The sequence below is a fragment of the Cyrtonyx montezumae genome, unplaced genomic scaffold (assembly GCF_038088225.1).
Source record: "Cyrtonyx montezumae isolate F1298 unplaced genomic scaffold, pur_monq_1.0 scaffold_29, whole genome shotgun sequence".
Classification (NCBI taxonomy): Eukaryota; Metazoa; Chordata; class Aves; order Galliformes; family Odontophoridae; genus Cyrtonyx; species Cyrtonyx montezumae.
In genome coordinates this window covers 10,122,730-10,387,028 of record NW_027072033.1, presented here as the reverse complement: position 1 = coordinate 10,387,028, position 264,299 = coordinate 10,122,730, and the positions used below count along the sequence as shown (strand labels likewise).

Here is a 264,299-nt window from a genome sequence, read left to right as displayed (position 1 = left end):
GTGAGGTGCAAGACAGGGTGGGGAGATGTGGAGTTCTCCAGGCACTGAGAGCTCCAGACAAGGTCTGTCCAGGCCAAAACCAGCTGATGTCTCACCCACACAGGTGGGGGCCTGGGCAAGCCAGACAACCTGTGTGTGAGCTCCACTTCCCTTTCCCCTCCATCCATGCAGTACATGGTGGGGTTTGAAAAGGGCAGGAAAGACAGAGAGTGCCAGATGACAGCAGTGCTCCTCCTGCTGCAGAAGACAAGTCCTCTTTTTGTGCTTTATTTACATGCTTTTGTATTCTCCCTGCCCAGACTCACCTCAGGTTGGGGAGCATGGGGATATTCTGTCCAAGATCCATCACTTTCTTGTGCCTCAGCGCTGGCTCCATGGTGGCTAAGACATGGTGGGTCTTGTTGGAACATGTGTAGGGGTCGTTTCCTCTGGCTGTTCTGGTATTGCAGGCCTCTCTACCTTGTGTTGCCCTAGGATGAGAAGAACCAGCTGATGACGACCAATGTGTGGCTGAAGCAGGTAAATCAAATGGCCTCAAACTTCCTATCCACTGCAACATTGCGGAGCACAGCAAGGATGAGGTCTGCTGCAACCTGCCACTCTGTCCATCATTATCCATGACAAACTCAGTGTCATATAACCCTGCCTGAATTTCTTCTCTCCTTTCAGGCAGTGGCTAAAGGAGCATAGAGGCAGACAGTGAGGTTGCAGGATGCATCTCAGCTGTGGGTCCAAGTCAGCTGTATTTTGGGGAAGCAACATCTCCTGGTGCTGTGACTGTTGCTCTGGGATGCTGCCTGTGTGGTGAGGGACTATCCTACCTTAGACTTAGAGATCTTCCGAGCACTGTGTCCCTTGCCCAAGCTAAAATAGGTTTCTTCTTCAGCACAAGTAAAGAGAAAGAAAATGTCAGTGTGTTAAACCCCCAAAATTAAAATCCGTGGGATTTCTGAAAATTAGTCATAACTCTCTATCTTGCTTCTGGAAGTAATTTACACAAGAAAAGGAAAAGTGCAAGATGAACTATTAGGTCTCCTTCACTCCTGAAGAACATTGTATTTGGTTTAGATTACATTGCACCAGATTGTTGACCTTGTGATAAATATTTTAAGTCTCTCAGCCATGTGAGTGTCTGTAGATGTGTCAGATGATCTTAGGGAGAGGACATAAAATCCAAGGCTTGCACAGAATGATGCTATAGGAAGTAGTTCCCAGGTTGCTGGGCTGGTGGAAGAAAAGTGCAGCTCAGTTTGTGTCTTCAATTTGGTGTCTATATCCTTGGAGTGACTGAGCTCTTGGATGGCGTGGTATCCTGGATACTGTATGGGCACTACGCACAAAGATGGCCTCTCCTTTGGCCAGTTCCCCTATCCAGGACAAAAAGACTCCTATGCTGTGGGACAGTCTTCCTCCCTCTGGCTATGTGACATCTCCATAGATGCATTAGTGCATTTGGGACAGTTTTATTCAGACATTCACATAGGGCACATTTTTGTTCACAGCACTGACCTAGTTTGGAGCCTGTGTCACCACTCAAACCATAGAAAATCAGGTTATGCTGCAGGTTCCTCTGAGCATGCAGCATAGCTAGAGCAATGCCATCATCTGCTCCTTGACTCTCAGGTGAGAGGAGGAGAAGAAAGATTTTCTCTGATTCCTCTGCCTTGAACTGATGAAAGACCTACACAGGAAGCTGCACTGCAGACATGTCAACTCCTCCAGATAACTGAATACTGTTCATATGGGTTGATGAGCTGGGCTCTTGCTGGATAATACCATTACTAGCATCCCTTCTCCATTGGAGGGTTCTGAGGAGCCTCAGATGTGCCATCAAGTACATTATGAAGTGCAAAGCAGAAAATAAGTGAGGCATGGCCATTGATTTTTACATATGCTGATATCTCCAGGAGGATGGGCTGAGCACTATATACTCATGGTCCAACCCAGGTGTTCTGATCTGAGAACTGCACATTCCTGTAGGCTTAGCATGAGCTGGTTTCACATGCAATTCAGTGCTTAGAATATTGTTAGAAATTGCAAGAACAACAGCTGAGAAAAATGCCTAAAACAAAGCAGCATTAAAATATCTTTCTCTTTTGGTTAGGGAAAAGTGAAGAACACTCAAACCTTTCCAAGGACTCAGAGCTCCTCACTCTGCAGGAGCTGGGGAGGTGAGGGGAGGTTGGTCCTCACCTTGTATGTGTGAAGTGCACAAATTTGGCTTTTCTTAGATGTGCAAAGCTCAAAATCAAAGGGTTTTCTTCTTTAATTTTTCTTTTTTTTTTCTCCCCCCCACCTCTAATTCAAGTTCTAAAGATGCAGGGAACTGACAATGGGCTTCCTGGCAAACACAGAAGCTGCAAAGGAGTTTTAGTGGTTGCTGAGTTTTGTATGTTGTTGGGCAAGCTGTAGAATTTATTGCTAAGTCTGGGCTCAGTGTTCCTTGACCTGGCTTCACTACGTTAACCACCTTAGTGACAGCCCAGAGGCAGGAATTTGGCAGAGCTAAAGGAAGGGCAGAGTAGTGGGATATCTGGGAAGGCAGGGAGAGGAGAAGAAAAGGCCTTTTGCATCAGCTCCTACAGTTCATGTCAGCAAAGTCCATGGGGAGATTCCCATTTTGAACTGTTCATCTTCAAATACTGCACACAGTCTGTTTTCTGCTCTTGTAAGGAGACATTCAACTATTTGCCTTGCAGACATGAAAGAGCTCTTCAGCTTGGAGATAAATCAATGCAGAGCATGGGGGAGGGAGGAATGCTGCAGACACACGGATAATCCAGGCCTTCTGCTAGGCTTTAGGAGGGCTCTACCTACCAAGCACGATCAAAATACCAAGTATGATCTTGGGCCCTGTCCTTCCTTTCCTCCTGGAGGAGGAAGACACTCTCATTGCACATGGGTCTCTGCTGAAGCTCTGGATTTCAGTAAAGGATTGCACTAATGAGTGGGTATGGCTGTGAAAAGCATGTGGAACTGAAGCAGTAGAAGCAGGGCTATATGGTGGGAGAAGAAGCAGAGAATGTTGTTTTTTGATTTGTCCTTAACTTATGAAGGAAATTGACCTGAGAAAACTGATCTCTGAGCAGTTCCTAGTAGTGGAGATTGATGGAAAGCATTTCCTTATTTGCTTCATGGTATTACCCACAATCCACAGATCTTGTTTCCCCTTGCTGCAGTTCTTGTGAGCAACTGAAAAACTATATTATGAAAGTAATCAGAGAGATGCTGTTCCACTGCACCTCGATTTCTGGGTTTTTGGTGCCACTTTGCTAGGCTCTCTCCAGGTAACAAACAAGAGACAATAGTTCAATGTGATGAAAATGGCCAGGACTTTTCTTGCTTTTGCATTTTATTTTTAGTGGCAAAATAAAATATGTAACCAAATTCTACGCAACATCGTCATATCTTTTTTCTGTAATAGCATGTCAGTCTTTCTCATGAAAGAACAATGATTTGGTTTGCAGGGCCAGTGTAATTTAGCATATAGAGATAGATGTCTTAATATAGACACTGCTTACACGTTGACATTATTACCATTACTGAATCATAAAACAGCTGAAGTCACCTTTGTCTCCCATTCAATACTGTGAAATATCTGTGGGAAAACAGACAGTGCCCACTTCAAAGCTGCCTAGATAGGCTTTTTTACGAGGTTCACCTCTGAATAAAAGGGGCAGCGCTTATTGGGATTGTCTCCCAGCCATGCCTGCATGACAGACAGCCTTTCCTGCAGCTGTTCAGTCATATGCCAAGCTCTGCCCTCAGTGCTGTACAATACAGAACCATGAGGCAGATGGTGGGTGAAGGAATGAGGCTGTGGGGGCTGAGAAGACAGAGGACTCCATTGACTCATTGCAGGAATGGATGGACCACAAGCTCTCCTGGAATCCAGAGGAATATGGTGGGATTACTGCTATCCGAGTCCCTTCTGAGTCCCTGTGGCTTCCTGACATTGTTCTGTTTGAAAAGTGAGTGTCATGTTTCTTATTCCAGGCTTAGGCCATAGCATGGACAAGACATTCCAGCTATCATGGAGCTTGCATGCACTCTTAGAAAGCTGTTTATTTAGGCAGTATGAATGTAGCCTTTGCTTGCATGTGGATGTGAGGGTGCAACACTGCAACAGTCTGAACTTGGTACTGTTTCTTTCTGTCTGACTCACAGTGCAGATGGACGTTTTGAAGGGTCTCTGATGACCAAAGCCATAGTGAAATACAACGGAGTGGTGACCTGGACGCCACCAGCCAGTTACAAGAGCTCCTGCATGATGGATGTAACCTTCTTCCCCTTCGACAGGCAGAACTGCTCCATGAAATTTGGGTCATGGACATATGATGGCAGTATGGTGGACCTGATTCTAGTAGATGAAAATGTAGATAGGAAAGACTTCTTCGATAACGGGGAGTGGGAGATTTTAAATGCCAAAGGTATGAAAGGCAACAGGAAGGATGGGCTGTACTCTTACCCATTTGTCACTTACTCCTTTGTGCTGAGACGCCTTCCACTGTTTTACACTCTTTTCTTAATAATCCCTTGCCTGGGATTATCTTTTCTAACTGTCCTGGTGTTTTACCTGCCTTCAGATGAAGGAGAAAAGCTCTCATTGTCCACTTCAGTTCTAGTTTCCCTCACTGTTTTTCTTCTAGTGATTGAGGAAATAATCCCTTCTTCTTCCAAAGTTATCCCTCTAATCGGTGAGTATCTACTGTTCATCATGATTTTTGTGACCCTCTCTATCATTGTGACTGTTTTTGTTATCAACGTCCACCACCGCTCCTCAGCAACTTACCACCCCATGGCTCCCTGGGTTAAAAGACTCTTCCTCCAGAAGCTGCCTCAGCTACTCTGCATGAAGGGACATGTAGACCGTTATTCCTTCTCAGACACTGAAGAAAAGGAAACCACATTGAAATCAAAACTCACAGGAAAGCAGAAACACAAACAAGCAAAAGATGGAGAGAAGGTTGTGATTGCCTTTCTGGAAAAGGCAGCCGATTCCATTCGGTACATTTCCAGGCATGTTAAAAAGGAGCACTTCATCAGGCAGGTAGGTGAAGGGGACATCACAGCTTCCTACACAGCAGCAACTTCCGCCGTTTTCCTTTTCTGCATTCTGTTTGTTGCTTCTTGCATTCCTATTGCTCATGTTCTGGGAGCTTTTGCTGGGTGTGGTTTCTGGGAAAGCATGTTACTTCAAGAACAGTGCTGAGTATAGGAGTATATCATCCCAGGCAGAAGAGGCCACAGCTGGCTGTCCTGGAGGGATTCCTGTCTTGGAGTATTTGAATAACCTGGCCTTGGTTGAGGTGGGGACAGAAGTAAGTGGAAAACTTCTGAGTTGCCACATGCTCTGATAGTGTGTCTTTCACAGTAGTTATAGGCAAGCTTTGTGGCAATTGCTAAGACTCACCCTTGGCCTCCCAGCTATTCTACCCAGTGTAGATGCCCTGTTTTGAGCTGACATCATCATGGCTTGCAATAATAAAAGTTCAGGTTAGACCATCATCTCCTCCCAGCAACCCACCTGGCTATTAACATGGCAAGTTTTGAAAGTAAAAAAGTAGTGTGTCCATAAACAGTACACCTCTCACAAGGGTAGGACAGCCAAGCAAGGCAACTAGCAGTATATGGAAAAAGAAGATATTTTCTTAGCACTTTCCTAGCAAAAGCCAGGGCTTTATTTACATTTTACTGATGTTATCAGCAGAGAGATGAACAGTAAACCAAATGTGCAGTATGTAAGCATGTAGTGTCCATGACTTATATCTCCTCTTTGAGGCTTGGGTTACTTAAAAAAAAAGTCCCCTGCGTCACTTTTATACACAGTTCTTTCATTTATTCAATGCAGAACTTCCCTCCTTCATGGATGCAGCATGAGCCAGCAGAGCACTTAAGCAAACATAAGTCGATGGGACCGCTAGTACTGCAAGTAAAATCTGCATCAAAGTGCTTTGCTAGAGCCAACTCCTAACCCTCCAAGGGAAATGCAGTTAAAAGAAACCTAAATCATTATAAAGACACCCTCAAACTTCAGTCTGTAAGCTTTTATCTATGCACTTAGCTAAAAGCTTTTGCACAGCCTGAAAGAAGTCTGATTATCATGTACTTAAACCATGGAAATACTCTAGTGTTCTCAGGGACTGGCAGGTATGGCTGCTGAAAAGCTGACTCATCTTGGTTTCAGGCTATGGCACACTACAATCTTCTGATTTTTCAAAGCAGATTTTTTGGAGATGAAGTATGTGCAGCAGTATCAACAAAGTACTGGGCTCCTTGCTGTTTCTGTTTGCTTCTCTCCTTCACAGGTTGTCCAAGACTGGAAATTCGTAGCTCAAGTCCTGGATCGGATCTTTCTATGGTTATTCCTGGTGGTGTCAGTGATGGGTTCAGTTCTCATCTTCACCCCTGCATTACAGATGTGGCTGAACAACACTTTGTAGAAGGTGTTACTACACTTACATACAACAAGCACAATTATATGGCCTTTGAGATTGGTCTCTATCCTACAGGACAGGAAGCAGAGCAAGAGTGAGAGAAGGTGATGTTAACAACAGGGACTTTCTTCATGTGGCTCTGACTGTTACAGCCTTAGTGGAGACTGAAAAGGGCTTTGTGAATGGCTGAATCTAGAAGTGAATTGGCTTTATGAATGAGTTATGAGTATTTTACTAGTAGTTTGGTTATAATGCAGTATGGGCCAGGATACAGTTGTGCCTGGGGATAGTAGTTTTGGCACACCCTTTATTTTTATGAGCAGATGTGTCAGTTCAAATACTACTTAATAAAATAGAATGTAGTAGCAACATAGTGGTCAGCACTCAGTGCACTGTAGCAAGTCAGTATTCAGTTTGTCTATGTTAACCAAGTAAAAACCACCAAGTTTGTATGGATAGCTTCCTTCATATATCAGAACTGGCAATTATATGGCATGTGTATTAGAAAGAAGAGTGAACAACTTATAGATAGGATACTTAAAACCTTGACTCCGTGTCCATACCTTCAGGATCAGCTCAACCATGGGGGAACTTAGAGCTCTGCCCATGCACTACCAACCTCTACAGCATGCACATTTTGTCTCTCCTCTTGACCATCATTATTATACTCTTTTCTGTAAAATATGCATTTTTGCCTTGTACAGTGTAAGATAATTAAAGGCTGAACAAGCAAGGGTTTTTCCCATGTTCCTCCACATTTGGAAACTCTGATTCCCATACCTGCATGTTTATAGATCTGGAAGTGAAAGATCACCTACAGTACACCTCCTGAAGGAACACAGCCATGCTGCTCCAAGTGGCAACAAAGAGCTTCCTAAGTAGTTCAGTTGGAAGAGGTGCAAGTTTGTCTGTGGAAAATGAAGCTTCTCATTTGTGCAGAAGTGTATTTTCTCCTGAGAGCTATGGGATGTGCTGGCTGCCAGAAAGGTACACCTTTGGGTGTTGGCTTGTCCATGTTTCTCAGTCAATTCAGATTTTCATTGCTTTGATGCATTTAAATGGAATCCTTCTGAATTATTAGAACAGAAAATGCACAGGTGAGGGTCTCACTGCATTCCCTGGGACAAAGCTCTGCCATCGTTAAATCCTTTAGAAAACTTCTCTCAGAAATTGTAGGTGTTTTTGAGGCTAACAAGTGGTTGAAGATCCAATTTTCAACCATATAAATGTAGATCTGTTGCTAAAGCTCTAGCTAGCCTTGAAACTCCAAAGGCAGAGGTCAGAAGGTGCTGAAAATTAACAAGGATACTGTTGTTGTGTGTGACATGTATACACCTCTGAATTCAGATCATCCCATCTTGTTTTGTCACTGCAGTTCACTTGTGCAAATACAATTAATAAAACTGTGTTTAGTAAATGATTTTCAGTAGTGAGAACACTCATATTTATGCTGAAGATATCCATTTTTATTTTTTGGCCAAGATATTGCAAGATCATAGAACAGACCCATTTAGTTTAGCAAATTCAGACGTGTCTTAACACAGACACTGGTATATAGATCTAGCACACCTGTATTACCAGCTGCTCTTCTCCCTTTTTATTGTTCAGGTCATTTTGTTATCCTGGCCAGTACTGTGAAATATCCATAGGAAAACTTATTTCCAGCAGTCAAAGACTCTTGGAAACAATTAGTGATATTTCCCCACTATTACTACCAAGGGGCTGCCTATTAGGGATGGTGGGTGGGAGAATTCTCTCCTGTGTGAGTGCTTCAGGTGCTCAGCTGGCAGATTATCTTGTCCTCACCTTGCTTCAGTTCAGTTTCCAACCTGCAGGCAGCAGATTTCTGTGTACCACGTGACCGTGTCGGACTGCATGCTGCTTTTCCTGGGAATGGTCAGGAGGGCTCAGGTGCTTGTATTATGAGAAGTATGAGCACTGCATAGTCCTTATGGCTTTTGAACTCCGGTGTTCCCAGCACAGCCCCCAAGACTGCTACATCTGTAGTCTCTCTGCTTATTATTCCTCATGCTGTTTCTGAGCTTCCCTGAATCTTTCTTTCTTTTTGCCCCAGAAATGCCTTCAGCATACCCCACTAAAAAATAGCACAGTGTGGGAGGACATCTGTGCATCACTCCTCCCTCTAGGCTCCTCCCTTCTGTTCCGTGTGCCCAAGGATAATAACAAATAAAATTTAATATATTAAAAGAAAAAACAACCTTTTGCCTTCTCTCCTCAAGACCTGGCTCTGGTTTGCCAGGGACTCAGTGCTGCATGGCAGGACCATGTGTATCATCCACCCACCAGGAACAAACATGGTGAAGTTCTCTGGACCTCTTAGTGAGGGAGAGGTGGAAGGGCAGTCTCCCTTGGGAAGAGAATGCGATGAGCTGGCTGAGCTATCTGATTGCTTCTGGAAACAGTATTTTTAATACAGATTCACAGATGTGAACGCTCTCAGGGAAATAAAGTTCATTGCCACTGGTGGCATGCCTACTGGTGGAATATTTAATCAGCCCTGATGTTCACCTTCAGCCATTCTATTTTCACTGTCTGTATGGCCACAGGTTCAACATAAAATGCTAGAAAACAGAAGTCTTTCCTGTCAAAATGAAATATTCAGGCACATAATGCAGCTCTCCTCTTCAAATTCTCCTTCTGTCTCCTTCCATTCTTGCTGATTAATGAGCTAGTGTAGCAAAGATCATTTGATAACATATCTTAACACCTTGTACAGTGGGCCTTAGAAAATGCATGCTCTTCAAATGTGTTCCAGGAATAATATGTAGTGGGCTGGTTGGTAAAATAGATAATGATGTGTATTCATACATATGTCTGACCATGACTACAACTATCATGCAACATTGAGGGGAACGACAGAAAAAACGATTTTCTTCTAGAAAGGACTAGGTATATATTTCAAATATATATTCTTCTTATGCCACCATTGTCTTTGCCAGATATTTCAGCCCCACTGTCTTTAATATGAGCAGAAAAAAAGGACAATCATGTACTTCAGAAGGATTCTCATCTGCCAAGGAACAGTGATGTCCAAAGTAGAGTACATGGCGTGCACTGAAAACACAGTACTGACACTGCTCAGTTAGAATTAAGACAACCTATAACAGAGAAAACCTTTTAGTCTTGAAGCTGTTGTCTGGAATAGTGATGATGCCCTTTTAGAATCCTTAGGTACAAAACCAGCAGGAACCAAAATAGACAAATGGCCTGAGATTGAACTGTTCACTTAGTTTGGAAACAATATTAGGTGCACAACTGCAAAGTGTTTCAGGATTAAGCTCATTTCCTGGTTATCCAGGAGAAACTCCAGCCCCAAAGTATCCCTGAAGCTACAGAATAGGTTGCACACCTGGGACTGATCTGAGAGGATCTTCTGAGAAATGTTTGGATCAAAGTGTTGACTGATTTGGTCCTGGGTTTTAAAAACAGATAAAATCAATGCTGCCCATCCAATTCTGTCTGTGATGAGTAGCTGCCCAGGGACAAATGTTTCCCAAGTGGGCTTATGACTGAACCTGAGCAAGAAAGTATTTTTAGAGTAGCCACTGTAGAATGGGACCACAGTCGGGCTGATATAAGGAATTGCATATGATTTGCATGTCCTGATGGAGCTGACCATGGCTTTATTAAAAGTACCAGGAAGTAAAGGGGATTTTCGTCACAAATATGACAGATAACATGTTTTTTAAAGATTTAGAGGCATGGATATCTCAAACATTTTAATTTTACATTTTAGTCATGGATGCCTCATGTCTTTTCTGCATTTACATATCGCATTCAGGTTATTCCCCTGTGGTGACCCTAAGATCATAGAATCACAGAATCATTAAGGTTGGAAAAGACCTCTAAATTCAATCATCAGTTACCATGCCCACTAACCACGTCCCTCAGTACCACATCAACACAGTTCTTAAACACATTCAGGAATTGTAACTCCGCCGTCTGCAGAGGCTGTGCCAGCACATTACCACTTTCCTAACAAGTTTTTCATAACGTCCAGTATGAAGCTCCCCTGGTGCAAGTTGAGGCCACTCCTTCTTGACCTATTGCTGTTACCTGGAAGGAGCAGCCAATCCCTGCCATGTCACAACCTGCTTTCAGAGAGTTAATACTTACCCTGAGCCTCCTCTTCTCCAGACTGAACAATCCCACCTCCCTCAGCAACTCCCCATAAGACTTGTGCTCCAGACCTCTCATGGCTCCACTGCCCTCCTCTGAACATGCACCAGGGGCTCAGCTTCTTTTTTGTAGTGGGGGATTAAAAACTTAACATAGAGCTTGACATGCAGCCTCAGCAGTACTGAGTACATAGAGACGATCACTTCCCTGCTTCTGCTGGTTGCACTATTTCTGATACAAACCAGGATGCCATTGGCCTTCTTGGCCACTTGGGCACACTGCTGGCTCATGTTCAGCCATCAAATAATACTCTAGGTCCTTCTCACAGTACAGGAGGAAAAGGTGCTCCAAAAGATGTTAGCAAGACTGTGTGCACAGCAACATATGAAGCAGGTTTGTTATCAGCTACAGATAGGTGTTTAAGACCTATTGGACTTCAAGCATAAAACTAAATACACATGTTGCTGATCTCAGATCCTCATTTGTGTACATGTGTTGTAGTATATGGGGATTGTATTAAAAATATTACAGTCAAAGAATTGGTTTCATTGTACTTTTACTTGGATTTTTGTCTGCCCTGTCCCAAGAACACAGTAAAGATCGTTGGTTCAGTCAGTAGGACTGTGGTACCTCAACTATATGCCATGCTGAATTCTAGGCACTGTACAAGGGGAGAAAGAGGAAATGTAAGAGTTGTGATCTGGAGAGAAAAGTGAGATTTTTGTTCTCTTAGCACAAATCACTTGCAATGCCCCCCTGAACTGAGGCCATGGGAGAAACTCAATAACTTCTGCCTGCTATTCTGATTTTTGGTGCAATTGCAACTGAAGATCTAACTGAGAAGACAGAAAGGCAGTCTATAAATTTCAGCCTTTCTGCCTTAGAAAGACCACAAGCTCATCTCACAGTTTCAGTGCCCTTCTCGTTCTGCCTTGTATTATTGCTTGTCCTTCTCTCTTCCCTTCTCTCCTTCACAGTGGGGCTAGGTGCTGACAGATGATGTAAGAGGACAGAAATACAGGGGACAGTTACAAACTGAAAATGAAATACAAACATAAGTGAGAATAAAGCAGTGACTTGAGTTACATATCTGCTATTAGTGGCTGAATAAATAATCCAGCAGTCCCAAACACACAAAGGATTATAAACACCCAGAGAAATACTCTGTCAATCACCATAGCTATGTATTTCCAATCATCTTCCACCTGTAAGAGAAAAAAAAACGAAGGACAGATTATATGTAGCATAACTTATAATTGTGAGTTAACATTAAATGGTAAAAAAAAGGTCCCTGATGCTTTTGAATAAGAACACACATCCAGGAAAGAAAGTCGCTTGTGGTGTTTATATCTTTTGCAGTTTTAACGTGTCTTGGGGTCTGTTCTCTTAACAGTATTTATAACTTCTGGCTGAGAACATTAAACACTGACAATAAACTGGATATTTTTCTGATTATTCCAGTTAGTTGGCAAGCTATAGTTGTGACGGACAATAGCAAACAGAATGAGACCATGTGATGGGTGCAGATGGAGTTGATGTGGCAGCAGGTTGAGCCACCTCAGCTGCACATAGCTGCATCCTGCAAAGGATCTGGTCTGGTTGCCCACATATGAGATAGCTTCTTCTCTGGCATAATTTGCCACTCTGCCATTCCAGCCAAAGTCACTGCCTCCAGCAAAATGGACAACTTTAGGAAAGCAAACATCCTGACTGAGCAAAGCAGTGCCATGTGCTGAGCAGGGTAGAGTGATTGTATCTCTGAGAGACATGCCCTAGAACCACTTCTACTGAAGTCACTGTCCTTTAAGCTATTCCTGGGCATGAGGACCACTGAACCAAAGAGCATTCACTAATGAGTTCTCTCCACTCTTTTCCTCCAAAAAGTTACTGCTCTAATTCTTGTGAAAGGTTATACAGCATGAACTCTCACTACTGTAGGTGCTTCCTACAGTAGTGAGAGTTCACGTTGTTTACGAAAACTTCCACAGTTTTCGTAAGCACTTCCACAATCTCCTTCTCTGGGAATATTCAAAATCTTTCTGGTTGCTTACCTGCGTGACCTAATGTAGGGAACCTGCTATAGCAGGGGTTTGAACTGGATGATCTCTAGATATCCCTTTCAATTTCAACAATTCTACAATTTCTAAAGGGCTTCTATTCATATGGCATGTGTCCATAACAGTACACACATGACTCTGTACATCTGAATGAAGCAAAAGCCTCCAGAATCATTTTCTCAATGCTTGTTGGAGAACAAAACATGTTATTTCCCTAAGGAAAGTACAAAAATCCTGTTTCCAATCCTTGGTGCATTGAAAAGGTGAGATATAGAGCTGCTGATGCACACACCAGACTAAAAATACTATCACATGTGGCAGGCGAGATTTGCAAAATGCGAATCGGTGTGACTGGAAATGAAAGACTTATCATGAGCTGTATAATCAAATGGCACATTATTTGAACTGCTTCATGCAAAGTCTCCTCTTATTTGGAATGCATTGAATAAACTAGCTGAATACAGTTCATGGGTATAGTTTCTGCTGCTGTGGCAATGAAAACAGGGCTGAAATGTTGGGGTGAAGCAAAGCACTATGAGCGTAGTTACTAAGAAAGGCTCATTTCAATCTCTGCCCTACTCTGTACTGCTGGACTCCTTTCCTTTTCTCTGAGCTCATCCTATGAATTCAGTTACCAGGCCTTAACTGTAGACCATTATTCGAAGTTATGTACCTCATTATCAGACAAATTTTCCTGCGGGTGATAAAAAAAATGTGGAGGGAATTAAGTTTTTGGGTTGCACTGAAACTGCATTAATTGGTCCTGATTTCAACCAAATATTTGGATAGAAAGAACATTTTTCAATAATTCTCATGCAAAATATTAGCCATTTTTGATAGAAATACAGGTGCATTTCATATTGAAATGGAATTTGTCTTCTCATAGCATCAAAAAAACATCCACATTTGAAGTTAGAGCAAAATGTTTCATTAGGATTACAACTATTTAAAAAACATCTTGTAGCGTCAAAATATTTTTATTCCTTATGAGGCCTTGGCAAGTGTTTATGTGAGATAATCTTTATGGGAGCTGCTTTTAGCTGTGTTTACACACCCAAGGCTCTGGCATTCTTAAGATTACAATATGCATCATTTTCTATGACTGCAACCGCAGCTAGGATGAAGGGTTTATAACCTCGCACACGCTAATTTGTTTGTTCAAATGACAATTTACTTTTTTACGAAAAAAAACCTTTTTTGTGTGTGATCTTTTTCATCTGTTGCCTGTTTTTATTTGACTGCCTTATCCAAAACCAAAACATTTATTTCAAAACTGGAAATACTATCATGATGAAAGTTCAGTGAGGTAAACTGCTTCAAAAAAGTAAAAAAAAGTAATCAGAAAACACCATAATGAAACACAAAAAGGAAAGGAATATGTCTACCACGTTTGTCCCTGGATGAGAAGAGTTTTTTTCCAAAACACCAGCTGCATAGCAGGTTGTTTGCTCCTCTGCTAACACAGAAGAGCTCCCAGCTTGGCAAACAGCACTTTTGTTACAGTGATATTGATGCTCACCAGGGCCGAGCAGTTCAGGAGTGCTAGGACAGTCCCTTCTAAGGAACTACAGAAATAGGGTTAGAAGACTCTTTCAAAAGCTTCATCTAGACTACTTCCTGCCCCCTGACAGTGGCTTCTCTTCTTCACACGGAATTGTTATCATCATGACTGATCTAAAATTGTCTTACTGCTTAAATTATCCACCAGGGATAGAGGAGAAACAGGTGAAATCACTATTGTTGTTCCATCCCCAGTGCATGATTTGGGCTCCCCCTTTCTGAAGGAAACTGACCAATTCACAGTTTCTTCTTTAGACATACCAGCTCCAGTGTCCTTGAGCTGCCACCCTACATCACGTTTGCCCTTGCTCACTATTCTCTCATGGAATGCAGCAAGTGTGACCTTATGCCCAGCTTGGTGGCTGCCTCACTTACCTCTTTGGTTTCATTTTGAGACTTCATGTTCTCTGTGATGAACTGAACATTGTTGATGACATCTTCCACTTCCGGGGAGTATTCTGTGTGTTCTGCCATCCATTTCAATGATTGATGACTCAGTTGACTCCTTTTGGTTGAGGTGAATTTGGCTGCTTTACCACAATGACAGCACTGGTGTTCCTTATGAAATTTGTTATCTTTGTGTTTCCTGTGCTTTGATTTGTCTGATGTTTTGGCTGATCCTTTCTTGGTCTTTTTGGAGATGTTTTTTTTCTCTTGTTCTAGAGGCCGCTGCATCAACAAAACTTTTGGGAGGAAGCTAAGAAAGACAGTTTTTACCCATTTGGGCATTGCGTGTGTAGTTGAAGTTCTGTAATGTATATTTAGGACAAACACAGTGATGACAATGGAGAGAGTCACAAATATCATAGTGAAGAGCAAATATTCACCTACAAGAGGTATTACTAAAGAGGTAGATGGAATTGTTTCTGTGATCACCAGTAAAAATACAGTCAAAGAAAGCAGCACAGAGATGCAAAGAGTCACCTTCTCACCGCAATCAGAAGGCAGGTAAAAAACTAGCACTGTCAGGAATGAGATGAAGAGACAGGGAATGATCAAATTTATGGTGTAGAACATTGGCAACCTTCGAATATAAAAGGAATACGTTATATCTGTGTAGATCTCTTCACAGCAGTTATATTTGATGTCATGTTTGTAACCAGAAGCATCAACTATTTCCCACTCACTATTTTCCCAGAACTCATTCATATCTACTTTGGAGCCAATTATCAGAAGATCAATTTTGGCTTTGTCATAAGTCCATGAGCCAAATTTCAAGGAACAGTTCTGATGATCAAATGGGAAAAAAGTAATATCCATGGGACAGGAGCTTTTAAATATAGCTGGTGGTGTCCAGGTGATCGTTCCATCATAGCGAAGAAGGGCTTTTGTCTTGCCTTCAACTTGAAAATCTCCTACAGCACTAGAAAAACAAATGAAGCAAAGAAAATACCATGAAAGGAAAATAATGTATTTTCATGGATACAGCAATATTATACTTTTCAAAAGAAGAGTAAAATAGAAAGCATTTATCATACTTATTATATAAGACAATATCAGGTTTCCAAATTTTATCAGCTGGTACCCGAACAAATTCAATTCCATCATATTCTCTGGGATCCCATCGCAATTTGTAGTCATTCCAAATCTAAAAGAAGAATAGATAAGAAGTATAAACACTGTTATCAGCAAGTATCTGCCTCACAGATCTTCCTCACAAATGTGAGGTTTCAACAGAGACTGGAAGAGAATCATGAGTAGAAGGGGACAATGATCTTAAAGATATCAAAATCACAAGCTGGAGAAACATGGGACATAGGTGAGTATTGCTCACATTGGTTTGCCATCTCCTTCTCTGTGAGGACCTATGATAACTGCAGCTATTATCTGCTGACATGCTGAGATCTCTCCTCTGGCTTGCTACTTTAGTGCATAGTAGTGTTACTTTCCACTGCAAGCAAAAAACACGGGCCCTGCTGCTGCCCATATTGGAGTGGATTCTGAAGGCTAGAGGAGACTAATGTCAAAGGAAACCAACATCATAAAGAGAAAAGAGGTGCCTGTGCCCAATGACAGGTTGGTGTGGCTGGGGAGCATTATTGGCTTTACAGGGGCAGTGAATTACGATGTCAGAAGCAGGTGGGGATGCCCAGCAGCTCTCTTTCATTTCTCTATACTGACTTATCACTGAGTTTTGGACCAAGTTCTCACAACCTACACTGAAGATCCTGGTCTTAAGTATCATAGCTTCGCTGGGAATCTTTGTGTGGATCTCAAACAGGGTCTGGAGGAGGCTGTTTTGGTGAAAAATAACTTGTTTCTCTCAGCAGTTAACATTCTTTAGGGATCTTTGCTTATGTATGTGTGCTAAAACCATCAGGTGAAATGGAGGCACGTTCTTTCCAATGTTTTCATTGGAATCTTCAGTCTGGAGATGAATTAGGATCACAGAATTGCATATTTAATCACTTTTAAAGGGTACATACAGCTAAATTTAGTAGTGATAAACCAGCGATAATGAAATTGGAGAAACTCAGAACACAGAAAAGATAGGCTATATAACTCCTCAGGAAAGAAAAAGAAAAAAAAAAAGAAGAAATTACTAACTCAAATTTTGCTAATGTAATTTTTCATTATTTGTACCTCTAAAATCATATTACAAAACAAGCACTCATCATATAGACCTAACATTTCATCACATTATTGCAAAGTATATGAGAAATGCAATGCAGTCACTTACATGTCTTAACCACAAATTGGTTTCCATAATCTGATTGACTTCATCCTAGAAAGAAATACAGACACACACATCTTCACTCATAAATCATCTGTACTATGCTGAGATGGCCATAATCTTATTCTGATAAAAATAGAAACCAGAATTCCAGAATTAACTGACACCAGCTTTTTTTTCTGTCTGTTGTCAGAGGCTCTTGGGTGGATAATAAAGATAACTGGGCAGAACTGGGCTATTTTCATAGGGTTTGGAGGTGGTCACAAACAATATATATATTACAGACAACTGCAGCTCTACCAAAATATTTTTAAGGCTCTGCTGAAAAATTATGCCCCATATGTGTGTGGCAGAGAGCTGCACTAGATTGCCAAAGGCCTGAGTGTATCAAGGCCAAAAAACTTACAACTGCTGTGATCACTGCCGTGAGAATAAGGTTCTGCTGCTGTCTATGTGTTTTGTTGGATTTTAAAATGCACTATTTACATAGTACAGTGCTGGACAATATTCAAGTAAAATTACATCTACACTGTAGTTCTTGCATTCCCAAGCAAAGTTCTGTAGCAGGTGAACTAAACCTGGGCTGTTAAATCACTGTTGCAATGAAAACACGAGGGTGCTGCAAAAAGCACAAAAATAAAAGATGGGATCCTGTTCTGAGTAGCTTTCAGCCTAAAACTGTTTGGAAAGATTCAGGTTATAAGCATCTATGAATGCAGCCTAACATTTCCAGTTTAAATATCCGTTAGAGTATTGTTTTGTGTAGTTCTTTAATATCTAAACATGCGATGTCAAAAGTTTTAAGATATTTACAAGCCAAAGAATTCAGAAAATGCAGAGAATTTTTATCCTTGAGTACAGAAGACTAAGTATTAAGATAGTTCTGAAAGGCTTGTTGGGCTCTTGTCTAATGGGTAAAGTATCTAAGCCCTTCCCAAACCCATGAAGCTTGACAAAATCCTATGGACCCACAGGAGAACTAGGCTGTGTGTTACACAGCACAAATGCAAACTGGTGTCCCCAGGGTAGCAGGCCCTGTCACTGTGAACATTTGGCACTGCTGCTCCAGATGCCAGGGGCTCCTGCCTAGAGTGGAGGGATTCGATGTGACAGAGATAGCCAAAGAATCTGTACAGTCTGAACTGCTTGAATGAGGATCTGAAGCGACCTAACTGACAGAATGGCAAAGGTCTCACTGTGCACACACAGGCAGCCATGATAACATCAGCTATGGGGGCTGCATGTGCAGCTATCATGAGTATGTCTGCTGTTGGAGCAAACCAACAATCATGCCCAAATATCAGAAGTTTTACAATCATGCCCAAATATCAGAAGTCTTCTGTAGTCAATCTTACCACATTTGTAAGCTGGGTAATGGCCAATTCAAAATACACCGTGACAGGATTGGACACATTTTCTACTGGCCTGATGAACTGGTTGTAGTGGGAGAAGAGTTTGTGAAATAGCTGTTCCTCCGACTTGCAAGCTGTGGTGTCTGCATTGGTAAAGATAAATAGCAAGTACTTCAGATGTAAGGAAGAGGGAAAGAAGATCCTAATTAACATGCTGCTCCAGACTTTACTTCTGGATCTTGTGCTTGGCACTGTGTATCCAGATAAAAAAAAAAAAAGTGTAGGCTTTGTTAAAGATGAACAGTTCTTTGGGAACAAGAGAAAGCTGGAGCTCCCAATTAGTATGGGACAGCCAGATAGCTTAGCAAGAACAAGGCACATGGCAGGCCCTGAACTGCCTCACTGCAGAAACAATAAGATTGCTCCCAATCTGTTACATACACCCCAAATCTGATACTGTTATTTTCCTAATGCTCAAGGCAAAATACTTTGATTTCAAAAGGAAAGATTAAATTGTGTGGGTTCTGGCCTGTGATCACACAGATGTCCTACAGAAAGATGCTTACTTTAAACATACAACACCATTTTCATGCTTGGACCACTCATTCCTCTGTTTTGAACCTTCTGTGTTAACAAAGCATGTTCAGATACAGAGGATTATCAGAATTTAAAAGCTGAAATTATGGTTATTGCTTACTTTTATCTGTGAGTGAAAATACCAGTAAAACTGGTAAGATTTGGTGTTTTGCTCCATCCTTTTTGGAACACCTAGAGAACAGCTGAATGTCTGCAGAATTTGGATGTCTGTATACTATGTATTGTGACTTTTAAAAAAGAAATTGCAGTTTCCTTTTCAGATCTCCTTATTACCACCCACTGCACTGTGAGTAGAAGTCCCCTGTTGTGGGAACACAGGTTTTCCTACCACAGCCACAAACCTAAAGCCAAGAAGTCTAAAATCATGTTTCATCTGAATTTTTCCTACTGGCTTAGTAACACACTTAAAGTGAAAGAAGCAGGTAAATACTTAGGCCTCTCATTTTTATACTCTAGCTGCAGATGCTCATCTTGTTGGTGTTACTTTAAGACAGTGCCTTTTATTTCTGTTAATATTAAGTGCTGTAACTCACAAATGTCCTGGTCCTACAAGCTTTCAAAAGAGGAACACAAGCTTTCAGCAGGAGCACTGCTGAAACTCAATGAGATGCATAGAAATCACTGCACCAGAAACAGACTACGAACAGCAGTGAATAAAATGCAATGAGTTCTCACTTTTGGAGGTAGGAGCATGGAATGTGTGAACCTTCAGCCTGCATTATTTTAGCAGCAGTAAAATTCAAGCATCAAGCAAAATTCTGAGCGCTTCTCTTTCAGTTTCATTCTTTGCTAGAAACAGTTCTTCAATTAGTTCTCAGAATAAAATTGAAGAGTTTTACCTGTGAAAACTAATATTGCTGTAGCTCTCTTAAAATTCTGTTGAAATGTTATAAGTTTCAAGTTAGGAACAGACAATAGAAGCTTTAAATTGTATTAATTCTTTAGAAACAGAAACAGAGACAGTGACTAGAAAATACTTTATGAGACTAGCATCAAAGACAGCCTACCTGTAATTAAGGATGTGAGCATGAACACCCATTCAGCAAAAGCAGGGAGACACCAACATAACCGCCTCTTGGGATGCATAACCAGAAGCAGAACTGACCTTCCTTTTGAGAATAGAGACCTGACGAAGCCCAGGAACTGAAAGCAAGAAGACACTGAAGCCCCTTGGTAATTAAGGGGTGCAAAGATGGATTTCAGTTTCGCATTTGCAGCAAACTCTGCAGTTGGCTAAGCAGAGCAAAGCCTGGCAGGGTTCCTTCCACAGTCACCAGGAGAGAAGAGCTTATGCTGTGCAGAGAGAAGGGAGTGGGAGCATCCTATCAGGTGACTTTCACATTTCCAGGCACCCGCACCCTTGCCTCTGGGGGATGTGTAAGTGTCGAGGAGAGGGAAGAAAGGCAAGAGGCAGAGTGGCTGTGGATCTGGGGTGAGGGAGGAATCCTCCTGGCTCTCCATGTACTGAGTAAAACACACTTAGTCAAAAGCATCTTTTTTAACTATTTCTTGGTCCTCACCAGAGTGAGCCTGTCAAAATATTCAGGGATGAAGCAACTTCACTTTTCTGACCAAGGACTAATTGCAAGCAGGGGGAATGCATGCACACATCTACTAGAAAAGACATCTGAGCCTTGAAGTAGGAAGAGCATCATGTGCTGGAATTGCTTGACAGTATTCCATGCTAATAAATCTAAAGGCAAATAGATTGATTCTGGTCTTCTGACAGGAAATGAATGCTGAATTCTCTCTTAACAGACAAGCCAGCTCACAACACCCATTTTCCTATGATTTTTGTGTGTCTGTGTGCATGCGCTTGGACAAAGAATCTCCTTTATGTGTGCTCAGTACAGCATGAACACATCCGAGTGGTGGGAATAGTGCCTTGACCAAAACAGAGCTGTTGCTGATTTGCCATAATTACATTGTTGTAAAAGTGTGGGGAGAAAAGCCTTGAAAGGAAAAAAGATGCCCTTTTTCTGCCCAGTACAGAGGCAATGCTGCAGCTCAGGAGGTGAAATTGATACACTTTCTTTTCAAGTTGTTAAAATGTGATTAGAAAGGAAGCGGTCTGCATGAAAAAAGAGATTTAAGAATGCGTTGCCTGAATAGAACTGATATCTGAAGCAAACAAAGTTGCCCAAAGTTCCCCTTCAGGGAAGCTCATGTTTCCTTCTTGAATTTATGCTGCCCACAACGCGCTGTAATTCGCAGAATTATGCAACTGCATTGCATCAGAGGACACCAGTTACTGGCTGTAATACGTTATGGTATACACACTCCAGTTCAGTATAGTGCTTATATACAGTAACATAGCTGAAGTCAATGTGAAAACAAACTGACCACAAATTAAATTGTTTGGGCACTTCCAAAACTTTTTGTTCTTCCAAACAACAGACAGGACAAGGAATGTGAGAAGTAAAAACATCTACAAATACATATCTGGGTTAAATTGAAAGGCCTGTGGTGGTGAGGGTAGTGAATACATTGCCCCTCCAGAGAAAAGGAGAGCAATAGCAGAGCAGCCAGAAAGATTATTCTTACTGTTCCTGGGGATCAGAGCTGCTTTGTATGGAGGCAAATGCACAGGAGAAGCAGGCTGAGATAGGAGGCTGTACCAATCTTACAGCAAGAAGATGAGAGGAAGGAGTTTACTATGCCTGCCCTGCAGGCTGGACACTGCTGGGATGGATGTTGCCATTACACACCACTGATGATAGATCCAGATGGGAAGAGCAGAGAGAGCAGGGAGGGGATAAGCAACCTCTCAGTGTTCTCTTGTTCAAGGCTATCCATCTGTTTGCTTACAATAGCTGTGCTGAAATACATGTGGAGATCATTGAATGGTTTGGATTGAACAGAACATTAAAGCCTACCCAGTTTCCCTCAATTTGCCCTCCACCAGCTCAGGCTGTATAGGGCCCCATCCCACCTAGCTTTGAGCATCTCCAGGGATGGGACACCCACAGTTCTCTGGGCAGCCAGTGCCAGGACCTCTCTGCACTCTGAGTAAAGAATTTCCTCCTAACACCTAGCCTAGATCTTCTTTTTTCTTTTTCTTTACTTTAAAGCCATTTCTCCTAGCCCTATCACTACTTGCCCTTGTAAGTAGTCGCTCCCTTCTGTTTATAAAATCCCTTTAGGTACTGAAAAGCCACAGTGAGTTCTCCTTACAACCTTCTTTTCTCCAGGCTGAACAAACCCAGCTCCCTCAACCTGTCTTCATAGTGCTCCAGCCTTCTGATCATCTTCATGGCCTTCTCTGGATCTGTTCCAGCTGTTCTAAATCCTTCTTATGCTGGGGGCCCCAGACCTGGATGCAACACTCCAGATTGGTCCTCACAAGGACAGAGCAGAGGGGGACAATCCCTTCCCTCTCCTTGCTGCTACCCCTCTCCTGATGCAGCCCAGGATTCTGTTGGCCTTCTGGGCTGCCAGTGCACACTGCTGGCTCATGTACAGCTTTTGCCTACTCTGCTTGCCTACTCCCCTCTCTTGTCCCTTTTTGTTACTGTTACATGTTCTTTTTCCTCCTCTACAAGAATGAAGCCTGCTTCAGCCTCTGTCTTTCTAGTTCTTCATTCTATTCCTCTGTACTGCTGGTGTCTGACATCTTATGTTTCTTTCTCTCTGTCCTCCCTCTCTTTAATGATTGTTCTCTGAAGACCACTTTACCTTCCATGGTGTCTCGTCACTGAAACACAAAGCCTAGAGCACAAGCATGTCTGCTTCCATGGATGCCCAAGTAGCCTCTCTCATGTTCACACTGAGACATAAACTGAGACAGCTCATTCAGGTCATCACCCTGTCTCGCTCCAATTTATAGGAGAGAGAGGAGGTTCTTTGATATATGTATACCCAGTGTGAGATTAAGAAACTACCATTCAAATGTTGGTCCAACCAGTTTATAACTAATCTTAATCAGGGAGATGGGAAAGGGGAGGACAGACACTATTACCAATTAAGGTGCTGGGGAAGGGAAGGCGGGAAAAAGAAAAGATAGGAAAGAAGCAAGAATTGTATTAGGTGGGGATAGTCCCCACCAGGATCCAGCAGTGGTCCCTTTGCATGCCGTTCTGATCATCTGAGGCAGGAGAGCGGTGGAGGGGAGAGAGCAGCAGCAGATGCAGAGCCTTGGGCAGCAAGCAGTTACCAGGAAGAAGCAGCGAGGTCCAGGAGAAAGCAGCAGAACTCAGGTGGCAGGCCCAGAAGGGAGTCCATCAGCATGCAGGGATCAGCTCGCTGACGGTTCTGATGGAAGAACACCTATTCTCATGGCTGTTGTTCTCTCTTTTATCTTCAATTTTTCCTGCCTACGTGTCATCCCTGGGTGCTAGAGTAAGTATGTGACTACCACCTGAGATGGCTATTTCCCCCAAGATAAGTCCACACAAAAGACAGTTCTCCAGCCATTGAGCTGGGGCTTATCTCTTTCTCGTTGCCCCAGGACGTGTCCATTTGTGTCCCTCAGACAAAGGATTTTGCAACCCTTGCCCAGGACTTTCTTGGATTTGTTCATCAGCAAGCTTTGAGGCAATGGCCTAAAAAATAACAATATCTTACACACCCTTTGTTCACATGTGAGTACAAAACACCTTGAAAGGTCTCAGACTGAGCAGTGCATTCACAGAGCTGGTTTTCCTTCACTATCTGCAGCAATGCCATGTGCAAACCCTAGGCTGAGCCTCTGTCCTATTCTGGGATCTTAAATGCCAACAGTTTTTACTCCCTGATCCATTAGTCACTGGCTGGAGGCTTTTAGTGTGCAGGAGATTTGGAGCATGAATGTGGATGGAACTCAGGGGGCCACTGCATGCAAATGCAGTTCCCTGTGCTCTAAGATGATTTATACGAAGGCATTTTTGGCAGTGAGGTTTTAAGTGATGGGTGGAAAGAGGCCACAAAGCCTGCATCAACCAAAACTATTGCAAAAACCAAGCATAGAATGAATTTCTTCAGTTCAGTTCAGTTCACTCTATGGTACAGTCCTATCTTCTTGTTCATCTGTTTTAAAGGAATAAAACCATGACAATCAGATAGTGAGGCAGTCGTTACATGCTGAATAATAGAGTACATTGAGGAGGATGCTTGCTGAGGTGATGCAGTACCCAGAGTGTGAGAAAAAGATCCATCTTTTTAAAGTTAGAACGTCTTAAAGTATCACTGATATCAACATCCTCAAAGAGCATCACTCTTTTCAGCTTTGCTGACCTTAAGTTTGGAACAACTCTTCTTGGAATTTGGTAGAGACTTACTATAGGCTGATAAAACTTAATCAGTTTTAAGGAAGCTAAAACCCAAATTGGTAATATCTATTTGGCTTTTCTACTATTCTTACTAAAGCAGAAAGTTTTGGGATGTGTTTCAACATGCAAAATATGTAATTCCACACTTCTCTAATGTAAATACCTTTATTTTGTGCAAACATACATGAATATTTGCTGTAGCTCTTTAATTACCAAAATGGAAATCAAGACATATTTTGAAGTAACTGTGAAAGGATATAACAGATAAAGCAGTAGAGAATAATTTGTTTATGCACTTTATTATGACAACATCAATAATGTAAAGCTACTAAATCCTACAGTGACATTTGCAATGTCTCCAGGGGTGGTAATATAGCAAAAAATTAACTTCTGAAACATTAGTAGGGGTAAAAAACAAACAAGAAGTGTAAAAAGAATCACTTAAATGATGGACTGTGGGATTCAGTGAATGAAGAGGATCTTCCAAACATCCTGTTTTGGTATTGAAGATAATGGGTAAAGCAGCAATACTGTTAAGGAAAATATGCTAGCAATGAGTATGATGACTGGAAAGGATTTTGGAATGAAAGATAAATGGTCAGACTGAGGAGAAGAGAGAAGGGAATATGACTGAAATCAAGAATACCTAAAGGTCTGAATTTCTGCAGCTTAAAAAGGAGGAAGGAAAATTAAATTAGAGAGTTTAGCACCACAGAGAATGTTGCTTGGAAATGTGGAGCAGTATGGTGGCCAGCTAGTATGAGATAATGTTTCTTTGTATATAAGCATCAAGCTGGCTTTCCTACTCATTAATACTTCTTGAAAGAATGAATTGACTGAATGAATTGTTCAAAATGATGATACAGAGCAGAGACCTAACAAATTCATTAAGTAATATGGCATTACATGGAACAGGTGGCTCAGGCACCACGTGTGCTGAGCTGCTTAGAAAAGAACAACAATTTAAGGACAAATACATATGCTGTTTGAATAACACCTTTGTGCCTATATTCCAGTGGGCCTTCAGGCAAGTAGGACATCATGTTTTTATTAGGTTTGTGGGCTTGTGCATCTCCTCTGTTGACATCTTTGTATTTGTAAGAGAAGCATGAAGACAATCAGCAAAGTTGACTTTCTTCTTTATGTTGCAGTGCTTTATTTTTATTAAACACTAGTCTGACAGCCACAGAGTTCTGTGCACTTCTTTTATTGCATGGTTTTGTGAATGTTACGAGTTCAGACATTTCTAGGGCAAGCAGAGCCATCAATACCTCTTGTGCCTCTGGCCAAAAAGTGTAAGGAGAAAACCTGATGTCATTACAGTCAAAAATAATCTTCTCTGTTGTGTTTTGAAGGAGCATTTGGAAAGGAAAAAATAACAGCAACATTATAAAGAGCACTGTGATTGAGAAAGGAAATGAAAAAAAATTGCAAACTATCATCTATTTTATTAACACAAGTACTGCCATTATTAATTAAGAAAGGTAATATATTAAGGGGACAGGCTTCGAGTTCTGCGCATAGGCTTGAGCTTTGACAGTGAGGAACTTTTGGCAATCTGTTAGCGTGTCACAGTCTTTGCAATGTCATCTTAGGTTTTGTAAGCAGAGCTGAGAGATTACTGCATTTGTTTTAGGCAAAAGTAGATGAACTACTTAGTGGGGGATTAACTCCATCCAATTCTAGCTAACTGTGGACTAGGTGACTAGTTTGAAGACTTTCTGTCATTGGTGAAGGAAGATGGGGTTCTCTAAGCTCAGCCTCTGAAGTCTGCCTTCTGGACGGCTTCAGTAAGGTCAGACTGCTTCCACATATTTTCCTTTCTTTTATTCATTTGGGATTGAAAAATCAGGGAGTAATACTTAGACTATTTCCAGTTAGATTTTGTTTGCTGAATGCTTGTATCACCAGACTTCCCCTAAAATTTGCCGTGCAGACAGTAACAAGGAAAATGTTCAGACTGACTATGATTAAGGCAGAACTATAAAAATGATGGGAAGAACTGTATTATTGTAAAGGATAAAATAGTAGGTGGTGGAATTGAGGGAAAACATGACAATACGTCTACAGGCCTCTAGAGTATGTGCAACAAGTCAGATGTTAGCTTTCTGTTCCACATTAAGGCATTGTAATATTGTTCATAAATCATTCTTGAGCTCATGGCTCATCTGTATGAATAATAAATGAGCACACATTAATTGCACAGGGAAGAATGTAAAGGAAGAGTCACACTGAAGGCTGCAAAGCATGTGTTGAACTAGAATGCACAGGGCAGGGCAGGCAGAGTTTATTTGTCATCCATACATGCTACCAAGGATGAAGCTGTTTTGAAACAAAAGTGGTGAAAAGGGTAAATATAAATTGCCAGGATACTCCCTTGGCTTCAGGTGTGAAAATTCAGCAGTAGATTTTCAGAGCCATAAAAGCAAAGATGAAGTGAAAACATGATGAATAGCAGGAAGTGGTACAAAGTACCAACAGCATTCCACTAGACAAGGTGGTACCAGGGCAAGAGTCAGCAACAGGACAACACAAATGATCACTGAGCTGCAGCCTGACAGGGAAAAACGGGGCAAAATTCTCTGAGTAGAACTATGGGGAGCCAGCAGCCATGACAGCTAGTACATGCTAGCTAGAAGCTTTGTAATTCAGAGAAGGTCAAAGTTTGAAAGAGGGCAACAATGAAAAGATGGGAGACTTTTTTTTTTTTTTTTTGTCAGATATCTTATTTTCCTTAGCACCTGTATTGTAAGCAGAAATTTCGAAGTAATTTCTCATAAGATAATTTTGGGAGGGTACAGCAGCTTTGCAGAAAAGAAACTGGGGATCCCCATGGACACCAGGTTGAGCAAGAGTCAGCCATGTGCCCTTGCCACATAGAAGGCTAATGGCATCCAGGGTTGTATCAGGGAAATTATCACTAGCAGGTTGAAGGTATCTTTCCCATGTCCTCACTAGTGAGGCCACACCTGGATTGCTGTATCCAAGTCTGGACTCCCCAAGGCAAGAGAGACATGTACACACTGGATAGAGTCCAGTTAAGGGCCATCAGGAAGATGAAGGGACTGGAGTACTTCTTCATCAGGGAAAGACTAAGAAAGGTGGGACTGACCAGCTTGGAGAAGAGGAGGCTTGGGGGGAACTCAACTAACACAAAAGGTGGGCCTGTGTGAATCTAATGAGGTTCAACATAACAAAGTGCAAGGTTTTGCAGTTGGGCCAGAGGAATCCCAGATACATAAACAGACTGGGAGAACTTGAGAATAGCCCTGCTGAGAAGGACCTAGGGGTCCTGGTGGATGAAAAACTGAACATGAGCCAGCAGTGTGCTCTTGCATCTCAGAAGGCCAATGGTGTCCTGGACTCCATCAGGCGAGGGGTGGCCATCTGGGAAAGGGAGGTGATTGTCCCTCTCTGCTCTGCCCTTGTGAGGCTCCGTCTGGAGTACTGTGTCCAGGTCTGGGTCCCCCAGCACAAAAAAGATGTGGAGCTGTTGGAGAGGGTCCAGAGGAGGGACACAAAGGTGCACAGATGGCACCTCCCCTACAAAGACAGGCTGAGGGAGCTGGGCTTGTCCAGCCTAGAAAGAGAAGGCTGTGAGGAGACCTCATTGTGGCCTTCCAGTATCTAACAAGGTATTATAAAAAGGAGGGGAATAAACTTTTTATTCGGCTAGATAGGGATAGGACAAGGGGGAATCATTTACAGCTCAAGGAGGGAAGATTTAGATTGAATGTCAGTGGGAAGTTCTTTACAGAGAGTGGTGAAGTGCTGGAATGGGCTGCCCCGAGTGGTGGTCATGGATGCTGCATCCATGGAAGTCTTCAAGATCAGGTTGGATGGGGCCATGGGCAACCTGGTCTAGTACCAGATCTTGTTGGCCCTGCCTGTTACAGGGTGGTTGGAACTTGATGATCCTTGGGGTTCCCAGCCATCCTATGATTCTGATTCTATGATCTCATCAATGTCTATAAATACCTGAAGGGAGCGTTCAAAGAAGACAGAGACTCTTTTCAGTGATGCCCAACTCCAGGACAGAAAGAAATGTGCTCAACTTGGAAGACAGAGTATTCCCTTTGAACACCAGGAAGCAATTCTGTGCTGTGCAGGTATTGGAGCACTGTTGCAGGCTACTCACAGAGGTTGCAGAGTATTCTCCTTGGAGTTCTTCCAATGCTGCCTTGACACAGGCCTGGACACCCTGCTCTGGGTGTTCCTACTGAAGCAGGACTGGAACAGACAAAACCAGAGGCCCCTGCCAACCTGCATTATATTGTGATTCTGTGATAACTAAACTAAGCTAATAAAAATAAAAAAGCCAATACAGTACACAAAACTTGATTTTACAATCTTTGTAGCATATACTTAAAAAATATTGTGTTGTTACAGAAAAATCTGTCAAAGATTACTCAGTCATACTTTCTACTTTCTCTACTTTTTACCAAGTCTAAATTGAGCAAAGGAATTCACAGGCCTGTTTAGGAAGCATCTGCAAATTCCTGAAGCTGGATGACCTTGCATTCACTTTAATACATCATGTGAATTTCATGACTCTTTTTTTTTTTTTTTTTTTTTTTGAGAGAGAGAGAGGGAGAGACTGTTCTGCTCCTTAAAAATAAGTACTTGCTTAACTTCAGCACATCCATTCCAGCACTGTACAAATAGGAAAACTGCCTGAGCAGTTTTCCCATGAATTACTCAATCACAAGTGTAGTCTACACCTTCATCACTGGACTGATAACCTGTGGGCAAGGGTAACAGCAATATTTCAAGCAACAGAACAGCATGGTGCACAAGCCCATTTTGTTTGAGCATGGATACCACTATGAACAGTTTTCAGAACTTGTTTCTCTCATTCAGAATGAGGCTAAGGATGAATACAAGTCTTAGGTTCAAATCACAAGCTTTTCTTTCCATGTGAGAGCACCCTGTACATTATCAGGCTTCTCCTGATAATACCAAATTTTCTACAGAGCCCAGGAGAACTTGTAAGGGGCTCATCCTTGGAACCCATTATTAAACTTTAGAAGAAGGATACACTATCTTGGGAAGTTGTATGAAATACTGGCCAAGGCATGAGTATCCCAAACAATCATTTGGAATGGCAAATAAGTGGAGAGGATACTGAAAATTGTTATCACTAATTTATCATCTGATTTGGAAATAGCTCATGTACAACTGTGAGCACAGATAAATGTTAGGATATAAAGTCTATTATAAAACTGAGCCATGATGTGCCTGAGAATTTTATGCAAGTAGTAGAGTGACCTCTGATGAACACAAAAGAAAGGGGACTGCAATTTCATAAATAGCTAGAGGTTGTTCTGTGAAGCAATCCTGGAGGAGTGTGAGCACAGATATTTTTCTATTTTGAAAGCAGCATCCCTGCAGGACTACCTGAAGGCTGTGATCTGTGATGTCTTCTGTCCTTTCCTCCTCCTGACCACCAGATGATTCCCAGATTCAGAGAAATTCCAAATTTTGGTACCCTCTAACTACTTTCTACGGAGCACTGTCCAGCCCACACTAGGAAAACAGGTGTCTTTCATCCCCCATTTCTTTTCAGAGTAGAAGTGGTTAGTGTTGCTACTTGCAGAGAAGATCTGATAAACTCATGACATTAAAATACTTCAAGTCCTGCATTGCTGAAATGTCTCTAAAGCACAGCTTTCTCTGACACATTAGTTTTAAGCCTTGCAAAATAAAGTAAAACAAATGAATAAATTATTATGTAAAATGTTTGCAGTGGTTCTTCTGAACTCCATTCCATTAGTTTCTAAGTATGACTTAAGGGCCTGTTACTCTGCTTTGTTCTGCAGTCCATGATTAAAATAGAAGAGCTGTGAAGCTGCAGGGAAAATACTGATGGACAGCTCTGCAAATTGTTCCAGCTGAACCATAAAACTGTCAAAAAAATGATACATGTTAGTTGTGATGGCCCTATGCCTCCCAGAAATAAAGTGGATCCCTAATGGAAGACTTTGGTAAGGAATTAAATATTAATTAGGACTTATACAATATAGATATAAAAAAGGATTAGTGATAAGCCGTAACTTTACTGAGAGAACAGTAGAACACAAGCCAAAGCACTTAGATTTGAACTTTGGCATCTTGACTTATTACAAGCAATACAGAGCTACAGATGAGAAGATTATACAGCGGAGAAAACTTCTTTATTCCTTGTTTAGAAAGAGATAGTGGCACAATGCCCTCAGTTCCCTTAAACTGGCTTCAAATCTGCAGTGCTAGGAGAATACTTACATTCTCAATTACTGAAATAGTTCCTAACTGGAACAGCTTCTGATGGGTTGCCTCATGAACTCACGTGAGAGGATGTCTGATATGGAAATTACGTCTATGCTTAGTGTGAAAGTGGCAAATCATTTTGTAATGGAGATGTTATTTAACTGAGTACAGTTGTGTTGACTCATTTAGACAAAATGAGCCAATGAAAGCTTTTCAAAGGACTCAAACAGCAGCCATTCTGATTTCCCTGGAAGACATTGTGTTCCTACTGCCTTTGCATCTCTGCAGAGCACATAAAATGTCAGTTATGATACATGTCCTATGGAACAAGGAAATGAAAAAGTGGAAATCCTCTTTCAATTTTTTATGCTTATTTCCAAATTTGTAGTATTCTGACTAGCATCCAACTTGGACGTAATGCTTAAACGATAATCCATAATAAACATTAATGCAACCAGCAGATCTCCAAAACTTGCTGTCAGCCCAAATTTTGACAACATTCATTTTAACTCACAAAAGAATCTGTTGGATTCTGCTTAACAGATATTGTGACCCATTAAGAACAGATAGATGAATAACAAATATTCCCTTCTGGATTGACTGCAAAAAAGAAGCTGACAGTCCTGCAGCAACTGGAAACAGTAACCAAGAAATTACTATTATGCAGCTATGTGACTGAATTAAACTTTTACTTATTACCACAAAGTGCAATGTGCTGCTATGAAAGATTTACTGATAAAAGTTCTTTGAATGATGGCACACCTGCTGTGCAGAGGACTTGAAAGTCTCTGTTTTGGTCTTTAGCTATCCCTCCTCATTCAGAAAAAAGGTGCTGTCAGAGGATGTAACAGATTCACAATCCTCTTCTGCACTGACCCAGTGCATGTAAGATACTACACAGCTGTGGACTTGAGGCTCCCTTTTACACATGCTTTTGATAGGCAAAAGGTATTAAAAAAAAAAAAAAAAAAAGGAATAACAGCTTTTTATGTTGCTGCATTGTGAACATAATTATTCTATTCCCCTGCACAGGGTCCCCCAAGCAGGACAAGCCAACAGGATTCTTAACTAGCCCTCACATAGGCATTTTGTTCTCCTCCACTCTGGTAAGAACATTCCCCTCCCTATGTTCTGAAAATAGCTCCAGTAGCTATGTTTTTCTGAAGCCTCATTTTCCACTATTTGCTTTGAATATCCACTTTTATTTCTTTGTTTATTTTTTTGCCCATTCAGAAATGTGAGGAATGGAGAGAAAAAGTTGTGATTTTCCTTTTATAGCTTAAAGGTTATTTGCATATTAGTACAGACTAAGTTTGTGGAGCAGAACAGAGAAAATGAAGTAAATGAAATAAAAATAACAGGCTAGAGAACTGCATCTTTGACACACGTTGTATTTGAAAAATACAACGTTGCTCAGAAGGTGGTCCAGGAAATAGTCAAGTCTGACCTGGGGGGGAATCATCTACACAAATTCACTTGCTGCCTGAAAAGTGCTAGCCCATGACAGATATGAGGAAAAGCCTTGTATCTGTTCACTGTCAAGGACAGCAAGAATGATAAAATCATCAAAGTTGGAATAGACCTCTAAGGTCAACTAATCCAATTTCCAACCCATCACAACCATGACCAGTAACCATGTCCCTCAGTGTCACATCTACACAGCTCTTGAAAACCTACAGGGATGGTTGCTTCCTGGGCGTAAGCAAAGGTACCAAACAGGAGCTGACACTGCATATGCTGCCCCAAGAAAGCCCTGTAAATACAGTTTGCAACAAAAGGCAAATCTTCTACCTCTGCACCAGAAACAAAGAAGAGCGCTAAATACTCTTCCAGTGTTTCAGCTTCTTTCATATGCTCTTAGCAGAGAGAACTGTGGAAATCATCTCCCTACCCTCTGTATGTCCTTAGCATGAATGTGTTCTGCAGAAATGGTCTTTTCTATTTAGGACCATGGACGTAATAGATGTATGGAAGATGACTGCTATGTAAAATCAAAGACATCCTTTCCGGTGTCTGATGAATCCTTGCAACATAAATAAAATCTTGTTACAAGCAAAAGGGAATACAGAGAATATGCAGAACTTAGACTTTATTGTCAGTCAATTAATAACTTCACATTTCCACTTTCTAATTAAAATGATAGCAGATAGCTATAGTTCAGTTACAGTAACAGCACCATTCTGAAAATGAAGTTAAGACTGGTAATGCATTTAATTCCTATAATCTGCTCATTTTCTTCAACCTTACGCTTAGCCTACAGTTGTCTTTATGAGTCCTGATACTCAGGACTAACCCTAACCCTAATTTTCCCTAAGCAGAAAGTAGGTATCACACTGAGTCCCAGGTACTCTGACTTCTTTACCAAGGGAAAGATAGCAACGGTTGTAGGATGGTTGCCTAAGCCCTGCTAAGGGCTATTTCTGTATGTTTTCTTTATAAAGTCTACTTTATATTTATTAGTTCCCAAATAAACTTTGAAACTTGGATACAGAGTGAGGTTTCCCTTGGAAACAGTGGACTAAACACACAACTTTACAATCAGCAACAAAATCTGTCAGATTTATTTGCCTCCTGAGTTAAGCACAAAAGGAGTACATGCTAGTATCAAATCCAGCATTAGAGCACTCCTGATGAGAAACAAGTACGTACCCTGGAAAAGAAAGTACATTTCATCTTCACAGACATCAGTGCTCTCCAAACACAAATATTTAGCATTGACACCATTTCCCACCAGCTTTAGTTAATATATTGAGCTATACAATGACTGTATTGACAGATCGTTTGTCATGGCCTGAGTAAACAGACCAGCCTTCCCAGTTGCCCCACCTATAAATCCTGTCCGCCTGTGCTGGTTTGGGCTGTGACAGGGTTGATTTTCTCCACAGTAGCTGGTATCATGATGGGTTCTGGATTTATGATGAGAATGATACAAGTTATAGAAATATTGTACAGCTCATTAGTGTCTGTTGATGGATACTCAAGCCCTGCAGTTTCAGTTCAGATAACAGAACAAACTGTGTTTCTGAACCAAGGAGATAAGGGAGTTCTGCAGGCTCTTTGTACCAAGGAAGAAGGAGGTTCTGCTTGGAATCAGCCACTGAATATATAACATATCTCTGGGAAACTTCTGCACATGTAATATAACTTTGAGAAACTTCCTCATATGCAGTATACATCTTGGAAAACCTTTGCACATGCAACATAAATTATGTAAATAAACTGAAGATCTTTTGTGTAATTCATGCATGATAGGAGGATTATTCCCATGCATCCAGTGCAGATTAAAGAATGTCTGCTTTCGAACACTCCAGCTTGAGTTTTCATTTCCTGAACAACTGTCTTATAGTAGCAAGAACAGTGCTGATAACACATTAACTGTATCAAAGCAGTACTTACACAATCAACTATTTTTATGTTTCTCACGTTCCTTTGTTAATTGCCTTGCACAAGAAGCTGTAAGAGGTGAAAGCCAAGACAGCAGGATCCAATCTGATCAGAGTGGTCACAGTGATACCAAAGATTTAAACAATTTGGTTAGTATTCAGAGAAGAGACATTTAGTGATCCATCCAAGAAAAGAATGGGCCCCTTTGTACATGAGATGAGCAAGAATAGGCCCCCTTGGTACAAATATTGAAAAGAGGTGACAAAAGAACAATCTATGCCAAAGAGCAAATAACAAGGAGGATTCCAAACAAATGACAATAGGTCTCCTGAACTTTTTGGGGCTAGCTGGGTAGTGGGTGTTTTGTTCGCCCAGCAGGAAGTAATAAATTTGGGGTTCACAATTCCCCAGGGCCAGCACATTCTTGGAGCCAATGGACTCACAGTCAAACCCATTTCCAATCTTTTAAAGAGAAGGAATCCTCCTTCTTTGGACTCAGGAGCACAGAGAGGACGTAATGAGCATGAAAAATGAAAAACATTTGAACTATCTGTTCATGAGAGTCTGCATTTTGCCTTAGGAGCATTGGCCCAGAGACTGGGGTCATGGAAAAGTACCCATGGGATACTTTTCAAAGCAACAAGTTGTCATGGTTTTATGATTTTTGCTATCAGTATTCCATTATCATAACATCATCTAATGCACTGGGAGTCAAAGAGTTAATGCTCTAGTTCTGGGTACTGGTGCTAATGCTCCATATTTCTGAGTACTCTAGAATCACACCCATAGCAGGGTGGGCATATGTGTTCAGTTCTGAATTAAATTTTTATGCTTTGGAAAATGTTCGCTGGAAGTCACCTTTTGTAATGCTGGCATTTGCTTTGCTCCTGGAAGAAGATGTCTGAGAGCACTATGAAGTAAGTCACCGGGTATTAATGATGCAACTTGGTATTAGGCCTGCAAATGTGTCCATGGATACGTTGGTCCAGTTGGCTACCTTGGCTTTACAAAGAGCAAATCATTTGGCCTCTTCTGCTCTCCCTGTAGATCCCAGAAAATATTTTGGGAGAAGAAATACGAGGTTCCTTCATAGGGAAGTCTTTTTGCTTCAGTTTCTTGCAGGAGGCACTAGGGCAGCTGTGTTGAGCAGGAAAGATTTTCTGCTCTTCAGAAAATGAACCTTGAAAAATCTTGTTGCTTTGTCAGATACTGTCCGCTTTTGTGTCCCCTTCTGTCTCCCAAGTTTTGGTCTGATGAAACAAGGAGCACGTCTTGGGACAACTGTCCGTAACAAGAGAAGAGTCACCCTTAGCCCTGACAGACACTTCTTTAAAATGCCAACAGAGCCCTCTAGAGCATTCGCCCTGCAGAGCAAGTTCTGCCAATACCTTCAGCCGTCTGTCCCACGTTAGGCTTCACACTGCTGCTCGCACCCATGGCAAGGTGGTGTTTCAACACTTTTTACAGCACACCTGATACTGTGCCCGAAGGGGACAAGACTTCACGGATACATGGACGAAGCTCTGCCTCGGCATCTCGCCTTAAATATCCAACCTCAGCTTTTCCAGGCTATCTCGGAAGCCTGCAGGATGTCACCGCCCCCTTCCCCACGACACAGAGCCTCGGGCGCCGGACGCCATCAGGGCGGGGAGCGGCGCTGTGCCCGCGGTGGGCGGGCTCCCACCGTCGCGTCCGGGTTGCGTTTCTGGCCGGCGCCGGTTGGCGGTGCGGAGCCGCGCCCCGGCTTCGCTCCACGCGCCGCCATGTGGGCGCTGCTGTGGCTGATGGTGCGGCTCACCGCTGGCTCCGCGCCGTATGTGGTGTACGTGGATGTCCGGCGAGTCGAGCGGCCCCTGCGGCACTTTTGGAGGAGCACGGGCTTTTGGTAAGCGCACAGTCCTGCCGGGGAACGGGGCTCCGGCGGCGGGCTCGGTGCTGCGGGCGAGAAGCGGTGAGGAGCCGTCTGCCCGGAGCCCGCCCGAAGCAGAGGATCCCCGGGGTGTACCGACGCTGCCTGCCCGGAGGAGCCCGCTCCCGCCGGGCTTGCTGCTGTGGCTCATGGTATAAACACTACGTCGCTGAGTGGGCCGGTCAGCAGCCCCAGCCCTGTTGCCTCTGTGCTGTTGGTGGGCACCCCGAGCACGTCACGTCCTTCCTCCTGCCCCCAGACAGCACGTGCACTGACACTGAGCTCACGGCCCTTACTGGCAGTTCTGCAGGTTTCTAAGAGTAGGTGGAAAGCGGGAGACAGCGTGTTCCTTGGCCGTGCTTTTGCCTGAGTGCAAACTGATTGCAGCCTCTGCCACTTAGGCATAGGGTTGAATGGCAGTTGTAAGGCAGAGTCACAACTGGGTTGAATCAGCAGTATGCACTTCTTAATACAGTGCAAGAGGGAACTCTGAGAAAGATACTGGAAAGATTTACATTGTTTTTTTGCGTCAATGGAAAATCAGGATCTGAAGTCAACTAGTGTATATTAAAGTGAAAATAACCTGATGAGGAGAAAGGTTTGAGCTTTCTGGATTGATCTTTTTTTTTTTTTAATTTCTACTTGCAAGGTTAAAAAGCATTTCAGAAAAGCTTCTCTCATTTAAACTGCAACCCAAGAAACACTCAGGCCTTTAATTGTGTGAAAGAAATTTTGTAAGACTGCAAGTGTGAGGAAGATACCAGGGAGGAGGCCAAGGAGCAGAAGCAGTCGCTCTGCTGAGCAAGTCAGCAGCTATCCAGTTATGCCTGGCCAACACTGTTAGTTCTCAAGGTTAGTTCTCAAGGATCTCTTGAACAGCTGCTCTGTGTCCAGTTGTTGGGCACATATACAGCTGAGGATCAAAAGATAACAAAGCCTGGTAGACTTCTAGCCTTGACATTTTTGTGGATGGGTGCTTTAAACTCAGAAGAGGAACCAGAACTAACTAAGAAAAAATGCTAATTTTCTATTCTGCCTTTTCATGGTCATAAGGTTTCTTTCCAGCAGTGTGGATTTCAGCATTTTTATTCAGCACAGGCAAAGCCTTTGAAGGCTTTATGCCTTGTTTTCTGCCTAGTTTGCCACTCTCATTTGCTGGCTGATTTCCATGGAGCATTACAGGGATGCAGTATGTTCCAAGACTTAGGTTTCTAATAAGGATGCAGGAGCTGGGGTGGTAGATATACAGAATCTGAGGATGTATCAAGTCTTGTTCCATGTGGGTTCAGGTTTTCTTCCTTTTGGCACAAAAGATTGTACAGTATATAGCTCATTCAGTAGTGTCCTTGCAGGAGATGAGATTAACATGTAGAGGGAGTAGGGAAGGAAGAAACAACAGTTTGACTATCTGCAGCATTTAACATCACAGAGCTTCAAAGATGCTGCTACCATTAGTGGCACCAGTATCTATTACCACTGAACAGACAAGTTTGGGAATCCTTTTTGAGAATATGTTCTGTTCTGGCAGAAAAGAGTAATGAGTAAAACTTACTGCTGAAATAGAGAAATTTGAACTCACACAGACCATTTGTTAGCATGGAAACAGTAAATTTGGAGTCTGTCTGATCCACCCATCACAGTATGCCAGGCGTAGCTTTGTTACTCATTTATACAGTAACTGTAATATATGTAAACAGTATATTGTAGTACAAGTTGTCTCCTCTTGCTTCAGGAAGATGTACACAAGTATTTTACCAAGCTTTGGAAACAATTATGTTTTTATCTTTCTTGTAATGTAAATACTTTAAAACTCAGAGTTTGCACATTCCTAGGAATCTAATTGAAAGTGTTGATTGAAACCCAATGAACAGAGCAATGTCCTAAGTTTCTAACTTGAGGGGGATGAGGAGAGAGATCTCTTTCCATATTGCTGAAAGAGTGGTCAGGCACTGGAATAGCCTGCCTAGAGAGGTGGTTGAGGCACCATCCCTAGCGCTGTTCAAGAAGCGTTTAGGTGAGGTGCTAAGGGATTTGATTTAGTAGTTGGGTAGGGATAGTGATAGGAGGATGATTGGACTAGACGATCTTGTAGGTCCTTTCCAACCTAATGTATCTGTGAATCTATGCACTGTGGAGGTACCTCTGTGGAAGTAGAAGGATCAGGAATTTGCTCTAGTGTTTCTTAGTTTTGGTAGAATAATGAGACACTGAAGTAATATTAATATGATCATTGTTATATGATTTAACGTATCTTGAGCATATTAAATAGCTTGCAGCATCACAGAAACATCAAGCTTCATACTCCAGTGCTTTCCTATGCTTGGAAGTGAGGTGAGGAGTGATAGAGAATTTAAAAACTCTTGAGAGCCTAATTCTGTTTCTCACAGATAAAACTTTCACAGTTGAGTGAAGGTTGATGTCAGCACATAGTCTTCAGCAGGAATATCGACCCACTATTTGCTGTAGGATAGTTCTGGGCAGACCTGGCTTCTACTCCAGGGCCTAGAAGTTATTCCACTTTCCTTATCATTTGTTACTCTGTAGTAAAGTGATTGCCACTGACTGAAATTGTTACCTGAGGAGCAATGGCTGCTTGTAATACTTCCTTTTAGTGTGGCAATAAGATGTACCTGATCTGTATTCTGTCACATCATAGGTGTAGCTCCTTAGCTTCAGATAACACGAAGCTCCATTTCACTTTCATCTCTTAAGACAGCGTTCCTTAAGCCAGATAAGATCTTGCAGGTGATATATGCTTAACATAGGGAGTTCTAGATACCCAGTGGAGCTGATAGCAAATGTTGTAATATGTTGCTTCTTTTTTGTCCTTTTTCCAAAGCCCTCCTTTACCTCACAGCTCTGCTGATCTGTTTGACCTAAGCAAAGATCAAGAGATGAACCTTGCATACATTTCTTCTGTTCCTCATGATGGCATTGAACAAGTTCGAATTCACTGGCTACTGGAATTGGTTACTGCCAGGTAAGCAAATGTAAGCCTCCCTTATGAGGAAAGGTTGAGAGACATGGGTCTGTTCAGCCTTGAATAAAGAAAACTCGGCAGGGATATGATCCATGTCTATAAATATCTAAGGAGTGGGAGGCAAGGGGCTGAGGCTGGACTCTTCTCAGCAGTGTGTGGTGACAGGACACAGGGAAATGGCCACAAATGATGCATAGGAAGTTCTGCACAAATGTGCATGGAAACTTCTTCATGGTGCAGTGACAGAGCACTGGCACAGGCTGCACAGAGAGGTGGTGGAGTCTCTTTCTCTGGAGATGTTCAAGTCCCACCTGGATGCCTACCTGTGCAACCTGGGCTAGGGAGCTGCTTTGACAGGTGGGCTGGAATTGATGATCTCTAGAGGTTCCTTCCAGCCCCTACAATTCTGTGATTCTGTGATCTCAAGTCATATGCTGGAGTCACTCCACATCTCTCTGCCTGCTGTTCAGTGACTTGATTCCCAGTTGTACCATGACTTCCAAAGAGATCTCAGGCTAGTGGAAATGAGTTTCATTACATGTTTTTGAGGTCATAGTGTAGCATTTTATAACTGGATGCACCCTTTTAAAATACTGCTTGGTAAAGCCATGAAAACAGGGCTCTTCTGTAGACCCTGTTGCTTCTTTAAACAAGGAAGAGCTCTGCTTTGCACTCATAACAATATATATTGCACTCATAACATTATAGAGAGCACTCAGCAAGATTTCAGTCAATGGTCATTCCAACAGTTTTCAAGTTGCACCAGAGTTACAACTGTTGTTCCCCCAAGACCAGCTGAGTTTGTTGTTAGTAAAGTAACACCTGCAGCTACTTGGTACTGAGATGAAGAACCAGGAGAAACCAGACTTTGAGACTTCTTGTTTTTTCAGTGTACAGTCTGGCTGACTACATATGTACCTACTGCTCCCTCTGGCTACAAGCCTGGTTTTAATATACAGGTCAAAGTGTTACACATCATTGGAAAGGGAGTTTATGTACCTACATCTCCCTCTGACTGTCTTCTGTCTTGTAACACTGCAACCTGAATGTTAAAACACTCCCTCTCCAAGTAATGTGTCTTTGAGGAAAGTCAGGAGCACGCTAGAATAGTATGATAGGTGTAAATTCAGTGCATTCCTTACCAAAGCACTTCATGTGGCAATGCTGTTACATGTAAGGAACATTAGAGAAAGCATGCCAGCATGCCTCCCACCACAGTAGGTATGACAGGAGAACTAGTGACAATCAATGTGAAGAAGGCTGAAGTTGCCTTTTTTTTTTTTTCTTGTCTCAGTTTTTAGTGGCAGTTACTCTTTCCATATCTCTCACGTCCCTCAAACCCTAGCCAAGGTCCTGGGGAGCAAAATCCATCCCATTGTAAGAGATCAGGTTTAAGATCGCCTGATAAATGTGAGTATAGATGAGTCTCTGGAACCTATCAAGATGCTTTCAGCTGTCCTGAGGGAGCTAAGCTGCTCCATCATATTTGAAAAGACATGTCAGTCTGGCAAAGTCCCCAGTGACTTGGAAGAGTAGCACACCCATTTCTAAAAAATGGTAATAAGGACAATGCTGGAGCCAGTGACTAGTCATCCTCAGCTCAGTGTCTGATAAGACTGGAATGTGGATTCTCCTTGAAGATATGCTGAAACACATGGAAGTCAGGGAGGTAATTAGAGACACCTAGCATAGGTGCATAGCATTCTTTCATTAAGAAGAAATCATACCTGACTAGTGTTCTTCTGAACACCTGCAAGATTCTGAAAACCTAAGCAGATATTTGAGATGGGGATGTTGTGGCCCAGGCAGATCTGAAGAGGCCCAAATTACTTGACATTGGTCCTCCATGCAGTGTTGTGTTCAAAGGAGAAATGGGAATTCCAGGTGACTCAGGAATACCAGGTCTTCTTGGAGACAAAGGACTTATTGGACTTCTAGGTTTTGGTCCACAAGGTTCATCTGGTGAAAAGGGCATCCAAGGTGTATCAGGTCGTCTAAGGCCTCCTGGAGTTCCTAGTCTGGAAGGTGACTGTGGACCACCGTCTAAAAACAAAACAGTAGCAATGATCTGAGGAAGAAAACTAATTTGCTAAATCAGATACTGGAATACACTGGAATAACACAATATAATTAGAATTGAAGCTAATAAATAAAATGAGCAAGAGGGTGCCTGATAAACCAAAGGCCTCATGCTAAATGCTGAAGGTGAGACAGCTAGCAAGCACCCTCTGCTGGGTTGATCTGAAAGGGAAGAGCTCTCATGACACACAAACAGTTTTTATCTTTCCCTCTGAGCAGAAAATAGAAAAATGTAAAGCAACACAAAGTTCCCTGGAGTATGTAGTTCTTCTCTTCTGAGACAGGTATACCCAGAACTCTTGATGACTCATAGCGCTGGAATGTTAACTCTAACTCCCAATGCACCACCTGATGTTATGATATGGAATACCAATAACAAAAATCATAAAAACATGATGTTTTCTTCTACATTGAAGTGACTGCATCAGCAGATGAGATAATATCTACTGTTATCATCTACCTGGACTTCTTTAAGGCTTTCACTACACTCTCTCATAACAATTTTTTTCTTTAAGAAGGAGACGTAGGGATTTGATTGACCGACTATTAGGTGGGTAATGAATTGGCTGGATGTCCATGTCCAGAAAGTTACAGTAAATTGCTCAGAGTCCAGTCAGCCCAGTAGTGAAAGGTGTCCCATTCTGTGGCAGGGTTGTTGGGTTGAAAGGTCTTTCAAGGTCCCTTCCTACCCAAACCTTTCTATGTGTGTGCCCAGTGGAATAATACATGAAGATGCCTAGAACAGGAGTGATTGCAGTAGGAGGAAATGAAACATACAATAAATAAATAAAAATCCAAAGCTGTAGTGGCTCTTAAAATTCAGCTTGGCTCAGGCTGTCACTTAGCTGATCATATTTGTAAAAATGTACATTTTCCAAAGATGGCATTTAAAAACTGAACAGACAGACAGTAAATTGGGCAGCAGCGTTGTTTGGAAAGGAAGAGAGGATGAGCCCTGCAGGCGAACACTGGTCTTGGAAGAAGGAATAAGTGTAAGGATGCAAATCAGAACTGAAGTTGTTCTGTGCTGATGCTTTCTTCTATGCATTTGCAATTCTTTTTCTGAACCAGTGATTTCCAGAAAAACAGAGGTTTTGAGTAAGAACCTTGTAACAGCAAAGCTGGCTTATGTTGTGAGATTGATAAGTAATATAATCTACCCACAGAAAACAGTGGGCTGGGAGATACCACAACTGTGGGTGGCCAGCAGTAACATGTTTTTCTTCCTAGTTGTACTATGTGTAAAAAGATTATATAATATGTCCCACCCAAAAAGCAGATGGGTCTATATAGACGTGAAAAAAATGTCAGTCTTCTAGAATGATCTTCCTTATTATGTGCTTTAGTAATAGTTGCCTCAGTTCTGAATGCATCCAAATGTTATAACTCTTTTCTGGGACACCAGACCTACCTTTTATCCTTTACTTTTATTCCACATTACTCTTACTTTACCACCCATTAAAAGGATACCATGAGGCGAGCTTAAAGAACTGCTACTTTTATTTTCCAGCCAAAAGCACACAATTGTATCCACATCATGATCCATGGTTACAGTGGAACTCAAAGTTTCTTTCATAGATAGGCTGGACTGTTCCCAGGATGGTATTTGCCAGTCCCAATAAATGCAGCTGTTTCTGGAACCTAGACCACGTATTCTGGCTATCCTGCCAGTAGTCAAGAGGAGAGTTGGACGCAAGTACTCTCAACTCTGTGCCCAGCTCAATGGGATTCATGCAGTCCCCAAGATAAGGTCCCATTTCTATTGTTATATAGCTGTACTACAGTTTGTTGGATACATGATCTGTGCAAGGCACCAGAGTGAACAAAAATATAATCAATATACATGATAGATACAACATTTTCTAATAGGCATATAACAATTTTATTTCAAAATTAGTATTAACCTAGTTGGAATTACAGTAGTATCCCCAGCTCCTCTCCAAGTCACAGTACATAGTTTATGGTACAACAGGAGAGAATTGGCAGTTTGTAACATTTTCAGTCTACAAATGCTTAGTCTTGGTGGAGTGTAGTACAGCAAACATTTACATAAACATTAAACAAAAAGGCTTGCTTTCTTTTTTAGTTATATTTTGCATACTCAGAAGTAATTCACAATCTCCCAGCATCCCTACACCATCACACTGAAGGCCGTTTCCCTGCTGTGTTTTATGTTGTGCAACTCAACTTGATTGTGAACCAGATCTGTCAATGAAACTGAAACAGGTCATATTTCTTACGCTTTCTTCTGGTTAATGGTTTCCTTCTAGTAAAAGTGTTAAAACTCATGCCCCTTCTTATGCATAGAAGAGTTTCTCTGCTCTCCTTTGGTGCCATTCCTACAAAAATATGATGAAAAAGTGGCTTCTGAGTTGAATTTCAGTCTGATGGTTAAAAGAGGGCATGGGCAGCTTCTGTTTATTTTTCCCCAGAAATATTGCAAGCATGTACTTTCCACGGGTGACATTGCTTTTCTTTCTAACTTTTCTAAGAAGAGATTCATCAAGAGTTAAATATATTTACATTTTTTCCCCTGTTATATTCTAGTTTGGTAACTAGACCCATAAAAATAAAAGTAGTGTAGCTTGCTAGGAAATGTTTTTTTTTTTAATATTGAAATAATTTAATTTGTCTTGCAGCAATGGCTTACTTAGTCTCAGCAGCTTAAATGGTCTATATTGTTACTAATTGTCTAGCACTAATTCATGTGAACCCACATTCTCTTGTGAATTCCTGGCAAAACATTAAGAGAGACATTCCCTGATCAAAGAACTGTTACAAACAAAAATGAACACAACACTTAGTCCTTGGACTTTGTGCATTTGTTTTTATGACAAAAATAAGCTAGTTGTACCAAGTCAGCACTTCAAAGAATTTTATTATTTAATTGTTTTATGACAGGAACTGACTGCCAGTGGTCAATCTTCTAATATCTGGATAGGCACCGATATCAGGTTTTACTGCTCTGGCAGTGCTAGCAGTGTGCAGTTGCTAGATTTTTCTGTAATGAATGGATGAGAATGTCAACACTGAGTCGCTTACCTAATATTGTGCTATTCTGAATCTCTATTAAGGCACTTCTTATTTTGTCTTTTGGGAATGCATTGTTTTTTTGGTTGTTTTTGTTTGTTTGGGGTTTTTTTTGTTTGTTTTTGCTTTTTGTTTGTTTTTAATGAAATATTTATGGTTGAGAGTCAGATGGGCTCGGGGGCACCGAGAGAACCTCAGTTTTAAGTGTTCTTTCATTCAGGGACCTGAAAGTTGAAATAAGCAAGTCACATGATGTGCTGACTTAGCATTTGTTTTAATGACATATCAAATAAATAGTTTCAGCATGCATGTAACCTGCTTCTGCTGTTTGCAAAGTGAACACAAAGCACAGTGTGACAGTTTCCTTCTATATTTGGTTCCATGTGTGAACTAGCCATGAAAAAGAAGAGAAAGGTAGGACAGCTGTCCTACCTTTCATGCAGGTAATTATAAACTTCAGTGTAAGAGTCTTCTGCCAATGCCATATGCTAAAACACTAAGTACTAACGGTGCTAGAATCAAAATCTGGATATACGCTTATATGTATAGAGAGCATACATATAAAACAACAAAACTGACTCTGAGGGTATCATTTGACACCATACAGAATGAACAACTCTTAATGCATATTGTTGTAATGCAGACCTGTAAAGCATGGGTTATTAGACCTATAATCAAAGAATTACATGGTGAGGGAAAAAGTCAGTATACTGTACTTCATTAGGAGTGGATCAGAGAGTAACAGCCTAGCATTTTTGACTGAATAACCATTCACTTACATGGTAGATCACAGATTTAACTTCTTACACTATCCTCTTTTCTCCTATTTTCTTCACTTACCCTTGCACCTGTTGTAGGAGTAACATGCTGTACAGCATCACAGTCTTGGGGATTATATTGAGTGGTCCTTGTGAATTCCTTGATTAGAGTTGCACCAACAGAAGTAACGTATTTTGACAGAGTGGTATAACAACTCTGGTAACTGGATGATTGCCAGAAAAGCCATTCTGTTTTCTTAATCCTGTTTTCACTAGACACAACAAGATTGTGCATCAGGGTCATGTTTCTTCCTGTGTTACTAGAGGTATCAAAACTCCAGTAACTGGATTACCATATGGTAGTTCCAATAACACACATGACTCTAGGAGGTTATCTTGGATAAAGTGGTTTTGAGAGGAATTTGTGGTAGATAGTGGTTTCTTCACTTGTGGCCAAGTTGTCATTAAGCCCATGTAATCAAGGTGACAAGGAGAAACGTAATACATCCCACAATATTTTGTACATTACTTGTTTGCCAACAGTAGGAGTTGTTAAGGAGTAAGATATGAACAGGGCTTTGCAAGCCAGAGTCTAAACCATTTTGTGTCCAAAATCATAGATCCACTGTGTTTTAATGGAGATGGGTCATCCTTCTTGCCACACACACTGGGAAAGGCAGATGGTTCTTGACAGACTTCCAGGCACAGTAGTGTCATGACACCTATATTTGGTCATGTATTATAGTGACAAAAGGAGGAAAATTGCCCCAAGATTCACTTTTTTCACCCACATTCTGAAATGTGACATGCAGATAATTATCCAGCCTGGTCCAACCCAGTCCCACACTGCATCCCTGGAGTCTATTCTAAGCGCCACGCAGTAAGTTGCAGAACTGTTTAGGGAAAAATGTCTTGTAGGCCCATTGCTAGACACAGCCAACAGTGTGTCTGATAATTATTGCAAACTGCCCTTTTCCATCTGTCACTCCCTTTAGTGTATTGTTAAGGAAAGCGGTGGGATTAAACAGAGCAGTCTGCTGGAAGATTCTGGTCTTTTGCAAACCATACAGCATTGTGTATACTGTAGAACAGCATTTCCTGCATACTTCTAAAATCTTTCCCAAAGTAACCTCCTCTTTTCAGAGAGTCTATCACTGAGGGATTACAGCAAGCTAGGAGAACAGAAATATTTAACTCCTTGTAGTCTTTTAGAATTTCCTTTAGAGTATTAACTCCAGTGGTGTCCAAAAATGGGATGGAAGAGCAATCTACAACAAGGGCTTGGAAATCTATTTGCTTAGGAACTAGTTGCAGAGTGGTGTCTCTCCTGCCCAGACCGTTAACAGTTGGTTGATTTCCTTTTTTCAGATGCTGCCTTTCCTTCTTCTCATATTTCTTCCTTCTAGCAGCTTCTAAGTTAGGATCTAGGTCAGTCAATCTGTACAGGGACTTTAGGAAATAGTTTCTGTTTGCGTAATAAAGTGGTGCCTCAAAACGGAATATTTTGACCTTTGGAACAGAAGAGAGATTTTCATATTCAAAGTCATCCTCATAGAAGTTGGTATCTTGGATTTGACCAAGCAGGGCTGTCCGTGGCTGCTGTGTCCGAACAATGATGCATAACATGGAGAAAACAGTGCCAACTAATAGCCCTATTTCTGTGCTGATCAAGGCAGAGGCAGACATAGTAACAACCCAAACCACTGTGTCCACCTTATTCATGTGGTACCGTGCTGGCAGATCTCTGAACTTCCTTAGAGCTCCTCGAAGGCTGACAATGATGATACAAGCCAGGACACACTTCTGCAAGGAGTAGAAGAGAGGTGCCAAGAAGAGTAGTACCAGCAAAACCACCATTGCACTAATCACTCCAGAGACTTGAGTCTGGCAGCCTGTCGACGTTTTCACAAGAGTTTTTGCCAGAGCTGCACTAGTTGCAAAAGAGTGGAAGAATGAAGGAATGATGTTGCAGAACCCTACAGCAAACATTTCCTGATTGGCTCGGATAGTGTAAGTGTATTTCTTTGCACACATTTCAGAAAGAGATACAGTGAAGACAAAGCTGACCACAGCAAGAGGTAAGGCATCTACAGCAACACGGATCATTAAGTCAAAACGTGGTACCTTGGGGGCAATAAATCCTGTTGGAATAGCTCCAGAAACACTGGATGAATATGCTTCATTTAGATTTCCATAATGCGACACCAGTGTTGCCACAACAATGACTATCAGCTCTGTGGGAAGAGGAAATTTCAGCTTATGCTTGTATCGATCTCCCAGTTCCTTAGCAGTAACCAGCACTACAATACAAATGGCGCTTGTAATGATATCACAAATGTTAGCCTGAGAAATGTTCCTGAAGATGTTAATCCAAGTAATAACAAGCATCCCATGCCCTTGGCTACGCGGGATTTTTATTCCAATCAGATACTTCACTTGAGCTGTTAAAATGGTTAAGGAAGCACCAGTTGCAAAACCGTCTAGAACAGACTCGGACAGGTACATAGATACGAAACCCAGATGAAAGACTCCCATTAGAACCTGGGGGGACACAGAGAGAAAAAAAAAAAAAAGCCTTAAATGATACTGCAGATAAACACAGATAGGAGAGAAATAGCTGGAGGCAGATAGCATTTAGCTTAGTTGAATATTAAAGCAGGAGTTATCCTTTGGTGTTTCCAATCTGCTTTTAAAACAGAATTCCTTTTACTGTTTTGGGATACTGCAAAACCAAGGGATGAGTTAGAAGTTTGAAAAATAATCAAGTTGGACTCCCTAACTCCATTGTTGTTCTGAAGTAACTCCAGCGAAGTGACTTCTCTGAATTTTATTTCCCATGCCAAAGAGCAGTGGGTCAAAAAGTGCTCTATCAACTTTCTTTTTTTTCCTGTCTAAAAGTGTTTAAAATTACAACTTAACAGACAGTGCTTTGTAAAGAAAATTTGAATGACAGCAGCTAAATTCTCTGTTAAGCAGCTTTTGATGTTAGCTTTGTGAGCAGGATGAGAAGTGGAACACAGCCTTTGTGTCATGCTAAAGATCAAAAATGGCAGAAGAGACCACAAATTTTTACAGATCTTATGATACTGACCTAACTAGTTGCTGCTGTTACTTTTGATTGCTTTGGAAAATGTAGCTTCATATTTCATTGTTCAATTACATGACCTGAAAGTTCTTAGTAAAAGAAAGGTAGCTAGTCCCTCTTAATCCTTACGTGATCAATTAACAGGTAAGTATGTTCATTATGCTTCCTTCTGTGTTCTTTTGATATCCTTATGATGGGGAGCAGATTGATGATTGTGTCCTACAGTACAACAAAGCCACTGTCTGAAAGTTAAGTCTACTTCCTCATTTGCTTTCTGCTTTCTGTCCTTTCTGACTTACCACTTGATGGTGCTTTGGTACAGCATAGCATCCAGTAGTGAAACGTGGTGCAATGTGTTCTGAACTAGTGTAGAGGTAGGTGAATGGGCCTGCACCTTTATTAAAATATCTAGGGAGACAGCATTATTTAGAATCATAGAAACATTTTTTCATTGTTGAAGTACATAGGTACCTCAGAATTTCCCTTATGTTGAGATTTGTATTTGATTCACAGTCCCATGAAATTAGAAAGGTTAAGAGTGTTACAGCAATGTTACTAGTCTTGCAGAAGTCTTGTTTTATTTGTGCTTGCTAGTAGGTGATAAAACTGCCTGTGTCAGTTGTTTTCTTTGTTGTCTATGAAGTTAGGCTTCCTAGAGAAAACAGTCCAAGATCATTCAAGTGAAATGATACTATGTCTCTGATTGAAGGACAGTTTAACCAGAGCTTAGATCATACAAGAAAGCTTTAGAAATGTTATACTTGTGTCTGAATATCAGCAGCCACTTACCTGATACACTCCGGCCACAAATGTCAGAGCTGTAGCAATGCTTATGGCATAGCATTCTTTTCCACATTCAGCATTCATCCCCTCAGTGGTAAGGTTGAAGACAGTTGTGTTGGATTGGCTGTCACTCTGCAGGGAGCCATGACCCAAGGCTGGCATGGCATCATCATTCAAGTCAAACCCAGCTAAGAGAAGTTCTCGGTCCACAACTTGTCCCACCATTAAACTTATCAAGCTGAAAATGCCGACTGAAACATGACGGGATGTGCCCATTAAGAAATAGATGATGTTAGCAAAGAAAGATGTGTAAAGACTGTAAATGGGCTTCAGACCTGCCAGTAGTGAGTATGCAATTGCTTGGGGCACCAGAATGATCCCAATCACTAACCCAGACATAATGTCACCCCAAATGTACTCTTTGCACTGGTACTTCGGAAGCCATCGTAAAACAGGGAAGAAGTCCATAACAAAGTTCTTCAGTTTCCTTGGTGTGCAAGAGAAGCTCTTCCTTAGTTTGGCTAGCACAATCTCCTTTCTGTTAGCCTTCACATGAGTCTTTCTTTCCATGAAAAAGCGGGAAGACGTGTTGTTCTCCATCTTTGTAGCATCAAGTGGTCTTTCCATTATATTAGTGTTTACTTCATGTATCCTTTCCTGCAAGGTGAAGAAAATGCTTCTTAGATTGGAACTCATGGATGTTATTTTGGCACAGATACATAGTGATAGCAGTTTGTCCTCTTTTAAATAAGCTTTTAGGGAAACATTATTACATTGCAGGGCTCTGGTGACGAGGCAAACACTAAGACACAAATCTTCAAATTGGTCCTTTCCTACAAAACCTTAGATATGCCTCTGATTGAATCCAGTTTATTTTACTAAGAAAAAAAATGAGTTAAAATAGTCATCTCTTTGTACAACAGATATTTTGATCAGCTCTTCCAGATGCTGCATCATAGAGGTCTGGGTCATAGAGATCTCTGTCATAAGAGGCAGCAGTTGATGGTGTAAAATAAGCTTCTATTAGTGAGGTAGTCTGTGGTCTTTCTAATCGTGTATTTCAAATGACTGATGTGGAATTCATGTGTGTTATATTGATTTGTCACTGCAGATGTCCTCAGCACACAGTAGGCGGTTTTTGCTAGTAGAACCTGAGGCAGAATTCCCTGGGGTGCAGCAACTTAGTTTCAAGCAAAAAAATATGCACAAACCGCTGATGGACTCTTAGAAACTGTGTGTAATTCTAGTATCTGCTGTGTAACAACTGGAATAAACAAATGCATATGTTACCAAGCCTGCAAACTTTTATGTAGGCACCCCTAACAGAGTGGCTCATTATAAAGTATTTTTTGCCTGTCCTGCTAAAGGTGTATATCCTGCTTATGAACTTCTTCAAGATTTCAACAGATACCTTTTGTTAGCAAATTGAAAACAAATATAAACTACGTGTATGGAGCCAGTGCAAAAGTCTTTAAAAAAAATCCCAAGTGTTGTTTTGAATGACAGTGTAAGAACTAAGGCCATTGGAAGTTTAACTGCATCTTAAAGCAGGGTCCTTAAATATTAATAGTAGATAGTTCATAGAATGCCAAAAGGCTGAAAAGAGGTTATTTTTGGAGATGTGTGGAATGATTGTCCAAACTGAAAATAATCTGCATGGTAGTTTAAATATATTTTAAAACTACTAGATTTATACTAGATTTATATCCTTCTCAGTTACATTAACTAATCTTTAACTCCCACAGTATATATTTCTTTGTTATAGCTTCTTTCCATCATTAAAAAATAAAAATTACAGTTTTAATATGTTTAGGATAGGATTGGTGTCAATTCTAGTTGTAATGTCAAATTTAGTTTTGACTCTACTGTATTGAGAGGTTATGCTAGACACGACATGCCTGGGCGGCAACTAGGTTAGATCTAACTTTTGTTAGAATGCTAAGGTGAGAGAAAAGAGAGAAGTTACAGCACCAAGATTACTAAAGAGCATATACTTAAAGTTTATGGAATACTAAATACTAGAAACTGTAATGAAGAAACTCGTTTAAAAAGATGCAAAAAAACCAGTGCTTCCTCTCTTACCTAAATTATTTTGGAGAGTGAGAGTCTTGTACTTGAGGACTGCAAGTTCTATTCAGATGCCACCTACTTCTTACAGCCAAGTGAATTCAGACAGACAAGAAATAAATACAGTGGCTTTGTTTAACATAGTTACAAGCTAGTGGGCAGTTCAATATCCAGAGCTTGCTTTTGATAGGCTACGTAGAAAAGATTTTATTGGTTTCTATATTCTAGGCTCAGATACTTAATTGTACAGTTACTCTCTGTTGTCTTCTGATCTCACACAATTTACTTACAAATAAATTTGTATTAAAAAGAAATCAACAATAAAACAGCATTAACAGACATGTACTATTCTGTGCAGCTTCCTGAGGGGGTGATAGTAGCTTTTAATACATAATATTTTTAGAATAGAGTTTCTCCGTCAAATCTGTTAAGAGACATTGTGTATCAGTGATAATTTTGTAATATGTCTTGGCTGTACTGCATAATCTGTATAATATCTGCTGTTCTAGATAATTAGAATAGTAGTTTGTTGTAAATGCAAACTAAAAAGCTTATTGGAGGGGTGGAAATTAAGAGAAAAATAAAAAAGGAGTATGTATTCTTTCAGAATTTTAGCTTAAGATCAAAACCCCTCCTAATAGAAAAAATGTTTTCTTCAGTTCTTTTTTCCTCCTAAAAATATGGATTTCCTTCCTGCAAACAAACATTTCTTCTACTAGATGTGTTTTCAGAATGCCACGCCAAATGAACAGGCTAGCTGTAAAATAACTCTAAAATGAGTGATCAGTTTCAATTTTTGGCAGGTACTGTTAATGATTATAGCTTAATTGAAGCTTTTAGAATGCAGTAAAACCACAGCAAATAACAAAGGGGATGTTAGCAGCAAAACATTTTTTAGATATGTAAACCAAGAGTTTATAGTCTGTGATGCCAGTAACTCAGTAATACCTTAGCACCAGAAGGAAATGAAATTCCACTGTGACTATCAGCTATCACCCTTACCTTTGTGTAGCCCAGCAGAGAGCTGGGAATTTCCATTGCTCTTTCCATCTCCAAAGACAGGATGGGGATGGACAAATCTGTGTACTCCTGTGCATGAGTGACTCTAGCTGGCTGATTCTGACACTAAGATACAACACCATCCTTCCTCAGTGGAGGAAATATTCAAGCAATATTCAGGCACCATGAAGGTGTTAGTAAATAGATTCCTCTGCTGTTTTGCTAAAGTGTTTTTTCAGTTCTGCCCATGATCATTGATATGTAGGAACAGGGACAACACATGTTTCCAGCTTCCCCTAACCTCACCAAAGATTCACAGAACATAATATTTGCCTTTATTCAAGTGAAGGCTTTCCATCGCGTACTGAAAAAGCTGTTCTTAGCAGGAACATGCAAATGAAGCATGGTATAGAATAGAATGTGTCTATCTATTGCATTTAACTTAAATATTGGAACATTCTCAACTGTTTCCTATGTGTGAAGGCTACATGCTGCACATGTACTATTCACATCATTACAATAAATAATGGGTAATTTTTGATGTTTGGAATTCAAATTGTCGATGGTGATATGAGTAGAAGACATATATATAATTTTCTGTTTTAGCCATGAACCAGTCATTTGATCAGTGTAAATGCAGTGACTCAGTTCATCTTATGAAGTAGTGAAGCAAAGCAAAGAATTATTCAAGCTGAGTAAACTATGGATTTTCCAACTGGCATTAGTCCTACCTTTCTTCTTGTCCTTTCACCATACCATGGAATTGACAAAAGCTTCTGAATAAGAGGAGGCATTCATCACAACACATTCAATAGGATTTATCTTGTCAGATTCCCTGACAGGCAGCCCCTGGTGGGACACATATAACCATCCTGCCTGACTGTATTGTTTTCTATGGAACAGCATAAGCTGAAAAAAAAAATGTGTCTTGGTACATCCTTTTGTTTCCCCATCATAATTTTAAATAAACAAAAAAATGAAACAGTATGTCTAAAAAGCACAGGAGGGAAAGGCAAGATAAGCCTGTTTCTCCATACTAAGGATGTGACCGCGCATGCTGTGGTTCTGTGGGTCCCATGCCCCGATCATCATAGAACTGGGCCAAACCAGCCTGTGAACCATTGACAGATTTGGTGCGCACTGTGAGGCAGCTTAGCTGCCTTAGCAGGGTAGAAACATACTTTTAGAGTGAATCTCTCTCTTGTTAGGAAGCTTATCTGTACTGCAGGTGCTGTACTGCAAAACTTGGCCTTGAAGTCCAGGCGTACTGACAGTTTTTCTGGGATATTTGTGAACATTTTTAGGTGCTGCCAGCTTGTTCTAGTAAAGAAAACAAAAAAACCCAAAAAAAACAAAATAAAAATAAAAGTTTCTCTTTTGAAACTGTGCCTACGGCCTTACCACCCAGAAAACAGCTGATCTTGTCTTATTTCAGAAGCTAAGCAGGGTTGGGCTCAGTTAGTACATGGATGGGAGACTGCCTGGGAATACCTAATGTTGTAGACATCCTTTTTGCCTGGCTAGCTCAGTCAGTAGAGCATGAGACATTAATCTCAGGGTTGTCCGTTCATGCCCCATGTTGGGCACCAAAAAATGTCAACGGTTTACGGGCTGGTTCAGCCAGGTTCCATGATGATTGGTGAAGGGACCCATGCCCTGGGAAAGGGGAAGAGAAGGGAAGGGAAAAGGGAGACGAGCCTAAAAACAAAACAGCAGCAACGATCTGAGGAGGAAAGCTAATTTACTAAATAAAGTATCGGAAAGCAAAATAATATAATACAATATAATTGGAATTAAATCTAATAAATCAAATAAAATGAGCAAGAGAGAGTGTCCGATAAAACAAAGGCCTTACGCCAACACTGAAGGCGAGACGGCAGCGAGCTCCCACTGCTGGGTCGATCTCAAAGGAAAGAGAGAGAATGTCTCATGACATACAGGCAGTTTTTATCTTTCCCTCTGAGCGGAAAAAGTGTAAAAATACAAAGTAGTGCAAAGTCCTCTGGGGAGCATAGTTCTTCTCTTCTGAGACAGGTATACCCACAACTATTGATGATCTACGGAGTTGAAGCATTAACTCTTTAATTCTCAGTGTACTACATGATGTTATGATGTGAAATACCAATACCAAAAATCATAAAAGCATAACATTTTAGTAAAGCTGTGTATGGGGCAGAAAACACAACTCTGCTGTAGCATCACTCTTGCTGTACTAGTCACTGACGGGATGGAATCCTTTATATGATTCGAGCTAAGTATTGATACTTGCAGTTTTTTCAATGTTCAGTGAAAAATCAGCTAAAAAGTAACATGGGTGAGCAAGTTTAGGTCTTATTTATAGTCTGGAGTTTCATTGTAGTTTTGGTGCATAGGTCACAGAAGAAAAATGACACCTTACTTCGTCTGAGTATTTGATTTAAAATGTGTTGGTGTTGAGCTAACTGTGCATGTTATTAGTATTTCATACTGGCAGCCTTTTCTGCTTGTAAGAAACCTCTCTTGAACTCTAGTGGCTGTGACTACATTACTGTTCTGTTTCTGAGCATTAGCATGGTTCTGAAAAAAATCTCAACAGCTTTGCTTACTGTGCAGATTCAATGTGGAGAGGAGTGTTATGCATGGAAACCAGCCTTTTTCAAATGAGAATACTCAGAAGCTTTGCCCCTCTGTATCCTGATTTATGGTGGTACAAAAGCCTGAGCCAGCAACTGTTTTTTTTAGGCAGATTTGAGCAGATGTGGTGAGGACCTGAACTAGTGTGAAATAAAATAATCTGAACTGCTTATAATATAATACTGCTTTAGCATTTACTGCTTAGATTTATTAAACTGTTATTGTGCAGAATTACTTGGAAATGTTGACACAGACAGTAAGTTTTAGAAACAAAACTGGAAAAGTTAAATTAATGTTTCCTTCTGTCTTGCGTAAGCAGTTGTGTTTTCAGCATCAGATCACCAAGATCTAAATGTACTTGGAAGAAAGCTTAAGCAAGGTGCCCACAACCAAAACTGTTCATTTAAGAACTGACCTAGGAAAATTTCAGATTACAGGCTAAGAGTAGTATAGTGCTTTTGAAGAAAAGCATGTGAAACTTGATGGGCAGAGTTTTAAAGCATTCTTTCTATTTCGTTACAACTCTCTGCTCATGTGAAAGTGAAAGGGGAAAAAATATTTGGACTTATGTATTTCTAAATAGAATCTCAAAATCACAATTTTTACTTCTGGCTTTAAATCTAACGTAGTATTTCTAAGGCACTTTTAAGATCTTTTTCAATTGCATGCATTCACAAGTATCTTTGATTCAATTCCTGTTTCCCAAAAAGATTAACCCTTTGCATAGTGTCTCAATGAGAAGGAGGACTACCACTGATGCATAATGATTCCAGAGGTGATAAGCAGGCCAGAAGAGAAATCACAAGGTCAAGCAGCAGCTATTTTTAAGATGTTCCCAAAAGATCATCAATGGGAATGATCAGACCTTGGAAATAAATAATCAGGTATTTAGAATGGTTCTCCAGGAACTGTTTTTGTTCAGGATTTCCAGAACATGCTGATCAAAATACAGGGATGACTACACTGTTCTTCTGCAGAGTCCCAGGGCATGATTGACAAAGAGACATTTTCTGTGGGGGCTAAAGAGCGTTCCTTAAAATCAGACTTCTTTCTTTTGGAAAGGTAGCTGGTCCAAAGTGAAAGTCTGCTTTTTAAAAAATGTCTTCCAAGACAACTCCCCCAAGACCTTAGTCTTCAGTCACAGTGCTAAACAGAAAACTATTTTCTGCCCTGTGTTTTGTTGTACACCTGTTTCATGGCTGTTAAGCCACTTCAAGCTGTTGCAGAGAAAAAGATAGCTCATACTCATGTTTGTTTTCAGTTTTTTTTTCCCCATTACATTCCTTGATATCTTAGCTTTACTACAGTCCATAAAGGCAATACTTACTGTCTCTTTCTCTTACCTAATCACTCTGAAAATGCTCAGTTTTAATAATAATATTCTGAACCAGACAAGTTTTGTATAATAATATAAAGGAACAAGCCAGATACCTGGTCTTAAACTCTTAGACCAGATCTGTAGGAGACATTACTTCTATTCCAGTTGCAGACTACAAGTTTCAAAAACCTTTGTCCAGGATCTGCCTTATGAATAATATCTGTGAAGCACAGTATAATGCCAACATTTATAAATCAACACCAGTGATGAAATAGAAATCAACACCAATAATTGAAAATTAACAGTTTTGCAAATTTGAGAATAGGCAAAGAATGAACAAAACCTAGGTTGAGAGGTGTGTAAGGAAAGGCAGATCTCTTACCTGAGTAGCTTTTTGACAGAAATGCTCAGCTCTGTTTTTGCATGTTGGAATGAATGAAAGTCGTCAGTCTGGCTTTGATCTGTTTGTGTAAATGATAATTATTAACTAGGCTGCCTTCAAGAGGAGAATTGGTAGTTAAGGAATCTTCAGCTTTCTGCTTGGTAGTGTACTGTCACTTGTACTTCTCTGAAAACTTGGATATATATGCAGCACTCACTGACTTTGAGTTTAAATAATACATTAGATTATTAATTAACTAACAGTGATCCAAAAATTATGCTGAGCTCAGGCTAGCACATTTCTGACCTTTGAAGCTGCTTCTTATTTAAGATTTTCTCTGCTTTATACATCTTGGTATAGCATTAGCTTTTAATTTTATGTGAGAAGAATTGAACTTAAGTATTGTCTAAGATTTGTGCATTCCATGGTCTGGAATAAGTATTCTTCTGCTGTTTGCTTGAGAACAGGACTGCTGGAGGTCAGAGTTCCTTTCCTCCAGGTCGCTTCATTTAGATCACAAGATCTCTGTTATTTGTGTAAACAGGAGACTGTAAAATGTGGGCAGGTGAGTGGGACAAAGACTGTGTTCATTGTTTGTAAAGTGTGTAAATGACCAAGTCACTTCACTAAGGGAAGGTTGTGCCTGACCAATCTAGTGGCCTTCTGTGATGGAGTGACGACATTGATGGACAAAGGGGAGGTGAGTGATGTCATCTACCTGGATTTCTGCAAGGTCTTTGGCATGTTCCCCCACTACATCCTTATCTCTAAATTGAAGAGATATGGATTTGGAGGGTGGACTGTTCAATGGATAAGGAATTGATTGGAAGTTCACAGCCACACAGTTGTGGTCAGTGGCTCTATGCCCAGGTTGAGGCCAGTAACAAGCAGTGTTCCCCAGGGATCCATCTTGGAACCAGTAGTCTTTAACATCTAACATTTAATATCAGTGACACAGAAGATGTGCACCCTCAGGAAGTTTGCTGATGACACCAAACTGAGTGTTGTAGTTGATACAGCGGAAGGAAGGGATGCTATCCTTGATAAACTTGAGAGGTGGGCCTATGTGAACCTAATGATTTTAAAACATTAATAATTAATAATAACAAAGCAAAGTGCAAGTTACTGCACTTGTGTCAGGGTAATCCCAGCTACGTATACAGACTTGGAGAAGAGCTCCTTTAGAGCAGCATTGCTGAGATGGCCTTAGAGGTCTTGGTAGATGAAAAACTTAACGTAAGCCAGCAGTTTGTGCTTGCTACCCAGAAGGCCAGTGGTAGCCCGGGCAGCATCAGAAGTGGGAGGCCAACAGAGAGAGAGGAGGGTTTGCCTCTCTCTACTCTGCCTTCATGAGGCCCTAAAGTATTAATTACATCCAGGTCTGGGGCCCTTAACACAGCAAAGATACCAGACTTTTGGAGAGGATACAGAGGGTGGGCACAAGGGTGATCAGAAGGCTGGAGCACCTCTCCTGTGAAGACAGGCTGAAGGAACTCAGCTTGTTCAGTCTTGAGAAGGTTGCGGGGAGACCTCATTACAGTTTCCAGTGTTTAAAGGGAGATCATAAACAGGAGGGAAATCAACTTTTTACACAAGATTATGATAGGACAAGGGGGAGGAGGGAAGATTTAGAGGGTGTTGAGGTGCTGGAATAGGTTACCCAGAGAGATTGTGGATGCCTCATCTCTGAAGTTATTCAAGACCAAGTTGGGTGGGTCCCAGCTTGAGGACCTATGACAGGCTTGTATGAAGTTCCTCTCTTACCTTAGCTCTTATTTGATGTAGACCTGTCCAAATAACCAATAATCATGCATTTCATAACATTAATTAGTGTGTAATCTTTACTAGGTGGTGTAGGTTAATAGACTGGGCACAAAGCCTTGATTCACAGGAGCTGCATTCTAAATGTGCCATTTGAGCCACCAAATTTCTAGTGTTCCTGTCAAAAATTATATTGAGCTACAAGCTAAAGGATGAGGAGATGTGTGTGTTTTGCAGCCAGGAGAGAACAGGCACAATTGCTTGCACTAAGAATCTGAGATGTGGAACTTCATTGAAAAAAAGATGTGTTTCTGGATAGGCTTCCTCCTTCCCTGCCTGCAGAGGGAGTAGTTGCAGGGATATGGAGGATCAGGTTCCAACAAAGTCTTTTATTCCAGGGCATGTTGTTTGATTTTTTTTATGAGTAAAAAGGAAATACTAAAATGAAGGAATTGAGAAGCCACAACTCCATTATGAGTACGGAGCTGAAAGGGAAACACATTTCTGTGTTATTAAATGTCATGAATTCCAAAAACCACTGGCTGTTTTCAAGAACTCAAGTTTCTTTATAGTAGTTGGGACACTAATCCCAGAAGCTCAAGAAGTTTATGTAAGTCTTAATAAAATCCTCTCTCTTACCTCTTTCCTATAGAAGATCTTATCAAGCATTGCTTGAACAAGTAACATTCATGACAAACAGCAATCATGACTTTGTCTTTCCAATGATAGTTTCTAGAATATACTCTACATCTAAGAGGGTAGAAATAGTGTGCTTAATCAGTGTAATGACTTTTGCACACACTGTAGGTGGTGAGGCTGATATAAAGTACCACAGAACAGAAAGTGGCTTCATTGCTACTGTTTGTTTCCTTTCAGGCTTGTGGTATTTATTTCTGAACATAAAGCAGTCTAAATCACTCTCAGTCTTTCAAACCTATCCTTTCACCCATTTTGCTACTTATTTCTAGGAATCAAGGTTTATATTCTCAAATGACCTCTTAAGTTATGAATGCCATATTCTTCGTAGAATCATAGAATCATCAGGGTTGGAAAAGACCTCCAAGATCATCCAAGTCCAACTATCCACTACCACCAATATAAACCCACTAGAATATGTTCCTCAGTACCACATGTAAATGTTTCTTGATCATCTCCAAGGACAGTGATTCCATGACCTCCCTGGGCAGACCATTCCACTACCTGACCACTCTTTCTGAGAAGAAATTTTTCCTATTACACAACCTGAACCTCCCACAACTTGAGGCCATTCCCTCTCATCCTAGCTCTTACTACCTGGAAGAAGGTCAATCCCCTCCTTGCCACAAACTCCCTTCAGGCAATTGTAGAGAGCTATAAGCTCACTCCCAAGCCTCCTCTTCTCCAGACTAAACAGTCCCAGTTCTCAGCCTCTTCTCCTATAACTTGTGCTCCAGACTCCTAAACAACTTTGTTGCCTTTTCTTGGACAGGCTTCAGGGCCTCAGTGTCTTGTAGTGAGGGGCCCAAAACTGAACACAGTACTTGAGGTGCAGCCTCACCAGACTACAAGGGTATGATTGATTGAGGGGCAAGATTGCTTGAAGTCCCATCCAACCAGACCGTGAATACTTCAAGGGTGAGGTCATCCACAGCATCTTTGGGCAACAGATTCCAGTTTCTCACCACCTTCATATTATTCTTCTAATGTCTAATCTAAACCTACCCTCTTATAGCTTAAAACCATTACCCCTTGTCTTTTCATTATACTCACTGACATAGGGTTCCTCCCCATCTTTCCTGTGGGCCCTGTTTAGGTACTGGAAGGCCACTATAAGGTCTCCCTAGAGTCATCTCATTTCCTGGCTGAACAACCCAACTCTCTCATCCTTTGTTCATGAGAGAGATGATTCAGATCCATGTTCCTGGCTCTTTCCTGAATCTTTAACAGGTCCATGTCTCCCTTGTGCTGGGAACCTCAGATGTATTGTTGGAAAAATGAATATTTGCAAGGTGCCTGGAGTTGCATTACTGTCTGTGAGCTCCACTGGTTGCCCAACAACAGTGAAAGCTAAGAAAAGCTAAATGAAGCGTTAAAACATCTTAATCAAGGATAGATTACAGATCCCCTGAGTATTCAAGAATAACAGTATGAAGTTCAGACTGTGATTAATATTAAAGACAATATAATGTCAAGAATGTTCTTTTCAGAGTTCAAGGGCAGAGTATGTAATTGAAACTTATGCCTAGAATTCAATCAAAACTGCAGACATTTGATTGTGATGTTATAGGAAAAATGAGAGCATTCACTTCACAGTCCTTTTGTTAAGCTCCTCCAACACTTTCAGTTACCATTTTTGTAATTTCAGTACTCTAAAAGAGCAGAATTAGGGGAAAACAATCAAATGGAATTGTGTTGACAAAAAACAATGGAAACTTTGACAAACAATGGAAGTTTAGCCCAGCACAATCTACGGAAAATACTTCTTTCTACTAGCTTCCACTCTCTCCTTCTGCTCGTATGCAGTCCCCATAACCACCAGTGTACCAGGATCTTGCAGCAGTGTTAGGAGGGCCACCAAGTCAACAGTCTGTCTACAGAAGAAAATACAAGGACCAGGAACTAAATCCTACCAGCAGCATAGAGTCTGTTAAATAGCAGTCAGTGGTGAATCCACAGTGTTTTTGCCAGCATCACCTGGGAATATTACCAGTGTGATGTTTCAGCACTTTTGAAAGCCTTATGAACTATGCCTAACATTTCTTCTCTAGCTGTGGCAAGAGCAGGAGAAGTGCAGTTGAAAATGATGTGTATGTGGGAGTGGAAGGACATTATCAATTAGGTTTTTCTTATTTTTTTTCCTTTCTATAATCGCTAGGAGAAACACTGACATCAGTAAGGTTCAGTGCAAACATACATCTGTATAAAGCTGAACAAGACCATTCTTTAATATGCATTCTTCCCTCTACAAACATAAAACTGATTGCATAGCACTTACCAAAGGCACAAAGCAGCTGCAGTCAATACGCAACAGTTTTCTTATCAGTACACTGTAGCACGGTTCCTCAGGAGCACAGCTTTCTACAAGAGTAGATAAGAAATTCTGTTGTGATATAGATTGATTCTGTCCAATTGTATTACTCCAGTAGTTTTTAAAGTGAGATAACACAAATAAATAGTAGCAGTAGAAAAAAAAACGTTTGCCCTGTAAAGTGTAATCACAGGTAGAAGATAAACTTGAAAACATTAAACTGCAGGGGTTGTTAATCTCTGCCTTCTTACTCATCTCTGCTATTCTGTTTTAATACTATGTGGAGACCAAACTGAAGTAGTTGTGATGGTTTTGTATACTTATTTTATTATGACTAAAAGTATACTATGTTAAATGCAATTATGGTAAGCCCGCATGCTGAACAGCCCTTAAACACTTTGATGAGCTGTCCACGGTAATTAGTGTAGATGTATCCACTGAAAAAGGATTTTTAGTAAAATACATTGTAGTGGAAGCTTGGCTGATAACTTTTAGGTCCATATCTTTACATAACTTCAAATGGCTTTGAGTATAAAATGTCTGAGCTCAAGTAAACAAAACTGCAACAAATTTCCAGAATTGATGCCCTTAGTAATGATTTTCAAGAATCTGACTTAATGCCTTAAAATTACTTTCAGAGATTTAGTTAGTTCCTTTAAAAACAACAGCAGAAAAACCTGAAACCTCTCGCAAGCCTCAGTTCCTCTAAAATTACAAAATCTCTCCTGTGAGAAAGTTGTTCTTCAGTCAGGGGGCTTTTTATTACATAATATAAACAGCCAGGGGGCTTACAGTAGTCAGATTTACTTTGTCCTGTGATCTTCTGCTCTTTTCATATTTTCATCTGGAAACAGACAGAACTGTGAAGCCTTTTTGTTCATCAGTTGGGGATGAATGTCACCAGTGATATTAGTAAATTGTAGAGGCAAATTTATTATGGCAAGATAGCCTCTAAGCAAAATTGAAGCTTCTTCATCTGTACGTCACATTCATGTGTGATCTTGACTGGATATTCAAAAACCCTTTTCTGTATGCAAAGAAAACAGAGCACTTCATACTGCATTGTGAACTAAATTTTCATTTTTCATAAGCAAGAAGATACTTTTATTTTGAAAAGATTATCTGTATTAGTGGCAGTTTTCAAGAGCAGGAAAAGAGCATAGAAAAAAAGGTTATACATGGAACAAAGAAGACCATGCAGTGGAAGAACTATCAGTGATCTTATATCACTAGCCTACATTGTAATGCCAAAACCAGGTTCAAGATAATAATATGAGCTATAAGTGTACAGAAACATATGGGCTCATATCCTATTGAAAACCATCTGTAATTGATTAGTTTTATTGGCTCATTTATAAGAGGTATTGCTATATTTTGCATTTTAAGAGCCAGAAAGTGACATGTCAGCTGTTTAAAGAGCTGTTCATTTTATATTGGATGTTAACAGTTCTGAAATATTCTGAAACAACTCATCACAAAATTCTGAGAAAATTAAAAGTAAGTCATACTCACAGTGCCATTTCACCATCAGAAGTTATTAAGTGTCAGTAAATTAGGAAGTGCACTCAATGTTGTTTATTTCTATTTCTCATTTTGCAAGTAGATGATATATTCAGAACAGTCACCTCTGCCTGTCCACAAACAAGGATTATCATAGGAATACATACCTGAAAGAACAACTGTCATGCATATTGATCCATTAGCATCTGGGCTTAGACACCGTGCACTTATCTGAACTTCAACACGACACTAGAGAAATACATCAGCTGACTGCTTGCTGAGTGTATTTGCAGCTTTAGTATTTAGTTCATGTTTTTGCTTTTCTGTAATTGTTTGCTATTGTTAACCATCAGTTATGGATCTAGTCTCCCTGCTCCACTCTAAAATTCTGCTTATAGATGATATCATTTAGAATGCCGTCAGTAAGGACAGTGCAAAACTACATAAAATAAATAAGTAGTTATGTGTTAATGCACTAGCAAACCACTGCTATACACAAGACCCAATTAGAAAGAATCACAGAAATGTAGGGGTCAGAAGGGACCTTTAGATGTCATCAAGCCAAAATAAATGTCTGCTTAAGTAACATAGCTTACATAGCATGTGAGCCTACCTTTTCAAATTTCTTTAAATCTGTCAAGAATCAATCAAAAAACAGTCCTTTCTTCTGGATTCTTGTTATCATACAGTTAATTCCCTTCACAAGTGAATGTACGCACAGCAGATCCCAGCAAGAGATCGCCACAAGGTCTCAGAAGAATAAATTATACAAGCCTAGATAATCTTATGGGATCTGTTCATGTCTGGAGAAGCCAGGTGGCAAAATGACTTTTGCTGTTGCCTAAATTGCTACAATTCTGTAGCCTGTTTTCCCTTTTATGTCCTAAATCTGTTGTAAAAGGAGGGAGGTGGTGGTTAGAGACACGACCTAACAATAATTTCCTAGCAAGCTAACTCACCTTGGCATGGGAAGCTGCTGATGTCTGCCTCTCTCTTTTTCTTCCCCCACAACCAACATGCACATTGCTGAAGGAAGGACTGAGACTGCGCTCGCAGAAGCAGGCTGAATAAGAAATAGGAAATCACAGGCCTTAATTAGCATCAGCTTGAAAACATTCATTGTTAGCTTACATTTGTGTGCATGTGAGATTTAGCCAGATCACAGATTTTTTTACCTGCTTTGCAAGGTAAAGGTCAAATAACACTAATATCAGAGAAGGAAGGAGCTAATTGAGATGTTCTATAAATTAAATACAAATTTGATTTTATCTATTATAGAATAAAAAGATTCAGCTGAATGCACAGATTCCTGGCTGGCTTCTAGAAGAGGTAATGAATTCCAAATGAAAAAAAAACATGTTGTGCTTTGCGTTAAAGAAGCCAGTTTGTTTCTAAGCCACAGAGATTTATGCCCATCCTTCATTTTGTGCATGTATCATGCTGACTGGTTGTGCAGATAGATTAACTGTGACAAGCTGTGACATCAGCAAGGGCTGGATGCTGCCTGGTTGCGTAGTTTTGCAATGCATCCTCTCTTCTCTTACTGCTGGGCTGACTTGTTCACTGTACATACAGGGTGAGTGAATTATGCTTAGTACAGACCCATTTCTGTCCTTAAAGAGGCATAGCATGGAATGAAGTCTTTGGCATTCTGCCTCTATGCAGAAGCTGTGCTGTTATCAAGCAAATTTTCAGTCTGTGTTTACACAAATGATACAGCTGGGAAGCAAATGAAAAGAAGTATTAATGCTGACAAATAAAACTGGAAGTTACAAAATATGCTAGTTCTTTAGCATGGGTAAAGTAATATTTGGCCTTACAGCTAGAAAAAAATTTTAAAAATTTAAAAAAATAGCTAAAAATTGTTTAAATTAGGCTTTCTGTTTTGCAATGCCTGTGTGAAAAGCACAGACAGTGCCTTGGTTTGGAACTGCTAGGGAGGAATAATCACTGTGAATCTCCAAAAGGCTGAGTGATCATGGGTTATTTTAGGATGCAAGGATTTCACCAAAAAGAACTGACAACTGTACGCATAATGATTGTAGGAAACAAGATTGAGTGGAGCAAGAACATGGTAGAAGCACCTGTATTGTGAATGAGTACCATACTGCCAGCTTCCTTTGAGTTCAGAAGGGATAATGCTGTTTATTAGCAACCCAGGAGCCTGCTGATTTCATAGTTATTCATTAATGATCTTTGCTTAAACCTGAGGTATCAATTTAGAAGGGTTTTTTTAGTTAATGTTGAAGAAACTTGGAGCAATAACAACTGAGAAGGTGACCTCTGGAAAGGTGAATGCTCTTGAAATATTCTCTGCCCTTCATTCTGAAATGTCATTTCCATACTGCTCACAGTCTCTCAGGACCTGGTTCTAAGGTCAGGAAGTTTTAATCAGCAGAACAAGAATTTAATGCATACAATTGATGGTTTTGGAGCAATTAAGTTTTTTGTAATATTCTGAACTTTAACCTGGCTCTATATGATTCCTCACAGCTGCCAAAAGTCAAGTGAAAAAGAAGGAAGCATGATTCTTTTTTGTTGTAAGAGGAACTTTGACAGCAGAAGTTGGCACCTTGGAAAAGATAAATTTGAGTACATATGCTGTCTAGAGCTCATGACCTTCATTTTGAAGAAGCTGTGTTCATAACTTATGTGACTTACTATCACTTCACAACCTGCTTTCTTGGTTAAAGAAGACAGTTACATCTGAAGATGGTTCCTTCTGGAGAACCTTTTGGCAGCAAGAGGTTGAACTGATGAAGCTTATCAGTGCTTGTGCCTTCATTTTTCCAGTGAACATTTCTGAGAAGAAGTTTCTCTCTTCTCTTGCAAAAAGTAAGACTCAGGGTAGAAGGATGGTTTTTGGTTCATCAAATATATTGTGTGATGCACAGTCTCTTAAAATGGCATCAGGGATGCTAAAAATGCAGTAAGACATTCATTGGGTTACTGTATCTAAGGACGCTCTTTGTAGTAGTCACCTACAACAATTGTTCACTCTTGAGAGGTGATTCTTAATTATGATGCATTCTAAGTCACCAGATCAGCAGTGACTGCCCAGCACTACCAAAAACCACATCCTAGCACTATGGGCCAAAGGAATGTATGCTTGCATGAACCAGTTTACCAGGCCCCATAATGATATTCCAGCATACAGCTAAACATCTCTTGTCAAATTAATGCTGGTATGCAATACAATCATTATCTCAGCTGACATCGTAGCAAGTTGACTAGTATCTCAGGCCCTGCTTTCAGTTATTTGTAAGGAATACAGAAATCTTCCCACAGACCAGAGGCTTTCTTTAGGGGGCTCCCTTGTGGACTGCAGCTTTCAATTCTGGGGCTGGCCAATACCCCACAGAAAAGTTATATTTACTGTTAAAATATCACTTGCAACTCACCTCTGCCAACATCTTATGCCAATTTTCTGTCCCTGTTTTTGTCTGCATCCACCACTAAACCACCAGTCCTTTTCCAACAGAAGATTTCAAAATATGTAAGCAGGCTCTGCTGCCCTGAGGCTAGTGTTATCCACCACAGCTAACCTGCTAGAAGAGAGTAGCAGGCAAGTAACAGACACATCTAGCCCTACTGCTACTGCTGTTCTCAGGCTCTGATGAAAGCAAGTCAAATTATGTTAGCTTTTGATGGTATCTGTATCCACCAGAAATGCTAAGGGAGGCTACACAAGTTGTGTGGAATGTCTAAATGAGAAAGCCACTATTCTAATATATATGTATTTCCTGTTCATATTAATGCTAGTCCAGATAAATCTCTCTTCAGTAGAAGACCTGTGTTGATGGGTACCCCATATGCTCCTTTCACATCCTAATCAAGGCTGTGATGTACTGATGCATGTCTGCCACAATATTTCCTCTTATGAAGAATTTTGTTCATTGAAGTTTGATAAAATTACCTTCACATATTATCAGAGATTCAATACCTGACTGAAGATTACCTAGAAAAGAAACATTGCCTGCCTGTATGGTTTTTTTTTGCTGTCTTTACAGAGAACATATCCATCCAATGTCTGTGTGTACTTTTGCCTTCCAGACTTTACTACCCCTGAAAGGATCAGCTTAGGACACTAGAGAGATAGATGCAACCTACTGAGAACAGGAGGGAAGCTGTAGTCATAGGCCAAGGAACAGAATTGACAGCTGTGCTAACTGGAACAGGTCCGTCTATGAACTAAATTGACTTGCTAAAGCAAGCTCATCCTTTCCTTCATGAAAGAATAAATGAACGGGAAGTAGGCTGAAAGTGGAATGGGTAAGATTCACAACATGAAGGTCTTACAATATATTAATGGAATCAGAGAATCACAGAATATTTGGCTTGGAAGAGAACTGTGTGTGGGGTTGCCACCAACTAGATCAGGCTGCCCAGGGCTCCATCCAGCCTGGCCTTGAATGCTGCTAGTGATGGGACATCCACAATTTCTTTGGGCAATCTGTTCCAGTACCTCATCACCCTCTGAATAAATATTTTCTTCCTAATACCTAATGTTAATTTCTCTTCTTTAAGTTTAAAGCTAGTCCCCTTTGTCCTATTGCTGTTGTCCATATAAAATGTCAGTATCCCTCATGTTATAAGCTCCCTTTAAGTACAGGAAAGCCACAATGAGGTCTTCCTAGAGCCTTCTCCAAGCTGAACAAGTGCACCTCCTTCAACCTCTCTTCATAGGAAAGGTGCTCCAGTCATCTCTTATCATCCTTGTGGCCTCCTCTGAGCCTGCACTGACAACTCCACGTCTTCCTTGTGCTGAGGGTCCCAGGCCTGGATGCAGTACTGCAAGTGAGGCCTCATGAGGTCAGTGCAGAGAAGGACAATCGCCTCCATCTGCTGACCACCTCTCTTTTGATACAGCCCAGGATACCGTTGGCTTTCTGGGCTGCCTATGCAGGCAGTTTGCTTGAGTACAGGTTTTCATCCACCAAGATGTTTTTCACGGAGCTTTTCTGAAGGAGTTATTCCACTCTGTATTCATATCTGGGGTTGCACCAAGATTCAGTGCCTTGCACTTGGCTTTGTTGACAGCGTTATGTATATGTGGACCCACTTTTCAATCTTGTCCAGCTCCCGTTAGATGATATCCTTCTTTCTGTCACATCAACTGCTGAAGTGCATTTGCTTATTGTGACTGAAGAAGAGCAAGTCTCCCTGAAAAAATCAGTTAAGGGACTTCTGAGAGCCAGGCACAAACAGAACAGTGATTGCTGCACCACATCTGACATAACTAACAGTAAACTGAAAGCAGTCTCAGCCTTGCAGGTGTTCAGGTGCAATAAGAAATACATATATTTCTTTCTCCTTGCCCACAAGTGAAGACAGTGGCATCTAGAAACTGTGGCATAAGAGCAGAGAAATCAGACAGGGAGTATGAAAATATAAATAAAAAAGTTTGAAGATCTGTAAGAGTTTGCAAGTTTATTATCAAAGGCAGTGCTGTATCTGCAGGTTTTAGGTCAAGGTGCACAAAAATCTTTTGAATGCTAAGTTGAACAGTTTTAATTTGTCATTAGTGTCCCAAAATTGTATTTACTGTCACATCAAGTAGCAGCCTGACAGTTGAGCCATGCAGAATAATACCATCTTGTGTCACTCATGGCAGCCAGCGTTACTTCCAGACACATTGTGACAAGTAGTGATGCAGCCTAAATTCTACAATTCTGGGTAGTGATTAATGAATATTAATTTAATATCTAAGGGTAAGAACAAAGTCTATGGAAGTGGCAATCATATAACTCAAGTAATGGTTTTATTATTCCATTTGCAAGTATTAAATTATTCTTGTAAAGTGGCATATCAGCCAAAGAAGTGAAACATGCTTCTATACTTAAACACATAGTACAGCATATAATTTACTGCCACCTCTGTTATGGCTTGCATTGGCATTCTATTTTAAATGCTTAACTTAGTGGAGGCAAGAGGAAAAATATATATGTATTGAGAACTTAAGGATACACATATAGGATAAAAGGCTGTGTTTACTTCTGTGTTTTCGCATAGTACTAGGTTGCTTTTAAACTGGAGTTAGAAAAGTATTTGTTCTGCTATTTAAGTGGCATTATTAAGTATTTACAAGACAGCTGAGTTAAACATTTCTCTGCTCACTGAATGTAAGTATGCAAGTCAGCAAATATTTCAATAGAACACAGGGTATAACTGGAAATAGTTAATGGATCTGTGGGAGCAGAACGACAATTTGCAGCAAAATATTTGTCTTTGAACTTTGGAATGGAACTCACTTTTTTTTGTTTGTTTGTTTAAATATCTGTCTAAAAAAAACCAAACCAAAACAAACCAAATCAAAACAAAAAAACTAAAAACCACTCTAGCTCCAGACAACTTTTTCTGTAACTTCAGCAGTTACTTCTGAAATGCTCTATGAGCATATAGTAAATAGTAAATAGTAAAATAAATCTTACTGCCATTTGCTTATTTTATTATTCTTCTACATTATTTGACTTTGACAGGAATGGCAAACCTGTCAGTAGTTGCAGACATAACAATGTCTGTCATAGTAACAGGACGTATCTTGAAAGAGAAAAGCAAGCCTCAGGTCTTTTGTAAGAGTGCGACCTTCTGGGACTACAGTGTGTGCTTGGTTGAATCATAAAGTTGGTATGGTAAATATGGCTTGGATTATGGTTTGTTTGTTTGTTTATTTGTTTGTTTTTGCCTGATCTGTTTTGCTCTGCAGGTGATACTCCCCTACAATTCTCTGATTCTGTGATCTCTGATTCTGTTCAGTGATTCATCCACTTCAAGTCATACTTCTTTATTCAGCAGGCAATTCTGTGACCCCCTTATTTCTCTGAGAATTTCAGGATTACTATTACAGGTTCTTCACTGAAGTCTTCCCTTGGCAAAAGAGGTCAGAAGAGCCCTCAACCTAACAGGCTTGGAGTCCTTCTCTTCTGTTAATGCCATAGAAATAAATGAATTGTGAATCTCAACAAAGAACCCAACAATGATTTAATAGTTCTTCCATTGACTGTCCTACTCCCACTTTTTACCCTTTGTGCCCAGCATTCCTTGCTAGCTTTAGTCTGTTACAGACCCTGTAGCCAATTGTCTCTCCCGCTCTGTCTTAGGGCATTGTATCTGCAGTTCCTTTGTACCACCAAAGCAGAGACAGAGCAGATGAGACAGTAGAGTCAGAGCTCAGGCTGCACAGTTTTTCAGGCAAGACTGGAGAAATCATCTCTGACATGGTGCTGGCAAGACCCTGATCAGCCATTTACTTAAGTAAGATTGGACATAAAGGGTGCTTACAAAACCTTTGGTCAGTGCATATTGAGGGCAGAATTTGCACACCAGTCTGTGAATTATGCTAAACAGCAGTAAATTATATTACCAGAATATTTTCAACAAAAGTTAATTTTAATTCCTGGGTGGCATAAGAATTCTGCCCTGTCAGATTTCAATTAAATCAGGCTGCAGGATCAGAAGTTATGGGAAACTGTACACGACCCATGTAGCACAATATATTTATTTTCATTGGATGCCATGTAAGAAATGCCTTTCAGGAATTTAAGGCATTATCTTCAAGTGTATCATAAATAAATTGTAAATTGAAATTCCCAGCCCTTGGGTGAAAGAATTCCACTGATCCCATGCAGTTCCACTCCCAGATCATGTACACATGAATTGTGTACTCCTGCAAGCATTGCTAACAGAAAAGGAAGCATATTGTGGGCTTTTCCTAAGTGTTTGAACATACATTTAAATGTGGCTAACATAATTCCACTTCTAAGTACAGATGCAAATTGGAAATTCAAATAATTGCAGACTGAGATCTAAGAAGTGCAGAAGAAATAGGAAGCGAATGCTAACAGGAAAAATTGCAGGCATTGCGCATGTAAGTAAGCTGTTCTTTGAAAGGCATGGAGCTATTTCTCAGCTGGGCTTAAACCTGTAGAAGCACTATTGGTATAGCTATATTACATATTGGAAAGTAAGGAGCATTAGCAATATGAGACAGGGTAGAAAACAGCTAACCGATGAGAAGGAAATAAAAAAGAAACTGAGAAATCAGGATAGCCAAAAGCAGTCTAGGTAAATTCCACTTTTGCAAAAAGTCAGAAAAACAAACACTAAGCACTCAAAACCTTACAAGCATCCTCATTATATTGCTTTTGTCGCAGCTGCAGCAGTAGGAAAAGGGCATGTGTTGGGCAAGAAAAATGGCTTGCTTGTGCTGAACACCCTTCAGAGGACGGAAATTGGTGTACAGTTCCATGAACCCTATTTACATGTAAATTTTGAGAGCCAAAAGAAAGCAGGCATCTGACATATCTGCAACCAAGTACTACAGAATTTACATTTAACTTTTATTGATCAATTTTATTTTTTTCAGAATGATAAATGAGAAACTTTATTATAATTTTACTGCCTTGGATAACCTTATGGATCGTCTGTGGGAAAATAAGCTTATTCCAGGTAAGTGCAGCTCCCTACCTCTAGAACTTGCTGTGTCTGCTACTTTATCCACATTGTGCAATCATGACATAGAACTATTCTTAGTGAACCTCTTATTCTGATTAAAATTCATTTTTTTACCACTTGGATTTACCTGAAAACAGTCTGAGAAAAAAAAACATTATTAGGGCAACAAAGACAAATGCATTTACCTAGTTTTCAATGATAGTCTGAGATGTACTGATTGGGAAATTACATCTCTTGAAGAAGAGAAAGTTTTTTACCAATCAGCATGCACCTAAAGAGGCCAGAGAAGCAGGTTCTCAAGATAGAGCATCCCCTGAATTTCTGCAGATATCCACTGTGTAAAATTCTTCCTCTGAACTGGATTTATGATGGTAATTGTTTTCTGTCAGTTACTACTGTCATCAGCAAATAACAAACGTGATCAACCTCAAATCTGAAATATTCCCACTGGGGACATGTAGAAACAGGAAAGAAAATCAGCTTATTGATGTTTCTTCATTATCTTTGCTTCTTCAGTTCTTCTTAAAGTTTGCTTCAGATAATGCAACAACCCTTTCACTAATCAAAAGGGGATAGTATTACAAAACAAACAAACAGAAAATCCCACAACTCGTATTTTGTGTCTATTTTAGGATTTGAATTGATGGGGAATCCATCAGGATATTTTTTAAATTTTGAAGATAAAGAGCAAGTAGTAAGATGGAGAAACTTAGTTACACTTCTGGCCAGCAGATATATAGGTAAGTTCCAAACAAAGGGAACAGCCCTATTACTTATTTTACTCTAATCCTTTTTAACTACCTCAGAATGTTCTGTGGCTTGTTGCAGTTTCTTAACACTAGATTTCAGCAGAGAACACGAAATTACGTATACCAAAATAGCAAATGGGACAGTAGCCCTAATAGCCCCATTTAGGTGCTCCAGAGCCAAGAGCCTGAATATACAGCGTATGGTCTGGGTAGCCCATTTGACCTGCATGCAAGGACTGAATTTTAACTTAGATTGCTTGTGCTAGGACTTGATAGCCTGAATATGTCCCACATGCAGCTTCAGGTATTTCAACAAAGCAAAAGCTTTAGCCTAGGCCTCCTGCAGGCTTTGTGCCCTGACAACAAAGCTATTACTCACATCACCTCACTCTGCACTTTTGTGCTGATAGCCCTTTCATCTTTCCAATATTGCTATAACCAGGATGAAAGATAATCTTGAAATTAGCAAAATTGTATTTTTCTGACTATTAAAAAGAGATAATTTACATCCTGTTGTAGCTCGGGGTGCATACCTTCACATGCAGCACATGACTAGCTGATATAATTGTCTGTAACATGCCCTCGCTGATAAATTAAGCCTTTTGTGCAGGTAGATACGGATTGGAGCATGTTGCTAAATGGAATTTTGAAACTTGGAATGAACCAGATCACCATGACTTTGACAATGTCTCTATGACAGTGAAAGGTAATCATATTTTTGAACACTTACTAGTGTAGTAGAATCAGAAGGGTGTGTGTGTTGAGTGGGGAACAGTGAGAAAGGAGAAATACTGTCAAATAAAGTAGATTTGAGAGATGAGAATGAAAAGTGTATCTAATCTTTTATACTATGGCTATTTTACTGACTACATTACTCTGTCCCCTTCTTGATTATCAGTATAAATGCTAGGATAGCACAACAGGGAAAACAGAACACAAGTTACACTCTTAAGATGACTATTTGGTTATAAAATAAGTTTACTAGGGGTAACTAGGGTGCAGTAAGAGGAAAAAAATTCATTACAAGATATTTGCTTTATGAACTTGACCTCACAAGACCTTTGGAAGAACCTTGTGAATGCAGTCAAGGCATTCATATCCTTTTGTTTTGCAGTCCAAATAAATGCAGTAATAGAAAGAGTTATCTGTAGCTTTAGATCAAAATTCTATTTTGAGTTATCACTGTTGCTATCTGCATCTGCTTGGTCTTCAGGGTTTCTCAACTATTACGATGCTTGCTCAGAAGGATTAAGAGCAGCCAGTACTCTACTAAAATTTGGAGGACCTGGGGATTCCTTCCATCCCTTTCCCAAGTCACCCATATGCTGGAGTATTCTGTGTCATTGCTACAATGGAACAAACTTTTTCACAGGCGAGACTGGTGTAAGGTTGGACTACATCTCTCTTCATAAGAAGGTTGGTCCAAGACTTCAATTTAAAGCTATTTTTAAGCAGTTCAGTCTAAGTTACATTTTATTCTGTTTATTTCCTTGTGAATGTGCAGCCTATGGCAGGAAACACAACTGCCTGTTCAAAAGAAACTTGAAAGAAAAATATATATCCAGGAATATAATTTCAAAACATGCTGTTGTGTCTCTGTGGTTACTACTCTTTGATCACTTTTATAAGCAGACATGAAATTTTGTTGCAGGGAGGTGGGCATTCTCTCTACATCTTGCAACAAGAAGTGGAAGCAGTTGAACAAATTCAGATGTTGTTTCCAGATTTTGCTTCCATTCCCATATACAATGATGAAGCAGATCCAATGGTTGGATGGTCTGTTCCACAACTGTGGCGAGCTGATGTAACATATGCAGCTATGGTTGTAAAGGTAACTCAGTTCATTAACAGTCTTGTCATAGTAGAGTCTCTTGAAGCATTAATGCAATTGTAAAAGTAGACCATTTTGCAAAAGTAGTCAATTCTCAGTTTTTATTATTCTGACAATTTAATAACAGATACAAGAAAATACAAATATAGCTGGTGTCTCCATGAATTGTTTGTTCACAGTAGCTTCATTTAATTTATATTAAATTTCTTCATCGTCCCTTAAAAAAAACAAACAAAAAAACTGTTAGCTAGCCTTCCATGTGTTGGAGAATGTGCTGGATATTGTTAGATTCACCTATAAGACTACCCATTCTTTCTGTTGTTGCCACTTTCCTTCTGTGGTACGTTATTTTCCAGCCTTGACACATGTTAATCTTGTTAAGTGAAAACAAGTACAAATAAGACATAAACTGATCTCTAAGCACAGACTTTTTCTTTGGCTTTGGGTAATGACTTCATACATACGGTCTTATTAAATATTGCTAGTCATTACTGCTTATGCTGAAAAAGCAGAAGTAGCAGAGAGAATGCTCAACATTCCTGCCTTTGCAGGGTCTGTTTTCTGTACCCAGAGCAAGCTCAACTTTTCCCTCTACATAGCAATATGTCCAACTGAATTTTTTTTTTCTGAGCCACTACCTCCTTCAACATCTGGAGCATACTCAACTGCACAAAGCAGAAAGTTGCAAATGTAGCATGTGTTTCACCCAGAAACAGAACATCTTTTCACCTGCACCTCTGGGACAAGGGCTTCTACCTCCTTCAGACTGCATGCAGAAGGAGACTTCTCCAAAGCAGGAATGTTTACATAGGTGTTATAAAGGGATAGAAGAGACAAATCCAACAGAAAATTAATTCTTCAGAAACATATTAATAATTTATGCAGACTACTAGTAGTGCTCATTTCAGTCTTCTATTTGACTGAATTGTGTAAATATTTTGAATTTTTCGGTGTTCACCTAAAATTCACCTAAAAATACTTTCTTCATGAGCTGTGATGAATAGTTTAATTTTTCATACTTTTCTAAGTGACAGTGACATGTCTTCCCAGTATGCTGTGGAGTTTTAAAATAAAGCAAATAAAGATATAATGTATTTGTTGGCTTTTTTTTCATCTTGTCTGTTGTTTTGCAGATAATCATCCAACATCAAAACTTGCTTATTTCCAAAGCCAACAACACCATCAACTATACACTTTTGAGTAATGATAATGCCTTCTTGAGCTACTACCCACACTACTTCACACAGCGGACTCTGACAGCACGTTTTCAGATGAACAATACAAATCCACCTCATGTCCAGATGGTGCGGAAGCCAGTGCTAACTGTCATGGGCTTGCTGGCACTGCTAGGTACAGTGATCACTTATTAGAAAGTACATTAGTAACCTCATCAACATAGATACGTCATGCATGAGAGAAGTCATTTCAGCCATCTCACCCCAGATAAAAAGCTGGTTTTTTACTCATCAGCTGTGATTGTTAAATAAAATCAACTCTCATTTTCTCTAAGATCAGGATATCTTCCTGACAGACTGTTATCTCTTCGATTTAATCTACTGCTTTGTTTATAGATTCTCCAAGCCAAACACTTATTTTTAGTGGACTGGTACTTCCCTTGTGTGCTATTGTTTCAGGCTGCAAATGACTTGAACAAATCTTCCCAGCTGTAAGACTCATTCAGCCTACTAAGAGGAAATGCTTAGACATCATTAGTTGAATTGCTAAGCATAGGATCTGATGTAGTATGTGCATGCTTTTCAGTGGTTAAAACCACATATAAGTATGACTGATACTACACCTGGTAAACTAAGCTAGAACATAGCTCAACCTTTAGATCCCTGTGTTTTGACTAGCATGCTTACAGAGTTGTCGCATTTTTCAAAGGAGAAAAGCAGATTTTTGCAGAAGTGAACAGCACTGAAGGTGAAAACACTGCAAACAGTACTATTGGTGTCCTGGCATCTGTACACACCCCAAGTGAGCTGCAGCCCTCAGACAGCTGGCAAGCTACTCTGTTGATGTATTCAAGTGAGGATAACAGGACTTCATCCAATATCAGCACCATCATAGTCAACGCCACCCACTTCCCCAAACTTAGAGGTAAACAGATATCATGTAGGCAATTCTCAAAATTGATTGTGAGGACAGCACATGTGCTGAAACATTTCTGCTGAGTTACTTTTCCTTCCTGGTGAGAGTGAGTCTCATTTGCTAACTCCCTTACTCATCTTTTGGGCACTCCCAGATTTTCTGAGATACAATGATGCTCTTTGAGGAAAACATATTTGTACTTTGTTCCTGCCTTTAATAGCAGTTCAAAAGCTAGCTTTTCAGAAAGCTGTTCATCTTGGTGTCCTTAGCTGGATGATACAAGGCAACAAATTTTTTTATCATCACTTAACACGACCACATGATTACACAATTGACGCAGTCGTCCAGCAAATGCATGTAGGACCTCTGAAAAAAAATAAATAAATAAATAAAAATAAAAATAAAAAGTGGGTTTCAATTCTGGATATGGAATTTAGCAGATTTATGTTACAGAGCCTCATAAGAGTGCTAGCCCTATTTTTATGACTTTGCAGTGGAGGCCAGCCTCTAAAGTGCTGAAATCGCTTTAGAGAAAGTAGAATTCAACACCTTCTGCTAAATTTATTCATGGTGGTATTTAAATCCAAATGAAGCATTTACTGACTTTCATTTGTGTTTTCAAGAGCCAGTGTATGTGATGTATTACCTGGACAACAAACAAACCAATCCCTACCTGAAGTGGAAAAAACTAGGAAGCCCTGATTTTCCTTCCCCAAAACAGTTCCAGCAAATAAGGGATGCTGAGGTATGACCATGTCTTTGCTTGAAGCATTATGTGAGGTAAGTGCCTATAAGCTGGTTAATTACTGCTAAAGAGGCAAGACACCAGCTAAGGTAGTAAAAGTTTCCATTTCCTATGCAAGTGACGTTCAACCAAGCAGAGAAATGCTACTCACAGATAACTGATAGTTTTTACAGGAGACTAGATGTACATTTCCAGTTTCTTTGCTAGTGGCCTGTCAGGGTTTTATGATTTTTGTTAATGGTATTCCATGTCATAACATTACGCAGTCCGTTGGGAGTTAAAGAGTTAATGCTCCAGCTCTCTGGATCATCAGTAGTTCTGGGTATACCTGCCTCAGAAGAAAATAACTATGTACCCCAGAGGACTTTGCATTGCTTTGCGTTTTTCCATTTACCACCCAGAGGGAAAAGTAAAAACTATTCAGATGTCACAAGACACAGGCTCTGCCCTTTTAGATCGACCCAGCAGTGGGTGCTTGCTGCCAACTCACCTTCAGCATTAGCGTAAGGCCTTTGGTTTTCAGACACTCTCTCTCATTTAAATTTATTAGCTTCAATTCTAATTATATTGTATTATATTGTGTTATTTTGCATTCCAAAATTTTATTTAGTAAATTAGCCTTCCTCCTCAGATTGTTGCTGCTGTTTTGTTTTTAGGCCCACCTCTCTTTTCCTTTTTTCCTTTTCCCTCTTCCCCTTTCCTGGGGTGTGGGTCCCCCTACCCCAGTTATCACGGAACCACACTGAACCAGCCTGTAAACATTTGACAGGTCTTGAGTAAGTTGCATGGCCCTGCATGCATTACAGAAGGGCCACATTACTTCAGCAGACAGTTGTAAATACTCTCAGTAACAAAAAACAGCTCCCTTAGGTGTAAATTCAGAAGACACTTAGTGCTCCTCCTTGCATCTCTTAGGGGCTCTCAGGAAAGCCTGCAGTTTCTTCTCATTTTCACTAATTCTGATTTCACCCCATATGGGACTGAGGAATGTTATAACATATCACCTCGTCCTAACAAAAACCATGCCCAGATTGCTTACTGTATGTGAGAATATATAAGCAGTCTGTCATTTTAGCCTCTCTCGTATCATTCAGCCCTGTGGGTTAAAGTAAGGGAGATCACTTTTACCACTTCTGTGCTCAGAGACAGTAATTGCCTTCTGACCTTGGTATACAGTTCGTGTCTTCCCTTCCTAGTCACTATGCTGCTCAAGTCTTTGGGACCCTATAGGAGTAATAAAGTTTACCTTCAGCAAGAAAGCAGAAAGATTTTAGATCCTCTTGGCCATCTTGTGATACCTAATCCTCAGTGAGCAAGCTGTGTGACTGTTGCAACTAGCAAGCACTTCCACTGCACACTGGGGATCCATAGCAGAGAGGTGGAGGGGTGGGGAGTGCAATTTGTAAAGACCTGAGAGATTACTAAAACTTAAGAGTGTCCGAAAAACATTGTGGTCTAAGTTGTTGAATGGAACAAACTCTATGTGTTTTGTGAAGATCTGGAAAACAGGCAAGACAGAAAATAGCCTGTGACACTGAAGAATGTTGATGGTTATAAGCCGCATCAGCACATCGTTACAATTCTACTTGAAATTTATGACTCCAAAGTAAATAAGCAGTCACTTTACACAGATGTAAAAGTTAGATATTATGTTCTGTAATGTTAGTGAAAGGTTATTCACAGGGCATATCTTTGGCTTCACAGGACCCCGTGGTAACAGGCCCCTTCCCTTTTCCTGAAAGTGGCACTCTGACACTGAAGCAAGACTTCCCTATTCCATCAGTCTTTTTGATCCACATCTGTTCAAGACCAAGTTCGGTTCCTGATCAAGTATGTGTTGTATTCTGTCATCACACACAAAATTAAAAACTGATTCCTTATTAAAATCTCAGCTGGATTCTAGCGTGGATCCAGGAGAGCTGGACTAGCGTTTGGGACCATTATATATTAGAAGTACTGTGATGCACTTAGTAAATAAACAGTTATTCTTTCCTTTGATAAACACACTGTCTAAGGCATAATTCAAGATAAAGCATTTCCACAGAAGTGGTAGGAGACATCACTAAGATAAATGTGAGTTTATCAAATGCTGGGATAATACAATGTAGTAATGCACTTTCTTTTTCAAAGTGATATAATATGTTAGCAGGCTTGACAAAGCTCCCCAGTTAATAATTTATAGTTAAAAATAAACTGAAATAATGTCTGTCTCAGATTAGGTATCTCCTACTTGTTCAATCTCAAATGATAAAAACATTCATAGTCATGCCCAGAGCTACTGAAACTGTTATGCAAGGTGTAGAGGTTAGAGATCTCTACACTACAAAGCCAAAGAGCCAGGAATTTTTTTTTTCCCTCAGTCTCAGTGGTAAGAATCAAACTCAGTAAGGTAGGATGAGCACAGAACATCTGAACTAAGTAATTGGTTTGTGCAGCTTGCTTACATGAACATTTGTCTTTGGACAGGTGACTGGTGTTCGTTTCATCCCTCTGACAAAGGGGCAAGTTGTTGTGTTGTGGGACGATGGCTGTGTAAATTCAAAGTAAGTGACTTTTAAGATAGATACAACTAACACTTTAAGTGCTAAGTAGCCACCAGTTCTGCTCCTCAGAGATACAACAGTGCATTTCCCTGACAAAATGAAGTGTAGGACTCCCGTGTAGTATTTACAGGGAAAATTTTGACTAATGTTCTGTCTATACAGAAAAATCTGTATACAGATCTCTATCTGTATCTCTATACAGAAAAATCTGCTGCTCATGAGTAGCCAGTGACATTTTTCAGAGACATTCCTTCAGCATAGCAGACAGGATAAAAACATGATAAAAGTCGTTAAGCTAGCAGGAAGTGCCTAGGTGGAATCATCCATAACGGGTATAGGCTGGAATAGAAAACCTCCCATTTCTTATTCCAGCAAGCTGTACTAGAGTAGCAACTCTCTGTAGCAGAACTATTAGAGGTGGTCCAAGATACATCAGTTTTCCTCAGGAAGCACTGACTTAGCCACTCCATATGTTTCAGTTTTCTCTGTGATTGAGATTTGATAATTTATTGTATTCTAAGTTATGTTTACTGTCTTGTCTGGTTCTCTTTTCTAGATGTATAAAGACATTTGAAGTTGAGTTCTCACCAAATGGAAAAGTCTTCAAGCGGATTAATACCAAAGACACAATATTCACTCTATATGTCTACAGTCGAGGTAAAGTCAAAATATACATATAATGTTATCTATCACGTTAATAGCTTCACTCATAAATGTCTGAAAATTAAACGAAAAAGTAACAAAAATGTGTAATTTGCTAGTGTACATGTTCCATCACAAATAAGCATATCCTTTTCAGGACTACATTCTTTATAAAAGCCTTGTTATCAAAACAGGCATTTACTGAAAAAAAAACAAGAGTTATGAGGACATTACTAAGAACATTGCCATGACTAAATTCTCTGTTACATAAACCAAAGTCACCCAGACAAAGACTCACTGGAAATAAGAGCAGCTCCTTTGTCTCTGTTCTTAGCTGGTGTAGACGCATATAAAAATGAGAACAAAGAAAACTTGCTCCACATGACCAGAGTTTGGCATTGTGCTGATTGTGTTGGTAGTTACAAAGCAAGGAAAGTCTGAGGTCTGGGTTCAATCCCTCTCACCTTGAATCAGCTTAAGTGTGTGGCATATACAGCCTGTACAGTCCTCTTGTCATAGGATGATAGGAGCCAGCGGCTTTGGTAACATTTGTCTGCCCAAGGACTTCACTTCAACACACAAAAATAAGTGTGAGTTTATATCTAGCTTTTGTGGAAGGGTTGATTGTCATATGTTTATCATGTTCTGAGCTGTAACATAGGAAGCTTGCACTTCTTTTCTGGTCATCTGCGTACCCTTTTATGGTTTGACAAGCTATTGAGGTTCCCCACTTTTTAAGAACTAAAGAGGTCCTTCTGTCAGAGACAGTTTGTTCTAACTGTCTGAATACCTTACCAATCTGAGATGCAACTCTTTGTTCTTTCCTAGAGCTTTCTTTTCAGATATAACCGCCTAAGGTTTAAATGTTTCACATTAGAAAGAAATGAAGTTCGTCTTTGTCAATAGATATCTTGCCTCAAAGCAATACTAATTAACTGCAAGTCAGAGAAGTTTTGCCAGAAACAAAAGCTCATTTTAGCCTGAGAAAGACTTAGCATCAACAGTGGGCACACAATAACGTTCAGCGCCATGACATATTATTGCAACAGGAAGGCTGCACAGGTAACACAGAATTGTAAATCATGGCTAAGGTAAATCTCAGAGTTTAAAATTAGTCATCATCTAGTGCTGTTCACCTGGGGGAACCTACCATATTTACTTGTTTGTTAGAAAAAAAGATTTCTTGAAAAAAATGCCACATCTTTGCAGCTTTTATTGCTTGATACTTATTCCTTATTCATTATTTTCACCCCCTTTTTTATTAAGGAAAAGAAAAATTAAAATATTGAAGCTCGAAGTCAAGGAAATAGGTTAGAAAAAATGTTTATATTGTTTGTGAAGTTGAAGTCTTTACTAGCAAAGACTGTCTTCTTTAAGCTAGATAGAGAATGAAAGTCATCAGAGCTGCAGAACAGCAACTCACGTACCTTTGGAGAAAGCCGTCCCACTACTGGAGTTGAGCAGAGGGTTTTCAGTCAGCTTGCATAATCTTTGTTCTCCTTTGTTGATCTTGTCTGCATAAAACCTGTCCCAAGCACACAGCAATAGGCAGAATTCAAGTCAGACAAAAGGAAAATTTCTAGAGACATCTTAGCCTTCTTCTGGAAGGATTGCTGGGAAGGCAGTCCTGTAACTCTACTCACAAATCCTAATATTAAGAGATGAAGTACTTGATGCTAATGAAAATAAGTGCTAGCATTTGGTCCTGAGGATCTGATACACCTTTTTAGTTAAGCAGGTACAGGCACACTTACGTTGTGTGCACAACAGGATTAACTGCTGCCCTAGTCCGTTCTGCAAAGCTACATATTATTGGAGTATTGGCTTCTCCACATCCTCCAAACACCACAGATGTCAGTCTTTCACACTGACCATTTCTAACCTTTTCTTTTGCAGGAAGCTCAGTCTCTGGCTTTTACAGAGTGCATGCCATTGACTACTGGGGAAAGGCAGGCCCGCCCTCTGTTCCTGTGGAGTATGTTGAAGCTCTGAAGTGACTCTGAAGAGTGGTGCCTGGTTTGTTGACTGAGTGGAGTATGTTTCCTGCAGATGACAACTCCCCAGAAATGCAAACTCCTCCCAGGCTAAGGACGGAGTATAGAAAGGACTTGATGAAGCAAGTTAGGAAAGCAAGTTAGAAGCAACTGCCCCTATTAACTCTTCTGAGCTCAAAGACAGAGTTAGCAAACAACCACTGCTGACATCAATTATAGGACTGGCATTCAGTTTGGTAACTAGAAATTACTGTTCTCTATTTTACACCAGTCTAATACTAAGAGCAGACAAGTATTTCTGAAGGCCTGAAACTGCAACAGAAGCAATGCCATCACTTTGCTTTATGAGTGAGGATGGCAGTAATGGCACAAGGAGGACCTGTTTGAGAGTGAACTGCCTGTTTCAGCTGCTTGGCTATCTTGACATACAGAGCGATGGAAGAGCTCACAAAAGTCAGACTTTCACATGCAGATCATGAGGTGGAGGGTCCTTTTTTCCCACCAGTACATCATACATGCTTCTTAGGGTTATTTCAGAGCACTTCTGTTTTAAGATGTATGAGGTTCTTCTCCTCCCAGGAGGGAGTTCCTACCCATTGTGCTTGCTGCTCCTTGCCTTTTCCTAAGTCACCATCTTGCCTTTTGGAGGCCTTTGTGTTAGTACAGAACCATCAGTTACTGCCTTTTTTAGATTGAAGACTCTAGCCTCAAAAGTTTCTCTTCCTCTCTATTCTGCTCTTACCTAGTCTCTATTTCAGGTAAAATCTCTACCCAACATAATTCCCTTCTAGAGTTTCATGCTTAGATTGTAAAGGAGCTGAGGCTTGGGTTTGGATTTCCAGAAATGTTAAAAATGCTGGTTAAAGTCTATGGTGTTTAAGCATAACACACAATTGCATTTAACAGAGGGCTGCAACTGACAACCAGCTAGGAAGATACCAAGAACAGTTTGAGTTTCCATATTTCACAAACCAAATGCTCAAGTGTGTTATTGCTCTAGATAATGAGCTACAAAACACCTCTGGCTGTCCTTGCAAATGCTAAACACTTTATGCAACAACAAAGTTCCTTGAAATTGCAGGGATGTTTTTTTACTCACCACTCTTCACAACCAGCACAGTTTGAACTGTGCCTTTAAAATGCTTGAAGAAGGAAGGATAATGCCAGTGAAAACAGCTGGAGTGTTTTCTGTAAGAGGAGCAGCTTTGTCACGCAAACATCTCCCCCACTGCTTCTTTGCTGACATGGACACCTCACCAGCCTAACAACAAAGCTTTCATTTCTGATGAAACACAGACCAAAAAAAAAAAAAAAAAAAAAAAAAAAAGCAAGTTTGTACAGTAGGAGATAGCCAAACTGTATAAAATGGCCTTACATTTACAACGTATACAAAACGTCAATATATATCCGATGACACTTTCTAGTTACTTGTTCACATGCTTGTACTAGAAGTTAGCCTTAAAAGATCCATTTGGTCTCAGAATTAAGGTGAAATATTTCTTACCTCACTGAAGTTAGACTGACTGCTACATCCAAATCTCCCACTTCCTTACTTGTAAAGATATGTGCATACAGAAAAAAAATCATCATGAGCCTTCTTAGTTGATAACTGTACCAGTTTCAAAAAAGTGTCAATGAGAAATTCTACGTGAATAGGGTTAATAAAAATACATTTTAACTTTGTTACAACTACATCCAAGTGAAGAATCAGAAAGTGAAGCTAAAAAACACCAGTTAAGATATACAGTTTGCCAGTATGAAGAAATCACTGAGAAAATATCTTTTAGAAATATTTGAGTATGGATCTCTAGTGCATCTGAAGTGCAGGGAAGATAAAGAAGCTTGAGAGGACACTTAACCTTGTTAGGATGTCATATTTACATAGTCTTCTTCTCTACAATTTTCCTGCATGGGCAATCAGCGTGTAGCAGTAGTTCTCAAATCAGGGACCATGCACTAGTTACAGAAATTATATTTGCAAAAGCAGACCTAAGAATACTGTAGATAAATCTGTTCTGTCAGGACCAACTTCAGCCACTTTGAAAATCTGTTACCAGCAACCTCTTCTACATCAAGCATCATCCAAAGTGTGGATGGTGCTTTTTCAGGTATTTCACTGGCATTGCCAAATGTGCATGGAAAACAGCTGACCAAAAATGGTACACTAACTGTTCAGAAACAAGTTTTACAGTTTCAGCAAGATTTATTTATTTTTCTTCTTATTCTTTGTTGCTTTAGTATAAACCTACTACTTTAAGCAGTGAGCAAGTCTAAAATAATCTGTAGCAGAGGAGAGAAAGCTTCTAGGCTAGAATTCGTTTCCAACAACATGTGAATTTGCTGCTCCAGTCTTTTCTGTATTCTGATGACTACAAACTGTGCTATTTAGTACTTACATGTTGAATTTTCTATGACTATTTGCCACTGTCTTAAGGGCTTCCAACATTGCTTACTTAATTCTTCAGCTGTACGGTCTCCTCCTTTACTGGAGCAGCTTCCCCACAGACTTTCACTTTAGGAGTGCTGGATGTGCAAAGTGGTAACCGGGAAGTAGCAGGTGCTCATTGGTTTTTGTAGCATCTGAGCCAAAGCAGGACTGCAGAGTATTCAGATAATTCTTTTGCTTGCTGAGCAATACAAATAAGAAAATCTGGCTGCAACTTCAGGATGAGATGGTGTGTTTTCAACAATCAAAAGCTTCTGAGATTGTTTTGCAATTGTTTGTTAAAATGAATTTGAAGGAAAAAGCTTTCAAGAGAATATTTTATATTATTTAATTGTGTATATACTGGATATACCCTACACAATAAAATCAGGTTTTTATCTCTGCTATGAATTCTGTAAAAACAGGATCCAATCACTGTGCTGTGGAAGCTTCTCAGAACTCTTATGTCAGTGATTAACTGTGAAGTATTGCCACTGATCTCGAGATACAGAAGCCTGATTGGTGCAAGTTCCTATTTTATATAGAACTAAAGTGTGAAGGAAGTGTGACCAAAAAAATGTCAAGACACATAGATTGCCTGAGCTACAGGTTAGGACACTTTTAGGCCCAAGGGAAAACTGTTTCAACATATGATATCCTACTATCTGATCTCAGGACTTGCAGTATCCTTGCTGGGAGGAGGTGCACTGGGATGTGAAAGACGAGATCCTTGCAGTGTTGCTCCTGCTGTTGCACAGTCTCAGCCTTTCTGCCAGCACCAAAGGACCTGAGGACAAAACAACAGTCCTTTTAATTTATAAACAGCTTATTATTTTCTCTTGTTAGTGGAAAGTTTGTGCAGAACAGGAATGACTTGGGATCCGCACACACAATTATAACAAGGAATAATGACCAGGTTCCCATGAGCCAGCTGAGACAGCAAACAGAACTGTGTCTGCCTCTAGACATACACTGAACATCAGATGTTGAGCCCAGTAGAGTGAGAGAACTTTGGCTCAGAGCAGAATACACTTGTTACTACCTAACCCACTTTACTTAGCCTGTCGCAGTCTGAGAAGTCATTGAAGTAGACATGAGCTAATTAGTTCACTTCCGTCTGTTTATTAACTCATCAGATCATACAATAAGGGCCTGCATGTGATCCTGATGGGAATGTGTTCTCTCAGGACAAGGCAGGCTCCTGGAATACGTGTAACTCTGGTGTAATCTCCTGCATTCCTGAAGGCACAGTCTTCTGTGACAGAGAAGGGATTTTACTGCCTAACTCTTACAGACAGACCATGCCTAGTGCAGTAAGGTACTTGCAGATGCAGCTTGGTCGTACATCTGGATTGTGTTTGCTAGAATGCCCACCCACCTTGTTATAGCTGCAGACAATTTAAAATCCCACCTATGACTGGTAGCTTGGTCTGAATGTCTTGGCCAAAGGTCACACTCATTCATCTAGGGGCTTGTGTTGTCTAATCAGCTGTGATACAAGTCCTAAGTTCACAGAGCTCCACCCCAATACTTCCTCATGGAACTGGTGGGCAAGGGGTGAACATTAAATCAATTCACTAACCTTGCACTTAGTCCAGCACAAAAAGACTGGACTCTTTCAACACTCAGTAGTCTTTTATCTCTGTGGTTTTCCTTTTGCATTGCATGCTTCACTTCTGCTTCTGACTTTGTACTTAGATGGTTCACCATCTTGCTTCCCTTGAAGGTTGCTATCCTAGACCAGAAAGGCTTTATCACCTTTATGCCATAGTTTCTCTTCTGAGAGGCTTTGGAGTGCTCCCTGGGAAGTAAAGCCTGGGAGATATCCTTGCATCCTGAGAATCATGTATCTGGCCCTGGGGACATGTCTTTAGCTAGTGTTTTACATGCTCCTCCTGCACAAACAGTGGATAGTGTTTGTGGATACTGTAAGTAAGATCTTGCATGTTGCAGAAGCTGTTCTGTTATGTGTTGCTCTGAAGGATTTCTCTCAATTTTTCCCTGGTACCACAGACCTAATGAAGGGATCAGGAGTGGGGGCTGCCCAGCTTGGTCTTAACTGTGTCCTTGTGTTGCTGGCAAACTGCATAGGTTCAGCATAGTGTGGGGTGTGTTCTGTTCTGTTAGAGTTATTCATAGGAGTGTTCAAAGTGAATTTGATTTCACTAAGTAATGTGTAAACTGTCAAAAATACTGACTTAGCTTACCCTTTTTTTTACAAGGAGTTGACTGTGTTATTATTGACTAGTGGTAATGTTATTGTTGACTAGTTATTATTTTTGTTCCTTCTATCAATGAAGATCTTGTCCACAAAACATGCCAGTAGTGTACCTGCCAATTCTAGAGCTGTCAGGTACTGGAAACTGAATAGAAAGTCAGTGAAGAGTAAATCATTGCCTAAATCATTAGAAACACAGGTACCTTAAAGCAATGGCCCAGGGCTCCTGAAAGGATAATTTGCTTTACTGCATTCTAGACTCGAGATCTAATCAGAAATACTATATTTATATTCAGTTGTTCCAGAAATAATGTTAAGACATTACCAGACAGCAGAGATCACATTATCAGTCTGAACTCAGAGTTGATGTTCAAGAGGACTGAATATGAAGTGAAATGTTGGTGGAAGAGCCATGCTGTGACCTAGCGGTCGCCCCATTGGGCTGCTTTCCACAGCCTCATCTGCGAGCCCCATTCAGGCTTCCTGTGCCCATGGGCCACAATCCCACTGCAACTCAGTGCAGGCCCAGGCCCCAGGAACCTTACTGCTGGTAGCTTTGGTCTAACCAGCTCCCAGTCTTGCTTCTGCCTGTACCCTGCCCTGCACCTTGCTGCTCATGTGCTGATGGGCTTTCCCTTGTCACCCACCACATATTTGCTTGCTGGCCAGCACTGCCAGGGGAATCTGGCAGAGCTCCCGCCTGCCCTGCTGGCCCCATCAGGGCCACCCTGGTCTCCTGCCTTCCCAGCGATGTGCAACAGGAAGCAGTTATAGATGGGTTTTTAGAAAATGTTTATTGACAAATGCCACATTAGATATTACCTTGAAAATTCACATACCACTACTGTACTGCACACAGTTTACAAAATCCCCAACATTTTCATGTGTTTTTTTTTTCAGAAAAAAACACACTACTATGATTTATTAGCTGAGTAGCAGCTTCAGTACCAAGAGGTCTGGCTTCTTTGCTTAGGGGTAGAATCAGAATTGAACTTTCAGCAGGCTCCTATGAAGAAAGAAAAGTAAATCTCAGTTCAGGTAAGCAAATTTGTGAAGTACACTATCATCCTTTTAGTCTTTACTGAAACTGGAGCTACCACCTTCCTAGAATACTACTGATTCATAGTACAAGATTGGGACATTCTGTACTTGTTGTCCCAACCTTTGCTAGTCCCAGACAACTGAGTTTTTAGCCCTGTGAACACCTCAGCATGATCTCATGAATATGAAGAGGCAAGAGGCAGGGATGCCCCACCATGTCCATAAACAGGTGTGATGCCAGTGCTTGCTCTGTCTTTTCCTGTCCGACAGTGCAGAGCACTCAAGTCACGGTGACAGCCTCCACAGCCCAGGTCCTCAAGTCTGGCTTAGTATAGGGCCTATCTCCAGGCCCTAAGGTGAAGAGTGACTACCAAGATAGACATTCTTGCATGGAGCATAGCCCTAGAAATGTATCTGCCCACCTCAGGGACAGCTGGAAGATCAGCTTCCGTGGCTCCAGATAAAAAAATGTCTTCAAAACAGGCCCTAGATATGCTCTGTTAGCATGTATGTGAAGCAGCTGCTAAGTCTCACTGCCAGGAGACACAGCCAAAACTGCTGCTCACAGCCCCTCACCACTGCTGTTCAGACAGCCTAGGACACAAAATGAGATAAAGATGTTTCTCCTTGGAGGCAGTTTCCCCTCTTTTTCCTCGTGGACAGCGCACACTCCTGAATTAAGATGCTGTTACTCAGGTGGCCAAGCCAAACATTTCCAACAAGCACACAATGGGAAACTTAAGGCTGTGGAACAGGATCTCTACCTGCCATGGCCTTGCCTGTTGCAACAGTTTTTCTTATAAAGTTTAAAACTTCATGAACGATTACAGTTTGGCTTGCTGTGCCTCTGCCACACTGACAGCAAATGTGGTCACCTCCCCTGCAAGCTGCCTGTGCAGCCGTTTGTCTGTGGGTTGGCTCAAGGTACCTGACTGCAGCACAGGCTGAAACTGGCCAGACATGCAGATCTCCTCCTGCTTCTGGCGCACGATGCGCTGGATGGCAGGGGGCAAGCCACGGGGGTTGCGAGAGAAGATCAAGGAGTATCCATCATCACAGGAGCCATCTTCCTTCAGGCTGCGGCAGGCATAAGTGATGGCGTAGTTATCATAGTCAGTGTCAATCACCCAGTAGTTGTCCCCTGAAACACAGAGCACCTGTTTGTCACTATAAACATGGTAAACTGATGGTGGACTGGGCTGTGCAGCACAGAGAGGCCTCACTTCAGGATAGGGCTGGGCAGCCTCCTGCAGGGCTCACAGACACTCACCCCTAGCAGATCTCCACCTGTGAGATGAAGAACTGGGGCAGACATGGAGCAGCCTGAGTCATGATTCACAAATGCACAAATCCAGGCAGTAGTAAGCTCTAGGCAGAATAGCAAGGAAGCAGGAAGAGGCACTCACCACCACTGGACAGATAGCTCGCCAGGCCCTGGTATGTCATGTACATCTTTGCCGGAGTGGTAGGGTCTGGCACTGTGTACTGAGCAGCCATGTCAGCACAGATTACCCAGAACCTGCAACGAGACCCATAGGACTGATGATAAGGCCCTCCTTTGAGGACTGGGCAAACACCAGGCCAGGTTCAGCTCAACAGCCTTGGGCACAGCCTTTTCTACTGCAAAGCCAGTCTGTCATTAAACACAATAAATTTGTGGCCCCATTGATGCTGGTACCTGGCTGCTCTGCTACAGCCCCACTATGTGCAGAGCTGCCATGCTGAGCTAGGCTGGGCAGCAACCATTCTGCTGGGAACTGATTTCCTCCCTCCTTCCACCTTCCTTGTTCTGTTGGCACAAGAACGTGGGTTACATGCACAGAAACAAGCATGGGCTCTGCTGACCAAATCAGTCAGAATCCTTCACCCAGGTGATGGGGGCCTTGTAAGCACCTGGACAGTCTTCACTGCCCTCTTCCTCTAATGGCCTTTTTTCACACCTGCTTGCTTTGTGCCTCTCCACAGTATGGCAAGTGTCACTGGGTTTGTGAAGCAGTGGAAGGCTCTCCACTCACTTTCTAAGGGATGTATTTCCCTCTTATGCTTCCTTTACGGAAGGAAATTCCTGGCAGCATTTATACCCACCTGGTCTCTGAAGAGTCCTTTCAGGAATTTTCCCATGCAACTGCATGGCATGCCTGCAAAGCTTCCTTTGGCCTACTTCAAATAGCCTAGAGTACTGTGCTGTATTATTCATGCAGTTAGGCAGTGATTACTAGCTGATGCAGAACGGAAGTAGTGCTGACCTACTGTAAGCCCCAGACTGTCTTTTCCACATGCAGAAAGCTATTCAATCCCTACACATACTGTGATCCCTTACAGTAACCATGACTGACAAGCAGAAATCTCAAGCTTCTTTCCATCTGTCTGTTCAGGCACCACAGTGGTATTCACGAGCTAACTGAACTTAGAAGTCTGTTTAATGACACGTTGAATGATCAGCAAAAACAGTGCTTGCTCATTCCCTTCTCTTGAACCTCTGTGAAATGAACACTGTTGCACGCTGGTTTGCTTGCAGTCCTGCTAGCTCTTTTCTCTTGGCTGAAATTTACCTAGCTGCTCCATATTCGAGATTGGATTTTAAAACTGAACTTCTTCATGCACCCAGACCAGAGCCAGTGCAAGAACTAACCCAGTCAACTATTAGCGTGCTGTCTTGATTGATCTTTCTTTTTTGACAAAGACAACCTGGTTGCATTGTGCACTCAGGACAGATCACCATCCATGTCACCACCTTAAGTACCTCATGGCAGCAGCTGGAGCTGGAAATTAAGAAGGCTCACCCAAAAAGCTTCACCCGGCCCTTGGAAGAAGCTGTCATTGTGCCATCTTCCTCAACAGTGTATTCAGCAGAGATGTTATCCTGAAGGAAAAGGCCTTCTGGATCCTTCTTGGCCAAGGCATACCATTTCCCTGCGTACTGAAGTGAAAGAACATTAGTATCTAGATTAGTCAGCACTGTGAGATTAGTACAAAAGTATTTATATAAACATAGTGCCCATCTATCAATTGCCTTGTCCATGGAGAATGTGAGTCCTGTGGGTATGTCCCATGTAGGTCCTATTCTACTGCATGATAAGCCTTTGTCTCATGCCCTGAGAAATGGGTCTTGCAGCTCTGCACTTCTGTCTGCATTTCCTCTGTCATTTGAGACATGCTTGATGCAGTGACCCTGAAAGTTTTTCCTGGCCTGGAATGCCTGATGTGAATCAGGACAGTTCTACATACTGTTCAGCACCCTGCTTTTCCATGGAAGATAATAACAAAATGCAGCCACAGAGATACCAGTAACCTGTCTGAAACCACACTGCTGGCTGCCAGAGGCCAAAGTTGGTCTCTAACTGTGCCAAAGGTCTACCCTGCAAAGCAGAGGGTGGTATGGAGGGGAAATGGTGTGCTGGGGCAGACCAGCAGCAGGGTGGAGTGTGGGAGAAATTAGATTAAGAAGAAAATTCCTAGAAAATAAACAACAGAATTCATAGAAACGCAAAAGCAATGTCTAGTAAAATGAAAAAAAAAAGATGTAAGCAAGTCAGTGAAAGGCAGAAGGGCGCTGAGAAGTTAATGCTGCCCACTAGGGAGAGCTGAATGTAGCTGCATTAAATCTGATTGAGGTCTGAGCTGAATTTCAGCTAACAGCAGCCTGGATTAACAGTGTGACATCCCTGACTTGTGGGGCCAGCTTTTCCACAACACCTAGGAGGCTAAGCGGTAACAAGGCAAGAAAAGTGAAGAAGCAGCATTTGAAAGACAAAGTGTAAAAGAAGTTAACTTCTTGGTGAGAAGCCCCTTTAGCTAATTCTAAGTTGAAAAACCAGTTCATATAGCAAAGCTTCTTCAAATATACTCTATTTACCAAGATGAAGTAACCACAATTACCCTTTTTGGATCAAAATTGTCTTTCACAGAGAAAGAGTCCACTGCACAGGTCTGAGCTAGGCTATATTCAACCGTGGAGAAGATTGATGCCAAGAAAACACATTGTGTGTATTTCATTCTGCAAGACAAAAGTAAACAGGCTGAGTTTTATTTCATGTTCTAAAATTGAATAGTTCATCCTATGACTACAGATACACCCTCCTAACTGTAAAGCTAGTTTTCGTCAATGCTCAGTGCTCTACCCTTTTTTGTACTGAGAAACTTGGGTCATTACAGTGCCTGACTCCTGCCAAATCTGAGCTTCATTGGCAATTGATTTGCAAGAGAATTTTGTTTGACATTAGTAGCACTGCAGGGCATGATATTTTTACATTGTGAATCAAGACAGATACTGGATAAGGTTGTTAACGAATTTAAATAAATTTGAAATGCATTTAGTTTTTGTTTTGGCAATGAGAATGTTCTGATGAATTCTGGTATAGCACTGTGGGATGGAAGGATGTTATTTCATAGTGAGTGTCCATGTCGCCTTGAAAACAGCAAAGTTGTGTTCACTATGACCAACTCTTGTCACAGAATCAGGTTCTGCCTAGAAATATACATCTTAGGATTGTTTAACCTTACACCATTTCCCTACAAACATAACAAAAAATACTCAATTTCTGGAAGCTCAATCTGTCATAGCTGTGCAGCTAGCAGATGGCTATGGCTGTATTAATTTCCCAGGTTATATCTCTGTATATTTGTTCATCACACTTTGGTAAGGAAGTGAAACTGCATAAACATTCTTGCAGAGTACTCAACTCTGAATACCTGTTCTGATACCCAGAATAAACACAGCTACCAGTGTCTTGCCTTCAACATCCCAACACAGCTATCAACCCAGGTCTTCCAAACACCCAAGCAGCTACTCTGTTCCAAATTCTGCTGTGCCACCTGCTCTTTCCTACTGCAAGATTTGCTGATCTGTTCCACCTCTGCTGAAGAGGTACCTACCTGTTGGGTAGAGGTGCTGGAGATCCCTGAGACTACTCTGCTTCAGTCTTTGGGCTGCAGTCAGCAGGAGAGTTTAATGTCAATTGCCCTCCAGCTGCCTTTAAATAATGAATCTGCAAAGTCACTAATTGGTTATTTTTGCTCATGTGCCTGAATAAAACACTTAATCTGGATAATCCATTATGTAAAAACCAACTGTAATCCTCACACTGGTGTGTCTGACTGCTATTCTAATTCGAACAAAGCTTTTACATAATGGAAAAAGCTGTCCAGAAAGCTAATATCTTTGCTGATGTGATTGTACTACATCTTTGTCTTACTGAAGTCTTCCTGCTTCTTACACGTGCTAGGAGAATAAGCACAGAGCATTAATCACAAACTCATGGACTATACAAATTCATCTGCATAGTCATGTGTTCATATTTGATTACATGCGTGGAGCAGTTGTATTATTAGCACTTTCAGTATCTGCTTCATCAAAGGATGATGATCCGCCCAGTAGTAGTCAGATATTATGCACTGTCTTCTAAAATGAAACTCTCACTAAAAAAACAAGTGCAAAAAAAAAAATATTTTGCCTTTACATAGTTCTCCTGTGCAGTGAAACATCTTTATACATATCTTTACCAGCTTGTACTGTCAATGTTTCCAGTTTTATAAGAGCTATAACTCTCTCATTCCCACAATGTTCTTCCTAGAAGCCTTTTGAGGGGATGCAGTAGGCAACAACAACAAGAGGGACAGAAATGTCTAGGAAAAAATGTTGATATTAAAAAGTGCCTGCCATTCTTTCAATTTCCCAAAGTGATCAAAGAATCTGCACAGAGTGGCCGTGTGCTCTGTGTACACTGGATAGAAATAGAAGATTTCAGCCACTTCTTTGGGAGTTTGTACACTGGTAATTACTTCCTGCACTGGGCTGGTGAGAGCTGGGAAGCCCCAGACACCCTCACAAGAGATAACGGTGGAAGAAGATGGACTGAAGGTTGTAAATGCTTGGCAACCTACGGAGTGTCAGGAAAACTCATTTCACTGGCTGCTTTGCGAGAGTGAAGTGCCCATCAGCTTTCCAAACAACCCTCTCTGAGACAGAATCCAAGCTCAGAATTGTTCTTCTCCACTCGAGTGGTGACTTAACAGAGAAAAAACTGCAGCGTTTTCTGTAAATTAGAATGGCTTTGAAACACTTATCACTTCATCTGTTTCCAACAAAAGAGATTAGTTTATATCCCTGTGAGACATAGGTGACACTTGAAGCCATGCTTAGGTTACCACTTAATCCCTTGGAGATTATAGACATGCTAATAATAGCTAATCACAGCCCAAGATTTTGGTTGGTGACAGCAACATCTGTCACTCTATTATTTGCTGTTTGGGAGCAAGAAGAAAACAATATCAAACTACCTTTCTTTTTAAAAGTATTATTATAGTTTGTGATGGGCATAGGGAAAGAAAAAAAAAGAAAAAAAAAAGAAAAAAAAGGAGGGAAAACATCCAAGTATGCTCCTGGAACTGTTAAATTTGCTGTAATGTGAATCAGATCTTAGAAGAATAAAGGTACACTGGAGGGTCTGGTTGTCAAAGAATACATCCAAGAGCCTCTTTCAGGCCTGCTTATCAAAACTGGCTGCTGTTTATATAAGAAGTGCTCTCACTAAATATAACGTTCAGACTACTGGACTCAGCATGAGAGACTGCATGAGATACTGCATGAGATACCGCCTACAGTAAAGCAGGATTGTAGATGAGATAATTAATGGTATATTCTGCCTATCCTATGAAATACAAAAACAGTTTTGGTTTTCCTATCCCTAAACAGCCCCTTCCTTATGCCTTGTTACTGAAATAAGCATTGGGTAAACTGCTCTGGGAATTACTGCAATTGCACTGAGGGCTCAGATTTAGCAACGTGCTAGCTCAGCAGCTGATAGTACAGTCTGAGATCTCCAAATAGCCTCCAGCAATCATGCCTTCAGTTTCCTGCTGCGCAGGAGGCAGTTAAGTTGAGGGCTTGTTTACCAGTGTGCTGGATAATAATTGCATGTAGATGGATTTTGAGTTGCCCTTTCTACAGACACAGTGGTGGTTATTGTGCTATAAGTCAGGAGGATTTCCAGCTGTACTTTCAGTGCCAGTTCATGCTGTCAGGGATGCAGAGCTTCCTTTTGTGGTTGTCACAAGTGTGCCTACAATCCTGGAGGATCCATGTCCCCACACTACATCTGCCAAAGCCTGACAGAATGATGATGGCCTGCCCTGTTTCCTTGCCAAAGCAAGGCAGGAGAACAGAGGCTTCCTTGTGGCAGGCCACATGAAGACCACTAGCTGAGGACTTCTTGATTTCTGTGCCTTCCACTCCAAAATGCTGATCTTTCCTGACAAAGACAGTGATGCAATACTGATAGCTTGAAGTTTGCTCCTCTGTAATTCAGGGGTAAGGTTCTTGGGTGTCTTGCATCATTAGATAAAAAAATAGCATAAAACCACCGCCTTATAACTGTTAAGGCTCAATTTAAATACTTCGTTGCATTAAATGACATAAACTGAATGGCATTTTTTCCTTCTGGAGTATGATAATGACATTCTCACCAAACATACTGATTGGCAGTTTACAGATTTGGGTTTGTCCCTGCGCATGACACAGTCTAGGTGGAGGTGGACTTGTGTGTGTTCCCAGCTTGCAAAAGAAAACAAGAGGATGCAGAAGAGACAAGGAGCCAACCACAAGGGGTGGTTGGCCTGAGGGGTGTCCTTCTCCATCCTACCTACCCATGGGCAGCAGAGGAGGAAGGCATGAGGCTCCAAAACCATTGCTTGCATGCCACCCACTTCAGTGACAGCTGAAACTTGAATTTAAAAAAAATGCAGGGACATTAACTTTTTTCTTGCAGGTATTGAAAAATTTTTGAGACCTTAGATGGGCTATTTCTCTAAGATTTGCTGCCCAGCAGGCAGATGAGTCCTGGATGTCCATGTCCTCCCTTTCCAAGGCTGCACTGTAGTTGGCATTGTATTTTATGGAATCATAGAGCCATAGATTTGTTTGGGTTGGACGAGACCCTTAAAGGCCATCTAGTCCAACCCCCTTGCAGTGAATAGGGACACCTACAGTTAGATCAGTGCTCAGAGCCCCATATAGACTGACCTTGAGTGTCTGCAGGGATGGGGCAACCACCACCTCTTTGGGAAAACTGTGCCAGTGCTTCACCACACTTACTGTAACATTTTTCTTCCCTCTAATTGCACTGCCTTGGATTGATTTGATCAGTCTCATTGGGTTTTTCTCACTTCACACGCACAAAGAGCAGAGTCTCAGTGGTGGTTTCAGCAGGGGTCTGGCCACTAACCTAAGCCATGGTCTCTGTCCCAAGCACCTAACTGTGGCAGCACAGTGTGAATGCAGAGCTGGCTAACATAAATCCTGAAGTGGGATGTGAACATGTAGGGATCTGCTGGCCAAGGAGCAGATTGGGGTTTTTTTGTGCTGTCACCTGTTTCCTGCAATGCCATGTGGAAGATGGAGTCAGCTTGGTCAATAAACTGCTGGATTTCACCTCAAGTTATAACAGTTTTCCCAATAGTGTCTTGAAAATTCACAAGCCTGGGGCAACTAGATGAAAAAAAAGACATTTTTTTGACTATCAAATAAAGAAGTGGATTTTATACAATTATTATTCTTTCCTAGTGTTTGCTACCGGACATACTGCTCAGTACTATATGTCCACTTCTATTACTAATGAGCGGTGCTATCTGCATAGATTTCAGCTGCAACATTTGTCTCTAGGCAAAACTTTCTTATTTTCTGTTGGTGTGCTGCTACCTTGAGCATGGAGTGCACCTGCTCCAGCATAGGAACCATGGTGAGCCTGCATTTTCCAAATAGATGAGGGAGGCATCTTTAAACTCAGAGGCAATTAAGCTTTCTGGAGCTAAGGTCTTTGCACTTGAAGGGAGTCTTAGGGTATCTTAGTAGCCAGATGTTGTTCTTTTCCTGGGGAGAGATAAGGGGAAAGGGGCTGTCTTCTTGGGGCAGACCAAGCCCGTCACACTTTTCTGTCATGTAACAGACTGGAACTCATTTAATCCCTTCTGTTTCTCACCAGATGCCTCCTAAAAATAAGAAGTACAGAGGATAAGAAATGTCTTTGAAGGCATAAATGTGTGCAGCATGGTAGGCTAGTTCCTACCCAGGAACAAATCTATAGGGTTTAGTCTTGAATCAACCACAGTGTAAGGCTAGAACATTATATACTACAGAAAGCAATTAATGCCTACCAGCTTACTCCAACAGGATATTTATAGCTCCTTATATGGCATCTCAAGGTGGTTTACAGAAGAGATACTACTGGCACAGAGCTTGAATGGTTCTGAATAAGCCTGGATGTCTACAGCAGGCTTGAAGATGGATTTAAAAGCTAAAACCAGAAGCACAAATTATCAAAGCCAGGGAAATCTGTACATCCATGCAGCTAAAGACCATTAGTCAGTCATGCACCAGGCCTTAGCAAGCATTAGAGGACACAGTTTCCATCTGCAACTGAAGGTGGAATCAGGCTAAGGAGGAAGGTTTATATCACTCTATGCTTCAAGGGGATGGTGGTTGTAAACATGAAACTTAGTGAGTCACAGAGCTAGAGAATAAGTCAAAGGCTTTTGTATACACCTGTATTTCAGCTTTCAGCCTCTTCTTCCTGTGGGAGAAAAGGGTAAAGAAATGTGGTGATGTATTTTTTTTTTTCAAAGCTATTGAAAATGATTAATTATTACTTTTCTTCACGGAAGATTTTCTGTTTGTTTTAAAATTTGAGAAGATGACCTTCTTTGAAGTGGCAAGACCTGAGATAAGTTGTCTTCCATGGACAGAAAACTTCAACATTTTCTCCTTGTCGTGCTTCTTACCAGATGAGGGCACTGAACTAACAAAGTGATTAGTTTTATGTAAAAATCCAGAGGGTCCAGTCAACTCTTGGGATCTCAAAATATTACTAACTCCATGAACTTGCAGCTGAGACATGCTTAACACAAAAGCCACATTTACGTATATTTCAGACTGACCAGCAAAATGGAAATACTGAGAATTGCAGTATTGCTTCAAAAAGGTACTATAATACCACTTAAAATACTATCACTACAGCAACCTCTACTGTAGGAGTGAACATGAAGCATTTCTTGGCCTACAAGGAGGGAAAAGAGTAGGAATCATGACCTCTGCAGACCCACCGCTGGAGCTGCGGCCACTCCATACTTCTGTTTACCCAGTTAATCAGAGTTGTCTGTCCTTTGAACAAGAGCCACTCACCTTGAGTGCATGGCAGTGCCCTGCACTGTCATGTTAAGATGGAAAGGTACATCTCAAAGCTATTTCCATCTTGTTTATCTTGGCATGTCATCAGCTTCTTTCTAAGTGCACAGGAACATTTCTGAGCATTTTACTAGCCTAATTTCATTGTCCTGGAGTTGTTACCCTCGAAACTGCACAAAAGCAAACTCTGAAACATGCCCCATGGGATCTCTGCAGCCTTGATTTTCCCCCTCCTGAAAGCCCCTTGGTGTTTCATCCCCTAAATCTTCCCTTTCTCAACAGCAGACGCCCAAAGCATAGTTGGACGTTTTCTGGTAGCTTTTGTCTCATGGCCTGTCTCATCATTACTCTTTCTATCCACCATGCTCTTCATGCTCTCTGTATTCCTTCACAACTTTCAGTCCTTGGCTGCTTCCACAGTTTCTTATGTGCTCATTAGCCCTTTTCTTCTTAACTGTTACTTCTTCATCTTTTCTGCTCTTGCTTTACTGTTGAATTAACTAGAGATAGTTTCTCTTCCCCATTTGTCCTTTACTAAGCAATACTATCTTCTGTCTCCCACTACAGCCATGCTTTCCACAAATCACTTTTCTCAACTGAGATGCTGCCCTCTTGTTCTCCAGGCATCAGCCAACCCTGACATTCTTTTGATCCTCTTCATTTCACTTCTACTTCTGTGTAGATCTGATCACCTATATTATGACACTAGTGGCCCTTATTTAGGTTTCATGTGTTCTACGATTGCATTTTCCCTAATGTCATACACAGCATATTTGGGAAAGGCAGTTACAGAAGAAGTGCACATAATCAAAGTTTTCAAAAAGTTTGATGATCTTTTTTGTTCTTCAGCTTCCAGGACACATGACCAAGTAATAAGTCATCTTAAATAAATTTTAGTGATTCTTGTCAAGAGCTTTGGATGCAATCAGTCAATTGAAAGATGAGAAACACTTGTAGTTTCATTGCAGAAATTACCATCACTGCTGTGTCATAATGATTTTTTAAAATGAAAAATGAAAATTAAAATAAAATAAAATAAATCTTGATGTAAAATTTAACTCAGAGGGTGATGAGGCCCTGGCACAGGCTGCCCAGAGAAGCTGTGGGTGACCCATCCTTGCAGGCACTCAAGGCCAGGTTGGATGGGGCCCTGGGCAGCCTCATCTGGGGAGTGGCAGCCCTGCCCATGGCAGTAGGGTTGGAACTAGGTGACCTCTAAGTTCTATTCTATGATGAAAATTAAGATAAGAGAATCTGTGCATGTTCACAATGGAAATAAGGAGGATGAGGACAAGAAGTCAACTCTCCATACTAGATTTGACAGACTTACTCAAAACTTGGCCATGGGTACAGCTATCTAGTATAGCAAAAATACATTTTCTCAAGGATCTCTCAAAGAAGAACAACTAGATATCCTAAATCCCAAGCATGTTTACATGCTGTAGTGTATAGGAAGGAGTTCTAGTTTTGAACACCTAGGACTTCTGGAACACTGGCCAATGCAGGGGCCAGATGCCTTGACACTGCTGTTCCCTTTGAGAGAAGTGTTTCCAGCATAACACCCCTCTTAACACTAGACTTTTATTAAGGAAAAGAATAAATAAATATAGGCATTTTTAAAAAAAAATGCAATAGAATTTAAAACTTTGAATCTATTCAGATCTTTTTTGTGCTTTATTTTATTTTCTTCTCTGCTTAGTTCCCACTCCCAGGCATTCGGGGCTGTGTAGCAGTGCCATGGCTGGGGTTGGAGAACCCCAAGCAGCAGTTCCCTGGTTTCAGTTGCCAGTCTGAAAGGACTTTCTGTGAGTAGCAGAGCTGGCTGGCACCAAGTGAGGAAGCAGACCCTAGCTCTGGAGGGGGGTATGGCTGGCATCCTCACTGACTGGAAAGCTTATTCATGGACACAAGCAGGTGGCATGAGAATATTATTCAGTAAATCAGATAAGCTGCAATCTTGTTATGCCAAAGGATGAGCCTGGAAGGTTTGAGTGTAGCTGTCAATACATCATCCTGCAAGGATAATGTCTAATCAAATTAGCCACTTGCAGCTCCCCCCACTCCTCTCAGCCTAGAGAAAAACATGTTCTCAGGAAGGAGGGACAAAAACATCTTCACAGCTGTCATTCCCAGCTTTTGCCATCACCGTTTGTTGCTTTATGGGTGTTATCAGCACCATGTGCTTTGGGCACAGGTCCATAGATGTCTCTCACAGTACTGCTTCCCTTATGTAGTATGCACTGCTTCACATCCACCGGATGATTTTCCTTCACAATTGGAGCTCTCAATATCAGCCATCCCAGGGCTACAGAGAAACTGTGATATGAGTTATTAAGAGGGTAGGGTTCTTATTCCAAGGGTCTCCCATTTATTTTCCCAGCTACCAGTCAAGCCATCAGGGTAGTTTAAACATCTGGGGTTTCCATCTGAAACAGAGTTTAAAGGACATCCAGCACAGCAGAAGCTTTATGCCAACTCTGCAATTCAGTTTTAAAACTATTAAAAACAAATGTGTGCAACCACACGTGCTCAGATATTATGCCATGAGAGCCTAGTGCAAGTTTCCTAAAATAGTAGACTCATCCTTCTCCAAAATCCTCCATTGTCTGCCTAAGCCGAATCAAACAGCATTATCCAGATGCAAGCTTAGTCTCTATCTACCTCAGTTATCATTGTTATGCTACCACGTTTCCACAGAAGTTTCCCTGAAGGCCTTGGGAACACTTGCAGCCTGTGCCCTGTGCTCTAAATTTGGGGTATGTTGATCCACCTTGATCCAGGAGGTTTGCTCTGGAACTGCTGCCTCCCTACATATTGATGATTTAGATTTCCATCTGCTATCCCTACCCCCCTTCAATTACACTGCAGCCCTAGGTAGGCTTAATCAGTTTTATCCTTGTTTCTCCACTTCTATGGCTACAACATTCAGTACTTCAGGACATTTGTTCTTCACCCAGTAAAAATCTTATCTTGTTAAGTTTCAGACCTTGCACACAGAGGAAGGAACTTGGATCCTCTGTTTTTGATCCTGGAGTGTCACTGTTGGATACTGTTTGTTTTTCTTACAATTGTTTCAAAACAAAAACATTTATCTTGAACTGAACAAAATGTTTTGTACGGAACAAAGTACAGAAGCCTGCAAGACTAAGGTCAAAAGGAGTGTCAGCTTTGATTCAACATAAATAGCTTCCCCACTTGTCATTTTCCAGTTTCCAAATCAAAACCCAAAATTGCATATAATGATTTATATGCTCCTTAAAACAGTCACCAAACCTGTTTGCGTCAGCTTATATGTAAAGAGGAAAGCCAGCTTGCCTGGAAAACACCATATGGTGCCAATCCCAAAGGACCTTCTGTTCAGACACAGGGCATCCTGAACACACCCTCCAGCTGCATAGATCCATGCTGTGATATCCATTTGATATACAACGTGTTTGTTAAACCTTGAAACAATTCAGGGAAGTGGCTGGGATGTCCAAAAGAGATCTTCCTTCAACAAAACTAACCTGGGACAAAGAAAGTCCACTATATCAGAAAAACTGCCAGGCTGCAGTATGCTTAACTGTAAGAGGAGTTACACTTCATCTCAGGCCACTCTCAAAATCCAGGTGGTAGGAACCTTCCAGTGGAAAATCAGAATTGAAAATGTCTGTGTTACTCTCCTGAAAAGCTTTTTAAATACTTTGACCTTACCTGGTTCTTTCCACTCTCTGTTAGTATGGGATGAAAGAAAGCTGGCATTTTACAGGATGTTGGAAGGTCGAAGTTGATACCGAGTGGAGGTGGAGGTCTTGAAAGGTTGAAGAATAAGGCCAGCTTTCATCATGAATAATTGCAAAATGACTCCTGCCTGGCATCCTTACAGTACTCCACATGAGATTTTTCCTGGTGTCCAAACACTGGTTTACTCACTGGCCTGAGATGCTGTGGACAAGAGAAGCTGGACCCTCATGAAAAGGTGTTTTGCTCCACCTACTTCATCCATACGTCTTCCAGCAAGCAGGAGTCATAACAAGTGCATTACTTCTGACGAGTGTTTAATTGGAAGATGGAATACCATCTTTATTTCTAGAGGTATCTAAGAGAAGATAAGAGTAATGTTTTTCATTGTTTCAGAATTTGCCCTGTTGTGGAAGTCCTCTTGCAAATATATTTGCCACTACCTTTAAGTATCTCATCTAAGCCTTCACCTTGAGAGAACATCTCACATGTCATTTCATGAAGTCAAGTGTTCTTAAAGTTGTTATGTTTCCTTCTGTCCTTAGAATTCATACTTTGGAATGGGGAAATTATGCCGGTTGCCCACAATTTGCTCTTAACAAAACCACACTGGCTATTGTTTTTCTCCTGTGGTTACTTATAGCAACATATTAGTTCCTGAATTTTCTGAGAAGCTAGATTTAAAGAAGCCTGATATGCGATTCTCTTTTTGCCTTGTTTTGCTAAAAGAAAACTGAATTTGTTTTTTTCTAGCATTTCAGAGCCCTAGAAAGTCCCTTAAAGGTTGTTAGAAATAACAGCTCAGTGGTTACTTCGTGCAGTCCTCTAAGCCCTCCAGTCCCTCAAAACTGCTCTTGATACTGCTATTCCCAATGTGATAACATAAAATGCTCCTGGCCCTTCATATTCCTATTTTCATCTAATTTTGCATCTTGACACTTTAGACTTTCTATTTTCACCTGTACTTATGCCCATCTTCAGTAATGTTTTCATGCTTAATGCTATCTTTTTTCCTCCAATTTCAAATTCTTGTTTCATGGTTTCACTCAAACTGTGTCCCATCTTCAAATTCCATCTTCAAATTCTCTCTGATAGTTTTCCCCCTGAATGCATTCAAAACCACAGAAAACTCCCTTCTTCTCTTTCTGCCACCCTTAGCAGCCAGAAAACTACTGCAACATTCAAGACCTTAGCAGATAACCTACAACCTGAAGTGCTGCATTCCCTACAGATATAAGGCAATTAAATTTTCCCATTGCTACATAGTCCTGTGCTTGTTGCCCACAAAAATAGTCCATCCTTCTCTGCTTGGGAGATCTGGAGCAGACCACCATACTGGTCCACAGATGGCTCTTGATTCTCCATAAGAATATCAACATGAAAGGCAGTGTGTGCACCCCTGGCACACCCTGCTTTCTACAGCAGTCTTTTAGAGATAGAATTCCATTTCAATCTCCTGGCTATGTAATCTACCAGAAAATCTCTGCCATGCTAGCATAAAGTAATTTAAGTTGTTCAGATTTCATACTGCATCTTCAGTAACTAAGGGGACTGAAAGACAGAATAGGAAGATAAGTGAGATTATAAATGACAAATTCTTAGACCTTTGTCCCAGTACACCAGCATTTTGTAATTTCTGAAAGGACTTTTCTCTCTTAGCTGTCTGCCCCTACACTCCAGTTTGCATGAGTTTCTGTGAGGATGCTCACCTCCTCCTTCTGAGGTGGGCAGGGATTTATCAGCATCTAGTTGATCTGTCCTCTCTGCTGGTGGGATGCAAGGTCCTCCCCATTTTCTCTATTCCAGGGCTCTAGTCCCACATGCATACGTATTTCTAATACTGCTGCCTCTGCTCCCTCTCTTGTCACCATCCTTCTAGGCATTCACAGTCACATTTGGGCTGCTGTGTGCTCTTGGCTGTAGTGCCAGCATTCACAGGGGCAGGCAGCCTGGACCTTTCCTCCTTGAGAAAGCAAGCCTTGGTTATCTTCCAGTAACATAGAAGATTTGGACAGAAATTCCCTCTGTTCACCACTGATGAAGACCATTGCATGTTGTTTAATTTCCCCTGAAAGTAGTGGCCTCTGTGGTATTTTGTGTTAAAAGCATGAACTGACACATTCAGGATTAGTGCCTGACAGCAGCAATAATAATTTCCAGCAGCAAATAAACATAGGATAGAAGTGTGCCTAAAAGAGCAGCATTACCTCACTACTTTTACTTTGACCACTGCACTCTTTTGTAAAGGACATACTTTATACCATTCCATACAGACTTTGCTTGACTGGGGAAGTTCCAACTGCTAGGTAAAACCCAGTTATGCAAGTCCAACACCCTGCATCTGTAAAGGTTTTCCAGTCCTTTTGCTGCAGTGTGAACAAAATCAGCCCTGAGGGGATCTCTGTCTTGTTGTAGCCTAGTTCAATCAGGACATCTGACTGCAAGTGGGCATAGGAAAGCCTCTCACACAAGTGAGAGTTACAGAGTAATCCAATCATTGAATATGAAAATTGTAGGTCATAACCAGTGGGATTCTGGGATGTTTCCCTTTAAACTTATTCTCTTGAATGTATGTTGTGCCTACAGCACAGGTAAATGGGAAATCAGCTCATGGCCTTCTTGTCTGATGGGGCAACATGGCACATTATGGTCAGAATGCAAGAGGTCTACAGTCTCAAAAGAAGGGCCAGCATGAACTTTGCACACAAAGAAGTGCAACTTGCATGGAGAGTAAGAGAAGAAAAAAGCACATAGCCAGACTCATCTCTGACATTGCAAGGGGCATAAACTCCAGCCAGATCTTCTTTTTGTCATTAGACAGGTTTTCCCTTTTTATGTTGGACCATAGTCACATAATTCTGGGCACTATTCTGTTAATAGACACTAAAGATCCTGGACTACTTCTGTTCCTAACACTGTCAAAGTATGTCTGTAGATTGTACCTGTGAAGTCTGTACATGGTATCATTCACTTCAAAGCCTCAGTTCCAGTAAAAAAGAAGGCCCATTTTGTTAAAGGCATCCTGAAGTGCTTTGTCCTTGTCCTGTCTATTGAAGGGGTAAACAGCTATCCTATTTCCCCACGTATAAAATATTGTATACATTTCTGTCCGTCTTGGTAAGTAGATGAACGGGATGCATCTACTCCCTCTGAGAATCCTGGAGGATTCCTGTATTTCTTTCTCCAAAAAGGGCAGAGAAATACAACGAGGCAAGAATTTGTCAGTGTGTGTAGAATGGCTCATTCAGCAGTGGCAGGGTAAGAAAATCAGGAAGAAAGTCAACAACAGCATCAAAATCATGCTAAACCAACTCTTGTGTTTTATATTGTCCAAGATAAGTAAATTATTCATAGCAAGAAATTTCAGTGTTCCTTTCAAAACAGTGAAAGGAAGACTATTCAGAGAGTTTCTTCCTACTTAGCCAATTAGAAGATATTATCCATTATATTCTTTTGTAAAGCAAGAGACAAAACTTCTATTGATTTGCTATCATAAAAGCCTCAAAGAACTGACCTAGAGTCGGCATGGACAATTGGAGTGTGCGTGTATCTACCCAATCTGAATGGAAACCTCCATTCATTTTAGGCTCATTAACTACTTCAGCAAAGGGATTTGGTAGGTAGTAAAACATAATTTGTAGTTGCTGTAGACTACCAGTAACTCCATTAAGCTTTAAAGATTTACATATTTAACATTCAGTGAGATGTTTCTTAGACAAGCTTGGAGAGCAGAAATAATAAGATGCTCACCTTGTTAGCCAAGGATTAGGTCCAAGCAGTATATATTTAATTAGACTTTAAAGAGCTTATTTCAATGTTAGAAGATGCAGCTCTTCTCTTCTGCTGCTACCTCAATATAATTATTTCAGTAAGTTTTCTGCTTGCCAAGTGAAAGGAGAGTGCTCAAAGATATTGTGAATTCTCCATTTTTGTTAGCATTTAGATTAAGAAGAAGAAAGTTGACCTAAAGCTTTTGTAGAGGTCATCTAATCTGTTTGGTTGAGAAGATCTGTCCTCCCACAGACTCGCCTCCAGCACTATAAAGGAATACCTTCCTGATGACAATCTCTCTTTGCAGTGGTATATCATCTCTGGCTGTTCTAGAAGCAGCATCTTCTATTATGAATATTTAGGAAATACATCAGAACTAAGAGTGCTTCTTGCACAGACCACCACTTTATTGGACTACTACAGGATCCAGGACATTCACAATGAGCATTAGTGAAGACGATGTGGAAAAGTTTCTTGATGGAAACCCGGCTTTTGCCAAGCAGTACTTTGAGAAGAAACTGAAAACAGAGCCCTGTGATGACAATGAAAGCGAAATTCTTTTTGAGTTGATACAAGACATGCAAGAAAGCATCAACATGGAGAAAGTTGTTTTCAAGACTTTGAGAAGAATCAGGTCCCTTATTCACGCTGACCGGTGTAGTCTTTTCATGTACAGGCAAAGAAACGGCACACCTGAACTGGCAACAAGGCTTTTCAACATTCAAGAGGGAAGCACGCTGGAGGAATGCCTGGTCTCCCCAGATTGTGAGATTGTCTACCCATTGGACATAGGCATCGTGGGCTATGTTGCACAAACCAAGAAAACCATGAACATCAAGGATGTCAGTGAGGTAGGTTTGCCATTTATTCATTCACTCAGTAGACAAAAGGCTCACATGCTTGCTGGTTCGAAGAGGTCAAGAGACAGAAGGGCATCTTGGTGTTTGGGCAAACCTCTTGCACTGTAATTGCCATGTAATGGAAACTAACACACCAGTAATCAGTGTGTAAGTTTGTTCCAACTTCATTTATGGAGAGAGGTGAAGCTAAACTCATCACAGAATCATAGTCATAGAATCACTGAATCAGAATGGTTTGGGTGTGAAGAGACTTTAAAGATCATCCAGTTCTTACCCCGTGCTGTGGGGCAGGATTGCCAGATGCCAGCTCAGGCTGCCCAGTGCCCCGTCCAACCTGGCCTTGAATGTCTCCAGGGATGGGGCAATCACAGCTTCTCTGGGAAGCCTGTGCCTCACCATCCTCTGAGTGAAGATTTCTTCTCATAATAATCTTTATTTCCCCTCTTTTGTTTTAAAAACCATTCTTCCTTCTCTTATTTCTATCTGCTCATATAAAAAGTTGGTTCTCTCTCCTGCTTATAAGATCTCTTTTAGATATTGGAAGGCCTCAACAAAGTCTCCCCAGAGCCTTCTCTTCTCTAGGCTGAGCAAGCCCAGCTCCCTCAGCCTTCCTTCATTGGAGAGGGGCTTCAGCTCTCTGATTGTCTTTGTGGACCTCCTCAGGACCCAATCCAATGGCTCCACATCTTTATTGGGCTGGGGACCCAAGGTCTGGATGCAGTACTCCAGACGGGGCTTCAAAGGGCAGAGCAAAGGGGGACAATCCCCTCTTCCACCTTGCTGCCACCCCACTTTGATGCAACCCAGCAAACTGTTAACCTTCTGGCTGCAAACATACACTGCTGGCTCATATTCAGTTTTTCATCCACCAGAACTCCTTAGTCCTTCTCCACAGAGCTGCTCTCAGTGAGTTCTCTCCCAGTCTATATACATATCCTGGATTGCCATGACACCAGTTGTCACTGGCCTCCACCTGGACATAGAACTGTTGACCAAAACCCTCTGGCTGAGACTATCCAACCAACTCTTTATCCACTGAATAGTCCAGCATGTGGGCTAATTGTAACATGGGTATGAGTGATTTTCATCAAAAACAGCAAAAAGCACACTCTTTCAGCAGACATTGCACAGTGCAATACTGATAGGGTTACAAGGAATCTCAGTGTTTTATTCTTATGGCCTTCATAACAATACTTACCCCTCATACTCCTCATTTGAATTTCATAAATCTGAATGGCAGCAAATACAATCTGCTTGCTCTAATCATAGATATAATACTAAAATCCATGTGGCCCAAATATGGCATTTGGGATTATTCCAGCTATTATTTGCTAGTTAGAAAGAGACCATCTGTTCATCTAATGGTCATAATGGACACACTTGTTGCTTAGTATGGTCATATCCAAATGCTTCAACAAAATCTTCCTTGTTCTCCATGGAACATACTAAGATATTTACTTGGTTTTGCAAATATTCTTTTGCAAAATATTAATCAGAATATAACCTAAAAGTTTAAGTCTCACTCTTCTGATATTTCTCCAAGAATAAGTAAAGACTTCAGAGCTGTGAGCCAGGTGCTGCACTTCAACTCTGATACTTTCAGATGCTGCTACTCATGAAAATTCTTTCAAAGGAAGCACAGACATTTAAATGCTTGGTCTACCCTAGTTCTTAGGGAAGTCCAGCAGTGGAGGATATGTAGGGAGAAGGTGCATTAGAGTGATTGTTCCTTCAGGAGCAACATCTTGACCAGAGGCAACAAAGCTCTGAGCTTAAATAATTCAGATACAAGGAACTGAAGTTGACAGATCATTCAGCTGAGAATGAAGATGGTGGGTCAGCAAGACCCTTCCCACATTCCCAATCAGCAGGTGAAGAAGGTGTCAATAAGTCACTGTGCAGGACATAGGGCTATCTGCCTTCCTCACACTACACTTCCTATGTCTCATTTTCTTTTGGCATTGAGAGACAATGGCACTGACTGTCACAGTGATTTCTCTTAACACTGCTCCTACAGCATGACCAATGCTCTCCCAATGGTTTGAATGGCAGTTCTCTCAAGGACAGGACACCCTGTGCAGTCAAACCTGCTGGTGTCATCTGCATGTTGCAACTCTGGCCAGCAAGAGACTCCAAGTGCTGGGGGAGAGTGCCAGGAGAAAAATGTAGCTACTGCCTGCTGCTTCCTCCTCTGGGCCTCTGTCCACTGACCCAACCACAGAGGCCCAGCATCATTGTGGTTCATACTGAGGTCATCACAACTTCTTTTCCAATGTTTCCCAATATCAGTAAAAAACATCTTGCATATGAAGTAGCTACAGGTTGCTTTCCCATGTCTGCTGCTGCTCTTTAATTCATAAAGGAGTGATAAACTGATAAGCACTGTAATTGTAAGACTAATGCTGAAGATATACCAGTAGAGAAGGGAATCCTCTGTACAACAATTGTTTTCATGAGAACCAAGGTGTAGATAGTTTCATGGAGAAAAATGAAAGTGAGTGAGATTCGTAGTCACTGCAATACAAAGCATCATTTATAAAATGTAGCTATGCAGTACTGCATAGAAATTGGTTACATGAACCTTGCAGTGTTAACACAACACTGGAGGAAATGATGCAGGAGGTATAATGAAAGATGTCAGTTGTCTGAGGATTAATGGAGACTTTCTTTGTTCTGACAGTGTTCAGCATGTTAAATGGTTATAGCTAGCAAGAGCTTTCTAAAAAGAGCACATATTGCAATCAATAGCCACAGCCAGTTCTCTGATGCTAGTTTTATTACCTGTATTGTTGTCCAGTTTTCTACTGATTCTTTTATCTTCCTCAAAATTTTAAGCAAAACTTTTATCTATACAGTTTGCATCAAGAAAGTTTGCGCTTTGGCTTGGCTTAAAGGCTACAGATATTGTTTAAAGTGCCCTAATCTGTAAATTCTCCTTTGAACAGTGTCCCCAGTTCAGTTCATTTGTTGATGAGCTCACCGACTACACAACAAAAAGCATCCTTGCAACACCCATCTTGAATGGCAAAGATCTAGTTGCTGTCATTTTGGCTATTAATAAGCTGAACGGCCCATTCTTCACCAACTCTGATGAAACAGTAAGTGGTCAGTAGTTCAGTTTCTACCAAGCAGTCATTGCATTGCAGTATAACATGTATAACATGGATTATAGATCCTTCTACATTAGGGATGTCTGCTTTACTGAAGCACCATGGTGTAAATCCCCCTACAGGGGACGCACCCTTTAACAGAAGAGGCTTATTATGAGGATGCTTATCTCAGAAATCTTTCAGGGAAGTTACAGTTGGATAAGCCTTATCTCACACTGGTGCAAAGCAAAGCATTTATCCAGGGGAATTACCATGACATTGCTGAAGTGGTGTTATGAAATCCAATATACGTGAGACTGCTACTGCATCTGACCAAATTCAATTGTTTTTCTTTACAGCTTTTCCTGAAATACCTGAATTTTGCTTCCTTAAACCTGAAAATTTATCACTTGAGTTATCTTCACAATTGTGAGACTCGAAGAGGACAGGTAAGAGTAAGGATGCAGACTGGGCTATATCTTGAAATCAAAACCACTTTTTCTGGTTTCAGAAATGTAGATGATCTCCTTCAGAGATTTGCATCAGAAGAGCAGAAAGGAAAAGTTTCCACATACTCTCCCTTCCTCAGAGTCCCTTGTCACCTTGTCCGTCTTCTGGTGCTGAGGCAGGGGCACCACCTTCAAAAGGACTGAAATAGAGATATGCAGAATTCAGGTGATGGAACACTCCTGAGACATTTACCCACTTCAGACAGCAGCACTGAAATATCTCTGAAAACAACTAAGGACACTTTATTAATAGCATTTTTTAAAAGCACAAAAGATATGCGTTCTTTACACAATTATTTCCAGAAACATAAAACAATGAATGGTGGCCATGAGGTGATACAGCCATCTGGTTAAGATTTTTATATTGCAAAAATGTCAGTAAGAAAAGCATAATGTGCAACGAGAACGCAGTCTGCTTGTGAAGAACCTGTTAGAGTATTAATTGAAGACAACATAATATTTTGCCAGAGTTCTTTACATCATTCCATAAACTGGCCTTTCTTCATGCATTTCTTTCAATCCTTGTCACTGCATTTGTGGCTTTGAGCCTTATGCATTGCATACAGCAAAAAAGTAAAAATAAGCCACGGCTCGTTTTCCATTAACAATTCACATGGCAACAACTCTGTCATATCTGTGGGATGCTGGTAGGATATAGCATCTTGGGCTTTACAACAGTGCCAGAGCTTTCCTATCCCATGGGTCAGAAACAGAGAATGATGCAGGCCAGAACAGTGTATGATGTTTGCTAGCCCTCAGTGAAGCAATGAGGCACACTTTTTCTGACTGTGGCTAAGCAGTAGTACTCTGTGTTCCAAGCACAGGTCCAGTCAGCTTCAGGTAGCAGCTCTTTTCTAGGCACTGCCATTGATGCCTCCTGGGTTATGAGAGCAAAACATCCAATCAGGCACATAGACAGTAACTAAGGTCTGCATTTGCACAGATGGCTTCCTTACCATTTCAGAGATGACAAAGCTCTCCCTTTTGACCACAAAGACTTGATTTTTACTATTAGAAACATCTGCCTAATTCACTGCAGAGCCTCCATCTTTTTACAAATTAAATGGCTTAACAGCAACAGCCTTTTTAAGGATTTATCCACACAGAATGGCATGGGGAAGAGGGTCATAGGCCAATGTGCACACAAGGAATACTGCACAAAGGTTTTAAGGAAAGAGTTGATTCAGATATTTCCAACTGCAGCCTTTGGACTTTGCAGAATTTTACTAATGGAAATAAAAAGTAAGTGCATGGTCTGTCTGGCACCAATACCTTTGTGAGACTGGCCTTTGGCATAGTACTCCGAGGCTAGCATGACTAGTCCTCAGGGTGCATCCCTCCTCAGTAATTCCCACTGTGAATTAACAATGATTTTACATTTCGCAGTTGCAATTCTGTTGTTATTGTACTGGGACTGTAGCACACACAATAAATAAATAAATAAATAAATAAATAAACATACATATATAACAGTTTCCTTGTTAATGTTTATCTGGGAAGTGTAACTTCAAGGGAAAGCTATGCTTACATTTGGCTTTTATCCTGCAGGTGCTGCTGTGGTCAGCTAACAAAGTCTTTGAGGAACTGACAGATATTGAAAGGCAATTCCACAAGGCTTTCTACACAGTGAGAGCATATCTGAATTGTGACAGGTACTCAGTAGGCCTCCTGGACATGACAAAGCAGAAGGTGAGTGTTCAGTCAGTGATGAGCTGTAGATCCTTCTGATTGCTACCACCCACAGTTAACTAATTTGTGGAGATAAGGTTTATTGGGGCAGCCAAAGTCCAAGCTACGTCTAAGACATTATTCCTGCTTTGTTTTGCACTTTTAATTCAATTGTACAAATGAAAAATTGATGGGATGAAGAAAAGAGGAGAGTAAAGAGTTTATCACTGGAATGGGACTACCTGAAGAGGCAGTGGACAAGAATGGAGGCAAAGGAGAGGATTAAACTATAAAGCAGCAATTCCAGTCAAAGCCCGCATTGCAAGCACTGCCTCACCAAGTCTTTGGATACTAGAGATATGAGATGCCTCTAGAGATACCCAGCAACAGCATGGCCACTCTCTTCAAGACCTCATCCATATGCATATTATCTAGGCTTCTAGGTGAAATTTGCCCTCACAGAAATGCAGACTAACAGAATCTAAGTTACCTTTCCAGCCCTGATTTGTTCTTACTGTTTGCAAGCTGATTGACAAGCTTTACATGGGAGTTACACAGCAACATTTACTCTGGTGTCAGGCGAACATTTTGATTTCCACCACGTTGTGAGAGACCTTATACCACTTGGTCTTGTGAGGAGACATACTAAAAGACCATTACTTTGGTAAAGACTTTTTGATCTGCATTATAACATAGCCTAAGATAAAATGTTCTTCCAGTTTAGTGAGGTAGCAAATTATCTGTACAGAAATGCTCTGGAAAACAAAGAACATGGAAAATATGGAAATAGTTGCTTGCTCTGTGCATATAGTCCACACTGTTCACTGAGTGATGTCTTGTGTGTAAGTTGTATGTGGCCATATGCAACCTTGTAAGACACCTGACACTTCCTGGCTTCTGTACACCATTGTGCTGCCTAAGATTGAACTAGCCATGTTGTTTCATGTGTTGTTTACACAGTATCAAAACCAGCACAGTAAAGCAGCAGTCATTCTGAAGATAGAGGCAGAATGCACTTTCCTACTCTAAATATACTTCTCTTATTTGAAAAACAGGAATTTTTTGATCTATGGCCAGTCCTGCTGGGAGAAGTTCCCCCTTACTCAGGGCCTCGCACTCCAGATGGCAGAGTAAGTGACAGACATTCTCCCGTCTGGATGAATTATCCCACCACTAGATTTAACTCTGCTCTTCTTTTTATTTGCAGGAAATAGTCTTTTACAAAGTCATTGATTATATATTACATGGAAAAGAAGACATTAAAGTCATCCCGTAAGTACTCAGACTGCTACCTCTGTTTGTCTGTGCTCAGTACAAACACAGAGTGCAGCTAAAACAAAGGTTGTTCCTGGTGTAAAGATGTTTATAAAGAGATATGCAAAGGACTGATACAAGGCTGAGTAAGAAGCCAGAATGCCGAATGCTGTTTCAACTCACACTTCTGTGGGACAAAGTTTTCTTTCAGGGCTGTGGCTTGTAAACTCTTGTAAATCAGGCTCCAAGAACCACCGCAATAAGCAATTGTTTATGCGTGGCAATTAGCTGCTTTGACTGCCTGCAGCTTTGCCACTGTCTGTGCCAGACCAAGGCATCACTATTCCTTGGTACATTTTCTGTGCTAGCAGCTGAGCCATCCAGCTTGCCCTGGTGTTGAGGTACCTGCAGTTGCAGTACTGCCCATCACTCATTTATATATCCTCTGAACCTTCACAATCATTCCTGCTCCTCTGCCTGTCCTCTAAATTATTTTCTGCTCTCTTCTCCTCTGGTCACCCCATTCCACACACCTCACCCCCCACCCCCTCCCCCCACCTTCATGTCAATCTTTGACTTTTTCTTCTTTTCCTTCTCTCTTAACTCTACACAGAGTACAGTAAAATCACCCTCTCTTCTTACCTCTGAGTTTTGCAGTGTAGCTTTTGGCATCATTCCAGTGGGCTCTGTGATGATCCCTCCACAGACTACCCTCTCTAGTGCTTTAACTCTCCAAGCTGCTACTTCTGTATGGTGTTTCTCTCCTCAACCTTCTCTTACCAAAAAATGAGAAGGGAAACAGATGGCTGCATCTGCAGAAGTTAGTGAGAATGCTCCCTTCTCATCAAGCTTCCTAGCCACCTTCTTTTCTCTTCATGTATCTTGCTTCCACATATAGATACACGTACCCTCCACCTCCTCAAATATCCTCCAGCATACCTCCCCACATCCCTCAGCACCACTTTTCCAACTGCTGTAAACTGTGGCAAAATGTATGCATGACATCTCTGACACAACAGAAGTTTTAGTTCTGGCCACACTGGTTTGCAATAATAGCGACCTGATATCCATCTTCATGCTTCCATGACAGAAATACAGCTGTGTTAATCTGGCTAACAATTAACCACAGACATTCTTTTATTTTTCTCTATGCTGTAGCTCTGAAACATGACCCTCACTCCCAGGAATAGTTTTTTTCTTAACTCAAGTGTTCTGATGACTATGATATTCTATGAGCTAATCTGTACTGAGTCCTTGAAGAAAAATAATTACTTGTGTAAAAAATTTATGTTTGCGCAGGTAGGTCCTTTGAAAGTAACAGAACTGCTTGGTAGCTGAGAATGAATGTATATGTAGATTGTGTAGTCACCTCTGTTATCATCGTCCTTCAATAAATAAGCATCCTTAATTACCCTTGTCCATTTTTCTTTCTATCAGAAATCCTACCCCAGATCACTGGGCATTAGTTACTGGACTGCCAACATATGTGGCTGAAAGTGGGTTTGTAAGTACATAGCTTGGACTTCATTAAGGCTTTCTGAAATGAAGTCTAATTAAAGCTGCTTTTCAGGTTTTTTTTGTTTTTGTTTTTGGGGGGTTGTTTGTTTTTTGTTTTGTTTTGTTTTTGTTTGTTTTGGTATTTTAATTTCTGCATCAAATTTGTAAAATATGTTTTGTTTTGTGTTTTCTTTTAAATTCCCTAGATTTGCAATATTATGAATGCTGCTGCAGATGAGATGTTTAACTTTCAGGTAATGTGAACACTTCTAGTTACATGAAGCATTCTAGTTTACTTAAAGAGATGTAATTCAGAGTCTATATTAGGCACGTGGGTATTCATCAGAAGTCATGATGTAATATTGGATTGCATATGGTGTCTTTCTGCTTACTGTTTCTTCAAGGAAGGTCCTCTAGACGAATCAGGATGGACTATCAAAAATGTTCTCTCCATGCCAATAGTCAACAAAAAGGAAGAAATTGTCGGTGTTGTTACATTTTTTAACAGAAAAGATGGGAAACCATTTGACGAACAGGATGAGACCCTGATGGAGGTATAATTCTTTGCTGTGGCTGGAAGTAGTTCATATAGTCGAGGTCATTTTTTCTCATTGCGCCTCTGCAAGCATCCCCCAGTATTCTGCAATTAAGTTTCTTAATTGGTTATGCAGTAGACGGAAAGTTTTGAAGGTGACTCAATGAAATGTTGGATGTTTTTGAATTTCGTAAACTTGCCTGTGCTCTTGTTTCAGCATTTTTAGATTGCACACCTAGCAGCTAGGGGGTAGTAACATGACTATTTTGACCTGTGCTCAGGTACAGCTGGGCAACTTCCCCTGGCAATTACACCTACGTTATAGTGTGGCTGTGATTCAAGGTGTGGCCAGCTACTGAACCTACAAATAGTAGAGCCTATCAAAGCTATTGTAGCTGAGAAATGCTTCTATGTTTGTTTCAGACCAGTATGGACATATAGATCTTGACATCCATTATCAATCAAAGCATTTCCTGAAATACTTTTACTACCAAATAAAACAACCAAGCAAAAAAATCCATTCAAACCGGCCACTGAGCAGCAAATCAGATGAAAGCAAATGAAGTATGATTAAACAGATGTTAAAGGTGACAAGACCCTCCTGCTTTCTCTTGATATGAGATTTCCCAGGACAAAGAGTCCTTAAATCTGCATGGTATGGACAATCTTAAGATGTAGGCAGATCTACCAGCTGGGGAGCTGCTGTGATGAAGAACAGTTAGCATTTGGAAGCAAATATGCAATTGCACATCACTAGACTTGGGGCCAGACTGGAGTTAATGTTTCCATAAAAATATATTAAACAGTTGTTATCTTTCTATGGCTATAGGGAAAAGATACTTTGGTTACTATGCTGTTTTTCTTTTTCCTCCTCTCCAAGTCCTTGACACAGTTTCTGGGCTGGTCTGTACTCAACACTGATACATATGATAAGATGAACAAACTGGAGAACCGGAAAGATATTGCCCAGGATATGGTGCTCTACCATGTGAAGTGTGACAAGGATGAAATTCAGGAAATTCTGGTAATGCTCTGCAATGTACAGCACTAACTGTGAGCCTGGCCTGTGCATGACAGCCTGGACTGTACTGACCAGCAGCTGTGCCTGTGGGCCAAGTTCTCCCACCCACAGAAAGTCTTCCAGCCATGGAGGCCACACTCAGGCCCTCACACTGTGGCAGAACAAGTCTTTATTTTGACTTCAGGCTGACTGTGTTCTGTGCCACAGCATGACATGCTGGGGTCCTTTCTATTTTCCTCAGCAAAGCTAGGCCTGGAGATAGGCTCATGCAGATGCTGCTCAGGGCAGGCTGTGGGTTTTGAAAGAGGAGCTGATTTATACCCCAAAACCAGGATATGGAGTTGCTAAGCCTGGCTGAGACACTGGGAGTTTTCTAGGGGAATTTTTGCAAGCAGAGGAAAAACAAGCCAGAATTAATGCAAGAGATAACATTCCTATGAGGAAGAATATGTTGAAAGATCAGAAATAAAAGTGAGGACTGAAAGGAAAATATGATCTTCATATCAGCGCTGCCTCCTGTAGGTTGACCCTAGATTACCCCCAAGCTGTTCAGCACAGTTCTGTAGGATGCAGTAGTCAGTGCAACATGTCCATGCTCTTTGCAGCCAACACGAGAAAAGCTGGGGAAGGAGCCAAGTGAGTGTGAGGAAGAGGAGCTGGCAAGTATCCTGGTAAGGGCAATGTGTGAGTGGACTTGGAAGTGTGATTAACAACTATTGCTGGGTGGATGCAGGGGAGAATCACTGGATTTGGTAGATATCAACAAGGCACTTGGTGAAGGGTGAAGGTGAAGCACACCTGCCCCTCCTGTGCTCTGTGTGAGATTATTATTACCAAGTAGCAGAGAATGCTGTCCTGTGAAGTGCCTGCCAAATGCCTCCTTATCACAAGGGGTTCAGAGTCCCCCTTGGAACATGCCATCCACCTTGAACTATCATACATTTTGTTCACAAGAATGAATCCGGAACTTTAAGACTTCTCCTGTAAGACCTGACAAGTTTGGAGTCTCCAAACTACACCAAATTAAAAAGAAGAGTGGAAGCTTGCTTAACAGAATGCAAGCAGTATCTTGTGTCAGAACAAAAATGTTCTCTCTCTTCCCTCACCAACAGGGTTATTTTAACAAAGGAAGAGGGAAACATTTTTGTTTATCTATACTAAACCCTTGAAGGAAGATATTTACTTATGTAAAAAATTTATCCTTGTACATGTAGGTCCCTTGAAAGTAACAGGATTGCTTGGTAGCAATCCTAGCACTAACCCTAAAATAGCCCTGTTAGACCTGTTTGCATGTCATGGTCTTAAAAATATGTACCCCAGCAACAACAGATTGATAACTTTTTATTTAAAAAAACCACTTCCAGATTTTTCTAGGAACAGCATAAATACCACAGCAACAAACCATTCTGCCTTTCACAGAAAGAACAACTCCCAGGTCCCACCAAGTTTGAAATCTATGAGTTCAGGTTCTCTGATTTTGACTGCACTGAGCTGGAGCTGGTAAAGTGTGGCATTCAGATGTACTATGAGCTTGGCGTGGTGAAGAAGTTCCAGATCCCGCAGGAGGTAACTAACCCTAACCCAGGACCCCACCTTGTTCGTGAGTCTGGAGCATGAAGCTGGCCACTTCTCTGTACTGTGGTGTGAAGCTGAGCACTCTGTGAGCTACCAGTACAGGTTTGCTACTGGGCCTCTACAGATTGAGACTGCACCATGCTAAATCTCCCTATTCCATTATCGAACCTTATTCGACCCCAAAGTCCTCAATGTACAAAACTGAAGGCCTTCTGCCAGAGTCCGTGCCTCCTGCCGGACTCGGAAAACGCGTAACCGCTCTCCGTCTCCTCGAGGGATTTTCGAGCGTACGCTGTGAGTTTTATCCCCATCTAGCGGGACCTGCGGGTTGCAGCACAGAGAGCGCCCGCCGCACATCCCTCGTCCCGGAGTGACCAGCAGGAGAGCAGGAGGGAAATTAAGGGCTCTGCGCAGGTGTTACTTCTGTGCTTCTTGCCTACAGCACGAGCCAGTGCTACAAGCACTCAGAATGTCCACTCTGGAATGCCACACTCCTGGTACAGATGTGAAGAACAGACATTCTTTGCTGCCCCTTTGAGAAGCTAAGATTAAAAATAATGAATACTCATCGGTGATTTATCCCCTCTCAAGTGGAGGAAACCTCTGTAGCTACAAGGGAAAGTCCACATGAAGCAGCAGAACATGGGTGGAAAAAAACAGTATATTGCAATACAGTACAAGTACTCTATATTGTAACCATGCAGAGGGTAAACATTCCATCTCTATAGACCATCTCTCTTGAAGGTCTGAATCTTATCCGTTATTTTTACACATTGCCTATATTCCAAAGCAGCAGCTGCTAGCTTCACCCACAAGCCAGCTGACATTGCACAAACTAACATCCTTCTCCCCATTTTCAGGTTCTGGTGAGGTTTGTGTACTCTGTCAGTAAAGGCTACCGGAAGATAACGTACCACAACTGGCGCCATGGCTTCAATGTTGCACAGACCATGTTCACACTTCTCATGGTAAGGTAACAGCACCCCAGTTCATTTTGTGGCATGGCTTTACCCCAAGTAGAGCTGATGTTATGGCCTGGAGACGCACAAGATTCTCTTCAAACCCTATATAGGATTACTTTGTCACTCCTAGCACCAAATGAGGCCCCAGTTTACATTAAGTGCATGTATTACCCTCCAAACTGTGGCCAGAAGTACCCAGACAACTTAACTTCTTGTAGGCACAGGCATGTCTGGGGCTGAATAGTCTGCAGGTTAATCCTTCTGTGTGGTAGGGTGAGAGTCTGCAGGACATCCTTTCTGCCAGTAGTTTCTGTCAGTCACTGAGGTGAGCATAGATGAAGACAGCCTCACATTTCCCATTTGTAGGCAGAACAACCACTTGTGTAAGCCCATTGCTAAGTTTGCCTCTTCTCCCACGTGAATTGTGGGAGATGAGCTGTAATGGCCATAAGCTGAGACAGAGGAGGTTCAGATTGGATACCAGGAAAAATTTCCACTCAGAAAACGTAGTATTTGCAACGTAATGCATTGGAAGAGGCTGCCCAGGGAGGGGGAGGAATCACCGTCCCAGGGGGTGTTCAAGAACCATATGGATGTGGCACTGAGGGACATGGTCGGTGGGCATGGTGGGAAGTGGGCTGATGATTGGACTCTGTGATCTTAGCTGTCTTTTCCAACCTTAATGATTCTATGATTGTAGTATGAGTGTGGCAAAGTGCCATTTCTCACAGGTGAGAGATGCCCACAAAAGAACAGAGGCATCAGAAGTGCTCTGGTCACCACAGACTTGTGATAGATCAGTTCTATGACTCAGTGCGGGAGGCATGCAGGTGATTGTCAGGGTGCAAACACCTCAATGGCATGAGGTTGGTATAGCAGCAGGTAAACAACCTTGCGTGTGGCCATTGAGAACATACAACTGGCAGATGTCTACTTGAGTCTGAAACAGTTTGTTTCCAGCTGCTTCCCCATTTTGATCTAAGCATGCAGTATATAGTATCTAGGTTCATAATGCTTCTAGTTCTCCTGGGTTGTTTCAATGGGGAGATGCCAGACCCATACCTTTTCCTGCAGAACATACTAACAGATGGCATGCACTTTTTCACCCTCCAGACTGGCAAACTGAAGCGCTACTACACAGATCTTGAAGCCTTTGCAATGGTAACTGCTGCTCTATGCCATGATATAGATCACAGAGGAACCAACAACCTCTACCAGATGAAGTAAGTGGTTTCTTGCCATTTCCAACCATTTCCTGCTTCTCTTTCATGGAGTAGATTAAGGTTGTGATCACACTAAACTCCAGCACAGCTCTGTTACATACAGGGTAATAGCCTTCCTTGTAAATCAGCTTCTCTTTCTGCTTGCTGTGAACTTGGGCTTATGCCTTAGCCAGCGAGAAAGCTGAAACTTCATAGTGCTAGCTGAAGCTTGCTCTGCTTCCTAGCAGGCTGCCCTCAGCTTTTTGGTTAAAGCAAAGCTCTGCAGTATTGGTACAGAGCAGGCCAGGTGCAGTTGCAGGCACTTAGGGGTCTGAGCATTAGAGGAGATGCAGGATGCTTCCATGAGCATCCTAGACATATGAAGCATGCTTTCTGCTGGAATGCACCATGCATAGAACTGCCCTTGCTGCCTGCAGAAACCTATCACCAGCATGAGAATGTGAATGCTGCTTTCAGTAGCTAGTTGAAAGCTAGTTGCTTTCAGTAGCTAAAAGAACAGCAACATAGTGTCAGATCACAGCTCTTCTGAAATGCTTTTTGTCTGTGCTATCCCATTGCATTTTGAAAAAATGCAAGTAAAGCTGCAAGTTCATCACAAGTCCGTTGGATAAGAGATAATCTTGCATTTTGCCAAGGACTTGTTCAAGGATTGTTCAAGAATTGGTGATTTTCCTGTTCTTATTACCAGATGTCAAAACTTACTTTTTCAGGAACTGAACTAGCTCACTATGCTGAGTAACAATTCTGCCATGAAGAACATTTTAGGTGAAATCTACAGGTGGAAGAATATTGTATGCGGTGTACAAATAATTTTAAGCAGAGTCACTGCCTATTACCAGTTAGACTGAAATCACTAGCTTTTGATAATACTACCTCCTAAGCTTTTTCTAGACCAGCTGAATGCACATGACAAATAACAAATGGGACACTTTTTTTTTTAAGTGCTATACTAACATCTTTAATTTTTCCTTTATGCTACCAGATCTCAAAATCCTTTAGCTAAACTTCATGGATCCTCAATTTTAGAGAGACATCACCTGGATTTTGGAAAGTTTTTGCTCTCTGAAGAGGTTTGTAATGAACTATAACATAAGAGCCTGAATAACTTAACCACAATTAAATTTTTTAGCAGTAAACACCTCACTGTTAACTTCTGTGACCCATGACCCCTGTTTAGCACAAGGTCTATTTCTGGTTTGAGTTTCTGAGAACCTGCAGCCAGCTCATCTCCTTCCACCTTAAGATGCTTTCTGCTCACCTGTGACCAAAACACTTGCATGACCTGGATTCTTCAGAAGTCATATCATTAGCCCCTTTAGGAACACATTAAACACAAGATTTTCCTCCTATAGCCCCTTGAATTGGACCAAGGCCAACATACTCCCCCACCTAACTTTCCATTTCAAGCAAATTTCCCCTTGGGTGGGAGGACACGGCTTAAGCATGGAGTGTGCATCAAGGTGCAGACACTGACCCTGCTCAGTGTGTACAGGGGGAGACCAGGAACCAACAGACCTTAGGGATGCAAGCTGCAGCTTTTAGAAAAAAACAATTTTGAGAAAGGGAGACTCCCAGCAGCTCACATGAATGCAGTGTTTGCATTTTGTAGCTTCTCTTTCTTCTTCTTCTCTTTCAGTCACTGAATATATGCCAGAACCTCAACCGGAGACAGCATGAGCATATGATTCATCTGATGGATATTGCCATTATAGCAACAGACCTGGCACTGTACTTCAAGTAAGTTGGTCACATATACTGTGTGTGAAGAGCTAGATGCAGCTGGAACTGTACAAAGACAAAATGTGATATTTTGCTCTGAGAGCCCCTCCAGGTAGCAAACCTCTTCACAAACATTGCCTCCAGGGGGCTGTTTTTAATGTCAGTAGCATAGCTGGCAGGAAGAATTCAAATTGTTCAAAAGAATTTTGAACTTATATTACAACACATATGTGACCTTCAGCCTTCTGCCTCCAACAAGGCCTTGTATGATCCCCTAACAGAAAGCAAGAGATGATGTTTTTTTATAACACTTCAGCACTAAAAATACTTACTAATGATCAGTAGTTAGGCCAAGACTCAATTAACTTCTCTGAGAGAGCAACACAAATCAAATAATATTATAGGTGAGCACTCAGTTCATAGTCTGTTTCACACACCAAAGCAAAGAATGCCCAAGACCACACTGTCACATGCACTAATTTTCTGGGGCATAAGGCTGGATGTCTGTGATATATGACATCTTAAGTAGCAAAGAACTTTCAAAATGTGCTTTCAAATATAAGGCCAAGACCAACACAGAAGCATGGTTACACACAGTATAAATAGTAAGGAAAAAAAAAATAAAAAGGTTATGAGGAAGGAACAGTAACCCGTCCTAGCCCAGCGCACTTACTTTGGAGGTTTGGTGGTTGTATGGGAGCAGATCTCTGCACTCTCATATTTAGATTTATAAATAACATTAACAAATGCTCCAACACCTGAGCCAGCGCTACGTTTCTGCCATTTGCTTAGTATTCAGGCAAAAAGCCTTCTAGTGTTGTCAGCAAAGCCAGAAACCCATCTCAGCTTGCATTACTTGAAGGAGCACATGCTTTCAGTGTTCCTGCTCCACTCTCACTACTACACTAATTATTCCTTTAAGCCATTAACAAAAGTACCATCTACTTAAGAGAAACAAGTGATGGGGGCTTCCCTGAAGATATAGGTGCCCAGAACTGGTTGTCCATCCATCTGCTACATCCTTTTGGAACTTTTTTTTTCTTTTCTTCAAAGAAAGAGAACAATGTTTCAGAAGATTGTTGACGAGTCTAAGACATATGACAATACAACTGCATGGACTGAATACCTGTCTTTGGAGACAACAAAGAAAGAGGTTGTCATGTGAGTAAATCGTCTTTTTGAGGGTTAGAGATGTGGCAGTGTTCCTCTTCCAGGACTGGTTGGTGGAAGCTACAAAACATGCATACAACCACAATAGGTTATTTTAAAAAAGATTCTTCTGCTTCAGCAGCCATGGTCCCTAGCTGATATACTCCTCTGTTTTTGATTTCTAATGCAAATTGAGTGAGACAAAAATATACACTCTGGTGTTGTGCAGTCAGTACATTCTTCCATTGCCCTTAGCAGGAGACCAGCACGTAGTATTTTACTGCCCACTCAAATCTGATCTTCTGGAGAAGCAGGGGAAAACCATGGGGTAAAAATGTATTGCTCTGCAAAGGCAGAGCAAAGGGAACCCAATCCATGAGTTGTTCTCCCTAATGGCAATCCATCTGAGTTGCACAGTGCTGCTGCAACTGGCAGAAGCTCTGAAGAAAACATTGTGCTTGTGATGAATTGCACCTACAAAGTCGATGGTGTCTTCATTGTTACACCTTCACAAAGGGCTCAGATGAGTAAGCCTGCAGGCACAAGGTTCAGCCTAGCAGTGGTTGAAGTGGTAAACTTCCTAGTGTCAGAAGAGAGCAGTTCCCTAGCACAAATCCATTTGAATCATGGAGCAATCCTTGACCTATGTCCCAGTCAGAGCCAAGGCTGTGACAACAACCTGCCTTTCTTTATCTATCACTTCATCACAGAACTGAGACATTGCATAGCACATGCACATCCTGACCCTCAGGGCTCCAGAGAAGACACTTACTTATTTTCTGTTTTTAGGGCCATGATGATGACTGCCTGTGATTTGTCAGCAATCACTAAGCCCTGGGAAGTCCAGAGCAAGGTCAGGTGCTTGACATGCTGTCAGATTTCTCTAGCTTATACTTAAAAGCATTGCTTGTTTCTAAGTTACTACATAACTATGTTGAAGTTTCCTACTAAACTACCAAAAATACTTCATATTGTTTCATATTCATAATGTTCTTGACGGATACATCCATCTTTAAAACAATAGTTTTGGATTCTGTAGGGAATTTACATTCACCAAATGGAGCAAAGAAAAAAGGAAGGAAAAACCTCACAATTATTTAGGTTGTTGTTTTTGTTTTAGTGCAATACCTCCTGTTTAGTTAGTTGTTTTTCTATTAGGAGTTCCTCCCTGAACTGAACTTGATCAATTACTAAGTAAGAAGCATTGAAATTTAAAGGAGGATAAAAAGAAAGAAAACGCATCTTCCTGTTCAATGTGGAAAAAAGAACAGCTGAAAAAGTACTAACAGAAAATGACAACTATGACCACGAAGCAAATCCTTGCAGGACACATTAGAAACATTTCTTAATAGATGAGCAGTGAGCTGACAGGTCCTAGTACAAAAAGGGTATTTGGGCAGTTACTACACAGTTGCAATCCCATGGCCACTGCTGCCTTTCCCAGCAGAAAGGCTGGGGTTGGATGTGGTTGTGAAGCAGCCCAGAATTTAGAGGTCACATTTTCTTCATAGCGGGCCCTGTCCTGAAGTCCATCTGGAAATAAAAATCAGTTCTAACTTCACTTTTTCCCTCCTTGGCAATGTAGGTAGCTCTCCTGGTAGCAGCTGAATTCTGGGAGCAAGGGGACTTAGAAATAAGCGTCCTTCAGCAGCAGCCCATTGTAAGTATCCCGTGAGAGCTAGAGGGCTCAGTTCAGGCAGTAAATAGAGATTTGCTGCAAGCATTGATGCTCTCAGGGTGCTGTGAGTCTTTCTGTAGCTACCAGGCTTGCTAAAATCCACCAGAAAATTGGGCATTCAGATAGGGAAGATATTTAAATTTGGCATTGAAAAAACCAAGAATTATTCATTGACATTGCCTCCACCTCAGCTTGTTTTTTTTAATCACAGAATATCCCAAGTCATGACAGACCCAATAGACTTAAGAAAATCTAGGTAGACATTTGTAGTATACCCCCACAAATGCAACACAAATGATACAGTAATGGTACAGTAAGAAAAATGGTCCTTATTATATTAATTATATTATATTATATTATTATATTAATATATAATTCCATGTTCAGGTATGTTTTAGAAAATTGAAAATTGCTTGAGAGATGGAAAGCAAAAACTCTGTCCCACACCCCATGATAGAAAAAGAAAGAGCTGTCTAAAATTTCTACAGAAACAGCATAGGAAACAAACCCATTCCATTTCTCTTCAGAGGAGGATGAGGGAGGTGATGGACAGCAGAGCAGAACAGCCAGGATGACACAACAGGGCAGCTCTGTGTAGAAAAGAGAGTAGTGTTTTCCAGTGCAGTGTTCTCATATATCATGGTATGATTGCGTCCTACCACAGCCCATGATGGACAGGAGGAAAGCTGCTGAACTCCCAAAGCTTCAAGTGGGTTTCATCGACTTTGTGTGCACATTTGTCTATAAGGTAAGCAAACTCTTGTGCACGTTATCCTCTCAGCAGGGGGTTCAGGTCCTGGCATCCACAGTCATAGAATCATAGAATCACAGAATGGCCTGGGTTAAAGAGGACCTCAAAGATCACCTAGTTTCAACCTCCCTACCATGGGTAGGGTCACCAGCCCCTACAGCAGGCTGCCCGAGAGCCACATCCAGCCTTGCCTTGAATGCCTCCCGGTATGGGGCATCCACAACCTCTCTGGGCAACCTGTTCCACTGCATCACCACCCTCTGTGAAAAACTTCCTCCTAACATCTAATCTATATGTCCCCTTTCTTAATTTAAAACTATTCCCCCTTGTCCTATCACTATCAACCTGTGTAAACAGTTGCTCCCCCCTCCTGCTTATATACTCCCTTCAAGTATTGGAAGACCACAGTGAGGTCTCCCTGGAGCCTTCTCTTCCTCAAAGCTAAATAAGCCCAGTTCCCTCAACCTTTCCTCATAGGAGAGGAGTCCTGGTGTAGCAACAGCACTCAGTAGCATGGGGGCAGGTAGAGGAGATGACAATAAGGGGATTCCCATCGCTCAGCGAATCTATTCTGCTACCTCTTGAAGGAAAAAGGTTTGGTTTGTAGACTCCAAAGAGATCCAAGTCCAAGAAAAGTACAGAATTATCTGTATATTAGATGAGACCAGGAGCAGCAGACAGAACCTCAGTGATCTTACCCTGGCACAGGGAAGGAGCAGAGGGGAGGAGAGAGGGAGATCTTTTCTACACCCTGCCCTGGAGGGAAGAGCTTTCTCCTTTCAGCTGTCCTCTCCTGGATGCTGCAGGGCTGCTCTCTGTGCCATCTGTATCCTCCTTATGGAGCCAGCCCAGCACATAAGGATCAGGGCCAGTTCTGGGTGCAAAGGGTGGGTGCTAATCAGTACGTCCATGTCACATGGCACTGATGGCGTGTTTTGGACAGGAATTTTCACGTTTCCATGACGAAATTCAGCCTATGCTTGATGGGCTGCTGAACAACAGGAATGAGTGGAAGACCCGTGCTGATGAGTATGACGCAAAGATGAAAGCTCTGGAGGAAGAGAAGAGAAAGGAGGAAGAGAAGATGGCTGCACAGAAAGGTCAGAAACAACTCTGCATTTTGTTCCTAACTCAGAATACACTTATTCAATAACCTACTTTGAGCCCTAACTGAGACCTACTTTGTAGCCCTAGCAAAATCAGATGCCCAGAACAGTTTCCTCAGCCTTGTTCCACTACAAAAGTTTAAAACAGATCTCTAAAATACATTTTTGTCTTCAAGGCCTGACATCATGACAGGCTGTCAGAAAGGCATTAGAAGCCTAGGGACCTACTTGTGCCTTACAAACAAATAGGACTACATGCAGCACAATGATCCCATGAAGCTGGGATCAGCAAGAGGGTCCCTGGAAAATTGCAGGGACACATCCACTGTACAGGGCTTGGCTGATGTGCTGTCCTACAGCTCATGAAGCGGGAAGTTTTGAAAATAGCTAACACATTCCTGGGCTAGTTCATCCCATTTCTAGCCCAAATTAGATAGCACCTTGCCAGTTTATTTGAATGCAATCTATTTCCCACTTCCTGTGAGCTAATCTAGATATCACTGAAGTCCATCAGCCACAGCAAGCACTGGATGAAAGCTTTTATTAATGTGTGCTTGATATCTTGAGAGTTGGTTTGACTCTGAGAAAGGTGGAAGTGGAGGGTTCCCTGGCTGTCTCTACAGGTGCCTGAACATCAAAACTTGCTGCCTTTGTTCCAGAGGCTGCACTGAAGTGTCCTTTTATTACACTGTGGGCCACTGCTAAGGCCTACACAGCTTCTTAGTGTAGACTCAATTCGACTGACACAGTTTAACTGACTTAACACAGCAGTCTAACTGACTTGTCTCATTTCCATTCTTAGTAACTCATTAAAGTACTGGAATTTAAATGCTCTGGCTGTGACTTCTGAGCAGTTATTTCCTGACTGAATGGTCAGTATTTAAGTGAAGAAGATTTCTTCTAACTCTAAAACAATTTCAAAGTAACTTTGCATTTACAGTTACTTTGCACAGCAGATGTCTCTAGATAGGGGTACAGGTATTACAATGACCATTCAATATCTTACAAGTGCAAAAACTCTGCTGTGGTGACTGAGAAGAGATTCTAGTGCACTTATGACTATACCTCTAATTCTTTTTTTTTTTTCTTTTCATATGGCAGATGGAATAACCTGCAATGGAGGAACAGCTCCAACTTCAAAAACCTGTAGTATACTTTAGACCAATTTCCAGTGCAATAATGCAGTATATTCACCCAAAATGAGAATACCCATGCTTTAAACAAAAACAAAAGGTCCTGGCAGAAGTGCTGGCTTTAAAATTGGACTATTTTAATTAGGATTATGACCAACCAGAGAAGGGCTAGATCTTGTTTGCCTTAACTGCATCTCTTCCTGATGGTGAGGGGCTCATCCTGTCCCATCTCTCACTCAATTTAACATACCTGATGTTGTCAGATAGCATATGGCAAGTCAGAGCAAAGTTTTGCCCAATATATCAGGTTGCGTGGCCTCAGAAGAAACACTTCTCCAGCACTGAAACACTTCACACCCAAAAGCTTACAGGGCTAGCTGAATTCGTCTCCTATTCATTACAACCCTTTGTGATTGGCCAAGTGTGCAAGGAATAGCTTGCAGAGTAGAAAAACTGAAGAACAGCTGAATTTATCGTATCTAAGTCTCTATTTTTGAGGATATTAAAAAGAAATCTGTAGGCAGGGATGAAGCATGAGAACTTCTGAGCTGATCTAGAAAGCTGTATTTCTGTGTAAATCCAAGGGACATTCATAGTAATAATTCTGCATTCACTTTGGGAATTTGGGTAAGCTGCTGCTGTAAAGAGTGGAGCCATGTGTGCAAGATCCCACAGCTGCACAACCTGGTAGCTGATGTCTTCACAAACGGTACCCACACTGTGCACTATCTGAGACTTGGTGCTGTGACCCATGGTTTTGAGAAGGCAGCATCATCAATACCCATAGCAGCACTATGTACAGTTACCCACACAACCCGAATTGTGGTATCTGATTTTGTTCTGTTTTACCTTGCAATGCCAATGCTATCTAACACATCCTTCTCTGAATGGTATCAGCCCTCCTTCCTTTTGCCCCCCAAACCTCCACCCCTGCCATTTGAGATGTCTGATTTTCTCATTCCACTCCAGACTTTAAAAGACTATTGAATTCTGCTTTTATTTCAGTTAATTAGTTTTCATGTTTATTAATGCAACCATGTTAAAACACTCTTATCATAGTGAAAAGACCCTTCTCTGCTCCTCTGCCCTCTCTCTTTCTCTATCTCTCGCTCAGAGCATGGCAGGCATATCAGCCATGTAATGAGAGTTCTGATATGTGGGGATCTTCTTCTATTACTCCTGCTACTTTTACCTTTCAGTAATTTATTTTGCATTACAGAAGTACTGTAAGTAAAACTATAGCCATAGTGGTACCTGGCGATTGTTTATCCAGATACCAGTGCGCTAAGAAATGTTCTTGTGTTGCTACGCAGCTGTTGTGTGAGCAGCATGTTGTCCTTCAAGGAAACACAGAAACCGCTCCACTTGCTCAAAAGCTAAATATGCAGCTAGTAACTGCTTCATGTTGTATATCTCAGCTTTGGCAGCAACCATGTAGGAGGCTTTCATCACATGGCAGTACTTCCAGGACGCCAAGCCAAACAAGTTGCTTTCAGCTGGCAAAATGCCATGAGTTGATCTTATTGTGGTATGGTAAGAAGTAGGTTCTTAAGATCACCTCAAGCCACTGTAAGCTAAATGCCTGTTGCTGAGAAAAGCTCTACTTGACCTCAGATGTTTTCCTGGAAATAAAGCCAAGAATTAACTCCTTGTCCCACGTGCTGGATGCTGAAAGTGCTGCGGGTGGTGTTGCGTGAGTTCAGAGATGCATGGATGGCCTCTCTAGTACCTGGTCTGGGACATCTGTGCCTACCTGCCTGCATGGGTGTATTTTGGAGACGGAGGGCTGCTCCCCACCTGCCACCCCCATTTCCACTGGTGGCAATGAGGTGCTCCATGCAGAGCACATGCAGCTCTACTGTCCAAAGCCACTTCGTTGGAGTACTTCTGCACATCAGCATTGGTTCCTGAGGCTGCCTGCCTTCTAAGCATTCTAGCCTTTCCCTCTCAAGCATCATTCACCACCTTCTGTTGTGCGCCACGCAGTTTGCTTGACAACAGAAATGTAATCAAACCGGCTTCCTCCTACCTGTGCCTCAGCTGCCTGCAGCTGACTGCACCTCATCTTCCTGTGGGAAGCCATGAGCAGAGGCTTTTCTGTTCCTCAATTTCTTTGCAAACTATATGGAAAAATAGTATTACTACTAGTAATACTACTATTGGTAAATATATATGACAAATAATTACTTATCACCACAAGTAAAAAGAGTGTATAATTATGACCAACTACTTAGATGCATGCCTATATACATTTCTGCACTAACTGTAACCACTCACCAAATCACTCGCAGGACTCATGATTATCAATGATGGACAAAATTGCGCTGAGTTTGCCCGCAAACTGTTGACAGTGATCCATAGACGGAGTCTGGAGGCAGCCAGGTGCCCTGTCCACACTGGCCCATGCAGGTCTCACACAGAGAAGCCTACAGAAGGGGAGCTCTCAGAAAGACGCTATACTTTGTGTAGAAAGTGTGACATTCTTGTATCATTACAGATGTCTTGGACACCACTGTCACCTGAGCAGCCAATAGAAGCTGCTATTTCTACGATTCACCTGCAATAGCCAGCAGACAAAACTGTTTTCTATTTTCCCAGAAGTTCTCACTTTTCCAGACTGCTTTTTGTATTTTCCAGCTTCAGCAGTCTACAGTTGTTGCCAACTTCTATATGCTAACTGCACTCCACCTTTCTAGGGAACAAGTTTATCATTGCAGTTTTGTGTTTTTGCACTTCGCAAGGCTAGCTCAGACATGCCAAGCTCACAGGAACACTTCAAGGTGCCGGCTGTGCTTCTTACTGATGGATGCTCCTGGTTCTCAAGCAAGCAGATGTCTTGCTTCCCGTAGTGCTCAGCTCTATTTATGGATGCTTCCATCAGCTCCAATGGCCCAGAAAAGGACAACTGGGGGGAAGAAGCCCTTCCATTATGAGCAGAGGAGAAGGCACATTGCTGTCACAGTGTTATCCGTGATAGGGACACGAGGGAAACGAAGAAGGGAGAGAGAGAGAAAAAAAAACTGCACTGTTGATGGCCACGTGGCCTACCCAGCAGAGCCATGTGCTGGGGTGGGGGGGGGGGGGGGGTAAACAAAGGAAATAGATGGTCTACCAAAAAAAACAACGAAACAGCAGCACGATTTGAGGAGGAACGGTAACTTTACTAAATCTAATAAAATCGAACAATTGAGAGAGAGAGTTTCCAAACCAAATCTGAGAGCTTATGTTGGGGGAGAACTGCAGGGGAAGCACCTGCGGCGCCAAGCGGGCCTGGCGTCCGGTGCAGAGCTCCAACCTTCTGCTGCTCCCCAACACAGCATTAAGTCCTTAACCGCCTGCATGATGTGGAATACCGGCATCAACACCACAAAACCACATCTGCCCATCTCTATGTCTCTCCCTGCCAGTGCCGAGTATATGCTTTTTCTCTTTTGAATCAGCTCTGAACACCGCTGGGAAACCAGGAGAAAAGATCTCACGGAGGGAGCTAATGTGGACACGTTACATTTCTTGTTATTGAGGCAAAGGATGGAAATTAATACCCCTGTTAAGACTGGAAACAAGGGAGAAGGGGGATTCTTGGTGAGCAGCTGAGGGACAGAGACACAAACTGTCAAGGAAAGCGGGGAGCACAGCTCTGTCTTCAACCATTTCACACTAATCTGGAAGATATGCTCCCTGTTCTTCCCCAAGATCTGGGAAGTTCTGGCCAAGATCTGACTTTACCTAAAGCTGGGAAATACTGTTCTCCTTCCACTGAGGCAGGATAGGAACATTTCTACCTCCACTCAGCTTTTCAACTAGTGATTAAAGGCTACCAGCTTTTCAACTTCAGTCACCTAAGCACAGCCAGCCCCACCGTACAGACAGACAACCATCAGACTGCAATTTAAGTTTCAGGGAGCATTTGACCATCTGTGAAAATCTGAAAGACAGATGTTTAAAAACAAGCTATTAAGTCAACACTAATTCCTCATGTTATAGAAAAGCTAGACAAATCAAGTCAAATTTGACTGTAACTGTCAAAAGCAAGAGCTCTATCATTTTCCAGTGTGGTAAAAAGGCTGAAAAGATGATCACAGCAACACTCCACTTAAGCCACTTAAAACAAAGGTACAGGCAACCAGTGCAGTGCTACCCTGTGGGCTCCTATGTACTCTGAAGTGTAAATTTCCTGATCACAACATTCCCCAGGTTTAACCAGTGCGAAGACTATTTCTGTTTGATGGAGGAACACAGAGATTGTTTCATCAGCAGCTGTAATGGTCAGCTTCTGACCAATGCATCCTTTGACATGGTGCAAATACTTCTGTTGCTGCTCTGTGCAAAAATACCAACTGAGGTGTTGTTAAGTACTTTATTGATAGACCAACACGCAGAGACCATCGACCACTACACCATTCAGAGCCTAGCCATTTTTTAGTTGCAAAATTAAGATCCAATCCTTCGTTCACTTCAAAATGGAATCTTCGGATGCTAGAAGGGAAGACAAGCATAGTTAGGACTACTCGTATACTATGATATGCAAAACATTCGTGGGATGAAAGATTAGCTTTAAGTATGTCACTTCTTTCTATCTGTTTTTTCTCATTCCCACTTCTGCTAACTCAAGTGAAGTGTATTGCATTGCCGTAGGGTTTTTTTGCTCCACTCACTGGCTAAGCAAAAACTTTCTGAAATGGCAAATCAGATAAGCTCTGAGAATTATCAGCTCAGATGCTTCCATTTATCCATCTCTAAAGAGCAATCTTCAACTGCTGCACTGCATTGATTCAAGACCTAAGAACTGCTTTCCGTACTGGAGAACACACCAGAGCTGAGACGGCTGACAGCCAACACATGCAATACCTAAATAAATGTTCTAAAGAGACAGCCACAAAACTCTACTACTAAATTGGAGTACCAATCCTGAAGCACAGCCTCTGTCCCCCAAATGCAAAATGAATTTTTTTCAGCTAAATGAAAAAAATACCCAAAACATTTATGTATACTGTTCAAAGAAAGCTACGTATTGAAGAGGCAAAATAGCTTTATCTCCCATAAAGAAAACTATCTAACAACTTGAATATTTGACTGCATATAGGCGTGGTTCACTCGGGTTTGTTTTTTTACCAGGGTTTTGCTCAACATTAGTCTTTTTTCAAGACAATACAAATGCCAGTATTTCCCAGAGAAACACAGTATTGCTACGCCAGTATTTCCCAGAGTAACACAGCATCGCTACACCAAAACCAGAGAGGGTTATTAGGCAGTTCTCTCCAAATTTTTCCTTACTGTACGTGCACTTAACTCACACCCCACCTTCTGCCAGTTCCTTCGCGATCCGTTCCAGCTCCTCGCGTTTCTTCTTCTCCTCCGCCTCTATCCTTCTCTCCTCCTCAGCAATAGGCTTTAGGTAGTCTGTCATTAACACATGCGATTAAAAACACCGTTTCCGAGGCTCGGGGCAGCTGCGAGGCTCCAACTCGCTCACAAACGGGAAAAAAGCCCAAAGCAAGAGGGAGGAAAGGGGCAGCGGGCCGCAGGGCCGCGCACTGGAGGCCTCCTCATCCCACCCGCGGCGGCAGGGAAATGGCGGCGGCCTCAAGGTGCCCTTGGAGAGGGCGGGGAGGACAGGGCCGCGGTGCCGCAGCACTCACCGTATCGCTTCTTGCCGTAGACCATCCCCACCAGCAACGCTGAGTAGCGGGTGAACTGCGGGGAGCAAGAGACAAGAGCGCGCCCTGAGCTCGGCCGCCACTCCCGCCCGGCTAGGCCCGGCCAGGACCGGGACGACAGCAACGGCCGCTGCGGCCTCACCTTGATAAGCGGCGAGACCTGAACCGGCGGGATCATGCTGGCGGCTTCACCGGCGGCAGAGAGCGGGCGGCAGGCGGAAGGAAGGCAGGACAGCCCTGCGCGCGGCTGGGCCCGCCTCCCCTGCCCCCCGCCTCCCCTGCCCCCCGCCCCTCCCTGCATGTTGGGCGGGGCGGCCTCTGCAGCGCCGCGGAAGAGTAACGAGAATCTTACTGCATCAGGGCTTCGAGACCCCCACTGAAAATCACTGAGCACGGGCAAGACGTAATGATCTGGGGGAGGGAGGGGGGGAATAAGAAATACTGTGTATGTATGTACTGACCAGGAAACCTTATAACATGCGTAAGCTGAAGGTCTTGTGGTTAAACGCGGAGATACCCCCCACGCATCCGATGCTGTAAATAAAGAACGCCTACTCCCTACTACTACATCGGAATTAATGAGTTTATTCCCAAATTCTGGGTGACAAGTTCAACTTTTCGGAAATGAATGACTACAAGAATGAACAAATTATGTATAAAAGAGGCAAAGCATCCCGCAGTTGTATAGGTTACAAGATGGTCCCTCATGAACTCCCATCTACAGCACTGCGTCCAGGCTTGGGGCTCTCAGCACAAGGTGCAGAGCTGTTGGAGTGGGTCCACAGGAGGCCACATATTGATCGTATTGATCAGCGGGGCTGGAGCACCTCTCCTGTGAAGAAAGGCTAAGGGAGCTGAGCTCATTCAGCCTGGATAAGAGAAGGCTGCAGGGAGACCTCAATGCGACCTTCCAGTACTTGTCAGAAGCTTAAAAAGGAGGAAGAGCAGCTTTCTACATGGTCTGATAGTGATAGGATAAGGAGGAATGATTTTGAACTAAAACTGAGGAGATTTAGGTTGGATGTTACGCAGAAAATTGGATTAGATTCAAATGCCACCTACAGAACAGAATGAAGGGTTGGAAGCTTTGCTACTTCTCTTCAGTGACTGAAGTACCAGTCACATATGCACTGGTTATGTGGCAACTGAACAAAAGAAACAAAACCACGTAGAACCAAAGTGCTTTTATTAGTTATCAGAATAAAACAGCAATACATAACACAGAATCCTACTGCAAGTCATTTAGTCTCAACCAGGTATAAAACTCCTGTATATCTGAAGGTACATCTTACAGTAAGCATGTAACACCAAGGCGCTTCAAACAAAAGCAAAAATGCTTTCAGAGTGATCTCAACTGAAAGTAGGTATTTGAATTTGCTTTCACTAATAGTTACTCCAAGCATTATTTACTGCAGCACTTCATTCTTTGTTTGTTTGTTTTTTCTATTGTTCCTTTTTAAGAGGAACACCAAAATCCCCAAAATTCTCTTAAACATGGCATTACAGTTATCAGGCACTAAGTTCACAATAAAAATTAATGCCTCTACCAAAAAGAAATGTAAATCCTTCCAGAGCATACCAGAGCCTACGTGAATTTGCCCACTCCTTCTTCAACAGCTATCCAGAGGGGAAAGTCTGAGCACATCAACTTTAAAAGTACCAACGTACAGTGGACTAGAACTTTTACTGGTTAGCTCCTTATGAGTTTCACTGTTACTTAGCTAGCCTCTTGTGAAAGACCAACTCAACTCCCTTTACTAATGAGGAATACTTATACATGCCAAGAAAATGTCATATTTTATCAGAATGCAGTATCGTGCTTTCAAATTAACAGGACGTTCCTTTCTACAGGCATGAGAACAGACATTAAAAGCATGAGCAATCTAAACCTTTCATTTCAGAGGTAGAGCTGCTTGAGAAGTGAAGACAAATTTATTTAGTCTAACAACTCTTCAGATTTCTTTCATAGGAGATATTAAAACTAGTTCAAATCCTGTATGCGTAGTATATTTTAAATATACCATTTTAAAAAAGAATTTAAGCGAACTTTTGGTCAGGTAGCCTGGGGTACTGCGTACACAATTCAAGTGCACCCTCATGAGATGTTCAAAACAGTTGAAAAGAAGCCTTCAAAATGATTGCTGGCTATGGAGTAGAGACACTGTTGGCTTTTAAAAAAGGGATGAGAGCAGAGACAAATGTATATACAAATGTTCTATTATGGCACACCATCCAGAAAAACAGAGGTGTCCAATCACATCTGCCAAGCCTCACTCCCTATTTATAGCAGCATAAGCAGCTTCTATACGTGTGTTTGGGTACTACACATCAGAGAAAGGGCATTTCACTGGGCATCTGTGTACATCTTCACTGGTTATCACTGCAGTTCCACTTCACATGGCATATATTCTTCCAAAAGGGTAATTTTCAAGGTAGGGAAACATGCTTTCTGCTTTCCCCATTTACTCTTTTCCTCCCTCCTCCCCCCCCCCACCCCTCCCCCAAATTACTGGTTTTGCAGAAAAGGTTTTAAGCATGACCATCTAAAATTAAAATTAAAATATGCTCCAGATATGGCTAACACAGGCTTTAATTTAGGTCAGTATACAGATCACACATCAAGACAACATGACTTAGAAGAACGGAGATTAATATTTTAAATTCACATGCACTGCATGGAAATTTATGGGTGTGTTTCAGCAGGAGACAAACATGCCTCCTCTTCTTCTAACAATACAACCTTCCACCTGGAAAGAGACATCGCAGACTTTATGAGAGTTAAGGAAATTCTAACAAAAATGCGCAAGGCAAGAAAAGCAAATGGGATTACAATCTGCATAAGATGGAAAATTTCTGTGCTAAATTCACTTAACAAGCACGTTAGAAAGAAGGCTCCGAGGCTTACACAAGGGTAGAGAGCCAGCTTGGCAAACATGAAGGCATGCTCCTTGCCACCATATCTAGCAAAAGGATGCAATGTTTCCCTTTCATGGAGGAGGGCTGTAGTCCATATTGCAAACTGAAATATGCTGGCAAAGAAAGTAATAACACAGCTGACCTGAATGGCTTCTATTTCATTGTGTGACTTCTCTGCAAATTCACTGGTCAGCTGGTAAGCCAGTGGAAGACCACCAATGAACGCCAATGAAAGTATATTAAGTAGTCCCATTAATCGTGTAGTTTTTGTTACATACAGGAAAAGTGAGTGATGCACAAACCACAGCAGACCAATTGTCACAAAAGAGCCAAAGTAGGCAAGATAGTTCGGTCCATATTCACTTAAAGCTTCAAGAAGGCTTCCATGAAACTTCTCTCCAACTTCTCTTGGATCAGGAACATTGTCTTCGCTGTGGAAAGAAAACTTACTTTACTTTGCATGTTCATTTTATAAAACACCTCCAGAGCAACAACATTCTATGTTTTTTTACTCTGAGAAGGTAGAGAAGAACAGGCATCCATCCTGTAGTTCTGATTTTTAACTCAACATGCGTATTTCAAATAAAAGTTCTGCAAATAAATGAAATCCAAAAGGAAATCTTAAAAGAAACTGGTATTTCTTCAGGTTAACATAACGAAGTTGCCGCAGGGACTAAACTGATTTTCCTGATATCCTTTTATCTGATTTTTTTTTCCCGATTTTCCTTTTATCTGAAAACACAACAAAGCCTAAAGGAAGTTTGTTCTTCAAGAATTCCTACCCCAACATAGACTGATCACTACTGCAGAAATGTATGAGGTTTAAATATCTTTTGTTTGCGCTCTGTCACTTTCTAGCAAATTTAGCTTAAAGTAATCGCTGCAGACTTTAAAAGAGAATGACAGTGAATGTCTGGCTAGCTTTATTTCTTCAAATATTACACACAGACACAAATTAACTTTACAGTTAACAATACAAGTTGTGAGAGTCAGCACAAATCCTTACCATATATCCAAAATGAGCAAGGTTGCTACAATAGCATAGACTCCATCACTGAATGCTTCTACCCGTTCCTTACTCAGAGGCTCACTGAGGTAAAAACTAAAGGTTTCTAATCCATAGACTGCCTCCTCTTCATCTCTGCGGCCTGAAAAAAAATCTGGATGTTTACTGCAGACAAAATCAGAAGTTACAAAACAAAGTAGTTAAAGGAAAAAAAGACTCAAGAGAAGAACAACCGAACTGCCACCATTTCCTCACCTACTGCCTTTCCTGTCCTCTCTCCTACAGTCTTTCATTGAATCTGACAAAACCTTTCTGTAGAAAAAAGAGTGCTGCTCATGCACCCAAGTCATTCCACCTTTTTTCTGCAGTTATGACTCTCCCTGAAGTTCATGTTCACTTCGGGAGAAGTTCTTCAGGGACAGAAAAATCCTTTTTTTCTCCTTCGTGGACAAAAAAAAAAACAACAGTTCAGATGCTGTGCTATACCCCAGAATGTTCTAACAGCAGTAGGTCCTCAAAAACACTGTGGAGAACTTACACTGTATTGGAAGAAAAAACTCACTGGAGAATGAGGGACACACTGGGACATCAAACCATCTGCTTTAAAATAAATCCAGTCTTTGCCCAAAAGTTGTGGCTCTGTAGCTTTGATGGGGCTTTGAATTGCCCAGTTAGCCAATCTGCACCACCTCACAAGTATATATTCAATGAAGAAAAGGCCTGCAGCTTCCAGAAGTGGAGAGGAACTGAATTAAAAAAAGCAAGTGAAAACACGTGAACCAATTCAGCAGTAATTACATTAGCCATCAGACACAGTAGGAGAACACAGCCTTGGCCTGACTGTGGACAGAAGTATCCCTGCTGCTGAAGGCACAGGCAGTATTTGTGCATATTTATTCTCTGGCTCTGAGAATTTGTCTTTAGCCGTTTCAAAGTATGTGTGCTTGCCTAATACTGCTGCTGCATGGTGGGGTCAAAGAAAGTCCCCATTTGCAGTGAAAACAGACGGATTTGTCCTGATCGGAACAGGAGCAAGGAAAGGCACAGATGTGTTACTCTGCTAATTCAACTAGGCAGTGCTGATTCAAAAGATATGAATCGCGTTGGTAATCTTCTGCTAAGTTCTGCTTTCAAAGGGGAAATATCACTTAAAAAAAAAAAACAACAAAAAAAAAACTGAGTAGGTTGCATGATACCACCTTCCGCTTTACTGTGGCACCAGCGATGCCTTTTCTCAGCGGAGCTTCAGTAAAGCTTAATCAGGCTGTTCACACGGTAATGCAATTGTTAATGTTGACACAAGGGGGCAGAAAGAACCTAACCACGACCACGAGGGAAGAGTGTTTAGGCTGACTTTAGACAAATGGATTTACACTTTTAGACTAGAGCAGTTAGATTAATAAAGCATGACACATCAAACAGTTGATTACCATAGCAGTGTTTCCATTATATATGTGCTTATTACTATGTGACATATATAATGGAAACACTGCTGGAGAAATATTGGTGGCAAGTTGACGGTTGGACTGGGTGATCTTGAAAGTTTTTTCCAACCTTGGTGATTCTGTGATTCCAGAATCACAGACAACCGACAGTGCTACTGGTTGCCAGAGAACATGGGACCATGCAGTACTGCTGAGAAGAGAATAATGCAGGCACAGAGCTTGTTTCCTGTATTTTTCTGTCCTCATAATCCCTTTTAAGGAAAGAAAAGGGATAGATAACCTGCAGCCAACACTGTATTTATGTGTATGTGATACTCAAGACAAATCAGAGGCTTCACTTTCAGAAATGATGCTGAAACATGTATGAGTGGCAACAATTTGACAATCTAGTAACCAAGTATCAGAAAATATTTCCTATAAATACTGTTACTCACCTACAATCTTGGTTTTACACCACGTAATAGATCGACTGAGATGTGGAAAAACAATTACGAGTCCAAGAAGTAAGTAAGACTATGGAGAGGAAAATGAAGAGAGCTTAAATTTAATAATCAAAACATAAATTTCTCCCCAGGTTTAATGTGAAACTATTATTCACAATCCTTAGGTATAATGTAATGGAGAAAAAAAGCAGTGATTTTATGATGTGAAAACGGCTCATCTGAAATCAACAGTATGCAGTCTAATACTTTCTGATAACTAATTTAGTACCACCAAAAAAACAAACCGAAACAGGAAGATAAATACATCTGCTACAGAATGTCATAATAATTTCACTGGAAATTAGAGAAGCGTCACATACTCTTAATGATACTGTTCATTTGCCACTTAACCCGAAATACTATGTTTTCCAACTATACCTCTTAAGCATCCTTGCACTGTACTGGCAAAGCTGTTTGGATAATAACATAATAATGAGATCAGGGAATGCCTACTGCTTAATAAGAAAAAATAAAACTGAGCCTACAATCGCTTTCTTTTTGTTGAATCACTTTTATATTTCCAGTATGCTGCTTTGAAAGATGTACCAAAATGCAATGATGGTGACAAAGAATCAGGTATAAGGGTTTCTTAAACTAGGACAAAGAATCAGCCGTGAAAGACACTCCAAAGGACAGAGTGCTTTGCAGATTCTGACCACTGCTCTACACAGACTTCAAAAACTGCCTGAATCTCTTCTGCTTTCTTTATATCGTTGATGAAGACTGTACCTATGCTAAGCATCTCTGTGAAGTGCCAGTATTACAAAAATACCCCACCTCTCTGAATTTCTAATACATCTCAACAAGTCCCCCCTCAAAAGATCATGATTTAAGTATATGTCTCCTGAACTTGTTTTTGAAGAATGTAACTATTATGCTATCCCACTGTGCTACTGTCTTTTGGGGGAATTTTCCTATGCTGCACTGGTCTGCATGCTACTTCTGTCCAAAAGACAGGTCAGTGAGTAAAAGTTGTTCACAGATTCTGCACAAGTCTCAGTTGTTGTCATTAATATTTAACTGCTATTAGTATTAAAAAAAAAAATACACTGGTGGATAAGAGAGGAGAATTACTGAAATCCCAGATGAGAGAAGTAGTTCCAGCTACCATTAGGCATTTTCATACTTGGGATACTTTTGAAAAAAAAAAAAAAAAGAACAGTTGCAAATCTGATTCTTGACAAATTTGGGCATTTGGACAGTATATTTCAAAATGCAAAATTCAGTTAAATTCATCTGTTCCTAAAGAATAAGGCAGAGGAAAGGGAACTGAATATATCAAAAGCTAGATTTCAGTTCCTAGCAAAGGTTTTGAGAAAAAAAAAAAAAAGGCATGAATACGTAGAAGTAACTCTACCACTTAATAAAGACGTAGCGAAAAAGTCTATGTAAGCAAGCCTAAGAATTTGTTTTGAGGTGCAATTAGGCTGGCTGATCTGCTTCTGTATTTGCTCTTACACCTCACGAGTACAACAATTATACTCACCTCCCTTCAGTTTGTGCAATATAAAACTTACTTCCTGTAACCTTTCATACTGTATCACCTCATGATAAGAAATAAGCTAACCTAGAGTTTAGAAAATCTGCTTCCAAAAAGTAATTAAGAAAATCATTAAAAACACCTATGTTGAGTAGTGCAAACACTAGCAAAAAACTCCTCTAAAACGCATACAAACTCAGGATTGGTTTCTGTGAACTGAACACCCTCAACACAGAATAGAGACCATAATTACAACATCACAAAAATGGCAAATGAGAAGATCTGCATACTTTACATACAGATCATTATTTTAACAACCATGAACAAAACAGTATAAGCTACTTCATCAATGTACTCTAACTGGGAGAACTTACCAAGGGAATAAAGAAAAAAGAAAAGATGGCTGCTAAAAAGCATAAAACTGGTCCTCTCAGGATAATCTTTAAGATGTGACGTTTAAAGAAATTCTGATTTTCAGACACCTGGATCTGTTGATTCAGTAAGTGTGGGTGATAGAATCCATACACAACTATCACAGCCTGCAAGGAAAATGTCGTAATTGCAAATTGCTGAAAGTAATTCATACAAATATACACAACATTTCAACTTCAAAACTGTAAAACAAGAAATTCCCGAACACATTCAACCACACTCTTCACAATAGCTCACAGAAGACAACCATCCCAGGAGAAACGAGTGCCATTATTAAGTACTTAGAACTGTGGCAGAAAGCCTATGTCCCCTCAGCCATCACTGTCTACCTCATGAGGACCGCAGCAAGAATGGTCAACTGCTATTTCACTGACTTTAAAACTTTTGAAGAATGAGGAAAGAATTCCAAACTTTGAGAACAAAAGTTTTGTTGCACAAGGGAGCTCCACAGGACAGTTGCAATGCATTCATTCATATCATCAACGTAATACCTGTAACAACCCTCAAAACTTGGAAAACTACTGCTATACAAACAAAAAAAGTTACTGGACCGTTTATATCTACAGCTAACAAACCTAGCTTTAGTTCCATCTGATAAAATATACTCTCTACAAGTAAAAATGTGAATGGATAAATCACCTGTATAAGGCCAATGACAACAGCACAGACACTGAACAGGAAAATTCCAAAAGGTACCCCAGGAAAGGAGGCCATTAAGGAAAACTAGAAGACAACGAAATCAGATCAAACACATTCTTAGGAAGCAAGTAGGAATGAAATGTTCATCGTTTGATATTGAAACAAAAACATATGTCACACTTTACTTTCTAATGCAGTTCCAAGCCAAAAACATGCGCAAGCGTCCCAGCTGAACACGACTGAAGTGACAGCTTTGCTCTCATGTTAATTCTGTAAATCTTAAACCTCACTGATGCTATGTCTTCTTAGTACAGATGGTTTGCAGCTAAGAATCACGTTTAATGACATTTCACTAGACAAATGTCTGTAACTGAACAGTCTTGCTATTAGAATACCTTTTTGAATCTTTTTATTCCTCTAACTCCATGGCTGCACTCCTTACTTATCTCTGTAGCTCCGTTATGTGAAAACAAAAGAAAAAGAAAGAAAAATACCGATTGGTATTACATAACAGTGCCAAAGTTATACAATTATTTCAGCTTGAAAGCAAAGGAAAATGTATATGATCTTGCTGACAAAAGCTCTTTTACTGACCACAGAACCCCAGAATTGTAGGGGTTGGAAGGGATATCCAGAGATCATCAAGTCCAACTCCCCTGCCAAAGCAGCTCCCTAGCCCAGGTTGCACAGGTAGGCATTCAGGAAGGGTCCAGAAATCTCCTGAGAAGGAGACTCCACCACCTCTTTGTGCAGCCTGTGCCAGTGCTCCGTCACCGCATGGTGAAGAAGTTCCCACGCACATTTGTGCGGAACTTCCTACGCTTCAGTTTGTGGCCGTTACTCCTTGTCCTATCACCACACACTGCTGGGAACAGTCCAGCCTCAACCTTTTGCCTCCTGCACCTTAGATATTTATAGACATGGATCGGATCCCCTCTGAGACTTCTTTTTTCAAGGCCAAACAGAGCCAGGTCTCTCAGCCTTTCCTTATAAGAGAGGCGCTCCACACCCTTTATCACCTTTGTAGCCCTCCGCTGGACTCTTTCCAGGAGATCCCTGTCTTTTTTGTACCAGGGAGCCCAGAACTGGACACAGTACTCCAGGTGAGGCCTCACCAGGGCAGAGTAGAGGGGGAGGATCACCTCCCTTGACCTTCTGGCCACACTCTTTTTTAACACACCACAGGATGCCAATGATCTTTTTGGCCACCAGGAAACACTGCTGTACCAGTGAATGCAGTTACTCCTCCCTAGGTGCAAGACTCTACACTTGCTTTTGTTAAGTCTCATCCGGTTCCTTTATGCCCAACTCTCCAGCCTGTCCAGATCTCACTGAATGGCAGCACAGCCATCTGGTGTGTGTCAGCCATTCTATCATCAGCAAACTTGCTGAGGGTGGACTCTATCCCCTCATCAAGGGGACTGATGAAGATGTTGAACAGGATCGGACCCAGCACCAACCCCTGAAGAACACCGCTAAGCACCTGCCTCCAACTGGATGCTGCACCACTGATCACAACCCTCTGAGCTTTCCCAGTCAGCCAGTTCTCAACCCACCACTCATCTATTCCACAATTCCTCAGCTTTGTTATAAGGATATTGTGGGCACAGTTTCAAAAGCCTTGCTGAAATCAAGGCAACCTACCTCCTCCACCCAGCCAGTAATGACATCATAGACAGCTTCTAGCCTCACCTCACCCTGGTGAACCTATGCTGACTACTCTTGATAACTCTCATCTCTTCCAACTGCCTGGAGACAGCATCCAGAACAAACCATTTAATCAACCTTCCAGGGAGAGAGGTGAGGCTGACCAGCCTGTAGTTACTCAGATCCTCCCTCTTGCCCTATTTGAAGACTGGAGTAACACTGGCTATCCTCCAGTCTTCACGCACATCTTCCATTCTCCAAGACCTCTCAAGGAGTTAGAGAGTGGTTCAGCAATCACTTCTGCCAACTCCCTCAGCACCCATGGACAGAGATTTATCCACAAAGAAGTGGCCTGTCATTCAATCTGTTCTAAACATACAACAGAAATCAACAACCCTTTTAATCAACTGCTTTGTTTTGCTAATTATGGTGTTCAGTTGCTATTATTCTTGCTAGGCTATCTGACCAAAAATTGCAGAGCAGTGTGAAACACAGCTATAGTTCCCTTACAAAATGCGAAATTCTCACGACTCAACTTTGATGTCTCTCAATTCATCTGCTTATTTTAAAGAAAGCGTGGCAAACTGTGCCCTTTTAAGATTATAAATTTTCAATCACATTATTCATTTTCTGCCTGGTCTGTGATAGCTGCAGATAATAACATAACACTGTGAATTTTAAAAAATTAAAGATTAATAAATTAGTTATAAAATTAACTATTACAATGGAGTTTGGATTTCCACTATAGTAATACTATCCAGGGTTTCTGAATACTTTAGTAAACTCATTCCAAATAGAAAAAATACCCTGTAATTTAAATACAAGTCAAATTTTAGAAAAGTACTTACTGTGTATGGCAAGAAAGTTATGATCATCATACAAGCCTTAAAAAAGAAGAAAAACATACTCAAAATCTAGTTAAAACTATAAGCAAGCTATCACATCATTCAAAATACAGACAGAGAACGCAACACAAGGAAGCTCAAATGCAAATGCTGAATTACTTTCTGGAGACGCTGAGCTATAATGGAGAGCTACTTCCATTCCCACCTTCCAGGTCTCCATCCCAAACTGTTTATGCTTACTTTAGAAAACACTACAGCTTTTTTACTACTGATAAAGAATTTTGTTTGCGGTTCTTAACAGATTTCTTGCTAGATTTCTTGGCCAAAAGCCCCACACAGAATCCTAAAGAGGTGCTTCTGGTTTCCCTAGTGAAAGACATTGATTTTTGATAATAAATACCTGAAATATCTCAAAGGTCAAATTAAAAAACGACAACAAAAGCTTTAAAAGGTAAGCAGCTCTTCCTACATAATTACCTATACTTTTCTCAAGGAACTTACATTCAGATTTTTTAAGAAAAATTAAATGAGTTGTTACTGCAGTGTCAAGAGAACAGCATTCTAAACAATTTTACAAAGCTCTAGCTGAAAAAAAGGATATGTATCCAAGGGTAGCATCACATTACACCTATCAGTAACCAAGGCATTGCAGCATGGCTCATATAAACACACTCAAATAAGTGAGGAATTCTTCTAAGAATCAGGAAAGAATTGAGCTGAAAACAGTGCTTAAAAGACCACTATCTCAGCAGTAGCTTTGAAATACCATATAATACTATTTCAAATACACTTCACAATGAATTTCAATAGAGAAGCGGCACATGCAAATTACAAGCAAGGCAGCTTTCAATCACAAGCATTGTCTAGGAGGAATTAAATTTTTCTCCTGCCTTTGAAATTTGGCAGAGTTAATTTTAATTTGAAGCTTTCTGTTTTGTAGGCACATACTAAGGAAAAAGTGACATATACTTGATAGTTAATCACCAAGCATGCCTGTTAAGACTCACCAGATTTAGAAGGGCAAGTACATCGTCTATAAGCTCTATCACCTGGAACAACCTGGCAAGGCAAGATGGCATGAACAGGATAGATTCCAAAATCTGCATTACAGCACTGCATACCAATTATACACTTGTGATACCATTAGAAAATCTGACTTCCTTTGCTCCAGAATTTATGCAAGCAATTCAAATCCTACCAAAACTCACTAAATCAAGCATGGAAGTCACTTGCTAGAAAAATTTGAAAAGCTAGATGTGAACAGTCAAGTTCAATCACAGAGCAATTCACTTCTGTTTGAAGGACTGATGTACCAATGTGCTTTCTCTTTTATTTTTTTTGTCAGTCCTACCCATCCACTGTACATTAAATTTTAGTTCCAACCTTCCACCACATCTGTATCTTTAATGCGAGGAAAAATTAACTGCTATTTAAAGCCAGTTCTATTCTGCAAGAGCAATCAAGATGGTGGCCCTGATCCACGTAGTCACATACCAAAATCCTGACAAGGCAGAAGGCTATAATGGATGTCATGCTTAGAAAAATGGAAGATATGGGTGTGATTCATGGGCAGGAATTGATGACAATTTTCTAGAGGACTTGCCACTTCACAGATGACAATGATGACATGCAGCAAGGTCAGGGAGTGGGCCTTTGGCTTTCTTTCTCCCACGGCAATTTTATTCCAGAATAACTGTCTCTTCTGCCGCCTCCAGAATTCGATAAGGTTGGAAGTCACAAAACAACTACTATTACTTTTCAACTAATCAACAACTCATTTAAACACAGGCAAGGCCTGAAGACCACAAGAGACCCACAGCCTGTGCTGACTGCTCATCAAATGCTTCAGAAGCCCAAACAAAGACAGACTTTCAGCAGCAGGTACTGTTCATGCACAAGAACCATAACAAGACCATTTGATACTCAGATCCCCAAAAACATACAGTCATCAGGTTGACTTTTCATTTTCCAGGTGCTAAACTATGCTGCGAAGGAATCTAAGCAATAGGACTGCACAAGTTGTGAAGAAAAGATCCAGTTTTCAGAGACCATCCAAAGTCTCTGAAATCTGTCTCATAAGCCATGTGAAAAACTATTTTTCTCATTTTCTCTGAACCTCACTCGTAGAACAGAGTCAAGTTCACGTGTTACAGCCTGATCACCTTCAGAACTTAAAGGCTTAAAACTATCCTTAATATACAGCATAGCTGTTACATAAAGCAAATAAACTTTTTTTTCCAAACTGTAACACATCTTGTTAATGAAGTTCCTGATGCACATAAGCATTACTAAGAATCAACTACACCCACCATGCTCCACAAAAAATAACCACATTTCTTAAAGACTATCCTTCAAAATTTATTTATGCAAGCAAGAAGTACGATGTAAAAAAAGCACTGATGTGAATTACCAGTTTCAGGTATTGAACTAAGGGTTCAATTTCTATCAGAACAGAATGGATCCGCTTCCTTAAAGGAATACAACAACATTTACAAATTTAAGAACTCAAACAAACACTGCCCTAATTCCAGTACTGCAGAGAGTAAACTGCAGTTATGTAATTTTTTAGCTTGACTGAGAGGAGATTATCTAGGCGTAATGTTTATTTAGGTCATGAGTCCTTTAAACCTATTGTATGGGAACTGCTGTAACACTGCCTGAACCACTGATTGATCACCTGGGGCGAGCACTGAGTCAGCCACAGGAGCACAGGTGAAAGCAACTCACCTGTGTGACCACAAGGGGTAGAGTCTGGCTCCACCTCTCCCAGACCCCATTTAATGGCTGACCACCACTGGGGAAGGATTCCTGTTGGAGGTCCCTCCCCTGTGGAGTTATTGGCGAGCCTTGACCATCTGCAAAAGGCGAGCCTTTCTTTATTTACTGTTTGTCTGTTTGCCATGCAGATAAGCCAAGCAAAATATACCATCTACCTCATTGTTTTCTGTGAATACTATTCTTTTGGGTTATTCACCCTACACCTACACTATCCACTCATGGTTTTCCAGCTGACTTTGAATGTTTTCAATTTATGCTTTCTATTTTCCTTAATCATTTTGAGGTTTATATCTTTACACAGAAGGAATTATAGCAAACAAAAACCACTGGCAACATTCCATCTCACCTGTTAGCACGTACAGGTATATAACAAGGATTAATCTATTTGTTTGAAGAAAAAATATATTGCTTTGGGTTATAATTGCTTTACATTTAGTTACTATATATATAATTTGGGAGTGTTATTTGGGGGAATAAAGAGGCAAATCAGAATAGCTGAGCTCTTAAAAAAAAAGCAGGGAGGTAAATTTTAGCAACTTCACTAGAACACAGTCCACACAGTTATAATGGCTTCAGAAATGGGACCAGTTGACCTTCCTCTTAAGACTAAAACCTCTTAGAGAACTATGGCAGAGAAGAAAAAACTTTCTTGCTGCCTCACTAGCGGTGAATGCTTGTAAATGAATCTTCGTACATTAACTACGAAGATACGGTTTAGAGGCAGCATTCATCATTCACAGCACTGTGAGATGCTGCATCTGCAACATCACATCTCATTTTATGAGAAGCACCCCTGAGTACTGAGAAAGTACAGCTGGCCTAGAATTTGCCTGAATTTTTCTATTTCTGTACTTCACAACTTAACTCCCACTTTTTCAGCTTCATTTTAATTCCACTAAGACTATTAAGTGAAATGAGTAGTAATTCTGATTTTAAAGATATATACTGCTTGATTTTTCTCCTATCACAGTTTCCATAGCATAGAAATATATTTATTCATGGCTTTGGATAGAACTTCTTATACTATCTAACAAAAGAAAACTAAGAAATATAACAGCAACATAAAAATGTTATTTCCCATCTTTTTAAACAAGAACTTTTCTTTAACTTTGTAATAGAGTTAAACATTTTTCTTCCTACCGTACATGTGCTGCCCATGCCACTGTGACTATTAAGAAGGTCATCAAATACACCGCGATTTTTGTTAGAAGAAGTTGCTGAACACTTTCACCTAGTTTCTGGAACAAAAGAAGAAGTTACACCCAGATAGAATTGAAGGATAAAAAAAATGTTACTCAGATTCAAGCTGCACATTTGTGGTGACCATGGACTAAACTTGAGTTTCCTAAATTAAATTATACAAAATGTTCAATATTGAGTCTGGCTGTTTTTAAAAGCAGAAAAGCATACTGTGATTAAAGGAATTGTGATTCTTAAACAATTAATCTCCACTGCCCAACAGTTCTGCTTGTTTCAGACTTAGTTTATTTTCTGTAGTCTCTTTTTTCCCCTCCCCTTTATTCTGATTAGTTATGATTAACCTGATTTTAAAACCTGTGTTCAGTTTGTGCTATACTGAGTGGTTTATCTAACTGATGGTGCGTTACAGGCAAAAGCTGATGTTTTCTAAGATGCTTCAGTCATCTAGTCAGGTCATTAATTCCCATACAAAATAACTGCATAAAATCTAAGGCCTGCATATTGCAAACAGCTCATTAAAGCTTTATATCACGATTTTTGTGTGACATAGGTCTCCAGTATTTACATTTTTCACCTCAGGCTCCACAGCTCCTCACTGAAGTTTAACGCTAATAGTCTGGGAGCTCAGACCTTGAATGGAAAAAGCATGTTGAATCAGGAAGCTGCATGCATTTCCAAAGGCTTCAGAGACAACCAAAAAAACAGCAAAGAAGATACCTGATGGGGATGTATTTTTGTGTGAGCCACCGGCAAAATCTGAAAGAACAAAGCTCTATTAGCACACGTCAGAACATTACAAAAACCTACAAAACTTCAGGTGGCTGCATATATTCAGGGTTCATGTCATGACTCATTATGAGCGACGCTATCCCCAAACATGCACTTTGTAGAAGCTGCTTCCAACTGACCGAGGTGACACCTCCGGGGAGACGGGCGGGGGAAGGGCACGTAAACACAGTCCGGCACCCGAGCACAGCGCCGGGCTCGCTCGGTAAGTCAGGGAAGCGGCTCCGGGGCGAGCATGGCGCAGCCCCCATCCCCTCCCTCCCAGCCCCTCCGACGGCCCCCACGGCCAGCGCTCACCATCACCGTGGCGATGATGGAGAGCAGCGCGTCGCTGTAGGCCAGCAGCCGGTGTGATGTCTGTGTGCTGCTCTCCATCTCTGTCTTCCTGGCCCCGCCAGCAGAGCCTGGCGCGGCGGCCCGCGGAGCCGACATGGGCACGGTTCGATGCGGCCCGCCCCGCCGGCACTTCGCGTGGTACGGCGGCCGCTAGGCGGAAGCGGTCGCAGGGTGGGGGCGGTCGCAGGGTGGGGGCGGCCGCACGGGGCCTGGCGGAGGAGCGGGATGATAGCTGCGTGCCCTGCCTGGGTGGTTGGGAAGTGGGGAGCGCCGCCTGCAGCTGGGACGTGCCGCGGCTTCCGACTGCGGCCCTGCCGGGTCGCGGGACCCTGTGGCCTCCGTGGGCGTCCAACCCGGCCTTGGGTGCTCGCTTCACCCTGACCTGCCCTAGCGCTGCCTGACCTCGCACGCTGGGTGCAGTTTGGGCGCCACAGTATAAGGAGAACATACAATATTAGCATCCAGAAGACGGATGTGAAGATGGTGACGGGTCTGGAGGGAAGGTGTGTGTGAAACAGCTGCAGTGCTTTGGTGTGCTCAGCCCAGATGAGAGGAATGTGTGTGGGCAGCTCTGGGCCTGAAGGCCCATGTGAAGTGATGGGCTCTCTCCAGGGCTTCAGGATGAACTGGTGGCAGCGCTGCCCAGGCGGTTAGGGCATCAGGCTGGGATACTCAGCCTGGAGAAGCTAAGTAGCGCACAAAGTACATCCATGCAAAAAGGTCACAGTGCTGAAATCTGACATTCCAGGGAGTTAGTTATCATTGATTTGAAGAAGTAATTACATAAAATATTCTGATAATACATCCTTATATGCATACCTGCTAAACTGTTGGATAACATAATAAGATGGATGCTTGCTTGTAATACCACAGTAACCTTTAGATGTTGTGAATGAAAATTGTGACGTAGCATTTTAGATGGCAGAGCAAGTCAGAAGGCTGCTTTAACTAGACAAACACACAACAGAGAAAAACTGTCTGCCAGTTTTGTTGAGTCCTTATCACTGACAAATGTCAAAGGAAGCCAGGATCTGTACACCAGGCAGAATTATAAAATCTGAACTCATATATAAATCAGAACTAAAATCATAGAAGCATAGAATGGCCTGGGTTGAAAAGGACCTCAAAGATACCTACTTTCAACCCCGATGCCATGGGCAGGGTTGCCAACCTGTAGACCAGGCTGCCAAGAGCCTTGCCTTGAATGCCTCCAGGGATGGGGCATCCACAACCTCTGGGCAACCTGTTCCAGTGTGTCACCACCCTCTGAGTAGAAAACTTCCTAACATCTAACCTAAATCTCCCCTGTCTAATATTAATACCATTCTCCTTTGTCGTATCCCTATCAGCCCGTGTAAACAGTCATTCCTCTTCCTGTTTATATGTTCCTTTCAAGTACTAGAAGGCCACAATGAGATCTCCTTGAGGTCTTCTCCAAACTAAACAAGCCCAGCTCCCTCAGCCTTTCCTCAGCCCTCTGATCATTTTAGCGGCCTTCATCTGGACCCATTCCAAGAGCTCTGCATCTTTCTTGTGCTGGGGGCCCCAGGCCTGGACTTCAGATGGGGCCTCACAAGAGCTGAGTAGAGGGGGGACAATCACCTTCCTCTCCCTGCTGGCCACCCCTTTTTTAATGCATCCCAGGATGTAGTTGGCCTTCTGGGCTGCAAGTGTGCACTGCTGGCTCATGTCCAGTTTCTTGTCCACCAAGACCCCAAAATGTGACAGTGGTAAGTCACTCCCCTTTATTTTACTTATCTGTGTGTACAGAGACTTCTCCAGTTGTCCTTGCATTTTTCAGTCATCTTGGGATGATAGCAGTCTGCATGACATCTCACATGTATATGAGCCAATTGTGGAAGGTGAATCAGCAGATTAAAGATAGACAATTGTGTTGGAGGCAACAACCACCCAAGGACTAGCAGTGGAGCATTTATACATGAGAAGAGCACCAGATGACATCCAAGACTTCCAAATAAGGCAATACATGTTGGGAAATCATTGGGAGAGGATAAGATGATGATTTGGGGAATGCAATTAATATGTGTCATGGTTTTGTGATTTTTGGTACTGGTATTCCACATCATAACATCATGTAGTGCATTTAGAGTTAAAGAGTTAATGCTCCAGCTCCATGGATCATCGATAGTTCCAGGTATACCTGTCTCAGAAGAGAAGAAGAACTCCATTCCCCAGAGGACTTTGTGATGCTTTGCGTTCTTACGTGTTTACGCTCAGAGGGAAAGATAAAAACTGTCTGCGGTCACGGGACACTCTCTTTCCTTTGGGATGGACTCAGCAGTGGGTGCTCACTGCTATCCGCCTTCAGCGTTAGCGTAAGGCCTTCGGTTTATCGGACACTCTCTCTCTTGCTCATTTTATTTGATTTATTAGCTTTAATTCCAATTATATTGTATTATATTGTGTTATTTTGCTTTCCAATATCTATTTAGTAAATTAGCTTTCCTCCTCAGATTGTTGCTGCTGTTTTGTTCTAGGCCCATCTCCGTTTTCCCTTTTCCTTTTTCCCCTTCCCCTTTCCTGGGGTGTGGGTCCGTGGGTCCCCCGCACCAATCGTCATGGAACTGGGCCAAACCTGCCCGTAAACCGTTGACAATATGTAATACATGTAGAAATAGAATCTGTTCATGAATAACCAACTGGTGAAGCATTCTTGGAGTGTTATCCTGTGATACTGTAGTCCATACTTGTGTGATTTTATAACATATTTCTGCCTTTAATACTTACTCTTGAAAACAAATGCAATTATTCAAATGAGATGATCACTGGATGCTAAAACTGAAGGATGAAATTCAGTGTAGGCTGATATATGGGGAAAGAGAGCACATTTAACCACAGGTATAATAGGTTAGATTTTGGGTTCATTGCAAGCTCTCAGAGGTATGATCTTGGGGTAGTAAAAGGCAGATATTTTTGTTAACAGAGTCAGTCCTCAGTTGTAGTACTAAGTGTTTGGGATTTCCATAAAGTTAATGGATAATGGAACACATAACATAATTAAGCTAGTAAGTAAATCCATGGGTGCCACTCTTGAATAATGGGTGTGGTTTTGTTTATTTCTATTTGTTTATATCTTCCCTATAGGAAGGTAAAAGTACTGGGAGGGCTAACAACACTGCCATACAATATCTGCCAGTGAATAGTTTAGACTACTCAGTCCAAAAAAGAGAGGATTGAATGGGATATGAAATAAAGCTATATAATTCTAGGATGTATAGTTGTGGTGATCCTTTTGTGATTGATTGCTCTATGTTTTAACAGCAAATGGAGAACATGTCCCTATTCACTGTAGGAGAGTTGGATTAGATGTCCTTTAAGGGTACCTTCCAACTCTGTGATTCTATGAAATTTGAAGATTGCAACAATGCTTGAAATATGGAATGATTCTACATAGAATAGGTAATGTAGTTGTGGCGCTTTCCAATTCCAGTTGCTGTAAATGCTAGAAGTTTTCATGGTTGCCAAGGGCAACTTGGTGAATTAGTGTAACAAAAATCTGTCAAAGATAGTAATACCATCTGTTAATAAATTATGTCCCTGAGCTGAAATTGATGGAAAGCATTTGGAGATATAACTCTATATACTAAACCTGTCCTTACAGATGTTAGCTGCTGGCTGCTATGGATATAGGATAATTGCATAGAAGCTCAAAGTGATTTTTATGTTAGTATCAGTAGAAGAGAAAGAATAGGTACACAGGTGTAAACTTAAGCTAAGGCATTTCTCTGAGTTTCTTCAATAAGCAATCTTTTGTTTAGAAAACATTCATCATCATCTTGTGCTATTGTAAAAATAGCAGAAGAAGAATTCTTACCTTCTTTTTCTTTCATTCTTCATTTTTAAAATTTATTTTTATTTTTTTTCCCCTACAGAATGCGTGGCAAAAACTGGAATGATTTTGCTTTTTGGAGAGATCACATCCCAGGCTATAGTAGATTACCATCAAATAGTAATAGAGACCCTTAACAGGATAGGGTATGATGACTCTTCTGAATGTGAGTGAAATCCTTTTTTCATTCACTGTTGGGTATCTTCTGTGTGTGGCCAAAGTTTTGTTATTATGGTCTTCTTAAAAATATAATTAAATGTGCATCCAGACCTACAAGAAAACTGCACAGCTGTTAATAAACATTTTTGTGCTGATGCTGAAGAAGCTACTTGAACATTGTATATTAACAAAACATTTACTCTTGAAAAGACTATCTACTTCTTTCTCCTCTGATGCATAAAAACTAATGTTTGATCAATTGTCCATTAGTAGTTGATACATCTACAGGTTTATACAGTGAAAGCTTAAGCCTTGATGATCCTTGTTCTTGGGGTGAATAAGCCTACAAAATTTGAATTTAATGCCAATAAGAGAATCCTTCCTGTTCTTAAAAATTTTTCCATGGTAGATTAATTTCAGCAGTTTAATCCCTTGCATGGCTATTTTCCTTCAGTCTTCCCTTTTCATACATTACTTGCAGTTTTTCTCCAATTACAGCACTTGCAACAACAAAAGAGTAACAATTTCTAATAACATTTTCCACATATGGTTTGAACCCTAGGCGTATGTATATAAGCACTATCACAACACTGTTTGGAGCAGCTAGGATTACACTTGACATGTCAGTTTAAAGAGCTTGTTTCAAGTCCAGCATCCTAACACTGTAAAAACAAAATGCCAATATTGTCTGCTTCTGTTAGCAGTACAAAACCAAAAACATGATGGTAAAGTTAGTTATATAACTGGAAAGTTATATACTTAGATTTATTAATGTCTTAGCCAAGGTAACTAGGTGATCCCCAAAAGCTTCTTTATCAGATAGTAAACTCTCAAGAATGAATGACCTCACTTCCTTAAATTTCCTTCACTAAGACTGGACCATAAGACTTGCACAGTTTTAGTGGCCTTTGAACAACAGTGTAAAGAGGTCAAGAATGCTGTTTCCCATGGCAAGAGCAATGATGACATTGGAGCAGAGGATCAAGTAGTGGGATTTTATTCTAGACACTGAAATGGCATGTACACACATGCAGTTAAATTTGTGCTGGACCTGACACTTTCCTTTATAGGCACTGTACAAATTTAAGTGTAAGAATTATTTCTAAATACTGTGTATTCTCTTAATCATCAGAAATGCAAAACAAAAACAAAATCAGCCAAAACCAACAAAAACCGAAATCTGCCATAACCAAAGCAAGCCAACCAACCAAACAAGGGCAACAAATGATATAACCATCACGAGCTTCACTGGAAGTGGCTTTTCCTGTGGCTAGTGTCATTACTGGTTAGAGCTACAATTTAACTTCTGCTCAGTAGACGGCAGTGCTGGTCTTTCAAGTCCTTTGGTAGCCTGGTTCTGCCTCCAAGCTGCATTATTTTAATCGTCCTGAATGGGGAAAAATTGGACCAGACTTTATGAGCTTAATGTCTGTTAAGCTTTTGCAGTGAATTCTTACGGATGCTTAAATCACTCTTGGAAAATAGATTCTTCTGTAATTCTCACTGACGTGCATGCAGATACGTAGGTGTTATTTCAGGCTTGTTATGCATTCAAGCATATTCATGCTCCAAGTTACTGCTGTGTATTTGTAGGTTTGGTTGGTTTTAAAGTACTTTGTGGAAAAGAGAGGTACAGGAACTAAAAGAGAGCATGGAAACGTGTGGCTTGATTCCCTGTTTTTCTACACAGGGTTTGATGTTTGGTTATGCCACTGATGAAACTGTATGGCCTTAACAGTCCTTCTGGCACACAAGCTTACTGCAAGGATAAAGTATCTGGAATAAAATGGAACATAGCTATGGGTTAGACCAGATGGGAAAACAGTTTGTAAAGTAGGTGCATAGATAGTAGTTTACAAACTTTCAGGGTGAATAACAACAGAAGTCACTCTGTCTCCTACTAAACTGGAATACATACATATATGTAGTATTTATATAATAAATGTATATTTCAAAATGATAGAGTTACTTTCATATTCCAAGGTGAGGTGGATTTTACAAGGTGCATTTGTATGTAACACATATGGGATGTTTAACCTGTTCTGCCAGTGTCTTACGGTTTCCTTCAAAATAACTGTAGTTTTTTTACTTCTTTTCCTCTGGAGATTAGGAATATGAACAAATTACTGACAAGTTTTGCTTGTTGGTTTTTATTTTTATTTCCTGCATAAACATCTGTGTTACAGAATTTTTGATTAAGAAAACTGTGGTTAAAGCAGTTTCTCAGTCAGGCAAAACATGCCTGTTCTTGTGTGAAACTCTGTATATGCTGCATCTGACTAGTGGTCAGAGCCACTGACAGCTGTGTTACAGAGCTGAGTAGATGAGCCACTGAGCCATGCTGTAACACTAATGCACTTTGGCAGTGTCAAAGGCAGTCCTTTCAAAAGTCATCTCTTTTCCAGGCTGTGACATCTGCAGAAGAGGAATCCATAAATGTTACACCTGCAAGACAGCACAGTATTTTATTTGTAAATTCTGTTGCTTTGATGGAAGTGAATTGTACTAAATTATACTGCTACAGCTGTTACAGTGCAACATTCATCACCCCTACCTTTTGTTGGCAGTGCATAGAACATGTGAATATACTGATTCCTTCATGGTGTATATATCCAAACATGTTTGGAGGGTAGGAAGCTAGAGAAATCTTATTTGTCCACAAGAAAATCTGCCCTAAGGGTGGGTGAAACAATGTATGTATTCGTATGTATGTAAAAGACATTCAAAGGGTAGAAGAGAATACATCTCACCATATCACACATAATCATTTCAGCAGGGTTCACCAAATGTTATTATGGTTTTACTTTGGAGGCTCACAGTTATGTTAACATAACTTCAGTTATGTTATGTTAACATGCAATACTGACTGAGTTTAGCTTCTGCCAGGAGCAGTCCTAGGCTTCTGTATGGAACTGATTTTTAGTTTTTATTTTAATCTATGTGGAAATACAGGTAATATCCTTTGCTTCTGCTAGTGGTACTTTAGCACAATCTATATTCTTTTCCTTCAGTGATACTAAATATCAGCAACAATAGATTATTTTTCTTCCCCTTTCCCTTCATTTATTTATTCTTTTTGCTGTAGAAAAGAACTATGAAGTTGTTTCTGAACTTTCAGACTAGTGTTCTACATGAAGAAGTGTGTACTAGGGGTGTTCCTGGCCTTAATTCAGTACCTTTTTTACTTTCCAGGTCACTATAGAATATAAGGAGAGTCCTGGAGCAGTGGAACCTATACGAGTGCATACAATTGTGATCTCAGTACATCATGCCCCAGATGTACCTCTACAACGTATAGAGAAGGAGCTAATGGAGGAAGTTGTTAACAAAGTCATTCCAGAGAAGTATCTTGATGAAGGCATAATTTATCATCTCCTTCCAAGTGAGATGTTTGTAGAAGGTGGTTCTCAGGTATGGCACTTTGAAAGAAGAAAGGATAAAGAGACTCAGATTCAGAAAGCCTGAACAAACTTTGCCACATGTTTCTAAATGTTCTCTTGCACTGGTATACCTTTAATGAAGAAAGTATAAACATTTTTAAGGAATCTTCAGTCACTGCTACTAGAGTTTTTTGTACTGGACAGCTTGCATTGAAACTGAGTTTTACATGCTTGGATAGCCAAATGTAAAAATCTCTGTGTTGCTCCCAGGAGGTATTTTTAAATGACCAAAAATCAGCCTTTAAGTTACTGTTATGGTTTTATGATTTTTTTGTTGTTTTATTGATATTCCACATCATAACATCATGTGGTGTATTGGGAGTTAAAGAGTTAATGCTCCAACTCTGTGGATCATTGATAGTTCTGGGTGTACCTGCCTCAGAAGAGAAGAACTACATTCCCCAGAGGACTTTGCGATGCTTTGCATTTTTACATATTTCCTCCCAGAGGGAAAGATAAAAACTGTCTGCGGTCACGGGACTCTCTCTTTGGGATCGAGCTCAGCAGTGGGTGTTTGTTGCAGCCGTCCGCCTTCAGCATTAGCGTAAGGCCTTCGGTTTATCGGACACTCTCTCTTGCTCATTTTATTTGATTCATTTGCCTCAATTCCAATTATATTGTGTTATTTTCCTTTCTGATATCTTATTTAGTAGATTAGCTTTCCTCCTCAGATCGTTGCTGCTGTTTTGTTCCTAGGCCCATCTCCCTTCTCCTTTTTCCCTTTCCCCTTTCCCCTTCCCCGGGGTGTGGGCCCGTGGGTCCCCTGCCTCAATTGTCATGGTACCGGGTCAAACTGCCCCACAAACCGGTGACATTTTTTGCCGCCCAACGTGGGGCACAACTAGCTGCCTTAGCCGGGCAGAGATATACTTTTAGAGTGAATCTCTGTCTTTTGTTAGGAAGCTTATCTGTACTGCAGGTGCTGTATGGCAAAACACAACCTTGAAGTCCAGGCGTACTGCCAGTTCTTCTGGGATATTTGTAAACTTTTTGGGTGCTGCCAGCTTGTTTGAGTAAAAAAAAAAAAAAAAGTTTTTACTATTTCTATTAACACTGCCCTTACAGGGATTGTATTTCATTGCTTTTTCCCTTTTAATGCTCAAAACGTACTGGAACTTGGTTAAGCTTGCCATTCTGATTCATGGAGTCTGGTCCCTATATGATAAACTAAAAGCAGCGATGGAGGCACCTGCCAGATACCTGGGCACCCCAGCTAATGTAACAAATGATACCATGTTAACAAACCATAACAGTTACGTGCTAAAATACCTGACAAGAAGTTCATCTGTGTTTTCACAGTAAAACAAATAAACAAAAACAGACACACACACTAGATGTTTGTTACAGGAGTTTAAAGAAGGACTCAAACTACAAGGTGTGCTTGTGATCATACTGTGATGATGTAGAGAAACTGCTTTCATTGTGGAATCAATATCAGTTTTACTCTTGTATTATTTATTTGAAGATTTAAAGTTAGTGGATTAATGCACTTTGTGCTCTTTCAAGATGGAGTTTCTTGAAACTCTGGAGTTCGTTTATCTGCTTGTAGTCACCAATTTTTTAAAATCTCATAGAAAGGTGATAATTCTCTGCTGGCTGAAGAAGTTAAAACATCCATCAAGTTGTGGGAAGTAGGCCAAGCACCATGCAAAAGTGTTGGGTTCCACTACTGGGGACAAAGGCAGACAGGAAGAAGAAAGGAGAGATACCAAATTGTCCTTGTGCTACCAATGAACTGTTTGGTGAGCTCAGCTAGAGTACTTCAGTACCCCTATGCTAAGCAACATGGAGCTGTAGCCCTATCAAGTGAATTCTTCCTCTGAAGTATGCGTGTGTAAGTGAATCTTGCTGACCTCTTAGGTCACATCTGATCTGTTCTTCAGCAAGGCTTTTGTATTTCTAAATTCTTCGCATTTGTCAGGTGTTACTGGCTGAAGTAATTGATCAGTACTTCAACACTGCAAATTTGAACGGAGCAGTAATACTTACTGTTATGCCACATTCTTATCAGTCCACAAAAGTTATTGAAGAACAGATTGCTTAGTGACATTGTTTAGTGAAAAATAATCCAGTCCTGTAAAGCTCATTCATTAAACAGTTGCAACTAAAAACAGATGCAGTGAACATTAAGTTGTGTTTGTGGAAAATAGAAAGCAAAACTGTACCCAATAACCTAGTATGGAATTGGATAAACTGTTGTGTTTCATGAGTGTTCAATTAGTTATTCTGCATAGTGATGCTGATCTGACTGGCAGTTGATACCTATGGGGATTAGGGAGTCCATGGTGGAGGCGCTTTTTCTGGAAAAGACACTGATCGTTGATTGTTCAGCAGCATATGCAGCTCAATGGGTTGCAAAATCTCTGGTGAAAGCTGGTCTATCTAAAAGAGTATTAATCCAGGTAAGAGCAACTTTGAAAGTAACATAACAGACATTCTAACCCTTCTGTGGCCATTACCTCAGAATACATGCTTACAATCTCAGGTCCACTCCAGTTAAGAATTGAATGCCTTATCCTGAAATGGGTCATCCCATTGGGAAAGTATTAAGTATTCATATGAGGGAAGCTAAGACACAGGCCAGAAAGCACCTGGAACAAGGAGTGTTCTCAGTAATGTTCTTTCTCCAGCTGTGTCGCTACCCCTGCTCCCAGTACCTCTTTGCATTATCACTGGTTTTACTTGAGCACTTCAGCTGATTCTCTGCATCCATATTCATTCCCAGCACTTCAACATGGACTGCACTGCATGTCACAGTTACATTAGCAGTGTTAGATATGTTTGTGTTGTTCTAAACAGCCAAGTTATTTGTATCTTAAACCAAGTTAAGCTACATTTGACAATACCCTAAACTTACCATGAGTTCTCTGCTGTGGATTCCACTATGGTATTAAGTCTGACTAAACACAAATTTAAAGTAAATAACCATATGATTCAAGACCTTAAATTAAGAGCCTAAGAAGAGCTTATTTGGTTTAAGAGCTTAAAAAAGGAAGAACTTAATTGTCAGAAGAAAAGTATTTTCTTCCTTGGGTATGAATTTTTGGGTCTTCTAAGTCTCAAGAGCTGGAAGAGGTGTTTTACTAGCACCTAGACAGTTATGCTATCAGTTGGAACCCAAGCTTAATGCTAAACCATTGAAGTTTGTCTAGGCATTTTGTAATACTTATTTATATACATATTTATTCCAAGTAGGTAGCTTTAACCCAATGCAACAAATTATGGCATTAAAAATGTATCAGTCATCTTGTTAGTATTTTTCCAGTGAAATGTGTTTATAAACATTCTACTTTCTCTGTGGGTCAGAGAAGTCTGCTGACTGTGCTTAAAATCAGTGATGTAACACCCAGACATCTCAATTAGGACGAAGATCTCTTGCTTTATATATGCATGTGTTTGATATTTGATCAAACTTAAAGTGTTCAGTAAGACAAAGAAAGGACAGTGGAATAGGGAGAGCACAGATGGAGTGTCAGAAGACATCTGACTTCACAGTATGCACATTTTTAGTGGTATTTTGGAGCACATACATAATTGTCTTAATTCTTCAATCAGGCGGGAATGTTGTTGTTTCATAACTCTGAGAGATCATGCTTAAATTCTCAAGCCTGACTTTAGATATGGCAAGACTACAGATTGATTAGCTGTATAATTTCACACATACTACATACGTTTTATTTAGTATGACAGAATTATTGGCTTATTTGCTAATGAAAAAGAGACTTAACATTAGACTTAGCTAAAATGATAAATAGCAAAAACACATACCCTAGCTTTCTATGTATATAAAAGTACATATGAACTTCCCTTGATAAATGAGATAGCTATTTCCTTTCTCCTAAGCAAAAGGAAGGAGTGTTTTAACTACATTTGGGTTTACATGCATGTTTTCTATAGCTATCATTACGCTATTGGTCTGATTCATAGGTTCATAGGTTCATTAGGTTGGAAAGGACCTACAAGATCATCTAGTCCAACCATCCTCCTATCACCATCCCTACCCACTGAACTACTAAATCAAATCCCTTAGCACCTCATCTAAACGCTTCTTGAACAGCGCTAGGGATGGTGCCTCAACCATCTCTGAGTCATCCTCTTGCAATCTCAGTGTTTCATTATGGAACCTCAGACAGATCTGAAGAACTGCTTGAGATCATACAAAAAAACTTTGATCTATGCCTTGGAGCTATCACAGGTTTGTATGCTATTAGTATTTGCTGAAATAAATCATATTCTTAATGTTCTTTTAACAGATAATATTAAAGTTTCTGGCTCCTAACCTCCCAAAAGTTGCCTTCATCATATATCTAATATTGCTGTCATTTCTGCTGCTGCCTTGCCCATGCAATCAGTACAATACACAAAGGCCAATTCTTAAATCTGGTCCCAACTTGTACTAAGTAAGACTTGTGTCAATTATTTAATGCTATATCTCCAAGTAACTGTGGTAGTGTGTTGTGTTGCAGTTTCTTAGCCAGGTGGTAGCTTGCTTGATGAAGTAGAATTAAAATTTAGTATTAGACAGATAGGCTTTCCAAACAGTCTGTTTAAAGGGTATGTAAACCTCATAATCCCTTATCTGGAGAGCATCAGAAATACTAGTGTTTACTGAAGAAGATTAAGTACAGTCTCCATGCCTTTGATCTTTAGGTTGCAGCAATTTACGAGGCAATTGCCAGACCATGGTAAGATTCTGGTGTCCTCACTTCACTAGCAATCCCTTTGAAATTAGTAGGAAGTTTTATACTTTAGTTTGTCCTTTCTCATGCACAGAAACTGTGTGCCGAACCAGACAGTGGCAGAATAATGTTCGCTGCTGCTTTTCAGGGGATAATGGCCATTAGCCCAGAAGAAAAAACAACACTTTCAAGTTACTAGCTTCTTCAAGACTGCATTCTGTATCAGAAAATCTGAACACTGAGACTCTGTCACTAGTTGTCATGCAGCCCTATGTGGCCTGTTTTAAGTCAGCTAAATTTAATTTAAAAGGAACACAGGTTTCTTAAATACTTTCACAAACCTTGATAAGAGATTGAAATATCTTGTGTTTAAAAAAAAAAAAAGGGGGGGGAGGAGGGGTTTATAAAACAAAAAGAAAAAGCCTGCCATGAGATGAGCTGTCTTGAAGTGAAAATTCATTTGTAATCAGAAGCATGAGTCATTGAGGCTACCATACCATCAGTGATGACAAGAAAACCCCCTGCAGCCAACTTAGCTATATCTTTCTTCAGTATTTCTGTGCCTGAGCAAGCAGAGGTTTTAGACAGATGCTAGTCCTCATACTTAAAGAAGGAATTATGCTATCCTCACAGAGAGAGGGATGGAAGAGAGAAGTAGATTTAGCATCTGTACTTAGGAACAATGATGGACCTCCATACAGCATAGCTGTAATTTGATTTTATTATTTTTTCATCTTTTTATTCTTTTCCTGATTAACTGATGATTCTTTATGTGAATCCGTAGGAGGTAGAGCCTGTTGCAAATCTGTAGTCAGTCTACAGACCTGAATTCTGAGTTCTGAAGAACTTCTGAATCTCCTGGCTGATTTTCACTTCTTTTTTCCTAATAAGGAAGCTACCACATTGTGAATTCACCCCTTCACAAAAAGCTTCATAAAATTCGACATTGGAGCTCAAGTCTAAGATATATATGAGCAAGAGTCTAATTTCATACCTCAAGGAACCACTTTATCACTTTCAGCAATACTAGTTTTAAAACTAGCTAAATGTTGACATATATGCTTATTATTTGAGCGAACTGCTTTAAATTATTCATTTCCCTTTTCCATTTAGAGCTATTCCTATTGTTCTGTTCTATATATTCTACAGGAATTTTTACTGTATTTTATTCTGAGGGGAAAAATGCTAACATGTGAATGAAAACAGGGGTTCTTTTGTTCTGTAAAAGGGGAGCCATGTCTCAGAATCAAGCAGTATCAATATTTTTTCTGGAGTGGACAAGCTTTTGTGCTTCTTTTTAGAATATTTCCTGAACATATATACTGACAGTGGAGATATCTTTTTATTTTCTTTTCAAATATTCTGAGATAATGCCAAGCATTATAGCAACTTAAATTGCTAGGTAGTATTTTCCAAGTGTTAACAGTTTAAAACTGAATATTTCCTTGTTAAATTTTACCCGATGACCTTTAAATTTATTTGAATGGTGCTGGCTGTCAGTTCTAAGCATTTCAGCATCAAAATACTCTATTCTGTCATAACTTTTACCTAGTCAGAACTCATGGCTTTTCTATGAGGGTCAAGTACAAATGACTGTACTAGCTGTAGGAGCATGTGATCATATTGCAGAAAGTGTTATTTGAAATAAAGCTTATGTTCATCATGAGATCAACAAATGATCCCTTAGGTGTGACAGTATCTTCACCCTCTGAGATGGATTAGCTATACTGTTAATTGTATTTGTTCTTCTTTGCTTACTCTTCTATTCCTAATAAAGTTTTATCTCTATTAGTGCAAGATATTAGCAATCTATTTTAAATACACTTTCAAAAATAGTTGAATAGAAGAATAAATATAAGAAGACACTGATAGAAGAAAATGTTTCATGCCTTGTCTAAAATAAGAAAAGGATTGTGTGGATACTTGTGACTAACCATTTAGCATAGCTGCATGATGCAGACTGAAAAGTAATAATGATGCCTTGCATCTTCACTATTTATCCAATCATAATTGCTATTAAGTCCTATTCCAGTGATTTAATGCATCTGCATAAGCAAGTTTCAACCTCTACAGTTACTCAGTCACCTGGATTATCATCTTTCTCTGCTTCTTTTGAGGTCACCATTGTCTAAGCATCAGAAAATCATCTGTGGTACACTTAAAATAACACAAAATGCATTAATGCTTGCAAAATTGCACCTGAATGTTACTCCAATCGCAGTGCTTCTGCATCAAAAAGTTTAAAAAGCTCTATTAATTAGTCTTTAATAGATCTGAAGAAAGCTGACTGTAATCGCTTTAAATTGAAGCCATCAGCTTACTACTTTTTGATGCTATAAACGTGTAGTTGTGCAAGGAAACAAAACCTAACTCATCTTTTTTCAATGGATAGTACTAATTGTCCCTCTGATACATCTAAACCACAAAAAATGCTGGAATAAGTTTTTCTCTTTTCATTTAGGGAGCTGGATTTGAAGAGACCAATCTATTGAAAAACAGCATGGAATGGCCACTTTGGGAAAGAAGAATTAACATGGGAAATACCCAAGAAGCTTGCGTATTAAGCTTTTCAGAATATGACAGAAAATGACAGGTGGTTTAACAATCAGATACAATTTCAAGCTGTTCATATAATGAGTGTACCCACTCATCTTTTAAAATGACACTGTGTAGCTAAGGTGTACTAAAGAATGTACTTCTTTTTAGTACAGATATACTAAAAAAAAATGCATGAAAATTCTTTCATTAGATGTTAAAATTCTAGCATTCATTAGCCCTACACATCAAATGCATGCAGCTCTATCTAACATACTCCAGCTTTGTCTTTGGTAAAGTGTACAATTTAGTCTTTTAGCTGCAATCAGAAGTTAACTGCACAGATGATTATGGGAACCAAAGTCATTAAAGTACTGCCAGGGAAGCTGGTTGCTGCTTACCCAATTAACATTGTGTTGAAGTGGGTGAGGTACTTCCCAACAGTCAAGACAACTTTTGCCTCTGATTTGTCTTGAGTATCACACACACATAAATACAGTGTTGGCTGCAGGTTATCTATCCCTTTTCTTTCCTTAAAAGGGAGTATGAGGACAGAAAAATACAGGAAACAAGCTCTGTGCCTGCATTATTCTCTTCTCAGCAGTACTGCATGGTCCCATGTTCTCTGGCAACCAGTAGCACTGTCGGTTGTCTGTGATTCTGGAATCACAGAATCACCAAGGTTGGAAAAAACTTTCAAGATCACCCAGTCCAACCGTCAACTTGCCACCAATATTTCTCCAGCAGTGTTTCCATTATATATGTCACATAGTAATAAGCACATATATAATGGAAACACTGCTATGGTAATCAACTGTTTGATGTGTCATGCTTTATTAATCTAACTGCTCTAGTCTAAAAGTGTAAATCCATTTGTCTAAAGTCAGCCTAAACACTCTTCCCTCGTGGTCGTGGTTAGGTTCTTTCTGCCCCCTTGTGTCAAAATTAACAATTGCATTACCGTGTGAACAGCCTGATTAAGCTTTACTGAAGCTCCGCTGAGAAAAGGCATCGCTGGTGCCACAGTAAAGCGGAAGGTGGTATCATGCAACCTACTCAGTTTTTTTTGTTGTTGTTGTTTTTTTTTAAGTGATATTTCCCCTTTGAAAGCAGAACTTAGCAGAAGAATACCAACGCGATTCATATCTTTTGAATCAGCACTGCCTAGTTGAATTAGCAGAGTAACACATCTGTGCCTTTCCTTGCTCCTGTTCCGATCAGGACAAATCCGTCTGTTTTCACTGCAAATGGGGACTTTCTTTGACCCCACCATGCAGCAGCAGTATTAGGCAAGCACACATACTTTGAAACGGCTAAAGACAAATTCTCAGAGCCAGAGAATAAATATGCACAAATACTGCCTGTGCCTTCAGCAGCAGGGATACTTCTGTCCACAGTCAGGCCAAGGCTGTGTTCTCCTACTGTGTCTGATGGCTAATGTAATTACTGCTGAATTGGTTCACGTGTTTTCACTTGCTTTTTTTAATTCAGTTCCTCTCCACTTCTGGAAGCTGCAGGCCTTTTCTTCATTGAATATATACTTGTGAGGTGGTGCAGATTGGCTAACTGGGCAATTCAAAGCCCCATCAAAGCTACAGAGCCACAACTTTTGGGCAAAGATTGGATTTATTTTAAAGCAGATGGTTTGATGTCCCAGTGTGTCCCTCATTCTCCAGTGAGTTTTTTCTTCCAATACAGTGTAAGTTCTCCACAGTGTTTTTGAGGACCTACTGCTGTTAGAACATTCTGGGGTATAGCACAGCATCTGAACTGTTGTTTTTTTTTTTTGTCCATGAAAGAGAAAAAAAGGATTTTTCTGTCCCTGAAGAACTTCTCCCGAAGTGAACATGAACTTCAGGGAGAGTCATAACTGCAGAAAAAAGGTGGAATGACTGACTTGGGTGCATGAGCAGCACTCTTTTTTCTACAGAAAGGTTTTGTCAGATTCAATGAAAGACTGTAGGAGAGAGGACAGGAAAGGCAGTAGGTGAGGAAATGGTGGCAGTTCGGTTGTTCTTCTCTTGAGTCTTTTTTTCCTTTAACTACTTTGTTTTGTAACTTCTGATTTTGTCTGCAGTAAACATCCAGATTTTTTTTCAGGCCGCAGAGATGAAGAGGAGGCAGTCTATGGATTAGAAACCTTTAGTTTTTACCTCAGTGAGCCTCTGAGTAAGGAACGGGTAGAAGCATTCAGTGATGGAGTCTATGCTATTGTAGCAACCTTGCTCATTTTGGATATATGGTAAGGATTTGTGCTGACTCTCACAACTTGTATTGTTAACTGTAAAGTTAATTTGTGTCTGTGTGTAATATTTGAAGAAATAAAGCTAGCCAGACATTCACTGTCATTCTCTTTTAAAATCTGCAGCGATTACTTTAAGCTAAATTTGCTAGAAAGTGACAGAGCGCAAACAAAAGATATTTAAACCTCATACATTTCTGCAGTAGTGATCAGTCTATGTTGGGGTAGGAATTCTTGAAGAACAAACTTCCTTTAGGCTTTGTTGTGTTTTCAGATAAAAGGAAAATCGGGAAAAAAAATCAGATAAAAGGATATCAGGAAAATCAGTTTAGTCCCTGCGGCAACTTCGTTATGTTAACCTGAAGAAATACCAGTTTCTTTTAAGATTTCCTTTTGGATTTCATTTATTTGCAGAACTTTTATTTGAAATACGCATGTTGAGTTAAAAATCAGAACTACAGGATGGATGCCTGTTCTTCTCTACCTTCTCAGAGTAAAAAAACATAGAATGTTGTTGCTCTGGAGGTGTTTTATAAAATGAACATGCAAAGTAAAGTAAGTTTTCTTTCCACAGCGAAGACAATGTTCCTGATCCAAGAGAAGTTGGAGAGAAGTTTCATGGAAGCCTTCTTGAAGCTTTAAGTGAATATGGACCGAACTATCTTGCCTACTTTGGCTCTTTTGTGACAATTGGTCTGCTGTGGTTTGTGCATCACTCACTTTTCCTGTATGTAACAAAAACTACACGATTAATGGGACTACTTAATATACTTTCATTGGCGTTCATTGGTGGTCTTCCACTGGCTTACCAGCTGACCAGTGAATTTGCAGAGAAGTCACACAATGAAATAGAAGCCATTCAGGTCAGCTGTGTTATTACTTTCTTTGCCAGCATATTTCAGTTTGCAATATGGACTACAGCCCTCCTCCATGAAAGGGAAACATTGCATCCTTTTGCTAGATATGGTGGCAAGGAGCATGCCTTCATGTTTGCCAAGCTGGCTCTCTACCCTTGTGTAAGCCTCGGAGCCTTCTTTCTAACGTGCTTGTTAAGTGAATTTAGCACAGAAATTTTCCATCTTATGCAGATTGTAATCCCATTTGCTTTTCTTGCCTTGCGCATTTTTGTTAGAATTTCCTTAACTCTCATAAAGTCTGCGATGTCTCTTTCCAGGTGGAAGGTTGTATTGTTAGAAGAAGAGGAGGCATGTTTGTCTCCTGCTGAAACACACCCATAAATTTCCATGCAGTGCATGTGAATTTAAAATATTAATCTCCGTTCTTCTAAGTCATGTTGTCTTGATGTGTGATCTGTATACTGACCTAAATTAAAGCCTGTGTTAGCCATATCTGGAGCATATTTTAATTTTAATTTTAGATGGTCATGCTTAAAACCTTTTCTGCAAAACCAGTAATTTGGGGGAGGGGTGGGGGGGGGGAGGAGGGAGGAAAAGAGTAAATGGGGAAAGCAGAAAGCATGTTTCCCTACCTTGAAAATTACCCTTTTGGAAGAATATATGCCATGTGAAGTGGAACTGCAGTGATAACCAGTGAAGATGTACACAGATGCCCAGTGAAATGCCCTTTCTCTGATGTGTAGTACCCAAACACACGTATAGAAGCTGCTTATGCTGCTATAAATAGGGAGTGAGGCTTGGCAGATGTGATTGGACACCTCTGTTTTTCTGGATGGTGTGCCATAATAGAACATTTGTATATACATTTGTCTCTGCTCTCATCCCTTTTTTAAAAGCCAACAGTGTCTCTACTCCATAGCCAGCAATCATTTTGAAGGCTTCTTTTCAACTGTTTTGAACATCTCATGAGGGTGCACTTGAATTGTGTACGCAGTACCCCAGGCTACCTGACCAAAAGTTCGCTTAAATTCTTTTTTAAAATGGTATATTTAAAATATACTACGCATACAGGATTTGAACTAGTTTTAATATCTCCTATGAAAGAAATCTGAAGAGTTGTTAGACTAAATAAATTTGTCTTCACTTCTCAAGCAGCTCTACCTCTGAAATGAAAGGTTTAGATTGCTCATGCTTTTAATGTCTGTTCTCATGCCTGTAGAAAGGAACGTCCTGTTAATTTGAAAGCACGATACTGCATTCTGATAAAATATGACATTTTCTTGGCATGTATAAGTATTCCTCATTAGTAAAGGGAGTTGAGTTGGTCTTTCACAAGAGGCTAGCTAAGTAACAGTGAAACTCATAAGGAGCTAACCAGTAAAAGTTCTAGTCCACTGTACGTTGGTACTTTTAAAGTTGATGTGCTCAGACTTTCCCCTCTGGATAGCTGTTGAAGAAGGAGTGGGCAAATTCACGTAGGCTCTGGTATGCTCTGGAAGGATTTACATTTCTTTTTGGTAGAGGCATTAATTTTTATTGTGAACTTAGTGCCTGATAACTGTAATGCCATGTTTAAGAGAATTTTGGGGATTTTGGTGTTCCTCTTAAAAAGGAACAATAGAAAAAACAAACAAACAAAGAATGAAGTGCTGCAGTAAATAATGCTTGGAGTAACTATTAGTGAAAGCAAATTCAAATACCTACTTTCAGTTGAGATCACTCTGAAAGCATTTTTGCTTTTGTTTGAAGCGCCTTGGTGTTACATGCTTACTGTAAGATGTACCTTCAGATATACAGGAGTTTTATACCTGGTTGAGACTAAATGACTTGCAGTAGGATTCTGTGTTATGTATTGCTGTTTTATTCTGATAACTAATAAAAGCACTTTGGTTCTACGTGGTTTTGTTTCTTTTGTTCAGTTGCCACATAACCAGTGCATATGTGACTGGTACTTCAGTCACTGAAGAGAAGTAGCAAAGCTTCCAACCCTTCATTCTGTTCTGTAGGTGGCATTTGAATCTAATCCAATTTTCTGCGTAACATCCAACCTAAATCTCCTCAGTTTTAGTTCAAAATCATTCCTCCTTATCCTATCACTATCAGACCATGTAGAAAGCTGCTCTTCCTCCTTTTTAAGCTTCTGACAAGTACTGGAAGGTCGCATTGAGGTCTCCCTGCAGCCTTCTCTTATCCAGGCTGAATGAGCTCAGCTCCCTTAGCCTTTCTTCACAGGAGAGGTGCTCCAGCCCCGCTGATCAATACGATCAATATGTGGCCTCCTGTGGACCCACTCCAACAGCTCTGCACCTTGTGCTGAGAGCCCCAAGCCTGGACGCAGTGCTGTAGATGGGAGTTCATGAGGGACCATCTTGTAACCTATACAACTGCGGGATGCTTTGCCTCTTTTATACATAATTTGTTCATTCTTGTAGTCATTCATTTCCGAAAAGTTGAACTTGTCACCCAGAATTTGGGAATAAACTCATTAATTCCGATGTAGTAGTAGGGAGTAGGCGTTCTTTATTTACAGCATCGGATGCGTGGGGGGTATCTCCGCGTTTAACCACAAGACCTTCAGCTTACGCATGTTATAAGGTTTCCTGGTCAGTACATACATACACAGTATTTCTTATTCCCCCCCTCCCTCCCCCAGATCATTACGTCTTGCCCGTGCTCAGTGATTTTCAGTGGGGGTCTCGAAGCCCTGATGCAGTAAGATTCTCGTTACTCTTCCGCGGCGCTGCAGAGGCCGCCCCGCCCAACATGCAGGGAGGGGCGGGGGGCAGGGGAGGCGGGGGGCAGGGGAGGCGGGCCCAGCCGCGCGCAGGGCTGTCCTGCCTTCCTTCCGCCTGCCGCCCGCTCTCTGCCGCCGGTGAAGCCGCCAGCATGATCCCGCCGGTTCAGGTCTCGCCGCTTATCAAGGTGAGGCCGCAGCGGCCGTTGCTGTCGTCCCGGTCCTGGCCGGGCCTAGCCGGGCGGGAGTGGCGGCCGAGCTCAGGGCGCGCTCTTGTCTCTTGCTCCCCGCAGTTCACCCGCTACTCAGCGTTGCTGGTGGGGATGGTCTACGGCAAGAAGCGATACGGTGAGTGCTGCGGCACCGCGGCCCTGTCCTCCCCGCCCTCTCCAAGGGCACCTTGAGGCCGCCGCCATTTCCCTGCCGCCGCGGGTGGGATGAGGAGGCCTCCAGTGCGCGGCCCTGCGGCCCGCTGCCCCTTTCCTCCCTCTTGCTTTGGGCTTTTTTCCCGTTTGTGAGCGAGTTGGAGCCTCGCAGCTGCCCCGAGCCTCGGAAACGGTGTTTTTAATCGCATGTGTTAATGACAGACTACCTAAAGCCTATTGCTGAGGAGGAGAGAAGGATAGAGGCGGAGGAGAAGAAGAAACGCGAGGAGCTGGAACGGATCGCGAAGGAACTGGCAGAAGGTGGGGTGTGAGTTAAGTGCACGTACAGTAAGGAAAAATTTGGAGAGAACTGCCTAATAACCCTCTCTGGTTTTGGTGTAGCGATGCTGTGTTACTCTGGGAAATACTGGCGTAGCAATACTGTGTTTCTCTGGGAAATACTGGCATTTGTATTGTCTTGAAAAAAGACTAATGTTGAGCAAAACCCTGGTAAAAAAACAAACCCGAGTGAACCACGCCTATATGCAGTCAAATATTCAAGTTGTTAGATAGTTTTCTTTATGGGAGATAAAGCTATTTTGCCTCTTCAATACGTAGCTTTCTTTGAACAGTATACATAAATGTTTTGGGTATTTTTTTCATTTAGCTGAAAAAAATTCATTTTGCATTTGGGGGACAGAGGCTGTGCTTCAGGATTGGTACTCCAATTTAGTAGTAGAGTTTTGTGGCTGTCTCTTTAGAACATTTATTTAGGTATTGCATGTGTTGGCTGTCAGCCGTCTCAGCTCTGGTGTGTTCTCCAGTACGGAAAGCAGTTCTTAGGTCTTGAATCAATGCAGTGCAGCAGTTGAAGATTGCTCTTTAGAGATGGATAAATGGAAGCATCTGAGCTGATAATTCTCAGAGCTTATCTGATTTGCCATTTCAGAAAGTTTTTGCTTAGCCAGTGAGTGGAGCAAAAAAACCCTACGGCAATGCAATACACTTCACTTGAGTTAGCAGAAGTGGGAATGAGAAAAAACAGATAGAAAGAAGTGACATACTTAAAGCTAATCTTTCATCCCACGAATGTTTTGCATATCATAGTATACGAGTAGTCCTAACTATGCTTGTCTTCCCTTCTAGCATCCGAAGATTCCATTTTGAAGTGAACGAAGGATTGGATCTTAATTTTGCAACTAAAAAATGGCTAGGCTCTGAATGGTGTAGTGGTCGATGGTCTCTGCGTGTTGGTCTATCAATAAAGTACTTAACAACACCTCAGTTGGTATTTTTGCACAGAGCAGCAACAGAAGTATTTGCACCATGTCAAAGGATGCATTGGTCAGAAGCTGACCATTACAGCTGCTGATGAAACAATCTCTGTGTTCCTCCATCAAACAGAAATAGTCTTCGCACTGGTTAAACCTGGGGAATGTTGTGATCAGGAAATTTACACTTCAGAGTACATAGGAGCCCACAGGGTAGCACTGCACTGGTTGCCTGTACCTTTGTTTTAAGTGGCTTAAGTGGAGTGTTGCTGTGATCATCTTTTCAGCCTTTTTACCACACTGGAAAATGATAGAGCTCTTGCTTTTGACAGTTACAGTCAAATTTGACTTGATTTGTCTAGCTTTTCTATAACATGAGGAATTAGTGTTGACTTAATAGCTTGTTTTTAAACATCTGTCTTTCAGATTTTCACAGATGGTCAAATGCTCCCTGAAACTTAAATTGCAGTCTGATGGTTGTCTGTCTGTACGGTGGGGCTGGCTGTGCTTAGGTGACTGAAGTTGAAAAGCTGGTAGCCTTTAATCACTAGTTGAAAAGCTGAGTGGAGGTAGAAATGTTCCTATCCTGCCTCAGTGGAAGGAGAACAGTATTTCCCAGCTTTAGGTAAAGTCAGATCTTGGCCAGAACTTCCCAGATCTTGGGGAAGAACAGGGAGCATATCTTCCAGATTAGTGTGAAATGGTTGAAGACAGAGCTGTGCTCCCCGCTTTCCTTGACAGTTTGTGTCTCTGTCCCTCAGCTGCTCACCAAGAATCCCCCTTCTCCCTTGTTTCCAGTCTTAACAGGGGTATTAATTTCCATCCTTTGCCTCAATAACAAGAAATGTAACGTGTCCACATTAGCTCCCTCCGTGAGATCTTTTCTCCTGGTTTCCCAGCGGTGTTCAGAGCTGATTCAAAAGAGAAAAAGCATATACTCGGCACTGGCAGGGAGAGACATAGAGATGGGCAGATGTGGTTTTGTGGTGTTGATGCCGGTATTCCACATCATGCAGGCGGTTAAGGACTTAATGCTGTGTTGGGGAGCAGCAGAAGGTTGGAGCTCTGCACCGGACGCCAGGCCCGCTTGGCGCCGCAGGTGCTTCCCCTGCAGTTCTCCCCCAACATAAGCTCTCAGATTTGGTTTGGAAACTCTCTCTCTCAATTGTTCGATTTTATTAGATTTAGTAAAGTTACCGTTCCTCCTCAAATCGTGCTGCTGTTTCGTTGTTTTTTTTGGTAGACCATCTATTTCCTTTGTTTACCCCCCCCCCCCCCCCACCCCAGCACATGGCTCTGCTGGGTAGGCCACGTGGCCATCAACAGTGCAGTTTTTTTTTCTCTCTCTCTCCCTTCTTCGTTTCCCTCGTGTCCCTATCACGGATAACACTGTGACAGCAATGTGCCTTCTCCTCTGCTCATAATGGAAGGGCTTCTTCCCCCCAGTTGTCCTTTTCTGGGCCATTGGAGCTGATGGAAGCATCCATAAATAGAGCTGAGCACTACGGGAAGCAAGACATCTGCTTGCTTGAGAACCAGGAGCATCCATCAGTAAGAAGCACAGCCGGCACCTTGAAGTGTTCCTGTGAGCTTGGCATGTCTGAGCTAGCCTTGCGAAGTGCAAAAACACAAAACTGCAATGATAAACTTGTTCCCTAGAAAGGTGGAGTGCAGTTAGCATATAGAAGTTGGCAACAACTGTAGACTGCTGAAGCTGGAAAATACAAAAAGCAGTCTGGAAAAGTGAGAACTTCTGGGAAAATAGAAAACAGTTTTGTCTGCTGGCTATTGCAGGTGAATCGTAGAAATAGCAGCTTCTATTGGCTGCTCAGGTGACAGTGGTGTCCAAGACATCTGTAATGATACAAGAATGTCACACTTTCTACACAAAGTATAGCGTCTTTCTGAGAGCTCCCCTTCTGTAGGCTTCTCTGTGTGAGACCTGCATGGGCCAGTGTGGACAGGGCACCTGGCTGCCTCCAGACTCCGTCTATGGATCACTGTCAACAGTTTGCGGGCAAACTCAGCGCAATTTTGTCCATCATTGATAATCATGAGTCCTGCGAGTGATTTGGTGAGTGGTTACAGTTAGTGCAGAAATGTATATAGGCATGCATCTAAGTAGTTGGTCATAATTATACACTCTTTTTACTTGTGGTGATAAGTAATTATTTGTCATATATATTTACCAATAGTAGTATTACTAGTAGTAATACTATTTTTCCATATAGTTTGCAAAGAAATTGAGGAACAGAAAAGCCTCTGCTCATGGCTTCCCACAGGAAGATGAGGTGCAGTCAGCTGCAGGCAGCTGAGGCACAGGTAGGAGGAAGCCGGTTTGATTACATTTCTGTTGTCAAGCAAACTGCGTGGCGCACAACAGAAGGTGGTGAATGATGCTTGAGAGGGAAAGGCTAGAATGCTTAGAAGGCAGGCAGCCTCAGGAACCAATGCTGATGTGCAGAAGTACTCCAACGAAGTGGCTTTGGACAGTAGAGCTGCATGTGCTCTGCATGGAGCACCTCATTGCCACCAGTGGAAATGGGGGTGGCAGGTGGGGAGCAGCCCTCCGTCTCCAAAATACACCCATGCAGGCAGGTAGGCACAGATGTCCCAGACCAGGTACTAGAGAGGCCATCCATGCATCTCTGAACTCACGCAACACCACCCGCAGCACTTTCAGCATCCAGCACGTGGGACAAGGAGTTAATTCTTGGCTTTATTTCCAGGAAAACATCTGAGGTCAAGTAGAGCTTTTCTCAGCAACAGGCATTTAGCTTACAGTGGCTTGAGGTGATCTTAAGAACCTACTTCTTACCATACCACAATAAGATCAACTCATGGCATTTTGCCAGCTGAAAGCAACTTGTTTGGCTTGGCGTCCTGGAAGTACTGCCATGTGATGAAAGCCTCCTACATGGTTGCTGCCAAAGCTGAGATATACAACATGAAGCAGTTACTAGCTGCATATTTAGCTTTTGAGCAAGTGGAGCGGTTTCTGTGTTTCCTTGAAGGACAACATGCTGCTCACACAACAGCTGCGTAGCAACACAAGAACATTTCTTAGCGCACTGGTATCTGGATAAACAATCGCCAGGTACCACTATGGCTATAGTTTTACTTACAGTACTTCTGTAATGCAAAATAAATTACTGAAAGGTAAAAGTAGCAGGAGTAATAGAAGAAGATCCCCACATATCAGAACTCTCATTACATGGCTGATATGCCTGCCATGCTCTGAGCGAGAGATAGAGAAAGAGAGAGGGCAGAGGAGCAGAGAAGGGTCTTTTCACTATGATAAGAGTGTTTTAACATGGTTGCATTAATAAACATGAAAACTAATTAACTGAAATAAAAGCAGAATTCAATAGTCTTTTAAAGTCTGGAGTGGAATGAGAAAATCAGACATCTCAAATGGCAGGGGTGGAGGTTTGGGGGGCAAAAGGAAGGAGGGCTGATACCATTCAGAGAAGGATGTGTTAGATAGCATTGGCATTGCAAGGTAAAACAGAACAAAATCAGATACCACAATTCGGGTTGTGTGGGTAACTGTACATAGTGCTGCTATGGGTATTGATGATGCTGCCTTCTCAAAACCATGGGTCACAGCACCAAGTCTCAGATAGTGCACAGTGTGGGTACCGTTTGTGAAGACATCAGCTACCAGGTTGTGCAGCTGTGGGATCTTGCACACATGGCTCCACTCTTTACAGCAGCAGCTTACCCAAATTCCCAAAGTGAATGCAGAATTATTACTATGAATGTCCCTTGGATTTACACAGAAATACAGCTTTCTAGATCAGCTCAGAAGTTCTCATGCTTCATCCCTGCCTACAGATTTCTTTTTAATATCCTCAAAAATAGAGACTTAGATACGATAAATTCAGCTGTTCTTCAGTTTTTCTACTCTGCAAGCTATTCCTTGCACACTTGGCCAATCACAAAGGGTTGTAATGAATAGGAGACGAATTCAGCTAGCCCTGTAAGCTTTTGGGTGTGAAGTGTTTCAGTGCTGGAGAAGTGTTTCTTCTGAGGCCACGCAACCTGATATATTGGGCAAAACTTTGCTCTGACTTGCCATATGCTATCTGACAACATCAGGTATGTTAAATTGAGTGAGAGATGGGACAGGATGAGCCCCTCACCATCAGGAAGAGATGCAGTTAAGGCAAACAAGATCTAGCCCTTCTCTGGTTGGTCATAATCCTAATTAAAATAGTCCAATTTTAAAGCCAGCACTTCTGCCAGGACCTTTTGTTTTTGTTTAAAGCATGGGTATTCTCATTTTGGGTGAATATACTGCATTATTGCACTGGAAATTGGTCTAAAGTATACTACAGGTTTTTGAAGTTGGAGCTGTTCCTCCATTGCAGGTTATTCCATCTGCCATATGAAAAGAAAAAAAAAAAAGAATTAGAGGTATAGTCATAAGTGCACTAGAATCTCTTCTCAGTCACCACAGCAGAGTTTTTGCACTTGTAAGATATTGAATGGTCATTGTAATACCTGTACCCCTATCTAGAGACATCTGCTGTGCAAAGTAACTGTAAATGCAAAGTTACTTTGAAATTGTTTTAGAGTTAGAAGAAATCTTCTTCACTTAAATACTGACCATTCAGTCAGGAAATAACTGCTCAGAAGTCACAGCCAGAGCATTTAAATTCCAGTACTTTAATGAGTTACTAAGAATGGAAATGAGACAAGTCAGTTAGACTGCTGTGTTAAGTCAGTTAAACTGTGTCAGTCGAATTGAGTCTACACTAAGAAGCTGTGTAGGCCTTAGCAGTGGCCCACAGTGTAATAAAAGGACACTTCAGTGCAGCCTCTGGAACAAAGGCAGCAAGTTTTGATGTTCAGGCACCTGTAGAGACAGCCAGGGAACCCTCCACTTCCACCTTTCTCAGAGTCAAACCAACTCTCAAGATATCAAGCACACATTAATAAAAGCTTTCATCCAGTGCTTGCTGTGGCTGATGGACTTCAGTGATATCTAGATTAGCTCACAGGAAGTGGGAAATAGATTGCATTCAAATAAACTGGCAAGGTGCTATCTAATTTGGGCTAGAAATGGGATGAACTAGCCCAGGAATGTGTTAGCTATTTTCAAAACTTCCCGCTTCATGAGCTGTAGGACAGCACATCAGCCAAGCCCTGTACAGTGGATGTGTCCCTGCAATTTTCCAGGGACCCTCTTGCTGATCCCAGCTTCATGGGATCATTGTGCTGCATGTAGTCCTATTTGTTTGTAAGGCACAAGTAGGTCCCTAGGCTTCTAATGCCTTTCTGACAGCCTGTCATGATGTCAGGCCTTGAAGACAAAAATGTATTTTAGAGATCTGTTTTAAACTTTTGTAGTGGAACAAGGCTGAGGAAACTGTTCTGGGCATCTGATTTTGCTAGGGCTACAAAGTAGGTCTCAGTTAGGGCTCAAAGTAGGTTATTGAATAAGTGTATTCTGAGTTAGGAACAAAATGCAGAGTTGTTTCTGACCTTTCTGTGCAGCCATCTTCTCTTCCTCCTTTCTCTTCTCTTCCTCCAGAGCTTTCATCTTTGCGTCATACTCATCAGCACGGGTCTTCCACTCATTCCTGTTGTTCAGCAGCCCATCAAGCATAGGCTGAATTTCGTCATGGAAACGTGAAAATTCCTGTCCAAAACACGCCATCAGTGCCATGTGACATGGACGTACTGATTAGCACCCACCCTTTGCACCCAGAACTGGCCCTGATCCTTATGTGCTGGGCTGGCTCCATAAGGAGGATACAGATGGCACAGAGAGCAGCCCTGCAGCATCCAGGAGAGGACAGCTGAAAGGAGAAAGCTCTTCCCTCCAGGGCAGGGTGTAGAAAAGATCTCCCTCTCTCCTCCCCTCTGCTCCTTCCCTGTGCCAGGGTAAGATCACTGAGGTTCTGTCTGCTGCTCCTGGTCTCATCTAATATACAGATAATTCTGTACTTTTCTTGGACTTGGATCTCTTTGGAGTCTACAAACCAAACCTTTTTCCTTCAAGAGGTAGCAGAATAGATTCGCTGAGCGATGGGAATCCCCTTATTGTCATCTCCTCTACCTGCCCCCATGCTACTGAGTGCTGTTGCTACACCAGGACTCCTCTCCTATGAGGAAAGGTTGAGGGAACTGGGCTTATTTAGCTTTGAGGAAGAGAAGGCTCCAGGGAGACCTCACTGTGGTCTTCCAATACTTGAAGGGAGTATATAAGCAGGAGGGGGGAGCAACTGTTTACACAGGTTGATAGTGATAGGACAAGGGGGAATAGTTTTAAATTAAGAAAGGGGACATATAGATTAGATGTTAGGAGGAAGTTTTTCACAGAGGGTGGTGATGCAGTGGAACAGGTTGCCCAGAGAGGTTGTGGATGCCCCATACCGGGAGGCATTCAAGGCAAGGCTGGATGTGGCTCTCGGGCAGCCTGCTGTAGGGGCTGGTGACCCTACCCATGGTAGGGAGGTTGAAACTAGGTGATCTTTGAGGTCCTCTTTAACCCAGGCCATTCTGTGATTCTATGATTCTATGACTGTGGATGCCAGGACCTGAACCCCCTGCTGAGAGGATAACGTGCACAAGAGTTTGCTTACCTTATAGACAAATGTGCACACAAAGTCGATGAAACCCACTTGAAGCTTTGGGAGTTCAGCAGCTTTCCTCCTGTCCATCATGGGCTGTGGTAGGACGCAATCATACCATGATATATGAGAACACTGCACTGGAAAACACTACTCTCTTTTCTACACAGAGCTGCCCTGTTGTGTCATCCTGGCTGTTCTGCTCTGCTGTCCATCACCTCCCTCATCCTCCTCTGAAGAGAAATGGAATGGGTTTGTTTCCTATGCTGTTTCTGTAGAAATTTTAGACAGCTCTTTCTTTTTCTATCATGGGGTGTGGGACAGAGTTTTTGCTTTCCATCTCTCAAGCAATTTTCAATTTTCTAAAACATACCTGAACATGGAATTATATATTAATATAATAATATAATATAATATAATTAATATAATAAGGACCATTTTTCTTACTGTACCATTACTGTATCATTTGTGTTGCATTTGTGGGGGTATACTACAAATGTCTACCTAGATTTTCTTAAGTCTATTGGGTCTGTCATGACTTGGGATATTCTGTGATTAAAAAAAACAAGCTGAGGTGGAGGCAATGTCAATGAATAATTCTTGGTTTTTTCAATGCCAAATTTAAATATCTTCCCTATCTGAATGCCCAATTTTCTGGTGGATTTTAGCAAGCCTGGTAGCTACAGAAAGACTCACAGCACCCTGAGAGCATCAATGCTTGCAGCAAATCTCTATTTACTGCCTGAACTGAGCCCTCTAGCTCTCACGGGATACTTACAATGGGCTGCTGCTGAAGGACGCTTATTTCTAAGTCCCCTTGCTCCCAGAATTCAGCTGCTACCAGGAGAGCTACCTACATTGCCAAGGAGGGAAAAAGTGAAGTTAGAACTGATTTTTATTTCCAGATGGACTTCAGGACAGGGCCCGCTATGAAGAAAATGTGACCTCTAAATTCTGGGCTGCTTCACAACCACATCCAACCCCAGCCTTTCTGCTGGGAAAGGCAGCAGTGGCCATGGGATTGCAACTGTGTAGTAACTGCCCAAATACCCTTTTTGTACTAGGACCTGTCAGCTCACTGCTCATCTATTAAGAAATGTTTCTAATGTGTCCTGCAAGGATTTGCTTCGTGGTCATAGTTGTCATTTTCTGTTAGTACTTTTTCAGCTGTTCTTTTTTCCACATTGAACAGGAAGATGCGTTTTCTTTCTTTTTATCCTCCTTTAAATTTCAATGCTTCTTACTTGGTAATTGATCAAGTTCAGTTCAGGGAGGAACTCCTAATAGAAAAACAACTAACTAAACAGGAGGTATTGCACTAAAACAAAAACAACAACCTAAATAATTGTGAGGTTTTTCCTTCCTTTTTTCTTTGCTCCATTTGGTGAATGTAAATTCCCTACAGAATCCAAAACTATTGTTTTAAAGATGGATGTATCCGTCAAGAACATTATGAATATGAAACAATATGAAGTATTTTTGGTAGTTTAGTAGGAAACTTCAACATCAGGTATGTTAAATTGAGTGAGAGATGGGACAGGATGAATATGTTGTGTGGGTAACTGTACATGAAACTTTTTTAAAACAATCACAAACTGCTAAACTTTGTTGTGCTTAATACAAAATCAGAGATGAAGCAATTGTTCCACAAAATCTTATCAAATGTTCCCATTATCATTCTAGAAATGAGTTTCTTAAAACTGTGGCTTCAGAAATGAAAAATGATGTTCAGCGCCGACATAAATAGCAAGACCGCAGACTTTTATTGCTGGAAATTTAGCTAAATTAAAATGTTGCCTATTTAGAGGGGTCAATAAAAATATTTTTATTTCCAAATGTTGCATCTGCTGCTTTATTATACATGCTAATATAAAATTAACAGGCTCTTCTTTGAAATGCATGGCTACAATATATTATGTAAATCTCTCAAAATATAGTGGCTCATAATCTATGTAAGAAATAAACTATAATCACACACCAGAGTAAAACATGTAATAGTTCATGGATTGTATTTTGTGACTTCATCCAGAGTAACAAGCTATATGGATATTCAGGTAATTAAGTTACATGAACGAAAAATACATGTTATAGTAAAATTACTTGTGCATAACATGCCGTATAATGTAGAGGTATTTTTGCCATTCCAGGGAAAAAATTAAACAAATAATGGATTTAGATGTGCGCTTCCAAAATCTAATGGCTCTCATGAAGGTTCCCTAAGCAGAATTACACCTAAAGCTTCCAAAAGGACATAGCTTCACTCAGACAAGCCAATTAGAGAATGAAACAGAAGTGCCAACTCAGCTGTGGCAGTGCCTACCTTTTTGGTCTCAGAAGAGACACAGTGTCTCTGCAGGGAAAATGACATTAATGCTAAGAAAGGTCAAAACCTGTTATGTTTGCTTCATGTTAGAATTAGCTTAATGACTCATGTTTTCAGACTGTATCACAAGAGCAGCACATAAAACTATGTTGTAGATGTATTTAATCTTCTTTCTAAGACATACTTTTGAAATTGATTTTCAGCTATGTTGAGCCTAATAAATCTTATCTAAAGCCATTCAGACATTATTTATCTCATTTTGCTAGCTGTATTTCTTTTAAATGCTACAGAAAGATGCAAAATGGAATGCCAATTCATTACTCTTCTACTCATTTAATTTCTAATGAGCTGAAAGCAATTACTGATATGGAAAAAAAATAAGGGTGTACCATTATGAAGTGATAGTAAACAGAATGAACCTTGTAATTTAATAATACCTCAATTTAAGGATCTCTACTGCCTTGACCTAATAATAGAAAAGGAAATCTCTACTGCCTTCCCCACCCAACATTATTGGTTTATTCTGGGTGAGTCTGTAGAAGGAAGAAGACTGGTTGAGAGTAAAAATGGAAAGACCAGAGCATAACTTTTTCATTACTATCTCAACAATCCTGCAGCAGTGCATTCTGTTTGTCAGAACTGGGCTGCAGGTTAGGTGACTTAACCTTGTTTTCTTCTGCTTTTCAGGATGCAAACATGAAAGCAAATAGGCCTTATTACCTTTAGCAACTTTAAAGAAAACATCCAGAAGACTCAAGATGTGTAAATAGCAACAAGCATGTCAATCTTTTTTGGCTTAAAAGTGGAGTACTATACATTTTCTCAGTAATAAAAAAAAAAAAGCTGAACTTCTCTACTGCAGAGACCTTCAAACAGCTGCACGTCTTTCAAACCCTATCCTACTTAGTGGTCTGCCTGACAACTCAGGTGACTATTTAGAAAGACTGAAAGTGAGATATTATCCTGACATTCTTTTCAACTTTTGTCCAGGAAAACTGTATGTATATCAAAGTTCTCATAGCATATATGTAGTAGTTGGGGGTATTAAATCTATCCCAACTTTTTCAAACGCAGCATTCTTGCTTCTTATCCTACTTTCTTTTTTTTTTCTTACAATTCCTTTGTATGCAACATGTTTACTCTCCTGGAATCTTTCTTATAACAAACTCCCAAAGTAATTATCCCGGTATTATTAGAGCAATTTGAAGGAATGAGAGGAATTATACAAATCTTTGGGCAGAGCTTTTAGGACAAGATGTCATACTTCATGCCTATTTGCATGCAGTTTTCTCACTGAAGTTTTGCACTGCTTACTCCTTGTGCCAGGATCTTTTCTCAACACTCAAATCAAATTATTTTTCTAGATGATGTAGTACAAAATGAAAGTTTTAAATAAAACCAGTTAGATTGCATTTAACTTGCTATTTTTTATACTTTAAAAATGTACATACATACTGACAGAGAACCAAGACAGGCAAGAATCTAAGGGCATTTCAAACAGGCATACACCTGTACTGCTGCTGAAATAAATACTTCTACTGTCTTGTCACGCTCTGTGGCTTCTTCAAGCCTTTGAGCCATATCTTTCATGCTGGGGTAAACATAATGCTTAGTAGAGAATCCATCAGGAACTGTTAAAAAGAGTTGGCAAAAGAAGAAAACAGAAAGGAGGTCACTGTAGCCTGGATCATCCAGTCAGTTACTGAAAATAAGGAAGAAGTCTCAGTTTTCACTTAAGCTGAATTTTAGTTGCTTTGTATTCTCTTTCTGATGAAGGCCTTCTTTGGGGGAATAAGAAAGGTGTTAATAAAATCCAACCCTTCATGTGCAGGAGGATTGAATCTCTGGTTCCTTATAAGAATCCCATTCCTTTTTGAGTGGTGGCCTTGTGCAAATGATTCTTCAGAGATGAATGCACAGGTTGATGTTAGGAGAAGGGGAAAATGAGTTGACAACATGTTGTAGCAAGCCTATCTAGCAGTTTTTGTTGGTCCCAAATAATTTCAGCCTTTGCCTAAAAAAATGAATTTGGAGAAGTGAGAAATAAAGTGAAACTGAAGGTAGGATGTTCCTGATGTGAATATAGAGTCTGCTGTTCTCAAATTGGTAATGCTGGTAAGATTTACAACAGTAAAAGATGTTTTCCTAGGGGAGAATAAGAAAAAACAGCAGCTGACTTTTGATTTCCATTACAAATAGAAGAAAGTTCTCCATATAATCTGACTTTAATAAACATTTTTTCTTTGTTGAAAGATAAAAATAATTGCAGTGTCAGTACACATCTCATAGCCTTTAAGGCCACACTTCTTGACTTCTGAGGCATTACAACTCAGTGAAGGAAGCACAAAATTACAGCCATGCAGTTGTAATTTCCCCATTAGACCTGCGTTAGGGGAGAGCAGGTGGGAGTTAGAGGCAGGCTCTGCGCAGAAGGCAGCAGGCATGGAACGAGCTGCTCAAGGCAGTGGGCATGGCCCCAGCGCCGGAGTTTAAAGGGCATTTGGTCACTGCTGTCAGACACAAGGTTTGTGGTTTGGGTGCTGTGTGGAACCAGAGGTTGGAAACGGTAATCGTTGCGGGTTCCTTCCAACTTGGGATAGTATGGTTCTTTGATTCCTGTGTGAAGAACAGTGAGTTGTCAGTTTGTGGAGACCGACTGAGAAACACACTCACCACCAGCGCAGGAGAGAACCAGCACGGCCATCTGAACCCACAAGCCATTTGGTGATGATTGTAACTACGTCAACGATAGCAACAGAAGGCAGCAGACAGAAAGTGAGGACACGGCTTTCAGAAGACGGGCTCTGACTTCAGCACTCTTCGCTCTAACAAGCTGTGACGCAACCGGAAGGCGCTACACTCGCCTTCCCAGACACAACCCGTAAAGCGACGTCGGCGCTGAGTAGCAACGGCTGCCAGGGAGGGGGCGCGGCTTCCCGGGGGGGCGGGCCCGGCCGAGGGAGGCGGCGTGAGCTCGTGAGTGAAAGTGAGCGTTCCCGGAAGCAAGTCGGAGCGCTGAGGTCGGTGGATGATCGGCTCATTGTCTGCTGTGGTCGGTAGCTCGGCAGAGCTGTCCGTGCCTATCGCTCTCCTCTCTTTTTCCTCTACGCCGGTGCTGCTGGCAGGAGACGGAGCGAGAGCCAAGCGGAGCCATGTCGCTCCTCCAGTCCGCCCTGGACTTCCTGGCGGGCCCCGGCACCCTGGGGGCCGCCAGCCGCGACCAGAATGACTTCGTGGGGCAGACGGTGGAGATGGGCGAGATGAAGCTGCGCATCAGGCGGGTCATAGCGGAAGGTAAGCGCGGGGAGCCATGGCGGCAACCGGGCGGGGCCGCGCTGTGCTGCGCTGTGGGAGGCCTTCCCGCGGGCCGCTGCCCTCCGCTATGGGGCCTGCCTCGTGCGGGTAGTGCTCAGCAGGGCCGGCTGCGGGCGGGGGCTGCCGGTGTCGCCGCTGCTTCCTCGTGTTTCCTATGGAGCCATCGGGGCCTGTGAAAGCGCCTCGTCATGGGGCGGGAGTCAAAGCGCGGGGCTGTAGGACGTCCTGAGCTGGAAGGGACACGCAGAATCATCACGGTCAGTCAGCACCAGCCCAAACTCAAACCCGCTAAGTGTTCCAACACTCTTGGAGGTGCAGCCCGTTCTGTACCCACCGCCCTCTGGTGCTCGCCTTTTTCCTGACCATCCGTTGACACAGCTCCCCGCTCTGTGTGTGCATATGCTAAGCAGCACAACTGATTCTTCCTGCCTGGGGAGGAAGACAACTTAATGCACAAGCACGGTTGTTTTTGTTTGTTTGTTTGGTTAGTTGGTTTTTAATTTATGTTGTTATGTGAATACGAACGTATTGAACAAATCTTAACATGTTGAAGAAAAGCTTTTTAGATCACTAACATTCTGTATCAAACATGAGTCTTATGAGGAGCAGCTGAGCAAGCTGGAGTTGTTCAGTCTGGAGAGGAGAAAGCTCAGGGGAGACCTTTTTTTCTCAACAACTGCCTGAAGAGAGGTTGTGGTGAAGTGGGAGATAGACTTTTCTCTCAGATAATGGCAGTAGGATAAGACAGACAGCTTCGCATTGCAGCAGGGGAGCAGGTTGTATATTAGGGTAAAATTATTCTCAGAAAGAGTGGTGATGCAGTTGAACAGGCTACCCAGGAGGATGGTGAAGTTGCTATCTGTGGAGGTGTCCTGGTTGTGCTTTTGGACTATGATGTGGTGGCCAACACTATCGCGGGAGGACAGCGGGGCTACGTCATCTTGGAGGTCTTTTCCAATCATAATGCTTCTATAACTTATGCATATAAAACTGCATTAGTGATTTCTGACCAGCTGACTGGCCTCAGAGACCTGTGTGTGATTTAAGTATTCAATGTAAGGTTTCAGTAATCTTTACTGTACAGAATGTAGGATACATCACTTAGGGCTCTGCAGTCAGGTGGGAAATGAAAGTATGTAACTTCTAAAGTATTTTCTGCAGTCAAAAGTGGAAGGCTTGGAATTTCCTTGAATACAGACGCCTCAACTGCCTCAAGCTTCTATGAGCTATAAGAGAGTAGAATTATAGAAAAGACTCCAGACCCGACTACCTTACACTGGGCTTCTTTGGGGCAGTTTTCACTTTAAGTGAAAATTTTTGGATAGGCATTACAGCACATTGATTGGTAACCTATTTTGAAATAGGTGCAGTGTTTGATGTGTATGAGCTAATTAGATTTTAGTAGAAATTAAGATCATGTGGTTATATTCAAAGGAATTTTTTTTATCTTCAAGCATAAGAAGTGTTGGAGGCTTATCTTAAGACAGAAAAGAGGAATTTGTTGTTATTTATATGCTCACATATTTCATGAGGTTTGCTTAATATGTAGGGGTTTTTTTTTAGGCTAATATCCAAAAGCTCTATTCAGAGCTTCTTTTAGTTGTTGAAATTACTTGCTGTAGGTGTTTCTTGACACTATCTAGTACTGAGGCAATTTTATAGATAGATATACTATTCGTTCCAGCTTTGTTTTCTTGGAATCTCTTCGACCAGGCTGAAAGAGAACTCTTTAAGGTTAGTTTCTGTAGTTGAACTCAGAAAAAAAAAAAGTGCATAAAACAGGGCATCAGTTTTCACCTGTTTTATATTCCTAAAAGGTAAAGCAGGTATTGCTTTAACACTCACTTCTGGGAAGTGATCTCAGGCAAAACCTCACAGATTCATCTGAAAGAAGGAGATCTTAGATGGTGGGCAGCATGTAAAACATAATTGCTAGCATTGTTCTACCATCAGCCTTTATTTACAGCTTCTTTTCAAAACGTACTGTCAAAATTATGAGTGCAGTGTAAACAATCAATATTATGTCACTGCAGAGTGAATTCTGAACTAACTGGCTGTTGCTGCTATTTAACCAATGTTCCAGCATGGACTAGTCACAGTAGTTTTGAGGGAACAAGCACAAAGCTGTCCACACAACTACTGTCTAGAAAAATACTTAATTCTTGGTTCTGAATCAGGTATTTTATACTTGAGCAGCAGCTTACTGCTCATAGGCCTTATAAAATGTCAAATGTAGAGACACCAGTTAGATGATTTCAAGCAAATAGCAATGTGCTTTAAGTCTAATCCTTGTAACATATGTTATTTGTCACCACAGTTTCTAGTGTTCGTTGTTTGCCTTGGTATTACAGGCTTTACTTTCCCTCTCAGTGACTGAAACTGCTCCTAACATCAAGAGGTAACGTTTTCTACCCAATACAGCTGTTGTAAAAGAATCTTTTGGTACTTTCTGTATTCGTGCAACTGTAGAATGCAATAGTGAACCTGTACTGACACCTGAAAATCTTGTGGGGACAATGCATTGAACAGATGTTGCAAGAGGCATGCTTTGTTAATCACTTTCTCAAAACAACCAACCTGCAAAAATAAACATAAAAACAAAAAAGAAAATCCCCATCACGTGCAGAAAACTCAAAGATTTTTTTTATTAGGAAACTTATGTTTGGCATCTGAATGTTCGATATCTTCTAGTGTTTTTAGAGTTAGATCAGGAATGTTTGTGTATTAGCCTTAGTTTGATTTGTTGCTGAAACTGAACTTTTCATCTGCCCTGAGCCTTGTGGTTGATACTTTCTCATAAATGCATAACTGTGGCTTAAGGGCAGCCCCTCCAGTGCTAAACAGTGAAAAAAATCTTTTAAGTAAGTTTTCATTGCAGATTCCATAGCAGAATTTCAAATAGTGCTTTCTGAATATATGTTTCAAATCTGTGGTGAAATATACCTGAATAGGAAACACATGGAATTGTCTTTTCTGCAAGGCAGTACCATTTTCTCTGTTTTTAGATGGTGTGAGTGCAATCTGTGGCTTAGCATTGTAGTGTGTGATTTGGCAAGATTTAATTAGGCTTGTCTTGCAATCCTGCAGCTCTTTCCAGCTCTGTATTATGCTGCCTGTCTGCACTGATGTAAATATATGTACCCTCACATGGTATACTAAGAGACTAGTTATACAGTTCATGCAAGTGTGTTTCCCTGTTTTTTTCTGCAGAAATGCTGTGGTAGGAGTAGGACTGAACTCATGGTACGTGCAACAGGACACTTAAAATAAACGTGTGGGGACAGGGTAGTAGTTGCTCACCACTACCTCCAAGTGTGGGAACAGATTAGCTGTTTTCACAGGATGGAGTCAGTGTTATTGGGGTAGTTCTTGGAATCTCAGAATGGCTTGAGTTGTATTGGAATCTTAAGGCCTACCCATTTCTTACTCCTGCTGTGTACAGAAACACCTCTCACCAGCTGAGTCTGCTCAGGGCCCCATCCTGAATGGCCTTGAGTACCTCCAGGGATGGGACACTCACAGCTTCTCTGGGCAGCTGTGCCAGTGCTTTACCACCCTCTAGGTAAAGAATTTCCTCCTTATATCTGAGCTAAATCTCCCCTCTTTTTAGTTGAAACCCATTCTCACTTGTTCTATCACTATCTCCCTAAGTAAAAAGACTCCTCTTGTTTATAATCGTCTTTAAGCTACTGGAAGGTCACAGTGAGATCTCCCCAGAGGGTAGGCCAAAAAAAAAAGTTTAGGAAACTTCTCTTTCTTTTTTTATTATGCTCTTTATCTTTCTGCAACTTGGTAATAATAGCTCAGACAGTGGTTGTTGCTTTGTCTCTTCCATTTCACCCAGGAACAAGTTATCCATATTACATGCATTTACAGTTGGTGCTTGAGGTTCTGGATCATCATTCTGTACCACAGTAGCAAGATTTATTAACAGTTGAAGTTTCTGCTTTGCAGCTATGAGCTTATTAATCTTCTGCTCAAACTCATTGTCTCCTGTGACATTGCCCAGGCTGCTTTGGTGACTGTATTTGGAGTCTTCAGTATCTCTTAGCTTTCCCACACCATGATCTTCCCTGTGAGGGAGGTAGGTCAATCTTTGCCATCCTGCCTGTTAAAATGATCCAGAGTGGAAGGCATTCTTCAGTCCTTAGATGAGTAGCAGATGGTTATTTATTTCACGGTCTGTATTAAGATTAATAATCTGAATACATTATTAATTTCCATCTCTGTTACTAGCTCCACACTGTATACTTGAGTTGTGGTTTATTTGGCTCCAGCTACTGATTCCTTGATATTTATGGATCCTTGTGTTCAGAAAAACCTTCTGACACTTCTGTTTCTTCCTCAATATTTTCCTTCAAGGCATCTGTCGCATCAGATGTTTGCTTATAATAGTACACTAACTTGAAGGAACTGGTTAGCCTCCAGCATGTTGAACTTAGACATTTCAATAGTTAATTGCAGCTAAGAAATTTTCGAGGAAATGAATCAGTGCCTTTACATTTATTTACTACTTGCCCTTTACGTGGTGCTCGCTTCAGCACTTGTCATGATTCTTAGGTGTCTTCCAGTCCAGTGTTCCTACTATGTTAAAATTCTACTTAGCTAAATATTGATTGCATAGCTAGGTAGTACCATGCTAGTCAATGTAATTATCTTACATGCTTTCATGTGGGCAGTCTTTCATATGCCCATGCATCACACACCAATCTCAGTATTTTGCATGTTTCCATCACCACATGAACATCTGTTCCTACCAGGCAACCTGGATTCACATAGTCCAACTACATGTGGCAGACCTTCTGATTGTTTTCTGTTATCTTTGAATTTTACAATGTTTACTGTCCTCCTTTGTTCAGGAATACCTGGATTCCTGTATTGTTCTGTACCTGATAGGTGAGGGACTAAGGCTGTTGTGGCTGGTTCAGCAATCAATAACCTGCATATTCGACCTTGAAAGAGTGCTGGGGAACAGGTTACCAGAACAGGCTAAACAGTAGTCCTCAGAAATTAATATCTTAGTTCTTAATCCTGAAAGTTGGTGTATTTGTGTAGTAACCCTGCAAGTTTGTTTTCTAAATGCTGGGTGTTGCTGCTTTCTATTGTGCTTGTTTTGGATAAAGAATCACTCACAAAAGCCTTAGAGTTGTTTACCTGGTAATGGTGCCATTCAATTGTGATGAATAGGGAAATTTCATTATTTCCACTTGTACTGTAGGATGAATATAACTTGGTCACTGAGTTGTCAAAATTAATGTCATTTCCATTTCAGCTTTAAGTGGGTGAACAGTCTTGTTTTTTCTCAATAATTTTGCACTGGTGACAAAATAGAATATTGTTCTGCCTCAATCATTTTGCCTCATGAGATATACTGGAGTCACAGTAGAATACTTCTATCTTTTGCCTCAAAATGTGCAAGGACATTTTCCTCAGGTTCCACGTACATTGTTTTTAAAAAGCTGCTCACTATGGCCTAATAAGCAATGGAAATCTTCCAAAGTGGGGAGAAGTGAATGAAAGTGAGTCAAAGGCTTCAGTAATTAAGTTGATGGTGAAAAAAGGGGAAGAATTAGGTGGGCATTTGACCACCCTAGATATGCTGAGCATGCCTAAAGGAAGATTAGCACATATCTATAAATCCTTGAGAAAGAATATTTATGCCAATGTACTGCATATATATGTTTTAACTGCATAAATGTAGAACCTGGACTCTGAGAGTGTGTGCTTGCTCTTCAAGTTGCTAAGTGCACATGGTGGGGAATAAAGGAATTACAATTTCTAACACTGCATTTGAGTTAGATTCACTAGTGTCAGAAAACTTCTTCACTAGTGAAGAAAACTACTTTGAAAAAGCAGTTTGTGGTGGTAGTGATGGGGTAGCAGAAACAGTTTGAAGATTTCGTAAGTTATTTCATCATTTGCTGATAAGTAAAAATATATTAAGTATAGAGAACTTAGTTGTTTTGTAGTGGTAAACAGAAGCTTGAGTTGATTCATTAAACATAAGCTGATACTTTTCAATGTCTTCTAAGTCTGTAAAGATAAACTTCAGTTTCTTTTCTTGATTAGATCAGGCAGTGCTTCTAGGTGCTATCATCGTGTGTTAAGGATCCATTGTCAAGTTCACTGGTGATTTCTGTTGCCTCTCAATGCATAATAAAATCTTCCTACAAATATTTCATTGCCTGCAAAATGTTAACTTGAGAACTGCTGTCAAGTTTTATGGTTTAAATAATAAATTATCCAAGTGTTCTTTAGTGTTCTTTTTGTAGTTTGAAATTTTACTGGGACAGAGATCACATTAAGGGAAAATTAATCTTTAAATTAGTGCTTTTCTTCTGATGAGCTCAGTGAGATAAACACTATGCAAAGTAGTCCTCTGTCAGTGTTTTCAGTATCTTTTTTTTTGTAATACTTTGAGCTACCATGCTGAAGGTAAGTGTATCAGGAAAAATTTTTTTATGCAATAATTGCTGTTTAGAAGTAAGTTTTGTTAATAGCTAGCTCAACTGCAGACACCTGAATATTTTAATGGTTTTCTCATTATTAAGTATATGTTTGCTGTTCTATTAAGTGTGGACTAAGTTGATGACTTTATTTGGACTCAGGCAGTGGTATCTTTGTTTAACTTAAACGATTTCACACAAAATAAATTGCTCTTGTAAATGAGAGGAGTTGATGGCATGTAACATTTGTCTTTCAAAGTGCAGTGAGAAAAGTACTTCCTGCTAATACATGTTAATAGTGGTATGTTTGAAGCTTGTGTTTCTGCTTTAGTAAGATATTCTTTGGACTGACAAATGAAAGCTGAACATAAATGACAGAATTGGAGTTTCAATCTATGTGAGGTTCTTCAGCAAAAGAATCAACGAGATTGTATCTAATGAATAGCCAAAAGAAGATGGAGATTTCACTATTTATGTCAATAACCCAGTGAGCCATTTGTGAGTTGCCTGGCTACTGGCAAAACTCAGAAAGCATCTCACAGAACACACAGACTTCTTAGTGCAGACTTTTATAAGAGGTAGCTGAGAAAAGTTCCAGAAAGTTGCTTTTCAGACTGTGTGGATGGAAATACTGAAAGAAACAAAAAAAACTTAAATTATGAATATGCAATTCACTAAGGTCGAATGTCCATGCAGTCGTTCTTTCTTCCAGATGCTGTAGTGAGAAGGTGTTTTACTCCCTAAATTGTTTTGCTTGTGCTTGCCACTCAGTTTATAAAAAAAAAAAAACACTTTGAAAAGAGACATGTATTTTTCTTTCTCCAGTGGAGATCAGGACTGTGACTTTCACTTTTTGCACACTTGAGACTTTAAGGTTCTTTGATATGGATAATATTAATACCAGTCTTCTAACTATGGGATCTCCCTAATACAACAGCATTTTGTAAATAAGGCAAGTAAGTTGGCACATCACAGGGGAAACAGCTTGTCCAACTGTGCTGCCAGTAAGAGGAAATCGCAAATGGTTGTGGTCAGCTTCCCATGTGCAGGGAGAAAAAGCCAAAGAAAATCAGGATTGATGAGAGACAAGGAAATTCCCTGAAAGATTATTATTATCTTATTGCTATGTATCTGAATTGAAAAAAAAAAAAAAAAAGTACTTCTGGTTCCTCTTCGTGCTTTTCGCAGCTTTAGAATGTTTTTATTACTTGTTTTATGTGGGAGACTGAACAGCTGAAAGTAAACCAGGTAGGTGGTTCTGTGAAAAACAGGGAACAAGCAAGTTCTGTAGCATGATTTCTTAAGATTCCTTTGAGCAACGAGCATGAGTAAGAGTTAAGATCATGAGGGAAATGGCACAAAGTATGAGTTATTGGGACTGCTTGATCTGAGTCTAAAGATTTCACCATGAAGAAAGAATCATTCTGTAATGAAAAAGGTAATAATACAGGCAACAGACCTCAATATCTTCAGTTTAAAAGGCTGTAGTGTGTTAAAGCCATATAAGTGAGTTGCTCAAAGCAGCATTCCAACAAAGTGAAACATCTGCCATTGAATCATAAAAAAAAAAGTCTTTTAGTTTACTTTCCTTGTATTGGAGGAAGTATGACAGTTTATCAGACCAGTTGAAACCATTGAAAGAGATACTGAAACCTGTAGGGATCTTTACAGTTTAGACTGCCTTGTTTGTTTTCATGTACATGCTTGAAAAATGGTTGAAATGACTGGCTTTAATTCTAATGCGCTGATGCTTTCACCTGTATAAATCCTATGTGTGCACACATTTGAATGAAGTGTGGCTGGATTATGGAGTGTATGCGTAGGCGTTGGTGTTGGCAGTGTTAGCAGAGTGCGTACTTGAAATACTTGTGGATGTAGACATGTCAGAAGCCTTGCTGGTGCACACAGTATTACTGGGTTTGCAAAACATCTGTTCTGTGGTCTGGGGTGTGACTGTGACCACTTGAATGACTTGTGACTGTGGCATTTGAGTGCCTTCCAGAAAACCGACTGTGCAGTAATTTCCAGTACTTGAAATTTGTGCTATCTGAAGACCCCAACTTAGTAATCTAAAATGTGTTTTTCAGCGTGGAATTTCTGGAGTTAATAGAAGTCTGGTCTGGTCAGAAACTGTGGCTTTCTAAAACTGAGCTTCATTTCAAGGATGGCCAGGTTATCTTGCTTACTTTACCAGTGCTGCGAAATCTGTTATTGGTAGTCATAGCTGACCAGTGCCATGCAGAATTGTGATTTTCTTGCGTGTGTTCTTATTCAAAAAGCAATAATATTGTATACTCTTCAGACAGAGCACTATCTTAAACTCTATGATAGTGTTGTGTGCATCCATCTGTAGTATAGACAGATGATGTGCTTTAGCCCCTGCTCTATCAGCACCCAAAATGCAGGTGCATGATTGTAATTGTTAACCAGAATGCTTGTACTGAGGGCATTAGGAATACTGACATTACCAGCAAAGTTGCTTTTAGAAAATGAATAAGTTATGAGTAAGTAGTAAACATAATGCAAATGTGGATGGTGTATGGTAGGACTGACTTACTCTAGCAGGGACTACTGTCTTCTCAGATATCATTGATAATCTCACTCTTCTGTAGTGTGATGTTTTTTGTCTTTGCTACTGGTGTTTTGTTTTTTGCTGTTTCTATATGAAATTTTTCTAAAGAAATCTAGTCTAGGAGTCTGTCATTCATGCATATCTTGCTTTTGATGCTAGTGGCAAGGTAACAGGATATGTGTGGGCAGTAACATTTATGTATTCTGTAAGAAAAGAGAACACAATGGCTGATTTCCATGTGATGCTTTTTGAGGTTCTTTGAAAGCCTTTTATCACTGAACTGCACAAAGTAAGTAACTTTGGCCTTGTTAGTGTGGGTCACGCACAGAGAAAATGTAATGGGCACTAACTTGAATGTACCAGTTTAGATCCTGCTTCTTTTAAAAAGTATCTTGCCGGATTGTTTCTTGTCTGTTATTTTTATTCCTTATTCTGTTCTCTTAGACCTTTTGTGAAGTCTTCTAGGGCGCTAATATCTGTGCTTGTTCTGCAAGTTACTGTTAGAGAGGACGTTGCTATGTATGTAGTTGAATGAGAAGTTGTACTAGTAGAAGAGAGGCAACTTGACAAAAGTTATTGCTTACTTCGACTGTTAGTTTGCCTACTGCAGAGTATCCCTGGAAGACTATGCAGTAAGTATGCAGCCACACTGATTATGTAAGCACGTTCACAGAAGAAATATAAATGGTATATAGAATGGTTAACTTCAATTTAGTTACGTCCTTTATTTCGGCTTTTAATAAGAAGCTTGAAATCTGGCAGTGCATCTTAAACATACAGGGAGGTTTATATTTATTTTTCTCCCTTGGTTATTGTCTTTTTATGAAAAGGCCAACAGAAACAAACAAAAAAGTCCCACAAACAATAGTTTAATGAAAATCTTTAAATAACATTCTATGTACTGAATCTTGGTTTTATAGATAATGCTTTAAAAGAAAACTTTTCTTAGTTTTCTGCATATGTAGACTGACAAAATAGAGAACAGTCACCAAGTTGGTGAAGCTTTGATATATGCAAAAGAAAGTAATTATTTTCAAGAGTATTTCAGATCTTATAGGTAGTTTACATATACTTTAAGTACCAAACAGTGCGTGTATTAGATTCTCAAGAGCTTCTATTTCTGTGTATTATCTCTGTTTGAATAAAAAGACTGACTTACCTGAGTGCCTCAAATCAGTAGTGACTTAGTGTTATTGTCTTGCAGGTGGTTTTGCATTTGTCTATGAAGCTCAAGATCTTGGAAGTGGCAAAGATTATGCTTTAAAGGTAAAATAAATTTGCTTCACTATAGGTTTGCAAAGTGTGTCATTGCTTAATGCTTTATCATGACAGTTGATTCTTGATATAATCCATCAGATAAGTCATTTGGAGAAATCCAGTCATCTTTCCACTGCAGTGTACCCATGTGTGTAGAAATATCGCTGCCCTTAGGACCTTGCATTTTGTACTGAAATACCAATGACAAGACTTCATCTATTTAGTAGTACTGCTTGTCTCAATTTATTCTAGATGTTTATGGCTCTGCTCTGAGGATTCAGTTGTATGGTTAGAAAGGATCTTGCCTAGTTACTTGAGTGGGGGATACTGGAAAATTTTCATATTTGAAATACCAAAAATATTCAAAACTTCCTCATTTTCATCCGTTTGTTGAACTTTCAGCTTAGCATTTCTCAGATTCATGTGAATCCCTTTTTGGTATTTTTCACAGCCTTTACCAGGTTCAGTTCTACCTGCACCTTGGCTTTTGTTATCCCATCTCTGCATGTTGGGGCAGCACTGCTATGTTTTTCCCAGGCCTCCCATCCCACTTTGTGCTGTCTGTACACTTCCCTCTTTTCCCTCAGTTTGACCAGCAGTCCTTGCTCAGCCTTGCTTTTTTCCTGCTTCCCCCGATTTCTTTTTCTGAGAAATGGTTAACTCTTGCATAGTCAGAAGTCTTCGTAAGGGGCTGCCAGCTCTGTTCCATTCCTAAATTCATTCTCCCTGGGGAGAATTTCCCAGCAGATCTCATCTGATAATTCCTTAAACAGCCTGAAGTTGCTTCTCCTGAAGTTCAGGGTCCTAACTCTGCTCTTTGCCAGGCCTGCATTCCTTGAGATCATGAAGTTGACCAGGGGCATGGTCGCTGCAGTCCGAACTGCCTCCAGTCTTAACTTCTTTAATGTTCTCCTCTGCATTGGTGAATATAAAATCTAGTAATGCTTCACCTCTGCTGTATCTGTCTAATATCTGGACCTGGAAATTTATCCCTAATGGTCTCCAAGAGTCTTCTGGAGTGCTTGTAGCTCACAGTATTGTTTTCCCAGCAGTTGTCTGGGTGACTGAAATCCCCCATCAGGATGAGAGCCATCAAGCTCAGTGCCTCTTGCAGCTGAAGTAAGAAGGCCTTGTCAACAGGCTTCCCTTGATCAAGCAGCCTGCAGTGGACCTTGGCCACTAGATGTCTGTTATTGGTCTGGTTCCTGATTTTAACTCACAAGCTCTCAACCTGATCATAGCTGTTTCTCAGAGATGGTTCTTTGCAATCTATCCGCTGCTTCATATAGAAGGCAACTGTACTTATGCTGTTTTATGAAACTAGTAACAAATGCTCAGATTGATCCTGTTCAAATGTTGATTTGAAATCAAAATTATATTAAAATGTAGTAATGTCTGATTTTGTTGCTCATTACTTGGGTGCCTAGAAGTTGGGCTACATGTTTGGAGAAGTTTTAGTGGAGTTGGGTAAAGGTTTTTAAAGATTGGATACAGAAATTAAATCTTTACTTGCGAAGTGCATAATGATGGAACCATGAGACTTGAATGCTTTATACAGCGGAGAACTCAGGGTAGTTCCTTTGTAAGTGGCAGAGGATAGAACTGCTCAATTCTCGCTAAGCATTAACAGAACAGATGTTTGGAAAACAGTCCATTATGTTTGCAGTAATGTGTGCCAGTACAATATTACTATTTTGCTTACTGTCCCATGGCAGTTACTTTAGTTTTTTCGATTGTCTGATCCTTTGTTCTAAAAATATGTGTAGAATCACTGTGTATTGCTTTTCTATAAGTTTTAATACATAAATCTTTTAATATATTCTTTTTCTGACAGCGGTTGTTGTCCAATGAGGAAGAAAAGAACAAAGCTATAATTCAGGAGGTTTGCTTTATGGTATCCTTTTCTGAATGTGTTTCGGTGTTTTGATTTAATTGCTTGGTATCAAACATTTCTAAGAGACTGCCTATGGATTCTTTCCATGCCCTACACTATTTATGAGCACTGACGTTTAAGGAAGATAGGAGTTTATAGTTTGTCATGAACCTGACAGCGACATTCCAGCAAGCTTGGTTCCTCAAATTGCAGGAATTTAATGTGTGCAGGTGATTTTAGTAGCTACTGTTGTCTTTGTCACATACTTCGTCTACCAGGAAATGAATTTTTATTTGTCCTTTCTTGTAGTCCTCTGACTTTTAACATTTAAATATTAATAGTTGGTGATGACTACTGAAAAATAGTGTTCTGTAGCTGAGAATTTGCTCTTTGAAATAGTCTTATTCTGCTCTTCATTGTCATTTCCATTGAAATAAGTAGGAGGTGTAACTTCTGGAGAAGCTTTCTTTGGTGCAGTACTTTCTGAGAAAAGCTAGGTGTTGATACAATAGGCCTTTCTTGATCAGATAGGTAGAGCAACAGTCTTTCTGGTCCTTGTGTCTTATAGTCATTGTCAAAGAGAAGAAGGAGGACATAGATCTGTTACAAAGTGTAATTTCCTTTCACCCTTGAAGGTATTTTTGAAATGCTTGATTTTTGACTGTTTGCATGTTACCGTTAGTGGCTTCCATTGAGGTCTGTTTCTGCAGCTGAACATGAATTTACTTGTTCTGCTGGGTATTTTAAGTGCAGCTGTAATGATGTTTGGGATGAGCTAACATTTCAGATAAGTTGTTTATTGACAGTTTTGTATACAGGAGTTCACAGACTTGGCAGTTCTCTTCCTTGAACACGTTGTCTCCAGAAAAAACTTTCAGGTCACCCCAACATTGTCCAGTTTTGCTCTGCTGCATCTATAGGGAAGGAAGAATCAGACACAGGACAAGGAGAGTTCCTTCTGCTTACAGAATTGTGTAAAGGTAAATTTTTTTTAATTTTTTTTTTTTAGCACCGCACATTGCTTCTTAAAGCTGTTCTGCACAGGTTAATTCAGAACATGGAAGTTCTGAAAACATCTTAGTCAGGTGAAACTGGTGTTCACCTTCATAGGAGAAGCATTATGTTCTTTCAGACAGTTAAACTTTATCATGTATATAGAATAATAATGAAGTTCTTCATATATGACATTAGTCACAGAAGGAACAGCAGGAGTATTTCCTAAGAGTGTCATTTTCTTTGTCACTGCTGCCTTCATGGATTTACCATTTTCAGAATGTTATCTGTAACTCAATACTGTAAGCCTTCCTTGAGAAGAGTTTTTTTTTTAACAAGCTTTCAGAATTTATGGTGTTTTGCATGTGTTAATGTGAATTTCTTTGACTTTCTCCAGGACAGCTGGTGGAATTCTTAAAGAAAGTGGAACCCAAAGGACTAATCTCCTGTGATACAGTTCTGAAGATCTTTTATCAGACCTGCCGAGCAGTACAGCATATGCATAAACAGAAGCCTCCTATTATTCATAGAGATTTAAAAGTGGGTATTTAAATAAAGTTATAGTTTTTAAATAGCAAAAAGAGCCTGTAAGGCTGATCTGGTGTGTAGGCTGTTGATCAGTTACAGCAGGCAGTCTCGAAAATATGTACATGTGTGTTCAGATGGATTGTGTTTACAACATTGCTGTCTGATGAAGATCCTTACTGAAACACTTATATCTTTTCAAGCAGCATTTTTTCTTATGTATGTGGTGTTAGTATGTACTGTACTCAATTTAAACAAGCTGATAGATGTCATACAACCTGATTTGTTGATGAAGTTAAACTAAGGGTGGTTTTTGTACTAAAATAACTAGAGTTATGGCATGAATTGTATTTTTGCTGTGGAAATATTCTCAGTGCTAATAAGCAGTCTCCCAGGTAATCTCAAGTAAGAAATTTTAACCAAGTCTGTTATTAAACTTCTGTGGTGATACTTTGTATACTTTGCTGAAATCTTTTGTGCCTATGAATAGAAAAAGTGCATCTTTCCTATCTGAAAGGATTAAGAGTATTTACAAATACATATGAATTTTTTACTTACATGGGAAATATGTAAGTTTTGGTCTTGAGTGTTTATTTATAGCTGAGCCAATGCTATATTTGACCAGTTTGTTTAATTCAAGAGAAGATCTTGTCAGAAATAAGATACGGAAAGAGGCAACACTTTTCTTTCCTGTCAGCTTTGTGTTAGAGACTATGTAGAAAGAGGAGGTGGTAGATGGAAGCACCTTAATTAGAGCCTCCTTAGTTGGTTGTTTGGCAGGGACCTTACTGTAATCAAGTATAAAATAGGATTCACGTAGCTGTGCTATACTTTCTGGAAAGCAGGTCAGCAGCGTAAAAAAATTATAAAGTGAAGTTTTGATTGTTCATTTTTGTGAGGTGATGGGAATGTGGTTTTTAGGGGAGAAGCTGGAATCCGAGTAGATTGTCTAAATTATTTTGACTAGAAGTATTAGGATTTGTGAAGTTTCTGCCTTATGGCTTAAAGTTCAACTTCATATAGACTTGTCTGTTTCTGAGTTCTTGGGGTGTTCTTCTCTTTGTTTGTCCATTCATTTTTTTCCTGAATACCTCTGCAATTAGAGTGTGTATGTACAGCATTGTGAAAATCCAGGTAGTTACTGGTTTGGAAAAATTCCAAACTAGTGTGATTGGTAAACAGTCAGTCTTTATCTGATATTTTAATTATCAGAACTTGAACTTAACAGCTGTAGGTCACAGCAGTCTTTAGCATAGGTCATAGAACCCATTACAGCCAATTTCAATAACTTGCTGAAATATTCTAGATTAAAGTTACATTTGATATTGAATCCAGAATCAAATAATGGTTTGAATTGGAAGAGACTTTAAAGATCTTCTAGTTCTGACCCTACTGTGATGGGCAGGGATACATTCCATTAGATCACATTACTTAAAGCTCCATCCAACCTGGCATTGAACACCCCTGGGCACGGGACATCCTCTTCTTCTCTGAACAGTCTGTGCCAATGCTTCATCACTCTGAACAAAGAACTTCTTCCTAACATTTGATCTAAATTTCTATCTTTTAGTTTAAAGCCGCTACCCCTTGTCATTTTCTGCCCTTCTCATTGTACAGAGAAGAAAGCAAGCGTTTCTCAACAGAAGGAAATTCAGTTTACTCATTGAGATAGATACAACCAGCTCCGCATCATCTTGTAGGGTAGTAAAAATGATTTTGTGGTGGAAGAAGGGACACATCTAAGGGAGGGTAGTAAGAAATGCTGAAAGCTGAGGTGTTCAGGAAGGACATCCAGAACTGTAGTAGCGTGAATAGGAAAGAGAAGCCATATCTGGCTATCTGATGTGTGGTAATTTTGGGAAAATTAGAAGGCACATTAGTTTCCTTTCCTGACTTCATGTAGAAGTGCATGTAAGAACATTCCAACTCTTTTGTGGTTGTGATCCTATGATACATATACTATGTACCCACTCTTCTATTCCCTTTTAATTTTAATCCCAGTTTCACTTAGCCATCCAAGAAAGCTGGATTTTTAAGAAGTAAGGAAAGGAAGGGTTGAAGATGAAATGTTCAGGCAGCATGTAATTCTCAAGCAGCTGTTTTCCATTTTCTCACAGAGTCATGGCTGCATCTTTCGGGGTATCCTCTAGCAGCCTGCTTCTCTTCTGTTACTTTGTTTTTGCCTGCAGTGGTACTAACCTCTGTTCCACTATGGTTGCATTAACAGTGTTCAGTTTTATAGATGAGAACATTTGAATTTCAAGATGCTGCTTATACAAGTGGTCACTTGGAATAACTGACCTATTGTACACTAAGAGGTGTCCTTTCCTCTTTGGTTTGTTTCCTGTTCCCTTGGATGTTATCCATTTGCTATTCTTAACACTTGCTTCATGATTCCTCTTAAAGATTATCTGTATTGCTACTATGAAACTATATATATTTAATAGATTTGTCTGAAATCTTTGTTTTCTTGTGAACAAAAATATTCTAGGCTATAGTGAGATTTTCTTTTTGTGTGATACATATATATGATTTGAGATATATATAATAACAAATCAGTTGTGTGTGTGTGTGTATGTATGTGTATATATATACACACACAAATGATTTGATACTTAAAGTACATGTTTTACCCTGCAGAAAGAGATGTCTTCGATTTATTCTTTTATTTATTTATTTTATTTTTTAGGTAGAGAACTTGCTTATTAGTAACCAAGGGACAATTAAACTTTGTGACTTTGGTAGTGCTACAACAGTAGCTTACTATCCTGACTACAGCTGGTCTGCACAAAAGAGAGCTATGGTTGAAGAAGAGGTGAGAATGACTTAATTTTGTTAATATTGACAGTAGACTCTGTTTTCTGTTAGTAATCTATTAGTTTGTGTAACTTCTGAAACAAGTGAAGATTTTTGTAGGGCTATTTATAAATTTCTGTTTTCCTGTTCATGTTGCCAAAGTTCAAAAATGGCTTGCAGTTAAAATCACTGCTTGTTTTCTGTAGCTGCCTGTCACTACTGCTTCAGCGTGAAGAGTGTCCATTGTGTGATCTGTTAGGGAAATACCAGATTAGAAAAGAATCTTCTAACTGCAGTCAAAACAGAGAGTTGAAAATTAGTTGTCCCTTGAAAATAGGCAGTATTGATGTACCCCTTGAACTACAGAGGCCTCATTAAACATGCATTTGAGTTTTCTGAAGTGCACTTGTTCTTATTTTTGAGGTAAGAATAATGTTGCTAAATCTAATGTAATCCACCAACTGGTCTTGGACTTTCAGTAAGGATAAATACACTGACATATAAAATTACATGAATGCAACCTCTGTTGTCGTGCATCTTTTTAACTTCCCACTGCTTTGGAAACCATTACCATTACAGAGTAATCCATCGGTTTCTGGAGATGGGAAGGTAGTTACGTGCCATTGCTTTATATAGTGTATGCAAAAAAAAAAGTCATAGTGGATCCTTGTGAAGGCACATAAATATTTGAATTTGTCCGTGCTTTCATTACTTATGATGAGGAAATGAGATGCGCTGGAGTATGAATTCACTTTCGGGTTTGTTGTTGATTTTATTGATTTGTGTTCATCTCCATTTTTGCCTAATACAGAACAGTGATTTTATTTTTAATCCTTTGCATTTTGGAAATCTTCTTGAAGATATGTGTTGTGCTGTGTCCTTCAACCTTTATCCATTGTTCTGTCAAAATCCTTATGACTAGTCCATGCATCAGCAGATGGCTTTTTCACTGAGAACTGTGTCTGAAATTTTGAAGTTATCTGTCCATGCAAAATAGATAGCTTTCTGTTTCCTCTGTTGATTGTCATTAGAGCTTGTTCAAATTTCTGCTTCAAGAGATTCTGTCTTCTGCAGATCACCAGGAATACAACGCCAATGTACAGGACGCCAGAGATGATAGATTTATATTCAAATTTTCCAATCAGTGAAAAGCAGGACATTTGGGTAAGAAATCTTCTTTTGTATTATAACTGCTTACCTCATGACTAAACTGGTTTTGCAGTTTGTATTTTGCTTTAAAAGAAATAGATAAATGTGGGTTAAACTGTTTGTCAAACTTAAGTAGTGTGAACTGTGTATTGAAATAATCAAGCAGTGAGATATGGAATTCAAGAGTTGTTTTTTTTTTTTTTTTTTTCCCCACAGTTTTAGCTTGTCTTCCACTGTGTGAGGCAATAATTAACTTTCTTTTGTATTCCATTGAACTATTGCTCTGGTGGAGCTTACCACCACAGAGAAGCTTTAAAACTCTTTAAATTTCAGTTTTCATTTTACGAAGTCCTTGGATAGCCTGTTGCTAAGCTGGTTTAAAACTGATCACATCTAGGTTTTGCATATGTGTAGCAAAGATGTCAGTAAAGTTGGATCATTAGTGTTTTATATAGCAAAGGATATAAACTGTTAATGTTCACTGAGAAATACTTGTAAGTATTAAATATTTCACATTCTAGTTGTACAATACTGTCACAGCACAGAAGTACTACCCAGTAACTTGTGTTTAGGAATCTTGTAGTTTATTGATGTCTATTTAAAGAGTAGTGTCCAGTTCTTCAGTTGTGTGTGCCATATGTCAAAAGTCAAACTTAGAAATTGTAATAAAAAGTTTGAAAATTTCACTTGGGATTTTAGAGCTCCATTCAGTTTCTTAGTTAAGATTTAACATCTATGCTGTCAGTGATTTATTTCTTTATGCGCCAGGTGGAAAAAAATAAATAGCGAAAAACCCACAACACTTTTCGGATTGCTTGATTGCTTCACATGCCTTAAATACTGTCAGTCTGAACTAAGATCACATCCACTTCAACACAGCAAAAACATCAGTTAACAAAAGCCTGACTGAGAAGGGCAGATGCATTTCTTTTGTTTAAATAACTGTATCTGTTGGTATTATTATGCTGGTTGTCTTCCCTTGTGTCTTTGGAAGGTCTGTTGCATTTATCATGTTCTCTTGGGAACTTGCTCTAAGTTGTTTTTGTGGTGTGTTTTTTTGTTTTGTTTTTTGTTTTTACTTTTCGCTGTGGTTTCAATGAAGACATGCACAATATTTGGCAGAATATAACTGTCTCAGAAAGTGTAACTGTCTTGTTTGTGGTTAGCGAACAGGATGATAGTTTTTCCAAGAAAAGCATGTAGATCATGTAACATTAATGGTTATTTGTAGAGTGAACTTAAAAGCATAATGGCAGAATAAATGCTATGCTTGAAACAACATCATGGAAGAAATTAGTTATAAACTATGTAGAATCCTCAACAGGAATGTGATTAGGTACTGAAAGAAGGCCAACAGCATCCTGGCCTGTATTAGAAATAGTGTAGCCAGCAGGAGCAGGGAGGTGATCATCCCCCTGTACTCAGCTCTGGTGAGGCCGCACCTCGAGTACTGTGTTCAGTTTTGGGCCCCTCACTACAGGAAGGACATTGAGGCCCTGGAGTGTGTTCAGAGAAGGGCAACAAAACTGGTGAGGGGTCTGGAGCACAAGTCTTATGAGGAGTAGCTGAGGGAGCTGGGATTGTTTAGTCTGGAGAAGAGGAGGCTCAGAGGAGACCTTATTGCACTCTACCACTTCCTGAAGGGGGGCTGTGGTGAGGAGGGGGTGGGCCTCTTCTCCCTGATAAATAATGACAGGACGAGAGGGAATGGCCTCAAGTTGTGCCGGGGAAGATTTAGATTAGACCTGAGGAAACATTTTTTTTTTCTGCAAGAGTGGTCAGGCACTGGAATGGGCTGCCTAGGGAGGTGGTTGAGGCACCATCCTTAGCGCTGTTCAAGAAGCGTTTAGATGAGGTGCTAAGGGATTTGATTTAGTACTTGGGTAGGGATAGTGATAGGAGGATGGTTGGACTAGATGATCTTGTAGGTCCTTTCCAACCTTATGAACCTATAAAAATTGGAGGTTTTTAGGCTCAGTCATGGTGTTTTTTGTGTATTTCCTACTGAAATCTGGAGATTTTCTGAAAATAAGCATATTAACTACAATGGAATTAAAAAATCAAGGTGGGTTTTTATTGTGGGAATTTAGTGGCATTTCTTGAACTGAAATTAAATTTGATTCTACTGAAATCAGTCTTGTCATAAATATCGTTGTGTTGGAATTATGAAACTGCTTGCAAGCCAAAGGATATGTTTCCACTATGCAGTGCTTTTGAAAATATACATTAGTGAACTCCTCACTAAGGAGCAGAGTTTCTTAGCATAACCCAAGTTTGAAATTTTTCTAGGTTGTGTAAGGTGTCATCCAGGTCTTAATTTTTTAAATATTTTTAGTTTTCATGTGGCTTTTTTTTTTCCAGGATTTTTGATGTATTCTCTGTGTTTATGCAACTGTACTATAAAACCTTCAGTCACTTTAAAGTGCCTCTTAATGCCTGAAGTTGATCAGAGGGATAAGTAACAGTATCTTGATTTATTTCAAAAATCTTGCTCCCCCCAAAAAAAACTGACCATCACAATATAAAACAACTTCACTGAATGAAATAATAAAGGAAATAAACTGAAAAGAGGGAACAGTAAAGGAAAATTGTGGCAATTCTTTCTGCTGGGAGTCAGTATTAGTTAATGGCAGTATCCTCAGGTTCAGTGCGTTTTCTTCCATTCAAGTGAGTCTGAGTATGCTGCGAGATTTAAGACTCATTATGGTGATGTAAATAAAAAAATATATTTTTTTTATTGTCAGTGACTTTTTTCTTTTCTTTTTTGCCTGCCAAACTACTTTGAAACTGCTAGGAGGAAAAAGGGAAATTTAATAAAATATGGTTATTAAATTCAGGAGCTTTCAGTGGAGCGTTAATGAGCTGTTAATCCTCCTTGAAAAAGGGAAACATCTCTTTTCTAAGAGATGTAAACTGGGAAACTGCAGGCTGGTAAAACTCACCCTTATGCTTGGGGAAGATCCTGGAGTAGATCCTCCTGGAATAGATGCTAAGACACATTCAAGATGAGGAAGTTATCCAAAACAGGCAGCATGGCTTCTCTGAGGGCAGATTGTGTCTAACTAGTCTGGTGACCTTCTACAATGGAGTGATAGCATCAGTGGACAATAGAAGGCAAATGATGTCATTTATCTGGACCTTGGAAAGGCCTTTGATGTGATCCTCTTATCACATTCTTATATCTAAATTGTAAGGTATTTACAATTACAACATAAGGCATTATGGTCACTGAGGTTGGTGAGTGATGTTCTTTGGGGTCCATATTCAGGCTGGTATTCTTCAACATCTTTATCAGTGACATACAGTGAGATGGAGAGTGTGCTCAGTAAGTTTGCTCACGACCTCAGGCTGGGGGGAAGTCTTCATTTGCCTGAGGGAAGGAAGACACTACAGAGGATTCTGAGTAGGCTGCATCAGTGAGCTGAGGCTAATGGGGTGGAGTTCAGCAAGTCCAAATGCTGTGTCCATCACTTTGGTTGCAACAACCCCATGCTGTGCTACAGGGCAGAATGGGGAGAGTGGCTGGAAGAGAGTGTGTAGAGGGAAAAGGCCTGGGGTTATTGATGTTCACTTGGCTGAACATGAGTCAGCAGTGTGCCCAGGTGGCCAAGAAGGCCAGTGGATTCCTGGCTTGTATCAGAACCAATGTAGGCAGCATGAATAGATAGGTGATTGGCCCCTTGTACTGGGGAGGGACTGCACTGTATCCTCCTGTTCTAGGAAGGCCGAGTGTTATGTTCAGTTTTGGGGCCCCTCACTATAAGAAAGTCATTGAGGGCTTGGAGTGTGTCGAGAGAATGGCAGTGAAGCTGTGAAGAATCTGGAGCACAAGTTTTATGAGATTAGTTGAGTGAACTGGGATTGTTGAGTCTGGAGAACAGGAAGCTCAGGGGAGACATTATCACTCTCTACAACTGCCTGAAAGAAGGCTGTGGCAAGGTGGTAGTTTCCTTCTCCTTGATAACAGTAATAAGATGAGAGGGAATGGCCTCTAGCTGAACCAGGGGAGGTTCAGGTTGGGAATTAGAAAAAAACTTGTCAAAGAGAGTGGTAGAGGCACTGGAATGGGCTGCCCAGGGAGGTGTTGGTGTCATTATCCCTGGAGGTGTTCAAGAGACTTGTTGATATGATACTTGCAGATGTAGTTCGGTGGGCGATGGTGGTAGGTGGAGGGTTGGACTTAGGTGATCTTGAAGTATTTTCCATCCATAAAGATTCTGTGATTCGTGACCATGCTCTATGTTGCAAGTATTCACTTTGTTGTATGCTTCAAAATTCATAGAACGGACATATGATTTTAAAAAAATATATGGGTAGGAGAATTCTTGTATCTGAAAACTTAATTGGAGGGGAAAGAAGAAACTACAAACCACAATTTTATTTAGAGGCAGATTTGCTAGTAGGAGTGCTCTAACTGGTAAGTCAGGTGAATGTTTCACTGTTTCAGTCCTCAGAGAAACATTAAGACTATATCAGAAGTGTGAAGCTGGTCTCAAAAGTATTGTAAATATATGAAGTGTTCCATGAGTTGATGATTGAGATCTGTGATTTAGAAGCACCGTGAGGAAGCCTAATCACAGTCTAAAATTCTGCTTTAACTATCACTGCCTGAATTAAATATTTTGCCTTTATCTCTCTTTAGGCTTTGGGCTGTATTCTGTACCTGCTGTGCTTTAGGCAACATCCTTTTGAAGATGGAGCTAAACTTCGCATAGTCAATGGAAAATATTCCATTCCACAGAATGACACACGCTACTCTGTATTTCATGATCTCATCCGTAAGTTTATTTAGTTTAGTGTTTTTATGGATACATCTTAGTATTTACATTATATTACTAGGAATTAGATTAGACTAATTAAGTCTAAGTCTTATCCTTTTCACTATAGTGTAATTAAGTAAAACTTTTATAACTTCTCATTTTATTCAGAATTTTAATCTGTAATTTTAAAAAAAACCAACCTTCTGTTCTTTAGTGCTGTCACCCATCATGTTTAGGGTTTGAGTCTATCTGTAGGAATAACTAGCGTTTTGACTCATTTCTTTGATTTTGTTTTAGAAATACCTTTTTCCTTAAGTTTTAAATAAATTACCAGAACCTTCAATTGCAGTGTTGGAAGTATGGCTCCAGCTCCAACAACATTAAATACAGTGTTTCTTCTGAGGTTGTTTATGAGTGCACCCGTGAAGTATGCTCTGTGTTGTATTCTTTACCCTAAGGGTATTTCTTGAAGGTTACTTGCTTAAAACAGTGATACTAATGTATGAGTTAGGCATTTGCTGTATGCTGTTCTATATATTTGAGGGCTTTGTGTTTGGGACTGCAATGAAAGTTACCGATCTTCGCTGGAAGAAAGCTTCAGAGGGTTGTCAGTTACTTTGTCTGAACCATATTTTTTAGGTTCCACTTTGAAGGTGAACCCAGAGGAGAGATTGTCAATCACTGAACTTGTGAATCAACTGCAGGAGATTGCAGCAGCTAGGAATGTGAATCCTAAATCCCCCATCACAGAGGTAAAGGAATTTCGTAAAAGAGTGTTATTGATTAGGTCTCATTTCTTATCTGAGGTGAGTTTAGAAGCAATAGGTCCTCCATTTCTTAGTCTTTCGAAAACTTCACACTATGTTCTTTTGAAACGGAATTGATCTTTATGACTTATATGTAGTCTTTAGAAAATACACTTAAAAAAAGACAAGCAGAACTTACATGATATAAAAGAAACTAGATGTAGTTCTTACAGCTTATTGACAAAAATGTCTTGATCCTGAATCGTTCTCTAGTAGGCAAGTGTTCTGTTCAACATGCTGCATTTAATCGTAATTAATTTGCACAAGAAACTCTGTAGGCTCTGCCTTCATTAACTTGAAACCTTCTTGAGAGGAAACTTTCTGAAGTGTCTTAATCTTTATTTAGACTATAGTGTAAGTGAGTAAGAGTAGTGTATTTTAACTGCCTGGCTTTCTCACAAGTCTCAGAAATTGACTGCATGCTTGTTCTCACCAAGTTGTACTTTGTTAGTTGCTTTTAAGTTGGCTAAATGAGGAAGAAAATCTTCAGTGATTATTAATCTCTGCAGCTCTTGGAACAAAATGGAGGCTATGGAAACAATGCTCAGCCTCGAATATCTGTGACCTCTGTTGCACAGAGCTCCAAGCCTATAGGACAGCTCAATAATATATACAATGCAGGTAGGTGCAAAAAGAGACATCTGGGTGGAAGACCAATTGCATACTTAGCATTTGAGGGGAAAAAAGGAATTTAGGTATTTTAAACAGTTTGCACATATACAGACTACTTTGGAATTGTATTGGCATTTCTAACCTTCGTTTTCTTTTTCCTTAGAGTTTGGTTGTATGTTGATAACACAGATAGTTTGTTGCTGGGAAAATTGTTTTTAGTTTCATTAGTAAAATAATTGAAGCCTTAATGTATTATTAACTTGTAGATTGTGAGGAATTTGTGATAAAGTTAAGTTTTATGAGAGTGGCTGATGGAATGAACTATAGCAAAAAAAAAAAAAACCAACAAACAAATCAGGTTATGGCAAAAGAGTGAAAAGAATTCACTGTAAACCAAACTTTCCAATTCTTCCAGTTCAGTGAGACATGATATTTGTGTTTACCGAAATGTGAGAACTTATGATTTAACTGCTGAACTTCTTTTGAGAAGTGCTGTATTTTAATGAAAACCTTAGTACATTTGGCAGGAGTCACTGAACAGGTTACTGGCCTGTAGTCGTGTTCAGAGACAGCTATTGCTGGTGCTGGCTTGAGCCCAGCTAATTAAGGAACAGTTACGCTGTGTTGTGCCAAAAAATTTCAGAGGTGAGAAGAAGCTGTGGTATCGTTGAAGAAAAACAGTAGTTAGACTGACAGTATTTAATCAACTTAACCAAAACATGTCTTCAGAATGACTTCAAAGCTGGCATGTTTTTCTAGAAATGTTAGTATTCTGGGGTTCATTTAGTTGGAAGTACTTGCCCTTAGTATAGTAATGAAAATAAAAGCTAGATAGGCCTGTTTCCATTTGATTTTGTAATAAAAAGAAGTGCCAGCAACCACCTTTTCATACATTACATGTGAATTTGGAATTTAACATTATGTATTATTATGTAAAACATACTAATTGAATATTTTATACTATATTTACTTTTTCTTGTTTTTATCACGTATACTGAATTGACAGTAAGAAGGTATTAAAGCTCAAGATGAAAGTTGGGTAGCATTTATTGCAATAATTCTGTGTATAAATTGCTGTGGAAGAATTTATCTTCCTAGTAGGAATGCTCTTTTCAGCTGTGCCCAGTGACAAGAACAAACTGGAAAACAGGAGGTTTCATGTGAACATAAGGAAAAGTTGTCTTTTCTGGGAAGGTGACAGAGCATTGAAATGGGCTACCCAGGGAGGCTGTGAAGTTGTCCGCTTTGGAGATGTATAAAACCTGCCTATATTCTTAAATTGTTGCAAACTAGTATAGGGAACTTGCTTTAGCAGGGGGTTGGACTTGATGACTTCCAGAGGTACTTTCCCTCCCCTTTGATTCTGTGATTATGATCACAGTCATGCCTGGGCAACTGTTTTGTCCAGGATGCAGTACTGTTTACAGTTAATGAGGGAATATTGCTAGCTGGAGCTGCATGCTTATAATGTAATTTAATTGTGCCAGCTTGCTTTTGAAGCCCTGCATTAGAATGTCTTTTTACTGGAGATGTTCGAGTTGACTTGCTAATAAAATATTGCATGTTGAGACTGATACTAAACAAAACATAGTATTTTCTTGCGAAGACAGTATGAAAGAAGTGCTTTACCTTTACAAGTCTTGTGCTCTGCTTTCTCTTAAATACAGTCAATTAAACAGTCTGTTAAGTAATTTACTAGTAGCTCTTTACCACACAGTTATCACTTTTTGCATAGTTTGTCTTTAGAAGGAGGTCTTTAGAACTGTGAACCTTACAGCAAAGCTTAGCCTGTGTATGCTTTCACTTTATAGCTTAGTATGTAATTTACTTCAGTTTGGAGCCCATTCTAGGATGTGGTTTAAAGTACAATTATTTTTATTCGACTACTCTAGGCCTGACCGTTGCAGAATGTGACCAGACTTATGGAGGGTTCTTTGATATTCTGAGGGGTGGAACAGAGCGATTTTTCACTAATATTAAGGATACGTCTTCTAAAGTTATCCAGTCTGTGGCCAAGTGAGTAAAATAAAAGGAAAATAATTGTTGGTAAGAATTACATTATGAAAGCCAGGGCTTTATTCCAGAAATAGTCAAACTAAGCTCAGTCATTTTCCAAATATGAGCTCTAGCAATTGGTAATTAGTGCTGAGAATTTGAATGATTCTAATGGAAAAGCTAATTAAGCAGTATTATAGAAATGAGAATGCTGGGAGAGGAAAACCTGTCTATAAGTACTGCCTTGCTTGATGTTGTCTGCTGTATACTCATACTGAAAACTTGGGGGACGTGAATTGGTGAGAAGTGGTACAAAAGCTTCCTTAGAAGCTTTCTGCAGATAAAAGCAATTGACACAGCATCAAAAAGCCACACAGATTCAAGTGAGAGAGAGGTAGTGAACAGTTACTTGACGGAAAGCAGGGAATTCTTAGGAATCCATAAGAACTGTAGAAATAGTATGTATGAAGTATTGCATTGAGCAGCTTTTAACTTACAAGTAACCCTTCTTTATTTTTTTTTTTTTACTTTGACATGTGCTGTCATGCAGACCTCTGTACTTCTTTGCTACCTTTTGTGAAAGTGATCTTTCTCAGTCCTCCTAGTCAGTGTTGTTTCTGTTCCTTTTGTGGTATCTTTTTAAAAAATACATGGATATATTCTGCAGATTTATTGCCTTTGACAGCTTTATTATTTACAGTCTGAAGGTACTTGATAGTCTTAAATTCTGCCAATTTTGCTTAGATTTCAAGTTCTGCAGCAGAGGAATTACACTGTTCCCCTTAGACAGTCAGAAGTTGAATTGTCTTCCTTTGGTGAAGCTGAAAGGTCCAATTCACATGTTTTTGTTTCTGCATTAGATCTTACTCTTCCAGTGTACTATTTTGACAGTTGCTACTGCTTCTTCAGTACTCTGGCACGGCATTTCTTTTGCACTTTTCCGTAAGATGTTCTACACTGTTGCACCTTTGCTTGTATTTGAAGAAGTTTCTTTTCCTGCTTTTGAAAGCAGTTTTTCCTTAATGGCCACTGGAGATTTGATTACTTCTTACAATTTCATCTTGTGCCATTTTTCCCTTTTTGAGTGGTAAGGGATAGGAACAGTCTACAAGTATGGAATGTCTTTATTTTTATTTATCTTACCCAACAAGTTTGTGGGACTTTTTGCTTTGTGTATCTTTATTTGGTTCCATACCAAGGGTTGTATGGAAGGAGTAAAACATTAACTGTATATCCAAGCTGCTATTAGAAGCTGTCAGATATAGGACAGTGAGTACTTGCTGTCTTCAAATATGCCATTCAGTTCACATACTTGTATATGAAATCATTTGATAGAGGTTGCTCAGAATAAGTTTTCATCTGTTTTAGAGTAACTGTTCTCATTTTTAATCACCAGTTACTGTTTTGTGGTTGAACTTAGCACTTTAGTTAGATACTATCATAAAGTCAATTTGTAGGTAATTCTGAGCCTCTGTCAGGGATCTTTGTGCTCTTGGAAATGTGTTAGTGCATGTGGATTATGGAACTTGCTAAAGATTCTTAACCAGGAAACAGCTCTTTACTTTTCAATTGCATGTGTTAATTGCAAAATAATAGATGTGAATTTGATTACGGTAGGTTTATCTTGAGTGTGTGGTTGTTCAGCATGGCATTTTAAGACTTAATAGCTTTGTTACAATAATAAAATTAAGTAACTGACCATTACTGATTCCCATCTAGAGGCAGATGCAATGCTTCCAAGGGCTATAATGAATGGCAGACAGTGTTGTGCCATGACTTATGGCAGATTAATTTCTACAGGCTGTTGCTTTCACTATGATTTTATCTGACCATTAAATTCCAGGCTTTCTTGTGAGGAGATGATACCTTCTCAGGTATTTTGGAAAGGCTGATGAATTGGGCAGGAGTTATCTGTTGCTTCTGTTGACAGGGAAGACCAAGTAAAATTTAAGATGTGCAATAGCAAAAACAAATCTTGGTCTTGTGGAGGGCCATCTGTTTTGGCATAACTTCCAGGTCTCCAAGTAATCATGTAAATTTGGTCAGTAGTTTGGGAAATGAGACATTGCACCACGTATATGAATGTGCTGGTGACAACTGTAAACTGAGATAGGAGGTTTAGGTTAGATATTAGGAGGAAGTTTTTCACACAGAGGGTGGTGATGCACTGGAACAGGTTGCCCAGGGCGGTCATGGATGCCCCATCCCTGGAGGCATTCAAGGCCAGGCTGGATGTGGCTCTGAGCAGCCTGCTGTAGTGGTTGGCAGCTCAGCACATGGTAGGGAGGTTGAAACTAGATTGTCATTATGGTCCCTTTCAACCCAGGCCATTCTATGATTCTGTGACAACCAGTTACTTCAGTACTTGTTTTCTAGATAATATTTAATGAATACACGGATGACCTTTTCCACTTGTAATCTGTTAATGTTCATTAGTAGCTCTTAGTGCTGCAAGCTTCATTTTCTGAGTCTGCATGCTTTTTGAACCTTGATTATATTTAACATTTCACTGGTATGGCAACATGTAAAACATTAACTACTCCCCACATTAATTTACATGACTCAAACTAGTCTGAAGTTCTTCAGTACTCACGCATTTCACTATTCTTGTGAAGAATCCCACCACTAGGCTTATGCATCCCTGAGCTACCTACACTTATAACTGAGCTCAATTGCTTATTCTTTCTTTGTGTCTGCTGTAGGGCATTTGTTTTCTGCCATGGCTGTTCTCTACCTTCACAAACTTATGGCTACAGCTGATAGTAGTTGAAAAGGTATTCTTAAATTCCTTTCTCTAATAGGAGCATTTGCTACCTTTGTAAAACTCTGTGGACGTGATAAGCAGACATTCTGGACGTACTAAAATGTTCTCTGTAGGTAGGCTGTCTTCTTCCTGCTCATAGATGCTTTTCTGAATCCTGGAGTTATTTCCTTTTTCTGCAGGCAGTCTCTCTGTCATTGTAACCGCATCACGGTTTAAGAGTTGGTATTTAGTACTTGCTACAAAAATATACCTTTCTTCTAAGCTGCCTTTGTTCAAATTTTGGATCTCCTGTTTGTTGCGATAGGTGGTAGAAGCCTAAGTACTAAAATACATGTCACAGTCTACTAGGAATAAGAATGAATCAGGGTTATCTTGATTATCCTTATGCTACCTCATTTATAGCTGTTTTAGAATAAATGTTCTATGTTTAGGTTAAAGTCGGGCAGAAGTAGTTTCTGTGTTGCTGAGCTGTCTCTTTAGCTATTGAGGTTTGTTGTCACAAACTGACTTAGTGTATGCTACTGCAGGGCAGCATCTGCATTAAAAGATTAGTTCTACCACAGTACTGGTGTATGTGCCTGCTGATTCAGGATCAGCCACGCAACCTTGGCACAGCTTCTCTATCTATATCTGACGACCCTCCTGTGATGCTGCTGTTCACTTCAGCTTTGCTTACTGAGGCTCCCACGCGAGAGAGAGGTGCCCTATCAAAACAAAGATAACCTCACAAGATAACCAGTAAGTGTTTTATATAAAAGTCATATAAATTTAAATTTTATAAGCATCCAGCACCTGTTGCTATTGAACCATTCTGCAAAACTTTTGACAAGTCTCCTTGCTTTGCCAAACCAATCTCTTCTAATGAAGACATTGATCTAAGATTTTAGGTGCCTTTCATTACTAGCTTTCTTTGTTTCTAGGGTAGTTTTGTTTCTTGGAGCTGCATTAATGCTTGATTTCATAGAAATGTTACTTTGCTTCATGTTACACTATGTAGTTGAATGATTAATTCAGTTTTACAGAGCAAAACCAAGTGGGAACATATTGATATGAATTTCAGTGCTGTACTTCTTCATGGATGTTTTTATTTTTAAACAAACTTCAAGAGCAATATTACTCGGCTAATTAATAGATTTTTGTCTTAATTTTGTATAGACATCTCCTGAGGTAAACTGCTCATTGTTAGAGTGTGGTTTGACTGAAGGCTCTGCTCTGTTTGCTTACATTGTAGCTAAATTGACTAGTGTGTCTTATTCTTTCTTTCCCATCTTCAGCTGTCAGCAACACAGGGTAACTATGTGCTGTATTCTATCTAGCTTTTTGGAATTTATTAATCTTCCGACATTTCAGCAAACTGTGGTCATCATTAAGTGCAGCTGTTCTCTGAGGAGACCAATAATGCCAACCCTTTACACTGTGAAAAGTTTTATATTTAATTAGAACTTCAGATTTTATTTGCATACTTATACTGCAAAGTGAAAGTTTGTATTTTATTTGCTATGTTTCCATCTGAGTGTTTCACTGTGAAAGTATAACAGTATCCTGTTATCAGGAAAGGGAATAGGTATTAATATGATGACTTACTTTCCTGTCTACCTTAACTGAAGCCTTAAAGAGACACACTTGTTACGGCATTTTACAGATTTTTTTCATATTGGTTACAAGGTAGAAATTCTACTTGCAGTATATTGACTTCATGCATGTTATTGTGTTCATCACCTGCCAGCAATACTGCAGATATATGTCTCTGCATGCTGCTAACAGGTCGGCCTACCTCAGACCTGATATTTTGTTATGGAGTTGGCTTGAAATGTGTGTCACTGTATGTGAAGAATATACTCCACAATTGTGTAGTTTTTTGTCTTCATTTAAGTTTAATTACCAGTCTGATGTGAAACACTACACTAAAGAAGATCACCTGATGTTCTGGTCTTAATACTTAAATACCTCTGAAATCCTCAGGAAGAAATTCAAAGAAAACACAGAATAGGAATTCAAAGGATAGTCGTGCATTTTTAAGAAGCTTGAGGTTGATTCTACAGTTTGTGTACCAGCTACACTCTAATTCAGGCAGCACAACCATTCTGAAACTTTTTCATTATAAGAGGCATGCAGAATTTCCTGCAAAACAGCAAGCTTACCTTGGCTGGGCTGTTATTAACATACCAAACTACTCTTTTTCAATAAGTTTTTTAGTTCTAATGTGCATTGAATTTTTCTGCACGTCTTTGTGGTATGATCCACTCTCCAAATAATATTGCCTTTCAGTTTTAGCAAACGTAAAAAGCATAGGATAGTGTTGCTAGTTAAGAGTCAATATCTGAAAATATTCCTGAAGGAATGAATGTAAAAACTTACGGTTTTTAGTTCTTTGTAGTAGTATGCATTTGTTTCTTATTGCTATTTAACTTGGTGTTGAAGACATGAGACTTCTTTGTTTCCAGGCTATGATATTAGGTGGTTCTTCATCTTGATACTAAAAAAGTCATTAGAATGATCTTCATGTTTTTTACTTGAAGTTAGTGGGTGTAAGTGACAAATAGTTTAACACCTCATGATCAGAAATGACTGTGCTCATCACTAATATTTATTAGCATTTATGATTGGTACTGAATGTAAATTTCTGCCTTAATCAGTCTGTTTGCAGCAGTAGATTACCACTTCAGCTACATGATGAAGTTAATGGCCTTCAAAAGAATGCTAAGAGTTCTGAAATAGTATTTGCTTGGACACTTTGTTTACCTCTTCATACAAAGTTTTCAAGGTTGAGTTTCTAGTGCTTTGTCTAGTGAGATTCTCAATTTTCCTTTTGGTTACTTCAGTTTATCTTGAGGCTGTGGTTTGTTATTGTTGTTAAGCCTGTCGACAGAACTACTCATCATTGCCTTCAGACCCATCATTCTCACTTCATCCAAAGTTCTCCTCTCAATCCCTGTAAATCCAGTAATCTTCTAATCGATTCCTTTAGACGCCCTTAAGTTTTCCAGCATGCCATAAGGAGTCAAAGAGAGACTGTTTCCTCTTGGTGTTTCAGAAGTCTGGATGCAGTATTCTAGGTCTCTTGAAACTTTGTTGTGATTAAAAGACAAAGCCTCTCTTTGATTAACATAATGATACTGTGATGGCCTTTTGATATTCTGGAGATGCGCTACCAATGTAAGCTGAGATAGATAAAACAAGTTCTGTAGGTGAGATATTTTTTCCTGCTTGACACTGAGAAGTGTAGACCATGGGATCCAGCTCAATTGACTTATGCTGGGATTTTTCAATCTTTCCCAGATTTTCACCTTGCTACATAGCAAGTATCCTGCTGACAAAAATATTAATGGTCTTGAATGGTAATTTATTAGCATAAGGTGGGAGATAAGGAGAGATAAAATAATAAGATAAAAATATGAAAATCTCTGAAAGACTGTTTTACAAAAAAAACCCCACAAAAAACCTGCACAGATAATTAGGGAAGTAATGAGTAATGATTAATGCCTTGTTCACTTTGAGCATTTTGGAATTTTTAAATAATCTGCTTCAAGCATTAGGATGTTCTCCAGTTGAAGTGTTAATGAATCCTCATTCAGCTTCAAAATTGATACTGTGTAAAATAAGGGTTGTTCAGGTTTTTTCAGAAGACTCCTAATGTGTTTACAATGAACATTTATCAGTAATGGTAGCACCGGTAGAATGAGTTAAAATTGAGAGTAAATAATAAATATTATTTGGCTGTAAAATATTTGGCTGTAAAATTCCCAAAGATTGTTTTCTTGCAGCTAGTGCAGATACATCATCTATTCTGTAAACTTCGGAAGTCTGAGGAAAAAGTTCAGATGGGAAGAGTAGAAAGTTATTCATGGTAGTGAGCCTATGACATGATTTTAGATTTATGGCTTGAATAGTTTTATTTCTCAGTATCAACTCCAATGTGTTCTGTTTCAGTTATGCAAAAGGAGACTTGGATATTTCATACATTACTTCCAGAATTGCAGGTATGATTGCTGCATCTTAAAAATAACTCCTGATTATACTTAATACATGAAAGATAAGTATTCACCTGATGTTCTTTTGTTTTCAGTGATGTCCTTTCCAGCTGAAGGTGTAGAGTCTGCCATCAAAAATAACATAGAAGATGTACGGTTATGTCTGGACTCCAAACATTCTGGTCACTATGCTGTGTATAATCTTTCTCCAAGAACGTACAGACCTTCACGATTCCATAATAGGGTGTGTATTGTTTTTTATGTATTTTTGTAAAAGGCGTTTCAATACAATATATTGATTTATACTTTCATCTTCTTGTCATGTGATATTTTAAAGCATATTGCTTAGTCACAACGGTGTCAACAGAATGGTTATAAACACATGGTCAATGAGTAACCCCTCCTCTGCTTGTCTTTCAGTTCAAACATAATTATTAAAAGGTAATCTTCAGTTGTTCTGTCTAAAAACTGTTAGGCTGGTTGTATATTTTGGAGAAATGTACCAGTACCCTTATATGTTTCAGATTTATACGGAGAACATTTAAGATAAGTAAAAATCTTAACATTTCAGTTCCTTTCTGTTCAGAGGTTTTTACTTTTGGAGGTAGTATTGCCTTGGAGACTCATTTAAATAACCTGTTGGTGGGACTTCTTCCTTGTTCTGCTACATACTGTTTGACTTCATGTGGCCTACCCTGGGGTGCTGCCTTTTCCTGAAAGGTGTAGCTGACTGGTTGCTGCTCCTGTTATAACAGCTGAGTCTTCGGTACCCCTATTTTTGTGATACTACAATGAAAACATATCCTCAATGTAATGAGGCCAGTAATGAAGCCAGCTTGGTAGATACTGAAATACTGGACTTCTTTCAGTGTTCCTAAATACACTTCAACTGTCCTATAACTAGCTCAACTGTGTAGATTGTAACTGTGTTGTAAGTTTTCCAGTAGTGATGATGTTGGACCATATCGAAACTGTCTGTAGTAATAATGAGCCTCCCTTGTTACTGACTGTCCAGTGGTGACTGTAAAAGCATTATTTGTTATGTGAAACCCCTTTTAGACTCCTGCAGAGCCATTCTTAGCATTGCTTCAGTTGTATGAGTTAAACTTCATCAATCTGAGAAATGGATAATGTATTTTATCTGGTGCTTGTTTATTGCCTTTTCGCAACCTCATAAACCTGTAGACAAGACAAAGTATGTCTGACCTGAAAAAAATAGTTCCTGCATCTTTGTTTGGAGGATCCCATTCAAGTCATCATTTTTCTGAGTTTGGTTGAGTTTTATCCAGAGTCTATTCAGTGTGTAAGGTAACTTTTGCAGGGAGCTTCCCACTATTTATATTTAGTTGGTAAAAGTAAAAGCCACAGGAGTACTTTTTAAGCACTGAAATATACTGAGGCTGACGTTTAAGTGAACAATTTTATCTCCTATTCTGATAAAGCTATCAGCCTTTGTTGGTGAAGAGGTCTGCTCTGTGTTTAGGAAGTTGTCTATTCTACAGGGGACTTTTTTTTTTAATTATGCTTGGTTATGCAGGTCTGAGGCACCTATACACTGATATTCGTGATGTAGTAATACTGTAAAGGGTAATATAAACACAGTTAAGTCTGTCAGTAGTCTGAACATTTTCTGGTCTGCATTTACTCTTCATGAGGTTAATTTTATTGTATGCTTTGTTTTGCTTTGCTGTATTTGGAAAGAAATAGTATCTTACATCTTGTCAAAAGAGTCCTTATTGTAGGGAGATTTTCGCTCTCTGTTTTTGAAATCCAGATAATCCATTAGCAATGCTTTCTAACCCTTAATTTGGGTTGTTGGTACTTCCATTGCAATAGACAGAAGCTCTTAATATTTTGATCCCAAAGAGTGTTGCTTATACACGCATGACTACACTTTATCTTACTTAAAGACTCCCTTCTACCTGAAGGCAGCATTAAACTGTAAAATTTCTTTTTCTGTGAATGTGCAGAGGTATAATGTTGTTTTTCACCTGTTTTATCTCTCTCTGGAGGTTTCTGAATGTGGCTGGCCAGCAAGACGAGCACCAAATCTTCAGAATCTTTATAGTATATGCAAGAACATGCATTTATGGCTGAAACAAGACCAGAAAAATGTTTGCATTGTGCACTGCCTAGTAAGTAGTTAGATATTACTCCAAGTGTTTTGCTCTTGCCAACTTTAGACAGTGTAATATTTAGTATAAGTGTATTAGTGTTTTTTTTTTTCACTGTACGGCTTGGAGGTATCCTGCAAGGATATTTAGAAAAATAATTTCCATGTACTTTCTCTTTAGACAGTAGGATAATATAGCCCTTACTTGTATGGAATGTAGAAAATATGTGTAGAGTAAGGTGAAATAATCTTTGGGAGAAAAGAATATTGTGTTTAGTGTTTTGATTAAGTACTTCAGAGAACAGTAGAGAAACTGACTATAGGGCTTTAGTGAAACTTGATTTTAGTGGCATCAGGTTGCCTTGTAACTTTCCATGTTGTTTAGTGTATCTCTAGCTTTGATATAGCCCCAAAAATGCAAATTAATTATGGATTAAAAAAAAGTAACCTCTCATGCTAAACATGAGACAAACAGTTTTGAGGAGTAGTTCATATTTGCAAATCCTGAGCACATTAGGTTACTTATTTGTTCCATTATGAAACTGAATGTAAAATACACGTATACCAGAGTCTTGCGTAGCTCCTGGACATCTTTAGAGCATCTGGTTCTGCATAATAATCTGGGGTCATTCAGTGTTAGTCATCCTTGAAAATTCATAGTCATCTTGATGATCATAATGGCAAGCAGACCTGAAACTTGTTTAAGACACTGCAGGATATCATAGAATCACAGTGTGTGTTGGTTTGGAAGGGACCTTGAAAATCAGTCTGTACCAAAACTCTCTGACTTTCCAGATTGGAAAGGTGCTTAAGCATTCTTATGGATAGCTGTGTTTGGATTGTGTTTAAATAAAACCAGCTAAGGTAACTGCCTGCTCTAGGAAAAACTAGAATATATTTCTTTTCAAAATGCTTTAGTCAAAAATTGGGTCCCTTTTCTCAAGAGTTTGGGACAAAGATTAACTTTTAAAATCTTACCATTTTCTTATATTTTCTTATTGCTACCTTAATGACTGCTTAGGCCTAAAAATAGTTTCTCTGTAACCTAGCCCTACATCTTGTAAAAACACAAGAGGAAAACCTGGAATTCTTCATGTCTTATCTCTGCATCTCATCCCCATTCTTCCTACAGATCTGTCATCAAATTTGTTTACTTATGAGTAAAATAGTATTTATTTTGAATGCTGTCATTCTGGTTATGACAACCTTTGAAGTCTTTTCTGTTTGGTCTAGCTTCATGACATTGTTGCAAAGGGTTAGTTATTTGTTTCTCAGCATGGTTGTAGACTTATTGTTCTCCCCTCAGTGTGATACTTTTATTTTATTTTCTTTCTGAAACGCCTTTGGAGTGCTAGTGTACATGACATGCTGGTTGGTGATGTTTTTCTTCCCTTGTACTCATTCATGTTTTGTCCTAAGCGTAGACTTCTTGATGTAGGGACTATGGTTTTATTGATCCATAAAACTTCACTGAAAGACCTGGTCCAGCCCATAGAATCATAGGCTAGCATTGGTTGGAAGTGACTTCTGGAGATCATGAGGCTCTGCTCAGAGCTGAGCCGATTTCCATGTTAGGGCACAAGGCTTTCAATTAGGGCATGCTGGTTACACCCGCACGAATGGTTAGGATGATGAGTAATGGCCTGGATTTCTAGGAAAAGACTGTTACAACAGCATGAAGAAGAAAAACTTTTCTTCCCTGTTTTACGCACATATATTGAGTGTCTATAAAAAAATCTATTCCATGTATTCTATGCTTGCTGGAGAAAACAAAACGGACACACCAATTTCTGTCAACCATTGCCTTAACTTCCAAATATTTAGTATTTAATTTTTAGGGAGATGAGTAGTATATATGTCCCAGCAGTTCCTTCAGGTAGATTCAGTGTTCTACTTCCCTAGCAAATATTAATCTTAGGCAGTTCTAGGCAAAAGGTTAAAGAATATAGTATGGCTCCATTTTTTTAGGACTTCTCTGATACTGGATGTACGTAGTCATCAAACATAACTTCAAGGCAGCAGCCAGGAAACAGACTATAAAATGGGTGTTAGTGTTGTAGTAGGTGTGGTTGGGACATGGGGATGTTACACGACAGGACCTCCCCTGCTCTGAGATTGATTAATGATGCGTGCTTAGGGGCGTAGATGGTGATAGATATACATATATAAAGAACTGCTGTGCCTTATTAAACACCATTTTCTACTTCTCCATATTGGTGTCTATGTGGAAGTGACCCTGGCATGGAAAATCACTAGCCCTCAGTGGTCCAGTCTCCAAGAAGTAAGTCAACAGTTAGTGATAGTTAGATGATAAACATCAAACTGAAAACTTGAATGTAAAGAAAATTGAAAACATTGAGCTAAGCCACAGTTTGTTTTATCTGAGCAAGCAGATAATCAATAGTATCATTTGTATTGTGTGGAGGTAGAATGAGAACATTTTGTTCAGATGCAGTCTTCAAATCCAGTGATCACACTAGAACTTGAGGCCAACACATTACAGATAGAAGATACTGAAGAACATAATATCTGTAATGCTTTTTCCACTATATTCAATAACAAAATTACGATTTTTTTGTAGGATGGAAGAGCAGCATCTGCAGTTGTTGTTTGTTCTTTTCTGTGTTTTTGTCGTCTCTTCACTACTGCTGAGGCTGCAGTTTATATGTTCAGTATGAAACGCTGTCCTCCTGGCATATGGCCTTCTCATAAAAGGTATGGTATCAGTCTGTCTGCAGGGTACAGCTGGAGCAAATACCTGTGCAATTGTGAATAAGTTACTATTCTTACAGCATGATTTTTAGAATGGTAAGTTATTTCAATAGTGTCTGTGTTGGAAGGGCAAAATAGTTTGGTGAGGCCTTTAATGGCTCACGGTGTTCTTAGCACAACTGAATTAAATATGATCTGTAGTGAAGCAGTGTTAAGAACAAAAATAAGAATGTCTTAATTATAGAATGTTCTTCCACGTGTGGAAGGCATTATATTCTGTGTTTACTGCCTTACTGCAGTAGATTCACTGTGTCAGAACACTACAAGTTTTGTGGAAAGACTCGTTTCTTGTTCAGATAAAAATGCCTTTTTTAAAGGTTTGAAAGCAGAGATGACATTTGTCAAAATGTATGAAACATTTCGTGTAATAGATCTTGTAACAATTAAGTCACTAATAAGTAACAGTAGTTGTAAATGTGTTTCCTACAGGAAGGATTAGATATAGAAAAGTGAGAAGTATGTGGGGTTAGTGAAGTGCAAATGACAGATTATGCTGCTGTAAAATTTTACTCTTAAGTATATTTAAGGGGTTCTATGCAGAGTAATTTACATTAATAAATCACAGAATGGATTGGTAGACCTTAAAGCCCACCCATTTTTAACCCCCACCATGAGAATAGTTGAGGCTACCCACCAGGTGGGGCTACCCAGGGCCCTGTGCAACCTAAGCTGATCCCCTCCAGGAATGTGGCATCCACAGCTTTTCTGGGAAGCCTGTACCAGTGCATTACTACCCTCTGAGTAAGGAATTCTGTCCTAATGTGCAACCTAAGTCTCCTCTCCTCTGATTTAAAATCTTTTCACCTTGTTCTATCGTGGAATTGTAGAATTATATAATTATGCAATTACTCAGGTTGGAAAAGACCTTAAAGGTCATCAAGTCAAACCTCAACCTGGCCATACTACCCTAACTGTTAACAGTCCACTGCTAAATCATTTCCCTGAGCACCACATCCAGTTGGTTTTTAAGCACATTTAGGGATGGTGAAACAAACAACTCCCTGGGGAGCCTATTCTAGTGCTTAACAACCCTTTCTAGAAAGAAGTTTGTCCTAATATCCAACCTTAATGATTTGATTTGGGTTGGAAGGACCTTTAATCTAGTTCCAACTCCCCTCCCTCTAGAGGAGGTTGCTCAAAACACCATCTAGCCTAGCCTTGAATGCTTCCGAGGGAGGGATGTCCAGAATCTCTCTTGGTAATCCATTCCAGTATCTTGCAACCTTCAAAGTAAAGAATTTCTTTCAAATATCTAGTTTAAATCTACCCTCTTCCTACTTAAAACCATTTCCTCTCATCCTGTTGCTATGTACCTTTATAAAAAGCCCCTTTCCAGCTTTCCTGTAGGCACCCTTCACATACCAAAAGGCTGTTGTATGGTCCACCTAGAGCCTTTTCTTCTCCATGCTGAAGATCCCCAACTTTCTCAACCTGTCACCATAGTGGACGTGATCTGACTATCTTTGTGGCCCAACAGCTCCTTTCCATCTTGCATTGGAGGCCCCAGGACTGGACCCTGAACACCCTCTCCAAGTGGGGTCTCACAAGAGCAGAGTAAAGGGGCAGAATCACCTCCCCTGACCTCATGGTCATGTTTCTCTCGATGTAGCCTAGGATACAGTTGGCCTTCTTGGCTGCATACACACACTGCTGGATCATGTTGAATCTTTCACCAACCAGCACCTCCAAATCCTTCTCCTTAGGGCTGTTATCATTGTTAGACCATGTAAAGAGATGATCTCTGCCATGTTTATTAGCTCCATTAAAGGCCTCAGTGAGGTCCCCCTGAAGTCATTTCACAAGCCCTGCTGTCTCAACCTGTCTTAGCAGGAGAAATGCTGGGGAATGGTGAGCTTTTGACCTTAAAGTGCTGCCAGCTTGGTTCTGTTCCTGTGTCTTTAGAGCAACTTCCTAGAGAATCTCATCCAACAATTCTTTAAACAGCTGGAATTTTGCTCTCCTGAACCTCAGGGTCCTGATGCTTTTTGGCAAAAGTATTCCCAAGACCAGAAAGTCAACTAGGGCATGATTGCTACAACCCAAACTGTATAATATAAACTTTAACCTAGCCCGTTGTGTGAAGTGCTCTTATTTATTTTGTGTAGAACATAAATAGTTCTCCTATTGTGATACTATAAATGAGGCTTTTGAAAAGAGCGGCTAGTTTGTTTTACAGGTGATTAATTGTAAAGCTATGGACCTAAAGCAGAGACTAGAGTTGTCTGTAAGGTGGAACACAGATGCAGATGATTTCTTGTACTGAACTTTATTAAATTTTCTGTACTGTTTATTGTGATGGAGCCATTGGGCTTTTTGTGCAGAAATTATGTTGCTGTCCTTAAATAGAAAGATAAGTTAAGGATCATCCATATTTATCCATGTTTCTATTCATTCTCCTTTTGTGATATTGTATCAGATTTCATAATCATGTTTCCCAGAAGTGCTGTTAAATGTTTCCACTGTTGTGTTGTTATCATGCATTACTGCTCAGTGGTGGAGTATTAACAAAAGTAATGTGTGTACCCAATTCTAGGATTTGGTTCTTTAGCTTAATGAATACTTCTTGCTTTTGACAGATACATTGAATACATGTGTGACATGATGGCTGAAGAACCCATTATTCCTCACAGCAAGCCAATCCTTGTCAGATCCATCATCATGACTCCAGTTCCTCTTTTCAGTAAGCAGCGTAATGGATGTAGGCCTTTTTGTGAAGTTTATGTAGGGGATGAGAGAGTAACTACTACCTCCCAGGAGTATGACAAAATGAAGTAAGTATGAGTTATGAAAAGACCATGTTATGTTTTTCTGTAATAAGTAGGTCATTACTGTGAGGAAAAATACAGTTTTGGATGTACCAGTTGATCAGAAAGGTTCCAGAAAAGCTCCTGTATCCCATTTTTGTTGATCTTGAAAGGTGAATTACATGGTTATAAAAGTATTTATAATAAGAGCATGGAGGTATCTCCACAGAATGTGTGCATTGCAGTGTGGGTTTGAGGGGGCAGAATGGAACAAGATCCTTCATGTGTTGTATAGTAGGGATCAGTCTTCCTATTTTGCATGTAGTTGTCGGAGGGAATGTACCAGCACCATTGAAACTGAACTACATAGTGCAGTTGTGGAAAACAGGAAGCATCTATCAACCATGGTATCTGTAAGGAAGGTCAACTTAACTCCACTACCATTGTGCTATAGCTCTAGTGTCTTCTGGTGCAATGTATCGCTGCAAGTACAAATGATGCTAAGCAGTTCTAGATGATAGTCACAGATGGAGGAAAGATGGGAGAATATAAAATTCCTTCTAACTTTCCTGTAATTCCAAGCTCAGAAATGAGTTGTCATGAACTTGAAAAGAGTGAAAAAACAGCTGGGAGTATTTTCACTTCTTTTTTTTCTACCACTTTTCCTCAGTGGTAATCCTTAAAAGTAGCAGTAGCGTTAGCACAGGGCAACTGCAGTTTCTTGGCACCTTTTCTTGGAACAGTAATATTCATAATACCCTATTTGTCTTGTCCTTTGCTCTAGTTGTGCTCTCGCATTTTCTAGCGGATTCTTAGAAACACATCTGTCCTGATGTGGGTAGCTGCTGTTTGTTAGCTGGTCTTTTAGAGCATTTTTTTTTAATTACTTAGAGTGAATAACTTTGTCAGTAGAAAGAATTTAGGGTGGAATTTTATGGGTCGGTATTAAGGGGCTTGGAGAAAGCAAACTAAATATAAGGAAATACACAATTTCTCTTAATCTAAACTAACAGAGGATATGCTTTTTCCTCAGGGAGTTTAAAATTGAAGATGGGAAAGCAGTAATTCCATTGGGTATAACAGTTCAAGGAGATGTTCTCATTGTTATCTATCATGCCAGATCAACACTAGGAGGCCGACTACAAGCCAAGGTAAATTTAATAGCCTATGTCAGGGGGTTGCTTTTTCTTAGTGCAATTTGTGTTGTAACTACATTTGGAATCTCAGTAAGAACATAGCTTTATTTTCTCTTTTTGTTCAAATAACTGATGTTATTGCACTTGGGAATTCTATTTAACTAGGCCTGATACATATGTTCATTTTCTTTGTAACACTCTCTGTTGAGATGCTTTGCTAAGCATTTATAGTAACTACTACTGTAAGTATAATTTCTAGATTTGTGGGGAGAGCCTGTAGCTATTTTTGAAACTTATCTGATCTCATCCAGTAAGGTGTATAATAGGACAGAACTGCTTAATACTGCATAAACAAAATTCAGCACCACTAATAGAAAAATGCTAGTCAGCATTATAGTGGGATTCTAGGGACTGTTTGTACAGAACAATCTTAAAAAAAAAAAAAAAAATTAAAAAATCCTTGTAGTGTTGTACCCTATTTCTTGAGCCAGGTTGAGTTTTACAACCTGATTTAGTAGTCCAGTGGGTATGGATGGTGATAGGAGGGTGGTTGGACTATATGATCTTGTAGGTCCTTTCCAACCTAATGAACCTATGAACCAATTTTCTTACTGGTCTTTGCTCTTCCAGAGTGAATGGATATTTCATTTTTAATTAAAAAAAAGAAAAAAAGCTAATGTATTAGAAGATCACTAAAATTCCTGGAAACAAAGTCTGTCTTCACATTTCTGAAAGTGAATCTTTGGCTTCTCTCCCAAATTAAACTTGAAGGTCTGTGTAAAAGATGGAAAGGCATAGTGGGAAGTGTAAGATAACCTGGAATATTCTGGATCCAGGGGATTTTCAAACAGTACTACAGTACAAAGACACATGGGGCAAACAACTTATTACTGAAACAGGTGTTTTTCTCTATATTTTCTTTTAACTTCCTGTGTAGGGGTACAAAACATTTGCAGAGATTCAAGGTAGGAGAAAAATTCAGCCGAGGTTAACTTGCTTTTGTTCAATCTCAAAAGAAAAACCAACAACGTGTTAACATTATTATCTATGAATGTCAGATTCACAGGTGTTAATGCATTTTTTTCGTCAGTTATTCACTAATTGGAAAATAAATCTCTTATCTGTTTGTTATAACACATGACGCATCAGCAGTGTTTGTAATGAGCTTGGTTTTGAGCTTTGATGCACCAGTATTTTGTGTTCTTTGTTTCATGTATGGTAGTTTTTTACCTGAAGCTCTCTGCATCTGATCATCTGGTTCTACATCGTGCTCAAGCAGGAGCACCACAGCAGGCTTCCCAGGACTGTGTTCACGTGGCTTTTGACTATCTCCAGGGGGAAATTACACAGCTTCATTGGACAGTTTATGCCAGTTCTCCAACACATACTCAGTAAACAAGTGCTCACTGAGGCACAGGAAAAGGGCACTCTTGCATGGTGTCTTTCTAAATGTTACTTCTAAAACTGGGCTGAGCAGAGTTGCATCTTTGACGTGTATTTCTAGGTTAGCGTGTTGCATCTTGAGTTTCTTTCAGTATGTTATTCTGAGAAGTGTAATAAAGGTCATGGCATTTCAACCTTTATGGTGATGTCTGGAAATATATGACAAACTGTGACAATCTGAGGTTAGTGCAGAGTTTCTCCAGGTAGAGTATACAAGGTGGAAAAAGGAATGCTGAAATAATTCTTACTGAAAAACCTTGGCTTTAGGTTAAGTACAGAACAGAACATAGTGTGTTTTCTTCATTTGTATTTATGTAGTTTCCCGGCTTTTTGTTTCCAACAGATGGCTTCTATGAAGATGTTTCAGATTCAGTTCCACACAGGTTTTGTGCCCCGAAATGCCACCACTGTGAAATTTGCAAAGTAAGTTGGTACCTTTTTGTAGGGAATTTGGAAGAAGTCTTCTTTCAAACTTAACCTTCCAAACCAACAGACAGGGTGAGGGAGAGGGAACAGATAACTTCTTTGGCAATGTGATGAGTTCTGCTTTCTCACATCAAGGAAGCTGAAGGTTTTCTTCACAATACAGTATGATTTTTCTAAATAATACTTGTTTGCATGTTTCTGTAAAAATTTGTAGACCTTGAACAAGATCAGTGTACTACTTAGCGTTATACAGAGTGCTTGTCATCTATTCATTAGCCTCATAAATTTACCAGTATACATTTTTACAGATATGATCTGGATGCCTGTGATATTCAAGAAAAATATCCTGATTTATTTCAAGTCAATCTGGAAGTGGAGGTGGAGCCCAGAGATAGACCTAGCTGTGAGCAGCTGCCATGGGATAACATGAATATAAAAGGACTGAATCCAAAGATCCTTTTCTCCACTCGAGAAGAACAACAAGAAATTTTATCAAAATTTGGTAATGGATCTCTTAAATAATTAGAGAAACTGACAAAGTTGCCATTAAAAAAACTCAGTAGTTGAGGATGTATTCTGGTTAGTTTGACTTTCCTTTAAATACAATTTCACAAAGCTTACACTGTATGAAGGGTTATAAATTGTCCTCTAATAATTATCTTATATCCATTGTCATTGTACTTGCTTGTTTTAAAGTTTTGAGTATGCTATTTGCAGGAATTTCAAGAAATAGAATTGTGACAACCAGGATGTGTAGCCAAAATGCCTTGAAAGAACTCTGACTAAACTGACATTATCATTTTGCTTAGTTGTCTGAGTGTTCCTTGCAACTGTTAAATAAAAACATTGTTGGTCTTATATATAACCATTATAACAGCTTGATTTCTTATCTTTTCCTCTGTTCATGCAGATGTTTAGTTTTTCAGTATTACATGTACTTTATCTATAGATATCTGATACAGATTTATTCAATACAGTGCTTTTCAGTACTTATTTTCCTGAAGTCAGTAATTAAAATTTTCATTAATGCTGCCTTGTCTGTGCTTCCAATATAAACAGCATGATAGTGGTTATCATGTAAAGTACTGCAGAGAATCATTTCTAAGAATTCATAACTGTTGCTTGTTTTAAGGGGTAGGTGGTATGAGTGAGCTGTTAGTTGCTTAGAAATATGATTCTATTTTATTACAAATTTAAATAGAATGCTTTTGTTTTGCTGTAAGTTTGATTTTTTAATGTTGTAGTTTAAAAAAGGGACTTAGTTTTTGCCATTGAAATAAGGTTAATCATGGTTAATAATGTTCAAGCCTGGAAGATTAGGTCTTTGTTGTCCTGCTATAGCAGTTGGGGCTTACAATCAGATACAAGTTTCTATGACCAAGAATGAGTTTTAGAAGTTTCTTTCTAAGGGTCCTGGCTTAAAATCTATCTTTTAGGGAAACCGGAACTACCAAGACAGCCAGGTTCAACTGCTCAGTATGAAGCAGAAGCATCCCAACTGGAGCTGTCCTCAGAAAGTGCGCCAACTGAGACAGAATCACCACACAGCAGTGGTACTGATGCAAATAACTTCTTCCATTCTCTGGATTGGAAAGGTATATTTGAAGTTAGCATCTCTATTTCCTTGTATGCCTTCCATTGAGTACTGCAGCTGTTCTTAAGCGCTCTTTTTTGGTAACATTCACAATTTTGTTAGACCATGAGGAAGAAGCTATTTGAAGAGTGAACACTGCATGTTAGCACATGAAAAGTCATCTTCTTTTGGGTAGACGCTAAGTATGGTGTTGTTGTACATAACCTAAGTGCTGAACTATGTATTTCTTTTTCTGTAAGAATTTTGACGTTAAAAGTCTGCAGGGAAATGTTTATATTCCCAGAGACTCAGTTTAGGCTGTCTGAAAAGCACAAGAAACAAAGATTAGCCAGTGGTGTTCATGTAAGTGTGCATAGACTGAGGAATATCTAAGTCCATTCTCTGGGCTTTCCTCTGTTGGCTCATGTTACAGTGACTGCTTGCACTGCCATCAAATGCTGTTGTAGATTGCAACAGCAGTTACTGAGCAGTAGTATGATGTCCATTGTCCAAGTCAGTGCTGTTCTGAAAGCATGAATAATGACTTAACATTGTGCAAGGTTTGGTAGATTTTTTTTTCTCATATGCATCATGCTTTTCTAATTCTTTTCAGCTAGAGAACTTGTCTGTTAACTTGGATAATCTCAGCTAGAAGAGTGTGAGGGGCTCTCTTTACTGTTTTGTACAAAGAGGTGTTAGCAATTCTTCTACCCTTTGTGAGCTTTGTTTATATAAGGATTGATTTCATATGTTTTTGCTGTGTAAGTCTGACATACCTTTGTTGGTAGAATAGTTCTAGTAATCTGGTGCTGTTATTTCATTTTATTCAAGAAGGAAAAAGTTCAGAAAGTGGAGTAGATGATAACTCATCTAAAAATGATCATGTTCAGCTGTCTGATGAGAGAGAAGAGAGTGATCGTTCAGATGAGGAGTTCCCTGCGTTTCCAAGTGAAGGAAGGGCAGTAACTGTTGAAGAGGGAGACTCTGTTATTCCAGAAGGAGAGATGCTTTTTGAAGCTGATTTTGAAGCTCCACCTATGCTATTACAAAAGTCTCTCACTGAAGAGAATGTAGATTTACTGGGACTGAACTCTGATACTTCACCAGAACAGAAACAAACTGCCTCAGAAATAAGCTCGTCGTCAAGCAATGCAGCCTTATTGAACAATCTTTTTGTGAGTGGTGTGTCACAAGTTTCAGAGGAGCCCACTGGAGATCTTCTTGGACAAGGAGCAGATTTCTTTTTCAGCAGTCAGTCTCAGCATCTAGCTGCTGCTCAGAAGACTTCAGCAGCACCTGTGTCTTCAGGTATGTAAATTTAATGTTAGTATTCTGCTAGTCACCTGGTAAAAACTGCTGCCTGCTTAGGAAATGACTACTGTTTTTGATATGTGAGGATATGTTGATCTAAAGCAAACATCTGACTAAAATTGGCATTTTTAATACTTGGAGCGGACAAAGGCTGTACATCATCCATTTGTGTTGTGCTGCTAATATCTTAACCAGCTTTAATGTAAACAGAAGAGTATTACTTCTGAAGTTGAAAGCAGTTTCACCAGTATGAAAGATTGATAGCCTTCCAGTACAAACGTTACATGTTAAATCTTTTTCTAGATCCATATGTAAGTAGCTTCTCTTGCTGTGGCATGAATTACAGAACAGTTTTCTTGCTCTCTGTGTAGAGTAGTATGGTAGCATTAGGTATGATAGAGCAGTGTTGCATAGGTCAAAAGGCTGTGTGGTATTTTTGAATGTTAATCAGATAAGACTGTCAGGCAACTGGAAATCCTGTAGCTTACTGTTCAAACCAGTATGATAATGCTACTGCTAAAAGCTGCTTTCTTGTTGATTCTCCTGATGTTGTTAGCAGATTTGTACCAGGAAGGAGAATGTTACTCTTACCTAACCTGTATTTAAAAGTGTTTGTCTTAAAAAAAAGCATTGTTATGACTTCAGCTTATGACTTTAGCACTTGATTGAATTGTTGGAAGTAGTAACTTGCAGCCTCAGTTTACCCTAAGACTTCTAAGAGTATTGATCATTTAGGATAACTATTAGGTTATTTGGTATATGGAGGGAGAGAAAGAGAGCATTTAGGAGATTTCAGTTATTTTTTTTCTGGACTAATTTTCTCTTGAACTGTGTTACTGTGGTCAGAGAAGAATCAGTTTACCTTTTTTACATAGTCAGAAGTCTATGAAAGAAGATTTCTTTATATTAACTTTGAAAATGTGAGTAGAGATGAGAAATAATAAAAATAACACCTCATTCTACCTTTGAATTTGTTAAGAGAAGTAGCCTTACAGATGTGAGACTATTTGACAACTTGTTTCAGCTAGTACATCAAACTCCTATGTGAAACTTAATGGATAGATATTGCTGTGCTTCAGTAAGATTAGTTGCACACACAAGAAGTAAAGGTTTGTTTTTTGAAGTGTTCTTGAGTCCTGAACAGTGATAATTGCTTCTGGATGTGATAGGACACTGTGACAGGATTATTCTTTCCCATTAGCCGCTGATTAAACTTGGCAGGAGTCCCTGGGCTCCTGAGGATTTTGACCCTAGAGAGCAGCAGTAACAGCAAAATCTTAAGCTGTGATTCCAGCTGAGTCACATGTTATCCCATCCTGACTATAAATACTCTTCCCATTAGTTTTTTCTTCATTGTGATAGCTAAAGACGTGTTGAAAGCGTTGCTTCTTGTTGGCTTTCAATCTCACGTTGATGTACTTTCTGCCCTAAAGCTACCAATGCCTTCAAGTCAAAGTGGTAGTATGAATGCTTTAATTTACTTTTTTCAGTAGTTTAATAGTCTGTTCTATTTTTTAGAGACTTGGCATTATATATACACGTATTATATGTGAATATATGTGTAACTTTTAACAAATGTATCTGTTTATTTGCAACTGATCACTCATAGTTGTATGTCTTGCATGGAGGAAAGTAACAAGATGATTGAATATAGCAGCAGCTTTACTAAGGATTTGTTTGGGGACATAGCATCTCAGCCATGCACAGTAAAAGCAGTTTTCATGTTGCTATAGAAAATGTGAGTGTCTAGAGGCAAAGATAGAATGGTGACTGACATAAAACTCAGTCAGGGCTCCTTCAGTTGCCAGTGTAGTCCAGCTTTTTCTGTCTTTGACCCTGAAGGAGTGGAGTACTTTTTCTATTTTGTTTTTCCGAAAATTTGTCATAATTTCATTTTTTGCTTCTTAGCTGATCCTTTTGACCCATTTACAATGTCATCAAGTTCTGAGAATTCAGCACTGTCTGGCCCAGACCTTTTTGGGGACTTTCTTAATCCAAATGCAACATCTACAGCTAATGCATTTCCTTCTACGCATAGTTCACTTCCACCCTATTCCATGTCAGATTTCCTAAATTTAGGTAAGTGTACTTTCAGTGATGTTTTGCAGCAATTTCTTCTACACTATGCATTTGTGTTTTGCTGTAGTCAGGATGGATTAGTCTTTTAATAGATCTGCTTGTTGTGACTACTAGCTCTGTGTTCTTCTAACAGATGTGCATGTACCAAGCAGCTAGGTTTTCCTGTGTAATATGATTGTAATATTTATGATGCAAGGGAACTTCTAGAATTGCTGACCTTCTGTTAGGAGATGGATTTTCCTCCAAGAGCTCCTAAAATGAAGGGTTTAAAACATTTGCAAATTATATTATTCTATTGTCTAGACAGCATTTTGAATGTATTCAGATTTCAGTTTTTCTGAAACTCTTTGAGAATAACTGAGTGGTGCAAGCAAGCTAGTGTATAGCCAGGACTTAAAATACAAACTGAAGCTAGCTGGGACCTTCTTGACCTGCATATATCCTGATAATACTTAGAGAATACATTATGTAATGCGTTAATCTTATTTGCTTCATTTGATTTCTGATGTATTCTTGACAAAGCCTTTTCTTCATGTACTTCTTCTGCAATCTATTTGTCCTTAAACAGAAGGCTTCATGTTTCTTCCACCATTTCCATCCTAAGCATGAATGTCTGAAGTGTTGTTAAATACTAAGCATGTTCATTCTGTAAAGAAATATGCCATTATAAAAATGGAGTCACAGAGCCAGAGGTGTTAGTTTTTCATTTGATTTTGAATGAAAAGGAGTCTGTACATGGTTACACCATAACCTGATAGCCACTATTTATCCAAATTAACAATAATGGAATCTGTAAAGCTATTTTTTTTAACTGTTAAAAGACTTGATCAACGCTGATCTGTAAAATGTAGTCTCTGTTATGATCTTATTTCAGAAGCAGTCTCTTCTGGATATTGTCTAGCTAACGTACTTGAAAAACAGTCAAGTAGAGCAAACTGCCCAGAACAGTGTCCTTTCTGATTTATATTTTTTAATTCCTAAGGTTGCTGACTCCTCAGGCTGTCTGGGCATCTTGTGCTTGTATGTAACTACTTTTACAGGGGGGAAAAAAAAAACCTAACATCTTTATTTAATTTAAAAATTAAATTTAAAAAATTAAAAACATTTTTTATTTTAAAAAATTGAGCTTTCTGTTTTTCAATCTGTGTCCAATTGCCTCCTGGCCTTTCAGTTGAGCAGTGCTGAGTCTCTTCTTCTGAGATCCCTCACCTGAAGTCCTCTTCTGCTTAAATAATGCCAGTACACTCTGCTGTTTTTCAGAGACAGGTTCTCAAAGCTCTAACTGGCGGAACCCTCTTTCATACAAAATTTAATGTGAAAAAATATACAGATGGTAATTTCTGCACTCTAAATATTTAATCTGTGCACCAAAGAAGACCAATGTGTTTTGCTGTCTGTAACATTCAAGAATGGAAGGAAAAAAATACTTTGATGTATCCAGCTTCTGTATTTAATGTTTTATGCTTTGTTTTTTTTTTAACTTTGGTGATGACTTTTACCTTGGTAAATGGATTATCCTGTCCACTATTTTAATGTAGCTTCTAAAGGCTTCTGTCAACATAAGCAAAATATGCTAAAAATACCCTCATCTTCATTTTACTGTTGTACTTTTCCAACTATTTCTCAGTTACTGAAACTGTTGCTGTGGAGGCTTTCAAAATTCATGTGGAAGTTGAGAAATTGGGGCAACACTTAGTTTTTTTATTTTTACCTTTTAAATGACAGTCCTTCTGTGTTTTAAGCTGAAATTGAGTATGTATTTGAGCCCTTAGTGATCTACCCAGTCACAGATATAGTCACGGGTATTGATTTTAATAAAAAAAAAATGAGGAATACTAATAGTTATTGCTTTTAATATGAATGAGATATAAGGTAATTGCTAGTTTGCATTGGAAAAGAAACTGCAAAGGAGTGTTTTCTTAAATAACAGGTTTGGAAGAAGTTGTTTGGAGAAAGTAGGGGAAGGTGCAAACACTGGTTGGTAAAATGAGACGAAGAACTAAACCCATTAAAATTAAACTTGTAACAATGCTGCTTATTTAAAATAAGCTGCAACAACAAAATATGGTGAATTTGTTGGAGTAGTTGTAATTGTCCAGAATTGTAGATCGCTTGATAAGCTTTCTTTGGTAGTAAACAATTACTGAATTTTAATAGTTATCAAGAGAAAAGCTGATCAGTGAACAGCAGTTCAAGAACTAAAGTTTTTTACTTATTTCTCAATGTGACATTAAATTTTAAAGAGCTTTAAAATGTAATCTTAAATCTATAGGATATACATTTAGAATCATAGAATCACCAAGGCTGGAAGAGACCTCCCAGATCACCCAGTCTAACTGTCCACCTATCACCAATGTTTCCCACTAAGCCATGTCCCTCAGTACCAGATCAGATGTTTTCTGAACACCTCCAAGGCTGGTGACTCCACCACCTCCTTGGGAAGCCTGTTTTGGTGCCTTCATTTTTGGAGTTTTTTTAATGTCCAACCTGAATCTCCCCTGGTGCAACTTGAGGCCATTCCCACTAGTTCTGTTGCAGTTTTGCTGGAGAAGAGGCTGACCCTCACCTCACCACAGCCTCCTTTCAGGGAATTACAGAGAATGATAAGGACTCCCTGGAACCTCCTCTTCTGCAGACTTCCCTCAGCTGCTACCGTAAGACTTGTGTTCCAGAGCCTTCATCAGCTTAGTTGCCCTTCTCTGGACACAGTTCAGCCTTTCAGTGTCTTTCTTGTAGTGAGGGACCCAGAACTGAATGCGGTACTGAAGGTGTGGCCTCACCAGTGCTGAGTGCAGGTGGGCAGTCTTTTCCTCGCTCCTGTTGGCAGCACTTCTTTATACTTTATAAAGAATGAATGCTCAGTTAAGGTGTTCTGTCCTGTAATATAAAAGATAGCAATCAGGTGCTACTAAAAATATCTGTGTGTCAAAAGCAAGTGGAATTTTCTGTGTAAATCTTTTTTCATTTGATAGAGAAGCTTGGGTAGTAGATGGCTGTTCACTTAAATTTAAGAGTAGGCTATCAGTTCTTAAGTGGCCACACTTATAAAACCAAACTATTTTCAGTAGAAGGATAAATGTCCATTTTTCATTTGTAGGTATTTGTTCAGTGAGCATTTCTGAGATCCGAATTGGTTTATTTGGATACAAAAGTAGATCATCTTTAATGGAAATCTAATGCCTTCTGTGAGAATGAGCTGATCTGAGAAAAACAGCAAGATACATGGAAAGTGATCCAAAGAAATCTGAGTTAACATTGTGGTTTTCTTCTGTGGCTTCTGTGGTGATTGTGCCCTTAGTCAGGCCCTAAACAACTTAAAAAGCTCGTCATGCTATGCAAGGCCCTTGGTTTGCACAAAATCCTGTTGTCATCAGTGATTAACAGGTTTCCTGTGTAGACAATAAAGAAATCCTAATGTACAGATGAGTAGTTTATAATAAAAGGTAGATCCCTTATTTTTGGAAACTAGAAAGTGCAATCTGAGTACTCCCAAGATACATCTTAGCATAGTTTGAGCTGTATAAATAACGAACCATGCTTTGACCTCCAGTGGTTACTGCTGTATGATGGATTACAAAGATGCTTCTTAGAGAAGAGCTTATGGGACCAAGTAGCAGTAGGTTTGCTTGCTCTGCTCTGATTTAGTTCAGCTTCTGTAATATTTAATCGCACGGTATATTTCACTCTTTCTTAGTGCTCATCCTTTTTATTGATGGATTTGTACAAATTCTAGTGTGTTTGGCTACAAAAATAAGGGATTCAGTGTATGTGGTCTGGTCATACCTCTTCAGAATAGTTTTATCACAGGACAACATCATTCAGTAAGTAAGTGGCTGAAAGCTTTTGCATCTCCATGTGAAAAATATCTAAATGTAGAATTAATCAGCCAAAACTGTCTTTAGCTTGAAAATGAATACTGACTATTAATTTCAGGCCCATGTAGTGCCTGGAAATGGCATATTGAACATAAAATGTATTTATTAATTGATGAACAGACAATTTTATAGATACTTTAAGATATAGCAACAACTTTTTCAGTCTGTAGTGTTGCTGTATAGCAAATAGCTGGAATTCTGAGTACTGAGGCAAATACATTTTCTATGTTGTTTTTAGAGGCTGAAGGGAGTCTGTGTCAGGTCTTCCTGATGCCTCTTCAGGCAGGCAAGTTCAACCATGCCTTCACTTCCTTAGGCATGTCATGTGACAAAATATTCTGTATATATTCATACTGGCTAAACATGAATTGTTGCTAGCTATACCTGTATATTGCTAATTATTTTGTAATCTTCATTTCTAATTTCTGTGATGCTAGATCGCAGCAGAGACCATGAAATAAAATTCTTATCTTATAAAGAAACAACATTCTATTCCCACAGTATCTACAAGGTGTGTTTCAAATGGGGGATGCTCAGTTTCAAATGCTCCTATGGTTCATTTTATGTAATGTGTTGGAGAAAGGGAATGATCACTTGTAGGGGCCAGAGTGACAGTTATGAGCTTGTGTTGAAGGGATAACTTTTTAGAAATCAGTGATGGTACTGCTGTATAAAACACAAATGTTTTGTGGTCTGTTTTCCGCTGGTGTGGTGGTTTAGCTTTGCATGTAGAAAAATGCACTTTTTTCATCAAACTTATTACCCTCCTAGTCTTTCTTTGGAAGAGGTCCCTCTTGCTGGATTCTGGTGATTAATTCAATACATTCAGTAAGATACTGATCCTAAGAGGGTTCTTATTTTTTTTAAGAGCTTGCTTTGTCTTGCAAGGCCTGGTCTAAGCAGATCCACAGATTGCAGTGGTTTGGTTCCACCTGGATGACATCCTGACTGTTCAGTAAACAGAACATCATTTCACAAAGTACTGCTGCTTTCTGGTTACTTAGTGTGCTGGAAGCAATATAAGTGTGCTCTGAAGCAATCCCACACACCTATGCCATTAAACTCATACCATTGCCTTGAATGAAGTTCTCACTGAAGTTGGTGGGATGTTTGAAATTCAGATAAAGTAATTCAGTTGCAAAATGCTTCTTGTTCGTATTTAGGAACATGTGATTTGTTATGGAGAAATTTAAGCTAGCTTTTATAGTTGGTCAGCTGAAAATGCAGTAAGCTCTATTGGTCTTGGCAGAAATATTTATTTTTGTGGCAGTTTGTTTAAAAGAATGAACATGGATTTTTTTTTCTGTAGGAAATTTGACACAAGATCCACCTAAAATATCATCTTCTACAAGCCATCCAGATCTCTTAGGTGGATGGGATTCTTGGGCAGATTCTTCAGCAGCCAGCAATGTAGCATCACCACAGTTGAAGTCTCTTTTTGAAGGTACAATGAATTAAATTCTTCCACTAAGGGGGGGAGAGGGAGGGGAGTAAGGAACACTGCAAATTTTATCACTTTAGTTGGAACTGCTAAACATGTCTGCACACCTTTTGGGATTGTTTCTTCAAGTTAAATTTATGCTCTTGCGCTTGAAGTCTCTTTATGTAGGGGCACTTTTGAATTTCAGAGTTTAAAGGCGTAGGAACCAAATAGGTTCATAGGTTCATTAGGTTGGAAAGGACCTACAAGGTCATCTAGTCCAACATAATATAAAATAACAAAATAGCTTCAGCTGAGATGCTATGTATCGGATTGTTGAGCTGTATGTGAGGAGTTGATGACATGGTACTTCTATTCGTTTTCTCATTTTCCAAGTAGTCTTAAGTATATTATGTGTTTTCATACTATACAGGTCAAATTTTTACCACAGGAAGTCAGTCCAGTGTGTCTTCAGGTTCATCCTTCAGTCAGGCTAAATCTCAGAACTTCGATCCTTTTGCTGATCTTGCTAATCTTGGATCTAGTCTTCCAGGTAAGCTGTTACTTTTGTGAGTCTGAACATAATGTTTTTCTGATTCGTGATCTGCTTCTTGTTCCAGTAAGTGTAACTAGCAGCTTATGTAAAGTTAGGTAGCTTATATAAAGTTTCCTTCTGAGTGGTAAGAACAAGCTTCAGTCAGTTGTTGGGAGGAGATAGGTAGTAGGAGAAGAGGGAGCCTTTACAGAGTTGGTGTGAAACTTGTAGAATTACATTTCAGAAGGTAACTGCAGCTGTGATTTGGAGACATTATGCAGCTTGCTTGTGAAATCTATTTGAGAAGGTAACAGAAACTGGGTGTCCCTGATTCAGTAACTGATCACAGGGTTTCTTTTCTAACATTGTGTTAATGTACAGTAAAGGAAATAAAATTGAAAGCTGAATTACATTCTTAGGATGAAAATACAAGGAAAAGAATGGTCAGTTCAGTGCTTTGTTTGAATTCAGTAGGCTTTCTTATCTCTGCTGCTCAAATTTGTCATGTTTGGGCCTGATTTGTGCTCATAGTAAATACTTCTATGCAGTACCATCAGCAGTATAAACACTTGCCCATTTGCAGTTGTGTGCAAGGTAGTACACGTCCTGGTGTAATACTTATCTCTGGATGAATTAACTTAAACTCACAAATTAGCCCAGGCACATTCATGAACTGCAGCGTAAAGTAACTGCAATAAGAAGAGCTGAAGCCTTTGATTTTCAGTATCACACTGCTGTAGCTGATGGCCAGCTGGTGGCTGTTGAATGTGACTAACTGTTGAGAATCTAAGAAATGGTTTGAAGCAGACTGTAGCTGCTGCATTGAAGGAATGTGTTTTTCCCTTAGCTTTAAGGTGACCTACTTCTGTTGCTGTGGCTGTTAGAAACGTACATCAAATAAGCTTTTGGTGAAATTACCTTACTTAAGTACAAGGTAACATACAGTATTTGACTATTCCGCTGCCTTGCAAAACTCTAATGTTGAAACATTGTTGTTAAGGCTGCTCTACATTAAAGAGTTTGCGAAAGTATTGTAGATCAGCAATTCAGATAAATATGAACTTGCTATCACTATTGGTAGTATGAGTAAACTTTGTGTTTGACTTGAAGATATGATGCACAGCAAACTAGTGGAGAAAGTTGTGCTGATAGTAGGATTAGTTCATTAGTCTTTCTGATTGAAAAATAAGAATGACTACATATGAAGGTGTCAAGATGAAACAGGATCTTGCTGATCTTAAACTTGAAATGAATTTTTGATGAGACATAAGAACTGTGCTTTGGACTTACTATTGTCTTGCTGCAGAAATATTTGGACTTGCAAGTAATTATTTTGAAAGATGTGTTATGGGAATGAACACTCCTTAATTGGTTGTGCTTGTGTAAAAAAAGCAGTAGCTAAGGATGCTTATAGTGTTACGCTAATAGTAAAGTACCAGTAGTTATCTGTGATAATTGGTCTTAACACACTGTACTTCAGTATTGATCTTCTATCAGAAAGTAGGAATGTGCTGTTAAAAAGTTGTCTCTGAGAGTCAGACATTGGCTCGCTATGTAGGAAGAATTGGTTGGCCTTGAAAACTGAAATAATGTAGAATGATTTGAAAGAGCAGTAGAATGAGATTACTTTTTAGTGTGCAAGGTCATGGGCTTCAATAGTTGCAGGGATTGTTTTGTGTAAAGTGCAAGGTAAAGTGACTGAAGATAGGAGTGACTCAAAGCAGTTCTGCAATAGTGTGCTTCCTGTGGATGGAATCAGATGATGCATTGCTGTAGAAGGTTTTACCAGGTGAGGTATTTAGAGATAAAGGGTGGTATTTCTTATTTGGCTCTGGGGAGACACTGTTTTTGTGAGCTATTTCTTGTAGCTGTTAGTCACACTAGTATGTTATCAGGGAGAAGAGAGATGTGGGGAATTACTGGGAAGGTAAGCTTACATTGCTGTGTCAAGTCAGAGAAGCTTGGGTGATTTTTCTGACTTTTTAGGGCAAATAAAAGGGAAGAAAGATAGAAAGAAGAACAAGTGAATTTAAACTGGGCTGGAATTGGTTGGAGCTGAATCTTAAGATCTGCTCAGCAGCAGCTAGGTAACAGGAGATGGAAATACAAATTTACCTTCCTCCCGCAAATGAGACTGGATCGTAAGTTTGTCGTTCAATAACAAGTGAATCAAAGAAGGCTTTCTATCTTTGAAGTGCTATGTTTTTATTCATATTAAACTTCATAGCTGGCTTTCTGTTGTGTAAACATATTTGACCACTGGTCTGGAATTTTTAGTTTTAGCAAATTCTTCAGAGATGCAAGTTATGGTACTCTAAAGCACAATACAAATGTGAATGTGGAATGTTTCCCTTATAAGAAAATCTGGATGCATCTAAATTCAGCCATCATACTAAATATATATATATTTTCCCCTCTTACAGGGTATATGCCAGGAAAATATATACTGCACCTTGTCAAATGAATTGAATGTCTTGAAATCTTTCCAAAGTCAGTTAAAAGCAGCCTAATGGCGGCTTGGCTGAGAATGCATCTAGAATATATTCTCCTCAGTTAAACAAAAAGCTAAATAACAGATTTTAAAGGTTGGAGCTTTTTATTCAGCTTGTTTATAGTGAGTATTGTGGAGTCTTGAATGTTCTTCCCGAAGTGTGTAGCTTATGAGCTGCTAGGCAGCATTATCCATACCACTAAAAGAAGGGAAATGGAATCTTGAAAACTCAAGGCAATATTATGTTGATAAGATATGTTGATAAGATATAGGCCGATAGATTACACGGGGATCATTACATTGTCCTGTACAGGATTCAGTGTTTCTTCCTGTACTGTGTAACGTTTGTTGATAATGCTACTGTAACATCAACTTATCTTTCTAAAGCAGTTGCACAAGAGATCACTAGGGAGACTTTGAAAGCATTCATTTGGAAATATCCTCAGTGTATTACATAATCTTGATAATATTATTAGTTTTCAATGTGTATTAATAAACATTGAAGTGCAGTAGATTTGCAGGTATAACTGCTGTCACTACTGAACTATTGTCTGGCAAGTACACATTCAGATGAGTGAATGCTTCTGGTATAAATGTACACTTGGGAACTTAGTGTATGACTGAAAGAGTTTTAATAGTAGCTCTGGCTACTGCTATCCAAGTTCTTAATGAGAAGAAAACCTTTTAGTGCTTTCTTGTATGTGGTGATGTCATTGTAAACCGTATGGTTAGATGTTAAGGCCAAAGTGTCCTACTCACATTAAGCAGGTGACAGATACCAAGCTGAATGATTAATTTAGCTTTTGTCTTTAGGTTCTTCCACGGGTGGATTCTCCACTAGTGGGCTTACTCAGAAAAATATTCCATCTCAGAAGTTGGGAAGTCAGTGGCAGAAACCCACAAAACCACAAAGTACTTCATGGCAGTCCCAAACTAAATCTAGCGCACAAGCTAAACCTAACTACACAGTGAACTTCAGTGTTCTTGGAGGACGAGAAGATAGAGGAGTCAGAACCCCAAGCTTTGGTAAGTTTCTGAGCACATTATTTATAATGGCCTATGAAAAGTTAGACTCGCTGTTAATTTCAACCTTTTGTACCTTGGTCGTCATCTTTGTTTAGGTCATATCTAGTGTAAATCAGAAGAGAATTTGATGAATCTGGTGCAAAGGTACACTACAGTATCACAGGCAAGCTGACCATGGGCTGATACTTGTATGTTTTGGCATAAGCTGGTAAATCTCTTATCCAAATGGGTACTAGTTTTGTGTCCATAGATTGAGAATGTAAATTTGCGTGAATGTAGTGAGGAGAAATAGTTGATAGCATTGCTTGATAGACAAAAGGATGCACCCGTTTTCCTAGATAAATAGTAGCTCATCACTAAGCTTAAACTTAAGTCCCTGCATTTGAAACATACAGAGAGGGGAGCAAATGCGTTTGTTTTTAGAATGAGTTTCTTAAGATGGGTGTGTTCTCTTTCTGCGTTAGCCTTTGTGAGGAGTGGGAATGAATCTGTGACGTATTGATATTGGGATTATGCTCACTGGCACGTAGGTGAAAAAGTACTTCTGTGAGTTGAAATTATGTTGATCACTCTCTGGGAGGAGGTGTGAGTGAGAGAGAGATGGTTGGCACAATTTCCAACACAGAAAAGTGCAATTAGAGAATGGGAAAAAATTGTAATTAGCAAGGTCAGAAGCTGAAACAAGTCTGGAAATGTTGTAATTACTTGTAGAATCATAGACTATCCCAAGTTGGAAGGTACTCTTAGGGATCATTTTATGCAAATCCTGGCAGTTGGGCTATGAATTCTCAGAATGGTGCAACGATCCCTCAAAATAGAGCAGTAAGCCCTTAAAATGCTCTAGTATACTACATTATGCCCTGCCACATCCTGACGTGCTCCCAGTACACCACAGCATACCCTCTGATATCACTGATTCTCCACAGGCCGCCCCAAACACCTGCCCCAGCACCTTCCAGGAAGCCTAGCACCAGGGCCATGCCAAATGCCAAAGCAGTGCTTGGTGCTTGCCCAACCTTGACACCAGGGCTCTGCAGGAGTAGCTGATTTGCCCCAGTCACATTAATTGATTTAGCAGGTGATTAACACCTCAAAAAAGGTGAACCTCAGCATGATAAAGTTCTGAGTGTTTGTTCAGTTGTCCCTGTCCTGAATGGGCTTTGTGCTAGGTGAGATGCAGGTATCTCATCCAGTGTTAAGTCCTGCAGTTCTCTAAAATGTATGTTCTGTAACAGTACTGTAATTGTTCTTGTCGATACTTTGTTATTCTGTACAAGTTTCAATGTACTTGAATGCACAATATATTTTTGACTTAACCCTTAAGTAATTGAGTCATCTGAAAAACTGCAACACAACACTTGAAGTTAACTTTACAGCAGAAAAACAAAACAATTTCCAAACTCTTGACTAGATAGGGTGTACTCCCTCAGATCTGTTCAGCTTTTGAAAGGGAAGGGCGTGCAAGCATTTGGTCACAAATATACTTTGGAGATTACCTGTTTCACTGGACTGAAAACTTGACAGTGACTTTCTGTTTCTGTCTTTTGTTACTTTGTGGAGTTTATTTAAGATACTGAGAATTAGTTATGGTATGTCTCGCAAGTGTATCTGAGTGCAGCGTGTTTCCCCAGCTAATGTGTACTCCTGCATAATTTTATTTTCATTTTTCTCCTTTCACAGGTCAAAAGCCAAAAGTTTCAGCCAATGACTTCGAGGATCTCTTGTCTAATCAGGGTTTTTCAGCAAAATCTGATAAAAAGGGACCAAAAACTATTGCTGAGATGAGGAAACAAGAAATGTCTAAAGATATGGACCCCTTGAAACTGAAGGTTTGTTAAACAGAGGTTGGCTTGAATGTATGTCTATGATTATACTTCGAAGAACTGAGGATGAAGTAGAGGGATACATTGAAATACAGAAAATTCGTAAAGCAGAGGAGGAAAGTTTTGTATTTACATAACTTCATTTTACTACTGTGTGAGTTAATTAGTGGGAACAAGTATCAACTTGTAATGAAGTAGTAGGAACAAGAGCAACAGACGCGTGAAAGGAATGCAAGTTACTCTTTCTTTCAACTGAGCTTGGAAAATTTAAGGATATACCTTGATGCTTTCTGTTGCCAGAACAGTTCTTCATTTTCAGTGTTCTGGAACATCCCCTTAGCAAAGATGGTTAATTAACTGGTAACACAACTTGTAAAGAACAGGCAAGTGAGAATAGCTTTCTTGAGAGTGACCACTTGCACTTAGCAATTAGCTAGTGCTGCTGCTGTTGGTAGAAATAGGCTACAGAATGAAGGGTGATCCTGTTTGGATTTTTTTATTGGTATTATATATAATACATTTTTAGCATTGTTTTGAAGTCCATGGAGTGAATAGTTATTCTTGAGTTTCGTGGGGATATCTTGAAAGAAGTAATCTGCAGGACTGCGAAGTGTCAAGTAAATGTTAACTATTAGCATACATTAACTGAAAGCTCTGTACAAATCAGATGAGTTTCTTAGGAAATGAATATTGTGTCCTGACATGGAGGTAATTAACAGATGTTTTTAATTACTTCCAATAATCTTGACATCAGTTGTACAGGGTTTTATAGTATGTAACTATTTTGTTTCTTTTCCAGTGATATTTTCTCTTCTAATAATCATGAGTTAATCTAGCAGCAGATGTATCACTTCTGGTTGCTAATGATTTGTTTTCAAGAATGAATGTAATAAGACAAATGATCTTGTGCAGTATGAGAGCTGCATCTCTAAACAGGCAGATAATACTTGCAGTGTTGCATTTGGTTTTCATGTGTTCTGTTTTTCCCAGATTCTTGAGTGGATTGAAGGAAAGGAGAGAAATATCAGGGCATTAATATCTACTCTCCATACAGTGCTTTGGGAAGGAGAAAATAAGTGGAAACCAGTTAGCATGGCAGATCTAGTAACTCCTGAACAAGTGAAGAAGTACTACAGGAAAGCAGTGCTTGTAGTACATCCAGATAAGGTGAGTGTTTTCCTTGTGTGCTTTCTCTGTACAAAGAAGGAATAGAAACTTTTTTTACTGTGCTGTACAAGTCCCTGACAGATGCTACAGTGCTAGTTCCTGATTGGGATCCTAGATGCTCTTCACTTCTATTCCACTGTCTTCCTAATTTGAAGCCTTGCTGCATCCATATTGTGCATGATTTTTCATGTCATCCTGCACAGAATTCAACAGGTAAAATTTTATAAAATAAAATATCCCCAAAGGTCATTAGCTACTAAAATCACGTGAGCTGACTGGATTATGGAAGATCTAATGATAACTAATAGATTCTGCTTTATTTCTGCTGACTTTGTCTTCAGGTTTTCTAGGGCTATTTGCTAGTGGAGACCAAGGGATTGCCTCAGCAAAACTGGTGGGGAAAACCTATGAAACATCTTTTCTAGAAATTACTCGGCAACTGAGGGGAAAAAAAAAAAGCAATAAACATAACATTTCACTTTTTTTTTTTTTTAAGTAATTAGTATGTTCTACAGTATCCCAGTACATGAAGAGAACTTCTTTCTCTGAGTTGCTCTAGGCTATATTTTAGGTATAAAGTGCTGAATATGCCTAGTTTTGAATTTTCAAGATTACCTCCAGTGGCTTAATGAATAGTTGTCCAAGTCCTGTGTCTGTTGCATCCATAATAAAGAAACAAAACATCATTGTTTTTTCAGGTGGTTTTTTTTTGCCTTATCTTCTTTTCAGACATCCTGAGTTACAGCAGCACACAAGAGTCAATATGCTGTGGCTGGCAGATGTCAGGCAGAGATGGGGAGAGACATAGAGAGGTGCCTTTGAGGCTTTACTTCAGCGTTTTAAAGAACCTGTTACTCTTTGCATCATGTGGAACTGCATCTTTAATTACCACAGGGTTGGGCTGGTGCAGAGTTAGGGAATCAGAGATGTACTGTCTCTCTTCCTTCAAGCATGGAGACAGGCAGTTATGTGTATTTAACACTGACTGCAAATAAGTTGAGATGTTACTGTATGGTACTATTAGAACTGTCAGGAAGCAATTCCTAAAATGACAGGATTTTGGTTTTTGAGCAGTTAGCCGAAACATATTCTAAGCTGTTCTTCTCATAAATAAACTTTAAGTCTTAATTACTTATAAAAGTGCACTGGAGTTAGAAGTAAAGTTCCCAAATCAAGGCTTTGTTGAAAATACTTGTAGCAAAATTTGGTGAAAGTTCTGTGTCTGAAAGTGATACACTGCAGTCTGATGTTGTTCACTGTGATAACAAGTAAGAAAAGTTGAGATATTTCACAAACCACTGTACTTTCCATGTTTGTTTTCAGGCAACAGGACAACCTTATGAGCAGTACGCCAAAACAATCTTCATGGAACTGAGTGATGCATGGTCGGAATTTGAAAACCAGGGGTCTAAGTCCCTCTTCTAAAGTTCATCTTTTCTGAACTACCAAAAACTGGAGCTGAGCATTGTTGTTACCTGTTCGCCCATGATTTATAAAGTACTTTTCCATGATCTCAGCACAGTTTGCAATATGCACTTAAATGTGATGATATGTTTTGCAACATGTAAAGTACAAAGCATTACATAGATGCGTTAAGAAAATAATTGCTCAGTGCTTGAAGAAATCATGGTCTGGGGATAAAGTTGTTTTTTTTTTTTCAAATTTTATATATAGCAAAACTGAGTTTTTCCATGGTCTCTGGTATGCTTGTATCAATTCTAAATCATTCCAGTTCTATTGATCTTTGCTTTACCTTTCCTTTCTATACTTCTGTTTATTTTTTCAGTAGTTTTGTGATTCAGTTTTGATGTTTTGTGCCTGTTGCCTTATTTGAAGTGCTTTAGTTATCAACAGTGAATTTCTGTCTTGTTTCAAATCTGAAGATGAATATTTTCATCTGTGTTTTATGTAATCAATCTGATAATCATTCAGAAAATGTTTTCTGACAATACCTATATTCTTTACAGTAAATTAATAGTTTAGCCAGAAAGACCTCAGTGGGAAAAATCACCTAGGATTCCTGATTTGTTTTTTTTTTTTTAATTGTTCTTTACATTATGAATTGAGAAGCAAATCTTGGCTTTAAGGTCTGCATGTTCTTGTTATTTTGTTATTTATTATGAACCTTTGGAAGGCATTACTCTTACCAGTGCTTACTTAGCTAATTCCTTAAAAGATATCCTTTCTACTGATATCAGTGGAACATGCCTTCCATTGGACTTAAGATACTCTGGTATAACTGTTTTTTTGAGACTTGATGTTTAAACACAGATCATTTTGCTCTGCTTTAATTTCTTATGAGAAAGCTACATTACTTGTTATCATGTAGAGTGTATTTAGTGTTGTAACATGTTTTGCTGCATGTCTGAATTTCTGTGTTTCAAGATATGCATGACATCAATGTACATGCAAGTGGGGATATATTGGTGGTGTTGTATTTCTGCTCATCCCTCTTCCATGCACCAGCTAGTACAAGATGAGCTAGTACAACCTGAGGACAGAACTTGCCCTGTTTTTTTCATTTGCATTCAGATAAGCAGGTAGATAAATACAACTGACCAATCTGGGGTAGATCTGATGTAGATAAATCTCAGGTAGGTGAATACCAGTGGACCAATGACTGTTACGCACTGTACAGTAACAGAATGCAATCCTCAAATCAGACTTCAAAGTGTCAAATATCAGTATTGTTGTATTAAAGCTTTGTAGCAGTCTCTTGAAACACTGTAGTTTGGCATTGGAATGGTAAAAAGCAGATAAAATTTCATGAATAAAATGTTCTTCTGTTTGCTGTAACAACCAAAGGTAAAATTAGCTGAGGAGCAGCTGAACAGGAACAAAAATATTCTGATGCCACCTGGGTAGTGTGTTGGATGCAGGTTTCCATTGCCAAGCCACTGACATAGATTTGTGAATACAGGGTACAGTTTAGTCTGTAAGCTCTGACATGTTTAACTACTTACATGCAATCTCATCTACTGAATGTGTATATTTGCATATATATTTGGCTGCTGTAAATTTTTTAAAGTTGCAAACAGGGCACCATTACAGATAGGAAGGTTATATGTTTTTCAGAGTAACAGTTGTAGTTCAGTTGCAGATTTTGAAGCAGCTAGAAAGCAAGGAATCTGAGACAGAATCTTTTTTCCCCCTTGGGACACCTCAGTTGTCTGTATCAGTGGTCTTCATCACTGGAAATAGAAGGCTTGTGGCAGGATATGTATGGGAGACCTGAGACGTGCGTGGTTTTTACAGTTCTGTGTTCAGTAGTAAGTTAAAAAACATAGGTAATGACTGCCCTCCTGTGTATAGCTGAGAGGAAATCTTTCCGAAGGGGCTGCTTTCTCATAAGGAAGAAATGTAAATCTACTTTAAAAGTCCATATCACTTTTAACACATTCAAGAAACTAAACTGAGACATTTTTGTGCCCTTCTTGAACTGTGTACAATTAAAAAAAAACAACTGAAGTTCTGGAGGAAAATAACTTTTTGCTTACTTGGTAGTGTTCTTTGTATGATAACTTACATTTCTCTGGTTTTCTTGGTCCACTCTCGTTTGCAAAAGCTTTCTTGAAGAACTTTAGGATTTCAAGTGAGCAGGGAAAAATGAGTGTGAGTGTTTTATATGGAATGATTTCTGCAATTGATTCCCCTTTTATATATCATGGAAACTCATGAAATTTGGCTCTTGGAATTATCCACAGACATATGTGCAAGAACCCTGAAATTACAGCTTACTCAGCTCTGGAACTGTCTGGTTCATCTACTTGATCCTTTCTGTTAGCTTGAATTCTGGTGTGAGGAATCTGGGAAAGGCTCAGAGTTAAGCAGACTTGTGAAGTTTGCTGAAAGGGTTTTACTGAAATCTGGCTCTTTTACATCCTTATATTCAACTCAGTTAAATGACATGTTAAAAAGTAAATCAAAATGTTTAAATTGTCAAGATTCAAGAGATGAATGCAGTAAACTGAAATTGTGTTTTCAGTGTAAGAGAAAAGAGAAGGAAGATCATTAGAGGATCTTCATAGTTGAAGGCTAAACTGAATTTTCTGAATTAAGTGAATGTGGGAAGAAGGAAGCTTAAGCTGTATGTAGGCTTACACTGGCTCCTGGCATTAGTTTTAAGTGAGAAGGTAATTTGGAAGAAGTCTAAGAGTGCTTTCTGAATTCATCTTAAAACAGTAATCAAAAGCAGTTAAAGGCAAAAAAAAAAAAAAAAAAAAAAACCCTCAAAAAAGAAACAAAACAAAAACCAAAAAACAACAACAAAAAAACAATCAACTCAGGCTGGGAATGAGGGCTTTTCCTTTCCCATGCTTACTGTTAACTGAGAGCTGTACAGGACAGGGCTGCAACCAAACCATTACACAAACACAAACATTCTGCTATAGCTTTGTTCCTTAATGTCCATGAGCTGGAAAGCTTTTCAGAGTAGGTTACAGGAAAATTGATTTAAGCTGAGATTTGATCTTTTATGGCTGTAAAAATTCACAATTTCCACTCCATTGTATGAACATATTATTCATTGCTTGGACTTTGAAATGTTGAAATGGGTCATGAAAGCTGAGGCTTTCTGTCTGCTACATGCAAAGTTTGAAGTAAATCCCAGTATTGTGGGTGTGCTGAAGTTAACCACTGCATTGTGAGGCATCTCCTTGCATTCTTGCAACAGGTCATAATGCCGTCTGGACTATGTTTGTCATTACTTCATTATGACAAACTGTTGACGACAGTTTATTCTTTGCAGTCTTCCAAGATCCAGTTCTTAAAACTGAGTGGCTTGACATGGTGATATTAAGAGCAAAGAAAAACATATAGCAGAGATTAAAGGAAGAATAGAGAAAGACACCTGGACTACAACTATACTATATCACAAATGTGGTTTTCTAATTCTCCCTTTACTGTCTTGTCCTTACTTCTTCCTGATGAAGATAGGTTTAGAGTAGTAGGTAGGTCTGTTGTCTGCAGTTCTTTCCCTCTTTGATGTGATTATAGACAAGTGGCAGTAACCAGGTGCTTGATGTTTTGCAGGAGTTCATATGAAGTAGGGCCTGTAAAATGGTAGGGTGGATTTCCACTAGTTATTTATGAATTACATTGTTGTTAGGTCTGGAGAGTCTGGCAACTCCTCTTTTAGAATAGAAGTCTGCAAAGAAGAGAATTGGATATGGCTAGGATCTGCCAGATGGAAAAGAATAATGTTTTGTCCATTTTGGTGAAATCAGTTGGTGTCTTTAACATTGTGCATGCATGTCACGTGCTTCCTAGTGCTGTCAGGTTTCCATGAACATAATAGCAGAGAAGAGAAATGAAAGCAAGCGGTTAAGTATTTGCATTCCTATTAAATCACAGAGCTGAGCTCAGTGTTGTGAGTGAATATGGATTTCCAAGGCATTAAGTCTGGGAGGAGAAGTTCCTCTTTGTTGTTATCACTGAAGTAAAGTTCAAACAGCTTGCTATTTAGTCATAGCTTCGTTCAGCACTGTTGTAGCCTTTCTGTTCTGTATGTGTTGAGTAAGAACACTTTCTTGGGACAGTGGCAAAGTCTTTGATATTACGTTGGTGAAGCAGTGCATGGGAAAATGCCTTGTTTTACCTCCATTTTCATGATGATTGTAGAAGGTTCTTCTAAAACTGCCAAGCACAAAGTAGCAGCTCCTTCCTGAATGTAGACAATCTCAAAGCTGCATGCAAGGGATTAACATTTGGCATGAACCAAAGCAGAGGTTGAGCACAACTGCAGTTTCAGCTGCCCTTTCTGATCGCTAGGCTGCACGGAGCACTTAGCTCCCACAGCCAGGCTGCAGTTTCTCGGCAGCATCAACACACTTGAGTGGTTATTGGCCATCAGTTTCTTTGCTGCTCGCAAGAAAAATTCAGCAGATAGGTAACTGTGGAACTTTGTTTCTCCTTAGCTATGTCTTTGTCTTAACAGTTGCAACAAGTGCTCTGTAAAAAGATTCAGAATTGTTCTGTCCAGTTGCCTGTGCTCTGAATCTGACATTTTCCATCAAGAACTTGCAGGTGGTTGACCTGCAGAAGCTGTATAGGGAATGTATGATTTCCCATCACCTGAGTCGGTCCCTGGTGCAGGGCAGTGTCAGCTACCAGCACATGGTGACTGGGAGCAAAGGTGGACTCAGCTGAGCTGTGATTCTCATCTTGGTGGATCCCAATGTTGCTTGCTCTGTTTGCATGAGCTTATCATTAGCTGTAGTTTAGATTGCATTGAACTTCAGACACACACTCCAGAAATTTACGTTCAGTTATTTTTATGAAGGATATATTGAGACAGAAGCTTCTATTACCAAAAAAAGATTAAGAGGCATTGTGAGAAGTCCTGAAACTCTTCAGTGGAATGTACTGTATTTTTGCAATGTAGACTTCTAGAAGCATTTGTCACCTCTTTGAGAGGACTTAGCTTGCTCCAAGGTCCTTGCTGTAGTTACATATACCTGTGCTTTTTCTGGGTTGGGTTGTGTGGAAGGACAGAATAGATAACTGAAGTCCTATTTTTGTCATCTTTCAGGAAATGTAATTTACTGAGTAATTTTGCTACTAGTAAGATGAAAATCTATATACCTATATGTATATAAAGGCTATATAATCAAATTAAACGTTGTTTAGAAATAGATTTAATGTTTGACACAATGTCCTTGAACAGAATATTTTGCTTTGAAATGTATTATGACTTAATCAGTGATCAATTAAAACAAAGTGATGTGACTTGTTTCATTCTTTAACAAAGAGGAAGTGCTATCTTCAGAAGGTTTTCTCTCTTCTGATAAGAGAGGTATCGTCTTCTGCAGTTTGGCTGCTGAATTTCAGGCTGTGTGTGCTGGGCTGTGACAAGCAGCCCATTCAGTGCTGCTCAGAGGTGCTTTTGCATGGGCACAACAGTAATTGGAAGGGGACCAAGAGCAACAGGGCAGGAATCAAGCTAGGAAGAGGAATGGAGTAGCTTGTTGGTGGAAGGTGGGACAGGTGGGGTGTAGTGAAGCACTATGGATCGCAGGAATACTGGGGAAGGGAGGATTGGGCTGGCACAGCACTAGTAGAGCTCCCAGAGGCCTGTTTGTAGTGTTTGCCATTAAGATGGGAGTGTGGGGTCTTTCATGTTCGGTAACAAATAATTTGATTGCCTAGAGAAAGTCTGTATTAAAATACAGACAAACAAAAAACACAATCAGGCTATTGGTGGATTATCATAGGATTTCTTCAAGAAGGCTGGAAAACAGGGAGGATATTGTAGGGTACAGGCCACGACTGAAGGAGGATGGATGGGTGGAAGTCAGTTCCAGACATGTAAAGTGGAGGAGATTGCAGAATAATGCATTATGGATGAATGGGAAAGAAAAGATTTGTAGAGTATAGGTTAGGATAAATAAGTGTTGAAAAGCAAGCAGTGCAGCATTTGGAGAGGACCATTGTTGGTGATACCGTTCATATTCTGCTAACTGCTTTGATCTGTTTGAATTTGTCATGTCTTCTAGTGCTTTTTCACTGAACGGTTTCTCACTGCTTTCCATACAGAACATGCTGCTACTCCTGAAATTTTTCAGCAGCTTTGCAGGATGAGAATATTGATATGTATTTTCAGCCCTTTGCTGATATGTTAAATTATGTATGCAAATACTCATCCTCCACTAACAGGTATTTAGGAAAGCTGAATTGGGAAAGCAGCCCACACCAGATGGAAATCCCATAGTGTCATGCTTAGGTTGTTATGTTTGATACCAAACAGAAAATGAAAGCACAAGAGCAAATAACATAAAAAAAAGTTACTCTGCTATAGTACAGTGGTATGCAGTGCCATGTGCAGCAGTCTGAGCCAAAGCACTCACATCTACATCATGAACACCTTTCTGATTTGTGTTCTGGATTGCTGAAGAGAATACAACATGCCAGACTCATCCCCTCCTTGAAGCCCAGAAGATGTTTAGCCTCTTTTTGGCAGAACTGAACAGAAAGCTCAGTGGGAAATGGACTGAGTAAGTATGTGCAGAGTATTCCTCTACTGGAAGGATAACTGCTGCGGATATCAGCAACCGAGTCAATTGCTCTTGAGCGGGGAAGCGTGACAGGACTCAATATGTGAGTGATCAGGCTTCCCCTTATTACCCAGACAGTCTTAATCTTACAGTGTTTAAGACAGGGGCGTATAGAAGATATCACACAACCATTGGTAGAGAGCCTTGAGGAAAAACAACTTTAAAACAACTCCCAGCAATTAGCAGTGAGAAACACATTCTGGAGGAGGTGACTTTTGGTATCATCCTAATCCTAAGAAACCAGGCAGGAATGCGTCAGCAGTGGATGTGAAAGGCAGCACTGGCAGGGCATCCCCTGCTTAAAAGCGCCCTTTCCTCTCCCACTCGCCACAGACCATCTCCTGCTTTTACTTTTCTTGAGGTTCCAACAGTGTAGTTTCCTTTGAGCACGATATCAGCGTGGCCAGTGCATAACACAGAGCACAAAGGGAACACCTGCTAGCTAAACAGAATAGACTACCAAGGACAGCTTACTTCAAAAAATACCTATAGTTACTATTATCAGCAGTCCTGTGAGGCCCTCTTAGCTGAAGGCAGGTTGAACAACATTATCACAGAAGTTTCCCATAGACGTCTTGGCAACTTGGGTTGCTCAGCTGAAGCAGTTCATGTCCACCTTGAGTTGTTTGTCACTTCGTCCAGGGACATCGTGACCTCCTATCAACATCTGATACTTTTCCATGAGTATCTAGTCTGTGCTGCAGTGCAAACTATGCTCGTACATATCACCGTGACCTCCCTGCTCCTGCAGCCATTTCCTAACAGATAACTATTCACAGAATCACAGAATTGTAGTGGTTGGAAGGGACCTCTAGAGGTCATCTAGTTCAACTCCCCTGCCAAAGCAGCTCCCTAGCCCAGGTTGCACAGGTAGGCATCCAGATGGGACTTGATCGTCTCCAGAGAAGGAAGCTCCACCACCTCTCTGTGCAGTCTGTGCCAGTGCTCCATCACTGCACTGTGAAGAAGTTCCATGCACATTTGTGCAGAACTTCCTATGCATTTGTGACCATTTCCCCTCGTCCTATCACCACACACTGCTGAGAAGAGTTCGACCTCATCCCTTTGCCCCCTGCTCCTTAGGTATTTATAGATGTGGATCAGATGCTCTCTGAGTCTTCTCTTTTCAAGGCTGAACAGACCCAGATCTCTCTACCTTTCCTCATAAGGGAGGTGCTCCATGTCCTTTATCATCTTTGTAGCCCTCCTCTGGACTTTTTCCAGGAGATCCCTGTCTTTTTTTTTTTGTACCAGGGAGCCCAGAACTGGACACAATACTCCAGGTGAGGCCTCACCGGGGCAGAGTAGAGGGCAAGGATCACCTCTGTTGACCTGCTGGCCATGCTCTTCCTGCCCCTAAGGGTGCCATTGGCCTTCTTGGCCTCCAGGGCACACTGCTGGCTAATGGCCAACCTGTCATCCATCAGGACACCGAGGTCCCTTTTAATATAAACTGTAAGAAATTCTTACTTTGTCAGCCTCACCTCAATCTCTGGTAAGGTGTTGGAACAGCTAATCCCAAGAGTATATTTCCAAGCATGTGAAGGACATGAAAATCATCAGTAGTCAGCATTTATTCACAAAGTGAAACTCATGCCTGACCTCCATGATAAGCTTCTGTAAAGTGCTCAGCCTGATGCATGAGGGGGGAGCAGTGTGTTGTGAAACCCTTATTGGAGTCCAGGTAGACACTGTTCCTCATTCTCACAGAGAAGCTGAATGAGCAGACAGCGAGGAAGGTCAAAATCCAGCTGGACTGCCAGGCCCAGAGGATAGTGGTAAGTAGTGCAAATTCAGAAGGAAACCAATAAAGGCTTCCAACTGTATAGGCACGAAAATGACAGGGGCTGGAGCACCTTTCTAGTAAAGAAAGGCTGAGAGAGCTGAGACTGTTTGGCCAGGAGGAGTGGAGGCTCAAAGGGATCTTACCAATCTGCGTGAGTGCCTGAAGGGAGAACACAAAGACAGAGCCAGGTTCTACTCAGTAATGTGTGCCCAGAGCAAGAGGCAGTGGACACAAACTGGAACACAGGAGGTTCCCTATGAACATTAGGCAGCTGTGCAGATGGTGAAGCACTGGCACAGGTTGCCCAGAGAGGAACATTTAGCAATTATGGGGCTCACATGTAGTAAGGTTATCATCAGTCAGTGAATTTCTGCTTGCTTTCAGTGAGCAATAAGGCAGCAAAAGCACTCTTCATTCTCAGAATTTGGCTTTGTCAGTGTACTGCCTCCCTCACGAACAGTCTGCAGTGTATTCAACAGTGTATTTCTGAAGTGCATAATGAAACCCAAAGTGGCAGCTCATTCAGTTTGTGCACAAAGCTAGTTTGACAGTTCCCTTCAAAGGTTTAAGATTGTAGCTGTTAATCCTGGTTGGGTTTTTATTGTTTGTTTGTTTTGTTTTGTTTTTTTCTACTGTATGAAATTAATTGAAGGACAAATATGTGGATTTTGAATATGGGCCTAAACCTTGCTGGCTTTAGGAGGAATGATGTTTGTGGAACAACTTAGAAAGTAGAAGAGAAACAATCCAAGAAGTAAGGGGCCATCGGGAGACTGTATGCTGATTAGTGAAAGCAAGTTGTGGACAGTGAAACACTCAGTGTTCTCTAGCTTAATGTTTGAGCTCAGTACTTCCAGGGGGCTAGCTCCTAATAGTTACCCTTTCTCTCTTCATCCCTGCTAGCAATCTCCTCTCAAACTGCTCAAAAATCTTGAGTGATGTTGCAGTTTTCCCTAGTATGGTTAATGGGATGTTCGACCTTGAGCCTTTCTTGTCATCTTTAGTTCCTGTTCCAAGATATCAGTTTCCTTTAGGCTTCTGGAATTTCTAAAGCAAAGGATTCATCAGGACCCACAGAAGAACTGTTCTTCAGCAACACAGAACCCAAACCCACCAGCTGGTAGCAGGTAGCAGCTGTGATGTCTTAAGGCTTCTTTCCTGCTGCCCTCCTGCTCTACTTGGATCCTGGCTAAACCCCAAACTTGAGGTGATGGTTTTATTATCACGTATGAGATGAGGAGGTGCTGAGGCAGTCAGCACAGCATTACCAGGTATAGATCGTGCCTGACCACTGGTGGTCTTCCACACTGGAGTGATGGCATTGGTAGACAAACAAAGGGCAACTGGACTTGCTCTTACCTGGCCTTTGCTCTTACCCCATCACATCCTTACCTCTAAATTGGAGAGATACAGATTTGAAGAGACAACTATTCAGTGGATAAGGAAATGGTTGGATGGTCACAGCCAGAGAGCTGGCTCCAACTTCAAGTGGAAGCTGGTCACAAGTGGTGTCTGCCAGGGGCCTGTCTTAGAACGAGGGCTCTACAACATTTTATCAATGATGCCGACAGTGGAATTGAGTCCCACTGTAAGTTTGCTGATGACACTAAGCTGAGCAGTGCAGCTGACACAACAGAAGGGAAGGATAAAATCCAAAGGGCTAGGCAGGCTCAAAAAGTGGAGACATGAGAATATGAGGTTTAACAAGACCAAGTGCAAGGTGTTGCACTTGGGTTGAGGCAGTCTCAGATATGCATACAAACTGGGAGAACTCCTTGAGAGCAGCCCTGCAGAGAAGGACTTGAGGGTCCTAGTGGATGAAAAGCTGCACATCAGCAGCATACTCTTGCCTGGAAGGTCAACAGTATCCTGGGCTGCATTAATAGCAGGGTGGCAGCAGGGAGAGGGAGGGGATCATCCCCCTCTGCTCTGCCACTGTAGGTCCCCGTCTGGAGTCCCAGATCTGTCCATGAGGACTTGTCTGGGTCCTCAGCACAAGAAAGATTTGGAGCTGTTGGAGTGGGTCCAGAGAAGACCACAAATATGAACAGAGGGCTTGAGCGCTTCTTCTGTAAAGACAGGCTTGTTAAGTCTCAGAGAAGAGAAGGCAGTAGGGAGATCTCATTGTGGCCTTCCAGTACTTGAAGGGAGCTTATAAGCAGGAGAGAGACTGACTTTGTACATGATTCAATAACGATTAGACAAGGGGGAGTGGCTTTAAACTAAAAGAAGAGAGATCTAGGTTAGATGTCAGGAGGAAGTTCTTTACCCAGAAGAAGTGAGGCCCTGGCACAGCTGCCCAGAGAAGCTGTGGGTGTCCCATCCCTGGAGGTGCTAAAGGCCAGGTTGGATGGGGTCCTGAGCAGCCCTGCCCACGGCAAAGGGATTAAACAGTATGACCTTTAAGGTCTTTTCCAACATAAGCCATTCTAAGATTCTTCAACAGGGATGTTAAAACCAGTGTGCAAGGCTGAGGGGCTGTTTTCAGACTGCTGTGCCCCTTTGCATAGATGGAGAATCACAGAATTGTAGAGATTGTAAGGGGCTTCTAGAGATCATACAGTCCAACCTGCTCACCAAAGCAGAAACTTCTTCACCTAGGGAGGGAAGAAGCTGTACCTGAAGGCTGCAACTGGACATGCATTTCAGGAGGACATTTTTGAGCAGGATCACTCACTTTGCTGGTCCCAAACAACAGTCACTCGCTTCCCAAGTAATGGGATGTGCATGGCTGGCTACATGGGCAGTGTGTGGCTGGTGGTCTTGCTTCAAGTTGAAGTGGTGAAATGGGAACAAATGGTATGTGCACTTCTGCAGAAGGCTTGTGTCCTCAGCTAATTTTAATCACACCTCTAAGCTAGAGATGGATCTCCAGCTATAATAGACTAGGGTCAGATTGACCAGAGAGGTTGTGGATCATACCTCCTGTGAGGCATTCAAGGCTGGATAGGCTTTGAGTAACCTCATCTAGTGGGAGGTGCCTCTACATATAGCAGGGGGGTTGTAGGGACCTCACTCTGCTTTGCTGGTGCAGGCCTCTCTCTTCCCTCTGCCTGTTCTTGCCACTGCAGGCCCCACAGCAGGTGGAGGGGAGGTGGCAGGGCAGGAGCTGTCCCAGGCTAGCCTTAGTGAGGTTGAGCTGCTGGAGTTTATCCTCAGAAAGAATAATGATTTTTGATTGCCATCTTCTGGTAGAAGGACTTGCATGACCATTTTGAGTGATGCTGCGTGGTGTTTTTCAGCCAAAGCGATGTCACGCTAAACAAGATCCAGCAGTGTGCCTGGGTGCCAAGAAGTCCAATGACATCTTGGATGGTATCAGAAATAGTGCAGCCAGAAGGAGCAGGGATGTGATCATCCCTCTGTACTCAGCTCTGCTGATGCCCTACCTTGAGTACTGTGTTTATTTTTTTTCCATGTTTGCCCTTCTGCAAGAACACTGTGGCATCCTGGCTTACATAAGAAACAGTGTTGCCAGCAGGAACAGAAAGTCCCCCTGTACTCAGCACTGCTGAGTCCTCACCTCGAGTACTGTGTCCAGTTTTGAGCCCCTCTCTGCAAGAAAGACATTAAGGCCCTGGAGCATCTTCAAATAAGAACAAAGCTGTGAGCAGTCTGGAGCACATCCCTTATGAGGAGCAGCTGAATGAGCTGGGATTGTTCAGTCTGGAGAAAAAGAGGCTCGAGAGACCTCATTGCTCTATCTGAAGGAGGTTGTGAGCTGGGGGTCAGCCTCTTCTATCATGTAACTAGTGATTAGACTAGACAGAATGGCTTCAAGCTGTGCCAGGGGAGGTTCAAGCTGGACATTAGGAAATACTGATTCTCTGAAAGAGTGGTCAGGCGTTGGAATGTGCTGCCCAAGGAGGTGGTGGAGTCACCGACCCTGGAGGTGTTCAAGGAACATTTGTACGTTGTGTTGATGGATGTGGTTTAATGAGAGATATTGGTGATGGGTGAATGATTGAACTGGATGATCGTGTGTGTCTTTTCCAGTCTTGGTGATTCTGTGATTCTAAGAAAGTGTAAAAGTGATAGCAGTTCATGGGAAGTTGATGTCACCTAGACCTTAACAGCTAAATTCAAGATTTACCTGCAGGAATGTCTGGAAAATGTACCATTAATGTGCAAAAATCCTGTGTACTGTACATTAGATTAAATTAGAGGAGCTTCAACTTCTAATTCTATAGTTGTCAAGTGCAATGTAGGTGCTTCTACTGAGAAATGATAAATGCTCTTCTTTAATTTCAGCGCTATGCAAATAGTATTAGAAGATTACTCCCAATACTGGAAGATCAACATGCACAGGAAGATGAGCATCAGCTGGATAAATTTACTACCATGATCCATAATGATATTTAATACTTCCTCTTCACTATAGAGAGAGTGATATGCAAATGTATATTCCAAAGTCTTTTTTCCTAGCACAAGTGTTTGCTATTTGTTCAGGAACATACAGTGAAGGATTTGGTGAAAGACTGTGTCTCATCTGAGAATCTGAAACTGAGTTTCAGGCCCACAGAGAATTTTATATCCTTTCACTGGGCAAAGCAGCATCTTTGGACCTTGAACAGGAAAAGGCATGCACTCCCTCACAGCTCCTGCCCGTGTCCAGCACCAGGCCTTTCTTTTGAAGATAACTCATGGCTCACCATCAAAGGTATCCTGAGGCCTCCATAGGAGAGTTTGGGGAAGTGGTGTGTGGCTGAGAGCAAGCCTGTCAAAGCATGCCAGGGGCTCTCATCATGCCAGTAGTGCTGCGGTCCTATGTGAATCCAGGTGCACCCTGGCATGGTGCACCTGTAAGCATGGCTTTGCTTCTCAGATGCTTCTCCAGCATGAGAAAAGGTAGAAATGAAAGAAGCTGAGGCTTCGGAGTGAAAAGCTTACCCCAAGAGGGATGATGTTTCCCTTCCAGCACTGGACAACTGACCAACATCTTGCCTTAGCCCTTTCTCTTTGCTGCTCACTGGTGTCCTGTGTTCTTTGCCAGGAGAAATGCAGTGTTGATGATGAGTAACTTCTTCTTCTTGTGTACAACTAGGATTATCTTCATATGGTTCAACTCCATGCTTGCTAGTATGTTATGCTTCCTTCTCTCCTGTAGGTCCATGGTGTTAGTTATATCATAAATGATTAGGTTTGCTGCATCTTTCATATAGCATGAAGTTTTAGGAAGGGAGAACCACAAGCACACAACATAAACCAAACTTCAGCTAAAGAAGGTGATTTCATTGCAATAGTGCAATGAAAAGAATCTCAAAACCATAGGATACAGAGCAGGCCCCTGTCCACAAGGCAGTGTTGCTGTCACAGGTAGGACAAATGGGACATGGGTCCCTGATCCTATGGTGAACCTGAGGTGTGGGTGACATATCAAAACTGATGTTGTTGGTATGACTGAAATCAAGCCTGACATATGCTCAGGACTATTGTAGTAAATCACTGTTTTAAAGCTCAGGGCCTCTTAAAAGTGTGGCTGAGCCCTAGTAGAGGTGTGAGGCGGAGGAGGGAGTGAGGGTCTCCAAGGCATTAGCAGTGGACTCTCCTCCCAGTAGGAAAGAGAAGTCAGAAACTTGTGTTTTGCACTTCTTTTTGCTGAGGAACAGAATGAATATTGTAAGGCTAATAAGATACAGCTGAGCTGCCTGAATAATCTTCTAATAAATTATGTAACAAGAAAATGAATTCAGTGGATCAGCTGTTTATACAGCACCATAACTGATCCCTAGCAAATAACATTCATTTAAGCATCTTTCCTGTTTTCAGATTTGCTGAAACGGACCTTTCAGCCCTAGGGGTGTTGAGGATAAGGTGGAATGAGCTCTTCCTTCCCTTTTCCTTGCAACAGCACCATCTGCAAAGTCACCAGGACTTCGTGCATCTTGATGGCTAATTAAACCATGGGACTTCGCATAAGCCTCGGGGAGTGCTGGAAGTGCAGAAATGCCTCTGTGCAAGACTGACACCACTACTGCTGCTGCAGGATCAGCACTCATGTCTAGCACAGAATTAGCTTAGCAACTCACAGGGAACTCTGCTTGCAGCAGTGTGCTCCAGGACTCACTGGTACTGAAGCAGGAGTAGGGCAGCCTTGAGGAGCTGGATACCCCTAAGCAGGCTCGCAGAGATCTGAACCAGAGGCATGATTTGCAGATGTGCAGTGTGTGACCCTGGCAGCCTGCATGCTGCTCACCTAGCCCTAGTTGACTTGTCTGGCAGTGTTCAGGGCATCTGCCCTTGTAGCAGCAGCACAGAGTAGGCCTTGATGATTTTGGAAAATTCACTAGTATGCCCTTTGTGAAAACACTGGCATTGGCATAAGAGCAGCCGACCTTGCAAACACTGTTTCAATAGACCAACATCATCTCTCTGGAGGTCAGTGTGATGGCAACATGATGGGGCAAGAGCCTGAGTGGAATCAGCTCTCTTTATCCAGCTGTTGTGGTGTTGATGCCGGTATTCCACACCAGAGCATCACGCAGCAGTGAAGGAGTTAATGCTGTGGGAGCAGCAGAGGGGCGGAGCTCCGCACCGGATGCAGGCGGCGCTCTGCCTGGGCGCGTTGCTCTGGGCTGCCGTGGAGGTTCAGCACGTGTGCTTCCCCTGCAGGTCCTCTTTAACGTAAGCTCATAGCTTTTGGTGTGGAAGTTTTATCTCTCTCTCAATTGTTCAATTTTATTAGATTTAGTAAAGTTACCGTTCCTTCTCAGATCGTGCCGTTGTTTGTTTTTTTTTGTAGACCCATCTCTTCCCGCTGTTTCCTCCTCCCCCCGGAGCGCGCGGCTCTGCTCGGGCGGCCGCGTGGCCACTGACGCAGTTTTTTTTTTACTTTTTCTCTTCTCTCTCCCTTCTCAGTTTCCCTTGGGTTACTGTCACGGACAACACCGGGACACCAGCCCTCTGCAGCTGGGTCTGTGCTTGAGCAGAGGAGCAAGTCCATTCCTGCTGCGAGTCCTGTGTATCCTGGCTGAAAGTGCTGGGGAGTGAGATGACCTGTGGCTCTGCTTCTCCTCCTCACAACAGCTACAAGTGGATGACATCATTCTTTATATAGTCATAAGCTCCACTTCTTGTATTAAATCTTCTGCATGCCATTCTGCAAGACGCACCTCTGCCTCCTGCAGCTATGTGGTCTGATCCCTCCTCTCCACCTTCCCTGAGTGAGGGTTGTTCAGAGCCATTTGTACCCAGAGTAGGCTTTACTGAGGTGCTCCAGAGCTGTGTGTATTGGTGTGGTGGTTGTTCACATACTAATACCACAGAGCCCTCAGGCCATGTGCCCAGCAGGGTCTGGGCGGTGGGATCTGGCTGGCATTATCTCCATCTGACACTGGCAAACAGAATCATCTTTCTCTGCACACTTTCTGACTGCACCTTGGAGTACACAGATACTGAGTTTACTAACAGGATGGTTGGAATATGTGGGGCATGTTGCCTGCTGCATCATCTGCTACACTGCAAGGAGGGTTTTGGTGGCTGCAAAAGAGGATAAACCAAGTAGCCTTACACTGATATAGGTGAACAAATGAAGGGAGAGTAAGGGTTCTGCATAACAAAAACAAGATGTATTAGGTATGTTAGATAGTGCATGAAATAATTAGCATCTCCAAGTGTGCTCTTATTTCAAACAAAAGTGAAAAATACAACAAGATGAACAGAAAATGATAGGTTCTGAATCTCCGACAAAGCACTGTAACTGAACCAGATAGATCCAGATGTTTCCTCCCACTCCAACAGAAATGATCACCTATCCAGAGAGAAATATTGTGGGAGAAACCACAACAGAGTTGAAAATTTCCCACAAGCAGTGATTATATGAAGGGGACTTCAGGCAGCTCTTGCTGCTCTAGTGGGACTAACTGTATGAAAACAGGAGTGCTAGAAGGCAGCTTAACGAGGTACTTATGGCTACTAACACTTGAGTTTTCATTTTGATCCACTTCAGTCTTCCCTCTCAGAAAATGCCTTTGACTTCAGATTTCCTTTTGGTTACTTCCACCTTCAGTTAATGCAAGGAAAACTCTTCTATCTGTGTTCAAACTTTCCTGATGAAATCAAAGGTGATTGATGAAATCAAACAGTTCATCAAAGGTGAATGTTTTTCTTCTAATCCCTTTTCAGAGCTTCAGTTTGAAGCTTCACATGAGAGAAATGGTTTTCTATCATTGAAATGTTCAACAATTAAACCTAACCAGAGCTCTCTGAGGAGCATCTCACACAGTTGAAAGTCTCCCTGCTTCTCTGCACATGCATTTGAAGCTGACATGAGTCTATGTATTCACGCAGAGGTGAAAAGTGTGCTTGCCCTCATACGCAGATATGCCTACAGTAAGAAGTGGACTTACGGCTGTAACATTAGGAATCTGGCAGAAGCTGAAGCTGTTGGGTCTCTGCTGCTTGCTCTGCTCCTCATTCTCTTGACTGCAATCAGTTACATGTGATGTGGACAAGATTTGGTTTATTTATCTGCACCAGTCTGTGGTAGTCAGGTGCAAAGCTGCGTTGCAGTTGTCCCTGTATGTACAATCATATACATTAGTACTCCTGTTTCAGAATCTTCCTTTTTGTTGCACTCATCCTCCCCTTTCCTGGCTTAATACCCTCCCAAATAAAACCTACTTCCTTCTCCACTGGTTTCAATTTTGGTAACTCTATACGCACACTTGGTCTTCTAATACTCTCACCCACAGTCACAGTCCTCTCTGCTATTATTGATGTTGTTCCAATTTTTCCACTCTGTAACTTTGGTTGTTGGGGAATCCTTTGACTGAAAAGGACTTGAAGAAGACTCATTGGTTCCCAGGGAACCAATGTCACACTACTTCCTTCCTGTACCAGAGGTAAGGCATGCTGGCTGCACATCTCTTGGCTGCTCAGTTTGGGCCTGACTACCACTCACCACTCTGCAAGTCAGTTCACAACCAGCATTAGCACTGGAGCTGTGGCTCTCCAGGTCCCACCCTAATCAAAGCATGAGCTGATGGGCCTTGAAAAGTGTGCTGGGGACCTCTGCCCCTTCAAGAGAGGTTCACCCATGCACTGTTGCACTCAATGCAGCTCAGCTGGGGATGAGGGCAGGTAATCAGTAGCCAGTCTTGTACTAATAAGCAATGCAGAGCAGTATTTCTCCCTCAGAGATGTGCAGTCCTGCTCCTTCACTGCTGGGAACTGGTTCCTGCCAGAGGGCTTTTCTTCAGGCTGGTGGATCAAAATCCCCAGGGAAAACCCACTGCTTCCTCTTTCTTCCTGCTTGCTGAGGAGTGTTTTGACAAAGGAATTTGGATTTTTTAATAGCATCCAGGCAACAACAGGAGGCAGCATGATTCTCACCACATGCCTAAAACACCTTTTGGACTACAGAACCATAGAATAGACTGAGCCCTACAGTGATTATTGATTCCAACTCCTGGCTCCACATAGAACCACCCAAAATTCAAATCCATTGTCTGAGAGCATTGTTCATATGCTGCTTGAACTCCAGCAGGCCAGGGTCCATGATTGCTGCCCTGCCCCATACTACGAAGTGTTGCTCATGGCTTGGGGAAAGTGCACAGAAGGATGCTGCATTAATCAGGCAATCATGTTCTTCTCAGGATGGTACTCTCTGCACCAGAGAGGAGGTGAGCTGAATGAGACCAATCAGCCTTCCTGCAGAGGCTCCCTTGTCTACCTGGGCAGCTTTTCTCTTGAGTCCTGCAGCCAGTTCATGACCTGATGATTTCTGTTAGGGCCTGTGAACAGCTCACAAGTAGTCTAGCACTAAGCTGATAGCATGATAGTCAGCAAGATGAAATTACTTTTCATTCCTACTCATTGTATAGGAAAAGCCTAAAGCTGTCTGACAAGCCTTTAGCTCTGTTCTCAATCCTGGTGTGTGGATTGATCATGGGAAACCCCAGGGAGCAGAGCTGACACTCATGTTCAGTTGTTGCTAGCAGGCACTACAAGCCAAGCAGCTTTTAAAAACAATCCTATGAACTCACTAACTTCTCACCACCCCATCATACCTGTAGTTCACAAAACCTCTCTTTTAAGTAGGTTTCTAGGTAGGAGTGAGTTGAACAGAAACCAAAATCCCAGCGGTTCCTGGACTGATTTTGATGTAAGAAGACAGAAACTTATATGATATATTGCCATCCCAGGTACACCTGCATGGCATGCTGATCAGCAAGATGCTGCTAAGTGGGAGAGATATGGTGGGAGAGGGACTTCAGTGCAGTACAGCTGGATAGAAACACAAATGTGCCTTGAAATATGCCTTGTTTGCTGGCTACCTGTAGCTGTTATTACCAGAGGAGTGCTTGATATTTATTTAGGAAACTGACCTCAAGGGTAACCAGACCTTTCACTGAAGCCCCTGCTGATGAAGAGAAGGGAGGTAAACAACAGTTGGAGGGGAGGGAATATTCTCTGAATGCATCCTGGGATATGGTTCCCTACACATTGGCAGCTCAAGTGAAACATTACTGATGAAGTGGACAGTTTGCATAGTTGCACAGAACCACAGAATAGTGGTCCACCAGGGTCCACCAAGTCCAACCCCTGGCTTCATGCAGCACCACTCAAATCTCAAACCCTCTGTCAGAGAGTTGTGTACAAACACTCCTTGAGCTGCAGCCCATTCCATGCACACCGCCCTCTGGTGCAGAACCTTTCTCTTACCCTCACCTTTCCTTTCCATGACACAGCTCCATGCCATTCTCTCAGGCTCTGTTGCTGTCACATAGAGCAGAGCTCTGCCCTGTGCTCCCTGTGAGGAGCCATGAGGGCTACACTAAGCTCCTCTGCTACGTGCTGAGCACAGCAAGGGACTACAGTTGCTTTTCATATATCCTGCCCTCTAGACCCATCATCATCTTTCTAGCACTACTTTGGACATTCTCTTAAGGGTTTATGTCCTTTGTGTACTGCAGCAGGCAATGCTGGAGGTGAGGCCACACAGAGCAGAGGGGATAGTTCCTTCCCTCACCGGTGGCAGCCCTGGACCTGCGGCCCTTTGGGCTGCTTGGCATACTGCTTCCTCATGTTCGGCTCATTGTCATACAGAACCCCATGATCCCTTTCCACAGGGCTGCTCTGTAGTGCAGTTTCTGCCAGTCTGTACATTTAGCCAGGGTTGCCCTGTTGGAGGTGCAGAGCCCAGGACTTCCTAATTTTTCAATTCTCAGGTGCAGAACTGAGGGAGTCAGCAACTCCCCCCAGTTTAGTGTCTTCTACAAACTTACTTAGCATCCCTTTAAGTCCTGTGCCTAATTGATAGAAATATTAAAGAGTTCTTTAGTTCACAGGTCCTAAAATGGAGCCCTGTGGAACCCCACTAGTGACTGGCTGCTGACTGGATATAATCCTTCTTACTGTAACCCACTGAGCCTCACCTATCAGCCAATCGTTCACCCATAGCATTATGTTTTTGTCTAGCTGTACACTGGAAAAGATGTCCAGAAAGATAGTGTGAGGAACAGTACAAAAACCTTAGCTGGAATCCAAAAATGTTACATTACCCATCTTCCCTCAGTCAATTAGATAATTAACCTTGTCATAAACAGACATTAAATTCATTAAACAAGACTTTCTCTTTGTGAACCCACATTGTCTGTGACCAATAACTGCGTTGTCTTTCAGGTACTTTTCAGTAACTCCTGGAATATTCTTCTCCACAGTTTTTCAGGCACTGAAGTGATATTGACAGATAATTACATTGGTCTTATTTCTTGTTCTTCTCAAAAATTGGGCAGTCTTTACCAAGACCTCTCCAGATTCCCAAGACTGAAAAATAATTGAGAGAGATCTTGCAGTGACATCAGGCAGCTTTTTGTGCAGCTTGGGATGAATCTCACAAGGCCCCATAGATTTAAGTGTATTGAGGTGGAGCTGTGTCATGGTTTTATGATTTTTGGTACTGGTATTCCACA

At 40.5% G+C, this 264,299-nt stretch overlaps 12 protein-coding genes and 1 long non-coding RNA gene across 22 annotated transcripts; 6 read left to right on the top strand and 7 right to left on the bottom strand.

The window, feature by feature from the left end:
• The first annotated feature begins 477 nt into the window (after positions 1-477).
• Positions 478-6,443, top strand: CHRNB3 (cholinergic receptor nicotinic beta 3 subunit). The gene is made up of 4 exons (XM_065740727.1): positions 478-519; positions 3,862-3,971; positions 4,168-5,050; positions 6,309-6,443. The coding sequence occupies exons 1-4, from the start codon at positions 493-495 to the stop codon at positions 6,441-6,443; spliced, it is 1,155 nt and encodes a 384-aa protein (XP_065596799.1). The 5' UTR covers positions 478-492.
• A 5,216-nt stretch (positions 6,444-11,659) lies between these two features.
• On the bottom strand, positions 11,660-19,903 carry CHRNA6 (cholinergic receptor nicotinic alpha 6 subunit). The gene is made up of 6 exons (XM_065740726.1): positions 19,825-19,903; positions 18,224-18,363; positions 16,875-16,919; positions 15,673-15,782; positions 14,570-15,557; positions 11,660-11,782 (listed from the first exon to the last, which is right to left on the bottom strand). The coding sequence occupies exons 1-6, from the start codon at positions 19,901-19,903 to the stop codon at positions 11,660-11,662; spliced, it is 1,485 nt and encodes a 494-aa protein (XP_065596798.1).
• Positions 19,904-35,405: 15,502 nt separating this feature from the next.
• On the top strand, positions 35,406-81,579 carry IDUA (alpha-L-iduronidase). The gene is made up of 14 exons (XM_065740725.1): positions 35,406-35,578; positions 38,442-38,582; positions 70,330-70,412; positions 71,051-71,158; positions 71,778-71,873; positions 72,381-72,583; positions 72,819-72,998; positions 74,132-74,348; positions 74,883-75,098; positions 75,713-75,834; positions 77,539-77,664; positions 78,301-78,377; positions 78,934-79,034; positions 80,916-81,579. Exons 1-14 carry the CDS (start codon positions 35,457-35,459, stop codon positions 81,014-81,016), a joined length of 1,893 nt encoding a protein of 630 aa, XP_065596797.1. The 5' UTR covers positions 35,406-35,456; the 3' UTR covers positions 81,017-81,579.
• Positions 45,265-55,877, bottom strand: SLC26A1 (solute carrier family 26 member 1). Of its 2 annotated transcripts, XM_065740712.1 has the most exons (4): positions 55,697-55,877; positions 50,400-50,575; positions 48,324-48,974; positions 45,265-46,990 (listed from the first exon to the last, which is right to left on the bottom strand). In XM_065740712.1, exons 3-4 carry the CDS (start codon positions 48,942-48,944, stop codon positions 45,470-45,472), a joined length of 2,142 nt encoding a protein of 713 aa, XP_065596784.1. In that variant the 5' UTR covers positions 48,945-48,974; positions 50,400-50,575; positions 55,697-55,877; the 3' UTR covers positions 45,265-45,469. The 2 variants fall into 2 exon arrangements, with proteins under 2 accessions (XP_065596784.1, XP_065596783.1); XM_065740711.1 differs by lacking the exon at positions 50,400-50,575.
• LOC136051336 (uncharacterized) lies at positions 59,949-62,981 on the bottom strand. Its single transcript, XR_010622462.1, has 3 exons — positions 62,924-62,981; positions 60,182-60,514; positions 59,949-60,023 (listed from the first exon to the last, which is right to left on the bottom strand). It is a non-coding gene; the product is annotated as an uncharacterized LOC136051336 (long non-coding RNA).
• Positions 81,580-86,433: 4,854 nt separating the features above from the next.
• On the bottom strand, positions 86,434-91,632 carry LOC136051317 (purpurin). Its single transcript, XM_065740697.1, has 6 exons — positions 91,573-91,632; positions 90,577-90,694; positions 89,481-89,617; positions 88,104-88,216; positions 87,626-87,838; positions 86,434-86,662 (listed from the first exon to the last, which is right to left on the bottom strand). The coding sequence occupies exons 2-6, from the start codon at positions 90,691-90,693 to the stop codon at positions 86,652-86,654; spliced, it is 591 nt and encodes a 196-aa protein (XP_065596769.1). The 5' UTR covers position 90,694; positions 91,573-91,632; the 3' UTR covers positions 86,434-86,651.
• A 4,837-nt stretch (positions 91,633-96,469) lies between these two features.
• PDE6B (phosphodiesterase 6B) lies at positions 96,470-126,187 on the top strand. Its single transcript, XM_065740577.1, has 23 exons — positions 96,470-96,671; positions 104,673-105,216; positions 108,171-108,323; positions 108,674-108,763; positions 110,372-110,512; positions 111,547-111,621; positions 111,699-111,763; positions 113,183-113,249; positions 113,449-113,496; positions 113,647-113,796; positions 114,658-114,801; positions 115,404-115,469; positions 116,218-116,364; positions 117,234-117,341; positions 118,449-118,558; positions 119,541-119,628; positions 120,195-120,295; positions 121,331-121,438; positions 122,216-122,279; positions 123,012-123,086; positions 123,769-123,852; positions 124,799-124,955; positions 126,063-126,187. Exons 2-23 carry the CDS (start codon positions 104,806-104,808, stop codon positions 126,119-126,121), a joined length of 2,511 nt encoding a protein of 836 aa, XP_065596649.1. The 5' UTR covers positions 96,470-96,671; positions 104,673-104,805; the 3' UTR covers positions 126,122-126,187.
• Positions 126,188-130,437: 4,250 nt separating this feature from the next.
• ATP5ME (ATP synthase membrane subunit e) lies at positions 130,438-132,022 on the bottom strand. The gene is made up of 4 exons (XM_065740696.1): positions 131,894-132,022; positions 131,734-131,788; positions 131,396-131,494; positions 130,438-130,570 (listed from the first exon to the last, which is right to left on the bottom strand). Exons 1-4 carry the CDS (start codon positions 131,927-131,929, stop codon positions 130,545-130,547), a joined length of 216 nt encoding a protein of 71 aa, XP_065596768.1. The 5' UTR covers positions 131,930-132,022; the 3' UTR covers positions 130,438-130,544.
• Positions 132,023-134,255: 2,233 nt separating this feature from the next.
• Positions 134,256-147,854, bottom strand: TMEM175 (transmembrane protein 175). Of its 4 annotated transcripts, XM_065740691.1 has the most exons (10): positions 147,705-147,854; positions 147,339-147,377; positions 146,562-146,659; positions 143,651-143,702; positions 142,647-142,682; positions 140,152-140,235; positions 139,455-139,619; positions 137,553-137,631; positions 135,674-135,815; positions 134,256-135,098 (listed from the first exon to the last, which is right to left on the bottom strand). In XM_065740691.1, exons 1-10 carry the CDS (start codon positions 147,837-147,839, stop codon positions 134,435-134,437), a joined length of 1,494 nt encoding a protein of 497 aa, XP_065596763.1. In that variant the 5' UTR covers positions 147,840-147,854; the 3' UTR covers positions 134,256-134,434. The 4 variants fall into 4 exon arrangements, with proteins under 4 accessions (XP_065596763.1, XP_065596764.1, XP_065596767.1 ...); XM_065740692.1 differs by lacking the exons at positions 143,651-143,702; positions 146,562-146,659; XM_065740695.1 differs by lacking the exons at positions 146,562-146,659; positions 147,339-147,377; positions 147,705-147,854 and adding an exon at positions 144,138-144,878.
• A 3,890-nt stretch (positions 147,855-151,744) lies between these two features.
• On the top strand, positions 151,745-166,065 carry LOC136051230 (endosomal/lysosomal proton channel TMEM175-like). Its single transcript, XM_065740560.1, has 4 exons — positions 151,745-151,759; positions 154,945-155,134; positions 164,507-164,648; positions 165,223-166,065. The coding sequence occupies exons 1-4, from the start codon at positions 151,745-151,747 to the stop codon at positions 165,884-165,886; spliced, it is 1,011 nt and encodes a 336-aa protein (XP_065596632.1). The 3' UTR covers positions 165,887-166,065.
• A 2,234-nt stretch (positions 166,066-168,299) lies between these two features.
• Positions 168,300-169,883, top strand: LOC136051314 (ATP synthase subunit e, mitochondrial-like). The gene is made up of 4 exons (XM_065740690.1): positions 168,300-168,427; positions 168,533-168,587; positions 168,827-168,925; positions 169,751-169,883. Exons 1-4 carry the CDS (start codon positions 168,392-168,394, stop codon positions 169,774-169,776), a joined length of 216 nt encoding a protein of 71 aa, XP_065596762.1. The 5' UTR covers positions 168,300-168,391; the 3' UTR covers positions 169,777-169,883.
• Positions 169,884-174,133: 4,250 nt separating this feature from the next.
• On the bottom strand, positions 174,134-181,820 carry LOC136051229 (rod cGMP-specific 3',5'-cyclic phosphodiesterase subunit beta-like). The gene is made up of 5 exons (XM_065740559.1): positions 181,638-181,820; positions 177,235-177,309; positions 176,469-176,552; positions 175,366-175,522; positions 174,134-174,258 (listed from the first exon to the last, which is right to left on the bottom strand). The coding sequence occupies exons 1-5, from the start codon at positions 181,818-181,820 to the stop codon at positions 174,200-174,202; spliced, it is 558 nt and encodes a 185-aa protein (XP_065596631.1). The 3' UTR covers positions 174,134-174,199.
• GAK (cyclin G associated kinase) lies at positions 181,792-245,325 on the top strand. 6 transcript variants are annotated; one of them, XM_065740685.1, is made up of 28 exons: positions 181,792-182,073; positions 192,317-192,378; positions 194,204-194,263; positions 195,108-195,222; positions 195,633-195,775; positions 198,450-198,575; positions 199,631-199,720; positions 204,348-204,483; positions 205,105-205,217; positions 205,781-205,892; positions 207,776-207,899; positions 214,573-214,622; positions 214,709-214,857; positions 216,626-216,748; positions 219,308-219,441; positions 222,075-222,269; positions 223,276-223,393; positions 225,165-225,244; positions 225,556-225,749; positions 226,684-226,842; positions 227,655-228,128; positions 230,040-230,210; positions 235,395-235,529; positions 235,939-236,058; positions 239,345-239,557; positions 241,238-241,386; positions 242,371-242,547; positions 243,871-245,325. In XM_065740685.1, exons 1-28 carry the CDS (start codon positions 181,932-181,934, stop codon positions 243,970-243,972), a joined length of 3,966 nt encoding a protein of 1,321 aa, XP_065596757.1. In that variant the 5' UTR covers positions 181,792-181,931; the 3' UTR covers positions 243,973-245,325. The 6 variants fall into 6 exon arrangements, with proteins under 6 accessions (XP_065596757.1, XP_065596755.1, XP_065596758.1 ...); XM_065740683.1 differs by having other exon boundaries at positions 227,652-228,128; XM_065740686.1 differs by lacking the exon at positions 243,871-245,325 and adding an exon at positions 242,889-243,008 and having other exon boundaries at positions 227,652-228,128.
• Positions 245,326-264,299: the final 18,974 nt, after the last annotated feature.

Excerpts from the sequence above, each read along its gene's own strand:
- CHRNB3 (XM_065740727.1), top strand. The coding sequence starts at position 493 with ATGACGACCAATGTGTGGCTGAAGCAG. Across the intron at positions 520-3,861 it reads CCAATGTGTGGCTGAAGCAG|GAATGGATGGACCACAAGCT; the intron begins GTAAATCAAATG and ends GACTCATTGCAG. Across the intron at positions 5,051-6,308 it reads AGGAGCACTTCATCAGGCAG|GTTGTCCAAGACTGGAAATT; the intron begins GTAGGTGAAGGG and ends TCTCCTTCACAG.
- CHRNA6 (XM_065740726.1), bottom strand. The coding sequence starts at position 19,903 with ATGCATCCCAAGAGGCGGTTATGTTGGTGTCTCCCTGCTTTTGCTGAA. Across the intron at positions 15,783-16,874 it reads CCAATTTGTGGTTAAGACAT|ATTTGGAATGACTACAAATT; the intron begins GTAAGTGACTGC and ends TTCTTCTTTTAG. Across the intron at positions 15,558-15,672 it reads GATATTGTCTTATATAATAA|TGCTGTAGGAGATTTTCAAG; the intron begins GTATGATAAATG and ends TTGTTTTTCTAG.
- IDUA (XM_065740725.1), top strand. The coding sequence starts at position 35,457 with ATGTGGGCGCTGCTGTGGCTGATGGTGCGGCTCACCGCTGGCTCCGCG. Across the intron at positions 70,413-71,050 it reads GGAAAATAAGCTTATTCCAG|GATTTGAATTGATGGGGAAT; the intron begins GTAAGTGCAGCT and ends TGTCTATTTTAG. Across the intron at positions 75,835-77,538 it reads AGCAAATAAGGGATGCTGAG|GACCCCGTGGTAACAGGCCC; the intron begins GTATGACCATGT and ends TTGGCTTCACAG.
- SLC26A1 (XM_065740712.1), bottom strand. The coding sequence starts at position 48,944 with ATGGAAAGACCACTTGATGCTACAAAGATGGAGAACAACACGTCTTCC. Across the intron at positions 46,991-48,323 it reads TTGTGGCCGGAGTGTATCAG|GTTCTAATGGGAGTCTTTCA; the intron begins GTAAGTGGCTGC and ends GTGTCCCCCCAG.
- LOC136051317 (XM_065740697.1), bottom strand. The coding sequence starts at position 90,693 with ATGAAATACACACAATGTGTTTTCTTGGCATCAATCTTCTCCACGGTT. Across the intron at positions 89,618-90,576 it reads ACAATTTTGATCCAAAAAGG|TACGCAGGGAAATGGTATGC; the intron begins GTAATTGTGGTT and ends CTTTCACTTCAG. Across the intron at positions 88,217-89,480 it reads GGCCGGGTGAAGCTTTTTGG|GTTCTGGGTAATCTGTGCTG; the intron begins GTGAGCCTTCTT and ends GTCTCGTTGCAG.
- PDE6B (XM_065740577.1), top strand. The coding sequence starts at position 104,806 with ATGAGCATTAGTGAAGACGATGTGGAAAAGTTTCTTGATGGAAACCCG. Across the intron at positions 113,250-113,448 it reads ATGTGGCTGAAAGTGGGTTT|ATTTGCAATATTATGAATGC; the intron begins GTAAGTACATAG and ends TAAATTCCCTAG. Across the intron at positions 123,853-124,798 it reads TGTGCACATTTGTCTATAAG|GAATTTTCACGTTTCCATGA; the intron begins GTAAGCAAACTC and ends TGTTTTGGACAG.
- ATP5ME (XM_065740696.1), bottom strand. The coding sequence starts at position 131,929 with ATGATCCCGCCGGTTCAGGTCTCGCCGCTTATCAAG. Across the intron at positions 131,789-131,893 it reads AGGTCTCGCCGCTTATCAAG|TTCACCCGCTACTCAGCGTT; the intron begins GTGAGGCCGCAG and ends TGCTCCCCGCAG. Across the intron at positions 131,495-131,733 it reads CTACGGCAAGAAGCGATACG|ACTACCTAAAGCCTATTGCT; the intron begins GTGAGTGCTGCG and ends TGTTAATGACAG.
- TMEM175 (XM_065740691.1), bottom strand. The coding sequence starts at position 147,839 with ATGTCGGCTCCGCGGGCCGCCGCGCCAGGCTCTGCTGGCGGGGCCAGG. Across the intron at positions 139,620-140,151 it reads TTGTCATTGGCCTTATACAG|GCTGTGATAGTTGTGTATGG; the intron begins GTGATTTATCCA and ends TTTTCCTTGCAG. Across the intron at positions 135,816-137,552 it reads GTGTAAAACCAAGATTGTAG|GCCGCAGAGATGAAGAGGAG; the intron begins GTGAGTAACAGT and ends ATTTTTTTTCAG.
- LOC136051230 (XM_065740560.1), top strand. Across the intron at positions 155,135-164,506 it reads AATTTATCATCTCCTTCCAA|GCCGCAGAGATGAAGAGGAG; the intron begins GTGAGATGTTTG and ends ATTTTTTTTCAG. Across the intron at positions 164,649-165,222 it reads TTGCTCATTTTGGATATATG|CGAAGACAATGTTCCTGATC; the intron begins GTAAGGATTTGT and ends TTCTTTCCACAG.
- LOC136051314 (XM_065740690.1), top strand. The coding sequence starts at position 168,392 with ATGATCCCGCCGGTTCAGGTCTCGCCGCTTATCAAG. Across the intron at positions 168,428-168,532 it reads AGGTCTCGCCGCTTATCAAG|TTCACCCGCTACTCAGCGTT; the intron begins GTGAGGCCGCAG and ends TGCTCCCCGCAG. Across the intron at positions 168,588-168,826 it reads CTACGGCAAGAAGCGATACG|ACTACCTAAAGCCTATTGCT; the intron begins GTGAGTGCTGCG and ends TGTTAATGACAG.
- LOC136051229 (XM_065740559.1), bottom strand. The coding sequence starts at position 181,820 with ATGAGCCGATCATCCACCGACCTCAGCGCTCCGACTTGCTTCCGGGAA. Across the intron at positions 175,523-176,468 it reads TGTGCACATTTGTCTATAAG|GAATTTTCACGTTTCCATGA; the intron begins GTAAGCAAACTC and ends TGTTTTGGACAG. Across the intron at positions 174,259-175,365 it reads GAAGATGGCTGCACAGAAAG|ATGGAATAACCTGCAATGGA; the intron begins GTCAGAAACAAC and ends TTCATATGGCAG.
- GAK (XM_065740683.1), top strand. The coding sequence starts at position 181,932 with ATGTCGCTCCTCCAGTCCGCCCTGGACTTCCTGGCGGGCCCCGGCACC. Across the intron at positions 225,750-226,683 it reads AGAAATTTTATCAAAATTTG|GGAAACCGGAACTACCAAGA; the intron begins GTAATGGATCTC and ends TCTATCTTTTAG. Across the intron at positions 241,387-242,370 it reads TGGACCCCTTGAAACTGAAG|ATTCTTGAGTGGATTGAAGG; the intron begins GTTTGTTAAACA and ends TGTTTTTCCCAG.